This window comes from Equus przewalskii, chromosome 1 (genome assembly GCF_037783145.1).
Source record: "Equus przewalskii isolate Varuska chromosome 1, EquPr2, whole genome shotgun sequence".
NCBI classification, from domain to species: Eukaryota; Metazoa; Chordata; class Mammalia; order Perissodactyla; family Equidae; genus Equus; species Equus przewalskii.
In genome coordinates, this window is record NC_091831.1 from 65,133,248 (window position 1) to 65,421,605 (window position 288,358).

General features: G+C 47.1%; 3 protein-coding genes and 1 pseudogene across 12 annotated transcripts; 1 reads left to right on the plus strand and 3 right to left on the minus strand.

The window, feature by feature from the left end:
- Nucleotides 1–4,701: 4,701 nt before the first annotated feature.
- DLG5 (discs large MAGUK scaffold protein 5) lies at nt 4,702–133,487 on the minus strand. Of its 4 annotated transcripts, XR_011538253.1 has the most exons (33): nt 133,066–133,486; nt 85,310–85,378; nt 74,704–74,866; nt 72,537–72,680; nt 71,655–71,838; nt 59,533–59,792; nt 58,032–58,344; nt 53,798–53,982; nt 52,032–52,157; nt 42,021–42,153; nt 41,406–41,533; nt 40,559–40,734; nt 40,103–40,206; nt 37,105–37,197; nt 34,693–35,712; nt 33,788–33,911; nt 33,306–33,450; nt 31,339–31,451; nt 30,602–30,691; nt 30,145–30,295; nt 25,259–25,421; nt 24,983–25,116; nt 24,117–24,263; nt 22,449–22,632; nt 21,745–21,893; nt 20,676–20,846; nt 19,596–19,792; nt 10,342–10,485; nt 9,956–10,083; nt 8,695–8,804; nt 7,920–8,029; nt 5,160–6,450; nt 4,702–4,925 (listed from the first exon to the last, which is right to left on the minus strand). XR_011538253.1 is itself a non-coding variant. In XM_070613048.1 (32 exons), exons 1-32 carry the CDS (start codon nt 133,367–133,369, stop codon nt 6,347–6,349), a joined length of 5,847 nt encoding a protein of 1,948 aa, XP_070469149.1. In that variant the 5' UTR covers nt 133,370–133,487; the 3' UTR covers nt 4,702–6,346. The 4 variants fall into 4 exon arrangements, 3 of the variants coding, with proteins under 3 accessions (XP_070469149.1, XP_070469155.1, XP_070469165.1); XM_070613048.1 differs by having other exon boundaries at nt 4,702–6,450; nt 33,306–33,531; nt 133,066–133,487; XM_070613054.1 differs by having other exon boundaries at nt 4,702–6,450.
- Nucleotides 133,488–152,809: 19,322 nt separating this feature from the next.
- LOC103567474 (intraflagellar transport protein 74 homolog pseudogene) lies at nt 152,810–154,833 on the minus strand (annotated as a pseudogene).
- Nucleotides 154,834–169,948: 15,115 nt separating this feature from the next.
- Nucleotides 169,949–218,713, minus strand: POLR3A (RNA polymerase III subunit A). Of its 3 annotated transcripts, none has more exons than XR_011538264.1 (32): nt 218,479–218,713; nt 215,785–215,920; nt 215,375–215,512; nt 214,743–214,914; nt 214,332–214,486; nt 208,731–208,970; nt 208,443–208,605; nt 208,127–208,263; nt 206,926–207,029; nt 206,207–206,348; nt 203,690–203,830; nt 199,619–199,688; nt 199,056–199,183; nt 198,757–198,895; nt 197,304–197,468; nt 194,683–194,855; nt 193,133–193,244; nt 192,154–192,272; nt 189,942–190,079; nt 187,992–188,162; nt 186,754–186,867; nt 181,780–181,866; nt 181,616–181,698; nt 180,858–181,028; nt 179,708–179,801; nt 179,433–179,525; nt 177,879–178,043; nt 177,218–177,382; nt 176,837–176,968; nt 174,184–174,316; nt 173,516–173,635; nt 171,542–172,169 (listed from the first exon to the last, which is right to left on the minus strand). XR_011538264.1 is itself a non-coding variant. In XM_070613072.1 (31 exons), exons 1-31 carry the CDS (start codon nt 218,520–218,522, stop codon nt 172,021–172,023), a joined length of 4,173 nt encoding a protein of 1,390 aa, XP_070469173.1. In that variant the 5' UTR covers nt 218,523–218,713; the 3' UTR covers nt 169,949–172,020. The 3 variants fall into 3 exon arrangements, 1 of the variants encoding a protein (XP_070469173.1); XR_011538261.1 differs by having other exon boundaries at nt 173,516–173,638; XM_070613072.1 differs by lacking the exon at nt 173,516–173,635 and having other exon boundaries at nt 169,949–172,169.
- Nucleotides 218,714–220,642: 1,929 nt separating this feature from the next.
- Nucleotides 220,643–227,454, plus strand: RPS24 (ribosomal protein S24). 5 transcript variants are annotated; one of them, XM_008541719.2, is made up of 7 exons: nt 220,860–221,054; nt 222,551–222,616; nt 222,711–222,920; nt 224,057–224,167; nt 224,784–224,801; nt 226,963–226,984; nt 227,370–227,454. In XM_008541719.2, exons 1-5 carry the CDS (start codon nt 221,052–221,054, stop codon nt 224,787–224,789), a joined length of 396 nt encoding a protein of 131 aa, XP_008539941.1. In that variant the 5' UTR covers nt 220,860–221,051; the 3' UTR covers nt 224,790–224,801; nt 226,963–226,984; nt 227,370–227,454. The 5 variants fall into 5 exon arrangements, with proteins under 5 accessions (XP_008539942.1, XP_008539941.1, XP_070469221.1 ...); XM_008541720.2 differs by lacking the exon at nt 224,784–224,801 and having other exon boundaries at nt 220,643–221,054; XM_070613120.1 differs by lacking the exon at nt 226,963–226,984 and having other exon boundaries at nt 224,784–224,823.
- Nucleotides 227,455–288,358: the final 60,904 nt, after the last annotated feature.

The following is a 288,358-nucleotide window of genomic DNA, read 5'->3' on the forward strand; positions in this document are numbered from 1 at the left end:
GAAAAAGCGAAGAATCTTCAAACACAAAGAAGTGTGGCATAGTTGCTTCTAGAACTTGAGGTGGAGAGGATGGCTTAAATACGGAATCCGGGAAAGCCAGTAAGAAAGAGATTCCTGGATTTCAAGCTACAGGTACTGCGTTTCCCCCAACTCGGCAGAAGCAGGCAGGCTTCTTCCCTGGAGAGTGTAAGAGAGGGTCTGTGGACTAAGGGACACCAGGCGCAGATGGGAGAACTGGTGGCCTACACAAACAAAAGGAGCAAGCGACCGCGTGCAGCCACAGTGAGTGCTGAAGGCAGAGAGCCCAGCCTTCCCCCAGCAGGCTCACAGATGCTGCCAGGCTGACCCTTTCCATCAGGAGAAGGACACCTTTGGGGAATCTGATCAACTCTCACAGACAGACCTAAGGAGACCATCAGTGAGAGTCCCCAGTGAGCCGCCCAGCCAGGCCCCCTACAGAGAAACTCAAAGGCTACACTCCTACCCATTTGTTCTAGACTTCAAATCCCCATGATTAATCATTAGCAGACACGCAAGGATTACCAGACACCTGAGGTCAAAGTTTCTAATGTGCAAGATTGAGACCAGGACAAATAGGGAAAAAAATTCTCACATAATTAGAATTATATGAGAAGAAAAAAATCTATATTATCTTCAGATATGAGAAGATACCATATGCATGAAACAAGTACAGGATGATATAAAAAAGGACATTGAGGGGCCCGCCCCGTGGCTGAGTGGTTAAGTTTGTGTGCTCTGCTTCAGCGGCCCAGGGTTTCGCTGGTTCGGATCCTGGGCATGGCCACTGTACCGCTCATCAGGCCATGCTGATGCAGTATCCCACGTGCCACAACTAGAAGAAGGACCCACAACTAAAAATATACAACTATGTACCAGGGGGCTTATGGGGAGAAAAAGGAAAAACAAAAAATGGACATTGAGAAATTGAAAACATGATAGCAAAGCTGAAAAACTCAATAGAAAGGATTAAAAGACAAAAGTTGAGTGAATCTCTGTCAAACAATAGCAAAATGACACAGTGACACCGACAGGAGATTACAAATTGAGGGACCAAGGACAGTACGTCCAACACATGAGTAACTGGAGCCCCAGAAAGGAGGAGCAGGAAGCAGCCCGCAGCACTTGCCACCACAGCCACTGCTCTTGGGACTTACGTGTCCATGCCCAGGCCTCCCAACCCAGACGGACAATCAGAAGATGACGGTGAATACAGACTTGGCTACTTTTTTCTTAATCCAGAACTCTTCTAGAAAACAGTGCTCGAAGAGGGTAAATCCAGCCACCTTTCTCTGAAGAAAGAATTCGGGTCAGGGGTTAACCCTTTTTTCTTCACAAGTGGCAAAGGAAACAGGAGATCCATCAAAGGACAGAAGAAGAGGAGAGCCAAAGAAAGAAATCAAGAAAACCCCAGGAAATCCTCCGGGAAGTAGAGGACAGGTACCAGGATGAGAGCTGGATCTAGAGGACGAGTCTGGTTTGGAGCAGGGATCCAAGAGAGAAATGTTAAAGCTGTCAGCATGAAGATCACTGCTGACTTCATGAGGCTTAGCTAAAAACAGAACGTAAAGGTGATCCTGGACCAGATTCTTATTTCTACTAGGCTTGTCCTGATGTGAGCAGACGAACTTCCTGCTCTCTAGATCAGCCAGAGAAATCAGCATCTCACCCCACAGAAGCCTTCAGCTTTGCCTTACTGCTGAAATCCAGAGGACAGCTGTGTTGAGTGCGAAAACAGAAAACCACAGCCCAAACCACAGAGGATATTTCTGCCAGACAATGAGGACCTAGCCTGTGGATGGCACTGTCACATGCCCTGACTGCAGTGGCCCCGCCCCTCCCATTACTCACTGAAGTCCTTGCTCACTGACTTCCCCAGAAGGGGCCCTTGTAAATTCCCAGAGAAGCTGAGGTTCACTCTGGCCCAGAGATCACATTACTTTTTCAGGTGACTTCATCTAATAGTGGCAACATTGTTTTTTCCCCATACAGCTAAGTTTGTGCTTGATGCCCAGTGTTTCTAACACTGAACACTACCTTGTTTCACGGTATCTCCATCAGGGGTAAAAATATACAGAAAAGCAAGCAAATGATCAAACCACAAGTCAGTACAGTGCTTACTTTAGTGGAAAAGGTGGAGAATCCAACTGGGTTGGGTATCAGAGGGCTTCTAAGGTAGTGGTAGTGTTCTGTTCCTTAAAGACGAACACACTGTCTGCCTTATTATTCTTTAGACTGTATATTTACATTGTATATGTTCTTCTCTATGTATGACACATTTCACAGTTGAAAAAAAGATATAAACTCCTAAGGGCAAGGAGCGAAGGGGGAACCATCAAGAGGCCAGATCCTATAATCTGGAAGTTACAAGCAGATGAAAGAGCATGGACAGGTGAAATCAGGTCAAGGAAACCTGCAGGCTAGAACGCCAGTGGAAAGGAGCAGTGGAGAAGGCCTGGCTGACCAGGATGCGGCCTTGGATCTCCCTCCCGTGAGAGGATGATCATTCCAATGCCAGCCACGGGCCCCAATTGTGAGTTTATGCTTGCTCTGTGCCCCAGCCTGCACTTCAGTGTATTTCTCTCTGTCTTTGGCATCCGTGACCCAGGTTGCCCTCTGCCCTGTCAACCTCAATGGGGGCAGCAGCTCAGCTTGCCAAAGCCAAATGCCAGTTGGCCAGATGCTTTGGTCAGCCTCAGATCTCTGTCTCAGCTGAGAGGCCTGAGGCTTTGGGCCAGTGCTTGGCTCCTAGTCCAGGCTCCTTCAGTTTCTGCACCAAAGCATTAGATGTCAAGGGTCTCTTTCAGCCTCCGAAAAGTCATGTATGTCAAAGCTTCTGGGGACCGGCCCCGTGGCCGAGTGGTTAAGTTCGTGTGCTCTGCTTTGGCGGCCCAGGGTTTCGCCAGTTTGGATCCTGGGTGCGGCCATGGCACCGCTCGTCAGGCCACACTGGGGCGGCATCCCATATGCCACAACTAGAAGGACCCACAACTAAAATAGACAACTATGTACTGGGGGGATTTGGGGGGAAAAAAAAAGATTGACAACAGTTGTTAGCTCAGGTGCCAATCTTTAAAAAAAAAAAAAAAAAAAGTTTTTCCAAAAAAAAAAGAAAAAAGCTTCTGGCTCTGTGAGACCAGGAGTGAAGTCTCGTTCTCCACCCACATCACAGATGTCAGTGCAGGAAGGGGCCTTAGAGATGATCAGGTCTGCATAATCTTTGGAGGCTCAGATGCTGAGGCCACGAGAGCATGCTCTGTCCAAGTCCTCACGGCTGGAGTTGAAAGTCAACTCTGCCTTTCCAGAATGACCTGGGCCTGCATGAGATAGACAACAACTTGGGGCAGAGCCTCATTTGTCTGGGTCCCCCCCAGCCTTGGTCTCAGACTGGTTAGAGACAAGCACAAATCCTCTCTTGGAGCTGCCTGGAGGTGGACCCTGGGGGCTGCCCCACAAGGCCTCAGTGCATCCAGAAACTAACGGTTTGTGACCTCAGGGACTTAACCGGTCCTCCAATTTAAAAAGGCATAGTGGTTTTTTCCTTGTAATTATAAAAGAAAACTAAGTCCCCTATAGAAAATTTGGAAAATACAAAAAAGTCTAAAGAAATAAAATCACTCATAATGCCACAAGCGCAAACTGTGAAGGTTTTGGTATCATAATTGAGTTCTTTAAAAGAAACTATTCCTAAAACAAGCAGCCGCCGTACCATTTGCCGAGTGGGTAACAAAATCTATGCAGCAGCTGCCCCCGTCTGAGGACAGCACTGAGTCTGGGCTGTCAAGGAGGTGTGGGCAGCTCTGTGGACGGGTACACATGGCAGAGGGGTGTGCCCTGGGTCCCAGAGAGCTGCGCCGGTCCCAGCTCCTCTCAACTGCCACAGCCCCACACAGCTCTGTGACTCCTGTGGCCAAAGGTGAGGCCAAGACTGCAGGTCCATGGTGGAACTTTACCCAGCAGGAAAGAACCAGGGAGGCACCAATAACAAGTCTACCCTTGTTGGCCCAGCCAATGGCAGCATGAGGCTTTTCCAGAACATTCTGCTCTCAAGCTCCTCCAAGCAAAAAGAACAGAGTAGGTGGGCTCTGCTCTGACCCAGGCCTCAGGTTGTTTAATGAGGCCAGCCCTGGCTTCCTGGCCACTTTTCCCAGTTTCCCTGCCACTCTGGAACATGGACTTTAAGGCCCAAGCAGGCTGCTCTGGAGAGCCCTGCATGCTGGGTGGTAGCACAATGCAGCCCCATGCCAGGCTGGGCCCTCCTCACCTGGTCTGGCCCTTGACCCCTTGCAGACAGGGTCCTGACTGAGAATATTAGGGGATCCTGGTGTCCTTCAAATCTCCTTTGCTTTTCACAACCCATCCCAAACTTGCAGACCTGAATGTGAGCACCCAGGGGCAGGATCTGAGTCTTAAGCAAATCAGCCATCTGGCCGCAACCAGTACCTACGCTGTGCTGGACGGATGGACGAACACCTGGGAGAGGAGGACGGAGTCAGAGCAAAGCTGATGCAGCAGGTGAAAGGGGCTCCTGATTATCACGAGAGCTAGAAAGAACCTCACACATCAGCCAATCCTGGCCACATGCAGAGGGAGGAAAGGTGTGTCAAGTTAGGAATAAAGGAAAGCTGAGGGAGCAGGAAAAGACAGAAACAAGTGAAACACAGGTGTCTTCACCACAACCAGTTACAGAAACTGACCTTTATTATTATACTAAAGTCTGTGTAACTTTTGATACAAAGTAAGGTTTTAGTACAGAAAATCCCAGTCTGTCAGAACAGTACCTGCGCACACTGTACCATCACAGTCCCACTCTGTCTGCAACTCAGAGGAACAGCCCCAAGGGCATGCGAGTAAGACCTGGAGACAGCCTATGGTTGTCTTAGTTGTCTGAGCTAGAAAACTTGTACCTGTAAAACAAAGGGCAGCATTGAGGACTGAAACATGTCTCTTTTTGAACAATTGTGCAAGAAAATATATCCCTTTTTAAAAAATGTCAGTATGACTAAACTACAATCTAGTGTCTAGAATTACAAAGAATAAAATGAAATCAAAGATTTCTTGCTAGTAAAATGAAATGTTAGGAACAGTATTAAAATATAGATCATACCCCAGTGACACTTACATGGAGCCCAGTACAGTACCTATTATTAACAAGACGCACAGTTTAAGGAGGGACCACATCAAATCTTCAGCCAGAGACATCCAGCGTCAGAAGTGCAAAAAAAACCCCAAACGAAGAATGAAGACATCTTCATGGAGTACTGTTCATGCCGTGAGTGCTGTAGCCAAGACTAAAAAGATCCCAGTTTCTCTTTTTAGATTTTTGACAGTGATAACACTAATCATTACGCTTCCCCCAAGAGCTCTCAATGCAAAGTTTGAAACACGAATGTTTTCATATCAAAAAGAGCACTGTGCCTGCCCACTCGATAGAGTTTAAGAATTACCCTGCAAAAACTGCACTGATAAAGGCTGTCACTATTTACAGAACCTAAAAAGGACCCAGTGGCATGCATCAGCCCTAGCTTAACGCCCTGCCTGGAACGAGCTGTGTCATCATGAACCTATGACGCTCCAACGGACCAGACAGAATGCTGAAACAACAAATGCAGACGAAGGAGAAGACATGGAAGGCAGGAGAGAAGGTCTGAGAGATGAGTGTGTAAGACTGCCAAAAGTCACCTTCCCTGGTGCAGGTGGGGAGAACACTGCCCCTGGCGAGTGAGCCCCACAAAGGCACTGGTTCTGCCACCACAGATGTCTAAGCATCTGCAGTCGCGAGGTCCTTCCAGGAGAGGTGCCACCGAGGAGCAGGAAGTTTGTCAAAGCTCTGGTCCCACCGACAAGAACCTCCCAAAGCAAGCAGCCCCCGGTGAGGTTCCAGAGTTGTTTGGCTGAAAACAGGAACAAAATCAACACGAAAGCAACACGGGGGGTTGGGTTGATAGAGGGGCAGGGCTGGGCACCGACAACACGGAGCCATTCAAGTAAACATAAACAACCAAATACTTAGAAAAGGCTTGTAAACTGTGATCTGAAAGGTTCTCTTTGCAGCATCTCTGATCAGCTGGCTAAAGAAAGGCTGGTGTCAAACCCCTCTAATTGAAAGTCTTTTGTGGTTTTTGTTTTGTCTTAAAGCACAGGTGTAAGAGGAACAGTCCGCCAGCCCTCTGTATACAAAGGAGGTGCTTCTGGAGTCCTTGCTCATGGATCCTTCCCCTTCATGTTTATATACACATAGACTTCCATTTCTCATCACTAACGAAGAGCTGAGCCAGGTGTTCACAGTGGCAGACGAGCTGCAGTCACTCCCCAGCACAGTGATCTTCTACAGTGGGCAGGCTGGAATCCACAGGACCTTATCTTGCTCTTGATTGACCATTGCCAAGATCTGAGTGCAAATGCTCGACAGGGCTCCTCCCTGGACAATGCCTGCAAAAGAGCCCCAAACACACAGATCACTGAGCTCAGAGTAAGACCTCAGGTTTGAGGCAAATAAATACATCTTTTCCTCTTTCTCTTCTCCTGCCTATTCTGAGCTACTTGACCCTTCTGCCCTACTCCCACCTGACTCTCATCCATCAGCAAGGAATTAGGGAAGAAAAAGAAAATTGAGAGTTGAGTGCAAATCCCTTTGGCTTCCTATCTGTCCCTCTGGTCAACTGTTCAGTAGGATGCTGAAAATACAGGCCCCAAATGAAGGTGGGTGTCAAATTCTGCCAGGCTTTCCAGCGTCTGGAACATGAATGGCTAGGATTTGACCGCTCGCATAAACTGCTCACCCCCACTGCATGCCCTGGCTTGGGTCTGCCCAATCTTGCAGTGGGGACTCCAGTACATTGGAAGGCAGTTTGGGCGTGTGCTGTGATGGTCTGATAGGCAGTAGGATTCTATAGGAAGCAAGGACGGGTGTCAGGAGCCGGTACCCCATGGCCCAGAGAAGACGACACATCTCCAGCTGGGGCCCAGGCCTGTTCTGCAGGCTTTTAACACCAAACCTCAGAAGACACAAGACCATGGCTCTCGGTGTGCTCCACCAAACAGCGCCAGTAGACAACCCAGGCCCCAGCTGCTTGCCACGAGGTACGTACAGAAATTGACAGGGAGCATTTAGAAACTGCTATGGAAATGTGACAGAGTAATTTTATGTCTGCTGAATCTAATAAAAAGCCAAGGCTTGTGTTTTGTAAGTTTTGGAGTTTTAAATTTTCATGTCTCTAGTAATTGTTAATGTCTGCGATGGACTGCAAGTTAAAAAACACAAACATATATATAGACAGAAGGATGAAGATTGGTTTTTGAGACCAATTGTTGCATGAGAAGCACCAAATTAGATCATAGCACTCTCTACAAGTTAATTAAAATCACTGTCCCAGCCTCTCTGTGACTACAATGTCACTAACCCCCCTACAAACGACTGATTCTATGGAAGAGGTTGAAAGACACAAAGCAAAATGGCAGCTAAAATTGGAGCCATGCCTCTTTTGGTTTGTTTTGTCTCAAAGACCAGAGATGTAAGGACACTGCTTTTCTTGACCAAACCTCATGGCAAAACTGGACTGCCCTGGAAGGTGTGAAGGACAGATGGCTACAGCCACCACCAAGTGCTGCCTTGCCAGGGAACACTGGAGCTATGCTATGTAACACGTTTAAAAATCCCAGAGGAAAAGGCCAGACCAGGACCTGAGGCCAAAATTAGTGAACTTTATCTTTCAACGTGTAAAATTCCTGATGTTGCCCGGTGCCTGCAATCAGAACATTTGTAATAAAAGTGCTTACCGTGGCATTCACCAGGCACCCAGAAGTGTGGGCTATTACCGCTTTCCAGAACCATGTCTTTGGAAATCCTGTTTCCATCCCCACTCCCTGCTCTGCCTCTCCAGCTCAGATGCACCACCTACCTGTGAAGTACCTACTGTACTCCTGTTCAATCTTCTGAGCCGTCTCAAATTGCTCTTTGGAATGCCTCTGAGTCACCTTGTCCTTCAGGTAGATGGGGTCTCTCTGCTCCCTGTCAGGACATCCGGAGAACCAAGCTGAGCCTCTCGCCTCCCCAGGCCCTCCTCTTTCCATCACACAGGGGCCCCATGAGCTCCCCTCGTAAAGCACAGCAGTAGCCTGCAGCCCATGGGGAGCTCTGGGCAGAGGGGGGAAAGGTGGGTGCCCCAGTGCATGCGCACAGGGAGCAGGCCCTCGAGTGCAGGTACCAGAAGCTTCAAAGCACAGAAAGGCAAAGTGGAGGGGGACCTTGATGAGCTGTTAGCCCAACCAGTTTGGAAACTGAAGCTCAGTGAAAGTAAAGGTTCACGCAAGCCACAAGCCAGCTCCTTGCAAGCTGGACTTAGCCCAGGTCACCCAGTTCCTGCATCCCTGTGAGCACCAAGCTGAGAGACAGGAGAAGGGAAAGGGGGATGGGGCAGGAGGGGAGCTATGCAAAGCTGGACATACTCAAGGAACTGTGGCAGCACCCAGCAGGGCGAAGGGTGGTAGGCACGGAGGGCCGTGCTTGGTTAACACTGCGTGACTCTGAACATGAGGTGGGGGCTTTAGGGGGAAGGCTCATTCCTATACATGCCACCTACTTCAAAGCCAACAGCCCTGCTGCCTTGGCTGTTTAAGCCAGCAGCCCCATCCCGGCAAGGCCCCAGGCTCAGCTCCGAGGAGCTGGTCACCTACTTGATGTGTTTGGCGCTCTTGTAGTGGATGAAGATGACGATGGGGTAGATGTGCATGTGGTGCAGCCGCTCGATGGCGTGGGGAGCAATGTCCAGGAGACAGTGCCGGTTCTGAGAGGGACGTGGGGAGAGTGAACACATACAGTTCTACCCATGAACAAGGCAGCAAGACCAGTCTCTCAGGAAGACCACACATGATGAACCGTGGGGAAACCTTATCCTGGAAAATCTCTCCCCACAAGCTATCAGCTCTGATGGTGGTCGAGGCTGGGAGCCAGGGCCGAGTAGGGTCTGGACAGACCAACTCCAAACTTCCCTTCCTGCCTTTGCCCAGATATGGGGACCTTCTTAAAGCTCCACCCCTGCCCGGCTTAGAAACCTTCCTTCCGCCAGACGGAGCAAACGAAGACTCAAAGACTCTCAGCAGGGCCTGCGGCGGGGAAAGGTCACGCGTGTCTTTGCACGGCTGTGGCTGAAATGCGTCCTGGGGTCCCCTGAGCCTCCAGGTCAAGTGTGAGCCAAAGGAAGGCCATGGCACTCTGCCTATCACTCCCCCCAGCCCCTGGAAGCTCCAGTGAGGGGGCCCAACTGTTGGCAGGCTTTCTAACTTCCGGGACACCCCTGACTGGAGCTCGTCCACCTCAACTGGGCAACCGACACTCAGAGCTGTAAGAAGCCAACTCCTTCACGTAACAAGAAAACCAAAGCCCAACGAGGTGAGCTGACCTGCTGAGAAGGACCGAGCCCAAGGAGTGCCCACGCTCTCGGGGGCGGCCTTTCCAACACACTGCAGAGTTCCCTGTGCCTCCTCATGCTACCTGGGAAACGGGCCTGAAGACAGACAGCACCACCTGTAACCCTTTCAAGGACAGGGGCCCTGGTGGAAGCTGTGCATCGTCTCCAGGATAAGGCACACACAAAGTTCTGCACACAAGCCCAACAGAGGAATGCCAGGACCCTGTTGTAGAATTCCCTGTGAGAGGGCTTTCCTAGAATTCAAAGCTCTTGTGAGATCCCCTCAGAGGGGGAGAGTTGACACATACAGATGGAGACTCCTACATGCCTGCCCAAGGCTAGCTTCCTACTGATGAAAGCGGAAGCACTCGGAAGCAACAGGGGAGCCCTGAGTAGGTTAATCTGCCCTAACAGGACACAGGTGAGCTCAGTGGCCTGAGAGACACAGAAGGCCAAGGTCCAAAGGCACAGGGGGTCCACTCAATGCTTCAACAGTCACCTAAGCCTTGGTCTGAAGCAACAGGTACCTTTTCTGTGATCTCCTTTATGGAAGCCACTGTGGTCACGTCAAAATGGCCACTCCTCCGCTTGTAGTCGACAAACAGGCAGTCTTTGACGCCCCGCTCAATGGCCTGCTGGGAGGCCTTCATCACCTCTGCAAAGCACACACATGGGAATCAGGATGCCCCCCGGCACAGTGAGCTGTCACAGCACGTTCTGGGGAAGAACACTGTGCAGAAGAGCTGTTAGGAACCTGGTCCTGCTGTCCACTCTTCCAGAGAAAGAACCGGAAGCCAAGAATCTCACCCAAATCAGGAGGGCTGTGAAACACCAGAGGATCTGGCCCCAGGAGACAGGTGGACTGGACACAGGGACAGACACAGCCCAGAAGGCCCAGGGGGGAACCCCTTACCAAGGGGGCATCTGCAGAACTTGCCAGGCGCCTCGTTCACCAGCATCTCCTTCACCACGTCCAGCAAAGGCCCCAGAATCAGGACGGGCCTCAGGGAGCTGCAGTCTACTCTCTGGACTCGCTGATAGGCAAGGCTCACGGAATCTGAGGGGAGAGGGGCAGTGTCATGGGCACCAGCCTGGAGCAGACGGGGAGGGGCTGGGAGCCCACAGCTCACCTGACCTTGCTCACCCAGATAGGCCCACACCCTTCACTCCACAAATTCAGAGCCAGGTAGGGTGACCATCTCACCCCAGTTTGCTGGGACTTGCGCGGTTTCAGCACTGAGAGTCTCACGTGCCGGGCACACCAGGGCATGCTCACTCCTGGAGTCCAGCACAAGTGTCCCCTGCTCCATGAACACTTAAGGCAGTCAGTCTTTAACAGTCATTTCAGCACTTTCTTCTGCTCAAATTCTCCCGCATGTGCCTTAGGCCTGCTCCCCTCATCCCCAGTATCCATTCTCCGCTCTCTAGAGATACATCCTCTGAGGTTTAGCAGGTATAATCTCTCCTGCAGGAAGGCATGGTCAGGTGACCCAGACCTCCCCAGTGTGGTGAGCAGAGGCAAAGCCTGCACTTCCTCACCCCCTTCCTATGGGCTGAAACACAGGACCAGGTGCTGTGAGCCACCTCTGACTCCGCAGATGAGGACAACCCTTAGAAGATGGCATGCTACAAGATAGAAGGGACCTGGGTCCCTGGGTGATTCCCCAGAACAGAGCTGCCTCCCTGGGACCACCTGCCAGCTCAGACTTTTACATGGCGGAGAAATAAGCTTCCTATCATGCTTCGGCCACTGTCATTTGGTCTCAGTTACAACAGTCAACTAGTGTCCTAGTTGATATGTGTATCGTCTCCCACCAAATGAATAAAAAGTCCCTGTGGAAAGAGAGGTCTAAAAACCAGCACACAACTCTTTTCTTGGCATCTTCCTGGTATCACTGTGCTGGCATCTTGGAAACACTTTAAAAAGAATATAAAGCACAGCCCTTGCCATTAAAGTCAAGCTCACATTCTAATCAGCATCACATGTCTAGGACAGCAACACATGAAAAGCAAGATAACCATACAAGAGCTGCCCAAGAGCTCCAGGCAGCAGAACAGGAGAGCCCGGGGAGCGGCAGAAGCGAGAGGAACACTATGTGGATCAGAGGATGCAGAGACCAGAAGGCCAGGTGGGATGGGCGCTGCGCCCAGGCATGGCATGGCAGGACGGTGGGTGATGGCGACGGGGAGGGGCAGAGCTGAGGTGAGGGTAGGCTAAGGTGGATTTGTGAGGAAAGGTCAATGAGAGGGTCAGCCTGGAAGGCCTATGCACAACTATACAGCGAGGCTTAACTAGGAGATGAGGAAGGAGGGGCCAGAAAGCAGAGCTGTAAGTGAACACACAGCACAGTGCTGGGTACAGCCTCAGCTCCCTAAGAACCGAGCGCGTGAGCAGAATGAGGGGGAAGTGAACACTCCCCCCTTCCCTCATCCACACCTCCACATGTATTTTCTAGGACTGGTGATTATCCATGTACATATAGATGGCTTTCTGTACAGCATGTCTCAACCTGGTGTCTCATCTGCTAACAAGGCAGGGGGAGGTTTTGGTGACCACATTCGCTGTCCAAGAACCCCAAGCATTTTGGACCAAACACTCTGAAGAGCCTCAGGGCAAGAGATGAACACATCCTCTCTTTTAAAAATTAGAATACTACAGATAAAGCCAAACATCCTCTTCGATGTCTTTTCTCCAATCCTGGTCCCCACCAGCTTCCTCAGAAGTAACCACTATCATGAGCTGGACGTATACCCTTCCAGATGCTTCCCTATTCTTACATGTTGATTTTTATATGCTCAAAAAGACTAGAAAATATGTTGTGTATGTGTGTGTTCCAACAAAAATGGCACGATACTGTAAAATCTGCAACTCCTTCTTTCACTCAGTGTTATGTTTCTGGAAGGCATCCGTGTTGACTCATCTTGATCTCTTTTATTCCTCTTGAACATCCCACACATGGATACACTACATCTATTTTTCCATTTCCCTGTTTATGGTCATTAAGTCACTGTTCTTCTCAACTTACTTGAAAAAGAATCAGGTAATGACTGTTAACATTCCACACTGTGAGGTACCAATTAGAAGATTCTGTTCCTCCCTGAATAATCTGCTTCACTGAAGTCCTCCTAATTACAGAATCATAAGGCTAGACAGCATCTCAGCAGTCAATGAATCCAACCAGAGTAAGCAGCCCAGAGAAAATGCAAAACTCCCAGGTAAGGGTAAATATACAGACAGACAGAGAATCTGGAAGTAATGTGATATAGATGCATAAATCACTTTCAAATCTGGTATAGATATTAAAAACCAAAAGCTAAAACTAACTATGTCTATGCTAATAAATACACATTATAAAAAGAGGTAATTGGTACCATCAACAACATAAAGTGGGGGGACACAAAAATATAATTTTATATGAGATTGTAATTATCAGTTTAAAATGGACTGTTATAACTTTAAGATGTTTTACATAATTGCAATGGCAAGCACAAAGAAAATATCTATAAAATATACATGAAGTAAAATGAGAAGGGAATCAAAACGTTATTACAAAAAAATTAATGAAACACAAAGGAAGGCAGCAAGGGGGGAAAAGATGGACAAAAAAGCTAAAAGACATACAGAAAACAACAAAATGGCAATAATAAGTCCTTTCATATCAGTAATACGTTATATGTAAGTAGATTAAAAGCCCCAATCAAAAGACACAGATTGGCTGAATGGATAAAAAACAAGACCCCACCATACGCTGTCTACAAAAGACTCACTTTAGACCTAAGGACACACGTAGGGTAAAAGTCAAAGGATAAGAAAAAGATATTTCCTGAAAACTGGAACTTAAAAGGAACAGGGCTGGCCATAGCTATATCATGCAAAATAGATTTTAAGACAAAAATTATCACAAGAGACAGAAAAGGACACTATATAACAATCAAAAAGTCAGTTCTACAGAAAGATACAACAATTATAAATATATCTGCATCTAACATTAGAGCTTCCAAATATGCAAAGCTCAAGCTGACAGAAGTGGAGGGAGAAACAGATAGTAACATAATATTAGTAGGGAGTTCAATGCCCCACTTCAGTTACAAATAGAACCACCAGAAAGAAGATCAGTAAGGAAACAGAGCACTTGAATAACACCATAGACCTAATAGGTACACACAGAACACTCCACCCAACAACAGAACACACATTGTTCTCTAATGCACATGAACGTTCTCTAAGATAGATCACATTAGGCCACAAAACAAGTCTTAACAAATTTAAGACTGCAATTATACAAAGTATCTTCTCTGACCATAACGGAATGAAACAAGAAATCAACAGCAGCACGAAAGTCTACAAATGTGTAGAAATTAAAACAACTCACCCTTAAACAACCAATGGGTCAAAAAAATAATCACAAGGGAATTCAGAAAATGTCTGGAGACAAATGAAAATACACAACACACGAAAAAGTATGGGATGCAGCAAAAGCAGTTCTAAGAGGGAAGTTTACAGTGATAAATGCTGACACTGAAAAAGAAGGATCTCAAATCAACAACCTAAGTTTACACTTTACAGAACCAGAAAAAGAACACACTAAACCCAAAATCAGCAAAAGGAAGGACATAATAAAGATAAGAACAGAGATAAATGAAATAGAAAATAGAAAAAAAATCAATGAAACCAAAAGTTGGTTTTTTGAAAAGACTGAAAGACATTTTTAAGACAAACTTTAAGGTCTTTAAGACCTTTTAAGACAAACTCTTAGCCAGACTAATGAAGAAAAAAGCAGAGAAGACAAATAACTAAAATTAGAAATGAGACAGTACATTTCACAAATTTAAAAAATTATAAGAAATTACCAATTATATGTCAACAAATTGGATAAGTGATAAGAAATGATAAATGACTAGAAACACACAACCTAGCAAGACTAAATCATGAAGAAACAAAAAATCTAAACAAACCTTAACAAGTAAGGAGATTGGAACAGGAACCAAGAAACTTCTCAACAAAGAAAAGCCCAGGACTAGACGGCTTCACCAGAGAACTCAACAAACATTTAAAGAAGAATTAACACCAGACCTCTTCAAACTTTTCCAAAGAACTGAAGAGAGAAAACTTCCAAGCTCATGCTATGAGGTCAGCATTACTCTGACACCCAAACCAGCTAAAGACACAAGAAAAGAACACTACAGACCAATACCATTGATAAATACTGATGCAAAAATCCTTACCAAAATATTAGCAAACTGAATTCAACAGCATATTAAAGCGATTATAAACTATGACCAAGTGGGATTCATACATGGAAAGCAAAGATAGTTCGATAATCAAAAACCAATCAATGTGATACACCACATTAACAAAATGAAACACAAAAACCACATGATGATCTCAATTGATGCAGAAAAAGCATTTGACAAAACCAACACCCTTTCACGATTAAAAAAAGAAAACACTCAACAAACTAGGAATAGAAGGAAACTACCTCAACATAACAAAAGCCATATATAAAAAGCCCATGCTAACATCACACTCCACGGCAAAAGACTGAAAGCTCATGCTTTCGGTTTGAGATCAGGAACAAGGCCAGGAGGCTACTCTCGCCACTACTATCCAACATAGTACTGGAAATCCTAGCCAGAGAAATGAGACAAGATAAAGAAATTCACAATAGGCATCCAAATTGAAAAACAAGAAGTAAAATTATCTGTTTGCAGATGACATGATCTTTTATGTAGAAAACCCTAAAGAATCCATTAAAAAACTGGTACAACTAATAAGTGATTTCAGCAAAGTTTCAGGGCACAAAATCAAAACACAAAAATTAGTTGCATTTCTTAATACTAACAATGACCAATCTGAAAAAGAAATTAAGAAAACAATCCCATTTACTATAGCCTCAAAAAGGATAAAATATTTAGGAATAAACCAAACCAAGGAGGTAAAAGACTTGTATGCTGAAAACTACAAAAAACTACAAAACATGGCAAAAAGAAATCAAAGATATAATAAATGGAAAGATATTCTGTGCTCGCGAATTGGAAGACTCATTATCATTAAAATGTCCATACTACCCAAATCAATCTATACAGATTCAGTACAATCCGTATCAAAATCCCAATAGCATTTTTTTGTAGAAACAGAAAAAAAAAATGCGAAATTCATACAGAATCTCAGAGGACCTGGAATAGCCAAAACAATCTTAAAAAGAACAAAGTTGAAGGTCTCATACTTCCTGATTTTGAAAAATACTGCAAAGCAACAGTAATCAAGACAGTGTGGTAGTGGCATAAAGACATATATTTAGAGACCAATGGAACAGAATAGAGAGCCTAGAAATAAATGCTTGTATATAAGGCAAAATGATTTTTTTTCCTGCTTTTTTCTCCACAAATCCCCCCAGTACATAGTTGTATATTTTAGTTGTGGATCCTTCTAGTTGTGGCACGTGGGACGCCACCTCAACATGGCCTAATGAGTGGTGCCATGTCTGCACCCAGGATCCAAACCCTAGGCTGCTGAAGCAAATCACAGGAACTTAACCACTCGGCCATGGGGATCGGCCCCCATAAGGCAAGCTGATTTTTGATAAGGGTGCCAAGACTACACAATGGGGAAATGAAGTCTCTTCAACGAACAGTATTGTTAAAACTGATGTCCACATGAAAAAGAGTGAAGGTGGACCCTTATCTCACACCATATACCAAAATTAAACCCAAATAGATTAAAGACCTAAACATAAGGCCTGAAACTATAAAACTCCTAGAAGAAAACATAGAGGAAGAGTTTCATGACATTGGTGTGGGCAATGATTACTTGAATAGGGACAAGAAAAGCACAGGCAAGAAAATCAAAATAGACAAATAGGACCACATTGAATTTTAAAACTTCTGTGCATCACAGTAAACAAACAAACAGAATGAAAAGACAACCTACGGAAGAAGACAAAATATCTGCAAATGATGTACATGTGTGTGTGTGTGTGTGTGTGTATCTGAAAGGTTTATATCCAGAATTTATAAGAAAGTTCTAGAACTCAACAAAACAAATAATTTGATTAAAAATGGGTGAAGGATTTGAACAGACAATTCTCCAAAGAAGATATACAAATGGCCATCAATCATATGAAAAAGATGCTCAACATCACTAATTAAGAGAAATGCAAATCAAAACATTGAGATACCACCTCACACCCATTAGGATGGCCACTATCAAAAGAAACGAGCAAACGGAAGATAACGGGTGTTGGCAAGAATGTGGAGAAATTGGAACCCTTGTGCACTGCTGTTGGGAATATGAAATGATACAGCTACTATGGAAAAGAGTATGGTGGTTCCTCAAAAAATTTAAAAATAGAATTAACATATGATCCAGCAATCCCACTTCTGTGTATATAGCCAAAAGAATTCACAGCAGGATCTCCAAGAGACATCTGTACACCTGTGTTCATCCAGCATTATTCACAGTAGCCAAGAGGCAGAAGCAATCCAAATGTCCATTGACAAGTGAATGGATAAAGAAAATGTGGTAGATACATACAATGAAATACTATGCAGCCGTAAATAAAGAAGGAAACTTGTCACATGCTACGATATGGATGAACCTCAAGGATATTTTGCTAAGTGAAATAAGCTAATCACAAAAGGATAAATACTGTATTATTCCACTCATATGAAGTATCTAAAGTATTCAAAATCATAGAAATAGAAAAGGTGGTGTGGCTGTAAAGGGTTGGGGCAAGAGGGGAGGCGGAATTAGTGTTCAGTGGGTACAGAATTTCAATTTTGCTAGATAAAAAAGTTCTAGAGATCTGCTGCACAACAATGCAAATATACTTAACACCACTGAATTGTACACTTAAAAATGGTTAAGATAGTAGGTTTAAATGTGTTTTTTACCACAAAAATATCAAACAGAAACTAGAACTGAAAAATGCAATTTCTGAAATAAGAACATTGGACACAACAGAAGAGTGGAGTAATGAAGAGGGAAAGTTCAGTGGAAAATATCTGAGCTATCCAGGTTGAAACACGGAGACAAAAAAACCAAAAACACAGAAAATAGAGGGGGAAAAGAAGGTGTAAAACACATATGGACATGGTCAAAGAGCTAAGATGCAGGAGTGGAAAGACAAGCACAGAAGTAGTTTTAAAGAAACACTGGCCAGGCATTTTCCAAAAGTGACACTGTTCTGTACACACATTATACTTCAATAAAATGAAAAAAAGAGATTGTCACTGTGGGTTGAAAAAACCCACATGCTGCTTATAGGAAACATTTAAATATAAAGCTACAGAGGGGCCAGCCCGGTGGCCAAGTGGTTGGGTTCACGCACTCTGCTTCGGCAGCCCAGGGTTTCGCCAGTTCAAATCCTGGGTGCAGACATGGCAGTACTCATCAAGCCATGCTGGGGCGGTGTCCCACATGCCACAACTAGAAGGACCCACAACGAAGAATATACAACTATGTACCAGGGGGGCTTTGGGGAGAAAAAGGAAAAAATAAAATCTTTAAAAAAAAAAAAATACATATATATAAAGCTACAGAAAGTTTAAAATAAAAGGATGAAAAAAGATGAACTATGCAAATGCTAACCAAAGGAAAACTGGTACAACAATAACAATATCACACAAAACAGAGTTCAAGGCAAGAGACGTGACTAGAGATAAAGAAGGACATTTCATGATGACAAAAGGGTCAACTTACCAGGAAGATATAACAATTCAAAAGGTGCGTGCTCTTAAAGACAACTTCAAAAAATATAATGCAAAAAAACCCTGAAGAACTAAAAGAAGAGTAGACAAAAGGCTATTTTTCAAAGACAAACATATCTATCGGACATCCACTGACTACTCCAGAGACGGTGTCTATGGGAGAAAAGGGAGGGGGGATATGAAAGCGGAGGTCAAAGAAATGAAAGGAGAAAAAACAAAAGCAATCTAAGAGAGAAACCATGCCTTGAGTAAGGGGTCGGCAGACTTCTTCTGTAAAGGGCAAGAGAGTAAATATTTTAGGCTTTGAAGGCCAAAAGGCAAAATCAAGCAACTATTATTGCCCAGTGACTAATACAGTCTTCACACATTTTAAAGTCTAAGAACCCATTCTTAGCTTGCAGGCCATACAAAAACAGGCAGTGGGCTAGATTTGGCTCATGGGCTGTGGCGTCTCAAGCCCTGTCCTGACTGACATGACAGTGGGCCATGAACATAGGTAGGATTCACTCAACTTGCTGTGCCTAAGGCCTTAATTTAAAAAATTAAGAAAGAAGGAGGGGAAGAGGGGAGGGAGCAAGGAAAGGAGGGAAGAAGGAAACCTGCTATCCTACCTTCTGTTGCTCAAGGCCACCTCCCCACCCTGCCTGCCCAGGAGGGCACACATTCTAGAACAATGGACGTACATGCGGGGTCCCAGGAGCAGCATTCATGAGAGCCTCCTGCTTTACAGGACAAATACAGCCTTTCCACAAGGGTGACCTCACAGGGGATCTGATACTCCCTAATATGCAACTCTGGGCCTACATCAGCACCCGGGCCTGGGAGGATCTTGTAAGAATCATTAACAGACACAGGGAGTGAGGCCAGAAAAGGCCAAAGATCTGCAGAGACTGGTGGTCAGTGGTCACCACCGAGCAGCCTGTAATAACCCAAAACAAACTACAAGCAATACATTGAACAAAAACTGCTTTTTGCCCGCTTAATACTTCTCCTTCCTTTCTTCCTTACTAACAGAACCTGCATTACTGAGGCCAGCAATGCTCCAGCCAAAAACCTGCCTTTTCAGCCTCCCTTGCCCATGCAAGTGGCCAATGAGATGTAAGTAGAAATCAAAGGGTGGGGCTTCCAGGGAAGCTATTTAAAGAGGTACACTAAACTGAGGCACACTTTTGCCTTGCCCCTTCCTCCTTCCTGCTGCCTGAACATGGACGTGATGGATGGAGCTACAATGAAATGTGGTGACCACGGGGAAACGTTAAGGATGGAAGCCATGCCCTATGGATAGTAGACTCTGAAGACACCAGCACCACCATCCCAACCTAGATGCCTACCTCCAGACTACTTCTGTGTGAAAGTAGGCAAATCTCTATCTTGTTTAAGTCACTGTTGTGAGGCTTCTGTGGTTAACAGCAAATCTAATCCTGAGAGCCTGTTAAAAAAGCAAGCTCAGCCACTTGCCTTCAAAGAGTGGAATGGAATCATTGGAAAAGGTGTCCAAGGCAAGAAGGTCTTTCCCATCTTTGGACCCACTGCGTTTGTGCTTATGTTTTCTTCGAAAGAAGGATCTGCGTGCAGCCGCCGACAGCGTCTTTGCAGTGGCGTTGTCGTCTTTGACTTCAGACATGCTGAGCCTCCTGGAGAATTCTTGGTCCATCCTGCAGTCACAGGGAATGGCAGTGCTGGGTGGGACCACAGGGACCATCTCCTGCCCATCCTGCCCATGAGGAGAGCGAGAGCTGGGACTACAGGCTCCTCCAACACTCCTCTGCAGGTTTCACGGCAACTTCACCCACCCACGCCGAGGACCCCTGTACCACTGCTGTGGGGTTGACACAAGCACCAGAGCTGGGGGCAAGCTCTTAGAGAAGACCAATATCTATATTCAGATGAGTGTCAAAGGAATTGCTAGACAGCTTTCACTTGGTGACATTACAAGTTACATTTCCTGCCAGAAAAAAGAATGAGGCACTGAAACACACTGCAACATGGACAGACCTTGAAAATACAATGCTAAGTGAAAGAAGACAGTCACAAAAGACTACATACTATATGATTCCATCCACATGAAAGCCCAGAACAGGGAGATCTACAGACACAGAAAGTAGGTGAGTGGTTGCCCGGGGCTGGGGGGAGGGGGTGAGAGACAAATGATGAGGGGCAATGGCGAAAGGGGACAGGGCTTCTTTTGAAGTGAGGAAAATGTTCTGAAATGGACTGTGGTGATGGTTGTACCTATCTGTGAATAGAATAAAAGCCACTGACTTGTACACTTTCGGTAAATTGATTGGTACATGAATTATATCTCAATACATCTGTTAAAAAAATTATGTCTCCTAAGTTGCGACTGTGCTTCCGTATAGCACTGACTTACGTACAGCTTTCTGGACAAGCAATTTCAGCAAAAAGTATAGACCAGAAGCTGAGATGAGCAGCAGAATGAGTCTTCCAGCATCCCCGTCCCCGGCCCTCATCTTGTGGGAAAGCTCCATGGATGCTACCCCCACCCCACTCCCAAGGTCAGACATGGAGAACACTTACACATATTTGCTGGGGATCTGCCCACGCTGGATCTTCTGGGCGTTCTCGTCCAGCTGCCAGGCCATCCAGGACCCAAATGTGCCCTGGGGCAAGGTGTCATCAACGTAGAGGATGTCGTCTTTCTTAAAGCTGAGCTCATGCTCCACCTCTGCCAGCCGGTCGTACAGGGCCCTAGACGAAGTGACAAAGGGAAGAGGATCAGGAGACTTCTGGCTGCTGCAGGACAAGTCACACATCGTGGCAGCCAGACTCCTGGGGCCACTCTCCTCTGCTCTGAGCTTTCCCCAGACCATGATCAGGACCCACTTTTTCCCATCCTGGTGGCAGTTCCCAAAGGAGGGAACCCAGACTTTACATACAGGACAAAGAAGGTGCCTTTCCTCCTCTGAAGTCAGAGGCTCCCTGGTGATAAGAGCTGCCTCACGCCTATCAGATAAAGAACTTCTGGCCAAGGACCAAGGCCATACCTCCCCTTCCAAGTGGGCCTTTCCCAATTGCCTTTCTCCCCCGAGTCAAGGCTCATGGCTCCTACAGATTGGAAACCCCCCAGGATGCAAACATGTCATTTCCCACCCAGGAGGGGGTCCTAGAAACAGGGACCCGTACCTCATGGTATACAGTTGATCAGTGTTTTTATTCTTTTTGTGGCCTCAGATTTCAGGGAATGTGAAGCAAGCTCTGAGGCCCTCCTAGAAAATGCCTGATGCCTGCCACCTCACACATTTCATACAGCACTTCAGGGCACTGTGGCTACCTCAACATCTACAAACCTGCAGAGGGACCTGCAGACCCTGGTCAGGGGGAGACCAAGAGAGGAATGCAGCCCACATGAAAATGGGGCTCTGCAGCCTCAAAATTCCCCAGGCCCCAAACCCTAAAGAGGTTCTCAGCCTTCCATCTGGGTCTGTAAGCCCTTGAGGTTTTATCTAAGTCACAAGCAACTTGCCGTGAGCTTGCGGTTTGGGGCCCAAGTAATGATGATTACAGTGCCACCCTTTGGGGGCAAGAAACACAGAGATGCTCACCGGGAACAGTTTCCACTGAAAGGCCCTCCCCTGGCCACTGATACCTGATATAGAAGCTGTCGCCAGGCAGGCCCTTGACCTTGGCGAACTCCTCAGGGCGGAACTGCACCTTCAGGCGGACGCCATCCTTGGGCTTCAGCATCTCCACGTAGACCTCCTCCACCGTCTTGTTGCGCACGTCCAGACTGCCATACTGCCCAGGGATAGGGGACTGGGGTCAGAAGGCAGAGGGCAGAAGCCAGCGGTGTCTTGGGCACCCATGAGGGGCTGGTTGTGGGAGGCGATTCAACTTCCCCTTAACTGGGAATCTGCCTGCCTCCTCTGCCGAGTGTCTGCTCTGTCCCCCACAGCTTCTCCCAGGAGAAACCCTGTTCCAGCCCCGCAGCCAGTAAGGGCTATTCAGAACGCAGCACTTCATCTTGCTCACGCTACTGTATCTTTCAATATCTACGAACCACCTCTTTCATCAAACAGGAGACCCAGTGAGAAGGAGATGACACTCCCCATCAAATGAGAGTCCTGCTGCTGACAAGGGCAGAGCATCTTCCCTCTAGATGCCAGGGGCCAAGCTGGCATCTTGCTCACTTTCCGGTGATCTACCCACAGGGTCTTGGCAGCACTCAACACTGACAAGGGCTGCCAGGTGAGAGGCTCTGCTCCTCGGTCTCCTGTGTCACCTGAGACCATAGGAAGCCTGAAATGCAAACGGAGGGTGGCCTGGCCCGCTGCTCAGCAGCTCAGAACTCACCTCGAGGATGAGATCTCCCGGCACCAGGCCGTCGGGACCCTTGGCAGGACTGTCATCCTCCACCTCAGCCACAAACACCCCGTGCAGGTTCCCCCCACATAAATGCAGTCCAAGCTCCAGCTGGGACTTTTTGATGAAGACAACACGTGGCTCTGGGGTCTTCTTATTGGCGTCTCCCACCATCCTTTCAGGAAGGAAAATGCAGTTCCCCAATCATGCACAGGGAGGGAGTAGGACATGTAAATGACAAACAGTGGCTAATGCCCCACTTTCTGCTTGTTCCATGGGGTCTCAGAACCACAGGGAGTTGAAAGAGATCCCACCCCGGGCTCTAGTCCTAGTGACTTAGTTTTTAGGCAGGAGGCTGAGGCTTGGTAGAGGGGAAACCATGGCCCCAGCTCACAAAGCCAGTTGGGAAAGAGCGGAAATCAATGCTCCTGTCAATCACATGCTGCAGCCTGTGTCCCTCCCACATGGATTATACTTGTTTTCCTGAACTTGTTCAGTCTGAGAAAGGCAGAGCTGGTCTCACCATTCAGAGCACAAGAACTCATCCAGCTTTTCCCGAGCTCTGTGTTAAAGCACGGAAAGGTGTCCCTGCCATCAAAGACCTCACGACGGAGTGAGGGAGATAAACGCTAGCCAACTGAGTGAAAGGAACAGGGCAGCAAGGGAGATTGATGAGGGGGATCTCAGGGGAGAAGCCAGCAGGTGATCATAATTTTGCTGCACTCAGTTCCAATGTAACTGATCCTGAACGCAGAGCTGGCCACATTCTGGGTGAGGCCGGGGAAGCAGCTCCGTCCAGGACCGTTGAATGGCTACTGCATGCCCCGGCCCAGGTGGCCCTCTCCCCATCTCCCCTCCAGCTTCCCTGTGTGCCCTGCCTCCTCCTGATCTCTCCACACCCACCCCTGCCTGGCTAACCCCTGCTCATCCTGAACGTTTGACTTGGCTGTCACCACTCCCTGCCACACTCCTCCTAACTGCTCCATCGTGCCTGGACCCCTCCCAGCACGTCAGCTATGCCACACACACCTGGGCACTTGCCTCTCACCCTCTAAACCCAGTGCCCCTTGGAGGTGACACTGCTGTTGACACCAGAGCCCAGGGCCTAGCTGGGTGATGACTGTGTAATTCTGTCTACAGACAGACTCAGAAAATGAGTGAATGAGGAAAGGAGAGAAAGAAAAGAGGCAGAGCCAAGAACAAGTCAATGAGAAAACGAGAAAAAAAAAAACGGGGGCCGGCCCCATGGCCGAGTGGTTAAGTTCGTGGGCTCTGCTTTGACAGGCCAGGGTTTCGCCGGTTCGAATCCTGGGTGCGGACATGGAACCGCTCATCAAGCCATGCTGAGGCAGCATTCCACATGCCACAACTAGGAGGACCCACAACTAAAAACACACAACTATGTAGCGGGGGGCTTTGGGAGAAAAAAAAAGGGAAAATAAAATCTTTAAAAAAAAGAAAGAAAGAAAGGGCAGGAGGGAGGGAGACAAAAAGGAAGGGTGTGCTTCCCACCCGACATCCTGACAACCCAGTGTGCAGTCTAGCTGTCCAATACCCACGTCCTTTAGGAGACGTGCTCGGACCACAATAAAGACCCCCTGACCTGCCCCACTGGGCCAAGGTGTACAGATGGAAGGCTCACAGCATGTCTCTGCTGACCTGGAACTGGGAGTGCTCTGCTTGGCCAGGGGGGTGCCTGGGCCCTCATCCTGCTCCATCAGCGGGTCAATGACAGAGGGATGCTCCGGGGTGGTGGCACCGCTGCCCTGGAGAGTGGAGTGGATATTGGCAGGGTCCAGGTGGGAGCTAGGGATGGAGAACAGGAAGAATAAGGAGCAGCACAAAGCCCTCAGCCACCCAGAGTTACCCTCTCTCCGGCAGTGACCAGGGCTAGGCTGTGAACAGGGACCAGGTCACATGGCTCTACACCCTGAACCCTGAGAAGAGCAGATGCCTCAAGAGAATGGACTCAGGTGGTCCACCCTGCAGGATATGCCTGTCCTTTCCTCCCTACCCATCCTCAACTGAGGGATCTTCTCCGCAAGTGTTGACACGGGGACACATGAATTCAGTCCCTTTTCCTGTTTGTGCATCTCAGCCCCGCTCTTTCGCTGAGCTGAGCGAAGCTGCATGACAAGAGCGTGTCTTCCCCATCTCTCTTCTGCCCTGCAACCCACAGCACAGGGGCAGATACAAGCAGCATCTGCTTGTGGACAAGGGGCCGAACCACTTTGTGCAAGAATCCTAGCCCCCAGGCTTCAGCTCCTGGCTACCACACACCCATGCTGCACAGGGGACCCAGTCATCTGTTTCCGCATCCTACTTCACTACTCCAGGAAGAGACATCCTCCCTCCATATGTCCTTTTGCAAACTCCAGGGCTGGTCAACTCTCCTCTTATGGCAGCAGAATGCTCAGAATTTGCAGCTGGCACTCTGGGTCTCCCCACAGTGAGCTATGCACCTGCCACACCCATCTCTCCTCCCCCAGCCCAGACAGTCCCAGGCCCAGAGGCCCAGGTCCTACCTGGACCGGGAGTGGCTGCTGAGCTGGTGCATGTGTGGGTTGTACTGGGCCAGGATGGTGATGGTGTCACACTGCTGCCCGATGATGAGCCGGGCCTGCTGCTCCGTGGCACTCCGCAGGTTTATGCCATTGAACTAGGAAAGACCCAGAGCAGGCTCAGTGACTGGGGAGGGGGAATGATAACGAGACCTAGGATGACGACTTGGGGGCTACTGCTTTTCCAAGGAAGGGAGGAGGGAGAGAAGAATGCACTGCAGAAGGGCAGCTCCCGCTTACCTCAAGTAACTGGTCTCCATACTCCAGGCCAGCCTGGTATGCAATGCTCCCCCCAGTCACCTTGGAGACGTAGACACCGCCCTTCTCTCCACTCACGATAGAGATGCCCAGTGGCTCGGAGCCCTTCTGTAGCTTGACATGGCGCGGCTCCTCCACGTAGGGCCTTGGAAGAGAGCCAACAGTTTTGGGGACCAAGATGCAAAGGAAAGGTATGGAGATCTGAGGTCAAGCATGCAATCAGCTATGCAAATAGAGCCAGGGAACACTGGGGGCTCCTATTATGACACAGCTGGATGAGGACATGATGACCCCACCTTTGTATGACAGTGATACACATTCCCGCCAATTCATGCAATATAAACATCACACCCCCAAAAGGACATGGAAGTACCTGGTCCCAAAACCACAAAGAGTGGTCCATGTGAATTATAAACACTGATATACACCGGGGAAAAGCACAAAGATTTTCATAATGCTAGAGAGTTGCCTCACAATGTGCAATTTATAAACCCCAGTGGGGTCTCAAGATGCCCTGAGAGGAAAAGAAATGGCTTTTGGGATGACATTCACTCAAGAAGAAACGATAAAAAGGACCAGTTTTTATATTTACCAATACACAGGTGATGTACAATGATCATGGAAATTAAGCTGCTGCAAACCCAAGCCGTTAAAAAGGGAGCAAACGGGGAGGCTAGGAGCAAGGTGGCAACTATGCACTTGCTGGCCAGAGGGAGCCATCCATCACGCCAGAGCAAGAAGAGGCACAAGGGAGCCTCATGACAGGCCAACCTCAGATTCCTCAGGGAAGAGGCCCTGGGCCTGGTGGCCACAGGCAATCTCAAGAGGAATTGGTGGTGGAGACATCTGGAAGGTGCAAAAGGTTAGAAAGAAAAGACAGATGCTCGGAGAAGGAAGACAACCAGAGACACCTGGAATGTAACAGACAGAAAGACAGCCAAGTGAGGCTGAGCCAGCCATCAGGACTGCACTTCACACTGCCCTGGGCTTTCCTTTCAGGACAAAATCGCAGTCAAGGGCCACAGGAGGAGCCAGCGGGAACACCATCTCCTTGGGATCCCCTCCAGAGAACATGGTAAAGGACAGGCAGCTGGAGGGCAGGCGCCTGAATCACCCACCCCTGCCACCCAGAGGCACAGGAGTCTCTTGGGCTCAGCAGGCCTCAGGCTGGATCCCTACCACTCAGGGCCCAGTCCCCTGGCGATGCTGAGATTAAAATCCTTCTTGACTTGTGCCTTCTCCTCTCCCATCTTCCAAGGTGTTCTCCCCTTCCCAAACTCACCCGCTCTGCAACGCCTTCCTCGACCCTCCAGCTCAGATGGATCAGTCCTGGCCTGCACCCTCAGTCACTTGAAGACTCAACACACATTAGAGCACCAGGCAGTTTACAGTTGTAAGAACTCTTAGTGAGCAGCCACCCCAACACTATCCTCATGCCTCCAGCCCAGGAGGACAGCACAGAGGCCCAGAGACGGGAGGAAGCTGCCTCCCAGGGCAGCTACAGGTGTGGGCAGAGCTACTTTGCTGTCCAGGGCTCCTCATTCCTCACTGTATACTCTTCCCTTTGATCTAACTCCAAACAATACATCTATCTCAATACAGGAGCAGGCAACCAAATCATAATAATAGCCATACAACAGAAGCCATGAAGCCGTTAAAAATTATATAATCAGCATTTACTGACATGGAAAGACATGGAAAGGACACACTGTCATGAGAAGACAGGTCAGCATAATTCCATTTATATAAATCTGTACAGATCTTTATGTGTCCATTCATGCATAAGAGATTTCCATGGTGGACCTTACCAAAATGTTAACAATGGCATCTCTGGGGGATGGGAATCCTTCCTTTTTAATCTCGTGAATGATCTAAATTCCTTATAGTATGCACAAGACTTTTTCTCAGAACATTAAGGCTGCTTTGTAAAACAGGTTTGTAAAGTATATTTCATAGTATTACAAATAGCTTAAGACATAATGTGAAGGAAGAAGTGTTTATGTATATAAAATAATATAAACAATAAAACATGCATTTAAACTATATATATATATCTATATCTCAGAAGGTTAACAGCAATTGAATCCTGATGAGATTATTTGTGACTTTTCATCTTTCTACTTTTCTAATTTTCCCAATTTTCTATACATAGTCCCTCCCTTATCCAAGGTTTCACTTTCCATGGTTTCAGTTACCCACAGTCAACAGGGGTCCAAAAATATTAAATGGAAAATTCCAGAAATAAACAATTCACAAGTTTTAAATTGTGCGCTGTTCTGAGTAACATGATGAAACCTGATGCTGTCCCGTTATGCCCCACCCAGGCTATAAATTATCCCTTTGTCCAGCATATTCAAACTGTATACACTATCCATCCATTAGTCATTTACTAGCTGTCTCGGGCTATGACAGTGCTTATGTTCAAGTAACCCTTGTTTTACTTAACGATGGCACCAAAGTGCAAGAGCAGTGATGCTGGCAATTCGGATATGCCAAAGAGAAGCCATCAAATGCTTCCTTTAAATGAAAAGGTGAAAGTTCTCATCTTAATAAGGAAAGGAAAAAAATCGTAAGCTGAGGTTACTAAGATCTATGCTAAGAATGAATCTTGGGGCCAGCCTGATGGCACAGCGGTTAAGTGCCCACGTCCCACTTTGGCGGCCCGGGGTTCGCCAGTTTGGATCCCGGGTGCAGACATGGCAGTGCTTGGCAAGCCATGCTGTGGTAGGCGTCCCACATATAAAGTAGAGGAAGATGGGCACGGACGTTAGCTCAGGGCCAGTCTTCCTCAGCAAAAAGAGGAGGACTGGCAGTAGTTAGCTCAGGGCTAATCTTCCTCAAAAAAAAAATGAATGAATCTTCTATCTGTGAATATGTGAAGAAAGAAAAAGAAATTCATGCTGGTTTTGTTGTTGCACTTCAAATACGTACGTATAGGAAAAAACACAGCATATATAGGGTTTGGTGCTATCTGTGGTTCCATGCATCCACGGGGGCTCTTGGAACAAATGCCCCCAGGGGTAAGAGAGGACTACTGTACTGAGCAGTTGTATGAAAATGTACTTTAGAATGCGGGAAAAAGGGGCTACTTTTAGTAAGTAATCCGTTCTTTAGTCAGATCACACACGTTAAATGTTATGCCTCTAATCTGATCCTAAGCACTGTGAGGGCAGGAGTCATTGACACTGTTCTCTCCCCTGGCACGGTTCCTGGTTCTCTGTACACTGTAGGAAGCTAAGGGGATGCCTGACCACATGTGACAAGGCCTTTTCTGTTTCTTAGGAAGCCGCTTCATTTGGGGAAGATCTTGTTTCTCAATGACCTCTCCTGGGGGAGTAAAACCACCCCCCGATGCACTACTCACTGCAGGTCTGTGCTCCTGTCTGTACCACACAGGTGAGAATGTCACAAATGTTTCCACAGGAATCACACCTGATTCCCCCATGGGCCTGGCATGCTAACGTATACTTCAGTTCCCTCTCAGGTTCTCTCTAGCTAATACTTGTTAGGTTTGTTGTCTTACAAGTTCAGATTTCCAAGTCAAATGAGATTTTCTCAATGAAGGGCCTGCCGAGCAGAGTCCCTCCCATGGCTCACAGCTACAAGGACCCTCAGCTTTTTGGATTTGAGTCAATAAGAGTAACCCTGTTCCCCTTAAAGGATTAAATAAAGACAAGTTCAAGTTTAATCAGACCTCCTAAAGACCTACATTTAGATAGAACCTCTTAAACATAAATGCGATCTAGCAAATTCCACTTTGAAGGATAACAGGGGTGCATGAGGCGTGCACAGAGCTTGTGGGGGGAGTGATGGACATCTCAGAGGGGGCGTGTCTGGACTGACATCAGCCTAAGTTAACCTAAAACCTCAGCAGAGATCAGCCTGCATTTCAAAAGGAACCAACAAATGGCTGAGCTGTACGTTTGTGCCTCACATACTTCTTTTGTATGTGTATTTTATTTCACAATAAAAAGCTTGAGGGAGGTGGGGACAAACAACGTTGCTATGTTCTGGGGCCAAAAAGCAAAGGGTAAGAATGAGTCCTGACAGAGAAAGACAAACACCGTACGATTCCACTCCTACGTGAAAGAGAAATAAACACATGGGTAAGGAGGACAGGTTAGTGGTTACGGGGGCGGGGGGTGTTAAAGGGGCCAAGGGCACATCCGTACGGTGACAGATAAGATAGACTATTGGTGGTGAGCACAATCTGGTCTATATGGAAACTGATATATAATAATGTACACCTGAGATTTACACAGTTATAAGCCAATATGACTTCAATAAGATAATTTACAAAAAAATAAAAAGAATTAGTCCTGATTCTAATTAGGGTGGGCCAGTTACCAACCACGTGACCACAGACAGATCATTCCAACTCTCTGGCCTGTTTCCTCATCTATAAGACAGAGCCAATAATAACGATGATGATGATGATGCTCACGTTGTGCGGGTTTCATGACTTAATGCATGGAAAGTACTTAATCAAGGGCCTGGGAAGCAGTGAACAGTGCCACCACATCGTCATCACCGTCAGGCTGTCTCCAGCATCATTTGCTGTAGCCCACCCCCTCCTCTGGACACACAGTGGAAGAAGCCCACTCTGTTTCTGAGCTTGCCGTCTACTTAGGCCCCTCCTCCTGCATCACGTGCCCACAGAACTTACCAGTGACATGCTGGGGCAACACAGCAGTGAATGCTATGTGACCCAAACCAGAAGGCCTCACCCTGGGATCACCTCAGTCGGAACTCTCCAACTCCTGCTACTGCTTCTTCCAACAAGCCCCTTCCCTCGACCGAGCCTGGCCCACTGTGGGGACGCACTGTCCACCACCGTGCCCCCGCACAGATGACAACATTACACTCACCTGTCCTTTCTTCGCTCCCCGAGGGCCGCAGGGTTGATGGCAATTCTGGGCAATGTGGAGGCTGAGGCCTGGGACTGGCTGCATGAGGACAGGGTGTCAATGTTCAGGGGTGACTGTGGAGGCGTGCTGCATTCGGAATGCGACAAGGAACCTGCCAAGAGAGGTGGAGGGTAATGCGGGCCACAGTCCTGCATCTCAGTTCTCCAGCACCTAAGACGAAGAGGGAGCTGCGATCCAGACCCCTGGCTCCCTGCCGTGGCCACACCACACAGCCTTGACTTCACAAGCTGGGCTTTGTGGTCTTTCTATCCCCTCACATCACCAGGCCTGAGGCTGGGCTCAACCAGTGTTTCCTGACTGGCTGAGATGACGAGGAACTTATAAGCTGTGCCCAGATACCCCATCATGAGGACAGAGTGACACAGGAGGCAGGGAGGGGGTCCTGAGAAGGTCTCACCTCTGTCAGAGCCCACAACAGACCGGGGATATCTTGGCGTTGATGGGATTTTAATGCGTTCTGCCTTGAACTGCAAGTTGCTTGAAGATCCTATGGTTCCATAAGGGGACAGAACTTTAGGCCTGTGATTAAACACCACCCCTCACTCCCTCACCACCACTTGGGTAGTCAGGAAAGACACTTGGTCATGACAAAATGCAAGGCGAGGCCCTACCATTTATCCCAGATGGGGCCTAAATGTGGAACAGTCAAGAAAAGTAGATATTTAATGCCCAGTGTCGAATAAACCGTGTAGGCCTAGTCTGTTCCAGAACAGGATCACACAAATCTCACTCCTAGGCCTGGAACAGGGACAGTAACCCAAGTGACAGAGGTGACTGCTCGCCTTCCCTCCACAATGCTGCAAGCAGCGCCACCAGTCTGTTTATGAGGTAACTGCTAGAATCTACCCTGGGTTGCATTTCCCATAAGCGAACAGCAATACTAAATCCCCAGAAAGACAGACAAGCTCAGGGACAGGGAGCATCTGGAACAACCACATGACCACTAGGGAAAGCAGAAAGGACATAGAAGAAGCCAAAGGAAATGGCTCTGAGTGCAGCACGGAGCTGACCTTGGCCCCAACAGGGGAGAGAGGCCTGTGAGGGCAGGCCACCAAGAGGTCTGGGCGTGAGGACCCAGGCAAAGATGAAAAAAGGCCAGCTCCCACCACAGCAAGGTTCTAGTGGGGCAGTTACCAAGGCGGGCGCTGGAGGGCAGTGAGTTGGACCCATGAGAGGCTCTCATCTCAGAGTAGTCGCTGCAGGCCCTGTGGCTGAGGTCCAGGCTCAGGCGGCCCTGGTGCTGGACACTGTGAGAGAATCAGACAGATGAGGGGTTTGGGAAGAAGACCAGGACCAGACGAGGCCACTAGGAAAAAACACAAGTGATGGGCCTGGGCCAAGGCCTCCCTGAGCTGGGAGAAGGGAGATCCAGGAGCCACTTGCTGTCAGCCGAGGACAGCGACTGTCCACAGGATGCTTGGAGACGGTATCTAAAAAGAGCTCTGGGGACTGGCTCTGTGGCAAGTGGTTAAGTTTGCACGCTCCGCTGCGGCAGCCCAGGGTTTGGATCCTGGGTGCGGACATGGCACCGCTTGTCAGGCCACGTTGAGGCGGCATCCCACATGCCACAACTAGAAGGAACTGCAACTAAGATATACAACTGTGTACGGGGTGGGGTTGGGGAGATAAAACAGAAAAAGAACAACAACAACAAAAAAGCTTGGCAACAGTTGTTAGCCCAGGTGCCAATCCTTAAAAAAAAAAAAAAAGATTGGCAACAGTTGTTAGCCCAGGTGCCGATCCTTAAAAAAAAGAAGATTGGCAACAGTTGTTAGCCCAGGTGCCAATCTTAAAAAAATAAACAAAAAGAGCTCTGCATGCAGTAGAAAGGGCCACGCCAATGGAGAGATGGCACATCCACTTCAGCCCTGGGCTGGGATCAGGCTCTCTGTGAGGAAGGGCCTTCTGCAGGGAAAACAGAGGCTCTGAATCCTCGGTGGGTCCAGGGAAGTAGAGCCTCTCCTCAGGGGTGGGCAGAGAGAGGCTAGACAGGCACTGAGGCCCTTGGAGAAGGACCTGCGTGCCTCGCTCAGGTGAGCACGCCGAGGAAACCGGAGGGGAGAGAGCCCAGGCATCGCCATGCCAGGCTGGAGGCAGGCAGGCCCAGCGATGTCCTTCTCTAGCGCTGCAGGGAGACTACATCTCTGCCCTGGCTAACCCTACAGTGGTCTCCGCTGCACTCAGAACACAGTCCAACGTCTGCACACTGGCTGCAGTCCCACAGGATTCCTGCCCTATGCCCTGTGCTCTCCTCCTGACTCACCATACCTTTGCCAAACTCTCTCACTCTGTCCCAACAGCTCCCTGCACTGTTCCTAGGTGCCTGGGCCGCAGCACCCACAGCCCTTCTTCTTGGGGACTCCACCCCAGGTCTTGTACAGCTGGCCTCTTCACAGTCTTTTGGCCATGGCAGCATTCCCCCCACCATGGGGCCCTCCCCACCACCGAATCTCACTCTCCACCCTCTTCAAGTCACAGCCTAGCTTGTTGCCCTGTGTTACAATCTTCAGAGCTACCCAGTACCATCTGGTATCAATCACTATGTTCATTTTTTTCTGTCTGCCTCCCACACTTGAACACAAATGTCACATGAAGAAGCTTGGCTACTTAGTTCTCCACTGTATCCCTTTGGAACTAAAACAGTCCATGGCAGGTAGTAGATGCTCAATAAAAACCTGTCAAATAATTGAATGAATGAATGAATGAATGAGTGAGTGACCTTGAACCAGTCCATTCACTTTTTAAGGCTCAATTTCCTCATCTGTAAAACAGAGACAATAGCAGTCCTTGGCTCCCAACTTTGCTGTGGTGATTCAATGAGATGATGTTTATGAAAGTCTGAGCACAGGGCCTGGCATGTGAGCACTCAAGCCTCAGCTGCCTTCACTATTACCTTTCTTTCAATACCCTTTCAAGCTCCATGTTGGGGAATAAAGAGCATCCTTAAAGTTCCCTGGGGTCCCAGCACTGCTCTAACCAGCCCCTTTCCAGTGAGGCAAGGAAGCTTCTCTGTCCATGAGCCTCTTCATGCACCAGTGGCTCTATGTCCAGGTGGGCTTGGATGGCTGGGGTGCAGGGAGGTGTGGGGTGACTTCACATACCTGGCATGCAAACCCTGGGGGCCGACCTCTCTGGGGACAGGCGGAGAGCTGCAAGGGCCAACCCTGTGGCTACGCACAGTGTAGATGGGGTTCCTCAGGATGGAGCTCACAGTGGTGCTCGGGGTCATGCTCCGGGGAACGGTGCCTAGAAATGGGCTGGGTGAGAACAATCGCCCCAAAGCACCAGCCAGCCCCGGACCTGTGCGAGCTACTGGCCTTGCTCCATCTGTAAAATGGGAGAACTCTCTTTAATGCTTCCTATTTCCCAGGCTGCTATGGGAAGAAAATACTCTGAAAAGCTAAGAGATGTCAGCGATACAAGATTAAACATCCCAGATGGGGCAGCAATTGCTAGTTCTTTGAACCTCTGGGCTGAGGACACACAGCTGCTCCTTGAAATGTCTGCCTCTACTCTCCCCGGGACTGGGCAGCCCTGTGAGCCCACACTGAGCCTCCTCCCCAGCCCTGCCCAACTGACTCACCCACAGATGCTCTGCTGGGGTAGGGTGGGGGGTTGCTGTGCCGGCTAGAGTGCCCTGGCGAGTAAGGGGACCACTCCTGGAGCTCTGGGGAGAGTTCGCCACTGGCTGGCATGCTCTTCTGCTCCTGCAAAACCAAGACGCGGTGGCTGGAAACAGGGAAATGTGCAGGCTTTTGCAAGTGATTTCTTCTCCTGTGCACTAGCTCCTCCCACTCGGACACACGAAGTGACGGTCAGGAGAAGTCATTGTTCATTCATGTTGACTTACAACACCTGGAAGGGAAGCCCTTCCTTCAAAAATACTCTGGAAGAAAATCGCAGAGAAAGAATCCATTCTTTCAAATACACAGAGATTACGTGTGTAGAAGGTGGAATGCACATATGCATTAAGCACACATAAGTAACAATGCCACACAACTTGCACAGCTGTGTAGAGCCCTTTGTCTGCAGAGAGCATGGATTTGTTCTCCAGCTCACAGCCATCTCTTCCTTCTGGAAACGACTACAGTACCCACAAAAACAAGCCAGCCTTTCCTGCTGCCGGCTAGCAGACTCATGTGTGCTATCCTGTCTCCCTAAACCCTTCAAAGCAGGTCATGTCACCTGGTTTTGTCCAAAATCTTCTTGTTGTATAAGCAAATCAAACACTATGCCCAAGAAAGGGTTCCTCTCTTAGCATGACAGACCCACCAACTGCACACCCCACGTTACTTTCCAATCTCCTGAGGGGGCTACTTCCCACTGGCCTCCCCTGCCACCCCTTTCCCTTGGGTAGGTGCCAAGAGCAAGGGCAGAGGAGCCAAGGTTGATGGTGAGCCTGGGGACCGTTCAGGGCCACTCTGGGGCCTTCTCAGGTCAACCACTCCTCACCCTGCCTCCACCTCCTACCCGGGTGCCGGTCTCTACCTCCAGAAACTGAGTGGGAATCACGACTGGAGCAAGCTTGGGCCGAAAACTGGGAGCAGACTTTGGCCGGCGGCGCTTCTGCCCCAGCTCGTCCATCTTCTGGGAGGTGAGGTCCTCGTCACAGGACTTCTTGGCAGGCAGGTAGGAGGAATCCCCATCCCCTTCAGGGTAGTAGCTGGAAGCAATGCGGACCCTGGCCTTGCGAGGGGGCGAGGCGTGCATGGGTTCCCCAGGGTCCACATCAACGGGTAGGGCACTCGGGGGGCTGGTGGATGGGGAGCTGCCCACCAGAGTGGCCTCTGACTCAGAACTGGTTTCCAGCCTGTGCTGGAACTTAATAGAGTCGCTCCTCCTGGGAGGTTTTGGGGGTGTCAGAGGCCCCACCCTCTTGGAGGGTTGGGGGGAGTGAGCAGGCCCAGGGCCTGAGAGCAGGTAGTCTATTTTCGGGGGTGTCTGGGGGCGTTTGAAAGTGTTAGGGTCAAAGATAGACTTTCTTTGCTTTGGCTTCTTGTAAACAGAGAGCTTCTCGGGCCCTGCTGTGGAGCTGAGCATGGCCTTAGGCCAGGTCCCACCACTGTTGGCATTCTCAGACTCTGCCTTACCCAGAGGGGCCTCAGTCACCCCACAAGGGCCTGCCTCATTCTCAAAGGGCAGTAGTAGCCGCCGGCTGCGCACGTCCACCAGCCCATAGCCACGCTCCCCAGAGGTGTCTGAGCGGAAGGAGCTCAGGCTGCGCTCAGAGGTGCTGGGACAGGCCTGGGGGGAGACTGGGAAAGCTCCCCCAGGGAATGGCTTGTGCAGGAAGGAGCTGCTGCCTCCTGGGGGGCCCAACTCCTTCTTGTCCTCCAGCCTGTCTGCGTGGAAGATGTCCGTCTGCGTGGAGTTATTGTGTTGCATCAAGTTCCGTTTATTCTGAGCCTGGACCTCTGGGCCATGGGCTCGGAAACTCAACATCTTATCAGAGTCCTTGATGTTTTCAAAGATGTTCTGGCCACTCCACGAGGAGCTCTGAGGGAACACCTAAGTAGGGATCGCAGAGGAGTGAGAAAGAGATCAGGTGAGACCACAGGACCTGGAGCTGCCACTGAAAAATGTCCCTGGAGGTAGAGTGATGGTCAGGAATGCGCCACACCCCCTCCCCAAAAGACAGACAGACACGCACACACACATCCACGCATGTACACCTCTCCCTGACAGGTGAGGCTTTCTCATGAACGTGGCCACTGTGAATCCACAGAGAACCGTAAAGTTCTCTTGGCTCTAAGCCCTTTCTGAATCACCTGTACAGTGCCCTGCATATTTTTAAAAAGTTAAACGTAAAAGTAAAAAATTCATTATTACAAATACATGTCACATAGTACACTCACAGTGGATTATTATTCAGTGGTAAAAAGAAATAGCAATCAAGCCATGAAACGACATAGAGGAAACTTAAACACATTACTAAGTGGAAGAAGCCAATCTGAAAAGGATACAAACTGTATGATTCCAGCTATATGATGTTTTGGAAAAGGCAAAACTATGGAAACTGTAAAAAGATCAGTGGTTGCCAGGAGTTAGGAGAGGGAGGGATGAAAAGGTGAAGCCCAGAGGAATTTTAGGGTGGTGAAATTATTCTGTATGATAGTGTAATAATGGATATACGTCATCATACATGTGTTCAAACCCATAGAATGTACAACACCAAGAATGGATCCTCATGTAAACTATGGACTTCAGTTAACACTAATGTATTATTACTGGCTCATCAACTGCAGCGAACGTGCCCTGCTAATGAAGATATTAATGGAGGAAGCGGGGGACTACGAGAAGGCTCTGCTAGAGCCACCTTTCTATAAACCTAACACTGCTCCCAAAAAAGCATGTTAACCTTAAAGTGATTTTTAAAAACACCTCTTAGTGAATTTTTTCCAACATTCTATTATCTTCTCAACTATGTAGAAAAGTTGATAGAAAAGTACAATAAACCCATAAACCCACCATTTAGATTCTACAATATTTTGCCAAATTGTCTCTAACTATCTGCATTCCAGAACATCTGAAGGTTACAGATATTATGACAATTCACCCCTAACAACTTTAGCATATACTGCCCCCAAAATAAGGCCATTCTCCTATATAACCCCATACCATCATTATACTCAGGAAAATTAACAATTCCCTAAGGTCATCTAATTATCCACTCTAGATCCACATGCACCAACTGTGCCCAAAATATCCTTCCTAACTATTTTTCCTTTTTGTTTTAAACCAGGACCCTGTCAGGCCTCATGCATATCCTGCACTTTGTAAATAAGTACCCTTTTTCAAGGATCCCAGTGACGTGAAAAAGTAGCTCCAGTATATGGAGCTGAGGCTTCGCCAGCCCTAAGGACAGTGAGAGCAGAGCTAGGGTGGGGCGGGGGCCCTTACCTTCAGGAGGGACAGGGTCAGGGAGTCCTGGCAGCTACGCAGCAGAGATTCACACTCATTCAGAGATTTGTTGTCCAATGCAATGCCATTGATCTAGGGCCGAAGAGAGAGCCTATCAGGCCCACAGCCAGGATAGGAGCTTTGTCCACCTGCCAACCTGTGTTGGACAGTGGGCCTGGTTCTGTAAGGTACCCAAATCCGGAGTCGTCAAAGGAGAGAAAGCCTCTTCCCAGTAATGCCCATGGAGTCCAGTTAAGGGGCTTCTGGGGCAAATGAAACACACAGCCTCAAAATCACTCTAGAGGAAGATGTTTGTCTGTCTAGGACCAGAACACCAAGGGTCCCAGGGAACATCCCGGCCCTGCCACTTCCTGCTGTGTGATGCTGGACCACGGCTCAGAACTCCTTCATGCACTAAATGGAAGATAAACACCTACACCCCCAAAGGGCAGGAGGAGACTGAAACCAAGATCATGGTGTAAAAGGTCATGGATGTACCACGTGAGATGGAAGTATCATCAATGTTCACAGAGACTCTCCCTTATGCCTAAATCTCTGTCCACATCCCTCAGATGTGTTCCAATCTTTTTAAAAAGTGTATGTGCAATAGGTGAAAGGTTAGACTGGGATGAATCCACACCATGGAATACTACCCAGCAATGAGAAGGCACACACTATAGGTACACCTAACCATGTGACAGATCTCATGGCACGATGCTGAATGAGAAAAGCCATCTCAAAAGGTCACATACTTGGAATATAAACAAACACATGGACAAAGAAAACAGTTCAATGGTTACCAGGGGAAGGGGGGTCGGGGGTGGGCACAGGGGGTGAAGGGAAGCACTTATGTGGTGACAGACAAGAAATAATGTACAATGGAAATTTCACAATAAGGTAAATTATTACCGACTCAATAACAAAAAAAAGGTCACAGACTATTTGATTCTACTTAGATAATATTCTCCAAATGACAAAATGATAGAGCTGGAGAACAAATCAGTTGCCAGGGATTATGAGTAGGGGTACAGGGCTGTGGGCGTTAAAGGGGTACTACGAAGGAGATCTCTGTGGTGATGGCACAGTTCTGTATCTTGATTTTTTCTGGTTACCTAAAACGTGATAAAATGACACAGAACTATACACACACACACTATACCAATGTCTACTGCCGGTTTTGATGGTATAGTTATGTAAGATGTAAGCATTAGGGAAAACTGGGTGAAGGGTACATAGGACCTCCCTGTATTATCTTTGCAACTTTATTTATTATTATTTAACATTATAACTGAATTATAAGTATTTCTGTAATTATTTGAAAATCAAAGGGTAAAAAATATATATGCAGAGTGATTATCTTGGAGTGGTGGAATCATTTGGTTGTTTTTTTCTTTATAACTTTTCCACATCTTAAACTTTCTCATGATGGACACATATTGCTTTCAAACTCCAGCTCCCCTCAAAATCTGAAAAACATTGGCAAAGATGTGAAGCCAGGAGTGCCCCCACACACTGCAGGTGGGATTGAAGAGGCCACAATCTCTCTGGGGCACAATGGAAAGATCTTATCAAACGTTAAATGCTTATACCCACTGATCCAGCAATTTCCCCGTCCCAGGAATTCACCCACGGCACACTCCCGCGAGTCCCCATGGAAGGATGGAGCAGTGACTGTGCAGCACTACTGGTCAAGGCAAAGATACCCTGACTGTCCATCAGGGGGACTCACTCAACAGCTTGTATTGCTGCCACTAAGGAACATGGAGCTACCGAAATGACCTAGACAGATGCAAAGATGTGAATTGCAAGAACCTCAGGGTGCACTGTTAAAAACAAAAATTAGCAGCAGTGTATATTATGATCTCATCTAGGTATAAAAAAAGAATAGTGGGAGATATACATGTTTTGAACGTTTCTGGGAGAAAACACAATAAATCATTAAAAAGAGTAGCCGTCAGGGTGGGAACTGGTAGATGAGGAGTCTAGAATTGAAGGAAGAATTATTGTCACTGTGTGCCTTTTGCACAACTGGAATTCTGCATGTGTGCCGTGAACAAGTGTATGACATGTTCAATTTTAAAACAGTTAGAAGTATTAAACATGCATGCCTACAACTCAGCAATCTCACAGCATTTCAGGGGTTTGGTCCCCAAGGATGCCATCAGGTGTCCCCAGTGTGGCTATGCACACAGGTAAAGTTCATGGCAGGGCTGTTTGCAATTGCAGAAACTGAAAACAACTTATATGTCCATCAGTGGGGGCAGGATTCAAACTATAAATAATCAAACAACAGAACACCATGAGGTGGATAAAAACAATAAGGATCAACTTGGAAAGATATCCACAATGTAGGATGCAAATTGTAGAATATGATAGGATAATTCCATTATGGTATTTTACAAAGCAAACAAAACCCAGAAAACCTACATCTGTGTATACAGATTTGTATGAGCACTTATGGTCTGGCTGGGAGCACATGTTCCAAATGGGGGCAGTGATTATCTCTAGGAGCAGGATTAAAGGGAAAAGGGGGGCTACCACTTTCTATACATTTTTGTATTGCTTGAATATTTTACAGCAAGCAAGTCTTACTTTGGTAATAAAAAAGAAATTTAAAAATAAATGGATATAATTTTTAGTAAAAAAGATTTTTAAAAAGTCATATAAAAATACCTATTTTTTTTAAACTGACTTAAATATACATTGATGTGTGGAATAAAGGCTGTAGAAAAATACATGAAAAATGTTAATAAAGCTTATCTATAGGTGGTAGTAACATGAAGGATTCTTATTTCCTTCCCATACTTGTTCTGTATTTCCTAATTTTTAACAGTAAACAGAAACATACCATCAGAAGAAAAAAATCAGGTTTAAATATTCACATTTAAAGAACAAGGTGAATATAAAAACTCCACTCATTATTTCTTGTTCAAACCTCCCAAACGTAATCCAGCTGTCTGCGGTGGCAGAAGGCCCCGGCTCTGTCCCCGAGACTTACTGCCACAATCCTGTCTCCCACAGCAAGGGACCCCTCCTTGGCAGCTGGGCTTCCAGGCACCACGGCGGCAGCATACACTCCATTCTCCAGGCTGATGCCGCTGTCTGCGAACCACAGTGGCCCTGGTTAATCCCTGCCCGGGTCACATTGCCCTCTGGTTGTCTCATCTCGTCTTTGTGAGATAAACTTATAAAGGGGTTGGCAGACTACGACCTGTCCATCTCAGCATCCCAGCCAGGTCACACCACCTAGGGGCTCAGCCACATACGGTCTGGTGAATCAAACACTCAGAGACAAGCAAGACCCAGGACCCAGCTGGCCCCCTGCCAGGGAAGCACATGCACTGCATTTAAGCGGCAGCAACACCTCATCCCTGGTAATGAGGTGCTCCTGAAGACACATGCATCCTCTCTGCACAAGAAAGGGGTGCTCTGCCCACTCCCACGGGCCTGCTACCTTTCTGTCCACTCAGGTTGATGTGCAGCGGCGTGACCACCTTCCCTCCCAGGGACTTCCTCCGACGCACGACCATGTTGATGGCCCCCTCCCCATGGAGGAGAGCTTTGATGGCCTGCTTCTTGTCCTTGTTGATGAGGTCCACGTCGTTGATCCTCAGCAGCCAGTCATTGACCCTGGGGAGGGGCACAGCCAGCTCAGTGCTCATGCAGGCCTTAAGACCAGGGGGCAGACCCTGCCACTCCCATTTGGGGAGCTGAATGCCAGAAAGCAGGTGCCCCAGATACACAATCAGAAGGACTTCCTCTTCCAAGAGGGTCGAATGATTAAACTCTTGGATACTGAAGCCAGACTGCCTGGGTTCAAGTCCTGGCTCTATCACTTACTAGCTGTGTGACCTAGCCCCTCTGGGCCTCAGGGTCCTCATACGTAAAATGGGGGCAAAACAGCACCTACCTCACAGGACTGTAAAGATTAATGAACTAATTACATAAAGTGCTTAAACCAATGCTTAACAAATAGTAAGCACTATTTTATATCATTGCTATTTCAAGGAGCAAGCAAGCAATGCACATTCTACACTTTCATACACACCGCCTGAGCCCCTTCCTACCCAGAGAAGCAAAGGCAGCACCTGGCGACTGGAGAAAGACCAGACTCAGAGGCAACTGCGAGACAGAGAGTCCTTTAAGAACGACACTGGCAGTTGAGCCTGCGGGCCTCAGGCAGACTGGGAGTCCCTCGACCCTGGGCTACATTCGTTTAACTGCCATCGGCTCTCAGGTCCTTTGCATTGGGTTGGAGGGTCCCACCTTCCCTCTAGAACATGGGTCTCCTCAATTCTTACCGTAAGCGGCCGTCAGCAATGCTTCCTTTGTCTACTTTAGTGACAAATATGCCACAGTCCCCTGGCAAACAAGGCTCATTCACACCTTCTGCCATATCGAACCCCAGCGCCTTCAAGTCAATGTCCTCCTGTTAAGACAGCAGCAGCAGCACACTTTACAGAGCAGTGACGAGAAACATTTGGCCCTTAAACCCCAAGCCACTCACTCCAACATGGGGACTGCCCCTTCACAATGTCTGATGGGGCACTGGGTCCCCAGGATGAAGCCTATGAGTGATTGAAATCTGCCCCTTTCAGCGACGGCAGACACACGTCCCTGCCAGCATCACCCCTAGGAGCTCTGCTCTTCCCTCTGCCTTCCAGGCACTGGGCCAGTGTCCACTGCTGGAGAGGACAGAGGAGGCCAACCTGCTGCAACCCAGCAGGGACATGTGCAAGGAAAGGATGCATTCATGTCCTCCAAAAGTTGTACCTCCTGTATCTGGGAGGAAAAGTCGTACCTCCAAACTAGCAGCTGTGAAACTGGGGACACTGCAAGAGGGCCATCCTCCCCCTCCCCCACCCAAAGTCTTTGTGTCCAGAGAGCAGGGAAGAAAAGCCATGAGGGCAGCTCACCGTCTCTCTTTCAAACTCTACAACTTCCGTTTCCCACTCCATGGAGTCCGTGTCGATGGCCGAGTCATGGGAACTGTGGGCCATCAGCTGCCGGAACCGGGCCTCCTTTTCCAACTGCGACTCCATCTGCTCCCTGTGAAGAGAGAGCCATGGGGACAGCCCTCTGGGAGGCAAAACAGCCCACCCAAGACACAGCTCGGAAACAAGGCGGACCACTCATGGAAGCTGAGTGGGGCTCCTTTCCCCCTCATACTTCATGCCAGCTTCCCAATAAATCCAGAGGGGTCAGGTCAAGGCTTCTCGAACATCAATGGGTTTTCATAGTGGTTTTTAAACAAAGACTCAGAAATTCTTCCCAAATTTATCTAGAGGTTTAATGCAACGCCCATGGAAACACCAGCAAGACCTTGTAGATACAAACAAGACTAACCTAAAATTTCTAGAGAAAGGCAAAGGGATTAGAATGGTTAAAACAATTTTGAAAATGAATTAAGTAGGAGGAACCACTCAATTTTAAGACTTTTTTTTTTTGAGGAGGAGGATTAGCCCTGAGCTAACTACTGCCAATATTCCTCTTTTTGCTGAGGAAGACTGGCCCTGAGCTAATATCCATGCCCATCTTACTCCACCTTATATGTGGGACACCTACCACAGCATGGCTTTTGCCAAGCGGTGCCACATCCGCACCTGGGATCCGAACCGGCAAACCCTGGGCCGCCGAGAAGCAGAACGTGTGAACTTAACCACTGTGCCACCGGGCCGGTCGCATTAAGACTTTTTATATAGCTACAGTAATCAAGACTGTGGAATTGCCGGGAAGACAGACACAGAGATCAATGGAAGAGAAGAAAGGATCCAGAAATAGCTCCACAAAGTATAAAAGGTGTAAAAGCAACTCAACAGAGGAGGACAGTCTTCAACCAATGATGCTGGAGACACTGGACATCAGGGCAACGGATCTCAACCTAAACACCAAACCTTACATAAAAATTAACTCAAAATGTATCATCAATTTAAATGTAAAAATATAAAACTTTTAGAAAGAAAATACTGGAGAAGATCTCTGAGATCCAGGGCTAGGCTAGCGGTTCTTAGACACAACACAACACATTAAAAATTAAAAATAAAAATCAATAGAAAATTTGAGGCGGGACCAAGATGGCGGAGTGAGAGGTCTTCTTTGTCTCTCCCCCGTCAAATCTACAACTAATTGGACATTCACCGATTAACAAAGGATATCCAGATAGCATCTCAAGACGTCTAAAAGTCTCATGCTACTACACATCGGAACGCGGACAGACTTCCCCCCCGGGAGGAGGTGGAAATAGGTGAAAGCTCTCCCACCCCCGACCCCCGACCCCCGGACAGCCTAGTTCCTGCAGGAGGCTCTCTTCCAACGGACTCCACCATAGCATCGCCAGACACCAAGGACAGGAGTGTGCACTCACCAGCGGAGCGACGGTGGAAACAGGTGACAACACCACTACCCAAGCCCCCCCGCGATCGCACCTAGGCCCAGGGGGAATTCCCCAGGGTCCTGCACCCACCGGCAGGGAAGGCTTCTGCTCGCCATTAGCAGAGAGGCGCCGCCCAGAAGCCAGAACAAAGAGAAGCTCCTGGCAGGCCCGGCACGGCATCAAACTGCAAGCTGCCACTGAGCTCACGGTCTCCGGCGCACGGCTCGGTACAGGGGGCACCCTGACTTCCTCTAGATGTGCTTGGGGACATGTTTGGTGCTCCAGCACCTGGCTCTGTGGCGCGGGGGAAGGCTTCAGGGTCCCGCGCTTCCCTGGCAGGGAAAGCCTCTGCTCGCCATTAGCAGGGAGGCCACGCCCAGAATCCAGGAATACGGAAGGCTCCCAGTGAGCGGATCCCCTGGGGCGGCTCCAGACTGCAAGCTGCCGCTGGGCTCACAGTCCCCGGTGCAGGGCTCAGTGCAGGGGGTGCCCGGACTTCCCGTAGACGTGCTTGGGGACACGGTTGGAGCTCCAGTGCCTGGCTCTGTGGCGCGGGGGAAGGCTCCCGGGTCCCACATCTCCCCGGCAGGGAAAGCCTCTGCTCGCCATCAGCAGAGAGGCCATGCCCAGAATCCAGGAAAAAGGAAAGCTCCTGGTGGGCGGATCCCCCGGGGCGGCTCCAGGCTGCAAGCTGCTGCTGGGCTCATGGTCTCCTGCACATGGGTCAGTACAGGGGGTGCCTGGACTTCCCGTGGACGCGCCTGGGGACTGGGTGGAGCTCCAACACCCGGCTCTGTGGCCCGGGGGGTTGCTCCAGGATCCCACACCCCCCCAGCAGGGAGGGCCTCTGCTTGCCATTGGCAGGGAGGCCCCACACAGCATTTAGAACCCCAGGAAGCTCCCTAGAGCAGAATTCCCCAGAAGGCAGCAGCTTACAAGCCACTGCCAGGCCTAAGGACTCTGGCCGTGTCCCAGACTAGGCAAGGGGCTCCCAGAGATCCCATGAGAGTAAAGTGGGGCAGAGTAGAGCTCCAGTGAAACGATTACGTAGCCCACGGGGGAACTCCAGGTTCTTACAGCAGCCTCAGTGAAAGCCTCTGCACAGCACTAGTGGAGAGGTCCTGACTGGCAATCACAAGGCAGGAAGGCCCTGGGGCGAAAGCAGCACAGCTAAGAGAGCTAATGACAGACTGCAGAAGATACCCATAGCTCTGCTGGGACTTACAGTGGACAAGTGTGATCTGGTGGGCTCTGTTAGGGACAAATCAGAGATTATAGGTGATCCTGCTCCTGGTTGATGGGAAAGCCCACAACACTGCTGCAGACCACAAGGAGGGAGCACGTCTAGGTGGGCTGCAGCAGTAGGCACCAGCAGCCTGAGGCCCCCTTGCGATTGCCCCCACAATTGACAAGGGACCCCACAGGACCACTGTGACTACGAGGAGGGGTCCAGACCCAGTCAGTAACAGCTGACAGGGGTCCTGGTTGGGGCAGTCTAAACAGCTGCCCCCCCACACACACCAGTCGCAACAAGTGGAAGCAGCGACTAAACTCTATCTCTATGCGGAGGCACAAACCCACACCATCAAGCAGTATGAAAGAATATATTAAATCTCCAGAACAGAAGGAAAATGATAAGCATCCAGAAAACAATCCCAAAGACAATGAAATCTACAACCTAAATGACGATGATTTCAAAACTGCCATTATGAAAACACTCAACGACCTAAAAGAGAATTCAGATAGACAACTCAACGAGTTCAGGAGCTATGTCACAAAAGAGCTTGACACCATAAAGAAGAACCAATTACAAATACTGGAGATGAAGAACACAATGGAGGAGATTAAGAAAAATCTGGACTCTCTGAACAGTAGGGTCAATAATATGGAGGACAGAATTAGCAATTTGGAGGATAGGAATATAGAAATGCTGCAGGCAGAGGAGGAGAGAGAATTAAGACTAAAAAGAAATGAAGAAACTCTCCGAGAATTATCCGACTCAATTAGGAGATGCAACATAAGGATTATAGGTATACAAGAGGGAGAAGAGAAGGAGAAGGGGGCAGAAGGCCTGTTCAAAGAAATAATAGCTGGGAACTTTCCAAACTTGGGAAGAGAGATGGAACTTCATGTCACAGAAGCCAATAGATCTCCAAGCTTTATTAACGCAATAAGACCAACCCCAAGACATATAGTAGTGAAACTAGCAAAAGTCAATGACAAAGAGAAAATACTAAGGGCAGCCAGGCAGAAGAAAATAACTTACAAAGGAAACCCCATAAGGCTATCAGCAGATTTCTCAGGAGAGACCTTACAGTCTAGAAGAGATTGGAATGAAATATTCAAAACTCTGAAGGATAAAAACTTGCAGCCAAGAATACTCTACCCAGCAAAAATATCCTTCAAATACGATGGAGAAATAAAAACTTTCCCAGATAAACAAAAGTTAAGGGAGTTCATCACCACAAAACCTCCTCTTCAAGAATTGCTCAGGAAGAAACTCATTCCTGAAAAGTCAAAAAAAGGAAAGGGGTTACAAAATCCAGAACAAAGGAGATAAGCAGAAGGAATAATACAAAGTAACAGCTCTCCATCAGGACAAAATGCAAAAGAACCGGAAAGCAAGTGATAAAATTGCAACAGTAGGCCCCCACATTTCAATAATCACACTAAATGTGAATGGATTGAACTCTCCAATCAAAAGGCAGAGAGTGGCACAATGGATCAAACAACAAGATCCAACAATATGCTGCCTCCAGGAAACACACCTCAGCCCCAAAGACAAACACAGACTCAGAGTGAAGGGGTGGAAGACAATACTCCAAGCCAATAATGAACAAAAAGTAGACTTCAAAGCAAAACAGGTAACGAAAGACAAAGAGGGGCAGTACATAATGATAAAAGGGGTGCTCCACCAAGATGACATAACAGTCATAAATATATATGCACCTAACACAGGAGCACCAAAATTGGTGAAGAAACTCTTAACAAAACTAAAAGGAGACATCAACAGTAATAGAATAATAGTAGGGGACCTCAACACCCCATTAACACCAATGGACAGATCATCCAGACAGAAAATCAACAAGGAAATTATAGAATTAAATGAAAAATTAGACTAGATGGACCTAATAGATATATATAGGACACTTCATCCAAAAACAGCAGGTTACACATTCTTCTCAAGCACGCATGGAACATTCTCAAGGATAGACCATATCTTGGGAAACAAAGCAAGCATCAATAAGTTCAAGAGGGTTGAAATAATATCAAGCATCTTTTCTGATCACAATGCTATGAAACTAGAAATCAACTACAAGAATAAAGCTGGGAAAGGGGCAAAAATGTGGAGACTAAACAACATGCTACTGAACAAACAATGGATTATTGAAGAAATTAAAGAAGAAATCAAATATTACCAGGAGACAAAATAAAATGAAAACACACCGTACCAAATTATTTGAGACGCAGCAAAGGCAGTCCTAAGAGGAAAATTCATTGCAATACATGCTCACCTCAATAAGCAAGAAAAATCTTACATAAACAACCTCAAATGACACCTAACGGAATTAGAAAAAGAAGAACAAACAAAGCCCAAAGTCAGTAGAAGGAGGGAAATAAGAAGTAGAGCAGAAATAAATGATATTGAAACAAAAAAGACAGCAGAAAGGATCAATGAAACAAAGAGTTGGTTCTTCGAAAAAATTAACAAAATCGACAAACCCTTAGCCAGACTCACTAAGAAAAAAAGAGGGAAGACTCAAATAAATAAAATTAGAAACGAGAGAGGAGAAATCACAACAGATACTGAAGAAATACAAAGGATCATAAGAGAATACTATGAAAAACTATATGCCAACAAATTGAACAACCTAGAAGAAATGGATAAATTCCTAGACTCATACAATCTACCCAAACTGAATCAGGAAGAAATAGAGAATCTGAATAGACCAATCACAAGTAAAGAAATAGAAACAGTAATCAAAAACCTCCCCAAAAATAAGAGTCCAGGACCAGACGGCTTCTCTGGAGAATTCTACCAAACATTCAAAGAAGATTTAATACCTATCCTTCGCAAACTGTTCCAGAAAATAGAGGAAGCTGGAGCACTCCCTAATACATTCTATGAAGCCAACATCACCCTGATCCCCAAACCTGACAAGGACAACACAAAGAAGGAAAACTACAGGCCAATATCACTGATGAATATAGATGCAAAAATCCTCAACAAAATTTTGGCAAACTGAATACAGCAATATATCAAAAAGATTATACACCATGATCAAGTGGGATTTATACCAGGGACACAGGGATGGTTCAACATCCACAAGTCAATCAACATGATTCACTACATTAACAATATGAGAAACAAAAGCCACATGATCATCTCAATAGATGCAGAGAAAGCATTTGACAAGATCCAACATCCATTTATGATAAAAACCCTCAATAAAATAGGTATAGAAGGAAAGTACCTCAACATAATAAAGGCCATATATGACAAACCCACAGCCAACATCATACTCAATGGACAAAAACTGAAACACATCCCTCTCAGAACAGGAACAAGACAAGGGTGCCCACTTTCACCACTCCTATTCAACATAGTACTGGAGGTGTTGGCCAGAGCTATTAGGCAGGAAAACGAAATAAAAGGAATCCAAATAGGCAACGAAGAAGTAAAACTCTCGCTGTTTGCAGACGACATGATCTTATATATAGAAAACCCCAAAGAATCCATACAAAAACTATTAGAAACAATCAACAACTACAGCAAAGTTGCAGGGTATAAAATCAACATACATAAGTCAGTAGCATTTCTATATGCTAACAATGAACTAACAGAAAAAGATCTCAAGAACTCAATCCCATTCACGACTGCAACAAAAAGAATAAAATACCTTGGGATAAATTTAACCAAGGAAGTGAAAGATCTATACAACGAAAACTACAGACCTTCTTGAAAGAAATCGACGACGACATAAAGAGATGGAAAGACATTCCATGTACATGGATTGGAAGAATAAACATAGTTAAAATGTCCATACTACCTAAAGCAATCTACAGATTCAACGCTATCCCAATCAGAATTCCAATGTCATTCTCTACAGAAATCGAACAAAGAATCCAAAAATTCATATGGGGCAACAAAAGACCCCGAATTGCTAAAGCAATCCTGAGAAAGAAGAACAAAGCTGGAGGCATCACAACCCCTGACTTCAAAACATACTACAAAGCCACACTAATCAAAACAGCATGGTACTGGTACAAAAACAGATCCACAGATCAATGGAACAGAATTGAAAGCCCAGAAATAAAACCACACATCTATGGACAGCTAATCTTTAACAAAGGAGCTGAGGGCCTACAATGGAGGAAAGAAAGTCTCTTCAACAAATGGTGCTGGGAAAACTGGACAGCCACATGTAAAAGAATGAAAATCAACCATTCCTTTTCACCATTTACTAAAATAAACTCAAAATGGATCAAAGACCTAAAGATTAGGCCTGAAACAATAAGTCTTCTAGCAGAGAATATCGGCAGCACACTCTTTGACATCAGCTTCAAAAGAATTTTTTCGGACACCATAACCCCTCACATGAGGCAAACAATAGAAAGAATAAACAAATGGGACTTCATCAGGCTAAAGAGCTTCTTCAAGGCAAGGGAAAACAGGATTGAAACAAAAAAAACAGCCCACTAATTGGGAAAAAATATTCAAAAGTTATTTATCCGACAAAGGGTTAATCTCTATAATATGCAAAGAACTCACCCAACTCAACAATAAAACATCAAATAACCCAGTTACAAAATGGGCAGGGGACATGAACAGACATTTCTCCAAAGAAGATATACGGATGGCCAATAGACACATGAAAAGGTGCTCATCATCACTAATCATCAGGGAAATGCAAATCAAAACTACACTAAGATATCACCTTACACCTGTTAGAATAGCAAAAATATCCAAAACCAAGAGTGACAAATGTTGGAGAGGCTGTGGAGAAAAGGGAACCCTCATACACTGTTGGTTGGAATGCAAACTGGTGCAGCCACTATGGAAAACAGTATGGAGATTCCTCAAAAAGTTAAGAATAGAAACACTTTATGACCCAGCCATCCCACTACTCGGTATCTATCCTAAGAACCTGAAATCAGCAATTTCAGAAGCTCTATGCACCCCCATCTTCATTGCAGCACTACTCACAATAGCCAAGTCATGGAACCAACCTAAGTGCCCAGCAACTGATGATTGGATAAAGAAGTTGTGGTATATATATATATATATATATATATATATATATATATACACACAATGGAATACTACTCAGCCATAACAAAGGACAAAGTTGTCCCATTCGCAACAACATGGATAGACCTTGAGAGTATTATGTTGAGTGAAATAAGCCAGACAGAGAAAGACGAACTTGGTATGACTCCACTTATAGGTGGTAGTTAACGTAGGGACAAAGAGAACTGATCGGTGGTTGTCAGGGGAAAGGGGGGTGGGGGGAGGGCACTAGGGGTGAAGTGGTGTACCTACAACATGACTAATAATGACGTACAACTGTAATTTCACAAGGATGTTAACTTTTATAACCTTAATAAAAAAATAAATTAAAAAAATAAAAAAATAAAAAAATAAAAATCAATAAATTAGACAAACAAAATTAAAAACTTAAGCTCTCAGAAAGACCGAGTTAAGAGGGTGGAAAAAGACTCAGAAACCTTGTACTATCTGCAGTGACTTGCATATAAACCTTCTCCCTAAAACCTGGGCCCAGATGACCTTTCCAATTCATCAGTGCTGCCCTTGGGCTCCTGGCACACTCGTGACCTACTTTGCATCCTGCTCAAGTAGACACACTCCCAGGTCCGTGCCTGTGTCTGGGCTGTGCTCTCACTGGCCGGCTCTAGAATGCTACCCAGCCTCCGAGGCAGAGCTCCAAAGCCTCCTCCTGGGCCACAGCCCCCAGCCCCAGCCCACCCCTGTGCAGCCTGAAGCTCTGTGCCTAATGCTTGCTGTGCTCCTCTCCTCTCACCCACCAGGGCATGTGTGCTGCTTCTGCACACTGGGGGCTTCCTGGGCAGCAACACCGACTCCCTCATCAGCATCCAGCTGGTTGGAGAATTCAGCAGAGAGGAGGTGCAAATTCAAATATACTGAATGAACAAACAAATGGAACTCGACTTTCAAGTTCCAGGCAACTCCAGCTCAATTAAAATGCAAACCCTCCTCCCAAGCTCAAGACTCCAAGGGCCCGGGCTTTGCCTCAGTTTGATTCCATCACTTGCAAGACCCAAGGTGGGTCCCGGGAGAGAGTCCATCACTTTGCCTCTTAAACCCTGAGACCTTCCTTACAGCATTCAAGCCCCAGAGGTTCTGGGGTTCTATTTAATAAATGAAGCTATTTGTTTTATGTTAGGAGATGTTACTGAATGGGGAGGAAGGGGAAGCTATCATTCCCTTCTGAAAGGTGTTGCTCGAGTGTGCAAGGCTTGCAGACTCACGAGCCTCTCACTGACCCTTCACCACTCCAACAGCTTATGAAGTTTCAAGGATGGACAGGGAGCCACTATTTCTCAACTAGGGTCTGGTTCTGGACTGCAGAGATGGCTGTCTGGCTCTGCCAATTTCTCTTTTTAAACTTTGACCTTTGTATTTTCAATCCAATGCTTAGGATCACCAAATCTGAAATTACACCCCTGGGAGCAGGCCTGTAACCGACGGAGGTTGTCTGACACCCCAACCAGTCTCCTCCAAATGGACATCCAGATAACACAGGCCGAGAGGGCCGAGGGGTAGTCACAACTGCCTTCAAAACGCAGCATCAGTCTGCCATCACTTTGTTTACTGACACACTTGTCTCTCTGATGGACCTGCCTTTGGTCTGTCTCCTCCTGTGTGCTGTGAGCCCCACAGGGCAACTTGTTCAGCCGTTTCCCCGGTGCCTACCATGGGCCTGGCCCATACAGAGCAGACACTCAGTAAATCCTTGTTGAGTTGGTGAATGAATGAGGGAGGAGGGAAAGAATGGGCAACACCTGCTTGCCTGTGCCCAAAGGGACCGCCTGAGAGCAGAACCTTCCTTCCCATGTGCTTTCGCACACGGTGCCTATCCACCTTCATGTGCTCAGCAAAGGGCTGCTGCCCCTTCTGTGCTGGTCTAAGAATTTCTTTTCGTTTTTTTGGTGAGGAAGATTCACCATGAGCTAACATCTGTTACCAATCTTCCTCTATTTTCTATGTGGGTCACAACTACAGTGTGGCCGCCGCCGAGGTCCATGCCCAGCATCCAAACCGGCAAACCCAGGCCACTGAAGCTGAATGCATCGAACTCTACCACTAGGCCACAGGGCCAGACCCAAGAATTTCTAATTAACTCTCAGCATGGAGGCAGCATTTGGACCCATTCTACTGAATGAGAAAGTCAGGCAGAGTGAAGGGACCGACAGCCAGGCCTGGACGTGGTACTGCCTTGCCCTGGGGGCAGGGGGGACCACTCCCAGGGCTCACCACAGGCAGGGGCCACCCGCACCCCCACCAGCGTACTTCAGCTCCTTCAGCTCCCGGCTGACATCATTCTTCTGTTTCCGAGTGTCATCCAGGCTGCGCAGGGCCTCAGCCAGCTCACTCACTGCCCGGTCCCGCTCCCGCCTCAGGTTGTCACAGAGGGTCCTGGCAGAGGCGGCAGAAGACAAGGTCACTGAGAGGGACAGGTGACAGAGGACTTACAGCCTGCAGTGGACAGTCCTGCAGCCCCAATTCCCAAACACCCCAGGTGCCTGCCTCATCCCCACATGCACAGAAGGAGTGCTTTAGAGTCTAGAGATGAGACCACCCAGGCCAACCCCACTGAGGGTCAGAGGGGACACTGAGGACCTGGGAGAAGAGACACCCCCACAGTTACCAGGCAAGAAGCATCGGCTTCCAAATGTCCAATGCTTGTCCCACTGCTTCACCCTCAATATGCCTCGGGTTAATGACCACCCTCCCACTCCCAGCCCACCTGGCAGGCCCCTGCGCATCCACCACATGCCTTGTAACTACCCACACATGGACCTTTCGAGGGCTATCGCCTATCCCACAACTAGACTGAGCCCCCACTCCAACAAGCATCATGCCTCATGCATCTCTGCAGCCCTGAGCTCTGTGCAGGTGCAAAGTGCAGGCTTGACAACTCTCTACTAAAGGATATGTGGCTTCTGGGACCCCAGGACCACTGCAGCCATTCAGAGAGGAGGTGGGGATAGGTGACCTGGCAGCAGCGGAGTCTGTGCTCTGTGTCACCTCTAGAATTGCATCCTGTCACTCGCTGGTCCCCGAGAGCTGGTCCCTACCTCTCCATGATCCCAAATCCCCCACCACCCTGAACCCTCATCTCCTGACCAGCCCAAGAGGACATCAGTCTTTCCTTCCAAAGGCCACAAGGAATCTTTCAGAAACTCTCAACGACCAAGTCCTTACTCACCACCACCACCACAGCCTCTCCTGGCTCCAGCCCAGCCAAGGATCAAGTCTATGCTCCTGGGCTTCCCTTTCGAAGCCTTTACAACCTGCCCTCCAGAACCCTGTCAGCCGCCTCTCCCATGACTCCCTAAATGCACGACCTGCTCCGGCCACTCCATGTCTGCGCCCTTCCCTGAGCACACCACACACCTTTCCTCATGATGTTCCCTCAGGCTGCAACTCCTGCCCCCTTTCTCCACCTGGAAAAATCCCACTCATGCTTAAGTTCTACCCTGAATACTATGCCTTTAGGGGAGACCTCCCTACCCATCCTCCCTAGTGCCATGCATGTCCCCATCACAGCTCTGACCCTGGCCCTGGAATTCACCATCCACGCATCCCCCTTCCCCACTGCCCTGCCCAATGAAGCTGCCTGCGGCCCCCACAGCACCAGCTCCTCACACACATCAACCTGCCTGGCAGCCTGGGAGGCTGTTTCTCTCCCAGGGTCTCCTTGCTAAAGGGATCTAAGGTTCTGGTACATAGTAGGCACCCAATGAATATTGGCTGACAGTATGCACATCTGATGTGTTGGTTTCATCACAAGCCCCTCAAGAAAAAAGCCTGCCCTTGTTGCACCTCATGGGCTCTCACGTGGGCACAGAGCATGCTTGGATATCCAGGTGCAGTGAATTGGGAAGAGACACAATGGAAAATTCTAACGCTATGAGACAAGGCTGGGGCATCACCTAGGGTGAGTTGGGAGGCACCTAGGTCACTCCCACCTTACCTGGACATGTAGCAATGATTCTGACCCTCCCCACAGACTCAGCGCTTCATGGAAAGACCTGAGCCAGAGCACCCCGTACCGGATGCTGTCCCGCTCTGCCACGATCTTGTCCCGTTCCTGGAAGGCCCAGTCCCGCCGGCACTTGGCCACGTCCGCCTCCTGGAGGGCTTCCTTCAGCTCCTGGCACAGAGCCTTGCACTGCTTTCGAAGGATTTCAGCCTCCTTGTTGGCTCTCCCAGCGTCCATTGTCACCGTGTCTTTGATCTGGTGGGGGTGAGGGGCACGCAGAAGGGGAGGTTTCTGGGCCTCCTGGGCTGGAAGTGCCCTCCCACCAGTGCAAGGGCCGGGGCTGAGCCCTTGGGAGTTGGGTGGAGGGAAACACTGGGATCCCAGCCAGAGCCCATCCCAGCAGACCCCTGCACTCCCCACCCCTACGACTACACGCCTCACGGCTATGCTCAGACTCCTGGTAACACCAGGCTAGGGTCCAGTCCAAACTCTAATTGTCCCACGGAGCCTGGGCCAGAATCCCAGCCATGGTGTCAGTGGCCCCGGCAGAATGTCTGCGCTGGAGTGCTTGTTGCAGGATCTGCCCTGCCAGTGAAGTGGTTGATATCTTACAGAGAGCCCACCGTGTCTGTTGAAAGAGCTCTCGTGACAAAATGTAGTGAGGGGAGTCCAACTGCAGTGAAGGGTACAGACACTGCTCATGATAATTCCCAACCCTCTGTGTCGGCAATGCCGGTTTTTATAACCTGGCATACGGAGTATAAAAAAAAAAGTATTTTTTTTAAAGATTTTATTTTTTTCCTTTTGCTCCCCAAAGCATACATAGTTGTATATTTTTAGTTGTGGGTCCTTCTAGTTGTGGCCTGTGAAATGCTGCCTCAGCACAGCTTGATAAGCGGTGCCATGTCTGCGCCCAGGATCCAAACCGGTGAAACCCTGGGCCGCCGAAGTGGAACACACAAACTTAACCACTTGGCCGCGGGGCCAGCTCCAAGTTACTTTTAAATCTGAAAATACACCAGTATTTTTCTGGGGACATCCTGTGTATCTCAGTTCATCTAAAAAGCTGAAATCCGAAGCATTTGCACCTTGACAACTCCCCAAAGCACCACATGCTCCATTAAAATTTCAAGTCAAACTCTTAAAAGCACTCAGAAAGCTCCCTCTGTGCCTCTATACTCCTTAGAGAACACGGGGAAAACGACAAATGACATCGTGAGTGTCTACTGCAAGAGTCACTCCTACTCTAACTCAAAGGCTTTCTCAAGAAGCAAAATCCAAACAAGACATGAGAGGAACAGATACTGCTGTCTCTGGACCGGGTATCTCTCCCTCTGAGTGATTAAGAATAAGGAAGACAAACACACCAAGAATGCTTCCACGGACTCCACAGCTCACTCCACAGAGTCAGAGAAGCCACCCCTGCTAAACACACTCAAAAAGACCTTAGTGGATCAACCGAGAGACCAGAGACAAGGACGAGGGATGCAGAGGAAAATACGTGGAGTCAGCTTACAATTACCCTTCACCTCTCAAATATAGAGTCAGAAAGAGTTGAAAAAAAACCGGAACAAAAAATACACCTAACTCAAGAGTGACACAGTGGCACACTCTGCTCAGACCTCACATTTCCCAATCGATTCAAATTATTTGTTTTGATTTTTTTCCTGCTTTTATGCAGTCTTGAATGTTTGTTTAGTTTGCTATTTTTTAAAAATGATTTTTATTAATTCTGTCAATAATTTATTATAAGTAATAGGTTTAACAATAACTTTTTTACATTTTACTTGGTGTTGTACATTAATACAGTTTTATATTCAAAATGTGTTAACATACGGTTTCACTGAAAGGTTTTCCATCTTGCTCTGGATAATCATCTGAAGCTGAGGGCCACAGATGGAGACACCACGAGAGGCCAGCGCTGAGGAATCAGGCAGCTCTCCCCTCTCCCCCATCTCTCCTTCCTTCCCACTGGGCCCCCATCATTGCTGGTCTCCAAGATGAATCCACCCCCAAAACACTGTTTCTTTATGAGAAACACAAGAAGTACATACTTAGTTTTATTGGGAGAGAACAGTAGGAATGAGGTATCTTAAACGGGGTGGTAGAATTTGGGAGCTGGGGCCTCCCGATTTACTCTGAGGAATCGCAGAGTCTAGGAAGTGACTACCCCAGGTCCCACCCACTGGGGAGAGCTGAACCCAGATCCCAGGTCTTCAGACTCTCACTCCACTGCTCCTTACTCTATACTGTACCGTCCCCAAACATCAGCCCTTAGTCTGCAAAAGCACCAAGATCTGCCCACTCTGGGTGATCTTGGGGCCAGGCTCAGGAAGACATGGGCTGGTTTTCAAGAGACACTTGCCCAGCCCAGGCCTGAGGCCAACAAGAAAGGCCTATGGGCTGCAACTCAGCCCCCTGCAGGGGTAGAGCCCACGCCAGGGTCCCAGGGACACCTGTCTCTTCCATTCGGACAACATCTCCCAGCCTCTAAGTTCTTGAAATGCTACCCTGGTCCTCTGCCTTGTCTTCTGTCACACTGTTCCCTATAGCACTTCCTCCTCTCACACGTGTTGACTCTCTGTCCACCAGTGCCAAGCTCAGCTCCTCAAGCAGGACTGAAGTCGGAGATGCAAGTGCACTCAGGGGCAGCAGGAAGGTAGGGACACGGGAAGCCACGGCCAGCAGGAGTGACCGAGCTGCGCTTTCTATGGGACACGGACTCGAGTAGAGGGGCCTGTCCTGGGAAGCGACTTGTTATCTGGAAGCTGCTCTGTTACAGGCAGCAGGGCCCACAGCATCCCAGTGACAGAGATCAGCTGCCCCAGGCAGTTCCTCCACCCTCCTGAAGGCAGTGAGCCTTTACCAGACCCCGTCAGGCGATGCCAGAGGCTGGGACAGTGGCCCTTGGGAGGGAAGCTCCCGTGGACACGCCCACTCTGGGAGGTGGGAAGCAGGAGAGAGAGCTGAGCTGACCTGGTCTCCAGAGTAAGGCAAAGACCCTGATAGGTCCCCTGACCGCCCTCTCTTTGTTACAATCCACTCTGGAGAAGAGAGTAGAAAGAGAGGACGACAGTGAGAGAGAAGGGGCACCAAGAGGGAGGTACACAGAGAAGGGAAGAGAGCGTAGGGAAGGCACAGCTCGTGAGAAAGAAAAAGAACCCCTCCCTCAGCTGAGCAGAATGGAGACAGTTCTGAGACCAGGGGCCGTGTCCCTTGCACTGCCAGCACTTAGCACTGCCTGGGCATAAGGAGGCACCACAGTCTGCAGAAAGGCTCACAGGCCCTGCCTCCCCCTTGGGCATCAGCCCTGCCTCATGCTCAGTCCAGAGGGCTCTGGCTACAACAGTTCAACACTCACCATCCCTTGCCAATTTGCCCGACCTTTAATACCTTGCTTTTCGCTTCTCACAGACCAATGTTAATGCCTGCACTCTCACTGACCTGCACAGAAAAGCAGAATGGAGAGGCATGAACAGAGAACTAAGTCAATGGGAAAAAAAGTCTATTCTGATCAAGTTCATAGCCTAAAGAGAGCCACAACACCAACCAACAGGATGGAAGAGAATCCCAAATAGGGGGAGTCCACGGGCCCATCCAAGGCACACCTGGACTTGGGGTTGAGACGTGTCAGCCATGAGGCTGAGGTAGGACAGATGCAGAGAATCCAAGGAGCCAAGCCCATTTGCAGTGCCTCCTGACCTTGGAGACATGACCCCAGGGAACAAGGCTTTAGCATGGCCTCAGGCTCAGACTCGTTTACCATCTTCCCAGTAGGGGCCTGACTGCCCCTTTAAAAAGTAGACTCCTCAGATGTTGAGAGAAAAGAACCCCTGAGGGTGCTCCTCCAGACTAGAAGGCCAAAGGTGCCTATGGCTGTGGGAACTTGGTCTTGGGGTCTTGCTTCTTAATGAGCAAGTTCTTGAGACACCCACTGACCTTCAGCACAAGACTGACCTACAATTACTGAACTACAGGTGTGAGTGTGACATTGTCTGTGCATGGAGCACACACGTCTGTGCGTCTCATCTGACTTTCTTCCTACACTGTAAGCTCTGGATGCTCAGGGCCACAGCTGGACCTCCCCTTGCGTCCCCTGTAGCCCAGACTACAGCTGGGCACTGAGCGTGAGCTTAGCAGTTACCTGGGCAGTGGCTGATGACCCAGCCAGCAAGCAGGCATAAGATGAGAAGCTCTTCGCTCCGACTCAGAAGGACACTGCTGTTTTGGACACCAAGGGCTCTGCAGCCCTTCCCCCCTCGCGGCTTTCCCAGAGCTGGGAGGCCGGCTGCCCAGCCGCCTACCTGTCGCAACACCTCCATCTCCTCACTGGCCGCCGCCTTCTCAGACGTACTGCTCTTGAGCTTGGATTCGGCCAGCTCCACCTCGGTCTGCAGCTTGTCTAACTCAGAGATGACTTGGTCGCGCTCGCTCATGATGAGCTTGTACTCGCTGTACACCGCGTCCCGCTCCTCCTTGTACTTCTCTGACTCCTTTGCAGTCTTCACCTGTGTGGTCCTCAGCTCCGTCAGCTCTGACTGCAGCAGCTCCATCTCCCACTGCAGGTCTTTGTTCTGGGCCGTGGCCTTGTTCAGCTCATGGTGTATTGCCTCGAACCTGGGGGAGAAAGGCAGCCAGGACACAGGGAGGTGGGGACCTGCCCGGTCAGCTCCACTGTGCTGGACAGTCAAGCATGAAGTTTCAAGTGAGGTCATTCTCTGCACTCCCGAGAGAAAAGTCACGGAGTACCAGTTCCCCGGACCTGGAATTTTACTCAGCCTTTCCAGAGCTGAACTGAGGACTTCATGCCCTCTGCTCTACTAGAAATAACAGCGTATTTCTTCCACAGTCAAGCTACATAATTCAAAAAAATAAAAACAAAACGATGTTAGAATCACAGCATATGAGAGACAAAAGTAGCCTTAACGGTCATTTAGTCCAACCACCTCCTTTACAGATAGAGGTGACAAGGCTTTGAGACATAGGCGACTTGCCCAAAGCCACCAGGTTAGGGCGAGAGCACACAGCTCCCTCCAGGCCAGGAGGCACCTTCCACACAGGCAACCCTGCACACTAGAGCCTGCAGCTCTCGAGCAGCACCTCTGAGAGGGTGTTCCCGAGAACGTCTATCCTGCACAGAGCTCCCTTAAGATGGTGTTCTCAGATGACTGAGGTTCGGGACACACTGCATGCTGTGCCACCCTCTTGGAGAGTCTGGGGCACGGTGTCTGAGTGAAGGTTCTGAAAAGTCTCACAGGGCAGACACCTGTCTGTGTGCACCCTGGCAGTTCCCAAACCTTTCTATATCCAGAAAACACTTTTCATATGAAACCGATGAGTGCTCCAGAACTGGTGTTTTGCAGGAATGTACTTTATGAAACACTATTTGAGGGCAGGGGTCACACCCTACAAATTACATACCTTAATAAAAAATGAAACTTTAGAAGAAACAATGCCTAGGACAAGTGACTAACAAAGAGAGGAGAGGCTTGTGGGGAGACCTAAGAAACAGAGTATGTGAGAACACACCAGAGCTGTGCAGATGGAGAAAGCACAATTCCCAAGACACATTGAGTGTCAAGAAAACGTTTGCTGGAGATAAGTATTTTCTGACTGAAAAAGCAAAATTACTTGTGCTGTTTCTACCCACCCCACCCCCACCAAACGGCTGGGAGGCTTCTAGATACCCACAAGCCCACAATGGAGAGTGGCCCCAGGGCAGAGAAGACCCATTTGGCCCTCTGGTGATTATGGAGCCGGAGACAGGCTGGCTCTGCTCCCTCCCACTGCAGCCTCAGCTCCTACCTCCGCAAGGAGAGAGCACATTGGTGCTGCAGCTGGATGGCTGTGTCCCTCTGTTGGGTCAGCATTTCCGTCTGCTTCAGCAGGCGCTGGTTCTCTTCCTCCAACTGTTCCAGGCGGCTCAAGTCTGAGTTGTGGATGGCGACTTTCTCACTGTACCTCTTCCGAAGGGCATCATAGTCCTTCTTGACCACCTCCAGTTTGTCCATGGCGGTGTCGTACAGCTTGTTGAGAATTTCTGATGACCCATTGTGCTTCAACACCTGGGGACCAGACGGTCACACTTACCAAGGGAAGGACAGACTCATCACTCTCACCTCCATCTGTCTGGAGGTACTATTGTTGGTAAGGGAGGGGAGGCCACACCCTCTGGCCTTCGGGAGTCTCAGGCTGATTCCACAGGCCCTGCAGACACACTTGGTCCATTCATTCATTCACAGATATTTCTTAAGTAGTGTGCAGAAGAGTTGCCAAACAGACCTGAGACTTCTGTCCTTAGAAGGGCCTGTTTGCAAGCTGACCCTTGGCTGGCGTCTGGGAACCTGAATGACAAACAGTTGCACAAACTGATAGAAAACTTCCCCACAGGGATAAGAGGGCTTCCCAGGGCCTGACCTGGACAGTGTGGCTTAGGCTGAGTACCTGCTTTCTTCTGGGGGTCTGACATTTCAGTACACGCTAGGCAGAGGGAGCCTACGTGGCCAGCCCCCAGCAAAAACCCTGGGCAGGAAGTATCTCAAGGGTTTCCCTGGCAATGACACTTCATGCATGTTGTCATGATTCAGTGCTGGGGAACTAAGCGTCTTATGTGACTCCACAGGGGAGGACATCTGGAAACGTACACCTGGTCTCCTCTGGACTTCACCCCACACACCTCTTCCCTTTGCTGATTTCACTTTGTGTCCCTTCACTGAAACAAATTTTAGCCATGCTAAAAGTTCATCATATGCTGAACTTTGTGAGTCCTCCTAACAAATCCCCGATGGTGGTGTCGAGGACCTCCAACACAAGTCCCTACTATGTCCAGTACAGCTCTAGATGCTGGTGATGCTGGACAGGACACACAAAGACCTTTTATCCTGATGGAAGGATACAACTTACATAGACAGACAGAGATAGGTAGGGAGGGAGAGAGGTAGATAGATCAAATAAAATAACTTCAGAGCATAATAAGGGCTATCAAGAAATTAAAAAATAAAACAGGATAATGAGCAGCAGAGTAGAAGGCCATGAGAGAGGCTAACACCTAAGGAGGTTCTCTGAGAAGGTGACTTCTAAGCTTGGATGCAAATGAAGAGCAGCAGCCCAGAGCACACGCAGCAGAGGGGAGAACAAGTGCAAAGGTCCCAGGGTAGGAATCCCCAGCCATATTCCAGGCACAAAGAGAAGGGCAGGGCAGAGCCACCGGAGCCCAGTGAATATGGAGGAGGGGGGTCAAAAGGAGGCATAGCTTCAAGGCTCACGGTGAAGCACGCCTCCTGAAATGGGAGCCGTAGGAGGGTTCTAAGCAAGGAAGCGTTCAACTCTGAATTACAGGAACTAAGCGCTCTGGGGTGCTGCTCCAGAGAGTAAACAACAAGTTAAGAGGCTGTCAGGGGCCTGCTGACTTCTGCTGAGCACCTCAGGGGATCTGAGCCTTTGGGAGGGTCAGTCCACATCTCTGGGTTTCAGTTTCCTTATTCCTCAATAACAGGACTGAACCAGAAAAGCTTGCTTAGCCGTTCCAGCTCCCACAGTCCAGGAATCACCTGGCTTGTTCAGCAGAGACCTGAGTTATCAGATCTTTTCAGCCTAGAGAACCAGAACCCAGGGCTGCTGCATATTCCCTTCAGAGGGAGGGTTAGCCATCAATAAACACAATTAACAGGAAAAGCCAAAGAAGAGCTAATTAAAAAATCAGATTCACGGAAACAAGGAAAGTGAGTGGCTCATCTAAGAGCTAAGCACCAGCTCCTAGGGCTGCGGGCTGCAGGAGCGTCTCAGAAATCAGCTTCCTCAGGGCTTTCAGTCTTCCTCCTTTTTCTTTTTTTCTTTCTTTCTCTCTCTTTTTTTTAAAGCAAAACTCTTTCCTTCAAAGGAAATCTTAACAAGGACACCAAAATACAAAACATTTTAAGAAACAGTATAGGTTCCTCGGGCAATTAAAATCTTCACTGTTTTGTAAAAATGCCTCACTGCTGCAGATCATGACTGCACACTGAGAAACCGGAGAAAACCACCGACTGAGCCCTACTCTGTCATTTAAAGTCTTTGTTCTTTTAAAAGGAATATCTTCAAACATACAGAAAAGCATAGCAAATAATGTAACAAAATTTTAAGTACCCACCACTTAGCTCTAATCTTGGTATCTTGTCACATGTCTCAAATTGCTTTTCAAAGAAATAAAACATTACAGGTGTTTCTAAAGCCCCCCAAATACCCTTCTCTTATCCAATAGGCCTCTCCTCCCCCCCAGAATTAATCTCTTCCCTAAATTTGCTGCTGACCATCTGCGTGCATAACATTTTATTTACACTATCTATGTATTTAATGAAAGTCTCTAAAGGCCTCACACTACATGTACTTCTTTCTCTTCAAGGCTGCTTCTGAGGTTTGGTCAAGCGATGCAGGCAGTCTGTCACTGTGTGAACACGTCACACCACCTCCTTTTTCCAGCGGATGGACGTTTACACTGTCTCCATGTTTCTGCTGTACACCTGTCCTCTCCCACACCTGGGAGAGTCTTCTCTAGGGGGACACCAAGAAGCAGAGCAGCTAAGTGGCAGGATAAGGACTTTTTCACACGTACTGGACAATATCAAATTGCTCTCCAAAGTGGCCGTACTGATTCATATTCCACCAGCTGTGGGCAGGAGTTCTGAGAGTTACTGTCATCAACGATCCTCACCAAGATCTCACACAGTCCGATAATTCTTTTAATTTTGAATTGTGGTGAAATACACATAACATAAAACCGTCTTAACCATTTTTAAAATATCTAAACGTATGTTTCCGTAGTGTTACATATATTCACACTGTTGTGCAACCAATCTCCAGAACTTTTTCATCTTACAAAACTGAAACTCTATCCATTAACAACTCCCCATTCCTCCTCCCCCCAGCCCCTGGCACCACCCTTCTACTTTCTTTTCTTTTCTTAAAAATATTTTATTTTTCCTTTTTTTCCCCAAAGCCCCCTGGTACATAGTTGTGTATTTTTAGTTGTAGGTCCTTCTAGTTGTAGCATGTGGGATGCCGCCCCGGCATGGCCCGATGAGCAGTGCCATGTCGGCGCCCAGAACTCGAACCGGCGAAACCCTGGGCCGCCAAAGCGGAGCACACGAACTTAACCACTCGGCCACAGGGCTGGCCCTACCACCCTTCTACTTTCCGTTTCTATCAATCTGACTACTCTAAGCACCTCACATAAATGGAATCATATGGTATTTATCTTTTTGTGACTGACATTTCATTTAGTATAATGTCCTCAAGGTTCATCTACTTTGCAGTATGCGATAAGATTTCCTTCCTTTTGAAGGGTGAAAATATCCCACTGTATGTATGTTCCACAATTGTGTGTGTCCATTCATTCACTGAAGGACATTCCTGTTGTTTCTATTCTTGGTTACTGTGAAATGGTCAGATTGTTTTAAAGTATTACCAATCGCATGGACCAAAAATAAGGTCTTTTTAACTTGCATTCCCGATTACTAGAAAAATGGAGCAACTCTCCTTATGTTTACTGACTACAGACACTTTCTCTTCTATGAATCTCCTGTCCACAGCTTTCACTTCCCCACACCTCCCTGCCTCCTTCCCCTCCTGCTGTTCTCTCTCTCTTCCTTTCTTCCTGTAGGATTTATTTTTAAATTCCAGGTGCTAATCCTTTCCTAGTCATATTTATTACAAATATCTTCTCCCAATATATGGCTTTTAAATTTCCTTGCAGTGTCTTTTGTTAAACTGAAGTTTCACATTTTAATACAGTAAAATCTATCAATCATTTCTTTTATGGCTTGGGCTTTGGTTGTTTTATTTAAGAAGTTCTTTTCTTCCTACTCTGAGATCATGAAAATAGTCTCCTGTTATCTTTTCTAAAAAGTGTTCGTTTTACTTTTCACATTTAAATATTTAAATGACTTGGAATGTATTTCTGTGTATGGTGTGAGACAGAGATACAACACTGTTCTTTTCTGTAAGTCACCAGACAAAAGAGAGCTGGGTTCCTGAGTGCAGGACAGAGTGAGGACGTCTGAATTTGTCCAGATGCATTCAGTGGGGCTGAGGACACCAAGGACACCACTGATGCCGCGCCCAGCACTGAGAGCTGGGAAGGAACATGTGCCCGCACATACCCAGGACACAGAGCCAATGGAGAGCTCTCTGGACCTGGGTCAACCAGTGCCTTCCACTTACATCTGGAAAAATTCCAGCTTCTACACTGGATTGCCCTGATTTGTGGGCAGTACCTCAGACACTCCAACTACAAATCACCTTGAGGCCGGCCCAGTGGCGCAGTGGTTAAGTTTGCACGTTCCACTTCAGGAGCCCAGGGTTGGCCAATTCAGATCCCAGATGCGGACCTACACACTGCTTGTCAAGCCCTGCTGTGGCGGTATGCCATATATAAAGTAGAGGAAGATGGGCACGGATTCACCTCACCTCAAATGTTTTCCTCTCTAAACATCCCCTAAGCCAGGTGAGAACCACAGTGTCTCCAAATGACTCGAGCAGTTATTGCAGAACAAAAGCACTGCTGCCATTCCCTGAGTTTCCCACAAGGTGGCAACCCTGGGTAGACCAACCAAAAGTGCTCTACTATTGTCGTGCCTTCTAAGTTTCATTAAGAAACAAATTTTAAAGGCGGCCTTAAAATGATGCAAACAAAGACCTAGTTCTGGTCATCCTGGTCCCTTGCTGGCCCAGCAGAGCCCGTGTTCACCAGCCCACAACAGAATCTTGAGTTTACACCATGGCTTGGTCTTTCTTCATTGAGAATAGTCCCCAAAATGCCCTAACCGTGGGAGCTTGGGTTAGCACCTGCGTGACAACCCAGGGACAATTCAGGGCAGAGTGACCAGCTGCCAGGGTGGGTCACGAGTTCCCGGTGAGATGGGGCTGGTCAGGGAAAATCCCAGGGCAGACCCAAGGATCCCTTCTGATGTTCAATCCAGCTCTGATAGCATGACGGGATCCTGGTCAGAAGGGAGCTGGGGAGATCAGGCTGACACCCTCTGCTGTTTGGGCCATGACTCCGCCCATTCCACAGGTGAAACTCTGCACAAGAAGCTCTTGCTTATTATGAGCTCCTCAACTTCCAACCTCTCCTTTTCATTCGGCCCTAGAGTCACACAGAATAATCCTTTCCTACAGCACAGGGTCCAGATAGCCAAAGAGGCTCGGAGGCCCCCAACACTTCTCAGCTTTTCTCTACAAACAGGGCTGTGCTTGTAGAACAATCATGTTTGTGCTAATATAATCAAAAGCCTCTGAAGAAATGTGGGAAGTTTAACCCTCTAGAGATAAGTCCAGAGAATTTGAAAAACTATCCTATCTTTTAGTCTAGAATATTTTGTTTATATCATTAGAAGATTATGTGCTTAGCAGGTAGTTACACACAAACAGTCAAATGTTTAGCTTCCCAGTTAAGGCTAGTGGAAGTCCAAGTGAGAAAGAGAATATTTAAATTTGGCCCATAATTCTAAAACGAGAAAGGCAGTCAACTTCTCGGCTCAGGCAGGCTGCAGTCTTTAGAGACGACTCCCCTCCAGCCCATCAGGAGGGGGCGGAACTGGCCCAGAGGAGGCACAGAGCCAGGGTCTGGTCCCATCCCCAAAGGGCCTGAGCTGCGTCCCGCAGGGAGGCTGACAAGAAAGCTGCCCTCATCTCTAGTCCACACCAGCCAGAAACACTCCTCCTCTCTGGGCTCCTCCGGGGGCATGCCCTTCCACGACTGAGAAACCCCTTTCCTGAGACACCTGGAAAAAGAAGTCAACTTTCATGAATCACCAAAGAAAAAAGTATATTTAAAGACAGGGGACAGGGCCAGAAGGAGGAGAGAGAAGTCTCCTGGGGCCTTATAAGTTTCCCAAATAAATTGGCAGAACCTATAGAAAAAGAAGAGCATCGCTTTGAACCTGGCAAATGTACCTCTAAGAATCAAACTTTGAAAAACCTCCACAACGGAACATAAGGACATATGTAAGTATACCCACCAAAACCTATCTGTAATAGGAAAACGGGCAGACAACCAAGATTCCCAACACACACAGAATGGAGTGAATAAATTAACTGACAGCTAAACCAAGAAATATCTTGTTGGATGTTCCAAATGTACAGAAAATATAAGGAGACTCACGACATAGGGTAAAAAAAAGAAAGGCAGGTGGCAGAAAATAAAACACAACTGTGTGTGTTGTCTGACATTAAACACACGTCTACAAGGGTATATCCCAAGTGGGTCAGAGGGGTCAGTCATCTCCAGGGAGTGACACTGGGCTGAAGTGGGGGTGGGTACCTCCATGTTGTTTGAAAGTTTTTTCTTTTTTCACCAAAGAATATGCATTATTGTAGTAAAGAAAGAAGATGCAAAATTATCCTCTACGTGGCTCCCCCAACCAAGGCTTGACAATCTCTGCCCAGGATCTCCTGGGCATTTCTGATGCAACCCAGAAAAATCCAGATGGTGCCTTCCAACTGAGGTACCCTGGAGACGGAACCACCATGCTGCAACCCTCCCCACACACAGATGCACGCAAAGCACCTATGTGCTGCTCTCCAGGCGAGAGGGCCCAGGCCTGGGCCCCCCTCCCACCCAGGGCTGCCTCATTTCCTCAGAGATAAATCATGCAGAGGGCTGGGGAGCCCCACAAATCCCTCAAGCAAACACTCAAGTCAAACAGCACCATTTACCCTGTGAGGGCCTCTTCAGTTAACAAGGCGTGGGAGGAACCAGGCAACAAAACCGGCCTTGTCCAAGGAGGCCAACCTTTGCCCTCAGGCCCTGTGGGGAGGAAACCTGCGGCCACCCCCGGCTCCCCTGCTTCCTCTGCTGCTGGCCTACCCAAGACTGAGGCTGTCCACAGCCCAGGCACCTACCCTAGATCTGGGGAAGGGGAGAAGTCCCCAGCCCAGGAAAGCAGGTAGCCCTGGCAGCTCAGAGATGCACCCTTCACCCACCCACCCCCAACTCCGCAGCAGCCGGGCCTCCTCTCCTGGGGGAGTCCCAAGGTAATAACACTCGCTAAGGGGCATCAGTCCAGCTGCACAGAATTGGGGAAACTCACTGGCCACTGTAATAAACTACCCCCTCAAAGGGTCACAGCTGTAGGAAAAGAAAGGAGACAAGGAATGTGATGGTGGGGTGTGGGGGACAGCTTCCCATGTCATTTGTGGAGAGAACGAGAAAAGGGGGTGAGAGGGGATAACCTCAGTCTGGATGTTTGTACAAGCTGTGAAAGTTCTAAGGGAAGTCAGAGAATGGGAGGCAATGAACCTCATGCCTCAAGAGGGAAGAATTTTTTTTTATGACAAGGTGATAACCAGAGTCTTTTTTTTGAGATATAATTCACATACCATAAATTCAACCTTCACAGAGCAGAATTCAGTGTTTTTTGTCATATCTCAAGGCTGTGAATCCACAGACTGTGCAACAACTACGACTATTTAATTCCACAATATTTTCATCACCACAAAAAAACTAAGACCCATGAGCATCACTCTCCAACCTTCCATCCCCCTGCTCCAGGCAACCACTCATCTACTTTCTGCCTCTACAGATTTTCCTGTTCTGGACATTTCATATAAATGGAATTATATAATATGAGGTCTTTTGCCTCTGGCTTCTTTCATTTAGCATAATGTTTTCAAGTTTCATCCTCATTGTAGCAGGTAATAGTACTTCATTCCTTTTCACACTGAGTAATATTCCATTGTATAGAACATACCACATTTTATATATCCATTCATCAGTTGATGGACATTTAGGTTATTTCCACTTTTTGGCTGTTATGAATAATGCCGCTATGAACATTCATATGACAAGTTTTTGTGTGGATAAATCTTTTCAATTCTCTTGGGTATAAACCTAGGAGTTTTTGCTGGGTCATCTGGTCCAATGTTTAACAATTTGAGAAACTGCCAGACTGTTTTCCAAACTGACTGTACCATTTACACTCCCACCAGCAGAGTATGAGGGCTGTGACTACTCTAATTAAAGTCTAATCAGACTTTAATTCAGCCTTGATAGGACTAGAATAAAGACAATAATGACAACAATCAGGTACGGAGCACTTCACACATGCCGGCACACAGTGCCACTGCTTTATATACAGGACCCTTCAACCTCCAGGACAACCAGAGAGACCAGCTCTGCTCCACCTAGAAAACCCCATTCTGCCCCTTTCTAGCAAGGCTGTGGAACTTCCCTTACACTAAGATGGAACCACAAGCACATTTGAAATTATGAAATGCTCAAAGAAAAATAAAATCTAAACTAAACCCCGAGGTAAAAGGTTAACTACGCCAAGTTTAAACCAGGGTGAAAAAAGCGTCAGCAAACAAAAGAGCAAGGAAACAAAGTGGGGTGAAGGTAACAATGGGAAGGGGTACCTGCCCTCAGATGGGGGCAGCCACCACTCACAGCCCCATGCAGAGAAGTGGGGCAAACAGACAGCTGTGGCTGCCCCTGCCTCTTGGGCAGCCCCACGCGCCCCGCCTCACCACAGCTGCTCATACTTAGCTGCCTCACACTCTGGATTTTTCCAAGGGGTTTCTTTTGGGGTAAAAATGGTTTGCCTTTAAAAAAACTGAAAACCCTCAGTCCTAACTGTTTGCTCTAGGAAGCTCTGTGGACATGCAGGAGGAAGGATCTCTGCAGGGGGAATTCAATGCATTCAACATGGTACTAACCATACAACCATACAACACTTTCTCCTTGGTGTCTCATTTCGTCCCAAAGCAACACCCCCAGAGCACCACCCACCCCAGTCCTGAACAGAACTGTTAAAGAGATGCAGGACGCGGAGACTGCTGACGCGGCTTCTCTGAGATCATGCCACCGCAGGTCAGTGATGGAGTCCCCTCTCCCCTCTCCCTTCCCTCTCCTCCTGCTGTACTGCAAGGCTTTCTGCCCACAGGTGGACTCTTGCTGCCCTGGCCTGCACTTCCCTCCCCTTCCAAGAACCCTTCCCATTACCAAGATTCGGTCAAAGCCTATCACCTCTGCCTCCAGACCTGACCTCACACAACCACATCCCCTAATCAGAGGGCTCACAAAAGAGACATCAGATCTCTCCAGGTATATCCATCTTAAGGTCTCTCCCTGAGCCTGCAGTGGGTGTTCCACATAAGACCACAATAAATATCAGCGAAAGAAAATAAACATCAGAAGCCAATTTTTCAATAGAACATAGCTTATAACGGGAAAATGCTGAAAATAGCCCAAGGATCAGGAGACTGGTTGAATCAATTATGGTACTTCCATGTAACTCAATACTCTGCAGAAGTTAAAAACAAGGAAATGAATTTGTACTGAAACAGAAAGATGCACATGATGTATTCAGCAAAAAACAATGTTAGCAACAAAATGAGTGGTATGATTCCATTTTGTGAAATAAATTAATAGGATATAAAGGTTTCTATGTGCACAGATAAAAATCTCAAACTTTTCACTGGTAGTGCCCTCATGGTAGTTGTTTCTGAGGAATGAGACTATAAAAGAATTCTTTTTATTTTTAAAATGTCTCTATCGTTTGATTCTTTTATGTTACAAAAAGCATATTAATTTTACAATAAAAAATAATAATATAAAATAAAAAATAAACTTCTGCCTTCACCTTTCTGAACAAATTAAATTTAACCTCATGGCCATCAAGTGAGGCAGAGCAGGACAGAGGGCTGTAGTCCCCGAGTGGGCATCAGAGTCTGCAGGGCCGAGGAGGGGCAGTGCAGAGGTGGAGCCTGAGGGAGGGAAGGCATGGAGCAGGAGGGCCCACAGAGGACGGGAAGAGGATGGGGTGGGGAAGAGGGCTGCAGCAGGATGGGAGGCAGGTACACGGGGGCTGACCAAGGAAACAGAGTAAGAATAGTAGGGACCGGCTTCCTCTTTGCTGTGAAAGAGGGTTACAGAAACGGAAAGGGGAAAAGCTAGAACGAAGGCTGTGCTACAGCAGTGTTGGACTGGAACTGGAAGTGTTAGTGTGAACACATGGTTTTCAATATATATTACACTTTGAAGATTTAGATATAGATATAGAAGAGGGAGGGAAAGAGACGGACATGGAAATAGAGATGTGTGTATGTGAGTGGCATGTCCTCAGAATTCCCTACTCAGTCCACTGAGAGGGCTTAGGAACAGTAACACCCCAGTAGCTATGAGCACACTCAGCATTCAGATCTTGCTTCTAAGTATCATTCTCCACTAAAAGGAAGGAGAACTCCTTGGAGAAACGGCTGATTTCCAGGGCTAGGGCAGGGAAATTAAAAAATGAGCCTGGAACATCCTCTTGTGCCAAAGAGCAAGGAAGTGCTCAAAGAGTGAGGAGGACATGTCAAAAAGACAGAGAAGCTAGCTTGAAGGGGCTCCTACTGGCCATTATGGATTATAACTCACAGAATAGGACAGGAAACCATGAATCCATATAGAGACAGACAGATAAGCAAAGGGAAGACAGGTAACTTTACAGTGGAGAAGCTGGAGACCCCACCTTAGTCAAGTGACCAAAGTGAACAGCATCGTAACCAGTCGTATCAAATCAAGTCCCAATCAATAGGATGCAATGAGAAGAAGGCAGCACCACTCCTGTGATAGTCCTGCCTAAGACGCATAAACAGAATCAAACCATGAGGATCAGACAGATGCACGCTGAGGGACAGCCTACAACATAACAGGCCTATAACCTTCCAAAGCATCAGGTCACACCTGAGGAACTGTTCCAAAGACCAAAGAGACGTGACAACTAAATGCAATGCTTTATTCTGAATGAGATCCTTTTCCTATTAAAGACACTACTGAGACAACTGGAGAAACGTGAGCAGGGTCTGACGATGAGATGGTAGTATGTATCAATGTTATCTTCCTTATGTTGATGCTTATGCTACTGTTACAGAGGAGAACATCCCTGTTTCTAAGAAGTACACTTTAGAGTGTTCAGCCACTCAGGGTACCTGATGGAGCATCAGGTTGACAACCTACTCTTAAAATGATACCTAGGGAAAAAAATTCCGTGCCCTGTACTTGCAACTCTTCTGTAAGTTTGAAGCAGTTTCACAATTTTTAATTGTAAATGAAAATAAAGCAATGAAGATAATGTCATGCTAAATCATCAAATGAGTTCAGACTACTACATACCAGCTTTGTGTCAAGCAAACCCCAACAGTCCTGCTTTAACTCAGAGAACCATAAACGACTCTGATGGAGGGCTTCTCTGATTAATTAGATCTATGGTACAGGGCTCAGAGGACACTCTGCCTCTTCCTGGGGTTGCCTTCCAACCCCAAACATCTAACCGCCTGTAGACACAGAACATGTCTTGAGCCCCTTCCATATCCTTGGGCAGCTGAGATAGTTCCAGACTGTAAGCTACAAGAGGAGAAGTAGTGGCCAACACCACTCACAGCAAGCCAGTGTTCTGACTGCCCTGATCCGCATGCCTTTGTCAATGTGAAATAAGAGAGGAGCAAACCTAAGAAACTCACTTGGATGAACAGAGCAGTAAGAGCAAGAGGCTACACTCCGACCCAAATAATGATGATAATGCTCCATCTCATACTGGCCCAGCGCTTTAATATTTCCAAGCTTCTCTCCATCTGATTTCCCATGATCCATACAAAGAAGCTATAGACCCCCAAGCCCCCAGATTAAGTAGAATTCCTGTGACATACTGCACAGCGCCTCCTCCACGGTAGCCCTTGAAACATTCCTAATGACACAGAGATATGTGTGATTGTTTGATTAACGTCTGTCTCCCCAACTGGATGGCAGAGTACAGAAAAGCAAGGGCTGAGTGTCTGCTCACAGATATCCCAGTGCCTCACATGAGGCGGACACTCCAGAAACACCTAATCAGGTGGATGGTGAGTGGATGGTGGGTGGGTGGGTAGATGACCAACCTTGGTCTGCCCCCAGCTGCCCAGCCCGGCTCTACCTGCTGCTGCTGGGCTCGGAGGTCACCAATCTCCTTCTGGTCCTCCTCATGGAGCCGCTTCATGTCCTCCCACGACTGCTGTAGCAGATTACGTTCCCGCAGCAGCTGTCCGTTCTCCCGCCTTAGCATGTTGACATCATCCTTCAGCTGGGTCTGGTCGCTGAGGAGCCGGCTATGGAGTGTGCTGAAATCCCACACACACAGTGAGTCCCAGCTAGTCCCCAACCCCCACCCCAAATCATCACCAGCCCCTCCAGGTCCCAATACTCCCAATACACCAGACAGGAGCCAAGAGCAGCCAGGTCAGCAACACTCAGAGGCAGGCCAAAGCCTGCTATCAGATAAATGCCAGAAGGATGCAAACCATTTTTTAAAAACTTGACACCAAAAGAGGTATATATACCAAAAAAGGAAAAAAAGAGATATGCCCCTACCTGGTATAGACTTGGCACCTCCAAGTACTGAGGCCTGGGCAAACATCAGCGGCTGGGCAGGCATATACCCTCAGAGGGACACAAGGAGACCAAAAGGGAACAGGCCCCATCTGCCTCCCCCATGGCCAGAAGCTGCAGCAAAGCCCCCGGACAGTGACCGAGAAGCCCAGTGACCTGCCTGGCCTACCACCTCATGTTTTCAAACACTCTGTTACCTACCATGCTCCTAAAGCCTGCAGCCAATGGCGTGAAGGGTTAATAGCCTCACTGTGCACTTAGGAAAATGAGGCCCAAAAACATCCCACTTGCTGAAGCCCAGTACTTGTTGTGTGGCAGTGGCAGGACTAGAACCAGAACCCCTGGCTCCAAGTCCAGATATAAAGGAGGGAGGGCAAGAGGCAGCCATTCAGTGGATGCTGGGAGCCCGTGCCAGGCAGGCCCCACTCACTGGTAGAAGTCAGTCTCCTTGGCCACCTCCTCACACCTCTTCAAGGCGTTGGTGTGCTGGTTCTGCAGGCTCTGCAGGTCCGACATGGCCCGCACACACTGGATCTTCAGCCTCTCATAGTCGGGATTCAGCCTGTGGTAGGGCCTGGCCCAGACAGCAAACAGCCCCATAAACACAGGCCCCAGGATCACACTGACAAGGAACATCTCTCTCCTGAGAAGCCATATCCTGGGTCACTCCCGCCCAGTGGTCTCCAAATAGTGGTCTCCTATGCACCACAACCACCTGGGGGCTTGTTAAGTTCAGGTGTCCTAGCTGCACCCAGACCAACAGAGTCAGAATCCCCAGGACGGAAAGAGCCTTGGTTGCCCAAGCTCCCTGCATGGGCCTGGACAGCTGAGAAGGTGCCGTCTTGTTCTCTAGGAGCTTCTGGGAGATCATGTGACAGGCCTGCACACATATTACAGGCACCAAAAACCTGTGAGGATGCTTCTCCTCTCCTGAGAACAGTGATCTCAATCATGGGCACACATTAGAACACCGAGGCCCAGAGCAATTACATCAGCCATCCCTAAGGCGAGGACTCAGACATCAGGATTTTTCCTTTTAAACTCCCCACGGGATCCCAATGTGCAGCCAAGGTTGAGAACAGTGGCCAGCAGCAGTGGTTCTCAAAGTGGAGTTCCCAGACCTGCAGCATTAGTATCACCTGGGAACTTGTTAGGCCCCAGCCCTCTTGATTCAGGACTTGGGAAGGAGGTAGGGCTAACTAGCAATCTGTGCTTCAAAAACAAGCCCTCAGGGTGATTCCAGTATGTGCTTGAGTTTGAGAACCCCTGCTCCAAAGCAGGTATCAGCAACTTTTGTAAAGGGCCAGAGAGTAAACACCTTAAGCTCTGCCAGCCATGCAGTCTCTGTGCAACCACCCACTCTGCCTTGGCAGCATGAAAGCAGCCATGGACAATATGCACTCTAGTGCACCACATCTTCACTGGCCCTGCCTTCGTGCTGTCTGACTGAGGGGCATATCCTCAGAAAGGTAACCTCAAGAAACAGGCTTTGCAGCCCTGACATCACCCCCAGAGGAAACTTTCTTGGGAAAAGGTGCACACCCCTGATGCTTCTAAAGGAAAGAGGTTAAATCAATTTCCCTCCCCTCAGGAACCCTACTAGCATCTCCCAGAAGGATAAACTTCTCTGTGTCCCTCCTCCACCTCCTCCATGAAGCCCTCTTGGACTATGCAAGTGGGTAAAGGCTCTCCCTCTGCCCCACCCCATCGGCCACCCTTCCCTGGTATCTACCTCTAAATTCCAATAAAAGAAGAAATCAAAGATTTTCTCCAAAACAACAAAGAAGCCAGGTAGACTACACCCTTCCTAAAATGCATATATGGCAGGGTTCAATTAATGTGTTTACAAACTGCATAAAGATCCACCCAACGGGAGGCAGGCTGGGGTCTTCTGGGAGACAGTGGTGCACACATGCATACAGACAGATCCCCATGCAGACGCACACACAGAGACAGGCACACACACATGTGGACCCACCAAGGGCTCAGCAATGGGATGACTATGTCTATTAGGGCATGGCATGGGGTGCACACAGCAGCAGACAAGGGATTAAGAAGGAAGCATACTGTCTTGGCACCAGAAAGCAGAGGCGTAGAAGAGGATAGTGACAAGCTCAAGGCCATCCAACCAACCAGTGAGGAGGCGCCAAAGTGGGAGCAGGCCCCTCAGCTGCTGCCAACACCGCCCACCAAATGATCACCTGCAAGGCCAACAGAAAGGCTAGGAGGCTGGCCCCAGGCTCTTCTGCCACACACACACAGACACACACAGACACACATGAGCACACCACTGTCAGGTGCCAAATGTTTGATGAACACACACCCCAACTCCACTGAATCCCTGAGTTGTGAGATTCAGGTCATGGGCTCTGATTTTCATCTGGAGGAAGCAGAATAAGACTGTGACCTTCCCCCTAGGCCCACAGGGAGAGCGTTTCACTGTGACAACGTTGGGGCAAGGGGACACCCTGGCAGTGCAGCATTGACCCCGGGGAACTCAGGAGCCCCTGGGGGGCAGGCGATGGTGATGGCATCAGGATAACCCTGGCCGACTGGCAAGGTGGTGAGTGCTGGGCAGGGTGTGGGCTGACCACTACCTCTTGTCAAAGGTCGTCCCGTGAGTCGCAAAGGCCAGGCGTTTGCGCAGTTCATTCCTCTCTCGGGTCATGAGCCGCAGCTGGATGGAGAGGTTCTCCACCTTCTCGTTCACTTGCCGGTCAGTGAGGAGGGGTGGCGGAGACGGTGCCTTCCCTGTGGTACCTGGAAGGAAGAAGGTAATACAGTGAGCTTGTATGTACACAGCACTCACCAGGTGCAGGCACTGTTCTGAGCGCTTGGCTTGCATAAGCTACTCCCAACAATCCTAGCAGGAGGTCCTGTTAGCATCCCTCTTTCGCAGATGATAACACTGAGTCAGAGAGTAAGAGGTGGAAGTGAGACCTGAGCCCAAGCAGTCTGGCTTCAGCATCCAGGCAGTTACCCACCCACTCTCCTGGCCCTGGCTGAGCACCTCCACTCTCGTCGCAACCCGGCTTTGACACCTCCAGGATGAACTGTTGTGGTCCTAGTCTGGAAATACTGGCTATCACCCACCCCTGGGCATGGGGAGGCCAACCTGAGCCCCAAGCATACTGGAAGATACGGCCTGAGGAGAAAGGGACAATCGGAACCCAAAGAAGTTCCTGAGGATCGAGGCAGTTGGCTCCAAAGCAGCTCTGACAAGTAATCTGTTTCTAAGAAGAAAGTGCTTCATTAAATGCCCAGGAAAAAGAGACGACTCCATGGTGCTTTGATATTTGACTGTTCATATATTCACCTGAGATCTCTAACCCTCAGAGATCCTCAGTGGGGTCACAGGAACCCACAGAAGACATCCCATCTTACAGATGTGATCTGGAAGGCTGACTCACCCCAAGGACACAGTGTTGTCTCCTCAGTCGCCCTAGAATGTGCAAAGGGCAAGAGGCACGACTTCTGACTCTGTGCCACTCCAACTGCCACCCCCTAGCTGATCTCTAATGGCTGACTGCTCGTACAAACCAAGTGTCCTCGAAGACAGGCACTCAGGTGCGGCCTTGTGTCATCCAGAAGTGCTGGGAGAATGGGGAGTTTGACACTGTGGGTGAGAAGCTAGACTGTGGTCTGAGGCAGGTGCCTCAAGCCCTCAGCTCAGCATTTTTCCAGACTTGGTACCCCAACCATATGAACCAGCACCCCTGAAGTACATGGTATTGTAAAACCACCACCACCACCACCACCAGGGTTCCTGGGCTCCAGGCCAGACCTCTGGGGTCAGAACGTTCTCTAAGGTGGAAATGCCGGGACCAGCATTTCCATGAGCATCTCCCCTCCCCACGTGGTTCTACTACACAGCCTGAGAAGCCTTCCCCGAAAAGACCCCATATCCTCACCCCTGTCCCCTGGAGTTCTGAAAAACAGGCTGGTTACAGCTCTGTGTGGGCTGGGTCACTTCTTCCTCCTCTGGCAAATGAAGTCACTTCTATGAGCTTTAGCCCAGGGCCAGTTCCACACTGTCATCTGATTTGCAGTAACTGACCCAGCTCCGACAAGTAGGGTTTCCTCTGGACATGTGTCTGATGCCCGTTCTGGAGATGCTATGACTCACCTTCTAACCAACTCCAGGGGGGAAATTACCTGTAGAAGAGTGACAAATCCAAGACAGTGGGATGAAAAGACTCAAAGAGCACCCGTAAAAGGGGAATTTCAACGTTCATGTTCATGAGCAACCCACACAACAGCAGCCAACACAGATGTCTCAGGCATTAATTTAATCGTCCCAACAACTCCACAGGTGGGTACGAATGTTATCATCTCCTTCTCACAGGTGAGGAAACTGAGGCCCAGCAAGGTTAGGCAATGGCCTCAAATATGCACAAATGGCAAGCGGTGCCCTGGGAGGACAGCCCAGGTGCCTGGATCCAAAGCACAGGCTCTTGGCCACGGTGCCTTGCTGCCTCCCAAATGACAACACTGACTTCATGCCCAGCAGTTTCTGAAATGCTTTTCATATATTACCCCATTCAATCTCCTTAAGGAAGACACCGCTGTTATTCCCATGTTACGGATCAGGAAACAAAACCTTACCAAGGTCAAACAACGTGTCCAGGTCACAGAGCCAGAGAATGACAGCACTGAGATGTGACCCTCCCTTCACCTCCGCCTTCCACCTACCCGACCCCAGAGCCCAAGGTCTCAGGTTCACATTAACCTAAAAGCTCACAAACTTTTTCATCTTAGGACCTCTTCAGACTCTTAAAAATGACTGAGGACTCCAAAGAGCTTTTGTTTATTTGGGTATATCTATCTAACAATACCTACCAGATTAGAAAGTAAAACTAAAAAGAATTTTTAAATATCTACTAATTTTAAAACAACCAAAAACCCGTTGCATATTCACAGAAGATGTTTTTTATGAAAAATTAACTACCGTTTCCATTACAAAACAAAAAATGCAATGAGAAGAGTGGTATTGCTTTTCATCTTTATAATGCTGTCTGACGTCTGCCTTAATATAGAGAGCTAGAGTCTCCTGTCTGTGCAACATCACATACCATGGATGGAACTTCAGAAAACACCAGTCTACAGTGGAGTCTGCATGAGGACAACAGTGGAAAAGGCAAGTGACATCTTAGCATCATTCTGGAAACAGTCTGACCTCACCACCCTGAAAGGACCGCAGGGGCAGCAGACCAAGCTTTGAGAACGGCTGCTCTGCGCTATAATCAAGTCAAAGCAGTATCAGAAAAATAGCAAATCTCGAGTTTCAGAACTGAAAAGCACCACAAGGCCTAGCAACCTACCTCCAGGGAGATGAGGAATTTTCACCCAATTTTACAAATGAGGCAACAGAAAGATGCTTCCCTTGGCTTTCAAGGAAGCTGGAGAGAGGAGAAGAAGCAAGACAGAAGTACAGGTTATGAGACTTGTCAGCACCCCAGCCACGGCCTCCTGTCTCAGTCTCCAGTGGGATGAGGCCACAGGCTGTGCAGCCGTGACGATCTGGGGGCAACCAATGAGGTGAATGCCGACATTTGCCCAGCACAAGCCAGGAGCTGGGTTCTGTGCTAAATGCACTCCATCTTCACCTCATTAATCCCGCAGCACCCTTCCAGGTACCTGCTATGATCACCCCATGAAAAACTGATGTCCAGAAAACGGTGGACCCCCTTGCAAACTCAGCTCTAACTCCAGAGCTGGGGCCTCAACCACTTTGCTACATGGCCTCCCAACAGGAGTGGTCTCCAGTTGCCCTTCCCTAGCCCCAAAGGTTTGAGCACACGTGAAACATACAAGTGAGGCCACCCCAATCCATCACTGGCAGGCTCTCTGGCTTAAGGGAAAATGCTGCCTAGGTGCCTCTACTTTCACAAGGAGGAAGGCGGAGAGTGGAGGAGGGCTGCAGTGGACCTCAAGAAGAATCCCAAGATGTGCTAAGCCAGGAAGTTCCAAACTAACAGAAAATCCTCTCCATCCCCATTCAACTAAAAATACAGTTTTTCTCTTTTTACTTGCATCTCAGGTTGAAAGACGTTTTGAAGATGATGCAGTCCACTCATCCAAACAGTTGCCAGAATCCCTTAAATAGCCACCAAGACTGTTTGAACTCCTCTGCAGTGAAGGAGTTCACTATGCAGCAAAGCCTGTCTAATCTCTCCCCAGAAAATTATTCTGTGTACTGATTTAAAATCTGTCTCTTCAACTTCGCCACTGACCCTAGATGCACCTGCCTAATGGCCATAAGGTACAACTGTAATTCCTCTTCCACACAACAGACCTGCAAGTGTTTAAAGACAATTACCAAGTCCCATTATCACTACCAGAATAGCTAAAAAGTGACACCACCAAATGCTGGCATGGATGCAGAGAAATTAAAATTCTCAAACATTGCTGGTAGAAATACAAAATGATACACCACTTTAGAAAACACTTTGGCAGTCTTTTATAAAGTTAAACATGCATGTACCATACCACCCATTAATCCCACTCCTAGGTATTTACATAAGAGAAATAAAACTTTATGTTCACATAAAAACCAGGATACAACTGTTTCTAAGAGCTGGTGAATGGATAAACCACACTGTTACATTCATACAACAGAATACTACTCAACAATGAAAAGGAATGAACTACTAGTAACAACTTACCAACATACACAAGAGCACAGGGGACTCTTGAATGCCTTATGCTAACCGGAAGCCTGACTCAAAGGCTACATACTTACTGATTCTATTTATAAGACATTTGGGCAGAGACAAAACTACAGGGACAGAAAAGAGATCAATGGTTGCCAGGGACTGAGGGTGGAGGAAAGAAAGACTGCAAAGTTGCAGAAGGAAATTCTGGGGCGTGAAGGAACTGTTCTGTATCTTAATGGTGGCAGTGGCTAAATGACCATAAGTGTTTGTTAAAACTCACTGAACTATATACTAAAAAGGCTAAATTTTCTTGTATGCAATTTATACCTTAATGAATATGACTTTTAAATTTTTTTTTAAGTTAAAAAAACCTGTGGTGCGCTAAACTGAAGCCACCATCCCAGGAGCAGTGTGAGTGGTGAAGAGATATGGATTGCCAACCCCCTCAACAGTCACTGCAGTTACAGGAAACATTTTAAATGATAAGCAAAATAAAAACTAACATCAAGTGAATTGTCCACAAAAACGTCAGATGCCTTTCCCTCAGTTCTCCTACCCTCCGCAGCTATTCTTTTGGATTCAAATGCAAACCTGTCCACTCTCCCCAAGTTCACTCCTTCCTCTTTCTAAATCTGGAACCCACTTGAAAAGAGGGCAGATTTCCTCTTTCCTTTTGATGTCCAGGATGGGATCCAGAGAGTAAGGGATTTCGATTGGACTAAAATGACCCCAAAAGGGGTGCTAGAAGATGCCAGGAGAGCTGGCGCAAACCCTGGATTTTGGACAAAGAGCCATCTCTCATCTGGGCCTTGGTGTGAGAGGGAGAGTGGGAGCAGAACAGGTGCAGAGTCCCTCTCACCACCACAAGAGTCCTGGCTCCTCCTCCCAGTCACCCTGGGTGGGTGCAGCCACCTCCATAGACCACTGAGGCACAGCGAGCAGCCTGGCAGCTGGGTGGTCTTCTTGGCCATAAGCCCCTTTGTCCTTAGCTCCCTCTTAACCATGCTCCAGCTGGCCCTGAAGGCAAGCCTCTCGACTTTATTTACAGCTGGACAGGTTGCAACTCTGCTTCAGAGCCCTGTGGGCCCATCGTGCCAGAAGCCAAGGAGAAAATTGGCACTGGCCAAAAGTGATCAGGTGGTGTGGGGATGGCCGCCTAACGGCTGTGGCTGTCGGGGCAGAAGCAACGTAGCAGCAGAACACGGTCGTCACGGGCAGCGAGCAAACTAAGCCATGCCCACTCCAGCCCGGGAGAGGAGAGCCGTCAGGAGAGAGACGACCCACATCCTGAACCAGTGCTGCTGGAAGCGCCTCCGCTTCAGGAGAGAACTTGTGAGAAATGTAGCCATCAGGCCCCAGCCAGACCTACTGAATCAGAAACCCTGGGGGTGAAGCTGGCACTCTCCTCCAGGTGACTCTGATGTCTGATAAAGTCAGAGAACCTCTGGTCTAGACCAAAGTTGCATTTGCTGGTCAGAGTGACTTTTTTCCCCTTGTTTCATTAGCTGTCCAATAGCCATGTCATTGATGAAGTGCAGGAAGGGCTCTTTCTTCTAACTATGGAAACCAGGGGGACACCCTCCTTCGTCAGTATAGGCCTGCAGCTCAGCTCCTCCCAGGACTTAAAGTGAAAGGAGGTTAGATTCCAAGACAGCAGCTACGGCCTTGCCAGTTCCCAGATCTCCTCTCAGATACACTACTTGCTCTTGAATCCTTGACTAAGGGTCTGCTTTGCAAAAACCCAAACCAAGACATGCAGTGACAGCCTATTGCTTCTTGGCTCCTCCTGCATCTGGAGTACCATTCCTGGAAGGCCCAACTCAAGGGCCACATTCTCCCCAAAACTTACTCTGACCTCCCCCCTCAGAAATAACTGCTCCTTCCCCTGAGCTATTTGTTTCTTTCTGTTTTACACAAGGCAGAAGGGCCAGTCACTTTCCTCTCTGGTGCTATGGTCTGAATGTTTGTGTCCCCCAAAATTCCTATGTTGAAATCTTAACCCCCAGGGTGTGGTATTGGAAGGTGGCGCCTTTGGGGGGTGATGAGGTCATGAGGGTGGAGCCCTCATGAAAGGGACTAATGCCCTTCTAACAGGGACCCCAGAGAGCTCTCTCCCTTCTTCTGCCATGTGAGGTTATAGCAGGAAGATGCCATCTATGAATCAGGAACTGGGCCCTAGCAGACTCAGAATCTGCCTTGATCTTGGACATCCCAGCCTACAGAACTATGAGAAACACATTTTTGTTTCTAAGCTGCCCAGACTGTGTGGTAATGTAGCAGCCTGGACGGACTCTAAGATCAGGAGCCAGGCCTCTATGTGATCCCTTGAGCGCTGAGCATGTGCTCCAAGAGCAGAAGGTGCTCCCATTTGTCTGATGAACTGAGAGAAAACAGCCCCCTGACCCAAAAGGAGCAGAGAAGGAAGGATCTGAGGGTACAGGGAGCCAGGGCGCAGCATGCCTCCAGAAGACTCGCTCCACCTTCCCCTATCAACCAGAAGCTGCACTTTCAAGGAACCTTCACTGGAATACAAAGGAAGCCCTCCAACTCCTTCTCCTGCCAACAAGCCAAGAGACCTCTCTGCTTAATGAGAAATCTCTCCTGGTATTTCAATTTGCATCAAATTTAAGGCTTATTTTATAAAGGCCGCCAAAGAATATCTCTTCTTCTTAAAACTTCCCATTTATCCAAGATGAGAAATAAAAGGCACCTGAGAAATTAGGTCAGGATAAATGGGGATGAAAAACTTTCAATTGCCTGAAACGAGCATGCATTTCCTGGGCAGATCCATGGGGCCTCCCCATGGGGCAGGTTACTTAATAACAGGCCGCAGTGGGTGGGGGAAGGCCTCAAAGAAGCCACATGCACTTAGCTGATGAAAACTGTCTGGAAAGGCCTTGGCAGAAAGACTCTGAAACCTTTAAGACTGTTAGTTAGCAAAGGTGTGGTGAGTTGTTAGTAGAGTCAAGCTGGAGAGCTGAAAAGGGGCAGACTACCTGGAGATCTAATGCCAACCAAGGGAGCCGGCCAGGCACCACTGTTGCTGAAAAAATGCTACATACCCAAGGCTTCATCTACCAGTCTTCTCGTATGTTAAATATAACTTGATGTTGTTTTCCCTAATGTTCTCTGCTAGAGAGATATAAGTGAGAAAGCAGAGGTGATATTTTTATAATAAGACCTTGCTCTTACCTTTCCGTAAGTTCATGGAGAAAGACCATGAATAAACAAACACAGCTAGTCTCCATCTGACTTAGCAGCCTCCCTCTGCCAGGGCTATGAGGCACCAGTCAAGGCCAGGAAAGCAGAGCTGTGCCTGTCATTAGGTGAGGCTGAGCCAGGAGGAATTCTCCAGGAGGCGCTGCAGTGGTCCCATGGCTGACCCCACCATTCACCAACTCCAGGGCTGGTCCACGCCAGCCACACACCTTCCAGTTCTCTTGCCAGGGGTTAGGTTAGGTCAGCCCATCTCAAACCTGGAGGGTTGTTAACTGTGGATGCTGGGCTCCACACTCAGAGCTTCTGATGTAGCTTGGGAACCTGCATTTCTAACAAGTGCCTGAGTGCTCCCGGCCCAGGAACCACACTGCATGAGCCACAAGTAGCGAGCCAGTTGTGATCAGTGAGAGAAGACTATGGCAAGGGACTTCTGGGGACGGCTTCTTTGCTTCTAAGGACACTAGAGCAGACGACCGTCTTCATCCTCTGGACCACTTGTGATGATGGAGATGTTCTTTAATCTCCTCTGTCTAATATGGTACCCACTAGCCATAGGTGGCTATGGAGCACTTGAAATGTGGCTAGTGTGACTGCTGAAACCAGTGATTTAAATCTTATTTCATTTTAATTCGTTTGAATTTAGATAACCACCTGTGGCTGGTGGCTCCCATAATGGACACTGCAGCCCTGGACACTGTCAGCTCTAGATGTGGTGGCTGAACTGCTACTAGATCCCCTACCATCAGCCTGAGAGGAGGACACCACACAGAGGATCGCAGAGCCACATCCTGGGCTCTCGGCCTAGCCTCAGCGCTTCCTGCTGTGTGAGACCACACATGACTTTGCTGTTTAAGGCAGTGTGAGCAGGTATTCCCTACTGCTGCAGCCAAAAGCCTTCTGGCCAATACAGCCAGAGAACATTCAAGTAAGCCTGCAGAAAAATGGGGCTACTCACCCCAAGGGCAATGTCAACTGCAAGCAGAAGAGCAAGAGAAACAAAACGTGGCTCCCAATGACTTGAAGAGGGTTTGGCCTGAAGGGATGCACCCAGGTCTTTCAGCCTTTGAGATCTGGGCACAGATACTGAGGCTCGGCCTGCTACAGGAAGCACAGCAGAACTCGTCCTCTGCCTGCTGACAAGTATCTGGGGACACTGTTGGCCCTGCCGTCTCAGGGGCCCAACCAGCTTCAGAAGTGTAGAGAATCAAATGGTAGGTCACTGACAAGATGCTTCCTCCAGAGTAGGTAAAGGTACAGCTGCACAAAAAATATCTTCCTACTGGGGCTTGAAATTCCACATTAACAATCCTCACTGTGGTTTAAGCAACACCCCTCTGTGGAGTCACCTTTGAAAATGGAAATACTCCTAGGAAAGGTACCGCTGTAAGCCTTGAAGCGTCACTGTAAATGAATTTGTCAGGTATCAGTTAGATTAGTGTACCTTGTTTGCAAGAGGCACAGGGAGCCGGAAAGGGTGAGGCACGAGAGAGGCAAGAGGTGCACTCAGGGCTCAACCAGGTCACTGTTTTACAAAGTCCCACCTTGCTGCTCTCCTTATCCTGACTGCCCCACCCCTACGCTTCCTGAAAGCTAGTCCCAAGTTCAAAATTTGGACAATCCCACCATTGAACAAATGTGTCTCACCGACCCAAAACAGAAAAGACGAAGTAATAAAGACTGTCAGGCGCTCTGAATCGTGGTTCCCGAAGAGTCCTCCCTGAACCCTAGATAGGATGAGGACTTTGTCCCCCAAAAAGATGTTGAAGTCCTAATCCCCAGTAAATGTGAATGTGACCTTATTTGGAAATACGGTCTTTACAGATGATCAAGTTAAGATGGGGTCACACTGGAGTAGGGCGGGCCCCTAAATCAATATGACTGGTGGCCTTTGTAAAAGGGGAAATTTGGAAACAGACACACAGGAAGAACATTATGTGAACACGGAGGCAGAGATATGAGTGATGCATCTACAAGACTGCCAGCACACCACCAGAAGCCTTCAGAGGAGGTGTGGCCTTGCCAACACCTGGATCTCAGACTTCTGGCCTCCAGAACTGTGAGAAAATAAATTTCTGTGATGTAAGCCACTCAGTTTGTGGTAGTTTGTTATGGTAGCCCTAGCCAATGAATGTGGTAGCCCCTACTGGTACCCATCTTCCCTTCTCATCACTCTGACTTCATTTACTGTGCTTACTCATTTAACCGTCTCCCCCATAGGCCCTAAGATCCACAAGCCCAGGGACCGCATCTGCCTATTCACCACTAAGTCCCAAAACCACTTCTGGCACACCAGAGGTGTTCTGTAAGTGTTAGTCAAATTAACACAGGAAAGGTCTGCCTCTGGCTAGTTCTGGAATCTCTGGCATGAGACTCCCCTCTCTGGCTGTCAATTTCCCCATCTGTCTATATGGAGGAAAACAAAACAATTGGACCAGATGACCTCTGTGAGCGCTCCTGACTCACAAACTCCTGGACTCACACTGAAGGTGTATCCATCCAACAAGGTGAGGTCAGGACATCAGAAACTGCACTAGGGGTGTTAAATAGAGGGCACAGAACACAGCGGGTGGGCCACAGAGGTGGGGGAAGGCTGGAAGTCTCTGACAACCTTTCTGCTGGGACGTCTTTAGTGAATGAAAGAAGGACCAGCCTCACACTACAAACTTCTGGAAACATCCATTTCAGCATGAGCTGGCTACTCCTGTCCTCAGGGCAACACACTGCCCAGTGGGCTGTTCCTACTTACAAAGGACAGTCCCAAAAGGGGCCAGTCTCATGGACGAGTACTATAAGGCCTTGGGTTGGGGGCAATAGGCTCACTGAGAAGTCCTATGTCCTGAAAAGGTAAAGAAACAGCAAAACACGTGCCTCCCCAGCACCCACCTCCCTTCTAACCCAGAGCCAGATTTCTGCCTCCTCCGTTAAGAGGATCTATTGCCGATGAGAGAAAATGTGAATGGAATCAACAAAAGATGACCCCATGGGGCTGGCTAGCAACTGGAAGAGAGAACAAGGCAAACTTCTGTGTGCCAGCAATGCTCTCTTTCTTGACTTGGTTAGGATTTCATGAGTGTTTCCAGTTTATGAAAATTTATAAAGTGGCACACATGATAGGTGGCCTTTTGTGCATGTATGCTATACTTTAATAAAAAGTTAAAAAAATAAATAAATAAATAATAATAATTAAAAAAAAGATGACCCCATGAACGATCTGACAGGTGAGGCCAACTTCCCATCCCACAAACCCAGGGCTGCCCCAGCTCACACCCAGAGCCTGACCTGCCCAGTGTCCTCCAGTAAGGAGAGTGCCCGGGAAGGTGGTACTCACCCACACTGCTGAGGGAGCTGCTGCTTTCTGAGTCTGACGGCATGATGGACAAGACACTGTAGGTGGAGCCTGGGGACAGAAGGGGAGATCATTTATTACTAACCCCAAAGGGCACTCTTGTGTATACCCCAAACCACGGCAGACCAACTGATCTTCAGTCAACACCAGGCTGAGAGCCCATATCACACCAGGGCCTAGAAATCCAATCCCAGGGGCCAGGCTGGGGAGGGGCAGTCAGCAGGGTCTAGGCTGTGGTGTGTCTGCCTCCTGACCTTTCCGACCCCCTCTTGCTCTGGAGACTGATTGACCTAAAGGCAGAGGGGAACCTGGAGTGAGCCAGCTGGCTTCTGGCTGGGACACCTGGGGCAAGGCTCAGCAAAAGAGCAACAGGCCCAGGTTAAAACGAGGTCTGGGGATTTCCTACAGACATTTGTCAATATGATCCTGGCTTCCATGCAGAGATGGGTGTCAACAGGGGAGAGGGAGAGGAGGAGGGAAACTGATGGTGGGGGAGACCATCAGGGGGACAGTAGAGACCCTGAGGGGAAGGGGAAGACTTCGGGGGAGGAGATGGAGATCACACATGGAGGGAAGAGAGCCAGTGTGCAAGTAACCTAGCAGTGTGCCCACCAAAAAAGAGATGAAAGGAGAGAGAAAACAAGAAAAAAGGAACTTTGGTAATGGCAAGAACTAGGACAGCGGCCAGGAAGAACCGGTGGCCTCATTATGGAATTTTCTGAGGCTGTGAAGAGCCTGCGGGTGTTTAGTGTGGACTGAAGAGGGTGACCAGGGAAGCCGGCAGGGGTTTCGTCTTCAAATAGGACTGTCAGAAGGGATTCAATTTGTCTGACATGGCCTCCTCCAGCAGCAGAACTGGAAACAGCAGGTAGATGCTGAACATGCCGCAGCTCTAAACAGGTCAGGAGGGCCCAAGAGACCTGGGGGGAGTGGGGGGGCAACACACACATTCACCTCCATGCACACCTGGCAGGGACATCACAGGGGGGACAGGCACATCATTTGAAAGGACACAAAACCAGAAAACCCCATTCAGCCCCGAAATTCCTTGATCCTACTCAAAAATAAATAAGCAATGTTCAATGAAATACCTCCCGTATTTCAAGATCAACCCACATGATTCATTTTGCTGTCCAACATCTCTGCACTTTTGTCTCAACGAAAGAATGAGCATCACAAATTTCTCAAATCATCTCTCTTCCCATATCATAAATGTTAAGTGTTGGTTAAAGATCTGTGAAAAACTCAGATGCAATTCAGACAAATTCATTGATATCTTCAAAAGACACCAACACAACACAGTGCCTATCTTCTGAACTCAATCACCATTTTCTTAAGTTTTTTTTCCCTTTATAGGGGCAAGGAAGGCTAGCCGGCTGGTATGTGGATGGACTGTTTTCAAAAGACACCTACTCAGAAAAGCAGGCACAAATAAACTCTCCCACTCACATCTTCGAAATCTCTGAGCTCAACCCAAGCTTGCTTCCAACACCGCAGCCTGTGTCCGGGAGACGCTCCCTGCAGGACCGCCTTGCTTGTTTCTCATGGGCATCAGCAGCGCCCCATCTTCCAGTAAACCGTACCTCCCCTTCACATCATCTCTCCTCCCTCAGGGCGAGTTTCCACTGTTAATTACACTCGGCAGACAGCCCTCTCTCTCTCCACCACCTCCCTCCCCAGCTAGGGGAGTCAACTGGCCAACCAACATTCTGTTCCTCTTCCCTGTCCCAGAAGTCCTGCCAGGGCTCTGGGGCCTGACCCAGGGGCGGCATGACATCTTTATCTGCATCTCTGGGCATCATCACCCCCCAAGTCGGCTGGCAGAGCTCCTGGGACCTGGGGATGGGGGCTGGGAGGGAGCAATTAAAATTGGACAGGGCCCAGTTTTTACCATGTTCCCAGGGCCTTAGACGTCATTCAGGGGGAAAAAAGTCCTCAAGACGACATTGTCGTGGTCATGCTTTGTCTCTGCAGCTATTGTTGTCTTAAAAAGCCTGTGTGGTCAAGACTGTCAGGAAAAGGCAAAAGGAGTCGCTCTCCTCCAAGTCACGCGGCATCCTTTCAAAGCTGGTGTACGGCATCATCTACCTCTGGGGTTTCACAATCGAACCTGGAGGCCAACAGGAGTAGAGTCTCACCAGTGCACACTTCCCGGCCCCTCCCAGCCCCTCACTCTTGGTCACATTGGAGATGTTTCCCCAGGAGCTCCCCTGAAGGCACCTGTACCCACCTGCCCTGAAACCTAAGGCACACCCTCTACTTCAGAGAGGGCCCAGGACTAACAAAGGCTAACAGATCAGCCTGGCTCCCCCACCAGACGCACCCCCTGGGCACTGCCCCCATTCCCTCCCCGTCCACGCCCCCCACCACAGGGCAGCAGGGCACTGGAGGCTCAAGATGCTCCCCACAAACTCAGGAAAGCCTGTGCAGAGCTCCTGAGAGGACCTGGAGAAAGCTGGATGATCTGGAAACACTTCCAGAAAAGGAGTGCAAAGAATAAGACCAGGTTTTCGTGGACGTGTGGACTGGAGAGAGACACACAGCAATTATCCAGGGATCTGGTCAAAGTGCAGGCTCTGACTGGGAAGACTGGGGGGCCTGAGACTCTGCATTTCTACCAAGCACCCAGGGCATGTGGTCCACAGGGATGCAAACAGAAGCTATGGGAGAAGCCCTGGGAGAGAGCCAGCAGACTCTCCGGGCATAGTCTCTGGGACCAGCCTGGGCCACACATTGTCTTGCGTCCTTCCCGAGAGCCCGGCGGGCCCTGCTAATTGTGTTTACCCTGTGACTCAGCCCCACTGGGTCACAGAGACCACTTCAAAAGAACTTCCAGTAAAATCACCCAAGCAGTAACGGAATGCCCCAGCCCTCCCAAGGCCCCCTTCCACAGCCTGTGGGGACAAGAGAGATAGAAGCATGTCCCCTAACACATCCCTCCATTCACCTGGAGCTTGTAAAGGCCCGAGTGACTCACACTTCCTCCCCATGAAACCCACACGCTAGAGGGGCTTGCTCCAGCCTTGAGCCAGCATGCAGAGTCCTCCCTGTGCTCCAGGAGGGCTAGGAGGCCGGCTCTTGCACTGCCCTGAGACAGCTCTGGCGACCTGAGACAGCTTTGGCTGCAGGAGGTCATGCCCCCCCCCAGTACCTGGGAACGGGGAGGAAGGCGGCAAGCTGTATTCCCTGAGGGCTCTGGCAGGGAGGTGCTCCCTGGCCTAGCCAGAAGGCAGCACCAGGGCACCTGCCAGACCCTGGTCCCCTCTCCTAGCTCACAGCTGAGGAACACGGGGTTTGTACTTGTACTCACAGGTGGGCATCAGGTTCCCATGGCGCACCTGAGCCCCGCATAGCACTGAACCAGGTCTGGTAGAAAGCAGACAAGCCAAGGCTAAGGAGGGTGCTCACCTACTGTGAGACTCCTTGAGGTCCCTTCCCCTCCCTGAGCCTGAGGCCCTCATCTGTAAAACGAGGCAGTAGTGACTAGAATATCGACAGTGCATCCACCTGCCCAGGTTCAGCTCCCAACTCTGCCACTAAGCAGCTGTGTGCCCTCAGGTAAGTCACTCAGCTTCCCCCTGCCTCCCCTGCTTATCTGTAAAATGGGCTAAAGAGGAATACTTAGCTCCTAGAGGATCAACTCTGAGTTAATAGGAAAGGGGCCTGAAGCAGCACTTGGCCCGGCCAGCTCTAAGTGTTAGCTGCTGCTATTATGGTCACCAGACCTTCCAACCTGTCGCTCTCAATCTTCGATTACCTAAATTGAAGACTAGACTAGAGTGATGAAGTTGAACAGTCCACGATGACAAAGTGCTGGAGAGGATACTCAACAGGCAATGCGAGCTGAGCCAGGCATGGAGACTAAAGTTGGGAGGCAGAGACGGCTTCACATGAAGTCATGGCTTCACAGCCCTGACATGCGCTGCTGCTTCCCACCCACCCCAACACCCATGCCCGTGCTGGAGCACAGGCAGGTCCCTGAGCGTGGGCGCCCTCACTCAAGGGCCCTTGACTCCATGAGCTGCAGAGACGAAGAAGGAGGCAGGAGAGCGAAAAGTGCTGTGCCCTGGCCACCTCTTGCCAAGCCACCTCCCCTGCTTCTATGACCTCGGGAGATGCTGGGAGGGTGGGCTCCTTTGGCTGCTAAGAAGCCCTCTTGCAGAACCACGGTTCTGTGCAGCCATGCCCCTCCCTAGAGCCTCAGCCTCCTTCCCTTTAAAAGCATGGCCCAAGGCTGTGGACACTGAGACCCAAACTTGGAGGCTGACAAGCCCCACCATTTCAGGGAGTTATGGGGTGACCGTGGCCTGGGAATGGGACAGCCAAAGCTGGATGCATCAATCAAGGAAGTCTTGCTTTGTGCCCCCTACACACCCACCTCAGAGTGGGAAAATCACTTTCCCCCTAACATGCACAGGGAGGCTGGTGACACAGAGGAGGCCTGCTGCTCACTTAGGGGCAGGTGAAGATTCTCCTGAGTGTGCACAATCCACCTCCCCCTCACCCTGCGTACCAGGTTTGTAAGTTAAGACTTAAGATTAGTTTTCCCCAACTGAGATACAGCTGTAGTACTCTGCAAAGTTTTAGGACAAGAATAATGAACCTGCGAAAGCATCACAGTAATGATGCTCATTCCCCCTTTTTGGGGTCATGATAAGAACCAGTGGTCCATCTTTCAAAGGTGAGCAGGGTGTTCATTTCCCAGGTAGCTGGAGCATCAACCTGCAAGGAGGCACACGCGGAAGGCCAACCGGCGGAACCTCCTCGCGGGCTCTGGGGTTGACTGTAAAACCGAGTCCCTGAGCAAACCCTCAGCTGCCAGTGTTGTCATCTGCGATCCACCCCACCTCCAGCCAAAAATGCCCCAAGGCAAAATGTGGGAAGGGAGGGGAAATAAAACACACACACCCAGAATTAATCATTCAGCATCTTTAAAGTAAAGAGCCCTCTTTCACTAACTGTTGGACTGTTTTGGTTTTCCTCCCCCCTGCCACGTGAAGAAGGGAAGATGGAGGTTTGTTGAATTTCCAGAGATAAAAAGTGTCAGCAGTCAGAAAGCATGCTTTCCCCATCAGCTGAGAAAGGCTCCTGGACGCTCTTGGTAGGCACAAAGCTGCATCTGGTGAGAGCTGCCCTCTTTGTTCTGTCTCCCTGTCAGAGTGCTGGGCTCTAGGACGGGGAGAACAGCATGGGAACCACAGCCATCAGTCCCACAGGCCAGGTAGGAACACCCCTCAGCTCTGGCTGTCCATCACCAAAAACAGGCCCTGCTTTCCACTGTCAGCTCTGTCAGCTCCGGACAGGGCGGGGTGACAGTTTTGCACCTGGAAGGCACAGGAGGATGCCCAAAGCAGTGTCTGGTGGGCTCCCCAGAAGGGAGTCTCGACTACCATTTATGCCCTGGAGGGACTGGGGACAAGACTGGGACGCTACTAAAACGCAATGATATAGGGGGGCATGTTCACCATCAGTGAACACGGCCAAGCCTGAGGGCACTCCCAAGACAGGAACACAGATGAGGGAGTGCAGGCGGGGACAGCTGCAGTGTCACTGCCCTGCTGCCCTCACCAGAGCTCATGCCCCTGGCATAGCAGCAAAGAGGACACACCAAGACGGCACAGGAAACCAGGGCAGCACAGGGCAACCAGCCTCCACAAGGCTGCAGCCGGACTCTCACAGTGGGCTTGTCTGCTCTGGAATAAAGTGACCAGCACCAGCAGCCACGATGGGCAGGAAGCAGCTCTCTGCAGGGTACCTGGCGCCGCAGGCTCCCTCCTGCTCTCCACTGGGCTCCCTCTCCACTACTCAGCACACGGAGAAGAGGCCGCCGCCTCTACTGGACTGCGACCCGGAGGAGTGTGCTGCCCGCCCCAGTGGAGGGGGTTGGCACAAGTGCAGGCTCTGGGCAGACCACCTGGGCTCAGGTCTGCCACTGACCTGCTGTGTGACCTTGAGCAAGTTGTTTCTACTTTCTGTACCTCATTTCCTCATTTATAAAACAGGAAGAACGATGGGTTGTGAGGACTAAATGAGTAAGGACAGGTAAAGCCACGAGGACAGAGCCAGGCACATGGACACTAGCTCTCACTGTCACCTGACCGACCAATGTGAGTGTCCCCCCACCATCTGAGCATGGCCCTGTGTCTTTGTCTCCTTCACCTTGAGGGTAAGGAAGCCTCCTCTCCCCTTCCACCATTCTGCCCGGCCATGGCCCATTCAAGCCGTCCCCAAGCTTCCTCGCGGATCTCTTGTTCTCTGATTCAAACAGAACAAGCCAGAGTGCTCACTGTGTGCTCAGCATCACAAAGGCCCCGCTCTGACCTTCTCATAGTCTCACCACCACCTACACATGGGCACCGATCAGCCCACTGCAAGAGATGGAGTGACCGTGCTCCACACAAGACACCACCCCTTGGTGAGCATGTCTGCCCGAGGCAACACAGAGCCCATGCACACACCAAAGGCTTAGTGAGCACTGTGCCAGGAGGTCCTGGAGATGCAGCAGGGAGCAAGACAGAGTCCTTGCCCTCGTGGAGCTCACACGAGTGGAGGAGAGGAGTGGAGGGGGATAAACCAATAAAGAAATGCAAATTGCATCAGGTAATAAATGCCATGAAGAAAAATACATCAGAGTTCAATGGAGGGTGACTAGGGTGGGGTGGAGAGGTGGCTACTGTGGTACAATGGTCAGGGGAGGTCTCTTGGAGAAGGTCACATTTGAACAAAGACCTGAAGGAAGTACAGAGTGCTAGACAAAGATTGTTCCAGGTAGAGGAACAGCAAATGCAAAGGCCCTGGGGTCAGACTATGCAAGGAGGGCTGTGGCCCAGGTGGAGTGACCTGCAGGAAGATGCAGATGAGGTCAGAGGGGCAGCAGGGCTGACTCAGGCAGGACTTTGTGGGCCATACAGAGGATGCTGAGTTTACCGAGTGAGATGGAAACCTCTGGAACGTTTTGAGCAGAGGACAGACATGGTCTGACTAACATTTTAATAGGATCACTGGCTGCTACACTGAGTACCGTCCACAGGCAAAGAAGGACGCAAGCAGGAAAACCAGTCAGACAGCAAACGCAATAACCCAAGAGAGCTATGCTGGTAGCTTGGACTGGGGTGATAAGAATGGAGCTGGTGGGGCTGGCCCCATGACTGAGTGGTTGGGTTTGCAGGCTCCGCTGCAGGCGGCCCAGAGTTTCGTTGGTTCGGGTCCTGGGCACGCACATGGCACTGCTCATTGAGCCACGCTGAGGCAGCGTCCCGCATGCCACAACTGGAAGGACCCACAACGAAGAATGTGCAACTATGTACTGGGGGGCTTTGGGGAGAAAAAAGGAAAAAATAAAATCTTTAAAAAAAAAAAATGGAGCTAGTGATAAGGCTGGGTTTGGAGGATGTTCTGGAGGCAGAACTGAAAGATCTGCTGACAGACTAAAGGGGAAATGGGAAAGAAAGAGATGCAAAGGATGACTCCGGGGTTCTCTGCCTGGAAACCGGAAGGATGGAGTGGTCGCTACTGAGACGGGAAGGCTGCAGGAGGAGCAGCTGCAGGGGGGAAGGTGAGGGGTCGTGAGCTCACGTTTGGCCGACCTGTTTGAGGTCCCCACAGACACCCAAGCAGAGATGGCAGACAGGCAGCCGGACACGTGGTCTGAAGTTCAGCGGTAACATTGGGGCACACATATAATTTGGGAATTGTCAGCATACGCTTAGTATTTAAAGCAACGAGACTGGATGGGATAACCCAGGAGGGAGTGTGGACAAGGAAGGCAGCAGAGAGGCCCAAGAAACAAACCTTGGGCATTCAAGGCTAAGGGGTGTAAAGAGGAGTCAACAAAGAAGACAGAGGAGGAGCAAGCAGTGGGCTAGGAGGAGAGCCAACAGGTCAAGTAAAGGAACTGAAAACACAAAGGCACATGGTCAGGGGCTGAGAGATGGCCTGATTTGCCCAGGCTGCTTAATGGTGAAGCTAAGACGGACACACAACCCTCCTAATTCCGGATCAAACTGTACCTGCAATCCACCTACTCCCTGAACTTCTTGGGTATCAAAGAGACTGACAGAAATGAGTACACTTAGATATTTGGGCTCAAGTTTTTCTTGAATGTAGTATCACACTCTGACTACTCACAGAAGCTAATATTTATTGAGTACTTGTTGCAGGAAAGACACTATTTATTTACGTGGATTATTTCAGTTAATCCCCCTAACACCACTATGAGAAAACAACCCATTTTCTAGATGGCAAAATATAGGCTCAGAGAGGCCAAGTAACTTGCCCAAGGCCACAAAGCTAGAAAGTGTCCAGATTCAAATACAACTCTTTCCCACTAACCCTGTACTACTGCCTTTCCAATAAGATCAGAAAAACCGAAACTCACCAGTTCCTCGTCCCAGCAGACAGCAGAGGATGTGAGCAGCCATTCCCCTGCTCAGTGACAATGCTCAGGTGAGGAGAGACATCTAGGAGTCACAACGGTGGGTCAGTAACTCTGACAAGGAGCTGTGCAAGGAAGTGGCTTATGGGCCAGCATTCGGCACTGTGGCCAAGGTTATCTTTTCCACCAGTGGGAAGGAAGAAAGGGAAGCATGAGAAAGATGGCTGCCAGTCATTTCTGCTGTGCCTCAGCTTCCAGCCTTGTCCTCTGTCCTGGCTCTGACTCCTCCAACCTTGTCACTCCTCCAGCCATCAGCTAATCCTGGTCCACCCTGGGGAGACTAGTACAGTCTCTGGAATAAGCTTATCAATCCTGGCTAAGAAGGCAGCAGGAAAAAGAATGAACCAACGGGGTTTGGGGAACTTGTTCACGATTCAGATGCTCGGACTGAATGCAGAAGAAGTGCACCAGCCATTTCTCACCCACTGTCCACATCATCCCCCGAATGGCCGTTCTCCACTAATCTCAAGTCAGGGTAAGTGAGGGATCAGCCAGAGGAGATCATGGCTCTGGGAACCGCCCAACTCTCATGGCATGAGGTGGAGAGCAGGCAAGGTCATGACACTCCAGGCTGGACAGGTCAGGGACGTTCAGTCAACAAAGGCCATGGAGGGTAGCTGCAAAGGAAAGGTCTTGTCTTCATCAGCAGTGAGCTGCTGTTTCTGCCCCCCTTCCTTCAACGGCAGCAATACCACCCTCCTTATCTGCTTGATGTGCTGCCTTGAAAAATCACTGACCACCAAGGCAACTGAGCAAGGTCCCCAGGACTCCGAGATCATGGAGAACCGCTGACCTTCCCTGCACCACAATATTCCTGCTGAGTCTGAACCCACCAAGACCCCTGCCACAGGGGGAGGTACAAAGTGACTCTGCAGAGTGGAAAGGAAACAGGATCAGGAGCTGGATGGACCCAGGCTCCCCCAGGTTTGACCATCAACTCATGCCTGACCAGGGGCAAATAATGTTTCTGAGCCTAAGTTTCCTCATCTGTACAATGGGCTATAAAAAGTCTTCATCTGTATTTCAGAAACCGTTGTGCTGACCAAATAAAATAACAGATGTTGGAAGTGCTTTGTAACTATAAAGGAACTGCTCCCAAATGGAGACCCAGGTCTCTTGGTGCTCCCTGACTCCACTGTGAATCTTTCCCAATCTCCTTCATTCCTCTCCTCTGTGCTGCTAGCCTCTTTTCTTCCAGAAATGCCTCCTTCTTTTTTTCTACTCTTATTCAAAACACAAAACAGTGACAACAAACATAAAGAAATGAATAAAAAAGCAAGGGATTTGTTAAGATGCCAATATTACCCAAAGCGATCCAACACTCAGTGTGATCTCTGTCAAACCCCAAGGACATTTTTTGCAGAAATAGAGAAACTTATCCTAAAATTAATACGAAATCCCAAGGAACCCTAAAGAGCCAAAACAATCTTGGAAAAGAAGAAGAAAGCTGGAGGATTCACACTTCCTGATTTCAAAACTTACTACAAAGCTACAGTTATCAAAGCAGTGTTGGAACTGACCTAAAGACAGACACACAGACCAACGGAACAGAATAGAGAGCCCAGTTATAAGCCTTCACATAGACGGCCAATAATTTTTCACAGGTACCAGACCATTCAATGAGGAAAACATAGTTTTTTCAAGAAATTATGCTGGGAAAATTTGATATCCACAGGCAAAAGAATAAATTTAGACCCTTATCTAACATTACATAAAAACATCAACTCAAAATGAATCAAAATCCTAAAGGTAAGAGCAAAAACTACACAACTCTTAGAAGAAAATATAAGGCAAAAGCTTCATGACACTGGATTTGGCAATGATTTCTTGGATATGACACCAAAGGCACACGCAACCAAAGAAAAAACAGACATCCCGGGCTTCACGAAAATTTAAAAATTTTGTGCATCAAAAGACACTACCAACAGAGTAAAAAGGCCACCCACAGAATGGGAGAAAATATTTGCAAATCACATATGTGACAAGGAAGTAAGATCAGAATATATAGAGAACTCCTAAAACTCAACAACAAAAAAACAAACAGCCTGATTCAAAAATAGGGAAATGACTTGAATAGACATTTCTCCAAAGAAGATATACAAATAGCCAATAAGCACATGAAAAGATGTTCAACATGACTAGTCATTAGAGAAATGCAAATCAAAACCACGAGATACTACATCACACCCCTTAAGATGGCTACTATCAAAAAACCAGAAAATAACAAGTATTGGTAAGGATGTGGAGAAATTAGAACTCTTTTTGCTGGGAAAGTAAAATGGTATAGACAGTGTGGAAACTAGTACGGCAATTTCCCTAAAAATGGTGATCCAATAAATCCATTTCTGGGCATATATCCAAAAAAACTGAAATCAGGGTCTCAAAGAGTTATTCCTATACCTATGTTCATAGCATCATTATTCATAATACCTAAAATGTGTAAGCAACACAAGTGTTTACAGACAGAATGAATGGATAAGCAAAATGTGGCATATCCATACAACGGAATATTACTCAGCCTTAAAAAGGGAGGAAATTCAGACATATTCCACAACATGGATGATTTTTGAGGACATTATGCTAAGTGAAATAAGCCAGTCACAAAAAGACAAACAGCTTGATTCCATTTATATGAAGTGCTTAGAGTAGTCAAAATCATAGAGACAGAGAGTAGAAGGGTGACTGCCAGGGGCTGGGGTGGGGAGGGGGGAATGGGGAGTTAGTGTTTAATGGGTATAGTTTCAGGTTGCAAGATGAAAGAGTGTTGGAGATGGATGATGGTAAGAGCTTTATCTTTCTCCCTCTCCATTGCAGTTACCCAAAATCTTTGGGCCTTCAGGGTGGTCCAAACCCCACCAAGCTTCACACAATCCTACAATGACTTTGGTTCCTACAAGCCAAAGTCCCAGCTCCTCACTCGGGGCCCCAAGAAAGCACAAGGTTTCTAAGCACAGGAATAAGAGAGCAGGGGTGAGCTTCAGGAAACTGTGTCCAGCAACTGTGAACAGGAAACATGGAAAGACGGAAGGACTGGAAGCAAAGGGAACAGTTAGGATGCTCCTGCAAGAGCTGGTCATGGGTGTGTGGGCTGGGAGAGGACACAAGAGACTGTGCAGAGGTGGGAGCAGGGAATGAGGAAGACCACGGGTGGGGAGGAGTGGAGGATGACGCTGGGGGTTTGGGTTGGGGCGTCTGGGAAAGTACTGCAGTTGACAGAGGCAGAGAACTGAAGAAGGCTGGTCAAGGGGGATGATGAGATTATTGAGACCAAAGTTGAATGTGTTAAAGAAAATCCCTGTGCCGAGAGCCTACTGACAGGTGAAACCTGGAGTTTGGAGCTGGCGAGAGTTTCAGACTAATGCAATCCACTTGGGAGTCATCCCATAGAGCCTGGAGGATGTGAGGGACAAGCCCAGAGTCACTAACTGATAATGCGAAGCCCTTGGGTAAGAAAAAAGTGAGGGCAATGGGAAAGCCAGATCTAGGACTTCTTACACCACAACCAGGTGGTAAGCATTGTTCTAGGTGTACACAGCACAAAATCCTGGGACATACGAGACTTGAGGACAGGAGAAGGAATAAGAATTTCCGGAAGAGACACAGAAAGACCACTCAGGGGGACAGCAGGAGCACGAGAATCAAATCTTCCAGAAGGCAATGGGGCAAAGAGTGGTCGGAGGGGCTGGTCTGCCACACCAAATGCTGGGGTAGGACACAGAAGGCAAAGAAACATTTGATTTGGTCATCTGGTGGTCACTGACGCTCCGCCAGTTAAATAAGACAATTGATTGGTTTTAGTCTCTCCATGAGAATTGAAGGGCATGGATTAGAGCAGAAAAGGCAAGAGGTCCATCATGAAAGAACTACCATGTCATGTAACAAGTGCCTGTACCACTGTGCAGAGAGAGCGATGCCATACTTGGGCTCATCAGGAAAGGGGCCCACGATGGATCAGTGATGTTTGCCGAGGGCAGGACAGGAAGCATGAATCACTCCTGCTCTGCTGGATTCTAAGGGCCAGTCCACCAAGAGAAACACCATTTCATGGTGCTCAGTTCTTAGTAAGTTTACTGTAATTAATTACTGATTGGAATTAACTCTAAAATCCAATCTGTATCTCCAACATTCTTTAAAGGACCGGGACTGAAAGGGGACTCAGGAGAAAATAAAAGGACAATGATGTCTTCCCATCTATTGTTTTTTTGAGGCCCTGAGAAACAGAGAGTGTAAAGAAGAGTTTGGCCCTTCCGGGGGACTCTGGGAGGCCCAGCCCAAAGAAGATGGATTTCCCAGCGGAGTAGAGCTCTAGGACGCTTTACGCACCCTTCCTCCTGGAGACAGCGACACTGTCCAGGAGGGCTCACTTCTTATTTACAAAGCGATTGCGTGGATTTTGAAAAGGCAACCTTCAGAAGTGGGTGGAGGGCCGGCCCCGTGACCTAGCGGTTAGGTTTGCACGCTCCGCTTCGGTGGCCTGGGGTTTCACCGGTTCGGATCCTGGGCAAGGACATGGCGCTACTCAGCAGGCCATGTTGAGGCGGCGTCCCACATAGCACAACCAGAGGCACTTACAACTAGAATATACAACTATGTACTGGGGGGTTTGGGGAGAAGAAGAAAAAAGGACAAAAAAAAAAAAGATTGGCAACAGATGTTAGCTCAGGTGCCAATGTTTCACACACACAAAAAAAAAGTGGGTGGAAAGAGTCCATTCCCAGAACCACAGGATTTTTACAATGTTCTACAAAAAGGACAGCTGCACACACTCCCCTGCAGAAATCCACTCAGGTATTACACGGTCACCTTTGTGACGCCCAGAGCATGGGGGAGGAGCTTCCAGACAGACCTCGGGCTCCCCACAGCACCGACAGATTCAAGCAGTGAGGGTTACTTCTGCTGGCCACCCCCACCTCCTACCAAATGAAGATGAAATATCTTGAGCATCCTTCTCCTCCATAACAAAGCCTTCCGTCGTGTTCCAGTTTCACACCTATTATTTCAGTGAAGCCAGTGCTCACATTTATCTTCAACTTGAGGGCATAACGATCTTACACTGCCGCCCTCAAAAACAGGCCCATGGTCCTTTCCTCAAATGCAGAAAGCAAAGCTCCTTCCACCCCCAACCCAGGCAAAATCTGGTCACACAAGGTCTTTGAATTGCCCCAAGTCAACACCAGGAAATGGGGCAGGAAATCAGAGAAGTATTCCAAATGCACAAAGAGATCCACAAAGGGATGTGGGTTATCTTTCACACACCGGCAGACCTCAGGAGAGAAAGTTAATCTTGAGTAACAAGAGGAAATACTTCACTATTTTGTGCAAGGAGAAAAAACCCAAAATCCACATCCACAACCACAGAGTACAGCAAATGACACCAAAGCGCACCAGCCCCCAAAGACCCCTGTCTCCCCCAATTCCTGGTCCACTGGCCGTGTGCAAGTAGCCCTGACAGTAGCGTGCCCAGTCTCCTCCCAGCAGACGGAAACCCCCCAGGTCTATATCACTGCGCCTGCTACCCCGGCCCCAGTACAAGGCAAATGCTTAGTTAAAGCCTGAAGAGTTAAGCGTTAGATCCACATTTTCCAGTTACTTCTGCCTCCTCAGAACTTATAGAGGGGAGCCCTGTACGGCCCAGCCCTGATGTTCTACAGATGTCCAGAGGAGGCACCACTGAGCCAGGTCATACCACCAGCTGGAGATAGTGCCGAGGCCAGCTTCAGAGCCCCTCATCACTACAGAACCATGTATAATAGATGTCATTGCTGTGAAGGGCTGAACTGTGTCCCCTTCAAAATTCATATGCTGAAGTCCTAACCCCTAGTACCTCAGTGTGTACTCGGAGAGTATTTGGAGATAGGGTCTTCTAATTGGTGATTAAATTAATATGAGGTCAGTAGGGTGGGCCCTAATCCTTATAAGAGGAAATTTGGACAAAGACATGCAAGCACAGGGAGAGGAAAAACCATGTGAGGACACAGAGAGAAGGCAGCCATCTACAAGCCAACGAGAGAGGCCTCAAAACAAATCAACCCTGCCAACACCTCAGACTTCCAGCCTCCATGACTGAGACAATAAAGGGCTATTGCTGGAGCCCACAGTCTGCGCTACATTGTTGCAGCAGCCGGAGCACACTAATACAGTTGCTTCAGAGCCAGGCTCTGTGCAGACACCATCAACAGTGAAAGCCATGAAAAACCATCAAGTGAGTATGTTACCTTACTTAAAACTCACAGCAGCCAGGAAAGAGGTATTAGCCCCAATTTACAGACACAGACCCTGAAGCTCAGAGAGGTTAAGGAACCACCCCTAGATCACTCAGCTAGACTTGGACCCAGAGGTACACACCTCCAAGCCCTGCACCTTTAACTACCACTGAGACGCCTCTAAGTCAAACCCTGCTCCTGCTGCCTGTCCCTCACCCACTCAGCAGCCACAGTACATCCCCCCCAGAATGGCCTGCCCACCCCAAAGACTGCCATCTGAGACCACTGTGCCTTCTTCCCCAGCCTCAGGCCCCCAGGATAATAAGGGAATTCAGGCTTCCTACCATGTATAGTTCTGGAATCTTTTCCTTTCATTTCTTTCTTTTAATGAGCAGTGCTTTGATAATCAGAAAAAAAAAAAATTACTATTAAGAAAAAAAAGCCTAACATGGTTAAGGAATTCTATATAAACTTCAGCCTGTGTGCAAATAAATAAGTGATCGAAAGGAATATATTTGGAAAAACTATCAAGGAGAAAAAGGAAAAAAGATAGAAGCAGCCCTTGCCGGTGTCCCATCAGCCAAGATGAGATAAGGGACTCACGGGGCAGAAAGAGGACAGCCGCAGCCAATAATCCCAGCTAGGCCTTCTCCAGAAAATGTCTATTTTTAAAAGCACGTTCCATTTCACCACATTTCAGAAAAACAAAGAAGAGACCTTGAGGGGCAGATGAGCAGGCTCCCGAGCAGCACACAGCATGTGCAGTTGCGGCCGAGGCGACAGCCGCCCACGGCCAGCCAGTGATTTTCATCTGAAATATTTGGATCTCTATTGACAGACAGGGCTCAGACACGGAGCTACCATCAGCATGCAGCCCAACAAAGTGCCAATTTTCATATTTCCTAGAGCCTGCTGGGCCCCTGACTTCTCGGTTTAAATGGAAACTATCAGACAGGATTTTGTGCAAACATGCGCTTTCCTTGGGGGCAAACATTCTGAGTCTACAACTCGTTCTTTCATTTTCTGAGCTATTTGTCCACAGTGACTACATCAAAGATGAGAGGGGCAAGTGGGGAGGGCTGTCCGGAGCACCAGAGGACAGAGCAGAACAAAGTGCAGGACAAGCGGGCTGAATGCCTAGGAGCAGAATGCAGCAGGAGCCTATCTGCTCAGCCCCTCACAGTCGATCAGAGAAACGCCCTCAGCCAGGCCCACGGGGGAGTGGACAGCTCCCCTTCTCCTGCAGCTCCTGCCTGGATGTCCCAGTCTATGTTGGCACATCTTCCCTCCAGATGACCTGTGAGGTCCTAGAGAGGGAAATGCTACAAAAGAACATGCAAAAAAAATCGTTTCAAGGTGGAGGTAACAAAACCACGATGATAGAGAAAAGTAGAATTCCCATGTAAACAGGATTAGAAGAGGGGGTTAAAAGCATTACTAATATTTATCAGGCAAAGCTGTTGGACACAGTTTTAGTTAATGATACTAATTCTTCTAAACCATTTTAAAGGGCCAGCCACTTTTTCACTCTAAGATCACTCACTGGAGCCTCTTAAAATAGTCTCAAAAGACAGACAGGCATGTGCCCAAATGCATACCTTTACAGCACCAGCACACGTCGAGCAAACAGAGTTCTGAGGCCCTGTTACTAAATATCCTTCTCTCCAGTTTCATGTGTTAAGCCTAATTAAGCCAGGTCACCTAATATTCACCAAGTTCCTTTGAGGTGTGTGGTCTTTTGCAATGTGTGGTGCATTGGGGGTTTGTGTTTGGGGGGGACTGATGGAGAGATTCCCTCACGATAACTGAGGAAGAATTGCCAAAATCGAAACATTCAAATTTCCTAAAGTCTCATTGCCCCTCTGTGTCTGCAACTCAAGGAGACATGGTAAAAACCTAGCCATGAAGAAGGGTCACAGCCCACAGGCAAACTTGCAGGCCTAGGCCGGGCAGAAGAACCAATGAAGTCTCCTGATATCAACATTGCAAGAACACTAGAGACACTGTTTCCAGTAGCAACCAAGAGGGGAGAGGAGCAGTCCTTGCAACTCTACGCCCCCCATAATCAAGAAAAGTAGGGTCTGTTGTGGGCCTACCAAGCTCAGAGCTGGCTGCCCTGGGCCCCACCCAGCCTGGAAGGTCTACGTGTACAGCCATCTCGCCCATGCTGAGGGCCACTCTGTCCACCAGCTTACCACAAAGGCCACTTGTTTCCCATGAGTGCCCAGAACAGTGGCTCAACCAGTCGGCCCAGTTGGAGACTGTGGTCCTGGTGGATGGGTGGTGACAAGGGCTTGCTGTGACCTCAGCAGACAATTAGCAAGGCAGTGTCGAATTACCAAGCAAGTCGCCTGCCACGCTGGGAGACTGTGTAGGACGCAGGAAGGTGTCAGGTGGAGTCAGTCACAGGCTATTTCATCTCTGTCCCTGTCCCTCCACATAATATATTGTATCCTCTGAAACCGTGGGGAAGAAGAAAGGTGGTCACAAGGAGGAGTCTAGAACTTGTCACATGAGTCACCTGGGCAGGTCTGGGGCAAGGGGTATGGGAGTACAGCCCTCTGAGGGGGTGTTTGGAAATGTGTGGGGACATGGTTCAGTGGACACATGGTGGGGACGGGCACTCACGGCTCACAGTGGGTAGGGGTCAACAATAACAAACATCTTTTAAGTGCAGGATGATCCAAAACCCAATAGCATCTGCTGAGGCCTGCTGAGTCAGGTGCATCTATCCCAGCTGTTTCAACCAGCCTGTACCACCATATTCAGCAGAAGACCACAACAAATGTGGGAGGAAGGAAGGAATCAAGAGCTGCAAAAAGGACAAAACAAAAGGTCTGGAGGAACAGGCTACTGTCTTTACATAGCCAAAGGGTGATGAGAACGAAACAGGGAAACTTAGAGACAGATTCGGGCCAAAAACCCAGAGCAGGATTTACCGATGAGAAAGGCAAGCAGCTTCTCCAACTGGATGGCCCCACCACTGCTGACACTGAACTGCAGCAGGATGTCTTCAGCTGGTGGGAACTCAACTATGGAGACCCACTCAGTGCCCACGTCCACCGGACCTCCTTCCACATCCTATCAATACTTGTCACTTCTCTCTATTGTCACCATCCCAGTGATATCTCTTACAGCACAACGGTTCCATCCACCTCCCAATTTGCCTCAGTTCTCTAGGGTCCCAGCTCTGACACCTAGCACAGTGGGAAAGGTGCATAATACCTATCTGCACCTCTGCTTCCTCATCTACGATGGCTCGGGAGGATGAAGGGAGTAACAAGTGTAGAATGTCTCAACATCCGAGTCATCCCAAGCTACTGGGATATCAGTGAGCACCACCTCCCAAGAGCACTTCCAGGGCCAGCTCTGTGCCATCTCCAAGCTCGAGAGTCCCTGGCTGCAGAATAAAGCCTGCCTTGAGGCTAGCATTCAAGGGTCTTCCAGGGCTGGGTCTAGGCTGTCCACACTCTCCCAGTGCTCCCCTCAACCACCCAGGCCTCCGGCCAGGCCAAAGGACCACATGCTCATCCCTCCCTGCCCAGATGTTCCCACCTCCATCACCACCGCCTCTACCAAGGGCCCAGCCACCCTCCAGGCCCAGCTTTAAATGGGACCGCTCCAAGGAGCCTTCCAGATCCCTTTATCCAGAAATTCCCTGTTCTACTAGCACCCTGCTTATACCCAACTATGGCTCTACCTGATGTCTACCAGGCCTGGCTTCACCTATGAGACCACGGACCAGGGCCAGCACCACAGATGCACGGCCTGTGCATCTCACAAGGTGCCATACCGGGCTTCATACTCTGCTGTCTCCATCTTGGATTCTTAATTATTTACGAGCAAGGGGCCCTGCATTTTCACTTTGCACTGGGCCAAAAGTTAAGTATCCAGTCATGCTGAGGACTTCTCAAAGAAGGCTTTTGTTTATCTCTGCATTTCCCACGCAGTAGGTACCTGCCTACATAGTAGGGATTCAATGAAGGAGGAAAGGTGGTGAGAGTCCAGGTGTCTCTGCTCTGTGTGCGCAGTTATAAACATCCCTGCCACCTTGGGCAGCTCACTCATACATGGAGAGCTCACCTTTCTCCCTCCCTTCCTCCTCCCTGCCCCCCATTCACACACATACACTCACACACACACAGCAGAGAAGAAAGCAGCAATTCTCCTCAGACCATTCCCTACACCCACATTCCCCTCCAGTGCCCACTCCACAGGATACCATGGAAAGGCCCTCAGACTGTATTGAAAATGCAGCACCTTAGTACTTCACCTTAATGAAACACTGGTTTGCTGAAAAGCTGCTCTCTGCAGAGGTTCAGGATGCAGGAACACAGGCTCAGGAGTTGCCCCAGCTCTGTCACCTGCTGGATGTATAACCTTAACCAAGCCCCCTAGCATGGCCTGGAAAGGGGGAGCCCCCGGGGGACAGGGTGCTCACCAGCCTTCCTCACCCTCCAGCCCTCCTTCAGACCTGGTCACAGCCTGCCCCTTCCTGCAGCCTGGCTCAGAGACTCGGGCCCACAGTGACCACCTTGCCCTGCTCTCACAGTCCATGTGTGTGGTGCCCACAAGCCCCAGACTCAGAGGATAGACACACGCACAGGCAAGGCATGGCTTTAGGGTCCAGGGATGGTAGCTGCTTCACCGGGACACCCCTTAATGTAGTCACACCCAATCCTGGCTCAGGCCCGCAGTACACATCTGACACATGCCCTCAATCCCTTCCTACCCCATGACCCATAAGCAGCCTGCTGGCACCAGCACACAGCCATAAGCCAAGCCAACTTTTGAGAAAAACACTCCCTGGCCATACAAAACAAACGTATTTGGCCTATCAGAGAACGAGTAATTGTTTGGGAAAAGATAAACATATATAACACAATAGACTCCTCCCTCTCCATCTGATTTGGGAGCACTTTAAACATAAAATTTTGGTTGATGCCAGGTGTCTTTTAACCCCCAAGATAGCACTGATGTCATGAGGAGTCACAGAATGTAAAAGACAGAAGCAACCCCAAAGATCAAGTGGTCCAATGCCCCCATCTGACAGACAGGAAAACTGAGGCTCCAGCAGGGTCAGGACTGCCAAACTGTGCCCCTGAAGCCCCACCATGCTCTGCCTGGACACTGCACCTGTGTCCTGTATTAGCACTGACTGTTTACAAGCTCACATTGTGAGTGCCCTGAGACCAGGGTGGTCCCTCTTTCATCTCTGTAGCTCCAGTATCTCTCACAGGGCCAGGCAACCCCATGTGCTCAATAAACAACTGGTGAACAAACAAATGACCCACCAAAGGCATCCTGAAGCCACCATCAGGGGCAAAGGAAGCTCAATCTGGAGCCCTAGCTTCCTGTGCCACCAGCTTCTTCCTCCCTTCTCAGACTCAATATAGTGCGTGCTGGATAAGTAGGTGAAGGGACACGAAGCTCAGAATGGCAAGACCAGTACGCTGTGTGCTGCAGGATTAGGGCACTGGCCTTGGGGTCAGACCTGTTTCCAGCCCTGCCTCTGACATTGGCATGGGGGCCATCGGACCACACAAACTGCCCCCTCTGAACCTCAGTTTCTTCCATTCTCGACTGGCGGATAAATAAACCTCACCTAGCCTACCTGCCAGTATCAGAGCAAGGAGAGAGAGAAGGAATGTGCACACGCACTAAATGCAAGGCAGGAGCGGGACTGCGCTCCCCAGTAACTGTGCTCCACCAGCTCAGTTCCTCCCATAACGCTGGTAAGCAGCGAGAACAGACATCAGCAGCCCCACTGGACAGATGAGAAAACAAGGTTGCGAGAGGTCGTGCCAGGTTCTCAGTGCCCCTGGAAACCCGGGTGCTCACTCTTGCTCTAACAACTGTCCCGGGCCGGAAGGAGGGGGCAGGAAGGGATCTATGAGTGCCTGCCCCCTAGACAGCAACACCCACCAATCCCACATCTCATTGGGCAGCAACTCCTGTCTGTGACCTGCCAAGTCCACAGCCAGTTTCTGGACGCCATGGGGAAGTACCAGCTGTGGACCATTCCATGCCTTGGACAGAAGGACAGAAGTCCAAGGAAGCTCAAATGGTCAAGTAAAAAAGAACTATACCCTATGACCTAGAAGTCACTCCAGACACCATTACCTGGTTTTCCAGTTCTCCTTGGATGAAACATTATTAACAGGGGCTAGGGGGAGTAGGAGGGTAGTTTTAGACCCTACCTGCCCCCTGGACCTGAGCTGGAGACATCCCCTCCTCCACTCCCAGTTCTTCTCAGTGTGGCCATCTTGGGTCCTTCCCACAGATGGACTGACCTCTTTATCCCTCAGGCCACCAGAGCAAGTAGACAAAATCTCTCTTTCTAAACCCCAAGCCACTGACCAAAGGCTTTCACACAGGAGCCGTGGGGCAGAAGATGGTGTAGAACCACCATGGCTATCCGTATCCACTGCATGCCAGCCAGAAGCTCTATCACCCATCAGAATCTGAATCCCAGCCTGTGTGTCTGTAAGGATGTGTGTGCACATGCAAAAACCATCAGGTACCTGCAGGGGTGCTCAGTAGTGGGGGGAGGGGTTACCAGCGTGAGCTCTGGAACCTGCCTGGCTACTGGGAATACCAGCCCACGCACGTTGTGTGTGACTCAGGGCACCTTCCTTAACTTTCCCCACCTGTAAAACAGAGAAAATAGAAGTACCCACCTCCCAGGGTTTTTGTGAGGATGAAATAAGATAACACTTGGCACAATGCTTGGCATACAATTAAAGCTCCATTCCCACCCAGTACAATGTTAACATGGTTGCCTCTGGGATTGTGTGCACTTTGCTTTTTCCTTCTTCATTAATTGCATTTTCTACATGAACATGCATGCTCTATTGTCAGCAAAGAATAAAGCTTTTTTTTTGAGATGGGGTAGGAAGAACTACTCAGAATCCCAAGTAACCCTTTCCTCCAAACACACAGTGCCAAAGCAGCCCTCTCAGTGTGGGTTTGTTTTGGGGGATCCCCTTTACAGGGCAGGGAGTTCCACTGCCCAGGGCACTATTCTGCCGGGACTATTCTGCTCCCTGACCCCCACTATGTCCCTTCTCCATCCCTGCCCATCCACTAAGACTTGAGCCTGACCTCGTCGGAGAAGCCCTCCCTGTGGGCCCACACTGCAAGCTTCCTCCTCACGAAAACGAAAACGGCCTTTCCTTACCCCCGCTCCCCTCTCTGGTGCTTGTCCATTCCAGAGCAAGCCCATCTTGCACCAGTCTGTGACAGTTCCTGGGGTGATGAGCTTGCCAACGCCCCAGATGGACAGTCGTGAGGGCAGGGCCACATCCTCCCTCTGCATTTCAAGGCACTCGCCTGACTTCTCCTCCTAGATCCTCGCTGCAGCCCTGAGTGGATGAGGAGTTCAGGGACGGGAAGTGATGAGCCAGTCCCACAGCTGGATGTAAACCCAGTCTGAACAATTCCAATTAAGAGCTCATTCCCAATGCTGCTCCCTGAGGGAGGCAGACAGCAGGCCCTCAGCTAACAGACCTGCAGGTGAACTGAGCAGCCTGGCTCCAGCAGCGCAGAACTGCACTGGCCGCGGCCCCTCTCTCTCTCTCCCTTCCACCTCCTGCTCACTGCTCACACTCCCTCCTCCTTCCTCTCCAGGAGTTCCTTCCTCCCCTGGCTGGGCTTTGGTCCTCAATGGCCCACTGAAGCAATCAGCTCTTCTGAGGGTGTCCAGAGATGAGGAGGCCAGTGACCCTACACTAAAAGCAGGGAGGGGAAGAAGTTTTGAGCTTTGCAAAAGATGCTACTGGTTTTTCTCTGTTTTATGTCAAATGACCGAGAACACTCCAGGCAACGGTACATTGGAGCCCTGGGTACTTAAAATAATTTAGCAAGACAACTTAAAATGTCCAGACTTAGAGGTGTCAGATTTCATAAACTGAAGAAATTCGAAACACACATGGAGACCTCAACGCTGGGACCCTGGAAAGGTCTCTCAACTGTTCTGACCACAGATTCTGTAAAGAGAGGAGAACAGACCTCCCAGGCCCCTGCCAAGTTTCAAGAATTCTACGATTGCCTAGAAGATATCAGCAGTGTGTACACACGTCTATATTATAACACGTTCTAACAAAGATATGTCACTCACGAGTAATCAAGTTTATAATCCATGTTTTTAAAATAACATTAGCATAACAAACAAATATATATTTATTAGAGCCTAGATTTTTAAAACTCTATAAAAGCCATGTTTAGGATAATTAGGGAGACGTGAAACAGACAACACAGTAGATACTGTTTTTCTATCAGCACTGAAGTCCTCAGGTGTGACAATGGTGGTATGCTTTGTGGGAGGCAGTCCTGGTTCACAGGTGATGCACACTTAAGGGTTTAGAGGCGATGGGTCCTGAGATCCACCACATTTTTCCTAATGAATCAGGAAAAAAACTGCATGTGAATATATATGGAGAGAGTGACAGAATGAAAAAGCAAATTTGGTAAGCTGCTACCCACTGGTGAATCTGGGTGAAGATTATACAAATAATTATTTTACTATTCTTTCAACTTTTCTGTGGATCTGAAAATTTACAAAACAAATGTTGGGAAAAAAAATAGTACCATTAGAAAGTTGTTTAAACAGAAAAATTTGAAGAAAAATAAAATGGCTCATAATCCCAATGCCCTGACAATTCTTTAGAATTGTTGCTCTTTAACTGCTGATTGAAAAAAACAGGTGAGGGGCCGGTCCTGTGGCTAAGTGGTTAAGTTTGCGCGCTCTGCTTCAGCAGCCCAGGGTTTCACCAGTCTGAATCCTAGGCATGGACATGGCACCACTCGTCAAGCCACGCTGAGGCAGCGTCCCACATGCTACAACTAGAAGGACTCACAAGTAAAAGTATACAACTATGTACCAGGGGGCTTTGGGAGAAAAAGAAAAAATAAAAAAATTAAATAGATAAATAAATAAATAAATAACAAGGTAAGTAATGCTGTATGTGCGGACACGTTTTATCTACCCAAGAAGGAGAATTTTTTCTCTTAATAAACCATAAATAAAGAACAATACATAAAGAAAAAAGTCTACTGTACCATTTCTTAGTGGCAGATTTAAAAAAAAATCATGTGATTCCCAAAATGAGAGCCTGTCCAAAGATAGGAGACATGGGGAAGACATTTGAAAATATTCTACAAAATATTCTGGTCCCTTTGCCTCCGGGTCACCTGAAGGTGGTGGAATTTCCAGGCAGGGCTCTCCCCTCCAGCTCCACTGCCCACAGATAGTACAGCCCTCTGGGGCTCCCCAGAGACCCTCAAGATTCCTGTGACTGCCTGGTCAGGGTCCAGGACCGTGGCACCACCCAAGACTACTCATGACCACCCCAGCTCCGAAGCAGCACCTTCCTCCCAGGGTCCCCGAGGCTCCTGTGGCACCAGATCAGCCTCCTCCATCAGTGACTAAGTGACACGTGGCTCACAGCCAGCCCCTACACCTAGGCCAGGTGGCCATCCACTTCCCCTGTCAACCTGGTCACCTAAAGGCCTAGACTCAGCTTCCTTGTCTCCTCTTTGCTCCACGACACTTCGATCTGCAGTTCCCTGAGACTCTCTTTTTCTCGGAGAGGGAGTGAGAAAAACAAAAGCAAATCCTGCTGAATTGCTCATTAGGATTTTAAAACCTGTCCACAGAGGAGAGGCTGGTGACAAGGTGAGGGAGAGAGAGGTGGAGGCGCCACCTGAGGATAAACTGTCCTGTTCGGGTTCCAGGGTGTGGGGGCAGCGGGAAGGAGAGGACTGGAGAGGACTGCAAGAGGAGAGGCAGAGGCACCCAGGAGCAGAGGCCAGAAGAGCCGCGTGGAGATCGCCAGGGGCTGGGTTATGAAAGCCAGGAAAGCACTGCTCCTCCTGCCAACAGAGCTCTCTTAATCCAACCCCCAGATGGCACCATCTAGCACCAGCACAGGAGCAGCTCCTGAGGGCACACGAGTCACGAGGCTGGGCCCTGCGTCTGTCCCTTCAGGCCGCAGCTTGCCCCTTGCTCCCAAGGAAGTACGGGTCCCTGCCCCTCCAAGGCCTGGCTCCTGACAGGCCTGTGCACGCCGGGAAGGTGAGTCAGTAGCTGAGAAAGTAGAGGAAGCTGCCGTGCTGCACAGGGTCAGGAACTGCTAGATGCAAAGACCTGAGAAGAGAAGGCACTGGCCCAAGGTCACTGAGCAGGCCGGCATCATGCCAGAATGAGGCAGCAATCCTAGGATCTCCCTTTACCCAGATGCCGCAAAGAGGTTTGCAGCTCAAGAACAGCTGTTATCAACTGGCTGTGACGAGCTACCTGCAATTCTAGATGAGAGGAATTCTGTGGCCCTGGGAGGGCCGGGCAGGCCAGAGCATCCTGACTGGCAAGGAAAGAGAGTAGTACTGCCCCAGACCTGCCACGCCTCCATGTACTTGGACAACTTATGGACCAGCCTAGAGTGAGGTGCCCACCTGCAGCGCTGATGTCTGAGGTCCCTGCAGTCATTAAGGATATAGCAGCAACATTCTCTAAGATACGGTAGACTTATTCCCACCCCCACACAAAGGGCTGTGTCTTTGCCTGCCTCTGCAAACATCCACATCTCACCCACGCCTCTAGCCCCAGTTCAAAAATCCACCCTCAGAGGAAGCAGGGGAAGAATATGTGGATAAGGAAGGAGCATCAATTAGGAAGTCTCGATGGCAGGGAAGGGCAGCATGTAACCCGTCTGCTTAGCAGGAGGCACTGACTCCCCTTCCTCCCACTCCTGCAGCACCCCTGACAGGCAGCCATCTAGGCCCTCCCAGGGCACTCACCACCACCAAAGGCAGCCTTCCCATCACTAACCAGTTCTCCGTGCAAGGTGCTCTTCCTTAGGGCAACAGAAATTCGCCAATAGCAACTTGAAGCAAAACTCCAAATCTAGAGGCTCCAAAGGCTGCTCCGATGTCCCACCATGGCTCAGTGGGTGTGCCCTCTGGATTCCAACCATCAGGAGTGAAATCCTGACTCATTAGCTGGGACTCTAGGCAACTGACTTGCCCTCTCTGTGCCTCAGTTTCCTCATCTGTAAAGTGGGGACAATAACAGCCCCTGCTCTTTGGGTTGCTGGGACGACCCATGAGATGTCCATGTGAGCTCCCTGGCACACACTGTTAAGTGGTCAATAAACGGCTCCTATAGCTACCATCACACCACACCATGACTATCACGGCCTGTGCCCACATGCACTGGTCCAGCCTGCGGCTCCTCTCCTGACACTCATCCCTCTTTCTCATGACCAGACTTGCGCCGGGCAAGGGTCCAGTTCTGTAGCCCCCCTTGGGGGTAGCTGGCTTGCTGGGAACACATTTCAAAACCTAGCCATCTCCCTGCAAAACCTCTGCCCAGTGCTCAGGCATGCCATCCCAGCAGCTCAGCAGAGCTGGCACACAAGAAATGCAGCAGGAGACGATGACAGGGGAGGGTTCTTCTCACCCATCCTAGTGAAAAGGGACATCCTGGGCCATGTCTCTAGCCTCACCACCCTAGACCCCAAAAGCATCCTCCACCAGACCACCAATGTGGTCTTCAAAACATAGAAACACCCAAGCAAATAGATATAATCTTATTAACTCCATGCTCCACAACCTTCCATGGCTCTCTTTGGCCTATTAGGATAAAGTCAAAAAGTCTCATCCCAGCATTGAAAAGAAGGAAACAAACATTTATTGAGCATCTGATATGTATTACACCATTTAACAACTCCCTCTAAGGTTGGTCTTATGACCGCATCTCACAGGTGAGGAAGTCAAGGCTCTGAAGCATTAAGCACCCTGCCTAAGCTGCACAGCTCAGAAGCATCAGAAGCAGACTTGGAGGCCAGGTCCACGGCCCGGCCCCCACCTCCTTCTGCAGCTCATCTCTTCCACCCCCTCTCTGACCAGGCCACCAGCCAGTCACCTGGATGCCCAAGGTCACCCACTTCCTGCCTCACTGCTCTTCCTCAGGCTTCTCTCCCCGCACCTGGAACACACCTAACCATCACTCGAGGACTTTGACTCAGCCCTCAAAGCCCAGCTCTCAAATTACCTCCTCCATGAGACTGACTCTCAGCCTGGCTCTCCCTTCCGCAAGACAAAAGCAATCCCTTCCTTGGCCATGCTTCCCAGCAGCTCATCTCTAACCACGTTTGAGCACAACTTACAGTCGCCGAGCCAGCGGCACTGCCATCTGCTCCCTAATGCAGATCATTCATCTTGACAGCACCGCAGCTCAGCGTGTCTGCTTGAATAAGTGAATGAATGATCTCCCTTCTAGACTTACAGACCAGGAAGCAGAGCACTGTCAGAGGCAGACTTGACCTTTGCAGGGACAACTGGTAAATAGCCCGTCTAGAGTAGCCTCCTGGAGGTTACACCTAGCAAATAGTTCATCTTAGGCTGGGTAACCTGAGCAACCCCATCGGGACTACGAACTCCTGTTAGGAAGTAGTACATTCACATAGTGAAGAAGGGATGAAAAGCAGTAGCAGTGACTTTTTCTGGGAGCCACACTACTGGGGAGGGACCTCTGGGCCTTCTCTACCCCATCCTGGCACTGGCGGGGGGACCCACACAGGGCTCAGCCCCCAGTCCTCCTGGCACTCTCTCCCCTAGACATGGGAAGCAGCACTCCAGGGGCAGAAGCAGCTCCTCTCTGCTGACCTGGACAGAAAGACGCCAGGGCCTGGAGGGGCCTTAGCCAAGAGCACCTGTTCCAACAGTTTATCAGCCCCGGGTCCCCTTGGGGAAGAGAAGGAAAGATGAGCTCTCTGTCCTGACCCACTTTTCCCAGAGCTCCCTTCCCAGATCTGGCCCAGCCCAGTGAGATACTGCTCACCTTGTGACATCAGTAAGAGAAACACTCACACGTGTTCATATACGGAGCACTTCCAGCTCGTCAAAACCACTCTGAGACTCCCACTTTACAGATAAGGAAAATGGCGATCAGAGGTAGGTCCCTGAACTGTGTTCTTCTCACTCTGCTGCCTCCCTGACCCGCACAAACATCACAGCTCTTGCTCAGATGAGACAGAACAGATGTGGCTTCTCTGCTTCCCTTCCTTGGGCAGGCTCGGACACCAGGAAGCACCACACCCTGCGGAGAAGCATCACCTGGGTGCCGGTGAAAAACACAGACGCCAAGACCCATGCTCCCCAGGTTCTGCCTCAGGAGGCCTGGGGTGGGGCCCAGGAGCCTTCCTTTTTCAGAAGCTTCCCAGGTGGTTCTGAACAAGACGGTCCAATAACGGCACCTGGAGAAACGTACGAGTGACTAGAATCCACATCAGCCTGACAGTTTGTATCAACAGCCTTACAAATGTCCACACCCTTTGAGCCAACAGCACCACTTCCAGAAATTTATCCTGAGGAAATAAATAAGTGCACAAAGATGTCTGCATAAGGATCTTTACTGTGGCATTACTGACACTGGAAAATGGGAGATTTCTAAATGTCCAACCAAGGGAACTGGTCACATACATCTTGCTAGGGCAATACCATGCACATAAGAATGATGCCTTTGGGGCCAGTCCCATGGCCAAATGATTAAGTTCATGTGCTCTGCTTCGGCAGCCCAGGGTTTCGCTGGTTCGGATCCTGGACACAAACACGGCACCACTCATCAGGCCATGCTGAGGTGGCGTCCCACATAACACAACCAGAGGCACTCACAACCAGAATATACAACTACGTACTGCAGGGGAGGTGCTTTGGGGAGAAGAAAAAAACAGATGTTAGCTCAGGTGCCAATCTTAAAAAAAAAAATGATGCCTTTATTCACTCTTTAAAAAAAGAGCTTCACAGGGCCAGCTCTGTGGCCAATTGGTGGGGTTTGCGTGCTCCACTCCAGCAGCCTGGGGTTCACCAGTCCGGATCCTGGGCGCAGACCTGCACACTGCTCATCAAGCCATGCTGTGGCGGCATCCCACATGAAAGAACTAGAATGACTTACAACTAGGATATACAACTCTGTACTGGGGCTTTGGGGAGAAAAAAAGAGGAAGACTGGCAACAGATGTTGGTTAGGAGCCAATCTTCCTCAACCAAAAAGCATTAAAAAAAAAAAAAGAAAAGAAATGCCTATAGAATATCCAAGAGGAGATTAAAAGAAAAAAGCACAAAGCTTCATCGTGGTTATCTCCAGTTATTAAGGTTACCTGCAACTTATTTCCCTTTTGACTACCTGCATTTTCTAATTTCTCTGCCATAAACATGGCTAATTATACGGGGGGTTTTTTAAGATTTTTTTTAACTTTTATTTTGTCTCCCCAAAGCCTGCCAGTACATAGTTGTGTATTTTTAGTTGTGGGTCCTTCTAGTTGTGACATGTGGGACGCCACCTCAGCATTGCCTGATGAGCGGTGCCATGTCTGCACCCAGGATCCAAACCGGTGAAACCCTGAGCCACTGAAGCAGAGTGCACAAACTTAACCACTCGGCCATGGGGCCAGCCCCGGTATGTTTTTTTAAACCAAGCAACTTTTGGGGCAGGCCCCATGGCCCAGTGGTTAAGTTTGCGTGCTCTGCTTCAGTGGCCCAGGGTTTCATCGGTTCAGATCCTGGGCACGGCCACAGCACCGCTCATCAGGCCCATGTTGAGGCAGCATCCCACAAGCCATAACCAGAGGCACTCACAACTAGAATATACAACTATGTACCAGGGGCACTTTGGAGAGAGGAAGAAGAAAAAAAAAGATTGGCAACAGATGTTAGCGCAGGTGCCAATCTTTAAACCAAGCAACCTTCTTGTTTTAACTACCAGCATCAAACCCAAAACGTGAATCCCAGTTCAGTTAGAGCAGGAAGAACTGCAGATGGCATCTATTTCAATCATGGACATGACAGGACCTCCTTCCTGCCATGCCTGAGGTTCCACTTCAATACTTCCAGCTGTTGGGAGCTCATTCCCTTCTCTAAAGCAGTAGTTCCTGGTAAACAAAAAGTTGCTCCTTGGGGGCCAGTCCAGTGGCATAGTGGTTAAGTTCATGTGCTCCACTTCAGGGGCCAGGGTTCACAGGTTCAGATCCCAGGCACAGACCTATGCACCACTCCTCAAGCCATGCTGTGGTGGCATCCCACAAAAAATAGACAAAGATTGGCACAGATGTTAGCTCAGGGCCAATCGTCCTCACCAAAAAAAAAAAAAAAAAAAAAAAGTTCCTTATCCTGAGCAGAATTCTACCTCCCTGAAGCTAAAATCCCCATCTCCCTAATACAGTTTGCAGCACATGGCATCAAGAGCTTAATAAATACACAGAACAGAGCTGTTATTTTTAATTGACTTAAAGGATGATCACCCATGCTTTCCCACTATGGCCAAGATGAGAATGTGGGTCTTTACAAGCACTGCTGACACATATTCATAACGTCATGTTTAATCAGGTGTCCTTCACCTCTTCCTCCTCACAATCACCTAGATGATTATTGAAAACCACCTGTGTCCTCAGAAAAACAGATCCACAGATCAGTGGAACAGAAGTGAAAACCCAGAAATAAACACACATCTATGGACAGCTGATCTTCGACAAAGAGGCCAAGAAAATACAATGGAAAAAGCAAAGTCTCTTCAATAAATGGTGTTGGGAAAACTGGACAGCCACATGCAAAAGAACGAAAGCAGACCATTCTCTTACACCATGCACAAAAATAAACTCAAAATGGACCAAAGACTTGAAGCTAAGACTGAAACCATAAAACTCCTAGAAAAAATATAGGCGGTACACTCTTTGACGTCAGATTTACCAGCATCTTTTTGAATACCATGTCTACGCAGACAAGGGAAACAAAAGAAAAAATAAACAAATGGGACTACATCAGACTAAAGAGCTTCTGCAAAGCAAAGGAAACCAGGAACAAAACGAAAAGACAACCCACCAACTGGGAGAAAAGAATTGCAAATCATATATCCGACAAGGGGTTAATCTCCAAAACATATAAAGAACTCATACAACTCAACAATAAAAACCAAACAACCCAATCAAAAAATGGGCAGAGGATATGAACAGACATTTTTCCAAAGGAGATATACAGATAACCAACAGGGACATGAAAAGATGTTCAACATCACTAATTATTAGGGAAATGCAAATCAAAACTACAATGAGATATCACCTCATACCCATGAGAATGGCTATAGCTAACAAGACAAGAAATAAGTGTTGGAGAGGGCGTGGAGAAAAGGGAACTCTCATACATTGCTTGTGGGAATGCAAAACTGATGCAGCCACTATGGAAAACAGTTTGGAGATCTCTCAAAAAATTAAAAATAGAAATATCATATGATCCAGGTATTCCAGTACTGGGTATTTATCCAAAGAACGTGAAATCAACAATTCGAAGAGATTTATGCACCCCTATGTTCATCGCAGCATTATCCACCAAGAGCCAAGATGTGGAAGCAACCCAAGTGTCCAACAACTAATGAATGGATGAAGATGTGGTATATAGATACAATGGAATACTACTCAGCCATAAAAAAAAGACAAAACCATCCCATTTGTGACAACATGGAGGGACCTTGAGGGTATTATGTTAAGCGAAACAAGTGAGAGAGAGAAAGACAAACACTGATTTCACTCATATGCGGAAGATAAACACATGGACAAAGAACAGATCAGTGGTTACCAGAGGTGAAGGGGGTGTGGGGGAGTGTGAAAGGGGGAAAGGGACACATATGTATGGCGACAGATAAAAACTAGACTATTGGTTGTGAATACGATGCAGTCTATATAGAAACTGAAATAATGTACACGTGAAATTTACACAATGTTATAAGCCAATATGACCTCAAAAAAAATCCAAAGGAATCCCAAAAGACTCGTGTCCCTACTAAGACCATTGTTCCATGAACTACAGTTGCCCCTGCCCCACTAGGACTGCAACAGCCCTGTATGGACATGGGTAACTTTACTGAGGCCATTTTTGGGTGAACTATCTGCTTAAGGCTGCCAGTTCAGCCAAGACTCCCAGACGCCACACTACCAGAAGCTGAGCAATCAAGTGCAGCTGACACAGGACAGGCAAGGGGCCCCTCCCTCAAGGACAGCAACTAACAGAAAAGTGATGCTTCTTTCCTCCCTCTCTGGTTTTATTTATTTCCTTTTATTCCCATTTCTCTTACCACTCTCCTCCCCCATGGCCACAGGTGACCATTCTTGTGTGGTTATCTTTTTCTTTGTGTTCTTGCAAAATGGGTATTGTTTTGTATTATTAATTTACATAATGGCATTATATTATCCACCTTGCTCTACTTCTTAGTTTTTCATGGAACACAAGGCTTTAAGATCCATCCTGTTGCCGTGTGCATCTCATCAGTCTCCTGGAACTGCTGCAGAGGACTATGGGCATGCGTCCACCATTGCAGCCATCAGCTCTCTCAGGGATGACACCACCCCATACGGCACTGCAGTGAACCTCTGGGTCCTGTCCCCCCAGGGAGCTGTGTGAGAGCCTAGGGGGTGCACACCCAGGAAGGGGACAGAGTCAGGGCTTTGCAGGAGCCCTGCCAGAGGCTCCAGACAGCGGTACCAGCAGGGGTGAGTTCCTGCATCCCCACCCCCTGCTGTCCGTTGACATCATCAAGCTTTCTAGTTTCTGCCAGCCTAGGAGGTAGAAAGGGATAGAGTTCATTGTGGGTTCTTACCAAACCTGCCAGAACCACGCCTGGTAGAACAGCAAGAAAGGCATTTGCCCCAGTAAGCGTCAGTAGCACTGAATGGAAACAATTGCTCATTAATAAAAATCTCCGTCAAGAGACCTCACTGCCTTGAGTTGTCACAGACTGCTGGAGCAGAAACATCACGTACCAGCTTGCAAAATGCCACAGATCCCACCTGCTCCAGTCAGCAGGGGATCCTGCCAAGGAAACTGACTGTTCAGGGGTGGGCAGCAATAGAGTGAAGCTTTCACGCCACTCCACTTTTTCATTTGTAATCACATGGTCCTACTACCGATGACTGTTACGCACAGCTCATACCACACATGACTCCCCATGTGATCTGACAGCACCTGAAGCAGTCCATACCCACTTAATGAGTCTCAGCAAGGTCAAATTGCTCTAAAGGTTGTTAAATGCTTGCTTTCAATCTCCGTGCTAACTTCATCACAGACCAGGAACTAAGAGTTTGCAGATCAGCACTGGTCTATAGACCAACCCTGAGTGTGGGCTAGAGTCATGGAACAAACCAACCAACCTGCCCTGGAAGTCACAGTTTAAGGTGGCAGTTAACCAGCCACGAGACTGGAGCACTAATAACAATACCGGTAACAGCTGATGCTGACATCACGCTTACTGTGTGCCAGGCACTGCTCTAAACACTTTACTAACAGTAACTCCTTTGATCCTTACAATACAACTTCCTATTATTATCCGCATTTCACAGATGAGAAAACCAAAGCACAGAGAGGGAGAGTGACTTGCCCCCGGTCACAGTAAGTAGCAGACCCAGGATTTGAACCAATACTTGGCTTAGATACAGACTCTTAACCACCCCACTCAACTGACTCCCAAGTGACCTGGCCTCCCCCTGGTTCCTTCACTTGTAAGGCGGAGTAAGGATCTCCAAAGGGCTGCTGGTGAGTTCAAAGGAGAAAAATACAAAAATAACAGACACGGCACCATATAGCAACAAAGGCAATAAAAACCTACTATCTGCCCAGTACACAACCATCTACGTGCACATGACCATTTCTCTGCACCATTCACCTACTTTCACACCTGCATTGAGGAGGAGGTGGTATCAGGACCCCATCTGAGAGATAAGGATAAGACTTGGAGGGGCCAGCCAGGTGGCACAGTGGTTAAGTTCATGCACTTGGGCAGCCCAGAGTTCGTGGGTTCGGATCCCAGGCACAGAACTACACACTGCTCATCAAGCCATGCTGTGGTGGCATCCCACATACAAAATAAAGGAAGAATGGCAAAGCTGTTAGCTAAGGGACAATCTTCTTCAAGCCAAAAAAAAAAAAAAGAGGAAGATTGGCAACAGATGTTAGCTCAGGGCCAATAAAAAAAGGGACTTGGAGAGGCTATGTGAGGTGGCCATGGGGACACAGCTAGAAAGCAGTGGTCACTCATTCCCCCTCAGCCACTCCCTTCTCTTCCCTAAAGAGAAAGCGAGCAGATGGGAACTGGTCTCAAGTTCCCCAGAGGACTCAGACTATGATTTCTAAATAGCCCAGCTGTAACTCTCAGACCTGAAACTTAGGAAAAAGATTTCCAATCCACCTAACAACTCACAGAAAGCCAGTGAGACACCTCAGGAATTCTGCAAAGGCCGGTCGGCCTATACACCTCACCAGACCCTCCTCTGGACACAGTGCCCTCTGCCATATCCCACAGACCACCCTCCTACCCTGTGCCAAATCTTCCCACTCCTCTCTCCAGCCCTGGGCTCAAGGAGCCTCAGAGAGAACCAATCACAGGGAGAATGACTGGAAGCAGCAGCTCTGTGCCTTCCAGGGGATAGCTAGGAAGGACCGGCCTCACTTTCCCAGTGGCTACTGAGGGCATGCCCCAAGCAGAAGCCCAGGATTCCCATAAACACCCAGTATTCATGGAACAGATTCTCTCCCTGGTCTCTGGCCTTTGCTCTGCGCACTACCTTCACCAGGCCTGTCTCCCTCCGTGCCCCTCTCCAAGCGCCCACCTAGCCTCACAGCCAGCTTGCTGTGCACTCTCCTTGAGGCAGCTTCCTCTGCTCTTCAAGATCTGTACTGCTGGACACCTGCTCCTTCAGGTTTGGGCTTTCCAATGAGATGATAAACTCCTAAGGGGCAGGAACCATCTTCTTCATCGCCCTTCTGAGAATCTCATAAATTTTTGCAAAAATACTCACCATTTGCTAGAAACCGCCAAATGGGAGGTGAGAAGTAGGAAGTCAATCAACTAGGCTGACTACTTTCTGGCACTTTTTAAAGCTCCAAAATAGACAGAGTAACCAAAAACGAAAACCTTTGATGAACAATAGGATATATATTCCAGCTACAAGAACAAATCGAGGTCTGGGTGTTCAATATGGGTCTGTGGTATGGTTCATGCGTGATGCTAATGTCTTCCTCATCTCTGCATGCTCAGCACTTGGAGCCTGGTGCAGAGCACTGACCAGGTACATGCTGGATGGATGATGGATGGGTGGACAGATAGACAGATGGACAGATAAAACCTGGGTCCATATCTCTCTGGGCTCCAGGCTAAAGGCTGTGTGATCTCATACAAGAAGACAGCATGACTGGCTCTACTGAATTTTCATGAGAAACCTTAATACAAGGGAGGTTGAGGGCAGAAGAATGAGTTTATATGAAACTTCACAACTTCCCACAGAAAGCAAGGACAGCTGGTCACTGTTTTGTTCCCTCTCCCTGGGCTCATTAATAGGGAGGAAATATGACATGATTTACAAAGGTAGTCTACCATTTTCTATCAGAAATGAGTCAGGAGAATACATAGGCATATACATGTATATACTCACACACACAGTCCCTAAATTCTAAGTTGCCTCAAGTTCAGCTATATTTTTTTCAGGGGACCAGACCAGCACATTTTGGTTTTGCTTACTTTTCTGCTTTTTCCTAGATCCAGGTCCCACTGAGACCGGCCCCAACTCGGTGTCCATGGGGCATTTACCCTCTTATCTTTATTAAAGGCTTTTTCCTCTGAGCCAAGAGGCTTGGTGGCGTCATTTTCCTGCCTGAACTCTGTCCTGTGACTAAGCAATAAGCAGCCACGGCAGTCAGCCCTGGAAGTTTTTGCTGTATCACAAAACGAATGAGACAACGAGGTGCCTCCTGCCAACATCAGACCCACTCTCTGACTCAGCACTAAATTTAGATGTCATGTCCTACGTCTGCATCCAAACAGTCCTCCTGTGTGACAGGTGCTCAGAACATATCTGCTGAATGAATGAATACTGTGACAAGCGGAGGGGTGTCCAAGGTGCAGAACACAGACATCTCAATGGAAACCTTCAGAGGATGGCTGAGAATACAGAACAAATGCAGTCTTTATAAAGAAACTGAGAGGGACTGCGAAGCCTGCCCAGACTCCCAGCAGCTGCTGGCCCTGAGCAAGCAGAGGAACCTCTCTTGGCCCAGTTTGTCCATCTGCAGAACATAAATACCAACTGCGTGGGCTAATAAAAGATTTTATTCAAGGGTCAGGAATGAGAAGCTGTAGCACAACTCCATTAACTTCGACGTCACTTACTCACCCTCACTGGAAAGGCTGGTGCCTGCAAAGCGAGGCCTGGATCAGGAAAAACCAGCCAAGGTGGCCCAGACTGCCCGCCCAGCCTGAGGCAGGCAGAAAGGCCTTGGACAGAGTCCGGTCTGGGAAGCAACCTGGATCCTGTGTCCAGCTCTGCCAGTGGCATGCTCTGAGATCCCAGTGCAGTCCCCTTGTGTCTCCAGACTGTTGTTTCTCAGGTGTAAAATAAGCAGTTTGGGCAAAGGGGTCTCTTAGATCCCTTCCAGCCCTGATATGCAACAATCTTAAGCTGCTTAAGAAACAAAGAGAAAACGAAAATTCTGGCCAGATAAGAAGAAAAAGAGGTTACCCGGAGTAAGAAGAGAGGCCATCATGAGTCTTGAAAAGGTCATTAAACTTTCGTGAAGTATGACTTCTTACATCAAAATATAAAAATAAGTTTCTTCCCATTTGTTTTGTTATCACATCCCTCACTATTGGCTAGACAGATTTTTACCACATGTGGACAGCAGGTTCACAATGGCCAAAAATGATGTAGAACAAGATTCATTTGAGGGTTCCAGGCCATCTTATGGAGTCAGAGAGGTACCATTCAGACAAGCAACCTGAAGTTGACTCAGAAAGAGGCCTGAGAGCTGCCTGAGAGAGACACACCACACCTAGAAAAACACTGTGGGCAGAGAAAACACACTCTGGCTTGAGACGGCCACAAAGGCAGCAACTCAGAGTCCCAGGTGAGCAGCCTGGAGTCCCAGGGGGTTGCCTCTGAGGACAATGCCTCCTACACAGGCAGCTCCACGGCCCCCACCTGCAGGCTGCATACCAGCAGGGACTTATTTATACATCAAGGGCAAACAGTTCTCTTATGCAGTATAAGGGTAGGACGAGCTGGTGACAATACCTTTTTTTAAAAGAATAATTTTTCAAAAAAAGCAACCACTTTCCACAGCAAGGGACCCCATCTGATGGAGTTTCACTCTGTTCCTTCCCACATCACTGTCTTGGGTAGTAGAGAGTGGTTTTTCTATTAGCCGCATTGTGGTCATTTGTCATTTTTGAGAACATGATTCATCCCAAAAAGAACCCTACAAAGGTGAACAGAGGAGCAGGTGAAGACAAGACTATCTCACTGAAGCACAGCTGCCACAGTCACAGCTTCTGGGTCCAGCTGTGACTCACCAATCCCACTCGGCTCAGGCACAGGAAGCTGAGGCTTTTGGGTGGTTCTTCTCTCGCTCAGCATGGGGAGCATCTTAAAACAAAAGCATCCAAGCCAGTGGTTTTTCAAACTGTGTTCCCTGGAACCCTGGAGAACTCTGGGGAACCCCGTGGAGGTACCTCAGGGAGTGCCACAAGGAAAAGGTGCAAGCTCCAGGCCTCCACACCCAATCATCACAGCACCTCTTTGTCTGTTTTACACGTCTTTCATGTAAAAGTCCAGCTAATGAAAAGGGTCCCACAGCTTAAAAAAAAAAAAATTTAAATCATAAAGGACATTTACACTTCACACGTTATTTCCTTTAATTATCTGCAACAGCCCTGTGAGGAAACCGAGGCTGAAGAGCTTTACGATCCGACTGCACAGCCCATTCTCTGAGAAACCACCCTGTGATCACCCACTGTCTATGTGGACACCCAGGGAAGGGACGTCACCACCTAGAATGGTCCACTCCATAGCTGGATGGCACCAACCATTAAAACAAGCTCTTCCTGGGGCCGGCCGGGTGGCTCAGCAGTTAAGTGCCCACGTTCGGCTTCAGTGGCCCGGGGTTCACTGGTTCGGATCCTGGGTGCAGACATGGCACCGCTGGGCAAGCCATGCTGTGGTAGGCGTCCCACATATAAAGTAGAGCAGATGGGCACAGATGTTAGTTCAGGGCCAGTCTCTTCCTCAGCAACAAGAGGAGGATTGACAGCAGATGTTAGCTTAGGGCTAATATTCCACCCCGTCCCCCAAAAAGAGAAGCTCTTCCTTAAACAAAAGGGCCCATAAGGTAGCTGCTAGGGATTACAAAAGAGATACAGAAGGCGACATCAACTAAGCACAATGTATGAGTCTATTAAAATCCTAATTTGAAAAAATCATCTATAAAAAGGCATTTCTAAGACAAGGAAAACTGAACATCGACTGGGAATAAGATGACGTTAAGAAATTATTGTAAATATTGTTGGTTGTGAAAATGGTCTTCTGGCTAGGTTTTTTTAAAAGCCCTTATCTCTTAGAGACAATTTCTTAAGTGCATATGGGGGAAGCTATATGCTGTCTGGGATTTGTTTTAAAATACTACAGAAAACAAAAGTTGTTGGGCGAGCTGGGTGTTTGTCATATTATGCTGTCCATCTCTGCATATGTTTGAAAATTTTATAATACGAAGTTTCAAAGCAAAGGAGGGAGAGAGGTCTTTTCTCAAGTTGAGCTCAATTCCACTGATCTTCTACCACTCAGCCCACGTTCAGCTCTCTGGGGTCAAAGAGAACAGGGTCTCATCACTGCCCTATGTCGAGCTGAACACAGGCATCCAAGCCCCTCGAAGGCTCCTTTCCTCCAACACAAACTCTTCCCAAGGTCCTTTGGAGCCGAACTTTTCACAGCTCATAGCGATGCCCTCCTTAAAATGTGGGCTCCAGGGCCACAGCACTTGAAAGTGTGTCTTGAGCAGCCCCAGGAGTGTGGGACTCCTGGTCCACGCACACACTAGACTCTCTCCAACTCCAGGTATGGCCTGTGCCCTGTGATACCTCCTGATCCCAAGCACAGGCAGGACATCGGCTCTCTACTCAAGGGCAGGCCACCCCAGCGGCAGGGCCAACAGCTTGCCCTCTCCTCTCATCATCACCTCAGTCCCCACCAAAGCCCTGGGAGGAGAATACTAATAGCACTTTTACAGATTAAAAAAGAAGCCCAGACGGGTTAAGCAACTTGCTGAAGTCACACCACTGAAGAAGGAAGAGCCAAGATCTAAACCCCAGTCTGTGGAAGTCCCCAAGACAGGGTTCATGACACTCAGCTGTCTCTACTCTTGTGGACTCCCTCCCTGGCTCGAAACCCCCCAACAATGCTCAGGCCACCTGGCTCATTCATCTGTATCACCCGTCTTCCCAGAAGTAACTTAACACTCTCAGGGCAGAGACTATCTTCCTGCTCCCCAGCCCAGCACCTCCCTGGGCTCAGGAAAGACTTGCCCAACAGTTAGCCAGTCCCCAGACCTGCAGTCACCAAACCACCAAGACAGATCTGTACACATCCTTCCAAGGCGCTTCTGGAAGCCCCAACTGTGGACCAAAGCCTGGTCCTGCCCGCTAACACCTAGAGAAGACTGCAAGAAGTTGAACCATCTCAAAGACAGCCATCACGAAACCAGACTTCATTCTTGTCACGCCACACTGGGGAAACTGAGGCCCAGAGAAGTCACACACCCTACCCAACGTCATACAACTGAAACATCTACTGCTCCTGGAATCTACTACACATCTAAGTCATTGACACATCTAAAAAATCTACTCGCCCAGGATCACATGTGCCTAGTTCAGCTGGTATTAGAATTTAAAACAACAGGAAAGTTTAAGGTTTTGGTGCCCCAAGTGAGAGAGCTGGGAGAAAATATGAAAAATAATGGTGTACACAGATGTTCCAGTTCCGTGCACTAGTGCTGAAGTTTCCCAAAAGTGCACTTCTCAGAGCACCGATGTCGCAAGATGCTCCATGGAAAAGGATTTTGTGGTCAAGTCGGTTTGGGAAACACTGCATAGTGAACCCACTGCAGTGAAGTCCCAAAGCACACTGGCTCCTAAGCCCTCTCAAGAGGCCCCAATAAAGGAGCCTGTGTGACCTGCTCAAACCAGCACTGCTCAAATGCTTTGACCACAGAACGCTTTCATCCAGTAATACCATGCACATCCCATGGAACTAGTGTTTAGAAGACGTTTCCTTGGGAAATACTGATCTAGGCCTTTTGAAAGAAAATCTTGATGGCCATTACCCTGAATTCAAGACTGAAAAACCAAACCAACCCTGAATGGTAGTAGCGTCTACAAAGCAGAAATAACTAACATACTTCAAGGCCTTTGCGGATAGAGATGTTAGTACTGCAAACAAGAAGAAAATGTGTGAACATCCTTTGGCTGCCAGATATGAATCCTGCTGGGATGATACAGTTAACAACTTCTGACCTCAAAAGAGTCACAGATGACTACTGAAACTCAAATCTTTCTTTAAAGTCCAAAGGAACTGTCCTGAGACTTTCCAAAATAGGTTGGGGGGGAAAATACAGAATTTTTAGAAGAAAAAAGGAAAGAAAACGTTGGAACCAGGACTCCAGCCAGGCCACCTACCCATAAGTCAAGTTACTGTGGCCAGAACGAATTACCTTAATTAAAACTTGAAGCAAACAATATGAGGTTCCTCAATAAATTAAACTTAGAATTACCAGTGATTCCACTCCTGGATATACAGCCAAAAGAACTGAAAGCAGGACTCACAGAAATATTTGTACACCAATGTTCACAGCAGCTTCAGGCCCAATAGCCAAGAGGGGGAAGCAACCCAAGTGTCCACTGACGGATGAATGGATAACAAAATGTGGTAAACACATGCAATGGAACATTAGGCAGCCTTATAAAAGACAAATTCTGAAACATGCTACAACACGAACTTTGAGGACATTATGCTAAGTGAAATAAGCCAATTACAAAAGGATAAATACTGTATGATTCCACTTATATGAGGTACCTAGAGTAGTCAAAGTCATAGAAATAGAAAGTAGAATAGTGGTTACCAGAGGTGGAGGGGAAGGGGAAAAAGGGAGGGAGCTATTTTAGTTTTGCAAGATGAAAAGATTCTGGAGATCTCTTAGACAACTATGTGACTGTACTTAACACTTCTGAACTAGACAGTTAAAAATGGTTAAGATGGTAAATTTCATGTTATGTGTTCTTTACCATAATTAAAAATTTTTAAACTCAAATAAAATTTTAAAAAAAGGAAATTCTGACATGCTACAACGTGGATGAACCTTAAAGATGTTATGCTAAGTAAAATAAGCCAGTCACAAAAATGACAAATACTGTATGATTCCACTTACATGAGGTACCTAGAGCAGTCAAGTTCACAGAGACAGAAAGCAGAACGTTGACTGGCAGGAGCTGGTGGGAGCGGGAGAAGGAAGAGCTACTGCTGAGTGGGGACAGAGTTTCAGTTTTTCAAGATGAAACAGTTCGGGAGATGGATGGTGGTGACGGCTGCACAACAATGTGAATGGACTTAATGCTACTGAACTGGACACTTAAAAACGGTTAAAATGCTCAATTTCATATTATGTATATTTTGCCACTAAAAAAATAGGAAAAAATGGTTTAAATGGCAAGTTTTATGTTACATATATTTTACCACAATTAAAAAAAAAAAACCTCAAAGCAAATGGGTTACGACCCTTAGTGTGCAATGAATATCAAGGTAAACAGTCACCTCACAATTATTCACCAAAGGGTTTCGTGTTGGATGGCCCATACGGGTCACTCCAAACATGTGTTTAGTTTAAAATGTTTCTGTAGCACTGTCATGGAACTCTGTCTCAAAAAGATCAATAGAGACACAATTCAGAGATAATGCAATCTGCCCCATGTACAAGGCGAAAAAAGATGCAGTAGCCCCAGCTCAATCCCATTCAAAATCCCTCTCTGCTGAACATACTTGGCATGCCTACTGCACAGACTGAGCAGCAGCTCAGTCCTCTTGCTCTGTGCCCAATATTTCTCTGGCTCATGTCTTCCCAAGGTCACAGGAAATTACTGAAGAGCCTCCTTGCACTGGCCTGCAAGATGTACAGGTGGTCGGAATGAAGTGGAACAAAAAACTAAGACAAAATATTTCTCCTATGCTGCTTACTTTTTCAAAAAATAGAAAGTCTGAGTATCAAAAATCACTCAGTGCCAACACTAAATCAGAAAACAGAAGTCATGGTACAGAGACGGAAGGAGACTCAGAAATCTAGTCCAACCCCAACACCAAGCTTCCCTGGACCTAATGCTACCTTGGAAGAGCTGAGAACCCCACAGGACTGAGCAAGTCCTCAGTCAGTGCTAAACTTCTAGTTTCACTGTTATACTGAAAAAAATCCAAGCCTCGGGTAGTTAAACAGCTTATCCAAGGTCAAGATGTTGCACAGTTAGGAGCAGATCACCATCCAGGACTCTTTCAAGGACACCAAGCTGACATTCAAATTCTGAGTGCAACAAGGGAAGGGCTCTCCACGCCTAAAACAGGTAATGTGGGCACTCCACATGGCTCCTGGCAGCCAGCCTCACAGTGCTGATACCTGATGGGTGACCTTGGGGACTTCAGACACCACCTGCTTCCATCACAGACATACTGTGGGTGGTGACATCCTTGTGTGCACCCGGGACTCACTCTAGCCTTCCTGCACTCCCACAGCCTTCTGTCACTGCAAAGTCACCACTTAGGAATCTGCACATATTTCGGAGGAGGACCTAGACTTACACAGGGACACACCATTCACTCTACACACAGCTGACTAGTCATCCATTCAACAGAAATTTACTGAACACCTACCTTGGGCCAGGATCTCTTCTAGATTAAGGCTACAACAGCAAATTCAGCTCTTGGTGACCCACAGCCACAGCAAAAGCAACCTGACATCTCCTCAGCATAATTACAAGGAGCTCTCACATAACCCTCAGCAATATCAGGAGAATCCCAGGTTTCTGGTTCTAAGACTGCTTCCAGGCTGCACTGCTTACCAAAGTAACAAGATGCTCTTTTTTCTTATCACAGATTGTCAAACAGCAAAGTGAAGTAGTTCTTGTTTTAATTATTTTGTAGAGTAGGAGATAAGCTCAGAAAGGTCAACTGCCTTGCTCAAGGTCTAGAATCTAGTGAAGTCTGACCCCTTCTCCCCACCACCCTACTCCAGCAGTGACTTCCTCTGCTAATTGTATAATCGCACAAAGATGAGACCACATGTAGTGGACATTCACCTGCAGTCTTATGTGATCCTTCCTGATCTTCTTCCTTTGGAGAACTGCTTCTCCTCACTCTAAAGAACCAAATGGTACTGGTATGGGCTGCCAATCACTGTACCCCATCACCCTATCCTATTGGTTGGGTCCACCGCTGGGCTAACCTTAGTCCTCCAACCCCAGCTACAGTGATTGGGCTTCATGCAGACATATGTCAGGCCAATCAGGATCTTTCCAAAAGATTTTTCAGCCTGGGCTGATTGGCTAGAGCTCCCTTTATCCTCTGGTCAGGGGCTGTGAAGATGAAGCCCAGAAGAGTCTGAGGCCATGTTCTAAGCCCACGGGAAAAGCCCGCAACATTCACGATCAATCATCCAAAGGCCAGTTTCCGAATCCACCCCAAAGTTTTAGAATATTATACAGTAGATTTCTTTCCTGCCTAATACAGTTTGAGCTACGTTTCTGTCACTTTCAATAAAGATGCCCTGACTTAATACACAGAGGGATAAATAAAATCAGCCTCTCTCTTAGAAACCTCTTGTTGACCATTACTATCAAGCTCCTCCATCGCTTCCTCTCAATAATACACTTAAAAGAACCAAAAGAAAAACTACAGTGGTTGGAGCCTTTACTTACATCTATGTCCCTGTTGACCCTCTAGGGCAGAGTGGACAAAGAAAAGGTGGCTGGTATCCAAAAGAGTAGGGAGAGAACAAAAGGCCCAGATAACCTCTAATGAATAATAAATAATCCACATCTGAGAGTCAGCAGCAAACCGCACTCGTCCTGCTGGAAAAGCCTGGCAGAGTTATTCCTTAAAAAAAATAAAATTCGTCCAGCTTTAACTTCTAACAAGTGCACAATGCCTAAATTCCAAGTGACATGCAAACTCCTGGCTCAGCCTAGCCATCATGGTCCTCCAGATCACCTCTGCATCCCATCCACCCAGAGCCAATGCCAATGTCCAGCTCTACTCAGGCTGGTCTAATTTCTACAACCTGAAAACATACCGCTCCTCTCATGGCGAGGCCCCTGCTCTCGTCGTATCTACTCTTATTGTGCCCAGAACGTCCTCCTCCTTTCCCTCTGCGCACTTGCAGCACCTCTTCAACACCTAGCTCAAGCCCCAGTTCCTCCATGAAGCTTTCCTCGGCTTCTCCAGCAGACGATACTGTCTCCAATCTCTTAACTCTGGTAAAGCCAAGTCAGCCAGCTCACTAGGAAACTAAAGAGAGGCATGGAGGGGACAAGAAAGACACATTCAGCTCTGACCACACAGTGGACAGGGGCCAGAGGGCAATCATCAACTTCTGCCACTTCTGCCCCATAATAGAGGTCCAGCGTGGATTGGTTTGGGGAGCCCTCCACATTTAGATGGTAATTAGAGCCAGGAGGCAGGGATGCGAGTGTCTGGGGAAAGCGTATAGCATGCAGAGTTTTAAAAGGAGGAAAAGCCTGCTTGCAGGTCTATCACTCAACTGATCTATCTCACAATGTCACTCTCCTGAGTGTCCCATTCCTCCAAAGAGGCAGTGAGCTGCAGGCTGGAATTACATCCTACACATCCCTGTCTCTGTCCCCCCCCGCTGGACCAAGCAGAGGACCAGGCACTTGAGTCCTCCCGAGTCACATTCTGCCCTCCCAGTGGCTGAGGCGGGCAGCCTAGCATCCCCAGCCCCATCTCACAGATGAAGAAGCTGAGGCTCCCAGCCAGGAAGGGGCTCTCACTCCAGAGGCAGGTAGTCAAGGACCCTCAAGTGAGAAAACTCAGATGTTAGTAACTAAATCAAAGAGGAAAAACAAAGGATCCTGGTACAACTGTGGCCCTGAGTCATCCAGGGAAGAACAAGAGTTCCATCCTCTCACCACCACCAGCCAGGGCAAAGGTGACCACTTCTTCCTTACAGATCCAGGATTGGGACAAGGAAAGGCTACATAAGTCCACAGAGTTCCCCAATGCAGGAAATGGCCTGCAATTGTAAGGGGAAGGCCTAATCAGGCCACAGGAAAAAATGCCAAGACAGAATCAGGAGCGTGGGGCTTAGCCTCGACTCCCGGCTGCTTTCTACCCTATCCTCACACCTCACAGACAGGGGAACGGAACCCAGCATAAGGCAGAGATGACACCACTCATCTCCTGGGGTTGCCACACAATTAAGCGAGATATTAAGTATAAGATACAAAATGCCCAACAGCAATGTTATCATCAATCCTAGTACAGAAGTCCCTCTACCCCCTAAAACAAAACGGCACTGTACTTTCTTGTTCCCTTCATACTCCAGGCCTGAGAACGGTGGGTTATAAACATCTGGTTATAAACAACACGAGCAGAAGAGACTGCTCTGGTTTGGTTTGCTCACTTGCCCAGTACTACCTAGGACAGCTTCCTCCCCGTTCCAGACCCCAGGGAAGGGGCTGCTGGACATCATGTGCCTGCAGTACAGCAAACTCCCACAGCAGAGAGTGCCAGCCAGGGGATGGGCCTTCTGGAGCAGGGCCCCACACGGGGTGTGGAATCCACCAAGGTGATGGTGGCACCTCCTATGCAGAGTTGGTGACAAAGGGGCCTCCCCTTGATGCTATGCATCCTCAGGAAGCCAACTGGTTCCTCTCTCAGGTTCCCACAAGGGCCTTGCACTAAAGCCCACTTACAGACAGAGCTGTGGACCTGCCTGCAGAGTGGAAACCGCTGGAGAGAGCAAGGAGGCAGGACACAGTGCTGGGTTTCCCTGACTTTGGCTTCTTGGAGATGAGACAGGTGTTTCCACCCCTTCAACCACAGCAGCTCTATCATGCACTGCTTCCTGGCTAAGAGAAAAAATAAGTTGGCAAACCCCTGCACAGTAGTTCTTACTTTACAAAGGCCCCAACACTCTATCGCTTACTTACACATCACATCACCCTCTCCCCCAGAAGCTCTAGATGGCATCTTGCCGTATCAAACGCTGTCCTAATTTTTTTCTAAAGTATTAGCTAAAACAAACTTAAATTCCCCTTTGAAAATTATTTTCCTGAGGAGTTCATGATCCTCTGGCAAAGTTACAGAACTCTGCATTGTGATAAACCTAGAGTCTGAAACCACTGCCCTGAGGGATAAAATCCAAACCCTATTCCATCCCTTCCTTGAAGGTCAGGACCAGCTCCTGGAACTTTGACCCTGTGAGGCCCCACCTTGTCCACCAGGAATGAAAAGGGGAGGGACCTAATTAATGGCAATTTGTCCATCTATTCCAGAGATTAAAGCTAGCACTGATTCAAACACATCCCAATGAGGACTTGAGTCTGCACTCCAACTTCTGCGCTTCCTTGATAAACTTTCTCCTTCCAAGACAGACAGATGGATAGACAGACAGATAAAAGCAATTAAAAGAAAAAAAATTACCCCAGTGAGATTTCCCTCTGTCCTTATCCTCATGGCCACATCTGACAGCCCTTCTTAGCATCTTCCAAAGCACCATCCCAGGAGAGAATTGAGTTTGCCCAGAAACTCATATATAATCACAACTAGGGGACAGAAGGCAGGTGTGAGGGGCATAAATGCTAGAGTTGGAAACCCAAAGTGGAGACAGACGGGCCACCAAAGAAATGATGGGCTGCAGGCCAGAAGTTTAGGCTCTGTATGTCAGTTTCCTTCCCTATAAAAAGTGAGGTTGAGATGGCCAATATACACTGGAGCTGTTACCCGGAACAGCTTATAAAATCATCCCCTTAACAAGTGAGGCTTTTAACAGCCAAATAAACAGGTCTCATAGCCTTTGGCCTACAAGTTGCTAAGCACAGTCTGTCAGCCCTCTCGGATGGCTCTTAAAACAAGGAGAAGACGTTAAAAAGGTGGCAGTTGCTGCGTCCTGCCTCAAAATGTGTTCAATAAAACAATAAGTCATAATTGAAAACTCCTGGTTTTCAGTACTTTGAGCATTTTAACCACTCCAAGCCGGAGTTTTCTCTCTGGCGAAGTACGAATAATAGACAGCTCAGAGCGGTAACAAGTAAATGTGATAAAATGCAGGCGTGCCACAACAGTAGGTGCCTAATAAATGCTGGCTCTCTTCCTTCCTCAGTGGTAAGCCTTCTCCCTCAAGCTTCCTTCTCTAAAAGGCTGGCTTTCCACACTCCCCAACCATGCCAGGCCAAGACTACCACCTGTCACAAACTCCCAGCAGTACCCCCCCCCCCCACACACACACACACTCACAAACCCATCACCCACCACCCAAGGGAACCAGCCACCACTTTCCCCCCTCAGGCAGCTCAGTACCTTCAGGGAGGGATCTGAGCCCCAGCAGCCACTACTAGGATTTTCCCATGGTGCAATGCAACTTCCCCAACTTTTCCGGGTCCATAGTTTCCAAAGAAACCTACCAGGCACTGTGCATAATCAACCACAAGTCTGAGTGAGCACACAGATTTGAGCTCTGGGCAGAGGGAGATGTGAGAGCCACAAAGTGAAAAGACACCAGTGGTCCTGCAAGGAGAAGACAGGGCCCAAAACTCAGGAATACCAGTCCTGGCGTTGGTTCCATTCTTCTAGACTGGGTCATTGATTAAAGGCTAGCAGAGGCTCCCAAAGGCCTGGCGGATGGTAAAGAGCCTTAAAAAAGGGACTGACGGACATCCCTCCGAGGTCGCCGCGCGGCTGGACCTAGTGGTCTCGGGAGGACCCTGCTGCCGTGGCACCTGGGAGGGTCAAGGCCTGCAGTGCCGGGCATTGTTCACAGCAACGGCCGGACTGCGGGAGGGAGGAGGTGTGAAGCAGGGGTCCACGCATCACCCTCTCGCCCCGAGACGGGCTAAAGGAGGGAAGGTTCCACGCGTGGCCAGCGCCAGGTAGACTGATGGCCCTCGTGCGTTCCCCCTCGGAGAGCTGGAGAGAGAAGTCGTGGACGGCAGGTCCGAGAGGCCGGGGCAGGGTGGCACTCACCGGCGCCCTCGGCGGGCTGCGGCGGTCCGGCGACGCCGTTCAGGTAGAGAATGGGCAGCAGGTGAGGCTGCGTCTTCTCCAGCGCCGCCCGCAGGTCCTGGAAGTGGTCCCGCTCCTTGGCCAGGAGTAGCTTGAGCAGCAGCTCCGCCTTGGCGCCTCCCGCCTCCTCGTCCAGCTGCCGCCGCTCGCCGGGGCTCAGCGCTCCGGCGGCCTCGAGCAGCCCGAGCACCGCCTCCACCTCCGTCATGGCCTGGGCCAGGCTCTGCTGGCACTGGGCGAGCAGCTCCCGGCGCTGGGGCTCCATGGTGGCGGGCCGCCCCGCCCCGCCCCGCCGGACGGCTCCGGGGCTCGAGGCCGGCGGGCGCGCGGGCGGGCTGCGGCGGCGAGAGGCCCCGCGGCGCCTCGGGGCGGCGAGCGCCCGGCTGCGGCCCTAGCGCACTGGGGGCCGCGCAGCGCCGGGGGCCATGGGCCGCGGCCTGGGCGGGCTGGGGGCCCGGGCGGCGAGCGGCGCTCAGCAGCGGCCGCCTCCCGGGCTCAGGAGCGCAGCCATGTTGGCTGCAGCGGCGGCGGGACTGAAGAGGAGGAGGAGGAGACGGAGGAGGAGAAGGAGGAGGCGGAGGTGGGGACGGCGGCCGGGGCGCGCCCCAAGGCCCGGCTCCAGCCGGGCATGCTCCCCCGCCCCCTCCGCGCCGCCGCCGCTCCCTCCCCGGCCCCGCGAGACAACTCGCCCCGAAACCCCGGCCCCGGCGCCGCCCCCAGCCAAGATCCCAGCGCCGCGGGGAAAGCGGCCAGGCCGGGTGCGCCAGGCCCCCGACGGCTCCGACCCGGCTCGGCGGCCGCCTCGGCTCGGCCCGGCCCGTGCGCCCCGGTCCGGTTCACCGGGGCCCCGCGGCGCCGCCCGCTCCGCCGTGGCCCGAGCCCCGCCCCGCCGCCCTCTCCCCTCCGCCCGGCCCTCCCTCAAGCGCCAGGGCGGCCGGCCCTCAGGGGATGGGCGAAGGGGAGGGGTCCCCGCCCCCGGCCCGCCTGGAGGCGGGGACGGCGCGCTCGCCTGCTCTGCGGGTCCCCGAGGCCCAAGCGCCGCCGGGCATGGGGCACACGGAGCTGGGGGCCCCGCGGGAAGCTCCCAAGCTATTGGAGACCCCCTCAAGCAAAGCCCTGCCCCCAATCCAGGAACTCTTTTATAAAGAATTTCCCAGTATAATCTCCTGAGACTCAGTTAATCAGGATCTTTCCCCTCACCCCCATTTTAGGTGAGTTGGTCCTGAGTCTAAAGAGCATTGGATGTTGAGGGGAGGAGGGGATGTGTTGCTGGATGAGGAGGAGAGGTGGGGGTCTGCAGTGGAGCCGTCGATGTTTTTGGCAGGAGAGGTGCCCTCCTCCCTATATGGCACTCTCAGATTCTAGCTAGTCTCGAGAAGGTAAATCAATGGGCTATGGAAACCTTGCCTCCCTGATGCGCTCAATGAGGATCTTCAGTTCGGATCCAAGTCCAAGAACGTCTGCCTTCCATCACAGCCCTTTGTGGACACTTACCTCCCGACTGCAGGAGGAGGTCCTTCGAAGCTAGAATCAACGGGTCGCTCTCAGTAACCCCACCGCGCTAGTGTCGAGAGGGATCCCAGCGCCATTGCAGACGTCTGTGCTGGAATGAGTGAAGCTTGTTTACAAGCACTGGGGCCACAGGTGCTTTTTCTACTGACGCTGTCACTCCCCCCCCCCCCACACCCTCCCCCCCCCCCCCCCCCCCCCCGACAACTCCTCTCCTCCAGCCAAAAGCAAAGCTTACTACAAGATTCTGCTTCTTTAAGGAGAGGAGTCGCTTTTATTTAATGGAAACAAACTCGATATAGTGGTTAAAACAAGAGTACCAGAATTTGCACTTCAGTTTTGAATTTCCCTGTAAATAGCTGCACAAGCTGGGAGCAAATCAATTACCCCGACTGATCTCAGTTTTCTCAGGAAAACCGGGTGGAGAGAGTATATTCTTTCAGGCGTTGTTGTCCTTGAGTTCGTGAATAAGCTCCAGGGTATCAGTGAAGCTTTTGAAATTATCTGAACTTTTTTGTGGATGTGTATTATTTTTCTGGGATGGAGGTCCATAGCTTTCATCAAACTCTTAAGGCCTCCATGACCCAAATGGCGGAACTAAACTCTTTTAAGAACTAAACCCTGCTCAGATAGTCCGGGCTTCTGTGGCTGGGCAAGGTTCTAAGGGAGGGTAAGGCTGGCTATTGGACAGTGCCAGGGATCTAGACAGGCTCTCTAGCTGTCCCGCCCCCTCCTCCCTCTGAGAGATGGTTCCCCCTTCTGGCCACCATTTCCTCTACAGCAAGTGCAGAGCCTAAATCACCCACAGAGGCATCCACCCTTAACGTGGACCTCTGTTCTTAGCTGGATTAACCAGAAATCTAGGGTGTGGAAGAACAGGAGAGGAGAAGTTGTAGGTTAATTTGGTTTATGGTTGGAATCAACTGTGGGTAAATCCCGGATCCAAAGGCTGCCTGAGACAGGAAGGGGCAGGAGGGAGCCATGGTCTCCCAGTAACTTCTTTTTTTTTTTTTTTTGAGGAAGATTAGCCCTGAGCTAACATCTGCTGCCAATCCTCCTCTTTTTGCTGACGAAGACTGGCCCTGAGCTAACATCCATGCCTGTCTTCCTCCACTTTATATGTGGAACACCTACCACAGCATAGCTTGCCAAGTGGTGCCATGTCCACACCCGGGATCCGAAGCAGCGAACCCTGGGCCACCAAAGCAGAACGTGCACACTTAACTGCTGCGCTACCGGGCCGGCCCCTCCCAGTAACTTCTAAAAGGATGGTGGGGGACATGTGTGTTTCACCCCTGGAAGCCTTCTCCGGAACCAGTGAGGAAGCCCATTTGCTAAGAGTGCTTTCTCCCAGGGGCTGTACAGTGACAGACATTACTTTCAGCAAACCCATTATTGGAAACTCTGGGGTTTTATCAAAACATAAATTCTAAAGGAAATCATTTACTTTATAAACACATTCAACTTTAGGATTCCTTTAACCTGTCACCTTGGTGTGACCTTGTATTTCTGTAGCATTTTATACCTGTTAGGGCACATTCCCACACACTATCTCCTTTGTGCCCTGTTCTGGGTTGAATTGTATCCCCCCAAAAGATACCTTCAAGCCCTGACTCCCAACACCTGTGAACGTGACCTTATTTGGAAATAAGGTCTTTGCAGATACAATCAAGTTAAAGTGAGGTCATGCTGGATTAGGATGGGCCCCAATTCAGTGACTGGTGTTCTTATAAGAAGAGGGAAATTTGGACACAGTCACACACACAGTGTGTGTCTTCACAGGACAATACATGTGAAGATGGAGGCAGAGGTTGGAGTGATGTGTCTACAAGCCAAGGAGTGCTAAGGAGTGCCAGCAGCCACCAGGAGCTAGGAGAGGGGCCTGGAACGGACTCTCCCTCAGAGCCTCCAGAAGAAACCAACCCTGCCGACACCCTGACTTTGGACTTCTGGCTTCCAGAACCGTGAGCTAGTAAATTTCTGGGTTTTTTTGCTTGAGGAAGATTAGCCCTGAGCTAACATCCGTGCCAGTCTTCTTCCACTTTGTATGTGGGTCGCCACCATGGCATGGCTAACGAGTGGTGTAGGTCCACACCCAGGATCCAAACCCACGAATCTGGGCTGCCAAACCAGAGTGCACTGAACTTAACCACTACATCATGGGACTGGCCACAAATTTCTGTTGTTTTAAGCTCCCCAGTTTGTGGTAATTTGTTACGGCAGCCCAGGGAAACTAATGCAATCTCACCATAATGCGGGACAGATGAAAGACAAAGATGGGTGTCCCCATTTTACAAATCACCCTCTCACCTCACTCTTCTACTGGGTAAGAATTTCGCTATAGATTTACCTACCTTTCCTCTTTTCTTCTAATCATAGAAAAAGAGGGCCCCTTCTCCTTGAGAACAGCACTCTCATGCTCTGGATACAATCCTTACACACCCCTCACACACACACTCACATACACACATACTCACATGCACATAGTCTTACCAGTCTCCCTCTGGTATGACTCAGACCTTCCTCCCCTTTGTCAGCAAAGAGGCCCGGGTCTCCCCATTCTCAAAGGCCCGGCTGCCCTCTCTCGTGTCCTCAGGAAAGAACCACTGCCTGACACTGGGACCTCCACATGCTCATAGACAGCTTACTTCTTGATTAGTGCTTTGCAGTCCAGCTTCTGAGTACAACTTCCCACAGAAAACTGCTCTCCGCCCATTAACCTCCTGGTGCCAGCTGGGGCCTCCCCTTTACACCTCCTCTAACTCTGCCCTACTGCACCCCACCTTGTTCTCCCTCTAACCCTTGCTTCTCCCACAGCTCCTTTCTCTCCACCTTGACTCTTCATCCCTCTTGTCTCCCCACACTCCCTCCCTCCTAAACGGTAATCACTTTGGAGCTAGACAGATCTGAGCTCAGATCCCAGTGCTGACACTCACTGGCTGTGTATCCCTGGGCTAGTTACTGTTCTGAGCCTCAATTTCTGCACCTCGAAATTGGCAATAAACCTCACCCTTTGGTAGGGTAATTAGGAGAATTCGATGGCAGGCCTTATATGCAGCCTGAGCACAATGCCTGGGATCTGGCAGGCATATAACCCCCTAATGTAGTGCTTGAGCTGGCAACTTCTGCAGTCAGAAGGCCTGATTTAAATAGTGGCTTTGCATCTTATTAACTGGGTAACGTTGGGTAAACCTCTCTGTGCCTCAGTTTCCTCATCTGTAAAATAGGGGTATTCATAACAGGATGAAAGTAGTTAGTGCTCAGTCAATGGTGGGTGTCACTGTTCTTTTGGCTTCTGCTCTCTCATCCATCTAAGAGGAAGGCCTCTCTGCAGCATGTAGCAACAGTTTTTGAGCAGATGATTCCAGGTCCCTGAATGAATGGTTGTGGACTCCAGCTGAAAGACTTCCATTTCACTTGTATTTACATGGCAGGTGAGGGCAGGGGCCCCTTCTACTTGGTTCTCTGCTGTATACCCCTAGCACAGCGCCTGGCATGTGGTAGGTGCTCATAGATATTTTTTAATTAATAAGTGAATATGTAAATGAATGAACAAACTAAAGAGGTTTGCATTGAGGCCTCATTTCAAAAGTAATATCTGCTAGAAATGGAAAGATGGGGAATGAGAGCACCTGAGAAAGGAGCAGCATGAGAAGCAAAGTGAGAGAGGTTCACACAGTCTCTCAGATGCCCCAGGACGTGGGCGGCAGGTTGGGAGCTCAACAGAGGTAGCTGAACTCCACCCACTGTGGAGCAGCCACCCTTGGAGGGCTAAGTACCAGGCCCCCCACCCTCTCTTGCCTCGCCCTGTGTACAAGCTTGGCCCACCAGAGCCTGTTGAAGATGCCCCTGCTCAGAAATCCATCCCCTAGTTAATGTAGTCCTGAGGGCCGGGCCTCCTCCAGGTTTCTGCAAGCACAGTACTGCCAGAGAGCATTAACCCTTTGATTCAGAGCGTATTCCAACTTAGATGTTACCTGCTTTAGGAAGCCAGACTGACCTCCTCTTGAAAGGGCTGTCTGCTCCTTGCTCTCATTGCAACTTTTTACCTCCTCTTTATTAATATTTAAAAACGTGTATTGTTGGTGCAGCCCACCCAGGGCATAGCACTCTCGCTTCCACAGCCCAGGTTCGAGAGTTTGGAACCCCAGGCACAGACCTACCCCACTCACCAGCCATGATGTGGTGGTGAACCACATACAAAATAGAGGAAGATTGGCACAGAGCTCTATTAATAACTCTCATCACCACATCATGTTAGCTCAGGGCCAAATCTTCCTCAAGTAAGAAAAGAGGAAGATTGACAACAGATCTTAGCTCAGGGTGAATCTTCCTCAGCAAAAAAAAAAAAAAAAAAAAAGTCTATTGTTAAAATTGTCAACTTACTTTCCTATATCCCTGTGGTAGGCAGAGTGCACTCTCCTAAAGATGTCCATGCCCTAGTCCCCAGAACCTGTGAATATGAAATACGTTATATTACATGGCTAAAGGGACTGTGCAGATGTGATTAAAATTACAGACTTTGAAATAGGGAGAGCAGCCTGGATTATCCAGGTGGGTCCAATCTAATCGCATGAACCCTTAAAAGCAAAGAATTTCTCCAGCTGCAGGCAGCAGATGGGGAGGTCAGAGAGATTCCAAGCAGGGGAAGGACTTGACTTGCCGTTGCTGGCTCTTACTGTATAAGCCCACATGCAGGGCCAAGAGAGAGGCTTTAGGAGTGAAGGGCAATCCCCAGCTAACAGCCAGCAAGGAAATAAGGACCTCAGTCCTGCAATAGCGAGGAACTAGATTCTGCCAATGGCCTGAATGAGCCTAGAAGCAGATTCTTCCCACAGCCTCCCGATCAGAGCCCAGCTGGCTGACACCTTGAGTTGAGCCTTGTGAGACCCAGTTAAGCCAACATGGACCCACAGCGCTGTGAGATGCTACATGTAGGTGGTTTTAAAGATTTTTTGTTTTCCCTTTTTCTCCCCAAAGTCCCCCGGTACATAGTTGTATATTTTTAGTTGTGGGTCCTTCCAGTGGTGGCATGTGGGACGCCGCCTCAGCGTGGCCTGGTGAGCAGTGCCATGTCCAAGCCTAGGATCCGAACCGGTGAAACCCTGGGCTGCTGAAGCAGAGAGGGCAAACCCAACCACTCAGCCACGGGGCCACCCCTGTAGGTTGTTTTAAAGCTCTAAGTTTGTGGAAATTTTGTTATGGCTACAATAGAAGGTCCCCAAAGACGATGAGCTCTGCTTGAACGGGAGCAATATTAATTTGTCCACTGTCAAGCTCTGAGCACCTACCATAGTGCCTGCCACTGGTAGGACTCAAAAACCCCTGTTGTGTGAGTGAATGGAAACCTAGTCTTCCACCAGGACTTGCTTTTGGGGTAACTATTTATGGCATCTTTGAAAAACAGAATCCAGTTCTCCACCACTGATTGGAGGGGGAGTTTTCAAATGAAGATACCTAGAAACTGGGCCTTCTCTGCAGAGTGAGTGAGCCGGGGCCCAAGGGGCTCTGACCCTGGACTTTATGTCCTGATGGATAAGCAACAGCTGTTCCCTGGAGAAACAGATCCTGGTGTGTGGCGCCTTTGGGAGTAAACAAGGCTGCCTTCGAGAATGTGTGTACGTGCACAGCGTGTGTGCATGTGTGAGCATGTATGTGCACACATGCACAGTAAGAGTGTGAGGGCGTTGTGAGCAGGAGCGGGTCTATTTCAGTGTGAGCGTCGGTGTCTGTGAGTACAGACTGCACTAGTATGAACACTTGGATGTGTGTGACTGGAGAAGCAATCCTTTCCAGGATCATTTCTCCCTCCTACTCTGGAAATTGCAGGTGGCCCAACATAGAAGATGTGACACTTAAAAGGATTTCCTTGAAGAGTTCCTTAAAAGAATGAACTCCCCCAGGATGCTGAAAATGGAATTCTATTTATGAAAACGCCATGTTTCCCACAATTTTTAGGAATTTTATGACATTGAAATGAACTATACCTGTTAGAAAAAAATTAGTTTAAGCTTGGCTCTTGGTAGCTTCGGAAATCATGAAGTCATTTTTCTTCAGACTGCTCGTGTTCTTGGTACAGGAATAGCCCAGAAGCAAATGCCGTCAGATTTTAAAACAGGAAATCTGAGAGAGGCCTGTATCTAGTAATGAATCTTGCCCAGAGTGCCAGGACAGGGCAAAATTCTGAGATCAGAGATTCATATTCTAGGAAGGGATTAATTTATGATTAACAAATAATTAACAACTGTTTATTGAGTGTCTACTGTGTGCCAGGCATTAGGCTAGGGCCTGAGGCATCCCACCTTGTTTTGCAAATGAAGAGCAGGAAAGTTGCTTGCCCAAAACTATACAGCCAATTACTGTCAGAACTGGGCCAAGAACTTAAGTTCATCACCTCAGTTCACTGCTCCCTCTACTCCAGCCCATGCCCTCCTTTGGAGTCCTCGAGTTCAGCTTTTAGTTCCCCCAGTACCCACCCAAACTGCAGCAATCCTGCAAGGCTTATGCCCCAGCTCCTCCCCTTTATCCCTTCTTCCTGTTAGAATGCTCTTAAGGTGTGACTCTTCTCCAGAAGTTAGTCTAAAGTCACATTTGGAAGGGATCTGATACTATATGATAATATCTTCCTGGTTACTTCTCCCAAAGGACCCATAGTTTGACAACAACGATGCTGAACCTCAGGTCTGAGCAGCTTTCCCGTGAATCCTAGTGGGTCAGGACTGGCCAGCATAGTCTTCCATCCATTGTTCAGAACACTATACTACTCCCTCACTTCCTCAAGAGTCCCAGCTAGCTCCCCATTACCTACAGGACAAAGTGCAGCTCTTTAGCTAGACCCCCAAGGCTTGCTGTCTTCTAACTTTATCTCCTATTAACCCCCACCGCCCCCACCCCCACCCCCCAGTGCTCCAGTGACCAACCCTCTCCATCTCCCCTTGGAGACCATTCCTCCTGGCTCCTCTTTACCTGCCCAAACCCCTCTCATCATTTAGGGCCAGGAAACCCTCCTGCTGACCTCACCTTCCCCTGCCCTGAACTGCAGAGTGCTGATACTTTGAATCACTTTTCCCCCTGTTGCCATTATCTGTTGCCTCACATCATTCATGAGTGTCCCTGGGAAACAGGGAAACACACTGGAGACAGCGACCTTGCACTGTTATTTTTCTCATATCCCTCACAGTGCCTGGGATAGTGGAGGCCTGGAGCAGACACTTCAGAAGTACTTGAGGACTGCAAGAACCAAGGCAAGGGAAAGTGGGACAAAGGGGAGCTAGCGCCTTTTCATCCTTTAGGTCTCAATTTAAAGGTCACTTCTTCAGAAGCCCACCTAGTCCTAGCATCTCCCCAAATTATCAGAATTGGCTTCTATTCCCTTTGAGCAGTAATTTTCTTTTCTGGCACTCATCACATTTTGCATTACTTTTTATGTGACTGTGGTTAGTGATGGCCTCCCACTGGACATAAGCTCCACTGCACCCCTGGCCGGTTCACCTCTGTATCCCCAGCATCTAGCCTGATGAATGATAAAGGCTCAAAACTATTGGTTGGAAGACTGAATTAGAGAAGGAGAGGAGATGACCTGCTTCTGGTGCCCAAAATTGAGCTCAGGAACTCCCTAACGGAGTACTTCCGTCTCTCTAGTCTAGACCAGAGAATAGTCTGAGAGGATCAGTGTCTCTGGGGTTCCTACAACCCCAGCCACAGAGCAAACTGTGACCGTTCCTCTTCCTGAGTGCTAAGTACGTGCCAGGCACTTTACTGAATGCTTCTCCTGCAGCCCTCAGTCACTCTCCAATACACCGATTGGCGGTAGGTACTGTGAGCAGCTCCATTTTACAGGTGAGGGACCTGAGGCTCAGCATTCCTGCCCTCCCAGCGCTAATGTGTCTCCCATCTCACAGGGGAGAGAATCTCTAGTGCCAGGGAGTGGCTGAGAAGCCTCAGGTGAGCTTTTGAAGATGCATCAAATCTACCCCTGTCTTGAAAGGAGTGAAATCCAGCTGCTGGAGAACAAGCTAGAAATTAACAGTTGTCTTATCTGTGCAGACACATGTAAATCAGATGTAAATAGACCCACAGCCCAGTTAGACTCTTGGAGGTGGAAAGAATGAACCCAAGCCAGAAACAGCATGTTAGAAGGGGCAGTGCAGCTTGAGAACTCTGGTTTGGGTACATCAGAAATTCACCTGGGCTCCACCCCTTCCAGGGCATTCAAAGTCATTTTTCACAGACATTCACTCAATCGTCTCTCCCATCCCCCACATAGTGGTAACAAAGCCTCTAGTCAACGCAGAGGCTCAGAGAAGCAAGTCAACCTGCTCAGGATCACAAAGATGGAAAAGTGATGGAATTGTGGTTAGCATCAATGGCCTTAGGAACAACTCCCTACATTTGTCGGCAAGGCTGCTGTCTCTAAGCAAACCTCCTTTGTGTGGAAGCAGCAGCTAAAAAAAACAGCTGCTGGATGGAACACTGGCCTGCAGCTTTCTGCCAGGAAGCATCAGCTCTGTGCAGTTCTGGGGGAGCTGTTCCTTGGTGGGAAAGCCCCTCCCTGGAGGCCTCATTTAGGCAAGCATAGTCACACAGGGTGTTCATGCATCAGCAGCAGTAGGCCCCGCAGAGGTGACTGCTGGAGTGCAAGGCCGTGAAGACCTCTGAGAGACTGAATATACAAATGGACAATGGCCAGGCTGTATATAAAAATAGAACTCTGACCCACAATCTGAAGCAACCAGTTCAGAGAGCCAACCAGTCTGTCTGTAGCAACCAGGCCAGGAAGCCAAAGAACCACCTCTGGAACAATCGCCCTAAATGGCCAGAACTTCACATGGACAGCTTCCCTAATTCCCGCATCCACTTGCAATTTAGGACCAACTGGAGAAAGCCAAGTATGCTCCCCTAACTGATCAAACAGGATGCCCCACTGCTAGTTAACCTGCCTCCAACTTCCCCATGCCTCCAGCCTCCAGTGAGAGAGTACCTGAAGTCTGCCCTTTTTTCCACTATAAAACTTTACCACTTCTCTATACACATCAAAAGCACATGGTGGTGGCTGATGCCCTTGCTACAGCAAACTCAGAGTAGATATCCTCTGTTTATTTTCATTTGGGTGGTTTTCATTGATTTCCGCACCTCCTAATTGTCTAATAGCTTTGTGACTCAATTTTCTTACATGTAAAATAGGATAATCACTCTGGGCATAAACCTTTTGGGAGGAAACTGCCTTGGGTTGCAGGGAGCCTCCTGATATTCCTCCCCTCCCCGGGTCACCTCTGATCTCAATTCAGCAGCCACATCCACCACGCCCCTCTTGTTCTGAGCACACCTGGGTGTGCTCATCACACGTCCAGTTCCTGCATTGTTCTCAAGGGGGAACCTGAAGCCCAGGCAGGAAAAGTGCCTACTTACCCAAGCTCCTCTCCTCCGGAGGCCCCTGAGAAACCAGTCTTGGTCTCCAGTTGCTCCCCTGTACTCCCACCCTCCGAAGGCAAGCACATGAGCCTTCTCAGGAACTCCACAGATGTTGGCTGATACGTATGGGGAAACCGAAGCAGGCTAAAGACAGTGAAGGTGCGCCCAGGAGTGAGCTGCCAGGAGCCATAGAAGCCTCCCAACCGGGGCAGGCCAGTTGTTGGTCCGCGGAGCTCTGCCCTCTGCGGGGGGTTTTCCTCTTTGGTTGCGGAGTGCCCCACCCAGCCTCTCTGAGCCTCTTTTATTTGGGGAGGCTGGCTGGCTCCAGAGGAGTCCCTTCTTTCCTGAGGTCGGCTCCACCCAGGGCTGGTCCCACCTTCTCATCACAAGACAAAGGCAATGGGGAACACAATTGCAATAGTTACCATTCTTTTTAGCTCTTGGCCATGCAGTATTCTAACAGCTTCACATGTATCAACTCTCTTAGTCCTCAGAACAACCCTCTAAAGTGTGTACCATTATCCTGTCAACTTCACCAGTGGGGAAACTGAGTCACAGAGAAGTCAAATGACATGCCCAAGGTCACACAACTAGCAAGTGGAACAGCGATGATAACCCAGATCCAGAGATGAGGTCTTCACAGCCTCACTGTACTACCTCTGAACATTTGCAAATGAATACCCATCACTAATAGAAGAATCTTTGGGGGTTTCAAAGTTGGGAGCAAGATTCATTTACGTTCCAGAGAAATTCTGGGTTCTCTCTCATGTATTCTTAGTTCATTTTGTTTCCACAAACATTCATTAACCCCAAGAGAGGGACTGAGGGGCAGAAGCGAATGTAGCTCCTCCACCTCAGGCCTAGAACTTTTCTAGGAATGAGGTGGCCACCCTGCTAATCCCCCAGCAGCCGCGTCAGGGCCTCCTAAATGGTGACATGTCTCTTCCATTCAGAAGAGAGCAGATGGGGCCGGCGCGGTAGCGCAACGGTTAAGTGCCCACGTTCCGCTTCGGTGGCCCAGGGTTCACTGGTTCGGATCCTGGGTGTGGACATGGTACCGCTTGGCAAGCCATGCTGTGGCAGGCGTCCCACGTATAAAGTAGAGGAAGATGGGCTGTTGTTAGCTCAGGGCCAGTCTTCCTCAGCAAAAAGAGGAGGATTGATGGCAGATGTTAGTTCAGGGCTAATCTTCCTCAAAAAAAAAAAAGAAAACCAATAAATATTTTAAAAATATTTTTAAAAAAAGAAGAGAGCACATGTACGATCACTAGACAATTACTGTGACACCCGAAGGGTGAGTCTGACATCCAGATTCCTGGGCCACAGACCTGCCAGGCCAGGCCCTCCAGGGCAGAGGCCTGAGAACCTGAATCTGTAACCAGCACCCAAGTGAGTCTTAGTCATCTGGGAAACAGTGAACCTAGAACCAGGAGTCTCTGAAGCCCCTTTCCAGCGATGGTCAATGCGGCCTGCATTCAAAGCGTGGAGAGCTTTACACTGACTTGCTTAGTGGCCCTAACCAGCACTCCCCAGAGCCTCTGCTAATGGGATAGGCAGTGGGGGATACAGAGCTGCAGGAATCGCCGCAGGTAGATCCCTCCCCAGCTCCGGAGCTCCTACCTCTATTAGAACCCAGGGCCTAAAGGTGCAGGGCCAGTGAGGCCACGCTGCTGGGGACTTGTCTGTCTCCCCCAGACTCCGAGTGCAGGAGGAAAGAAGCCAGGTTTGTTGACTCTTATAGGCTAACCCCCTCCTGTCGCCCCCTCCCTCCTGCTGACACTTTGGAGACTTTCAGTAATTGTCAGCTGAATGAATAATGACAGAGGGAGACAGACATGTTAATAGCTCACAGTAATTCAGGCAGAATGGAGTAAGGGCTAAATGGTGGAGTGACTCATTATTGCTGACGGGGAAGGAAGAGGGGCAAAGGCATCCATCCTCTCTCCCCTGCTCTGTCAAAGCAGAGACCAAGCTCTTCCCCGCTCCCGTCTCTCTAACATTTGGAAGAGAGCAGAATAGAATATGTATAGTTTAAAGAAAAGAATAATTCCAAAGCAAATGCCCCCTCTCCTGCCCCCACCCCCAGGGTTAGAAAGAGAACCTTTCAGAACCCCAGAAGCCTCCTGTGCTCCCCTCTGTGACAGCCCGTCACCCCATCTCTTCCCCTCTTCCAACCTCTGTCCTGAATCTGGTGGGAACCATTTTCTTGCTTTTCTTTGTAGTTTGGCCATGAATGTGTATGTCACTAGGCACCACATGATCTAGAGTTGCCTGGTTTTGAATTTTCTGTGACTGCGTGTTTTCTTCTGTGGCTTGCTTCTTTTGTGCAACATGACTTTTTGGAGTTTGGCTCATGTCGGTACTCATGGTGGTAGTTCACTTTTTCTCACTGCTACATGGTGATCCTATTGTGTAAACAGCCCCAATTTACTTAGCCATTCTCCTATCCATGGTTATTAGGACTGTGTCCAATCTTTGGTGATTACCAATAATGCTGCTGCACGTGACTCCTAACACATGTAAATGAATCTCTAATATATTAAGGGGAGTTGCTGGGTCATGGGGTATGCCATTTTAACTTTACCAGGTAATGCCTAACTGTTTTCTGAAGTGTTTGCACCTGCTTCCAGGCATTCTCACCTGGAGCTCATCTCACTCAATGGACCAGGGTGGTCTCTCTAAAACAGGCCTGTAAGACCAACTGAACTTCCTTGGTTTCATCAGGCTGAGAGTTTGGGGGAAGCTGAAGGCAAAATGGTTCAGAGAGGCCACCAAAGGAAATAAGCCCAAGGTTTATTGGCCACTTTGACAGTTTAGATTATGTTTTGCTGTGAGTGACAGAAACCTCACAATAACAGCAGATTAGACGTAATAAAAGTATACTGCTCTCCCACGTAAATGGAGACCACAGTTAGCCACCCAGGCTGCTACAGTGCTCCATGGTATAGATGCCTTCCATCTTGTTCCACTCTCCTCTGCACATGGCTTGAGCTGCTTCAACTCCCAAAAGGCTGCTTGAGCTCCAGCCATCACATCTATATTTTAGCCAACAAGAAGAAGAAAATAAAAAGAAAGTTTCACACTTTCTTTGAATACACTTTCAGAAAGTCACATAAGGCACTTGATTTTACATCCCAGTGGCCGGACTTAATCTCATGGATGTAACTAACTGCAAGTGATACTAGGAAATATAGTCTTTGTTCTTATTGCCCCTATGCCCAGCTAAAAGCTGGGAGTTCTATCATTGCCAAAGAAGAGAGCATGGATTTGTAGGACAATGAATAATCTCTGCCATAGATACTGTTGCTTAGAAGTGAATTTCTAAGCAGGTCTGCCTAATATCCTTGCTACACAAATAAACACACACATATGTATCCCACAACACAAAATGTTGGCAAGCAAAATACATATTTAACAGGGTCACATCCTTAAACATTGCAAGTTATACTGTCTGTTCACCTAGGAAACTGTGGTGCCCACATGGCCAGTTTTAGCATAAGTTTTTTTTCCCCCAGTTATAGTCTTCTTTTTTTTTTCTGCTTTTTCTCCCCAAATCCCCCCAACTATGTAAAATATACATAGTTGTATATTTTAGTTGTGGGTCCTTCCAGTTGTGGCATGAGGGACACCACCTCAGCCTGGCCTGATCAGTGGTGCCATGTCTGTGCCCAGGATCTGAACCGGCGAAACCCTGGGCCACCGAAGCAGAGTGCGAGAACTTAACCACTCAGCCACGGGGCTGGCCCCATATGCTCATTCTTGATTGCAGCACTTTCCAACAAGTATTCAGCACTTGTCACTGGCACCTATCATGTGCTGGGCATTATGTGGCATGGCTGTGTCCCTGTCCCACTGCCCAGCTAGATCTGGATATGTTGGTGGAAGGAATTGTGTCTCTCTTTTTAAAAAAATTTAAAAATTATTATTATTTTAATTGTACTAAAATATTCATTACATAAAATTTACCATCTTAATCACTTTTAAGTATATAGTTCAATAGTGTTAAGTATTTTCACATTGTTGTGCAACCAATTGCCAGAATTCTTTTCATCTTGCAAAACTGAAACTCTGTACCCATTAAAGAACATCTCCCCAGGCCCCACCCCTTGGCCACTGCCCTTCTGCTTTCCATCTGTATGAATCTGACTGCTCTACATACATCTTATCAGTGGAATCATACAGTGTTTGTCTTTTTTGTGACTGAGTTACTTCACTTAGTATAATGTCCTCAAGGTTCATCCATGTTGTAGTGTATGTCAGAATTTCTTTCCACAGGGCTGGCCTAGTGGTGTAGTGGTTAAGGTCGCATGCTGCACTTCTGCGGGCTGGGGTTTGTGGGTTTGTATCCCGGGCACAGACCTGCACATCGCTCATCAAGCCAAGCTGCAGCAGCATCTCATATACAAAATAGAGGAAGACTGGCAGAGATGTTAGCTCAGCGACAATCTTCCTCACCAATAATAATAATAATAATAATAATAATAATAATAATAATAATTTCCTGCCTTTTTAAGACTGAATAATAGTCCATTGTATGTAAATACCACATTTTGTTTATTCATTCAATCCGTCCATGGGCACATAGGTGGCTTCCACCTTTGGCTATTGTGAATAATGTTGCTATAAACATGAGTGTCCAAATATCTCTTTGAGACCCTGCTTTCAATTCTTTGGGGTATATGCCCAGAAGTAGAATTGCTGGATCATATGGTAATACTATGTGTAATATTTTGAGGACCCTTCACACTGTTTTGCACAGTGGCAGCACCATTTTACATTCCTACCAACTGTGCACAATGGTTCCCATGTCTCCAGATCCTTGCCAACACGTCATTTTCTGGGGGTTTTTTTTGCTTTTTGTGTTTTTTAAATAGTAGTCATCCTATTGGATGGGAGGTAGGTAACTTTTTTTTTAAAGAAAAGTTTTATTTATTTTATTATATTTTTTTCAGGAAGATTAGCCCTGAGCTAACATCTGCTGTCAATCCTCTCTTTTTGCTGAGGAAGACTGGCCCTGAGCTCACATCCATGCCCATCTTCCTCTATTTTATATGTGGGATGCCTGTCACAGCATGGTGTGCCAAGCAGTGCCACGTCCGCACCCAGGATTCAAACCGGTGAACCCTGGGCTGTGGAAGCAGAACGTGCGAACTTAACCGCTACGCCACCAGGCCAGCCCCTGAGGTAGGTAACTTTTAAAAAATTCCTACTAAATGAGCCCAGACCCTGGCATATCAGAGTGTTTATGGAGTGAATGAATGAATGAATGAATTCGACCACAAGTGAATGAATTATTTTTTCTCCAGGATTTCTTCCATGAATAGTCTCCAATAGGCTGATGTCTTGTCCAAGGTCAAGAGCCTGAATTTGAATAGTTTGACTGCAAGACCGCAAACTCTCTACAAAACGGTAGCTTTCCTCTGACCCCCAAGGGGTTTGTTCCTGCTTGCCAGGCCCCAAAGACCCATCCTCAGTCTTGGTGAGCAGCTTCTGGGGGTGGGAGGGAGGCAGCCCCTTCCTAGAATCACTTCTCCAACCTGGCTCCACCCTGGGCAAGGCAAACAAGTCTAGGAGAAAGAAACCCATTGCATGCAAAATCCAAGGATACTCAAGCCCCTCCAGCCTACCAGGGGTGCTCTGGGGGCCGAGGAAGGACAGGAGACCAGCCAGCTCGCCCTTCCTACCCACAGTGCTCAGTGGGGCAGAGTGGGTCATATTTTGGCAAGATTCCCAGGCCAACTTGAAAGCTGAAACAAGTGGCTGCTACTGCTACGTGAGAACTCCTCCGGAAGCCTGCAGTCTTATACCCGGCTGACTCACTTCCTCACCTTAATTCTCCTCTAATGCCTTTCCTTTCTCTGCAGCCTTAGTCCTCGCACTGCTGTCTGCGTGTGGAATGTTTGGTGAAGCTGCACAGGTGGGTCGGTTGAGCTGTCTACCTAGATACTATAAACATGACCATGACTGAGGATAGAGGATGTCGGGGGAGGGAGTTGGGCACAAAAATAAAGCCAGGTTTGTCTGCTGGCTCTGAAGTGCATCCTAATTCCCTCAGCCAGTTTGATCTCTGCAAGCCTGAGCACAAGTCATCACCTCCAGGCAGGAGTCCCAAGGGGTGGAGCAAGGGCTGGTGGAGGATGGAGCAGAGGATGGAGAGGAGCAGAGGAAAGGGTGGGGAGCCATGGCTGCTTTGAGTTCTAGGGACTTCCAGCCCATGCCACCTTCCCTGGGGAACAGGGCTGCATCCTGGAAGGTCAAGTTTAAAGGTCGTGTTATGTGTGCTGGTTTCCTGGATGAGTCTAAGGAGGTTTCACTATTAGTCTGTGTAGGGGAGGAAGACATTTCCTCTACCTGCTCTGGGTCCTTCTGGCGGGAGAACGAATTAAATTCACCTGAGACAGAATAACAGGAGAAAATTAAACAAAGCTTTATAATATGTATACATGGGAGAGGCTCAGGCAAACTGAGCAACTCGCCAAAATGGCTGAAGCCACCACCTTAAATATCATCTTCAGCCAAAAACAAAGGAGGATGTTGGGGGAGGAGGGGGAGTCAGTTATGGGAGGTTACCAGAAAAGTACACTAAACAGGGGTAAGATTATTATGCAGATTTAAGTCCTTGCCTTCCACATTGATAAGAGTTTCTAGAGATAAGGTTATCCCCCCTTCTTCCTGGTACAGAGAGGGAGACACCTTTATAGATGGAGGTTTCCTTTACAATGTAAATGTCTCTTATCAAAGGGTAAGTAAATTACACTTCTCAGTTTCTTTCCTGTCTGCAGTTTCTAAAAGTAATCAGCCCAAAATAATCCTCATGCCAAAGAGACATATCTTGGGGTGGCCAGTTCCAGGCCCCCACACCTGCCTATTTCTGGAAGTTGTGCAGTTCTTCAACTCTTTCTTTCCCTGTCTGCAACTAAACTTTTCTTTTAGGATTCAGATTTTTGGTCCATATCTCCTTAGCATTGCTTCCTGTGTCTGCCTGCCTCAGCTTGTACATTCTAAGATAGAAATCAGGGCAAAGTTTTAATTTTTATAAAAGTTATTCATTAATAAATCTCCAAGAGTCAAATAATGGTGCAAGACTTATGAAAAAGAGCTGTTTTCTTCTCCCTAATCAGAGGTATCCTCCTTCAATATTTTTTTCTTTTATTTTTTTTATGGTTAGGAAGATTGGCCCTGAGCTAACAGCTGTTGCCAATCTTCCTCTTTTTGCCTGAGGAAGACTGTTACCAAGCTAACATCTGTGGCAATACTCCTCCACCTTGCATGTGGAACGCTGCCACAGCATGGCTTGATGAGTGTTGTGTGGGTCCAAGCCAGGGATCTAAACCTGTGAACACCAGGCTGCAAAAGCAGAGAGTGCAAACTCAACCATTACGCCACCAGGCCAGCACCCCCCACATCAATTTTTATGGCTTATTCTTTTTGCATTTACCACAATACTCTAAGTTATATTGTTTTTACTATTTCATGATTTTTCGGTTTTAGGTACTATATATTGTCTTCCCCATTCCAACAGCTCATTCACTCTTCCTGGCTCCCATCCTCCTGATATAGCCATATAATGGTTCAGTTAGAGCAACATGGATGTTTACATCATTGCACTAGGTAAACACCATTCTCATGTGTTTACACCGTAAGCACACTACTTCTCTTTTCATGCACAAGTTTTTATTTTCCCTGGAGTTAATAATTATCCCCTCCTCCCCATTCACTTAGTTTTCTTTGTACTCAGTGCCAAACTCTTCCAGCTGTTGAAATCTCCCCTCAGAACATTCAGATGATGTTCTACCAATTTAGTTTTCTTGAAGATCTCTCTCCTAGAGCTTTCTGACCTCATCCATTTAGGCCGGTTGCCAGCCAGGCCTGTTGCGTTGCTTTCATCCTTCAGTCTCCCCTCCCCTCTTTCCTGTGTCATCTTCCTGTTTCCTGTTGTCTGTCCTTTTCTTCGTTTACTACCTTATTTAATTTTTTGATCCTAAATGACTCAAGATGTCTTTTTCTTTTTTTTTTCCTTTTTCTCCCACAGCCCCCCGGTACATAATTGTGTATTTTTAGTTGTGGGTCCTTCTAGTTGTGGCACGTGGGATGCCCCCTCAGCATGGCTTGATGAGCACTGCCATGTTGGCACCCAGGATCCAAACTGGCAAAACCCCGGCTGCTGAAGCAGAGCATGCGAACTTAACCACTAGGCCACAGGGCTGACCCTAAGGTGTCTTTTTCTACTTTCAAACTTGATGGATAATTTGGTTGGGTGTGAAATTTAAGTTGGGGATAATTTTCCTCCAGAATTTTGAAAGCACTGCTTTAGCATGGTCTGCCTTTCGGTGCTTCTGTGGGGCGCACAGGCTGCCCTGGTTCCTGGCCAGCCTCTTCCCTTTGGGAGACAGAGCACCTTCCTTTGGTCAGCGTGTCTGCATCACAGCAATTTGTCTCTGTGTGGGTTCTTCTCACCCACTGCGTGCAGCCCTCCGTGCGCTTTTAATCTGGATGTGCACGGCCTTCAGTTTTGGAAAATTTCTTCAAAAATTTCTTTGATCATTTCCTCCACTCCATTTTCTCTGTGTGTGTGTGTTTTTTTCCTGGTATTTAGAAGGTGGGCCTTCTGGATTAGTCCTCTAATTTTCTCATCTATTCTCTCTAGTTTTTCATGTCTGTGTTTTTGTACAACTTTCTGGGAGATTTCCTCAACTTTGTCTTCCATTACTTCTACTGAGTGTTTTATTTCTGATATTTTTAATTTTTAAGAGCTCCTCTTTGCTTTTTGAATGTTGTCTTTTTTTTTTTTTTGCTTTTTAAAAGGCAAGCTATTTATTGAACTATTATATTATTTAAAACATCGCTCATCAGAGGCCACAAAAATTATAGCATTCAAAAACTGTAAGTAAACTCTTCAAGCGTAAGCCATTTTTTTGCAGTCTGTACAAAGTTTAGCAGCAAGAGGATACTGCTACAGCAACTTGCAGTTGGTTCAGACTCAGGTTCTGCTCATGCTACGCAGAGCTTCCACAATGGTTTTATTGTACTCTGCAATCTGCTTGGTCACATTCTTCATAATTGGCCGGTAATCACTCTCTTGACTCTTGGTTGCTATGAATTCTTTCATCACAAAATTATTTTGCTCATGGTGTTGCCACTTCCTCTCCAAATTTGTAAGCTGAGACTGCGTCTCATTTTCTTGCAATTGTGTTTTTAGTGCCTCATATTCTATGTTTAGCTTCTCCATTAATTTCTTAAAGGCATTTCTGCGGGTCAATAATACTGTTCTCTCCTGATGTAATTTCTTTTTCTTTTCTTCACCTGATGATTTTAAAGCTGGCAAATCATTATACGTCTCCAGATCAGTTGTCATTTGCTTAATTTTGCTTTTCAGAGACTGTTGTTCCTCAGTCATCTTACTTTCCAGAAGTTCCATTTTCTGTAGATCCAACTGTAGACGCTGACTATCTGAAGTCAAATTCCTAGCTGTACTTTGTGATTTCTGCATCTCAGTAGATTTAAAATTGAGATCATCCTGCATCATCTTCAGCTCTTGATTGGTGATAGAGGATATCTGTTTCATACGATTTATATTTCGACTACAGTGCTCCAGAAGGGCGATGATGTGGGCTTCTACTGTGCCTTCCGTGCCAGCTCCTGATTCTTAGTTTCCTCAAAAGTCTCAATAAAAGTGTCCATACTTTCCTTCCTTTCTTTGAGCTCTTTGTACTTCTGATTCATTTCACCTTGGTGTTCTTCTAAATCCATGTCAAGCTGTCTAATTTCTTCATTAAATTGATTTATTTTTTCTCTTATATCTGTTAACTGTCGCTCCACGCTGGCTATTTCCTGATTATCTTCTTTAACCTGCTTAAGTAATCTCTCTCTCTCTTCCATCGGAGATCCCATGCTTTTGTCTTCCGCAATCATTTGATCTCGATGGGACTCCAACTCATAAAGCTTTTCATGCAGCAATACAGCCTCCTGTTTTACCTGGGAGTGTGCTATTTCAGCTTCCAGACTCTCTTTTTTCATGTTCAGTGAATCTAGTTGTTGCTGAAGTGTATCTAGTTCCTGCAACAATTTTTCATTTGTTGTTTTCATCTCCATGTATTTGACTTGCTTTTCAGGAGACATATTTTTGATAATGCCATCTGCTGCTTGTTTTTCCTGTTCAATTTCTTCTTCTACACTTCTAATATGTTTTTCCTTCGCTTGTCTTTCAGTAAATATGATATCCATACTTTGTGTTTCTTGATCATTTTGAGCTTTAAGCATGTTGTAATCATTCATTACTTCTTCCATTTCAGTATTGGTATTAAGTTTATCTACCAACATGTTGTAGTCTGCTATTTGTCCTTGGAACTCTTTGATTTCAACAGCTAAAGTCTCAGCTCTCTTTTCATATGACAAATATACTGAATTCTCTTGATTGTACATTTCTATTTCTTTCTGAAGTTTATTAATTTCTGTTGTAAGTTCACTTATTTTACTTCGAAGAAGCCCAAGATAGTAAGATTTGTCTAATATTTGCCTCTGGGGACCTTTCATCCCAGTTTTCATTCCACTCAAACCTTGCTGTGTTACAGGACGATCAGCAACTTTGATTTGAGAAGACAGAACTCCTCCTGTTCCTATGGGACCACTACGAGAGCCTGGTCTTGCTGTTCCAGGGGGCATTCCAGTTGCCACTCGAATATTTCCTGATGGAGGTCGTACTCCAGAAGGAGGCCTTCCTGTCAACCCAATTCCACCTCGTGACACAGGGCGAGCTGCTGAAGGTTTGTGATTACTGGCCATTGTTTACTTTACCCACTCTTCTTTGGCCGGTGGTGTAGGTTGCAGGAGGGAAGCGAGCCAGAGCTTGGTGTCGGGCCTCGGCAGTTGGGACGCACACGGTCTGCCTGAATGTTGTCTTTTTAAAAAACAATAATATGGTGTCCTTGTTTCAGGTTTGTATGTACATGTATATAATATCTATATAAAATATGTCTATATATGTATTACATATACATTTAATAGTGTTGTGTTCCTGTTTTAGCAATGCATTATATTTTTTAAATCTCTTTAAGGGTATTAATGATAAACTTTTTGCTTTGTTTTTACATTTTTCTTCTCCCTGCATGAGCCATCTCCTCCAGGTTTCTCTTCTCAGCCTGTGCCTTCCATGTTCGAGGCTTCTGTCAGATGGCTCACGATGTTGGTTTACTGAATGGGGGCACTAAAAAGCTGATGGGAAACTGAGCACACGGCAGAGCTTTCTGACTATGAGCTTCACTGCAGGATGGTCTGGCTGAGCCATTTCCTTGCTGAACCCCTGTTATCAGCATCCTTAGATCTTTTTCCTTGGACTAGTCAGACCCCCCAAAATAGGCTCTTCCGTGGATCACCTGGAGTGACAGTGTCCTGGCCACTGAGTGAATGAAGTAGACTGGGGCTCCAAGCTGTCTGGAACATTTGCGTCACCCCATGCTTTAAGTACACAGCCCCATTACTAGCCTCATCACTACCTCCTAATCTAGATAGCCTCTGGTTTACTTTCTCCTGAGAATAAACTTTTAGTCTTCCACTAATTGTCTAGATAGTAGAATATGAGAGGGCATTTGGGGTATCTAATTTCTTCTTAAATTTTTAATAAATTCTCTTGTTCTTAGCCCCACCTTCAGCCCTAACTTTGGTGACACTGATTCCTAAGCATTCTGGAAATGACATGAAGTAAATCTACTTGCTTTTAGCTTCTTCCCCTGCCAATTTAGGATTCAGCTGTCTGGATCTGCTAAATTAGTTACCACTTGTTCCGTTGTTTTCCAGCTTCCAAAATTGTGTAGTTATTGTTGTATTGTCATCTCCATTCCCATTCCTAAGGCATGGCCATTTCTGCATGTGTATGGCCTTCTGGGCCTCGTCTGAGAGCCTCAGGTCTTCACCACGGTCTCTGCACTCCGGCTGGAGCCAAACTCCCCCTGTCCCAGCAGTGACACCCCAACTCAGCTGTCTAACTGCAGAGGCTGCTCTCTGCTCTGCTTCCAGAGTCCTGCCCTGTGCGGCAGGTGGTTTAGGAGTCAGCCAAGCCTCAAGGGGAGTTCTGAAATAATCAACTTTATTGATTTAAAATACAACATATTGATTTACTTACAATGAAATTCACTCATTTTAAGAGTTCAGTTCAATGACTTTTGATAAATGTAAACAGGTGTGTAATCATCACCACAAACAAAATATAGAATATTTGCATCACCTCAAAAAGCTTCCTTGTGCCCTCACAGGGAGTTTTAGTGTAGATTTTTTGGGCTCTTTCTCTGCATCTCCTGCCCCTGCCCCCAAATCCCAGTGGCGTTGGCAGCCGTGCACTCCAGGCTGTTTTTCCACACCTGACGAGACTGCCATCCTCTCCTCGGACACTAATTTCCATAGTTTAGAAAACATCCTCATGGGGAATGCTGAAGTAAACTTTCTCTTGGTGATCATAGACCTGCACTAGTTGGTGTCGCATATAAGGCAAAGAGTTATTTAATATATTTAGTCCAGCCTCTATCCTCGCTCACACAGGGGGCAGGGATGGATAAATGTGATACCAGCTGCTCCATCACACCTGTAATGAGAAGATTTTGTTTTTTCTATTTATTTTTTTAAAGAATTAAGTCACAATGATAGAGTAATTATCATACTTTTTTTTTTTTTTTTGCTGAGGAAGATTTACCCTGAGCTAACATCTGTTGCCAAGCTTCCTCTTTTTATATGTGAGCCACCACCACAGCATGGCCACTGATGTGTGGTGTAGGTCTGTGCCCGGGAACTGAACCCAGGCTGCCAAAGCAGAGTGTGCCAAACTTAACCACTAGGCCACTGGGGCTGGCCCTGGAATGAGAAGTTTTAACTTACACGTTATACATCTTTTTAATATGCTAGCTAAAACAGAGAACATGCAGGAAACAGCTAGCCGAAGTCTTTTTCCTTATGACCATCCAGTGGGGAGCCCTGGTGTTTGGAGCATCCTGGGATCTTGAAGAGCAGCCAAAGGTCCTGATAGAATGCATCTAGAGTCAGAAGATTGGGGTTGTATGCTCTGGCTGCTCCTGGGGAGGGAGGTGCTGTGATTGTCAAATCAACCACTTGGGAAGCCTGGTGGCTTTAGAGTCACAAGGAGCTGCATTTGCTTTTTGGTTCCAACATTTATCGTGTGCCCCAGGAAAGTGATGGAACCACTCTCATTTACAAAACAGGGAGAGGATTACCAGCCTCAGAGGGTCATTGTAAGAGTTGACGATGTACCACTTAATGCCCTCAGCAGGGTGCTTGCTACATAGCAAAACCTCACAAACGGTGGCCATTGATCATTACTTTTATGGACATGAAAATGCTTTGTAACTTGTTCAGTACTTCAGTAACTTGGTGAGCATCCTACTTTGGACGGCCTGGCATCTCGATCCCCGTTCCCTCCAGTGAGTGAAGGCCTTCCCTTGCCTCCCATTCTCCAGGACAGGAAGGACAGAACTTCACTACCCCGTCCCTGCTCCCTGGTGGCCAGCATGGCAAACTGGATGCTTCTGAAAAGGGGGAAGAGAGAATCTTATGTTGGCAGTGGGGCTAAGGCAGCACCCGGCCCACTGGCTTGGTGCCCCAGGTCTGGACCAGACCACACCTGGGGTATGACCCAACTGGTTCTCTGCTGCCATTGGCCCCGGGTTTTGCCAATTTTCTCATCGTCGGTTTCCAGCCTTTGTGATGATTCTGTGAGCTGTCTGTTTCCAAAGACAAAACAAGACAAAACTTTTCTGCGTCATTGGCCAGATTTGGTTCTTGTTACTAGGAACTCTGATGAATACACCTGATGCCAAAGATGAAGCAAGTTATCAAAAACAGGACAGTGATTTTTTTTTTTTGAGGAAAACTGGCCCTGAGCTAACATCCATGCCCATCGCCCTCCACTTTATACATGGGACGCCTACCATAGCATGGCTTTTGCCAAGTGGTGCCATGTCCTCACCCGGGATCCAAACCGGTGAACCCTGGGCTGCCGAGAAGCGGAACATGCGAACTTAACCACTGCGCCACCAGGCCGGCCCCAACAGTGATGTTTGGAAGCCAGTGGGACTAGAAACAAAGGAGCACACTTTCTCTCCTGGTTGCTCTCGTAGCGGTAATAACAGGCCACTAACAAACATGAAAACAAATAGTCAAGGAAACGTTGAACCTCAGGGGAAAACAAAGAAGCAGGAATTGAAATAAAGAGAGAGCTCTTCTCCTGTCATTTCAGCCAATGTCCGTACCTATGTGTGTGTGTGTATAATTAGATTATAATAACTGAGGTGGGCAGGGGACCAGTGTCCCACCCACATCACACAGTGCTCAGTCTGGCCCGTCCCAAGGGAGTCCAAACAAGTGTCACGACCGCACCAGTAGAGAAACACTTTAAAGCTTACTTCCCATTGCCTTGAGCAGTTTTTCTATAGGACAAGAAGGGGAACAGTAATGTGCATGGGTTTGTTGGAAAGTATGACTTGGCTGTGCCTTTTTAAAAAAAAAAACTGTGGTAAAATACAAATAAAATTTACCATTTTAACAATTTTTAAGTGTACAGTTCAGTGGCATTCAGTACATTCACATTTCTGTGCAATCTCTAGCGCTCTTTTCATCTTGTGAAACTGAGACTCTGTACCCAGTGAACACTAACTCCGCACTTTTCCTCCCCTCAGCCCCGGACAAACACCCTTCTGCTTCTGTCTCTAAGAAGTTGACGACTCTGGGCGCCTCTTATAAGCGGAACCCTACAGTATTTGTCCTACTGTGACTGGCTTATTCACTTAGCACAATGTCCTCAATGTTCGTCCCTGTTGTAGTGTGTGTCAGAATTTCCTTCCTTTTTCAGGCTGAATAATATTCCATTGCATGTATATACCACATTTTGTTTATCCATTCCTCCACCAGTGGTCACTTGGGTTGCTTCTGCTTTTTGGCCATTGTGAATGAAGCTGCTGTGGCCATGGGTGTGGGTTATCTGTTCATTTGCAGCCTGGCGTCAGCTCAGCTCATCTTCCACTGAGATTTCAATAAAGTTGACTTGAGTACACGGACAGCCTCCCACTCGCCCAAAACAAAAAAGAATGGAAGCCTTCTTTGATGTTGTCACAGTATCTAGGAGCCCCCTCCTGCCTTCTGGAGACCACAATGGCACTATTTCTGGAGTGGTAGGTGCTGTACTAGGTACTCCGCAACTCTTATCTCTTTTAGTCCTGACAGCAGCCCCATGAGGTGGCTGAGGGCTGCTGCTGGCCCAGTGGCCTTTTTGTAAATTAGGAAGAGATACTCATTCTTCCTGGCAGATCCACAGTTTGGAAAGCAGAGTAGGCGCTGGATTGGAGACCCCACTGGGGCCCTTGGCAGGGCCCCCTTGTTTAAGCCACAATCAATTATATATACAACACAGCTGTGTGTGAGGGCCCTGGGGTAGGCACAGCTGGTAACCAGGCTGACGGATGAGGAAAGTGAGCATGTTAGTGAAGGAGTTTGCCTGAGGTCATAGGTGCCAAGGCAAGCTTAGAGCAGAATGAGGCCTGCCTTAAAATATAGCCCTTCTTGGGGCCGGCCCGGTGGTGCAGTGGTTAAGTGTGCACATTCCGCTTCTGCAGCCTGGGGTTTGCCGGTTCGGATCCTGGGTGTGGACGTGGGACCGCTTGGCTAAGCCATGCTGTGGTAGGCATCCCACATATAAAGTAGAGGAAGATGGGCAGGGATGTTAGGTCAGGGCCAGTCCTCCTCAGCAAAAAGAGGAGGACTGGTGGCAGATGTTAGCTCAGGGCTAATCTTCCTTACAAAAAAATGCAGACCTTTTTATTTAGGTATGGTGAGGCCACAGATTGGGGACAATTGTCATTGAAAAGAGTATGTGTACAGCATGGTGACAATAGTTAATAATACTGTATCACATATTTGAAAGTTGCTAAGAGAGTAGATTTAAAAAGTCCTCATCAGCAGCCGGCCCTGCGGCTGAGTGGTTGAGTTCACACGCTTGGCTTTGGCAACCCAGGGTTTCGCCCGGTTGGATCCTGGGCACGGACATGGCACTGCTCATCAGGCCATGCTGAGGCAGCGTCCCACATGCCACAACTAGAAGGACTCACAACTAAAAAAAATATATACAGGGGCTGGCCCCGTGGCCGAGTGGTTAAGTTCACATGCTCTGCTGCAGGCGGCCCAGTGTTTCGTTCGTTCGAATCCTGGGCGCGGACATGGCACTGCTCATCAAACCACGCTGAGGCAGCATCCCACATGCCACCACTAGAAGGACCCACATTAAGAATATACAACTATGTGCTGGGGGGCTTTGGGGAGAAAAAGGAAAAATAAAATCTTAAAAGAAAAAAAGAAAAACAATTTTTTTGTAATGATATATGGTGACGGATGTTAACTAGACTTATTGTGGTGATCATTTTGCATATATACAAATATCAAATCATTACATCGTACACCTGAAACAAATATAATGTTATATGTCAATTATACTTCAACTGAAAAAAGAAAAGAAAGAAAAGATAGTATGTTACAGTTTCCAAGAGGAGGGGGCCTGCCAGGCAGGGCCACAGTGGGAAGCACCAGGGTCAATTAGGAGGCAGCGTGGGAGCGACACATGGGCAAAAGCCTTTGCTGTGGCTTCTGCAGGAAGGACTGGTGAGGCAGGGTGAGCAGGTATAGGATTGGCTACTCTGAGTAATCTCTGTGAGCTTGGGGGTGCAGGGGCTGTCCCTAGTTGTCTGCTACGTGGCCCTGGGGTGATCAGGGCAGCGGAAGAGTGGCCCAGAGTGTGAGGGCCCTGTGAGGACCTGATAAAGAAGGTGGCTGGGGTATGGTCTCCTAGTTGCTTGGTTAGCATGTGAAAGGTGCATTCATAGGAGAGTCTTACTATCTCTATGAATTGGCTAATCCTAGGATGGGCAGTCTCTCTAGGGTCAGCAAGGCCCCAAGATGTCAAAGTATCAGAATAAAAAGACAGGCTTCATGACCGCCTGGTGGTGCAGCAGTTAAGTGCACACATTCCACTTTGGCAGCCTGGGGTTCTCCAGTTCAGATCCCGGGTGCGGACGTGGTACTGCTTGGCAAGCCATGCTGTGGTAGGCGTCCCACATATAAAGTAGAGGAAGATGGGCATGATGTTAGCTCAGGGTCAGTCTTCCTCAGCAAAAAGAGGAGGATTGGCAGCAGATGTTAGCTCAGGGCTAATCTTCCTCAAGAAAAGAAAAAGACAGGCTTCCTACAAAGCCAACACCCAGGTTCCTAATCACTTTGCCACCCCTCCATAATACTTTCTTTGGTCAGTGGCTTTCAGCCTTTTGCTTTTTTTGATAGTGTACCTCTTTCTTCAAATGAAATCTTGAGGCAGCCCAGTTTGTTAAAGAATGCTGCTCTGGCTGAGCGGTGTTGGGAGGAGTGCAGGAAATGAAACCCCCAGCCCTTGGCACCCACTCATTTCATAAGCAGCCTTAGAGGCCCTGCTGGCCCCCTTGAAATGGGGCAGAAGGTGGGGGAGGAGGCTGGCCAGGAGGCAGGACTGGCCCTGACCACTGGCCTCAGTGGTCGTGTGACCTTGGGTTTGTACTTTCCCACTGACTGTTTTTCAGACGGCTTTATTCACATACCATACAATTTGTCCATTTAAAGTATACAATTCAGTGGCTTTTAGAATATTCAGAGTCATGCATCTATGACCATAATCAATTTAGAACATTTTGATCACCCCCAAAAAAGAAACCTCATACCCATTAGCAGTCACTACCCAATCTTCCCATCACCCCAGCCCTAGGCAACCACTAATCGACTTTCTGTCTTTATATATTTCCCTATTCTGGACATTTCATATAAATGGAATAATTTTTTCTTTTGAGGAAGATTAGCCCTGAGCTAACATCTGCTGCCAATCCTCCTCTTTTTGCTGAGGAAGAGTGGCTAACATCTGTGCCCATCTTCCTCTACTTTATATGTGGGACGCCTGCCACAGCATGGCTTGCCAAGTGGTGCCATGTCGCACCTGGGACCTGAACCAATGAACCCTAGGCTGCTGGAGCAGAATGTGCGAACCTAACCGCTATGCCACAGGGCTGGCCCAAAAAATGGAATAATTTAATATGTGGTCCTGTGTGGTCCTGTGTGAGTGGCTTCTTCCACTTAGCATAATGTTTTCAAGGATCATCCACATTGTGGCATGTGTCAGTTCTTCATTCCTTTTTATGGCTGAATAATATTCCTTTGTATGGGTGTACCACATTTTGTTTGTCCATTCCTCCCTTAATGGACATTGGGGTTGTTTCCATTTTTTGGCTATTCTAGGTAATGCTGCTATGAACATTCATGTATGAGTTTTTGTGTTGACAGCTATTTTAAATTCTCTTGGGGATACACCTAGGAGTGGACTTGCTGGGTCTTGTGGTAAATCCTGCTTAACCTTTTGAGCAACTGCCAGATTGTTTTCCAAAGCAGCTTGTCATGGACTGAATGCTTGTGTCCCTCCCCTAAACTGCTGTTGAGGCCCTAATTCCCAATGGGATGGCATTAGGAGGTGGGGCATTTAGGAGGTAATTAGGTTGTGATGAGGTCATGAGGGTGGTGCTCCCATGATGAGATTAGTGCCTTTGTGAGAGGGAGAGACACCAGAGCTTCCTCTCTTCTCCGTGTGAGGACACAGCAAGAAGACGGCTGTCTGCAAATCAGAGAGAGGGCCGTCGACAAGAACTCGACGTGCTGGCACCTTGATCTTAGACTTCCCAGTGTCCAGAACTGTGAGAAATAAGTGTCGTTGTTTAAGCCATACAGAATATGGTATTTTGTTGTAGTAGCCCAAGCTAAAACAGCCTTTTAAGGCTGTATATGAAGGTTCCAATTTCCCACCAGCAGAATATGAAGGTTTCGATTTCTCAGCATCTCTGCAAACAATTGTGATTGTTTGTTCTTTTGATTACAGGCATACCAATGGGTGTGCGGAGGCATCTCGAGATTTGGTTTTGCATTTCCCTGGTGGCTCGCCTTCCCTCCCTTGGCCACACCCTCCTCCCCTGCTAAGATGGAATCCAGAGGTTCTTCAAGGGTCCCTCTAGCTTGACATTCTGAGTTCTTTAAATGTTTCCTTTACAATCCTGCAGATCCACGTTGTGGAGGGGGATTAGGGAGTGGGGTGAGGGCGAGGAAAAAGAAGAGAAGTGTGATAACCGCCCTCAGAAATCCTTCTAAAGAGCCATAGTCACAGGACGTCAGGGCTAGCGGGACTTCTGCCTTCATCTGGTCCAAATTGCCAAACTATTTTACAGATGAGGAAACTGAGGCCCAGCGGGGTGACGGTTACCTCAAGGCTCTCAGTATGTTGGGGGCAGATCAGACAACCCAGACTTGCTTAGGATGCTGCAGAGCCCTGGGTCTGATTCCCACTGATTTGTTTGACTGTGGGCCACTTTCTTTTTTTTTTTTTTTAAGGAAGATTAGCCCTGAGCTGACATTCCTCTTTTTGCTGAGGAAGACTGGCCCTGAGCTAACATCCATGCCCATCTTCCTCTACTTTATATGTGGGACGCCTACCACAGCATGGCTTGCCAAGCGGTGCCATGTCCGCACCCAGGATCTGAACCAGAGAACCCCGGGCCGCCAAACGGAATGGGTACACTCAACTGCTGTGCCACCAGGCCAGCCCCATGTGGGCCACTTTCTGAGCCGCAGTTTCCCCATCTGTGTAATGGGGATCATCCCTACCTACAGGGTTGTTTTGTGGATATAAAATATTTAACATAGTAAATGCTCTGTAAATAACTTGTTTAATTTTAATTTTGGAATATTTAATATTTACATACCTACAATAAAAGAAATTTGAACAGAATACAAAGGAGAGCATAGAGTGAAAAATATGTCTCTCTCCTCCACCCTCTTCTGGGGGCCCCCCACGATTACCTGCTTCCTGCCCTTCCCTGCAGATATATTCTGTGGATACAATAGGAGTTATCACACAGGACCCTAGAGTTGGTGATCATTAACTTGCCTGCCTTTCTAAACTACTCTTTCCCACTCTGCCCCTCACCCCCTTCTCCTGCGAGCGCACACCACCATGGGCTCCCTTATTTGTCTAGCTCCCCCTTCCCAAACCCCATCCACCTGGTAATGATTTCCTAGAGAGTCTCCCAGGGGTCTCCATGGGGACATTTCCCGCTCCAATCTCCATGGCAACTCTTCAGGTTGCCATGGCAACACTTAAGCGATTATTTGGAGACCCTTAAATAAATCACCCATGGTGGTATATGCTAGAAGGGTTTGGCTCTGGCTCTTATGTTCCGGGCCAGGGTTGGGGCCTAGGCCTGCAGGCAGAAGTGGGGGGAGGTGGTGGTCAGGCCTGCCACCCCTGGTTCTAGCACTGCGAGGGGCCCTCTCTGGGCAAGGGTGGAATGGAGCCTTTTGGGAAGTGGTGCGAGGACAAGCAGGAGCAGGCTTGTGCAGTCTTTGAATAGAGAGATCCTGCAGCAAGGAGGACATTCTTAATAGGACTATGGGCTCAAGATGAGGGGCAGCTGAGAGGAAGCTGGAACGTGACTGAGCAAGGATTCAAATCCAGGCCTGCTTGGCTCCAAGGCTGTCACTCACTCCTTGAGGCTAAAGGCTGAGAGAGAATTTAAGATTGAATCCACTCCTTCATTTACTGGACCAATATATATATATATATACATTTTTTTTTTTGAGGAAGATTAGCCCTGAGCTAACATCTGCCTCCAATCTTCCTCTTTTTATTTTGCTGAGGAAGATTGGCCCTGAGCTAACATCTGTGCCTATCTTCCTCTACTTTGTATACAGACACTTGCCACAGCATGGCTTGATAAGCGGCGCTAGGTTTGCGCCTGGGATCTGAACCTGCGAACCCCGGGCTGCTGAAGCAGAGCAGGTGAACTTAACTGCTATGCCACCAGGCTGGCCCCTAGAGCAATATATATATATCTTTCTTTCTGCTTTTTCTCCACAAATCCCCCCAGTATATAGCTGTATATTTTAGTTGTGGGTCCTTCTAGTTGTAGTTAGACCAATATTTTTAGAGCACCTACCTCATGCCAGGCACTGTGCTAAGCATAGAGGATGCAGCAGTGACTAGAACAAAGAAAAACACCTGTCCTCATGGGGCTTACCTTCTACTGAGGGATACAATTAGCACAGTAATGGAAACAGGCTAGCTGGTGGTTTAAGTATTGGGGAAGGGGGCCAGGGAATGTGGGAGAAGCTGTGGTATGCGCTGGCAAAAGGGCTCGGGTCCCTGGGCACAGTCATGGAGCTCAGCTCTGGGGACAATTCCCAAAAGGGAGGAGGGCAAGGGGTGAGAGGAACTGGTGAAGTTTGGAGACTCTCTCAGCAGTGGCTCCTTCCACGTGTTCCGGCAGCACAGCTCACAAGACAAACTGCAGCAGGCAGACCTGGTGAGTGTTCACCGCCATTCTAGACTGGGAAACTGAGACCAAAAGTGGGGAGGCAGCATGCCTAAGACAAGGCTGCCAATGGTGGGCAGAGTGGTGACTAGAACATGAGTTTTGGATATCTTAGTCCAGGACCATTTCTGCTGGACCAGTGGTCATATTGGGAACTCTGGGTATTCATACTGACCTTCAGCACTGTCTTGCAGCAGGCTGAATAAATTGCTTGTCTTTTTTTTTTTTCTGAGGAAGATTAGCCCTGAGCTAACATCTGCTGCCAATCCTCCTCTTTTTGCTGAGGAAGACTGGCCCTGAGCTAACATCCGTGCCCATCTTCCTCTACTTTATATGTGGGACGCCTACTACAGCATGGCTTGCCAAGCAGTGCCATGTGTGCACCCTGGATCCGAACCGGCGAACTCCGGGCTGCTGAAGGGGAACATGCGCACTTAACCGGTGTGCCACTGGGCCGGCCCCTAAATTGCTTGTCTTGAGTACCGGGGAGACTGTGTAGCCTATCTGGGGACTCCGGTTTATTTTATTTCTAATGTTAACCTCAGGTGGCTATGTGCTCCGCGACTTGTATGTGATAAACGGATTGGTCAGGGCTGTCCTTTGGTGGTGGAGCAGACTGAAGGGTACAGGGGCATGATTCTTCTAACCCTTGGCTTCCCCTGGAGGCAATACTTCCCAGGAATGGAGAGGTTTGGGAGCATAGGCCTAAGGCACACAGTCTACACAGAGTGTGTACTCTGTGCCAAAAATCTTCCTAAGGAGATCGTGAGACTTGTGTCTTTTTACACTAGGCTCTCTCTGCCTTGGCTGAGTGTGGATTATCCACTTTCGAATAGGCCCTGGGTTTTGGGCCAGGTTGGTAGACAACAGCAAGTGATTTCTGGCCACTTTAGCTCCCAAGAGGTGTTCACTGGAAGTTCCTCGGACAGTGAGTGGAGGAGTTGAGTGGCCAGCTCCATGAGGTGCAGGAGGCCATGGACATCTCTGTGGCCGTCTCCTCCTTGGCTCTTAGCAGTTTGTAATTCTATTTGCTTACTCTCTTCCACCAACCTGTGCTGTCCAATCAGAATACAACAGTCACTAGCCACAAATGGCTATTGAGTGCTTGAAACTTGAGATGTGCTGTTACGTGTAAAATGTACATTGGATTTTGAAAACTTAGTATGAAAGGAAGTGTAAAATATCTCATCTGTATTTTTTATGTTGATTGCATGTTGAAATCATATTTTGGATATGTTGAGCTAAATAAAACATATTGTTAAAATTAAGTTCACCATTTTTTTTTTAATGTGGATACTTTCAGTGTCAGAAAAGAAAATCTTAGGTATTTAAGACTGTGTTAACTTACATTTTTTTGTCACCTTATCCTAATAACGTATCCTTCTCCCTGAATACCTGCTGCCAACTTGCCTTATGTTTATGTAACTGGAGGGACCACTCAACTACTTTCAGAACAGAACACTCACGTACTTTCCAAAACAAAGTCTGCTCCAAGATGACTTGATTTCTTTACTATCAGATATTAATTTTAAAAAATTGGCAATACCTTCAGAAAGTACAAAATTAGAGACGTAAGGTACACCAGAGCACAGAGCAAAGAGCTAGTGCCTCCTACCTCTGTCTTTGAGTCCCCTCGTTTCTATCCCCAGAGACAACCAGTATTACCAGTTTCTTAACATATTGTTTGCTGATGACTTTTAACTGGCAACCTCTCTTTTAAAGAGAAAAAAAGTTAAGTTCCACCTCATGGGACACCCTGTTATATAACAAACCTATATAACAATATCCATACCTCTCTATAAAAAATCTTATTTTGGTCTAACTACCCACAACTCTTAAAATGAGATCACATTTACTTTATGGCCCAAATTAAATGTTCAAGCCCTCAGCCACACGACTGCCAAATGTCAGCCCCCTTCCCTGGCCTTCTTCCTCCCTGGGGTGAAGTACTTCCCGGGATCTACTGATTGTGCAGGCAGTGGGGCAGGAGTTATGTCTAGAGGCCCAATCGCCAAGGCTGCAAAGGACACCTCCATCTGAGTGAATTAAAAAGGGTCAGAGGATTGGTTTTTAGTTGGGAATTCACAGCCCATGTATTTTAGTAAAAATAGTAATAGTCGCTATAATTGCAAACATCCTTAATGCATGTGTACTCTGTGCTGAGACCTTTATGTGCACAATCAGCTTGAAGCCTCACAATGACCACGAGTTAGGTACCACTCAATAGCATTTCTATCTTCTCAGTGAGTGAGGCAGAGGGTTGAGTCATTAGTCCAAGGTGACCAGATAGAAAGGGGAAATTGAGATTTGAATTCCGACAGTCTGATCACAGAACCCAGGCTTTTTTTTTTTTTAAATGTTCTCAGTTCTGTTTTTTGTTTTTTTTAAAGATTTTTTCCCTTTTTTCTCCCCAAAGCCACCCTGGTACATAGTTGTGCATTTTTTGTTTTGGGTCCTTCTAGTTGTGGCATGTGGGACGCCGCCTAAGCATGGCTTGATGAGTGGTGCCATGTCCACGCCCAGGATCTGAACCTGCGAAACCCTGGGCTGCTGAAGCGGAGTGTGTGAACTTAACCACTCGGCCATGGGGCCGGCCCCAGAACCCAGGCTCTTAACCACAAGGTGACCCTGACCAGATAAGCCCCATGCAGGCAAGCACTTTCTCTGGGGGCCCCCCGCATACCACTTGGCACGGAGCAGAAGTTTAACAAATATTTATGGGCTGAAAGGTCCACTTATTAACACCAAGTATGTTGAGGGTAGGAGAGGAAGGTAGAAGCCTTTTCCAGTGACTCCAGGCTTGTGTCCTCCACTGACGGAACACCCTCTAACATCTAAGCCCAAGGGAAGGAGGCCAAATCAGGGGTGTGATGGGCCCTGTAGGGAAGGATTAGAACCAGGGGGCTGCGCTGGCTCAGAGGGACCATTCTCCTTGCCCTGGTGACGCCTGACGTGCCAAGTCTGCCCATAGGAGCCAGGCCCTTGATTCTGCAACTTTGACCTCAGACTGTGCGGGGCACCCTTTTTTTGCCAAGTTTGATCCACAACCTCTTTGCTCCACCCCCTTCTGCTGAAGAATTCTTTTCAGATGCATTAACATCTAATTTACCTGTTTTGTTTACTGCTGTACTTCTAGGACCTAGAACAGCGCCTCAGACACAGTCAGCCCTTATCAGTCGAAGGAGCGAAAGAACAGTTAAACTAGACAGCGGATCCTGGACGGGTGGCAATTCCAGTGCCCGGGCTCAGGAGACAACGTGCTGCCTCCGCTGGGTGTGAGTCAGCTCACCACAGGGGGGCTGGACGTGCGCTGCTGACCCCTAGCACCTGAGAGGTGGGCTTGAGGCAGGGGACAGGAGGCACTTTAGGAGTGAGAGCCCACTGCACCCACTCACGCTGTCTCACAGCCACAGGGAGGAACTGCCGCACTTTTACGTAGAGCAAATTTCCCTCTTTTGAGTTTTGGTAGAAAAATAGACTTTTGCCAAGAGACACTAAAAATTCAAGAAAAATAATCATTATACAGTGCCAGGTCAATCAGACGTGAATTAAAGTGACATGGACTAACCCTGAAATAGAAACAGAGCACCATACTTTAACTCTGACAGACACTGAAAGGCTCCAGAATCTCTCCCGCTCCCGAAGCGCTGAGCAAAGCAGGGGGCTGGACTGACCCAGGAGCTATTTTAATCCCCTTGAGAAAAGATGTGGAAAGGGCAAAGGACTGGGCAGATCACTCGGCAGAAATATAGTTAATGGATGAGACAGAAATTAAATGAGTTTTTCTTATTTCTTTCAAGCAGGCCCAGAGTAAAATCCTAACCTTCTACCCAGCTCACTCTTGAGAGTATGTTGCTGTCTGGTCTCCAAGCTCTGTGCTTGCATAAAGCTCAGTGCCAGGGTGGGGAAGATGACCACCCCGGGGAGAATTTTAACACCTGCTCATGGAACACACAGTGGGGAGCAGAGTAGGGCTTACTAGCTGACACTGCCCATGCCAGCGGTCCCAGCAGCACCTGCAGGACACACGGCTTCTCACTGGGTGGTGCGCTCCTTCACATAATCCTTCTGTTCCCAGACTGCCACATGCTGATCTAAACCAGACCCTGTGTCTGCACTCACTGTGATCAATACTGGAGGCTCCTGGCAGTGCCATCTTTATTACTCACAGCAGCACACTGCTGCCATGATCTCTCCTCCCCCATTTCAAGTGTGGATCATACACAGAAGAAAGTGGGCCCTGGCATTCCCTCCCGCTCTCCAAGTCCACACTCCCCTGGTGCTTGCGTGTATTCCAGTAGTTCTGGATCAGATCCGGCCTGAGGCTTACTTCCCAGGCAAGTTTTTGGGAAGGCAACTGTCGCTCTGTGGTTCTTTGCAGGTTGTATGAGAGAAACAGTGCCTGCAGTGAGGTCTCAAGTGGCAATCTTGAAAAAGTGTGCTAACAGACTTAATCCTTTGGCTTGAATCAGGCTAGCTCAGTTTAAAGATTCAGGGGGGCTTAATACAAAGAAAAATGGCATTTATTCACATCACTGATACCCTAGGAGAAGTCTGTAGGTCAACCTCATGGGTGAAGGGAGACTACAGGGCCAAAACACAAATTTTAACAGCATTTTAAACCTGAGCCTCAGCTAAAAATAACTCAGGTCAAGAATTCCTACATCAGAATCGCATCAGTCTGGGAGAGAAAGCACTCACTCTAACACACCCAAGAACCAATGGTTCTGCTCAGGACCTTAGAGTACAGTACTGAGTAGAACCACAGCATTAACTTAGAACTTGGGAAGTCAACTAGGGAATGTCCACAGAACATAAGCATAATAGAAAACGCTATTTGAATTCTTTGAGCCTCCTCTACTTTTTCTTTTACCACATCCATCTCCTTACTCATCCAAACAGTCTTCTTGCTCAACAGTAAACTCACATCTCTTCGGTCTGCGCTGTTTCTTCCAGGGGTTTGACACCATGAGAAAAATCGTCTGTCATTTTAGAAGTAGACCATGTGAAGGGCATGGAGCCAGAAAGTAGGGCCAAAGCCCCACTTTTCACTATCATCTCACTCCCAACTTAAGCAGCTTGGTCTTCCGAGGCCCCCTGAGGGGGAAGGAAGAGCCAGAACAAGGGGACTTGGCTCTGGGAGGGAGGGGAAGGACAGACTCCAGAGAAAATGCTCGAGAGGGAGGGGAGCTGCAGGAATTGCCATTTCTTCTCCGTGGCCCTGGGCCACTCCTAAGAAGCAAATTTAGTACAAAGAACAGTGTCTCCAGGAGCAAACCCCTTCTGCCCTCTAGAAGACAAGCTATGTACATTTCTTTCCTATGTTGCACAGAAGCCCCTCATAAACCTTGAAAACCCAGCAGTGATGGTGCAGTCACCGGCAGAAGCCCAAGCAGGCAATGAAATGCGGGTCTTCCTGGATACCTTGCTGGTTCTTTCCTCACAGCCTGACGTGTGCTTTCTATTGTCATAGAAGAGAGACTCTGAAGAGCATCTGTTGCCAACTGGGGCACACCCCCAGCTCCACCTGACATCCATCCCACTGTGGGCCTCCTCCCTTTCTGTCTGGGTGGCCCTTCCACCTTGTAAAGCTGGTGCCTGCCTGAAGCCAGCAGGGCTTTCTCCCACCACGTTTCAGGCCACCAGTTCTGTACCTGCCCTGTGTGTGCTCTTCGGCTGTAGGAGGCAGGGCACATATACAGATACTTCAGGAGGGGTATGGACGCTGCCCAGGCAGCACAGGGGCCTTGGACTAGCCTTACTCATGGCCTCCATGTACACCAACAGTCCTCACCTCAGCAGGCCCCAAACTCTGGCAAGGCTTCTGCAGGCCATGAAGAACAGGGTTGACTCTTGTCAAAAGACAGAGTCTCCACATGGGGATTGGAAGTAGAAAAAAACAATGGGGTTGCCAGGGGTGTCTGTCAAAGATGTTTCAGAGCAGCTTGGGCCTCATGACAGTTTCAGCTCAGTTACAAATCCTAGATGCTCCCATTTGCTTAACCAGTTTTTTCAGTGATGCTTCAATGCTGGCTTTCTTGGTTTCTACAGCTTTTCGTTTTCAAAAGTAAAACCAAAATAACATCAAAAAGACCAAATTCTTCAAACTGAACAAATAAATAATATTTACATGAGTATGTCATAGAGAGATTCCAGCATGACTGAGGAACAGAAAAACGGGAACACGCCCTAGGGCTAAGACATGGCTCCTGGTCATGGTGAGAGATACCCCTGGGAGCCAATGGATGGACGAGCGAGGTGAGAATGAGCAGAGGCCTGGCTCGTCCTCCATCATAAGTCCAGGGAGGTGGAGTGGGCAGGAGGTGCTGAGCTGTCCATAGATTAATTAGTTTTCAAACAAACAAACCTCAGTTCTCCCAACTCAGCAGTGTGGTGTGGTCAGGGTCACCAGGTGAGCTGCTCCAGGGGAGTCTGGGGCCTTCTTTGACTGCTGGCATCGTGGGGACATCAGAGTCCATCTTAGGGAGCACAAAGCTCCAAAGTCAGCTGCTGGTCTCGAGTCCCCTTCCAGACAGGACAAGGAGCTGAGGTTAGGAATGGTCCCCTCTTCGCTGGGCTATGTGACAAGGGGGATGTGGAATTCATTTGTGTCGAAGATCAGGGGCCTCCTGGGAGGGCTTGGGTCCCTGTTGGCCTTGTGGAGCAGCTTGAAAAGCCCAGTTCCAATGTTCATGGGGATCCCCATGATGATGCATTCAGACACCCCTGAAACCAACCAGAAAGGAGATTAGAGAGCTTCTCAACACACAGGTGGGATTTCAGGATGGAAGGACCACTGACTTAGGATCACGAACTCAGATTTGAGTCCCAGCTCCACTACACATCAACTGGTTGAACCTGGGCTAGTTACTTTACTCCTCATTCATGAGATACAGATGGCTGTGAGGCACAGGTACGGCACGGGACTCCCGGACAGTGGAGGGAACTCCCGCACCGTGGGGCAGGGCAGTGCCTGAACATAGACCAGCTGCTGGCTGGAGAACGAGAGCTCAGCAGTTTTCCTCTTTGTCTGAACCACAGGTACTCTGTAGGCCTGGCCTTCAAGACCACTAAACTTAGACACAAGGATCCTGAACGATGCTCAGGAAAGCCTGAGTTTGCCACCCAGCATCCTTAACTTAGGGCCTAGAAGAAAAGCAAACAACACAATGATAGTCAGCAGAGGCCAATCTCCCTGGAAACAGCAGCAGAAGCTTGTTCACTGTGCTCAGGGGTTGAGGCTGGGCCAAGTTTAAGAGCACCCCCAAGCCTTGGAGATCCACAGCCCCAACAGGAAACACCAGAAGGCAGGGCTCCCTATAGAGTGACAGGAGTAAGGCGATGGTGCAGATTCTTCCTCCAAGCTCCATTTCGGCTTATAAAGATCCAAATGTCGGGCTCTGCATGAGGCTTCTGGTTCTACAAGTGCATGTGTGTCTACTATGCTCTGGGCTCTGCGCCATCAGAGGACCAGAGGGGCAAACCAGCAAACTCAAATCCAACACGCAGTGAGGGCTGACTGAGTTCCAGCGTGTAGAGGACCAGGAGGAGAGATTTCAGAGTGGGGCGGGGTGAGCCTGCCAGGCCCCAAAGGGTCGGTGGTGGAGAGAGGTGGTGGTGGGCAGGGCTGCAGAGCCCAGAAAGGCCCAGCGTCCTGGTGGCAGGATGGGGTGCTCGGGCTTAGTCCCACTGTCAAGCAGACTTCCTCTGACTTTGCCGTGGCCTTCTCCTGTGCTCCTGCCCCAATCTCTGCTCCCTTTTCTTTCCTTTCACCCTCCATTACCTTAAAGAATTATGCAATTTTTCTTTTCCTCCGTCTGCAACCTGTGTCCCTTTTGAAGAAAGAGTTAATCTTAGGAGCAAAAAACAGGCATAGACTCTGACTGGGGCCCCACCTGACCATCACCTGTTTGGCAAATCCACACAAGAGTAGGAGGTGAGATGGGAAATGGCAAGCAGGAAGTAGAGCTCTGGCGGCGGGGACAGCTGCCAGGCTTGGAATCCCTGCTTGGGCCTTACAAGCGTGCGACCTTGGGCAGGCTCCAGTGCCCCAGCCCCTCACAGACTCCCACCTCGGCTTGCAGGGTCTTGTCATGGCACTCCGCACAGGATTGAGAAGGGCCGGGTGGGCAGCAGGCACTCTTGTGACAACTCCCGTTATGCTCCCTCTCTCCCAGGCACCCGTCAGAGCTCTGCTGTGTGGTGGGGGGTGAGACTCTGCAGTCAGACTTGACAGCATGCATGTTAGTTCCCTCAATCTTCTCCCTTGTGAAAGGGTTTGATGCCTACACCTCATAACTGTGTGGAGATACCAGCATATAAGGTGCCTGGCACAGGGGCTCAACAAATGTTAAAGGCACGCCGGCTGCCGTTCCCAGGGACTCAGGACAGCAGGAGCACTGTCAGCCCTGGCACCACACGGAGGGTGCAGGACCAGAGGGGCCAAGTGTGACTCCAAGGGCTGGAAAAACGCCTACATGACCAGTCTCAACCTCTCCTTCCTGGACCAAGAGCTATCTGTACTGACAGAAAAGCCTTCTAACAGATGTAGGGGGATGCAGGATGCCACAAGCAGCCTTTGGAAATAAAAGATGGATCAGTTCCAATTCCGTGATCTGTGACTTTATTCTTAAAAAATAAAAGCTCTGTGTACTCAGTTTCTTCACCTCACAAGAGCCCTAACCACAGTCAAAGCTATAAACAGTGCCTTTGGAGATGCTCCCAGAAACACCAAACCTACCACACACGGAGTCCTTCTGCCCGAAGTAGGCAGCATCAAAGAGATGGTCAGCCGTCTTCTCAAAGGAGGCCAGCATCAGCACACTCTCCTTCATCTTGGCCAGGCCAAACCTAGTAATGCCCAGGACTTCACCCTGCATCAAGGGAGAAAGAGTCAGAGTGGTACTCATGCCACTTGCAAAAGCTTAAAACCAAATCACGCCCACTGCATTCCCTCAACAGAATAAGCAAAAGTCAGTCAAGCAGCTGTTCAAGTCACAATCTCAGGTTTGAACAGGATTCTAACAGCTATCTGTCCCACCAGTGTCCACGAGGCCATTAGTCACTGACAACACGGATCCTTATACTCACAAGCAGGAACAAAGAATTAAGAACTGAGAACTAGAATTAAGAAATTTTTTTTTGCTGAGGAAGATTAGCTGAGATAATCTGTGCCAATTTTCCTCCACTTTATATGTGGGTTGCTGCCACAGTGTTGCTAATGAGTGGTAGAGGTCTGTGCCCAGGATCTGAACCTGCAAACCCAGGCCGCTGAAGTGGAGTGCACCGAATTTAACCACTATGCCACAGGGCTGGCCCCAACAATCTAACTTTTAAAAAAAAGAGTACTTCTGGGGCTGGCCCCGTGGCCAAGTGGTTAAGTTCGCGCACTCTGCTGCAGGCGGCCCAGTGTTTCATTGGTTCGAATCCTGGGCGCGGACATGGCACTGCTCATCAAAACCACGCTGAGGCAGCGTCCCACATAGCACAACGAGAAGGACCCACAACGAAGAATATACAACTATGTACCGGGGAGCTTTGGGAAGAAAAAGGAAAAGATAAAATCTTAAAAAAAAAATGAACAAATAAAAAAAGAGTACTTCTGGGCTGGCCCGGTGGCCAAGTAAAAGTTTGTGTGCTCTGCTTCAGCAGCCCAGGGTTTTGCTGGTTTGGTTCCTGGGCGCGGACATGGCACTACTCATCAAGCCACACTGAGGCGGCATCTCACATGCCACAACTAGAAGGACCCACAACTAAAAATATACAACTATGTACCAGGGGACTTTGGGGAGAAAAAGGAAAAAATAAAATCTTAAAAAAAAAAAAGAAAAGAGTACTTCTGAAGATGTTTATTATAGCTCAAAGAACTCAAAACTTGGGGCCTGCCTTGGTGGCGTAGTGGTTAAGGTTACTTGCTCTACTTCAGAAGCCCAGGGTTTGGGCCAGTCTGGTGGTGCAGTGATTAAGTGCACTTATTCTGCTTCGGCGGCCTGGGGTTCACTGGTTTGGATCCCAGGTGCAGGCACAGCACACCTTGGCAAGCCATGCTGTGGCAGGCATCCCATGTATAAAGTAGAGGAAGATGGGCACGGATGTTAGCTTAGGGCTGGTCTTCCTCAGCAAAAAGAGGAGGATTGGCAGCAGACGTTAGCTCAGGGCTAATCTTCCTAAAAAAAAAAAAGAAAAGCAGCAGCCCGGGGTTTGTTGGTTCAGATCCTGAGCGTGGCCCTACACGCTGCTCATCAAGCCATGCTGTGGTGGCATTCCACGTAGAAGAGCTAGAAGCACTCACAACTAGGATGTACAACTATGTACTGGGGCTTTGGGGAGAAAAAAAGAACTCAAAACTTGAATAATTTAAAAGCCTCAAAGTAGGGAAAGAGTTAAGTAAATTTAGGTGTTTTCATTCAAAGGAACATTGTGCCATCATTAAAAAAGCATATTTATAAAAACTACGTAACAACACGAAAAACATTTACAATGTTAAATAAAGAGTCAAGATAAAAACAGCATACTTGCTATTTACTGCAACTACAGTACCATTCGACATGGATACAGAAGAATGGAGGGAGATTGAAAGACCACAGCCTTTACCACAAGGTGGTAGGAAACGGATCACTTCTTCCACCTTGTTTCTCAACACTCTGTAATACAGTACAGGCTTGCTGGGGAGGCATTATGAAAACCTGCTGCCTATGGCACTGCTGGAGGGAATACATTTTGTAGGAAAAAGAGGGAAAAAAAATAACCAACCAACAGACCTCAATACTCCCCAGTCTCCCACTTTAGATCACGTTAACTTACCCTTTACCTGGAAATGCCTACAGAAAAAGTATGATAAATGGGTTTAACAGGAAGTAAATACCTTGGTTTGCCAAGGAAATCTCTGGACTTTAGACAATAGACAGGATAAAATTTTTTTTTTTTAAAGATTTTTTTTTTTCCTTTTTCTCCCCAAAGCCCCCCAGTACATAGTTGTATATTCTTTGTTATGGGTCCTTCTAGTTGTGGCATGTGGGACGCTGCCTCAGCGTGGTTTGACAAGCAGTGCCATGTCCGCGCCCAGGATTCGAACCAACGAAACACTGGGCCGCCTGGAGCGGAGCGCGCGAACTTAACCACTTGGCTACGGGGCCAGGCCCTAGGATAAAATTTCTAAAAAGGACAAAAACAACACTCCACCTTATGCCATGAGCTTGTGATTTTCATACTGGAATTTTACCAGAACACCCAGCCCCTACCACCAGGCTTTGGGTTTTGAGTGATGGTGACACCTTATTTTCTTTCAATGGTGGTAATCAGCCATGTATTCTACATGTCTTAGAAGCCTGGCAGCTTCATTCTCCTGAGACTGGGTTTGAGACACCCTGGGAGACCAGGTCCCTCCCACGAACCTTGTAGGTCATCAAGTCAGACAGCAGCATCACGTGCCTCCTGTCGATGCTCATGCCATGGTTAACCATCGTGTACTGGATTTCATTGATGATAGTTGTCCGGGCAGCTTCGATGCCCAGAGTCTTCTCCACCTATGGAGAGCCAGGATGAGTCGAAGCAGCCACTTCTGGGATGCTACTATTTCTCTCCACGTCCTCCTCTGCCCTGCAGGTTCACTGCAAACCCCTGCACCCTTTTCCAGGAAAGAGTGCCTGGCAATCTCTAGTGGTGGACCCAGAGCAAACAGCAGGGTCAGAGAAGTGTGCCAGGAACCAGCTAGGCCTGCAGGCAGTTCTGAGGGAGATAGGACGACTGTAAGGTGACCCTGGGCTAAGCGGTACCTCATACGTGTTATTGGAGGTAGTGCGGGTGCCCTTCACACCGTGGGTGGCCATGACTGCCCGCAGGTTATCACCCTCCACCAGGAGCTTGTACTTCTCCTTCCCGCTCTGCTCGTCGATGTGGATGACAGCTCTGGACACTTCCGGGATGCCCTGTACCACCACCTGCACTCAGACACACAGAAGGCTCGAGACCCTGCAGTGCCCATAGCCCCCACCAACCTGGGAGCCTCAGAAACCCCAGTGGCTGTGAGAACTAGGAATGTCACGCCCTGGGTTTGTTACAATGATCACCCTTTTTTCTCAGTGGTGATTATCAGTAACACACCAAACTTCAAAATGCCAGTGTGCTGTTCCAGGGATTAGGGTAAAAAGCAGTTCAGGGGACTGCACCCCATTCTACCATCAGTTTTATGAGAGAACAGAAAGGACTCTAACATGAAGAACTGGTGTGGCAGTGCTCAGAAGGAAAAAAATTGACCGATTCCTTGGGGATGTGGCAAAGAAGAAATGAAGAAGTGGGGTGCCACCCTCAGTCTCAGCAGTGACAAAGTCATCAGGGCTCCCCGGCAACTGCGTGTTCACATTAGAGGTAAACGCGTCTCTCCCTTCCCCCTCCCCAGGCCTTAGGCTGGGCAGGGCCGCGGCTGCTGTGCCTCACCTTGGGGAGGTCCTCCTTCAGGAACTGCAGCACGTAGTACATGGAGCTCTTGCTGTTCTCTCGGGGGGTGACACACACCACAGCCTCCCCGTGAACAGCCACGTCGCCAGGCTTCACGCGGAGCTTGGACGTGCAGATGGAGTACCGCACTGTCTCAGCGTTTACCTGCAAGGTGGCCCGGTGTGGGCCACACGCCCAGGACACTAGTGACAGGCTCTGGAGCCTTTGATTCCAGTGCTCCTCAGCCTTTTTTTTTTTATCATTGCCCCTCTAAGAAGCCTTTTCAGTCATTTTTTTCCTAACCTCTCTCCCCATTGTGAAATTTTAATACCAGAAATATACTGTGTATTTGTTATGTATATATATCTGTGCTTTATTCATAAAGAGATTTTTTTCACGCCCCCCGCCTGCCCCACAAACCTATTTTTGCCCTCACTGAAAATGCGCGCTCAATTCATGGCAACATGCACAGGCTCCAGGGAGCTTCCGGGGAGGTGGGAGGTTGGAGATCAAAACAACTTATTTATTTTTTATTTTTTGAGGAAGATTAGCCCTGAGCTAACATCTGCTGCCAATCCTCCTCTTTTTGCTGAGGAAGACTGGTCCTGAGCTAACATCCGTGCCCATCTTCCTCTACTTTATATGTGGGATGCCTGCTGCAGCATGGCCTGACAAGCAGTGCCATGTCTGCACCTGGGATCTGAACCAGCAAACCCCAGGCCGCTGAAGTAGAATGTGCAAACTTAACTGCTGCGCCACCGGGCCCGCCCCACATCAAGACAATTTAAAAGATTCAGTGAAGCCTCCCCTTTACCTGATATTACAACTGCTCATGTGCTATATTCCTCCGTACGATCTAGCTTTTCTGCCAACAGAGCCACAAGGCAGGCAGCCAGAGCCCAGCTGGAGAAATCCCCAACTTGGAGAACTGGCCACTCAATTTGAGTCAAGTGTCATACGGACAACACATGAATGTGGTGCTCGAGAGAATGGGCTGGGAGAATGTGTTAAGACTAGTATAGACTCTACTACCTGAGATAAAGAGGAAGGTGCCAGGAAGTTACCCAGTTTGCACCACTGCCTCAGTCTGTCCCAGACTGATAATCTTTCAACTATTACCTATACGTAAACACCAATATATAAGGCAGGTTAAACCACCCATCCAAAAACATTAACCGAGCTAGCCAGGAGCTAGCTAGCTGGGCGCTGGGGCCACACATATGTAAGACACAGCTGGTGCTCTGGTCCTTCCAGACACTGGGAAGATGGACACAAGGAGACCCATTATTGTAATACTGTATCACAGTAAGCAGGTATTGTGGCCTGCACAAAATTCCAAATAATTTCCTGCGTGTCTTTAGATGGCAATGTCTGCATCAGGGTCAGGTTTAGAAAGAGAATGTGAAGGCAGAACAGACCCATACAGAACAGAAATCGAACACAAGCCTCTGCAGCGCTTCTGGTGCCTGGTCTAGCTCCTGCCCTAGTTCATCAGTGCCTTCCTCGGGACTAACAGGGGATGACTTCCTCTACACACTTAGTTACGTGACTCACTTCCAATCTCAGAAGTCTAATCCGTTCCAGGGAGAGCTTGACGAGGATAAAGCAATCATCAGGAAGAAACACTTCTTCAATATACTCTGAAATCTGTGGTGTCAAAAGATGAGGCTGTTAATCAGTCACTTTCCCCTTTCCTAAAAGCATACATTGTTCACTTTTTTTTAAGGACAGAGTACTAGGGACACACTGGTAAATCCACTGCGACTGGTCTTACTCTGCCTTGCAACACTGCTGATCTTTTCTTGTTATCATGAGGGATTTCTCCTTACCTCTCCCAAGAGGGTTTTCTCAATCCTCCCTTTCACGAGGCGAGCATAATCTGCATCGTCATCCCTGTCCAGCTGCGCTGTGATGATTGGAGTGCTAGGAGACAGAAAGAAAGACAGTTGCAGCCCAAGGATTGCGTCTGTTTGAAGACCGCTGCTTTTTAAAATCTGAGTGCTATTTAGAATTGTGATGTGAAAAGCAACTGCAATTTACTGAGCATTCACTGTGTCAAGCATGCTACTTCACACACGCTCTCACTTAGATTTACGAGTTTTGGAGCTCATGGGGCAACCCACTGTATCGGTGAACGAACAACTTTCAGAAAATTCTCCCTCACCAAGTGAACCTACCTCTTCCTCTTTGGACCTAACAAGCAGGTAGTTTCCTTACTTTCCCTGAGTAAACCGACCCTTGGTGTCTTACAGCTTCCTCCATCCCTCTCCCCTCGTCCCCATTCTCTCCTCTCCAGGACACTCTCAGCTCCTCCAACCACTAAGTGTCAGCTTCTATTCTCACTGTCTGGATGGCATCCCTTAAACACACACCCCTGGTGGAGACCTGAGCAGCCCAGATGAGGCAGGCACATCTCCTGCCACCCTGGACATCTGCAGTGGCTGTTCTAGAACCAAGTGCAGCTTTCTTCCATTTACTGCTATTTGTCGTCATTTTCTTAAGATTCAGATCACAGGTGAATTATGATTTTGTCATTGAATACACTGTAATATATTTCTATCTTTTCTAGTCTTAGATCACCTACAAATCCTATCATGGAATCACCTGGGGGTCAAGGACTATGGCCACAGCCCAAGTGAGAGACACATCAGTCAGGCCTAGTTAGGTTGGGACTAATGCCATTAAAAGGATGAAATCTATACTGACACATTGCCCCAATTTTTCCATTCATTTTTCGCATTTCTCTCTTTCGTGTGACTTGTGGCCATAAAGAACCACTGCTTCAATTCTGACGGTATCCAGTTTGAACTTATTTTTTCCAGTTTGGGTTTTTCTAAACCAAAATATGGTTCACACAAGCATGCTGCTCAGAGACAGATACCCATGAGAGTATCAGACGTATGCATATGACAAGGGAATTCACTGGGTCTCAAGGAATGTGACAGGTGAGTGTGAGAAGAGGGAAACAGAGGTGGGCACCTGATGGCCTTGGAAGCGTTGATGATCTCTTTGATCCGGGGCACACCCAGGGTGATGTTCATGGAGGCCACGCCCGCAAAGTGGAAAGTCTTTAGGGTCATCTGCGTACCTGGCTCGCCAATGCTCTGGGCACAGAGCGCACCCACCGCGGAACCTGGCTCCATCTGTGCCCTAGAAGAAAAAGATATGGATTTTCCCTATCAAAACTGCTATTGGCAAAACTGTCCCTATCAGCAAAACTGCTGGGGAAAGCTTCTGATCATCTCCTTTCAACAGAAAAAATACAGAAGCCATTAGGGTCAGGAAGGAACTGGCGACAAGCCAGGCTGTGGTTGTGACAGAGGAAGAAGGTGGCACAGATCAATGATAGGTGCAGACAGGGGGATGAGAGCTCAAAGGGTCTGAGAATGAAAGCGAATACTGTGTGACTACTGTGGTCAGCGTGCAATGACCGGACCCCAATGTCTAGTGCCTGCAGACGATCTAAGAGCTCTGTTAACAAATGGTACTGAATGCGGACAGAGCAGCAGGCACCTGCCAAATGGAGCAGCAGTTTCTCTGTGGGGAGAGGACACCTGGAAGTTTCTGTGCAATTATTTCCACATCTTAGAAGTCCCTACACAAGAGGTGAGAGAACCTGCTCAAATACTGATAGCAATATTCGGTGCTGGCCCAGGACTTTTGTTTCCCTGAGGAAACGGGAGGGATATGAGAGACCACATGACTGCCTGGCAGTCTGAGACAACCAGCATCCTTACCTCATGTACTTGTCCCTACATGTCTCCAGAAACTTTTCTATTTGGGTGGGGGTGATCCGGTCCAACTGGTACAGCACACGGGGCTGGAAGAACAAAAGCCAGCAGAGTTAGAGCTGGCAGCCTTGGAATGTCTGGCCATCTGAACATGCCCGGGAAGGTCGTACCTCTGTTGTGCCATTATCGTTGATGCCATATTTATCTCTGGTTTTTTTAATCTTCTCAGAAACTCCCTTGATGAATTTTTTTATTTCCTGAAAGATTACACAGCAAACATCAGTTGTGTATTTTTCAGTAATTTGAATGACATGATTCATTTTATAAACTTCAGTAATATGACAAGTCCATCATATTTTAGCGATAGCTAAATATATACTACAAAGGATACAACATGGATACAGGTTCAATGTACAAAATGCTTTTCCCAGGAATACACCATACCATTCACACCCTGGACACATCATTCATTGGTTTAGGTGTCTCTAAGGCCTTTTTACTCCAATGATGCTTCAGCACCAGTATGCACCAGTCACTCTCCCGGCCCTGCTATGCTGTCCGTCTAGAGCACATGGGGGTGACACCAGGATAACCCCTTCCACCTGCCGCTTTCTCTTCTGCTCTCCTGGCATACCACGTTGCCTTCATTCACACAGCTCAGAACAAGTATAACTATACTATTGGTACTTTCAGTCTGCAGAATGATTAATTTTTGAGGGTTTCTTCTGGAGTTTTGATCAAATTAAATATTACAAGCTAAAGCATAGCTTAGTAGACACCATATACATTTCAAACACATGCTCTGAGATTGCCTTCATTTCAAAGGAAACACTGCCCAAACCCAGCTTCTCCTTATCTCTGACTCTCCCCACTGCATCACTCCGCCAGGCTCACGCTCCCTTCCCATACACAATTAGAATTTGTAAGGACTCCTGGAAACACTCTCATAGCTAGAAATGAAACATCAGCATATCTGCTATTCCTGCTGATTTAAGAAGAGCACTCTAAGCCCCAGGATGATGACAGAATGGAGCAAGGAAGGCGGCGAAAAGTACATCATGTGGGGGATCCACAGAGCAGGGCCAGAGACTATGGACCTAAGATTTCTGGCAACCACTCAAAGGGGAAAACCCATCTGTTTCACAATTTATAGTGTGTCTGTGCAGTAAACCCAGCCTCGCGGTCACTCCGAGAGCCAGGCTCAGCCAGCACCCCCTGTCAGGGAGTACTTACAGAGAGGGTGGGATGTGCTTTAACGAGCTACGCCCAGCCAAGTCCTGCTCTCAGGGGCTCACAGATCAAGCACTATGGGACTGACTCTTAGAGCACTTCTCAGGCGAGCCGATGGCACACACCACGCAGTAGCAGCAATCCCGCAGAGGCTGCTGTAGTGCAGTCCTGGGAGCTGGCAATCAGCTGCTCTGGTTTGATCCAGGTGCATTCTTGAGAATTTGGGACAGAGTGGAGAGCGTCCACTTCCTTCTCCTCAGCAGCCCTCTGGGAAGCACAATTTCCTTCAATGATTTTGGACAAATTGTGTTGGCAGGGAGCTTGAACAGCACTCTGGCCAACTGCAGGCATCCAGCTGCTCTGTGTGGCTGGCTGAGGACAGACTCACACACATGGATGGACCAGTGGGCTGGCCCAAGGGAGGACTGCATATTGTATTGGCTGCAAAGCTTCACGAGGTGTTGTTTCTTGATGTGGAGGTTGCCTGAGGGGTCCTAAGGAGAAGACCAGCAAGCCATGCCCAAAGTCTACTCAGTCTGTATCACAGAGCTGACAACGTCTAATGTTTTGTCAAAACAAATGTTTTAAAAAGTAGACTGAACCAGAAGCCCACTTTAGCAAAAATAAAATCCTATAAGGCACCTATAGAGAGCTTAACACTTACTAGGCCAGTTTTATCCTAACCTTACAAAAATAAACCTCTTTAGCCTCCCATAGACTACCTAGCAATTTCTAGTTGCTACTTTTCTGAAAGTCAAACACTAACACTTTATGTTCTCAAGTTTAAACAGCTTTAGCATCTTGTGTCCACATGGTCCATGGCTCGCAGGCTCTTCTCAGTCAGCTGCTGCCCAGCTTGGTGAGACCTCTGTGAGGTAGCATGGCATGAGCTCCAGCATTCTAGAGTGGAGGGCATTCAGGGACTGAATAAGGCCCAGGGCTTGGCCAAGGCGACACGCCACTCCAGAAAGTCAGATACTTTCTCCAAAGTTTGCTCTTGGGGCAGGGGTTTTCTGCAAGGTCCTTGCCCCAGTGGGAATTTCGGTCTGTCTCCTAGTAGCCTGGGCGATCAAGGGGTACCTGGAGTTGGGGGCCATCACATCTTGGCTGTCCCCTGTTCATGAACACAAGTTTCTCATGACCGCTCTTGTTGGCCAACTCTTCTCATTGAGAAAGTGTGGAAATACATGGAGGGTTACTGTGCCACTCAGCTATCATTCTACACAGAAAGGACTTTTATTAATTTATAAGAACTTGAAAATTCTCAAGAGATTCTTTTAAAGAGAAACTCTTTCTCCAGCTTTACTAATTAATTAGGAGTTGAGGCCACATTTTCAGATACAGTCAGTTATTACAAACCAGATGGAAATTCGAGCTGGAGAGGGCCGTGGAACAACCTTTCCCGGCCTGGCTCTGCCTAACAGTGGGGGCTGCCATGTAACTGTTCCTCTCTGTCCTCAGTGTGAAGAGCCTCTTCCACATGGGTTATTTTCTCCCTGAGCCTACTGTCTAGCTGTAGTTGTAACCTTTAGAGCAAGCTTCTGAAAGCCTTCTTGGCCCAGATGTTGCCATTCGATTGCCAGGTGTTAAAGGCGGCCCCACCTGTTGGCACAGAGAAACTGGAGCAAGAACCTAAGGCCAAGCAGACCCGGGGATTTTCCTCTGTGGGGAACTTTGCACAACAGGCAGTGAAAGAGCACACACCTATAACCATTCAGCTTAGGCACTGGAAACGACATCTTTCAGCTGCCACCCACATGGGGACACGTCCAGTGGCTTTGCTGAAAAAAATGAGTTTCCTTACACAAAAGTCAGGACAGATATTCTGGAAGTTAGGTAACAAAAAACAGGCTCACTTTGCAGAAATGAAAGCTGAAACAAGCTACTAAGAATTCAGCTAAACCAACCCATGCATACTAGAGGGAACTCACAACATGGCAATTGGCAGGCAATTAACCACACGATTAACCCACAGTTAAATTCTCACACTCACTCTACAGCACAGCTCTGAGCATTGGGCCAGGGCTCGAGGCCACCTATGAGCTGCCTCCGTCGCCTCAGCTCTGGCACGGGGGAGGGCTGGAGAACATTTCAGGGGCTCAGACAAACCTGCTGCGGCCAGTGGACCCTCTCAGCAAACCTGAGCTCATCAGACTGTGAGCCACTGGAGGGCAAGGACACATTTAGTTTGTGTCCCCGGGAGCTGCAGGGCATGTGACGTATAGTGAGGGCTGGAAAGGGGTTCACCGAATAAACAAATACTGCTGGTCAAGGGTCACCCGTTAAACCTTGTGAAAGGCAAGAAAGGCACCAGCCCAAAGTGATGACCAGGGAAGCCATGTCTGCCAGAACCAGGACAGAAATCTGCTGTCTCCGGTGCTCCAAACAGCTGGAGAGCTGTAAAGTTAAGTCCCTTATGCTCAGCATTCACAGCATGCCAAGTACGTTACCTTGTTATATTTCTCATAACCTGTCTCAGTTAAGGTCTTTGAGGATAAACAGAAAGATAAATATGTACATACAATCAGGAGAAAAACCAAATCACAATCAAATTTGTTACTTAAAAAGAAAAAAAAAGAGAAAATCTGTGGAAAAGAAATAAAAAGGCACTCAGTCTAGACATATTCTATTTTTTTTTTTTAGGAATCTACTATCTCCCATCAATCCTCCTCTTTTTGCTGAGGAAGACTGGCCCTGAGCTAACATCCGTGCCCATCTTCCTCTACTTTATATGTGGGATGCCTGCCACAGCATGGTGTGCCAAGCGCTGCCATCATGTCCATACCCGGGATCCAAACTGGCGAACCCTGGGCCGCTGAAGTGGAATGGGTACACTTAACTGCTGTGCCACTAGGCTGGCCCTAGACATATTCTTAATTTTAATTACATTAAAATTTGGAAGAGTCTCTTTTTCACCTTTCACACCTTAACATGTGAAAGAAGGGAGTGAAAACTTCCCTTAACTAAAACATTCTTATTTAAGGTTTTATTTTTTTTTTTGAGGAAGATTGGCCCTGAGCTAACATCTGTGGCCAATCTTCTTTTTTTCCCTCCCCAAAGCCCCAGTCCATAGTTGTATATCCTAGTTGTAAGTCCTTCTAGTTCTTCTATGTGAGATGCCACCTCAGCATGGCTTGATGAGCGGTGTGTAGGTCTGCATCCAGGATCCAAACTGGTGAATCCCGGGCTGCCAAAGTGGAGTGTGCAAACTTAACCAGTATGCCACCAGGCTGGCCCCTATTTAAGTTTTTTATTATTTTTATTTTCGATTTACTTAAAGGGACACATTCTTGATGTTCTGTGCTACACTTGAATCACCAATCAGTACACCAAGGAAACCATGTACTGATTCCTGTATCCCTTTGCTTTTGATCAGAAGCAAGACTATCAACAGGAAGGAGCTGCTTGAGTAGGACAGTGAAGTTAAAAAAAACAAAAAACTCCCCTAAAAAACCTGCTATCAAGGTAAGAGCTCCCTGGAAGAAGAAGGCAGGTGGACTCTATGGATTTCTGATCTATACTATGGTAAGACAAAAAGCAATTTAAACTAAATGATATTAAAACAATGCTACTAATAAAAATTATTGGGATCCAGAACGACTGAGGGAAGAGTTGGCCCACAGGATAAGAAAGCAGGTTGTAGGGGGTCGACAAGGATAGGGTTAAAAAAAGCAGTTCTCTCACTAAAGCCTTTTTCTTCTATCAGGGAAACACTTGTGTAAAAGACATAAACTAAGAGAGACATCAGATAAATTCTTCGTGATGGTTGGTGAGGTTTTGCCTAGGCCATTCTTGAAATTTTTAACACAGAAATACTCTTAAACACTCCCCAGCTTATACAATTCACTGTCAGCACTTGGCAAGCCATTTCTTCACGTCAGCTAAGCCGGGTGCCACCACCCCCGCGGGCTCACCTGCAGGAAGCTGTCCTGGCAGCAGAGGAACTCGTTCTTCTTCATGATCGATTCCGTGGTCAGGATGAGTTCGTTTTTACTGAGTGCAGGCTCGCTCCGACACGGAAAGACTGCCTCAAGTGTTCAAAGGAAAGCGTGATGTGTAGGAGCAACGGAGAAGGGGTCAGTGCGCAACGAAAGAATTTACAAGAGACAAAATGACCTTGCTCAGAGTCAGCTTTTAGCAACCCGAAATTTTTTTTTCCAAGACAAATTTTAGACTCTACCTTTAACATGAAGGTGAAACAGGATAAACTGATACTCCATCTTACACAAAGACTCCTGGGCTATTCAGTGGGTATTGTCCCATTACTCCCCAACCCTTAACCCACCTCAGATTTGCTTTAAAAATACAAATTATTGTTTTTAAAAACCCCAAACATTTCACATGTGAAAATACCCTCCACCCCCAAGCTATTAGGATTTCCCCAAAGTTTTATTTTTTAATTTATTTTTATTTTGTTGAGGAAGATTAGCCTTAAACTAATATCTGTGCCAGTCTTCCTCTATTTTGTACATGGGTTGCAGCCACAGCATGAGCTGACGAGTGGTGTAGGTCTGCACCTGGGATCTGAACCCGCAAACCGCAGCTGCTGAAGCGGAGTGTGCTGAACTTAAGCACCACGCCACACAGCCGGCCTCTCCCCAAAGTTTCAAAGGCTGCATATTATCCTAACGTATGGGCAGACCATATGGATTAGACCTGTCCTCCATTGATGGTTTGCCTCTACTATAAACAACGTTGGAAAACATTCTTGACACATTTAGATCATTTCTGTAGGGCAAATTCCTATAAGTGGAACTGTTGGGTGAAAAGGTACCCACATTTAAATTCAGGTGAGTATTGTCAAATTATCTCCTAAAAAGGTTGTTTTAAATTATACTTCCAGTTAAAGTGAAATCTTCCTGCTTCTCTACACCCATGACGTTTAACTGGGCTCTGTCACACACAGACACAGAAGCCAAAGCCCTCTTCTATTGACATTTGATTACTAGCAACGCTAGACTCTGAACGTGGGAAAATATTTTTCCCTTAGTATTTGGGAAAATTGTGCAGAGTAACACACACACAAATGCTAAGCCAGTAGCCGGGTACATTAGACTGAGCATTAACTGTGTGTGACAGCCCAAAGGGTACCTCCATTCTAAAGAAATGTCCTTGAAAACACTCTAACCCCAGACATAATGCTAAGTCTTACTTTGATGTTGTCCAGAACTCTTTTAAACTCCAAGGGTTCATCTTTTCCCTCCATAGCTGCAGGATCTAAGCCATCTCCCCCATAAATGAACTGGATAATATCGCCCGTAGAGCTTCGCACTGTCAAATCGTACTGTGAGCAAAGATCTTCCAGGGACTTCACAAGCCTTCTCTAAAGGAAAAGGAGGAGACGAAACAAAAGCTCGGCTGCTTTAAGACGACTAGTTACATGTGCAGAGGATGAGATTTGCAACTCTTAAGTTTCAAGATTACTAGCACTTTGATCACATAAAAACCTTTTATTAGGAATCCCTTAAAATAGCCCCCTGACCTCAAGAGCACCTCATGAGCCTGCGCAGTGGGATTGAGAATATGCTCCAACCTCCAGCACTTTAGTGTGGTTTAGAATACATGCAATTTCAACCCCATCACCCTCAAAGGACTCTGCAAACTGTTCCCCTAGGCTGCTTGCCCTTCCCTTTTTCTCCCTAAGGTATAAATTAATGCAACAGCTTTGCATTTCTAAACACAACTTAATCCAGGACCCCTGTGGACTTCAATATGAACTACAAAGGATCAGGTGCAGGCCCTCTTATGGGACAGTGAGGAAAGGAGAGAGAACAGGGACAGCATTGTGTCTGAACCAGCAGGCAGCAGTCATTTCTCAAATCTGCTTAGGGAGAACTTTCTACTAACAGAACACTCTAGCCAGCAATGTGATGGTGGCTCAGTGAATTAAAGAGAAAGAAATCTTCCTTCAGGCAACTCAAATAAAAATCCCTCATGCCAGAACTAATTTGTTCTAGGTTAACACACTGTTCTGGGAAAGGTATACTCTCTACTTCAAAAAGAGAAAAACGAAAAAAAAAAAGTCAAAAGACATTCTGGCAAGAATGGTAAAAGCATTTTACAGTCTGTTGGGTTTCTGACAAAAGCAGCACACTCCAAAACTGGAGGGCAATTTCCAATCAAAAGATGATTACAAAGGAAGTATCAGTAATGACACCCAGGCCCAGAAAAGGTTACGGAAATAAGCGTCTACTGATTCGAGTCCATTTTCATCCTCATCAACCTTGTTTATTCTGGCCCACTCATTCACACTTCTGGTTTATCAATCTTGGTTTCCTGGCTTGCAAAGGGCCATGGTTCTCAAACTGGGATCCACAGTGGGGAGAATGGGGACACAACATCACAGCAAGTTCACGGCCCAGGAACTTGCAGTGGTGACTTTATCTGGTGTTGTAAGTAGATAAAAACATTGAAAAACAAACAAACAAACAAAGATTATGATGCAGAGTAGAGACTGAAAAGAAATCCTTTGCTTGTGGTCTTATGCAAGAACAAAGCAGGGATGTGCTTCCACTCCTCTGCCATTCGGGTTACTTCTGTGGCCGTCTGAAAAGCACAGGTACAGGAAACGCTCCAGTGCAGCCCTGTCCCCCAAGCCTGTTATCCTAGAACCACATGCACAATGGAGAAAGAGCCATCCCTCCAAGTGCCCAAGCCCTCCCTCGGGTGCTGGAATAGGTTGTTGGAGTCAACTAGAATGACATGAGTTTCATAAACAATTGCAATGCAAGAAGCAGAGTTCTCCCAATAATTAGGAAGTATGTAATGTCATCTCCATCTTTAAGCATTAGGAAACAGAGGCTCAGGGCGGTCCAATGTCATGACCCAGGATGCACTTCCAGTCCCTGTTCTCCTCTAGCAGAGCCCTGGTATGTGTGGGTCTGGCCTGGTCTTGATCACTTGAGGTACATAGGATGATATGGAACATGTTACCTTTTTACGTTGTTTATTTCTAGGGCACTCACATTTCTTAATATTTCCTGTTAAATACCAGGCCTGGATAAATGATAGCTCAGGTACAAAATGTGTAAATACTCAGCAGTCAAAATCCGCAGAGTCTTGTCGTGCTCCATTGCTAGTGGCCTATATTTCTTCAAGTTACCTGCATGTATCCTGTTTCAGCTGTCTTTACCGCCGTGTCAACGAGACCTTCCCGGCCAGCCATTGTGTGGAAGAAAAACTCAGTTGGCGTCAAACCGGAATAAAAGCTATTAGCCACAAAGCCTTTGGCAGCTGGGAGCTAAAGAGAGGTAGGAAAGAAAGAAAAATCAAACAAAAAGGTTGAAGGTCTGCAATTCCAAAACCCACTCAAATCAGAAAATGCCTCACACCCTTCTACTACAAATACCTGGCCAAGGCACCTTCACGAAGTGGCAGACTTTATATGCCGTCTCCTAAAGGAGAAATAATTTGGCACAAACCATCCTTACCAGAGACAAGGAGGGCGAGGTACCAGCTAGGGCTGGCACTGGTGCCAGTGGCAGGCAAATGGCTGAGGAGGGGGAAACTGAAGCTCGGGCTGCTATCCCCAGAGCAGGCGAGCAGTCAAGGACCTCAGAGGGCACCCTGCTGACTGCAGCTGCTTGCCCATTCCCTTGAAGGACTCCCTGCAAGACGTCCTTCCAGTCACTGGACTTGCCTACCTCCAAAACATAAGCATGTGTTGCTAATGTTTAAGGGGTTTCATTTTGGGGTGCTGAAAATGTTCTAAAATTAGATCGTGGTGATGATCACACAACTCTGTGAATATACTAAGTCACTCAACTGTACACTTTAAATGGGTGAATATTATGATATTTGTACATATAATTCAAACACAATGTATCTGAAAAAAAATTGTAAAAAACACATCCATATATAAAACACCATGTGAAGTAGCCAAATGGCCTTTGATCTGGATTGGTTAGTGTTCCTCAGAGGACAATCCAGATGAACAGGCCAAACTCTCGCGTTCCGATTCTGTTTAAGGAGCAGCTGGTGTACACACAGGTACTGCTAAGCAAGCACCTCTATCGTGAAGTCTAGCACTGGTTTAGGGACTGAGAAGTCTGGCTGCCCCCGCCCTCTCCTCTAAAATGGTCCAGGTGCCTTAGAACTCTGAGCCTAGCCAGCACAGGCAGGCACCATTCCAGGACCACCTGGCTGCCAGACAGCTAGTGGATTCTGATCTTGGGCTGAGAATCTGAACTGTTCCTGAGGCCACCTGATAGCATATCTAATGTTCTCAGCACAGTAGCCACATCTCCCCAGGAGGGGCTGGACAGAAATCCTGCTGTTCCGGGCGCAAGAACAGCTGGGGCAGCTGTGCCTTAAATCTGACTCCAAATTCCGAATTTACTATGTGACCAAACCTGGTCTAAGTTCCCCAACTATAGATTTAATAGTTGTCCGTCCCTAAATCCCAGAAAACCCCAGCACAGGTGTGTCTCTCTCTCTCACCCTGCTGACACTAGTGCCCAAACCACGACGGCCAATGGAACCCAGAAGTCATGTAACAAGTTGAGTTTAGGGGCTGGCCTGGTGGTGCAGTGGTTAAGTGCGCACATTCCACTTCGGTGGCTCAGGTTCACTGGTTCAGATCCTGGGTGCGGACATGGCACCACCTGGCAAGCCATGCCGTAACAGGCGCCCCACATAGAAAGTAGAGGAAGATGGGTACGGATGTTAGCTCAGGGCCAGTCCTCCTCAGCAAAAAGAGGAGAATTGGCAGCAGTTAGCTCAGGGCTAATCTTCTTCTTCTTCAAAAAAAGGTCAAATTTAGAGGCCAGCCCCGTGGCTGAGTGGTTGAGTTTGTGTGCTCCTCTTTGGCAGCCCAGGGTGAAAAAAAAGAGTGGGAACAGTTCTCAGCTCAGGTGCCAATCTTTAATAATAATAATAATAAAAAAAAAGTCAACTTCAAGAATTCCAGAGGGGAGAACCTGGAATGTCCTAGTCATTTTGCTGTGGTTCATTCTATCATTATTTTGAAATCCTTATACTTTTATTAAGTGCTCTCAAAACAAGCATATAGATTGAAAGCACATATAAAGTAACTATACATTCTGATTACTTAAGGTAAGTTGGATGGGAACCTGAAACCTTCCTCCTTGGAGAGAAAATACACAAGAGGGCAGTGGTCCAAGTTTACAGCGCAGAGTTTACCAAGGCTCCTTCTGTACAGCTCAGTTTGGGCTGGAGAGGGAACAACCCTGAGCAGCCCCTGCTCCCACTCACCACCTCCAGGAGTCTCACGGTTGTCAGCCAGAGCCTCAGTTACTCTCCTCTGCACTGCTGACGGTCGCCCTTCAAAGTTCTGCCTGATCCACTGTGCTTACCTTTGAATGCTTTTCAAAGTGAGGCAAGGACCTGTTTTCAAAGCCATCTGGCACACGAGAGCCACTGATGGCTTGCTGTCCCACACAGGCAATCATCTGTGATATGTTAATGAAGGAACCTGGGGAAACAGGTCAGGAATGTAACATTCATTTACCAAAATAACATTAATTGAAGTGCAAGCATATCTGTGGGATAACACAGGAATACAATGTAGTACAGCCCCTTCCCTTCAAGTGCACAGTCTAGGGACAGTGAGAGGCAGAACTTGAGTAACACAGGGTAGAGCTGTCAGTAACACAAGAAGGGCAGTGAGGGCTCGAGCTGCTCCGAAGCCAACGAGCACTCTGGGGCCGGGGGACAGACATGCAGTGAGTCTCCAGGAAGGAGCAGGAGCCAGGCTGGATTTCTGGAGGACGTTATGATTCAGGCATAAAAAGGGTGGGAGAAAGAATTCCAAAGTCGGTGGAAAAGTGGGAAGTAAAGACACAGGAATAAGAAAGTGTGGGGTATGTACCAGGGGCAGGAAGTAGAATATTGGGGTGAAAGGCAGCAAAGTTAAAAAGATTGGATTTTATTCTATACAAAAATAGGAGAAGCACAGAGGTTTTGAATCTGAGTGCAGTTTTATGAAACCTAATGCTTTAAGGTCCTAGGTAACTATGAAATTAAAGTGCTTTGCCACATCACTAAATACGTTGTTTTAAAAATCCCTAACTTTTCATTTTTTAAAAAATAAGATAAAGTTTCCTCAAAGCACACTCAAACCCAGAAATTCACACACACTACCAACAAGGTTCTCCAAAGGAGTTAAGCTTCCTATACTGCCAATAACTAACTCTCTTTCTATATGTACGATTAAAAAGATAAGCCCTTATAAATAAAAGGTCTAAAGTCACGACTCTTACATTCTCTGGAACAGAACGAGCCAGCCACATGGAAAACACAGTGACAGCAGCAGCCAGAGAGGTGCGCACTCACCTTTAGAGCCACACAGAGCCATGGTGAGGGGGCTATTGCTCTTATCCAGCTCCCGGAGGCAGGCACTGCCAGCGTGATCACGGATCACAGACAGCTCCTTCAGGATCAAGGCCTGGGGGGAGAAAGGGGGAAGCGTGGTGGAGTCGGCCTCACTGGCTCTGCTGATCACAAATGTTCAAGCTGACATTTAGGGAAATTTGAAAAAATTTAAGCAAGATGTTAGATTTCCAACAGATAAAGATGTCAGCGCTTTAGAAGACCAAGATACCCCAACTAAATAGACCGCGACCTTTCACGAGGTTCTAAAATCAGTGTGTGAGGTAAAAATGATTAGGAACGAAACCTTGAAAAATCCTTTAAATGGCCAATAAAATAGAATGCACATGGCTTTGTGTATAGTACCCTATACAACAATATATCTGCATATAAATTACTGTGTTACAAACACATGCCTAAATAAATGTATAAAGTATAATATGTAGTATGTAGTAAAACAGAATTGCTTGTATTATTTACAAAATTTGTTGCCAAGCACACATTTGAATTTCCACAAGGTAAATGTATGATGAAGTGACTCTATAGGAATATAGAATATTATTAGAAGTCTACGAGCTCTATAATATTACAATATAATATATATTCTATAATATGGAATATTATCGAAGTCCATGAGCTCAATCACAGATTATAGTTCCTCAACTCACAATGTAGGATGCTGAATCAGTTAGGAATCATGGTTCCACTAACAACTGGTGCTGTCGAAGTCTTAAGTAATTTTCTAGATGAGAAACATCATTTCTTTCTTTCTCTTTAATACTCAGCGAGATTAAGAATGAGCTAATGGTGAATACCTCACCCCACTCTGTTTTCTCTCTGCTTTAAAAATTTCATTTCATCAGCTTTCTTACTGCTTAAAAGCCTTTCTCCCATACTTAGGTGAGTTAAAGCTCTGAGCCGCAGGATACTGGGGAGGCAGAAGAGAGCCAGGCAAGACTCTGGTGCAGTGAGACTGGGGACCTGGGCTGCTTCAGGCTCTCAGATGCTGGTCGTGATGCTGGTTCTGACGTGCTGGTTCAGTTCTCAGCTAACCTAGTCTCAAATGTGAGGGGGGTAGCAGATTGCTATGTGACTCTGAGACATGAATTTTCCCTCCTCTGTATCCAAGTCTCTTTCAAAGACCGTCCATTCCAAGAGCAGGGGGCCAGTCTCTATCAAAGGATGAGGGAAATAGAAAGCGCAGAAGCACTTAAGTACCAGTTACAGAAGGGGCCCAAGTGTGACATAGGAACAAGAGCAGCCCCATGTGGCCAAATAAACACAGGGCTGTGTTGTCCCCATGTAGAATGTGAAGGCTGGAAGGGGTGCAGAGGATCTGCTCAGCGGCCCCCCCCTCATCAAACAAACGAGAACACACACAAGCAGCACAGGGCTGACATGGGGCTAAAGGCGCTGCCTTTACTTCTCACTCCCCTCAGCTGCCTTCTCTTCAGGGCTTACAGCACAACCCAAGAGCATGAAGTGGCTAAACTGATGCACAGAGCAGGACTCACCTCCAGGGTCTCTTCAGCAGTGCAGCCAGGCTGCTGCTGCAGCTTGCCTGTGTTTAGGGCTTCGATGTACTCATCACATTTTTTGTAGCCAGCATTCAGCAACTCATACTTGGCCTTTAGCAGTCCTTGACCAGGTGTGACATCACCAATCCCGATTGAGAATCCACGGTTGGCTGCAGAATAGATGGTAGGTAGAGCAGGAAGAGAGAGGTGTGGGTGTCAGGCAACCTACTACATGGAAACAAGTTTATACCTTGAGAGAATCTGTTGTAATTCAGTTGAATAAAAACTTACTCTATCAGTCCCTAGGGAGTTAATACAAAAACGACTAAGATTCTCTAACCATGAAAGCTAGTGGGGAGCACAGTGATGTCCCAACTAACTAGAACGTGAAGCAGATTGACACTAAATAACAAAGAGCAGCCTGAGGAAACCAGCTATGGAAAGTGAGCCATCTGACTTCTGACTCTCAGACAGCATTGCAGAGACCTTTCTGCACCCCACCACCCACTCCTGCTTCTCTTTTCAAAAATTGTTCCAAGACACAGAGAATAAGACACACCCGTAAATGCCACTTTTGATGGAACTACGCACTATCAATAATCCTACCCTAACATACGTAGAAAGTGGGCAGATGAGAGGCGACTGGCTTAGGAAGGTAGGTAGGGGGATGCCTAGAAGTGCCTCAGAAAACAGGACTGATAGCCCGGAAAGGCTCAGAAAGTAGATCACCAGGCTCTGCAGAAGCCGGAGATGACGTATGTGTTGGAAACAGGGAAACCGGTGGAAAGTCTGTGTAAGAAGTAGACCCCAGGCCCCTCCCCCTGTGGGAGATGGGAGTTTACTCCCCAGGAAGAGGAAGTAGGAACTCTGGATGGGGGGATACTGGGTGCAGACAGGTGGGGATAACCGAAAATCAGGGCACTGAGGGCAAGCCTGCACGTTCCACGGCTGATCCCGTAGCCCCTTTCCCTGTCCAGCTCCCAGAACCCTGACAGCCAGGTCTCTGCGCTTGGAAAGGAGTCTGGGATTGAAAGACAAGTCTCTGGAGAAACCCAGCCTCCCAGGACAAAAGCATTATTGATATGGTGACTTCCTCAATAATAAAGCTGGATTCCAGTTCCGTCAAGGAACCGAGAGGTCCATCAACCAATGAGGTCCATTTCCAGTCAGTGTTTCAGTGACTCCCTTGTAAAATATGAATGATAGCCAAGGACCACCAAACATGTGAGGAAAGTCTTTACCATGAGAGACAGAAGACAACAAATGCACAGAAAAAAGAAACTAAAAGGAAGGAGAAAATTCAGGGAACAAATAAAATAAAACTAAGTAATAGTCTTTCAGAGTGATAGAGAAGATGTTCCTGGGGGTCAAGAACAGGAAGTCTTAAGAAAAAAAGGAAAAGAAAAGAGGAGCCAGCCTGCTGGTGCAGTGGTTAAGTTTGTACGTTCTGCTTTGGTAGCCTAGGGTTCGCCGGTTGGGATCCCGGGTGTAGACCTACGCACTGCTCATCAAGGCAGGCATCCCACATATAAAGTAGAGGAAGATGGGCATGGTTGTTAGCTCAGGGCCAATCTTCCTCAGCAAAAAAAAAGAAAAAAAGGAAAAAGAAAAAAGAAAAGAACTATTGCAAATAAGAACAATGGTTGGAAATCAAATAGGTGATAGTGAAAAAATTTTAAAAACTTATTAGAAGTATTAAAAGATACAGTGAATCCAAAAACAAAAGAAATGGACAACAAGGAAAAGAGAAGAAAATCAGAGAATCAATCCAGGAGCTCTATTAGGCAATTAACAGAAATTCCAAAAAGAAAGAAGAGAGATTGTAAAGTAGAGAAAATTCTCAGAAAAATAATACAAGGAAATTTCCAGAACTGAAGGCCACATAGCTGCAGGTTAAGAAGGCTTATGGGGTACTCAGCACAATGAAAGACAGAAGACCTATACCAAGGGTGTACCACTGTGAACTTTCAGAACACCAAACACAAAGAGAGGATTCTCAGCATAAAAAGGCAATTCAAACACCAAAACTTGGGAGCAAGAATGGAAATATACTTTAACAGCAACCCTGAAAGCAAAGGTATTGAGTAGAGCAATACCCGCAAAATTCCAAGGGAAAACAATTTTCAATCTAGAATTCTATTCCCAGTCAAGAATCAGTCAATTATAAGAGTAGACTAAAGACGTTTTTGGGCATGCAAATCTCCTGACCCATGGCATGCTCAAAGCATGAGCAAACAAAGGGACCAGAACTCTGCCAGGCCGGCTGGGAACACTGAGTGACCAGTAGGGCAGAATCACAGATGGCCCAGAGGGCTACAGTGAGCACACAGGGACCCTGGAAGTAGCCCATGAAGGGCCCTTTATGTAACCCTATCCGGTAGGCAATAGGGAGCTATTGCAGATTTTGAAAAGAGGACCGAAAAGCAAATTCAAATCTGCTGCCAAACTTGTCAGTATGGAGTTAATTTCATTAAGAAAAGCATAATTGACTAAGCCTGGAGTAAGTATTCTCTTCCTTGTGTGTGTATGTGTGTAGGGTAGGGAGATGAAATAACAGTAAAAGAAACCCTTAAAACCCGACAGCCATGGCAATAAAACGAGGCTGCTGAGATACTCACAGAGGTAAACAGGAGCCAGCCTGGCAAGCCGTGACATTGCATCGGCAGCTTCATTCTGCCCCCAGTCTCGCAGCAAAATGTAAAAAATATTGTTCTTGGATCCTGATCCCAGTGTTCCCTTGTCCATGCTGCCACTCATCAACTCGCTGTTCTGGATGGTAACATCTGGAGCATAACAACGATCATGCATTTAAACAATTACTGATTACTTTGCCTCTTTCCAAAATGAATTTGAGGCAGTTGAGAAAATTTGTTCCCATACTGAAAGTTAAAGCAAATAGAAATTCTCTTTAAATATTTTTTTGAGGGGGAAAAAAAAAGAAATCTAGGAACTTTTGAAAAGCATGAAAGGCCCAGTTAGATACCCTATAGTCCTAACTCTGAAATGTGTTAGTTGACCCTCATTCTACTCATCTGTGAACTGGTGATGACAATATCCAGCACTTGTCATCTTCACGTCATGGGGATACTCTGAGCATCCATGAAATCATGCACAGCAAAGTGCGCAGTAAACTGTAAAACACTCTGTTATTCACCTAAGATATTAAAAACTAACCGTGACACCATGATGAATAGCCTACACAACAACAAAACAAAATTCACATCCAGAGTGAAACAAACACAATCTAAAACAAGAAGCCAAAGTATCTAAAAACCAGAGAGTATATGTTCAAAGGCATGGTTACACACCTGAGGAAAATCAGCGCTCTTCAAACTCTTACTCTTCACTACGAGACAGGAGAAATTCTGAAGTCCAGAGACTGCGGTGCAGTTCTCCAGCACAGAGCCCTGCAGATCCATTCTCGTCACAGGCCTTGCTAACAAAGCCCATTCTAAACCAGTGCTACTCAGGGCGGCCTGTCAGGGAAGTGCTCGTCAGGAGCCTGGGATGAGCTAAGGAGCTCACTCCACAAAGTCAGTGCTGGCTGCCTGGCACTGGTCTGTGGCTCATCCTTTGGGTTGAATTAGTCTAGATGACTCAGATGGCCTGCCTTTAAATCCTCTCACTGTTACACCTGGTCTTCATGTTATCAAAAAGTCCACTGACCAGGTAAGGCTGGTAAAAAAACTAGTCTTTTTAGTCATACTTTTTAGACAATGAACACAGTTTTGGACACAGAAAACAAAAACACCCAACCAAACAAAACAACAAACCCAAAAAACCAAAAATGGCAGAATAAAAGAAACTGCATTAACTGACAGAAACTAGTCACTTAAAGCAAAACACATTTGGAGAACATTCTTCATGTGTCTGGATCATGTGTCTACATCTTGACCTTCTAGAGAAACGGAGAATCACATCTGAGAGGAGAAACACCAGCTATGTTTCTCTGAAGAACAAACTTCCTGCCTAAGGCCTTAGAGACACGTTGGCTTTGCTCACTAGGTGAAGGAAGTTACTGGCCACTTGCTTTTGCGCCTCCCCAGCGCCCAGCCCCTTGCTGTAACTCACAGGAGTCATTGGCACACAGGTCTTCTCCTCTGCCACAGTACTGCTTGCCCTTGGTTCGCAGGTTGGCCCTCACTGGACTGTCGTCACTAGGCCTGAGGACGACGCTGAAGATCTGCTTTCCCGTCCACAGCGTGACCGGCTGGAGGAGGAGAGGAGGCCAGGGCCTGGGCTCAACCGCCCTTTATGCACAGAAGGCCAGACTGGCCGGCGATCACATGCCAACCCAGCACCAACACAGGGACATCCACCCAGACACACGCATACACCTAGGTACACACACACACGGCTCCTGCACAAACCTTTAGTATTGTAGGGGGTGGGAGGCGAACTTTAATTTTCTCATCCTTGCCGACCAATATTGAAGCAATGATTTGGCAAGCCTTGGCTCGGTCAAAGAAAGTGTCCTTAAGAGTGAGGAGATAGGCACCTAAGAATGTTAAGAAACAACACAAAAGGAATTAAATTGTGAGAAAATCACAAGGTTTCAGTTGTAAAATAAATTTGGACTATTACTTAAAGAGTGAGCGAAAACATATAGCTGCTTATTAGCTTCCCTCCTCCAATTAGATCTAAGCCCCACAACCGGACGGACTTTGTCTTAGCTACTGCCGTCTCCCCAGCCCTCAGAAAAACGTCTAGTATGTAAAAATGTATGGTAGGAGCTCAATAAATGCATGTTGATTCAAGGAATAGGAAGAACCAACAAACACAAAATATCTCAAGTAGGTTCAGGTCAAACTTAGTAAACAAACAACAGAATTAAACGCGGGGAATTAAATAGCTTTTCAAGTCCTCATATGAATCACTGTGAATGAGAATCATTGTGCTCCAGTCTCCTTTCAAGTGAATTTCACAAACCTACCTGTTAGAAAATCCTGAATAGCAGCAATTAGTGGTTCTCCATTCCTTGGTGTTACAAGGTTTGCCTTAGTCTAAAGGGAAAATAAACAGAGTAAGTTAGCCATTCTTGAAGGCAGGATGCAGTCCAAAGATTTGTACCATAAACACTTTGAATTTTTATAATAAACAGAGTAGCAAAAAGATGAGGCTGAGAAATGGAAACCAAGAGGTCTTAATCCCAGCTTTTGTCACTAACTTCCATTTCCTTCATCTGTCAAGGGGAGAGAAAAAACACCAGCAAGACTGATCTCAGAGGTTCCCACCAACACTAAAACAAAGTGCCGAGTGAAGTGTTTCGGATTCCTGTAAAGAACTCTACTTATGTAAAACTTCATTGTCATCAACAAATGCACTTCTCCAAAGAAAATTCACTTCTATGAATGAGTAGCACTGTGTTATCTTTGAAGTCAATCAATTCCACACTTCTCCAGAACGATGGCAGAATCGTGAAATTTCTCATTTAAGACATTAAGTTCTAACAACAAACAATTCAACAACAGGATTTAACTAAACTTAATGAGTGCCTATATTGGGCAAAAAAGGATGCTAGTTGTTCAACGCACAGTTGAACTGAAGGAAGGTTCTGTGCATCAGAGGGCATCAGCTCAAATCTCGACGTGGAGGTGCTCACACACATTTGTGGGTTTTCCGGACCTCTCCACCCAGAGACCTGTTCCTGCCTTCTGAACAGAGAGTGACCCTCCGACTGGGCGGGGAAAGCAGTGACCCTCTGACTGGGCGGGGAAACAGTTGGTCACTTCTGTTTACAGAAGCTCTTTGTGGTCAGAGCTAGGGGTCTGTGGGTGGGAGCAGAGGGCGTGAGGCTGAGACGTGCGTATTCTGTAAAAGCCTCTCGGGTAATGTGGGCCCACAGTCAAGGCAGCACCCAACCTGCTCTACTGAGACGGGACTACTGAGTCAGTACAGCAGACAGCAACTTCTCACGTGAACGGAGGGCATCTGTCCAGATGGCACCTATGGATTTTTCTATCCTTGGAGCCTGTGTTTTATTGCTGTCATTTTTAACCAGTGAAGTATGTTGTGATAACAAAATGGATGCTCAATAGCAAAGTCTAACTGGCTGGTTGCAGGCTGATGGCTATTAGCACTAGTAACATTTTTTTTTTTTTTTTGGGGAAGATTAGCCCTGAGCTAACATCTGCTACCAATCCTCCTCTTTTTGCTGAGGAAGACTGGCCCTGAGCTAACATCTGTGCCCATCCTCCTCTACTTTATACGTGGGACGCCTACCACAGCATGGCTTGACAGCAGTGCCATGTCCGCACCCGGGATCTGAACCAGGGAACCCCGGGCCGCTGAAGCGGAACGTGCAAACTTAACCACTGCCACCACCGGGCTGGCCCCTACTAGTAACATTCTAAACATTACTTTTTATTACAAAAATTATACATGTTAATTATAGAAAAAAATCTATAAATATAGACAAGTCAAAAAAAAACCAACCCCAAAAGCCACAAAACCCTCTATGCATGAACTGCTAAACAAAAAGAACTACTGTTCAAAGCTTTGGTATATAACCCTTTCATCTTTTTGCTATAAACACTTTTACAAACATATAAGCATCTATTACCAAACAAAATATGATGATGTCGTACACACAACCTTCTTTTAGTCAAAAGTAAGTCATAAATAGCTTCATGCCAATAAGTATACAACTATGTCACCATGTTTAAGGGCCACACGGGATTCATTGTACGGATGTGACATAATTTAATTTAACCAATCTCTTATTGGTAGACATTGCCTGTTTCCAGTGTCTTATTACAAGTAATTTTGCAACTTTGATTATTTCCTCTGAAGATATTACTGGAAACGAGAGTGCAAAATCAGACAGAATGACTGTACTGATCTAGTTACCCTGTGACTGCGGGAGTGCAGAAGAACTCATTCATGGCTGCCCGCCCTTCAACCTGCTTCTCTCACCATCCACCAATACCCAACACAGCACTTACCACAATAGCTGCAAATACGAGAACTTAGGAGAAGACAGGCTAGGCTCTTGTTACTCCCCCCGGATGATCATACCATTGGGCCTTTGCACCCAATGTTCTCTGCTTAAACTGTTCTTTTCCTGACAGTCAATACTGCTCATTCTCTCACTTCTTTCAGAACTCAACTCGAATGTGACCTTCCTAGGGCCCTCTCAGACAATTCTATACAAAACAGGACCCCTCTTATTCTTTCTTCCTTGCCCTGCTTAATTCTTTTCTTCATAGCACTTATCACCACTTGAAGTATTTCATATTTGTTTAGTCTCTGTCTCTCCCCACTATGAATAGGGACGAAAGCAAGAGTTTTGACTTTCTTATTCACTGCTGTGTTCCAGAAGTGTGCTTGGCACACAGTAGGTGCTCAGTAAGCATCAACTCAATCATTTTAAAAGGCCAAGGAGTCTTAAGAAATAATTCAAAAGAAAGACTCTAAATGTATACAAAGACATCCCTTGAGGGATTCATTCTCAAAGGAAAACACTCAATTTTCAACAACAGAGGGTAGATGAATCATGGTGTGCTAACTTGGTGAATACTGTAAAGCCACTACAATCAATAATTATGCAGACTCTCTAACAAATAGGGTATTTATATTAAGCAAAAAAAGGGAAAACAAAGGCTATTCTAAACTATGACCACAACCATCTAAATTCATGGATAAGGAACAAACAGATAAAAGACGTAAAGAAAAAAGAAAAGTTGTGATGTGTAGAAACCTTACTGTTATTTAACTAAATCCCATTACACTAGAATGTTTGATTAAATAAGAATCAATATTTAAAAAAGCTGATGGGGCCGGCCCCATGGCCGAGTGGTAAAGTTCGTGTGCTCCGCTTTAGTGGCCCAGGGTTTCGCTGGTTCGGATCCTGGGTGTGGACATGGCACCGCTCAAGCCATGCTGAGGCAGCGTCCCACATGCCACAACTAGAAGGACCCACAACTAAAAATACACAACTATGTACCGGGGGGCTTTGGAGAGAAAAAGGAAAAATAAAAAAAATCTAAAAAAAAAAAGTTGAAAACCTGTCTATTTTAGCCACATGAATTTCTTAGAATTAATAAATTCTCCAAACGGTAATTTAAACACGTATACAAAATACATGACACATTAAATACTTCATCCTCAGAAAAGATATGCCAACTTCTGCCGTGAAGAAGCCAGGCGAGGGCATGAAGGCAGCCACCACTCCACCAAATCCTCCTTTTAACAGACCTGCCTGCAGAACCTCGTGCCTTTACTTTAGAATCGATACTAAAACCTGAAACAAAAGTGGATTAGAAGCATTCTATCACGAATGGTCGTGTTTCTGGAGGTAGGTACACTTATAACCACAAGACATATCGGTTCATAAAACCAAAAACTAGAATACTGGAAAAAAGAAAGACTTAAGCTCTAAAAACTCAACGGTTTGAGGCCATTAAGCTTAGGAGGCAAGAGTCCCACACAGCAGGGACCACACAGCACTGCGCCACGGCTCGGTCCAGAGTGAACAGTACATAACCCACAACTGGAGCCCAATTCTAAGCTCCTCAAGAATAGGCATCTACCTCCCCCATCACTGAACTCCCTCAGCATCGACCAGGCACTCCTTACCTATGGTAAAATAAAATGGTGGTAAGAGTCATTACAGAATGACTACGTTTAGTGCCTCAGAAGACAAAGAAGCATGTAATACACTTTGAGGTTCCATTCAAAATGTTCAATAAAATGTACTGCTGCTTACAGAATCTGTAGCTACTGGAAAATCTACGTATGCAAAACATCTTCTTTTTCCCATGACACCCAACAGTCAAGGTATTGCCACTCTCTCGTCTTATCTTTTTATAACTGGTGCTCATGTAAATATTTTCTCTCAGGAACTCATCTTAGAGGTTAGAAAATACCCACTCCTCCTAATCAGTGCCTTTTACAGACACTAACTCCCTTATATACTATAGGGTGTTTTCAAACAGGGCACGTTCCCTTTCCCTTGCTTTCAAGGAGCTGTTACACAGAAGCTGTGCCACACCACCCTACATACCCCCATCAGAACAAGGGCCTCTGCTTTAGCTTCTTCTGTTTGAGGAAGATGAAGGTTCATTTCATCACCATCAAAATCTGCATTGTAAGGTGTACACACACACTCGTTAAATCTGAAGGTCCGGTGCGGCTTGACCCTGGCCTGTGGAACAGAAAACAAAACAGGAGAACTCAGTCTTTATCCAAAAGCTTTCTCAGTTTCAAAATATTAAAAAATGGGTTCCAGAAAACTGGAAACTTCACATCAAGGAAATAAACTTCTAGTACATTCTGTCAAATGATATATATACTTGTAGACTCATTCAGTAGCTTTATTAGATCAAACCAATGCAGTGAACTTGCTTTAAACTACGAGGCAAACACCAACACTGGAGCCACATGAAGGGGCTCCCACTGGCCAACGATATCTAGTTTGATACCAAAAAGATTAATGGCAGAAGCTGATTAAATAAAAACCCATGAGTTTATAATGACACTGAAAAAAGGGAAAGCCAAAACAAACAAAGAAGTTAAAAAACCCAAACCAACCTAGCTGGAAGTAACTGAGCACCAACTTTTACTCTGCAAACTGACAATAAAGGGAAAAGAATCAGGCATTTATGCTGCCTTTCCTTTACGAACTGTATTTCTAGGTAAACCAACAGCCCTAGTCAACAAGCGAAATTCTTCAGTGTAAGAACGCTATGTATTATACGTGAAAGGAATGATAAATTAGAGAATCCCCATTCTGCAGCCCCAATGAAATAATGTAGGCAACAATCATAAATGGATGAAACCATTAGAAAAGAGGTGGATGAGGAACATTTCAAGGAAGACATCAGTTGAATCCCTCAACTTTTTAGTATAAATAAAAGTCCCGCGGCCAGACAGCATGCGGCTCATGAAATTCAGCAAGAGGAAGTAGCCAGCACCACTCATGAGTTACTTTTGCCAGAAAGTTGAACCTGAATCTGATCATGCCTTGTGAGTTAACTTCTAGTTTACAGGAATAAAAGGAAGAATGAAGAAATCCCTAATGCCATGCTGATACAGACAAATTGAGAACATGGGACATCCTTCAGGACAAATGACCCAGTTTTTTCAACAATCACATTGACATTAAAAAAAGGAGTACTGCTCCTGATCAACAGACACCTAAGACATGTATCAACCAAATGTAATGTGTAGACTCTGTTTGATTTGAACAAACTAGCCACAAAAAGATATTTGAGACACTTGGGGAAATCTGGCTATGGACTGGGTACTAGAGAACACCAAGGCATGGCCCTCCCTCCTGTGAGGCGGGAATGGCAGGTGCTCAGGTGTTTCTCACAGAAGTAAACTGAACACAGACGGAAAAAAGACATGCCATCTGGGGGCTGGCCCCGTGGCCGAGTGGTTAAGTTCACGCACTCCGCTGCAGGCGGCCCAGTGTTTTGTTGGTTCGAATCCTGGGCGCGGACATGGCACTGCTCATCAAACCACGCTGAGACAGTGTCCCACATACCACAACTAGAAGAACCCACAATGAAGAACATACAACTATGTACCGGGGGCTTTGGGGAGAAAAAGGAAAAAAATAAAAAAATCTAAAAAAAATAGAGGAAAACATCTAGCAATGTTAAAAAAAAAAAAGACATGCCATCTGGGTCCATCAAAGAAAAAAGGGAGAAATAAAACAGGTGAGGCGAGAACTATTGAACAAAAAGGATGGGGATACATGAGTTCATCCTAGTCTTCTTGGTACTTTTGTGTCTTTTTGAAAAATTTCAAACCAAAAAATTTTCTATTTTAAAAATGCTCCAAAGCCAAGCAAAACTTTCCAGAAAGGGAAGGCTTTTGTTCACTAAATCCCATGATCATAACCCCACAATCATAAACTGCTTCTGACTGATGTCATGTGTTCAGAAACTATTGAAAAGCTAAATCTAAAAAAACCACCTGAAGAGCCTATTTAAACACTGTTTGCAAATGTTCATGGATTTAATGGCTTTGCAGACAGAATTCATGACTATTTAACACATTAGAGTTCCACCTCATTTCCATTTTAAATCTCCAGAAGAAGGAACTGCTGCTGTTGCAAAACTGAATCACAAAAAAAATATGGCTTAAGGTCTTAGTCGGAGCACTACTGCAAAGAAAAATCTTTTAAGCATTTTAGTTCCTTAGTTAATACACTAAGTTAAATCCAGAGTCAATTTTCTGCCATATCTACTTTACCTAAGTTTGCACACATATATCTATGTATGTGTTTTTGTTTGCAAGTGAAATCATGCCCGTTACTTCGACACTAATTTTCATTTAGTTCCTCTCTGCTTACTGTTGTATATGATTATTACATTATAAGTATTAAAAACATTGAAGGAAAGCTTGAAATTTAAAAGTTTTATTCAAACTCAAAAGTGACAGAAGAGGAAAATCAAAAGTTATGAAAATTTGAGATTATTGTCAATTTTAATTTTGGAGGTCCAGAATCCAGCATTGCATTCACAACAAACTTCAACCTGACAGAAAGTAAACATAGAAATCTCCTACTCACCAGATGTGCCATGATGCTCAGTTTGTGCAGCGAGGGCTGTCGATTGAACAGCACCACATCTCCATCTATGAGGTGTCTCTCTACGATGTCCCCAAACTTGAGCTCCTGAGCCATCTTTTCCCTATTTCCGTATTTCAAAAACCTGAACGTACAATAACAAACATGATCTGGAGAACAAAATTCCTTCACCAAGTTTCTCCTTCTTCATATCAGGATTCAATCACTAAAATGATATTTCATTGAATCTAAGGTGTATAAGCTGCCAATTAAACTATAACAAATTGATTCTAAGATAGTTCCTAATCTTAGAATGTTAAAATATGAAGAGTGTGTCCCAGAATCACAGAACTACAGTAGTGACCCAGCTTCTCCCACAGAGCCCTGTTGATAAAATCCTTTCATGAGATAAAAGGCACTGGTGCTCAGTCATCTTGCTGTGAAAGCTGGAGTTGGAGAAATACATGCCTCCTGGGTTATGATTACACTGAAGGAATGCTGGAGAGCCCAGGTGACACAGATAATGATCCGCTTTTGTACCCCAATGTGTTCTGTCCAGCTAGATCCAGTAACGCTAAATGCCGGGGAACACTTCGTGTATACTCCACGGTCAAAGAGAACGAATGATGTACCTAGGCTCAGTGCAATTTAAACAGGTATTTTCCTCATACCAAAACGACATGAGACAGTGGTTACGTTCAACTAGACTGGGAAACCATCACCTTTTCATCTGTGTATGTCTCTGCTGAATGAAATTGGCTCCAGGGTGAACTTCAGGGCCATTTTGAACCAGTTTCCTCAAAAAATTGATGTTTGCTTTGTTCACCTGCAGGACCACAATAAAAAACACACTGAGATGCTATTGGGTTTCTGTAAGTTAGCACACTGTACTGAACTGTGTCTCCACCTTGACTTTCCTTGTGTAGATTCTAGGAGAAGGAGAGGGACCCCTGGGAATCCTGCTGCCCAGGGTCTTGAGAGTAACAAGAAAAATGGATTGCACACAGGAGCCCAGGTTCCAGTCTCAACTCACTCACTCACTTGCTGGCTGACATTGCCAAGTGTTTTACTGGCCTTTGGTTTTCCCATCAGTAAAATGAGTGGGCTGGACTTGATCTGGAGGGAACTTGCAGCACATTCTGCAATCTTAGAAACAGATGGCAGCTTCCTCTGTAAGCTTTACCATGGGCTTCTAATGTTTAAAAGCCGTGACAGCAGCACTAAAGGCCCTGTAACCTTGTGGACAAGTCTGGTGGAACACCATGTCAGAGAAGGAAACTCTGGATCATTGTAACTCAACTGAGGACATTTTACACAAGCTTTACCAGGAGCATCTATGACCTGGGCTAATTATGAATCTCAAGGGCAAAGCCAAAGGCAATCAATAGCCTTCTGTTATCAGGCCCTGCTGTCATCTACACATCAGTTACACAAAAAAATACTGTAAATACCATTTTACATTCAGGATGAGGGTGAACTGAGTGTAAAGTGGTGCACCCTTTCTGGTTAGGCATCAAGAACCTTAAAGTATTCAAAGTCTTTGACTCAGTGATTCTAAGGTTTTAAAAATAATACTCTATCCTAAGACAATTAACTAGGGGTGGCATTTATCCCTTAGTTACATGTAAAACATGAAGTATGAACTAACATAGAAAGATGTCCAAGACGATATTACTTGGGGAAAAAAGTTGCAGTACAGCATGTTTATATACACACATAAAGCCAAATACGACTGTGGTTGTGTATGTTGTAGAAATTATACATGGTGATATATGAATGAAACAAACTGGAAAGACACACACACTCACACACAGCAAACTGTGGGTTACTGGGGATTTTCCACTGTCCGTTGTTTGTAATCTCAAAATATAATGTAAAAGACTGGACTCAAAATAAAAAAGCGAGCAGCTGAATGGTACTTACTTTCTCAGGAAAAGTTAGAATTTTGGCCACATGAACTGGCACAGCTACCTCATCAATCCGGAGGTTGGGGTCGGGTGAGATGACAGTTCTGCCAGAAAAATCCACTCTCTTTCCTGAGAGATTGCCTCTAAATCGACCTTATAAAAAAAAAAAAAGAGTGATAGGTCTCCAGCACAATGTGTGCTGTTTGGGGGTGACATGGCCAGACAGACTGAGGAAGGCCTGTGATGTCCAACTTGCTGTACTGGACATACACTCCACAAAGAGGGTAACAAAGGCAGGACACTGTCTGCTGCACATTCTGTTGGAAATATACCCTGTTTTCCCTTCAGGCGCTGGACGAAACCTCTGGTCCATTTCTTGGGTGCCATGTTGAGGGGAATGCCTGAGAGCTCACTGTTAATATAGAGGGCACACTGCAGCTGCAGAAAATCCCAGTCCTCCATGATCATCTGGGTCTTAGCTCCTGATATCCGATGCTGAAAACGAGCAGAGAATGAACAGAAACAAGCCTGGTCAATTTGACTTTTTTGATCAGAAGTGTTTGCACAGATATACTCCAAAACTTAGGGCTTGGAAATGCTAACGGGAAGGAAGCACTGACCTTTTTAATGACATCATTTAGGAAAATTATTTCTGTTAATTTCATCGTCAAATCATCTTCATTGGTGCCAGACTTCAAATCGCTCACAACAGAGGGTCTGATACACAAAGGAGGCACTAAAAGTCGTGTGAGAATCAAATCAGAGGGCTTTCCAGCTTCTGGGTTCATCAGAAGGAGAGGTACATCTTCAGCTGGGATTCGTTTAAACAAATTAAGAACTACTAAGGGATTCAAGTTTTCCTATGGAATGAGAGAAAGCAATGGAGATATATGTTAATTTTCCATAGCCTGGGCAACAGGCTAGTTGTCCACGTTCTCTAACCTACCCACCACTTAACTTAAGCATAAGTGACGGCAAAGACTTCTGTTGATCACATGCTACGTTTTGAGAGCCTTAAAAAATGTGCATACTTTTACTCAAATTATTTAAGCCAATAATTCCACTTCTTATAATTATCTCAAAGGGTATACATACTCTTAGAAATGAACACAAAGATTCAGTTACAAGGACGTTCACTAAACCTGTTCTTAACAGTGGAAAGTTGGAAACAGCCTGATAGGTTACTGGCCAGACAAAAGCATGGTATGGAAAACTATGGAAGCCATTTTAAAAAACGACACCAAAGAAATGTAGCTATTACCATGAAAGGTGTTCACAAAATATTGGAAAATGAAATAAGCATGTGTATGACAGGATCTCATTTTGGGGGGAAAATGGACATCTGTACAGAAAACAGGAAATGGAAGAGTCTAACCAATGTGTTAACAGGGCTGTCTTTAGGTGAGTGGAATTATAATCTTTTTGCTTCTTTTTTACATTCAAATTTTCCGTAAACTTTTATTGCTTTTGTATTAACTTCATTTAACAGAAGTGCTAGGCTGTAACAAGTTACTCATAAGAACTATGTGAATTATCAGAGATGTTCAAAGATCAAAGGTAAGAAGGGTCAGCTTGTGTCTTGTCGCTGCTTATTAACTCTTCTTAGGATCTAAGCTTGTTTGACTGCGATGATAAGTTACAAGCAGAATCTGCTGTGCATAACTTAATGAGAAGGGGAACACAGTGAAGAAAGGGATGTTTGAGCAGCTACTGGCCTTAGAAACACTCCCGCACAAAGAAGTTACTGTGGCCCCCCTGGAGGAGAGGGCAGTGGAGCTGGGGAGAAGGAAGGTTTTCTAGTCTGGGTCCCTGCCCAGAGAAGGATTCCCTGGGTCAGCTTCCCCATCTCCCAGCAATGGGCACCTCACTACCACCTGAAGCAGTAAGGCAGCAAACTGAAAACTCACAGACTCCTAGGAACGGGATGAAGGCTGGCCCTCTTCTGCAATACCAGTCATACTAGACAAGAACATCATGGAGCTGAGGGATGTCCAGGAGGGTAGGAAGACTGGCAAGAGTCTGGAAGGCATTTCTTAGCAAGAGCAGTGACTCAAGAGTGACAGAACAACTGCCTCTCCAGAGGCACACAGAAGCAGCTGTTGCCTTATTCTGTCATGCAGCAGGAAAGAGAAATCAGGGACTGATGGAGAGAGCACAAGCAGGGCTCTTATACAAGGCAAAGCATCCTAACAGCTGGAGCTCTCCAGCGATGGAGGGCAGGCTGCCTCGGGCGATGGTGAGATAACATGGCTGGAAGGATGTCAGCTAGGGCAGCCTGTCACCCACTTGTCCAGGGACTTCATGGAAGGCATTTCTACCTGCTGAAGAGACAGGACTGATGCCATCTATGGAGGGACACTTGTCTGCAGGTCCACCAATGCCTGGACTTGTATTCAAATTGGAAGTAGATATATATTAGTCTTCTGGGAATAGAGTCCAGAGGTTTGGTCCAATTCCCAAAGGGATCTGTGACCCCGAAAAGCTCAAGAACCACTGCTCTAGGGTCTGTTCCAACTCAATCATGCTGTGCTGCCCATAAAAGCATAAGGTTTCATATTCCTAAAAATTAAGCGGGCAGGTAAACATGTGAGGACACGGACCATCCTGAGATTAATGAGCTGTGGGGGAACAAGCCCACTTGCTTACACACTGCCCCTCTCCATAAAAAGTAAATGTAACTCAATAATGCTTCATTCACTCAGCTGAGTAAGGAGCCCTCTCTGAGAAAGGGCCACCTAGCATTAGGCAAATGGTGGATTCATGCCTTGCTTCTCCCTCCTTTCCCAGGTGATCTACGAAGAGCCAGGCTGAGCTGCCACAAGGGCCTCAAACAGGACCTCAGTAAAATGGGTTGTGAGACAGACCAAGCCTAAGCAAAGAAACCAGCGAAAATACAAGATGGAGCACAAATATTATACAAGGCACAACGCACATGTGGGTGAGGGAAGGGTGGGATCAAAGGAAGGTCCAGATAGCTGAGGAGGCTGCATGGAAGAAGCTAAGAGATGGGGGATCCTGGTGCAGAGGGGGCGGGGGGCGGGGGGGGGGGCTTCATTAAGCTGAAGGGACACCGTGAGTCCAAGCACAGAGCAGAGGTGGAGGAAACCTCAGCTGTCTTTATCATGACTCATTATTCCAGGCATGTCAGTAGCAGCGACAATTATCACTGCAACTGGGTAACGGGCTCTAGGCACTCGCTCTGCACAGGCACTGTGCTAAGCACCTGATCTGGAATTCGTCTCTCATCCTCACAAAAGCTCTAAAGCAGATACGCGAGCTCCAGGTTGGGTCATGTGTCTGAAGACACAAGCGGCAGAGCTGGGCCCTAATCTCAGGTCTGTCTGACCCCAAAGCCAAAGCTCTTAACCACTAAACCACTACCCTAAACAACCCCTGGGTCACCCTGGGTGAAGTGAGATGGGGCGGACTGGGAGGTGGTGGCAGTGAGGAATGCCCAAGAACCCAGCTTGACATGATAGACAAGTGAGTCTTAAATGGGACAGGGTTAACTCCTGGGTCGAGTCATTGAGGAGACTTTTCCAAACAAGATGCTCCCAGGCCCTAGAGAGAATTGTTGCTACTGCGGAGAGTGTGTGGAGCAGAGAAGAGGATCAGTCCTCAGCGAGGAATGACAGTGGCCGCAGGTTCCCAGGCAGAGAGCTGCCTGGGGAAAATGGTGGTGGAATGTGGGGGAGGCTGATCTGGGAGCAGCAGGGGGAGTGTAAGGGAGACTACAAGTAAGGCTGCACCCACGAAAGCCCTCATGCTCGCTGACCAAGGCTGCTTGCCAGGCTTCTGACCTCCTCTACACAGCCACCAGCCTGGAGAGCACCTCACTTTCACAGCTGTAGAAGGACAAGATCGACTTTCTCAGCCTGCTCCTTAACTTTCTCTGCAGTAGCTTCATTCTAACGCCTTGAAGACATCTCCACTTAAACGAATCGCTGCTGCCCTCCATCCTCATTTCTAGGAGAACGACCATTTTTCCTGATGCCAACGCATGGGCACTTGTTCACCTCCGATCACTCCGTCTCACATGCATCTCCACAGTGGCTGGTCACCAATTCCTGCCCATTCTCATTGCATACAATGACTCTGGCCTCTGGCTCTACTATCACTACCCAGATTCAAGGTCTGTTTTCCTTTTACCTTCTGTTTTTTCAAATCAAAGCATAATTTACATATAGTACACTTCACAAATCTTAAAGAGACTGATACATTTTCACATGTATACACCTGTACATACATACCACCATTCAGATCAAGATATGGAATATTTCTACCTCTCCAAAAAGTACCCTGCCACTCTTCTTCAGTCACTACCAAGCCCTCTCCCCAGGGGTAACAGCTCTCCTGAAGTCTATTACCACAGATCAGTCTGGCCTGTTCCTGGACTTGATCTAAATGGAATCACACACTACATACTCTTCTGTATAAAGCTTCTTTCTCTCAGCAGGATTCTGAGACTCAGCCAGGTTGTGTGTGTTAGGAGTTCATTTCTTTTATTGCAGGAGAGTATTCTATTGTGTGGGTCTATGACAATTTATTCTCCTGTTGACAGGCATCTGGGCTATTTCCAATTTTGCTTTTTATTAATAAAGCTGTAATGAACATTCTTACAAATATTTTTGTGGACATATGCACTCATTTCTCTTGGGTATATACCTAAGAGTAAACTGCTAGATCATATGTTAAGTGTAGGTTTAACTTTATAAGAAATTGCCAACTGTTGTTCAGAGTGGTGGTAGCATTTTATATTGCACTCAATGTATGAGTGCCAGCTGCTTCAGATCCTTGCAAGCACTTGGTTTTTAGTTTTTTTACATTTTAATTTTTCTAGGTGGGGAAGTTTAGTTAGCATTTCCCTGATGACTAATAACATTAAGCAACTTTTCATTTATTTATTGGCCATTTGAATATATCCTTTTGGAGACTGCCAATTCAAGACCTGCCCCTACTTTTTAAAATTGAGTTGCTCTTTTCTTACTGATTTCTAAGAACTGTTTCCTATATTCTGGATATAAGAGCCCTTGTCAGATATATGAACTATGATTATTTTCCCCCAGCCCACGGCCTACCTTTTCACTCGGTGTCTTTTGGTGAGCAGTCAGGCTCTTCTAAAATTTCATTGTTTATTCATTACATCCCTTTCCTGCTCAAAACCTTCCATGGCTCCACACCTGCAGAGCAGGATGCTCTCTACAAAGTAGCCTCAGTAGTTTGTCTTTTCTATGCATAGTCGTGTACTCTAGTTGTGTTGGCTAGAATTCCTGCTACATCACTCACTGTCATCTTGGGCAGTGCTGTCTCATAGGGTTGCTGTGGGGATTAAACATGAGGCAATCCATGCAAAGAACACGGAACAGTGCCTTTACGTAACAGCAGTTACTAAATGCAAGGAGCTTCTATTAGCACTCTCTCTGGTCTTTCAAACAGAGCCTCAGCTTCAGAATGAGCCTAGACACTGCTACCTGGACATGCCAAGCTCACTGCTCTTGACTCTTTAAACCGTACACAGGTTTAAGGACCAGATCCAGATCAAGCTACACCTCTCTTCCTGTCTCCCATAACCAAATCCAAGTGACACCTTCCTCCTGATTTCCCACTGAACTTGCTGTCTTTGTCATTCGCATGACAGTCAGCACTCCGCCCCATGATATTAGTTATCTTTTCACCGATTAATGGCTACTCACACATCAAAACTGCGGGATCCTTGAGAGCAGAGTGTTTTGCAGCCTGAGGCTCCCCCAGGGATCTGACAGAGTTTGGTATTCAGTAGCCACTCAACTAATTTGCTAGTTTTCTATACTAGCAATTCTAGACAGTACTATATGAGTTAGTACTAATCAAAATCAGAGTAAGACAAAACAAGACACTTCATAAAATTCTAGCAGTTAAGTTTGTGCCAATTCAAGTAACGGGAGCTACCTGCCATTTCTTGTATCCCATCATCCATGTGAGAACAGGATCTCTCAGTTAATGCTCTACATAGCTATAATTTTATAATCTTTTACAACAAAAATATAACATGTAACCTATACAATTAAAAATTTGTTACTTCCAAGGCCAGTCCACATTAAACTTAGTGCTAGATGAACATCTGTCACATGAAGCATACCTGGAATCTAACTTAACTGGACACTCATTTTGGAAGAAGGTTTGTATATCAGAGGGGGGAGCAAGGACAAGGTGGAAGGGGCGGCAGGAAGGGGCAGGCTCACCTGTGCCCTTCCCAGCAGGGGCTCCACTTCTTTGTTATGCTCAATGGCAGTTTCAAAAGACTGAAGGAAATTTGATACAATAGGATCCACCACTTTTTTGTTGGTCTTGTATTTCTCATGAATTATCTTCAGCAATCCACATTTCTTTACAGTACCTATAACAGTTATTTTATTTATCAAGGTTTGAAAAACTAGGTTCTTGGTTAGGCTGGCCTGAGGTTACAGTTTGGTTAGTGAAATTACTGAAACTGCTCCAGCAATGAAAGACAAGAGGCACACATCAGGTACTGGGCTCTAAAGCCTAATTTGCAAGAAAAAAGCTAACTTGGAAACACTGAATAAAACAAATAAACTAAACAGGAGAGAGTAAATGAAAAGGGTTATCATTAAGCTTCTATGCATTCCTCTCACCATTAAAAGCACCACAGTGTTGGCAGATGTTTTTCTTTCGGCACTTATCAGAGATTTTCTTTTTCAGTCCTCGCTTCTGAAGGTAGGTTAGGCCGGGCCTCTTTAGATAATCCAGAAACTGCTTCTTCTCCTCCTGGGACAGCATGATGTGGCAGCAGGTTTTACAGATCATCTTTTAAAAATTAAACAAAATAGACAAAAGGATCAGAGAGGACAAAAAAGTCTTTTCTTTTTAAAATGCCACCCCTACCTCCTGCCCAGGACACTTAACAGATGGATCACACGCACAGATCTACACGAAGATACAGAAAGGCAGCTCGTGTTCATCAAATGCTAGCTGTAGCCACAGCCAGGTGACTATGGATTTTTGTTAACTTTTATTTACTTATTTTTGTGCTGTTCTGAACTTGAATTATTATTTTTTACAATGCATATCTACCACCTACTCAAGAAAAACAGGGAATAAAGAATTTAAAGCAACTTAATTTATTCCAAGATGAAATGTTATGTGTCTAGTATAAAAATTTTCCCTCGATGGATCCCCCACCATTCACAATTCCTAAGCTCACTCCAATGCCTCAGATCAATAACTCCCAAGTTTATGCCTTGAGATTCAACACATACATGCTTACCTGTAAGATGCCTATAACTGCTCTGAAGTACCCAACATGAAAACAAGGCAATTCCAAGTCAATGTATCCATAGTGGCCCAGACAGTCAGCCAAGTTTTTCCCACAGGTTTCACAAGGACGGTCCTTCTCACTCGTACCCTTTGGATAAAAGCACACTCAATAGTCAATGGAGACCACTGGACGCGAAAGTGGGACTGGTCCTCCTAGGTGTCCAGGAGACTAAGTCAGAATCATCTGGGAAGCTGCAGTGTACTGCTATCTAGCTGACTGACGGCTAGAGTCCCTGACTGGGTCTGAGATGTACGGGGGGAATAGAGGAGATGGAGAGATGCCCTCGCTTCTTCCAATCTGGTAAGGCACCAGTTTCATCAAATCAAAATACAGGACCGAGGAAGGGGAAGGGAGCTTACCATCCTATGGTCAAGCACCCCATACAGCAAGGGAGCATGGTTGTTGTCCTGGCTGTACAGGTTCTTACTCACAACCTGGATGTGCGCCTGCTGGCGCATCTCCTCGGGGGACTTCATTCCAAAACAGATGTGGCTTCTGGAATGGAAAAGGGAGCAATTACATCAAAACAAGCTACCAAAAACAGTGATTACACAAGTGACCACCATAACCAACCTTATCCTTCCAACTCTCTACAGGCTTTGCTCTACCAGTATTAAATATATTCAAACCTCTCCCATTTTTCTTTGATAAACATCCCTCCAATTTGCTGCAATCCAGGTTCCACTCTCACTATCAAACGAACGGTGCCCACCAAGGCCACCAAGTCCACCTGATTGCTGCTAAATGAGTAAGAACTTTCTCATGTTACCTCTCTGCAGCATGGGCAGTTACTCATCCCCTTATCTTGAAATACTTTCTTCTCTTGGCTTTGGTAACCCCATATACCCTGAGTTTTCTTCCTCTCTCTGGCTGCTCCTTAAGTCTCTTTTATGGTCTCTTCTTCTACCGCCATCCCTTAAATACTGATGTCTCTCCCCACCTAGGGTTACAACTCCCAACCTCTTTTCTTTTCATTCTACACATTCCTCCTGAGCGACTATGTCACTCGGGTACATGCTGATGTCTGTCTAATCTCTCTCTGTAAGCCAGCTACTTCTACCTAGCTGAAGACTGTATAGACACCTCCTTCTGGACAGCTACACTTGGATATCACACAAGCACTTCAAACTTGACATATCTAAAACAGAAACCAATACTTCCTCTCCCAAATCTGTCCCTTTGTTCATTCTTCCAACAAATTGGGGGTTTACTATTGCTATCACCATTCTGAGGGGCTGACGATACAGATTAGATAAGACAGACAAGGTCCAGCCTATGTGTAGTTCAGTGTGGGGAAGACAGACAATAGACAAAGAGACACGTAAAAATGAGTAGACGCAGAGAATGAAAATGATGTGAAGTGGTAGAGAGAGTCTGAAGAGACAACCATATGTTGTGTGGTCAGAAAATCCCTCTGTAGAACTGGCCTTTAAGTTGAATTCTGAATAAGAGGGAGCCAGCCATAGGATGATCAGGAGGTCAAGCATTTGAAGTAGACACAGTAACTAGGGAAAGGGTCCTAGGAGCAGCACAAGCTTGGTGTTTTTAAAGAACCAAATAAAACCAGTATACTAGAGCACAGAAAGCTAAGAGTACCAGATGAAGTCAGCGAGATGTACAGGGGCCAGGTCATGTAGGGCTTGGGAACTTTCATGGGGAATTTAAATGTTAGTGCAATGGAAAGCTCCTAGAGGATTTTAAGCTGAAGTGACAAGGATTTAATGTGCACCTTAACAGAATCACTTGGGCACTCTGTGAGAACAGACTACATCCGAATATGGGCAGCATGGGTGTGAGGGACCAGGGTGGATATAGAGAAACCACTTGGAGGATTCATCCAGGTAAGATACATATTCCCCATTCCAGTGAGTGGCAAGCATCCACACAGCTGCCCAAGCAAGACATTGCACATCAATCTCATTTCTCCCTTACTGCATTCCTACCAATCCTGTCAATTTTTCACCCTAAACTCTTCTGAAATCCACTTCTCTCCAAAGACTCTACCATTCTAGTGCAGGCCATCACCACCCCTGCCTGGATGCCTGCAGTGGACTCCAAGGTCTCTCTCTTATTCTGTCCCCCGAAAATCAAAAGCGATCTTCCACAAGAAGAGCTTTTATCAAGACACTCCCCTGCTTAAAACCCTTCAAAGGTTCCTCACTGACTGCAAGATGACTCTGGAACACAAATTTCCTGCTTTGTTCCCATTGTCCACCCTTTCCCCCTCCAGTATGCTCCCTGAAGAAGGCTGTTTGGTCTGCTTTGTTCTGCTTGAACCCCTTTCCCATTCGGTGCTCTTAGAACTCCCCATGCCTACCCTTGTCCTTGCACGTGTCATACCCTGTGCTGATTTGTCTACCTTCTCCAACTGGACAAGGCAGTAAAGGTCTTATTATGTTGTCTCTCTAATGCCTATCATTGGGCCTAGCACACACTACCTTCCTCAGCAAGCGTCTACTGCAAGAATGACTGATTCTTTTTTCTCCTGGAAGCTCTAAGGAGAGGCCATGGCTTTATAAACAAGCTCTGAAGGAGAAGGCCCAGAAAAGCAGCCTCCTCTCTGGGAGTGCCATCCACCTGCCCGTGGTACAACTTTCTAGCTGGCAACCCCATCCTTTTGGTCAGCAAATATCGCCTCGGTGTCACGTGCTCTGCGGCAAAATCAGAATTAGATAGAGTCCCCGCCCCAAATTGCTCCCTAAGCTGCACTGCCGAAAGATTTGCTGAAAGAAGGGGCGATCTTTTGACCTCGGGAGAACTCGAACTTCAGCCCATGGTGCCTACATCGCCAAGACACTGCATTTCTCTTTCTGCGCCCAAGCGTACGGAGCACGCCCGGTCTGCAGGCCCCCAGATTATGAAATGCCCTCTGCTTGGTCAATATTCTTTGGTCTACCTTGATACTTTGGAGCTTTGACCACCCCTTTCGCTGATTTGCGGCCCTCCCCTTCCAAATGACCCTCACCTCTGACCCTTTCAGACCCGAGACCCCTGACCTAGGACCGATCTCCCCCTCATTTCTTCGCCCTTTGGTCATTCTTGCTCCATCTTACATTTTCTTGGCAACATCCGTCTCCCGGAACTGCTCCTTCACCATGGTGATAGCTGCCGGGGAGCTCCCCCGCCTCGAGATTTGGGGAGCTGGATTAGAGAGACGACGCTCTTTGCACCTCTCGGGGTTGCTTCTTGACTCGTTGCTAACACATCAGCGGCGTCCTCTCGGCCACCGTAGAGAGCGCCCCACGTGGCCCCTTCCTCTTCCGCTACTCGCCGGCGCGTCTGTCTGTCAAGAGAGGCTTCCGGCCCGCCGCTTTTTGCCTTCTCCTTACACCGCCATCTGGCGGCGCCTCCTTGAAACTGCACCGAGGTCTGCACTGTTATTTTCAAAATTCCCATTTCCGGTCTATTTCCCCAGGTCATCTGACACCGAGAAATTACAACCTCTTACCTTAGGACTTTTAGACAAACAGAAAGCCAAAAATTGCATAAAATGGAAAATGGTTATTATAAACATCAATACCATCTTTTTTTTTATTTTTTCCTTTTTCTCCCCAAAGCCCCCTGGTACATAGTTGTGTATTCTTCGTTGTGGGTTCCTCTAGTTGTGGCATGTGGGACGCTGCCTCAGCGTGGTCCGACGAGCAGTGCCATGTCCGCGCCCAGGATTCGAACCGACGAAATACTGGGCCGCCTGCAGCGGAGCGCGCGAACTTAACCACTCGGCCACGGGGCCAGCCCCCATCAATACCATCTTAATTAAAGGCCTCTAATTATTCTAGGAAAGGTAGAGGCTAAAGCGAACCTGCCCCAAGGACAGAGGGCACCATGTGGACCAACAAAAAAGGAAACTGGGGCAGAAAACACAGCCGTGTATGCACCGCTAGTTCATAAAGCTATTTTGGAAAAAAAGAAGAATTAAACTTATATATATATTTTTTCTTCTTCCCCCCAAAGCCCCCCAGTAGATAGTTATATGTTCTAGTTGCAGGTCTTTCTGCTTTCGCTATGCGGGATGCTGCCTTCTACTTCCGCTATGCGGGAAGCATGGCTTGATGATCGGTGCCAGGTCTGTGCCAAGGTTCCTGGTGAAACCCCGGGCCACTGAACTGGAGCTTGCGAACTTAACCACTAGGCCACGGGGTCGGCCCCTTAAACTTATATTTTTATTACAAAAACAGAAGCTGAAAATCTGTCCGTTTAGGGTAAAAAGTGAGCCATGGTGAGATAGGGAAACAAGATAAAGGGCAAATAGGAAGTGAAGATCAGATCATTCATGTACGGAGGAAATAAACAGCTTGCCTACAGTCTGTAACAACTTACGGGAGGTGATCCTAATGTGGCATCTTGTGCATGAGACTAACAAGGAAACCACACCACCGTAGGACTCAGTGCTACAGAACCTGAAACTTATTGTTTGTGAGAAACTCTAAACAGAACCTCGTAAAGTGATTCAACACCTTTGAATTTTAAGAAGGGACGCTGTTTCATTTTCAGACCCTATGGAACCCCACTAGCAAGACACAAATGTCACAGACCAAAAGCAAAGTAAATCAGAGTTTACTAACCTATGCCAGCAGTTAACCACTTAATATATTTTTGGAGTAATGTTGACCATACTATACCAATAAGATTTGATGAGTGGCTTTTATCATCCACAGGTCAAGAGCAAAGGTTCTGGAACCACGGTGCCTCCACGGGAGTCTAGACACCACGTAAAAGTTGTGTGACCTTGGGAAAGTTACTTAACCTCACTGTGTTTTAGCTTTCCCGTCTTTAAAAGGTGTAAGTTTCTTAGAGTTGGTGGGAAGTTAAACGGCAAAATGAAGGTAAAAGTAGTAAGAATTTAACAGGCACATAGCAATCACTCAATGAATATTAACTATTATTATTCTGAAGAACATAGGGAGGCAGCCTTTAAAGCCTGCATCCTGGTCTCCTGGTCCACCTAACTTTTGGGAATGTCTTTCCTAAAGTCTTTGAACATGCACACTTTTATGTTCTTTGTTTCATTTTCAACAATTAACAAATTTCTGGATCAAGCAAATATTAAAAGCTCATTTTTTGGAAGGATTAAGATTTTCAAAAAAAGACAGTTAAAGAGTTTTTAATCTTCAATCAGAAAATCACCAAAGAATTTCATAAAAATGATACTCAGCAATACATTTAAACGGTCAGTGTTGTGTACTTGAAACGACAAAGGGTTTCTGCAGTTTGCCCAGTTGCAAAGTGAGGAGCTGGTGGAGGGGATCTCCTAAGACGCCTTCCAGCTTTACCAATCTCTAACTCGGATAGAGGTAATTTAAACTATAATTCGGCTTACCAGAATTTTAAGTACGGACAATTCAGTATAATGAATTGAACTGAAACTAAAGTCGTGCTTCCATAAACCTAGCTGTCCCAGCTGTGCGCCTCCCATTGGCCAGTCTAGAACCGCGGGGTACGTGGCCCAGGATCAACGAGTCGGGCCATGGGGACTTTCAATCCGGCATTGGCGCGGTCGACCTCGCGATTCGAACCACGCCCCCACGCCGGGGCCGCCCGGGGTCCTTCCGTGCGCGTTGATATGATTGGCCGGCGAATAGCAGTCCTCTTTTCCTTCCCGGCTGCTTGAGCATCCACGGCCATCATGGTGAGTCTCCCTTTTCTGCTGTGGTCATCGGCTGCGTATCGGAGCCATCCTTCGTGTCCCGATCCCGCCATCTGCGCTACGGCCGCCTGAAACTCAGTAGCTTATCCTTGGCTGTGTCTGCCGGCGGCCGGTTGCCGAGCGCCCTAGAGCCGCCTGCGGGGAGACCGGGCTGCGCTGGCTATCCGGACCTGCCGTGCTTCCGAGTCCAGGGCCTGGGGAGTGCGGGAGTGGCTGCTACGTTGGTCGGCCTCCTGGAGCACAGTGGATTGGGCGGGGTGGGGTGAGACGCGTCCTTCCTGCATCCCAGTGTGGGATAGGGGGTCGGCAGGTGATGGCCGCCTAAGAGGTGAAGAGGGTGCGGGCGGCGCCCGGGCGAGTTGCGGCGAGTGAACCCGTTCCCGCGTGTAAGCTCGGATGTTTTCGGCCGGGTGGGTCCTCCTGTTTTTCCTTGCGGAAATACACCCTGGGAAGAGAAGCCACCAAAAGGCTTGCACTCAGTCACTACCAGTTAGCTGCGTCTCTCGAAAGGTTCACCTGTTTTAACTCCACGTGCAAGTCATTTTTCCCCGACCGTTCACTCTCAAGAATTGAGTACTGTTGAAGTGAACTTATTTTGTGGTTTTTCAAACTGAAGCTGAAATCTAGTAATCATTTGCTGCCGTGAAAACCTGTCCTTTCTTCTTTTTTTGGGTAAAACCTTTCGTTTTAGTCGTTCTAAGTATGCTGAATGCCCCCATTCCTTAGTAGTTACTTGTGTAAAGGGAGTTTTTGGGTCACTAAGAAGGGAGTACGGTTTTCTTTGGGCTGTAGAGTTTGGTGGTGAAGGATGTGCAGGCAGTGCAGGGCTTGTGTCATATTTGTGCAGGATGCTGTGAACACGGTGCTGTGACTGTAGCGTTAGTATGAGCCTCCGTTTTACTCCAGAGAAGTGGTTCTTAACTGGTGGGGTGGATTTTTGCTCCTAAGGGAACAGTCGATAAAGTCTGCAGACCTCCTTGGTCACAATAGAGAAGTGGGGACCTGCATCTAATACTGGAGGACAAGGTTGCTACTAAATATCTTAAAATGCGCAGGTCAGACCCCACAACAAAGAACCAGCCAGACCAAAATATTGTGCTGAGGTTGAGAAACCCTGCTCTGGAGTGATTCCCACAACAAAGTGAAGTAAAACTTAAGAGATTCACACCGAGCTGTTGAGTGCATTTTCTTGGTACTGAGTTTGTGTGTTGGTGCTCTGCTAATAAGTAGGTTGGGAGGACATGGGAAATTGTCGCTTTCTTGCTTCTTTGAAGTTTTCCTGCCACTACTCCATGTGGCTTTTGAACATTTGAAATGTTGTTCCTGCTGCCGAGACATTGCGTTTTTAATGTTATTTAATTTTAATTATCTGTGTGTGGCTGTGGGTTACCGATTTGCACAGTGCAGTTCTAGATCTTGGAAAATCACAGCAAGGTCAAGAAAAGTTTAAGTATTAACCTAGTGTGCGATGTTTTCAGAATGACACAGTAACTATCCGGACCCGGAAGTTCATGACCAACCGACTACTTCAGCGGAAACAAATGGTAAGGAGGGGCCCATCAAAGTTGGGTTAATTGTTCTTCGCTTTTAAAGATGTATTTCATTATAATAAATACTAAACTTGATATCTCCTTTTAGGTCATAGATGTCCTTCACCCTGGGAAGGCAACGGTACCCAAGACAGAAATTCGGGAAAAACTAGCCAAGATGTACAAGACCACACCAGATGTCATCTTTGTATTTGGATTCAGAACCCATTTTGGTGGTGGGAAGACAACTGGCTTTGGCATGATTTATGATTCCTTGGATTATGCAAAGAAAAATGAACCAAAACATAGACTTGCACGAGTAGGTCTCCTCCTTTATTCTACAGCTGCTGAAGACGTTTTTTCAATAATGTTATGTTGTGGCTTCAGTGGAATGAGCAAGAGCAAGCAGTCTGGCGAGGGGCAACATAAGCACCTAAAGAACTCTGAAGGGGTTAAGAGAAAGGAAGGGGATGAGAGAGGTTCTTTGATAAAGTACAGGGGTTCAGAAGTGGGGTCTGCAGCGTTCGAGGAGGTGGCATTTGAGCTGGGTCTAGAAGGCAGGAGAAGTGGTGCTTGTGGAGATGGGGGCTGGAAGCAGGGGGTGAGTTTGGAAAGCTAGGTTGGTACCAAATTGAGATCCTTATTACCAAATGTGAGTGGACTAAACTCCCCTAGGTAGCTAGGAACTGAAAGGTTTTTGATAATTTCTTGAGTGCCAAGCACTACAGAGTGAACTACAGTGGACTGGGGATGCTCCCTATCTTACTTTTTAGCTCGAGAACTAGCAAATGGATTGGTAGTTTGAAATATTTCTTGTATCTCATGTTGTAACTGTTTTTCCTCCCTGCTGTTAGATAACTCTTCCCATAGAATAGCTGTGAGGGAAATCATGGTGATGTGGTGGGATGCTGCATTCTTTTTAACTGGTGGTCTGGGAGGCCTTGCTGAGGAGGTGACACTGAAGCTGAGATCATTGTAAAGATTTGGAAGGAGTCTTCTAGGTGCAGGAACAGCAAGTGCAAAAGTGAGCAATGCAAGATGAGTAAATCCGCGCACTCTTCATTGGCGGTGGGTAGAGTGCTTAGTAAAGATTCCTCTCTCAGCCTGGAATAATACATGGAGTTGCAAAGGGAAGAGACCCTGAAGGGAAGCCAAAATGTGGGTATCTAGTGAGCTGTAGACTCAAGGCTGGACGGTAACAGCTGGTCCCTTGAACTTAGCATGCTGGGAGCATCGAGTAGACATTTGCTTCCTGTGCCATTCTGTACATACTGTCTCATAATTTGATGGCCCTTCCTCTTCTGGCACAGACAAGTATTGTTAAATGTTCTTGAGAAGTTTTGATTTGGAAGCTGCATTTCTCGGGCTCTGACCTGGTCAATTTCCCTACCAGATTAGTGGGTAATGATGAGTTGATGTTTGCAAATCATGTATGTATACTCCTTTCGCCTTCAGCATGGCCTGTATGAGAAGAAAAAGACCTCAAGAAAACAACGAAAGGAACGCAAGAACAGAATGAAGAAAGTCAGGGGGACTGCGAAGGCCAATGTCGGTGCTGGCAAAAAGGTATAGTTCAAGGGAAATACAGAAATGTCATTTGCAGGTCTTAAGTGTGTAGAAAGGATCTAATAACCTTTTTTAATGTTTCTTCTTTTTCCACTTCTTCTGGATTACAGAAGGTAATGTGTTTTGAGACGCTCCGTAATGTAGTGTCTTAACACCTCAGTAGAGTAGCTTCGCCCACCCCTTAGCTCACAGATTAGCCCAACATGGTGCCACATCGGTTCAGTGATCCTGGTGGGCACCTTGCAAGCCCTATCAGGAAAAGTTTTCATTTTACTGCTAATTGGCATAGACTTTTCAAGGGGGAGCAGGTCTAGTTCCCTGAGATTTACCTTATTTCCTGAAAATGAACAGCTGGTTTAAGAAGCCGTTGAATCAGTGTGGCCCGTGTTTTCCTGGCATGCTGGAGAGGCAGCTCAGATCTCAGTTGCTTTCCTCTCCAGTTAGCCAAGGCTTAAGTGATTTTAATGATAAGCAGCTTTTTACCAGCTTTGCTAGCTAATTGTAAATAGTTGAATGGAATTAAGGTGTTGGGTTGTTAAATAAACAAATAATCAAGTGTTCTGTGAAATTTTTTTTTGCCTTTTCCCTCTACTTTCTTGGATTTCTTGTTCATCAGAAATGAAGTGTCTAGCAGGTACTGAGATCGTGAGCACGGTGTGGGGATGCATCACCTTCACTGAGTTTGCTTTAATGCTTTGCATGTTGGCTTTTGGATGACAGGGTTATGTAGTATGGTCTACTATAGTACCACTGCTGTATTTTAAAATAGTATTTTAAAATAGCAAGGGACAAAAACTTTTAATCGTGTTTATTTTGGAAACTCAAAAGTGCATGTTATGTTGTAAAGTGACCCACTGGAGGAAAGTGAATACCCTACTAAGTAGGTACCTTTTAACTTGCACTTGGGAAATGCTGTGTCCCAGACAGTTACATACCCAGGAAATGGCTTTAGTTAACACAGGGCTTGGGAAGGGGCCCCCCTTCCAGTCATGAGCAGTCTTTCCCTTGGGGACCCTGGAGACTGGTCACTTCTCTAGCAGTTCTGGTAATAAATTGGTCCAGGAAGTCTGGTAAATCTCTGTCCTGGGAGCATCCACTCAAAGCCGCCTTTTACCATCTCCTTTACCCTTCCTTTGCTTTTATTACTTGATCTCCAGTTTTCGATGTGATGTCCCTTTTTTTTTTCTTTTTTCTTTTTCTTTTTCTTTTTGAGGAAGATTAGCCCTGAGCTAACATCCACTGCCAATCCTCCTCTTTTTGCTGAGGAAGGACTGGCCCTAAGCTAACATCCGTGCTCTTCTTCCTCTCTTGATGTGTGGACGCCTACCACAGCATGGCTTGATAAGCAGTGCATACATAGGTCGCACCCCAGGATCTGAACCAGCGAACCCTGGGCTGCCTAAGCAGAGCATGTGAACTTAACCACTGTGCCACTGGGCTGGTCCCCCGTATTTTTTTATTTGAAAAATTTTCGAGATGTTTGTGTATTCACGTTTTGATAAACAGGCTTTCCCCGTTAGTATTTGGCCAGAATGGTCTACTACCCCACTTAAAAAACATTTTTGCACATTTAAGCAGCCTAAACCAGTAACGTGGAAAGTGGGGTGAGAGTAGGTCTGAGGTAGTAGGGTTTTGAAACAGTGGTGATCACTGTCCCTGTGTGCTCCCTTTAACCATGACTCCCTGCCAGGCCGGGCGGTAAGCTTGGTGTGCCTGCCCAGGACTGGCCACGCTGACTGCCCAGTGTCGTGGAGCTGCAGTAATGGACGAACTGCCGGAACAACTGCTCGCTGCTTAGAGCCGCTCCCTGTTTCTGAGGCTTACACTTGTTGACAGACGCTCAGAGACTGCAAAAAGAGTCAGTCAACATCTGTCTTCTGATATAGATCTGAAGGTCATGTAACACTCCTCATTCAGCCTTTGAGTCCCGTGTGCTAGTGCTGAGTGGTGACGTGTCGAGGACTTAGCTGTGGGGAACTGAGCCGTCACTATTCCTGCTTCAGGTTGCACTCATGCATGTCACTAGCACTACTTAGAAAGCCAGCTGGAAAATTAATGCATAAATGAACACATGTATTCCTTGGCTGAAAAAAAAACAGTAATGTTCCTTTTAATTCAGTTTTTGTTCGGATGTTGGAATTGGTGTTTGCTCTTAGCTTTTGGGTACAATAGGGTTAAGTTAAGGAATAAATAGTCTCATTTTGAAGAGTAATTGAAGCATTTTTATTTCAGCTAGATTCTGCCTTTTTTTAAATACTAAGTTGCACTAAGTGCTTTTGTTCATTGTGATGGTGGTTTTTAAAGTGTTGAGCTGAGACAGGTTTTAAAAGACTTGCTTGATTATTTAGGGCTCTCCCATTGTGGTAAAATTAGACTTCAGTCTGGGATAATTCCCAGGTCTGTTGATTGTGCTAGCATGCCCAGCACGATGTTGCTGGGCGGAGCAGAGGGGCCCAGGCTCAGAGACCTACTTCTTCTGTAGTAGGCAGTGGCAATTTGCATTGGCACTGTGGTTGGCATAATGATCTCTTCATTGTGGAGTCATCATGCCACTTTGTTTTTACAGGAACCGTAGTAAACAACCAAGGTGGTCTCAAGGTTGGGAGAAATAAAATCAATGTGAATGTCTAGAGAGTGCTTTATATACAATTGCAAAGGACAAACTGGTCATCTTTAAGGTTTATGATTGCATGCCCTGAAATGCAGGTTATTTTGGAGTTTCAAAAGGAACTATTAATGAGACATTTCTTTTCCCTTTTCCCTCCTCCTTTCTCCCTTCCCTGCCACTGATTCAGTGAGCTGGAGATTGGACAACAGGTATAATTCAAGCTTTTCATTTAGATCACTAGACTTCTTGGTTAACCGATGCGGTAATTTAAAAGTAGAGCATGTGAAATAGATTTAGACGTAGATTTACAAGTGCTCTTAAGAGTTGTAGCCTCTTAAACTAATAATGACATGGTTTTGTTTTTAAAATTTATTAATTTTAACTCGTCTTTTGTTCCTAACTTGAATGCTTGTAAGTTTTATTTATTGATGCTTACATTGTGTTATGATCACACAAACTTAACATGATTCTAAGTTACTAATATTTTTTCTACATAAGTGTCATTAATTTTGGAGTTTGTTGAAGAATTTGAACTTTTAATTTTTAAATTAAAGGCAGTTGCTAATTAAATTTTTCTTTTTCTTTCATTCACAGAAGGAGTAAAGATTCTGCAGTGACTTTATCTGTGGTGATTGTGCAGATTTTTCATGAGACGATTAATAAACTGAACTTTTATGTGTCTGGTTGTTTGAAATATATTTGAATTTTACTGGGAATGTTATACAACTAGTCTGCTGTTGAGCAGCTTTCGGTTGCTGCCGAAGTTCACATGTTCCATCAAACATTCAGTGAAAACTTGGTGTGATGGGGTGATGTTCGTCCTTCCCTGTAATCTCACAGAGATGTCAGGTGGAGAGTATCAGCAACATGAGAGCATATGGGGTCAGTCTGGCCTGCTCCTGTTAATATCTGCCATCCCTGAAAGAGACCCTTGAAATCTGTATTCCTTTTTGGTCTTCCTAGAACCTCACTTAGTCCTTGTTACTGAAAAAATTATTTGCTGGCCTTAATAGAAATTAAAATTACTAGATAACATTTTCGTTTATCCTGAAGTAAATAGGATCTGTCATAATTGTTATTTGTGCATTGCAGGTTTGTGCTTATGGAATAATTGAGTGGTTTATTATGAGTGGGGAATTTGAAAGAGGCTCTAGTTCATGACTCTTTGGGTATAGTTTATAACTGCTTGGTAAATCTGATTGTACGTGGTTTTTATGAAACATTGAGGGTTATCTAGTGTTATCTTTGCTGGGTGCTGATTCTTGGCTTGGCTTTTTCTGACATCAGGATTGAGGCCTGGATTGTGGGTTATTGGTGAGTTGTGTGGGGTTGGGGGATTTGAGGAAGAGTTGTTTAAGGGTCACTTTGTGGATTGAGGTGCCTCTTGGGAGGGTAGGAAATCTGAGTTGAGAGCTTGGGTGTTGTGTTTGGGATGGGAAAGAAGAGGCATTGATGGCTTAACAGGTTTTAGATGCCATTTTCTCCTGAAGTTGGTATATGATTTGCACCTTACATGGGTCCATCTGGGAGTCAAGGTTATAAATGCTATTAAGAACCATGTCAGTGGATGAAAAGCTCCAGAGAAACCTCAGGAAGCAGTAGAGAACTGAAAGACCTGGGTAGTTGGGTAGAAAGGGGATCCAGGAAAAAGCAAGAATCATTACAGCAGGTGGTATGAGAGGGTTGCAGGAAGGAATGGTTGGTCTAATATTTTGGAGACAGCATGGTGAGAAGCCTTTGACTGAGGGAGCTACAAACTGGAGGGCAGGTTTGTGTATAGATAGGTGGCTGAACCTGCTGGCTGAGGGCAGGATGGGTGTAGTTAGTCCATTTGTGCCTATGTTGAGGCTGTATGTACTTGGGTTTGTAGACCCCATGGCTCTGTGTGTTCTCTTGCTAGGGTATCTGCTTTGTACTCCCTTGCTAGGACCAGGCAATAAAACCAGTGGTCTACTTGTAGAGAAAGTGTGAAGGAGTCGGGGAGTTTAGGCCCGCAAGCTTCATTTTTCACCCCAATGGCTAATGGGTGGTGTGGAGTAGGAGATTTGAAGTGAGTGGCTTTTTTAAGTGAGCAGTGCATGGAGGCCAGAGGTCATCCTTGCCTCGTGGCGAATTGTTCCAGTTTGAGATGCACTTTCCTGTGACTGAGCTTGGGAGCAGAGGACTGGTGAGCAGCATGCAGGGCCAAGGTGGTGAGGATCCTGGGAGAAATGCTGGAAAAGGCTCCTGTTTGGTTGGGCTGTTCCCGGACAGGGCAGGAGGTGAATTTGGGAGCAGGGGTTGGTGGTCATGAAGTTCAGGGGCAGAGCTAGTGGAAGCAGTGGAGCAAGAACTGAAGGGTGGGAGTTGGTTTTCAGAGGGACTAGGGACTGATGTGAAGATAGAGGACACAGCTGCAGGAAGCCTGGATGGAGGTGAACGTTGGCGTCCAGGTCACAAGATGCAGAGGTTTTTCTTTTGGGATGTGGTCAGGGAGGGCAGAGTTTGCAGTCATTCAGCCAGTACCCTCTTTGGAGAAGGGAATTGTGATTAACTCTAGCTGGGCCTGTTTTTTCAGGGGAACTGCCTGGGACGGGATATTGGCGGAAGTCACAAACTGGCCGTCTTGTCTGTAAGCTTTATTGGACAGGCAAGGCATTTTTAAACTGGACAGATTTTACATAAAGATGCAGATTTCCAGCCTCTTGAAATACCAAAAGCAACAGCTGGCCCACCTTCCAGGGTGATAGGGAGTTGTCCAAGTGCTTTGGTATAGGCCGGTCCACCATAGCCAGCACCACAGCCTCTGCTCCTATGATTAGCCTGCGCCCTCTGTCTTCTTGCCCTTTGTTCTTGTGTCTGCATGCTGCTTTCCTTCAGTCTAGTCCAGATGGGTGTGTGGGCAAGTCATTTGGTCCCCGATTGGGTTGACCTTAAGTGGGGGCTTCCAAGGGTATCTTCTCTGCTGACCTGACTCATTGCTACTTTGAGGCTCAAAATGAGGTAGCACCTCTGAGAACAGTTTGGAAACTGAAGTGCTAAGCAACTGCCAGGAAGCAAGGACTTGGAGGACCTCGTTTTAAATTTTGGACAGCTGTGCTATTGAACTTAAGGATTCTTGGAGATCCAGCACTTTGTTGGCCCTGACAGTAGTCAGACCACACACTGCTGTCAACAGGCTTTGAAAGAACCTCCAAGAAAATGCAAAGTTGATTTTACTAATCGGAGTCAACAGGGAGAGTGTGTCCCTTCCCTCCACTTGACAGTGGTCACTGGGAGGCTGTGGCTTTGTGAGAGGTAGCAAGGATCTTTGAAGATCCTTGTCTGGTGAGAAGCTAGAGGTGTTCTGAAAAGGGGACATAGAGTCTCTAGTGACTCCTGGGGTGCTTTACAGCTGGCCTTAGAACAGTATTCCTGAGTCCTATTAGTTGCTGCATGTGCCCAAGTGATCAGATCAGATCAGGCAGCTTTTAACAGTGCTCTGCTCGCTTACTTCTGTGGCAAGTTGATTATTTTGGGCTCCCTTTAGAGACCGCATCTTAAGACATTATACCTTTGAAGCCAGGGCAGGTGCTGTTACAAACTATATGAGCAATGATCTTGTTTAATCTGCAGATAACCGCAAGAGGCAGGTCTCACTGGACCCATGTTGGAGAGGTTGAGAGCAGTTAATTTACCCAACTAAGGGATAGGGCTGGTATTGGAATGCAATTGTCTTGTCTCTAGAGTCTATATTGTGGGTTTATTTAGTCACTCAAATATTGAGTAGCTGTTTTCTGCAGGGTGTATAATGGTGTATGAGACTCATGATTTTTGTATACCTAACTGTGTACTCAGCAAGGTGCCTGTTACCATGGGGTTATTGAACAAGTATTAGATGGCCAAGTGAATTCCCTGCTTACTGAGCTGCTGTGTGCACTGGTCCCTGTTCTGGGTGGGAGCTGGGGAGATGGATAGAGAAGCTGTCCCTGCCCTTAAATCTCAGGGGGTTAAGGAACTTATCCACAGTCTCATGGCCTGGCTTCTCCTTATCATGAAGAAGCAGCGTCTATAATGGTGTTAAGTCACATAATAGGAATCCAGAGGTGAGGATTGGTGCAGGGTGGCTGGGTCTTGGAAGGCTTCCAAGAGAATAACACCAACAGGAGCAGGGGTCTCATTTGGAGCCACGAAAGAGAAAACAGGTGAAACAAGCAGGCACTTGTAGGACGAAGTGAGTGGGAAGAGTGGGTATGAGTTGTAGGACGAAGTGTGCTTGGGAAGAGTGGGTATGAGTGGGGAGGGTGGGAGCAGAACATGCAGATTGGCTTTCTCTTCCTTAATCAGTGAGATGGAAGGCCCTGTGGTGAGTTGGGTGGCTTCCAGCAGTTTTCACAATGCATTTCTGGTAGGAGAAATTCTATTTCAAAAATAGACTTTAGGTTGGCTGCAAGTGCACAGAGGTATGAAACTTGATTCATTTCTGCCAGCAAAGCAGGGGCTTTCCTAAGTTCTGGAGCTCTGTAGTGTGGGTCTAGGGAGTGAACACACCTCTACACTTCATCTGCTCTTCCCCCAACTCACCTTTGAACTTGTTGTACGCCAGACATTGCAGAAGTGAGACCCCCAGAACAACAAGCTGTCCCTAGTCTGGGAATTAGGAATTTGGGTACAAATGAGGTTCTTGTGGGAAATGGGACTGGAGAGGTCAGCAGGGAACAGATTGAGGGGGACCTTGTATGCCAGCCAAGGATTTGCCTTGTTCAATATTTTGGTTGAATGAAAACATGCTGGAGAACAGCATTGGATTGAACATCCTTTCACATGCTGAATTTCTCTGCATGGGAGATAATTTAGTTGTTGGCTTGTTCATCAGGTATGTTGGAGGGTATTTGTGCGGGAGGTTAGGAGTTGATGAGATGGCATCCAAGCAGTCTAGGTTGGTGGGAAAAGGACTAGACGGGGGGGGGGGGGGGGGGGGGGCGGGGCTGGCCCTGTGGCTGAGTGGTTAGTTCACGTGCTCCATTTCAGCGGCCCAAGGTTTCGCCAGTTTGGATTTTGGGCAGGGACAGGGCACTGCTCATCAGGTCATGTTGAGGTGGCGTCCCATATGGCACAACCAGAGGCACTCACAGCTAGAATAGACAGCTATGTATTGGCGGCCTTTGGGGAGGAGAAGGAAAAAAAAGACTGGACTGGGAATCAGGAGACTTCCTTTCTGATCCCCATTCAGTCTCCGTCCAGCTGGGGCCGTGGATGGGCAAGGGACTTCCCTTTTCTGGGCCTCTATTTCCCTGTGTCCAGATAAGGTACAAGGGCTAGGTAAGTGGTTGGCACCTGCGGGCTTGTTAAAAATACAAATGCTCAGGCATCTTGCCCCAGTTTCCAGAGTTACTAGTTCTGGGTGGCCCCCAAGCATTTGAAGTTTTAACAACTTACAAGTGGTGCTACTGATCAGCTAGGTTAGGGAAACTGGACTAAAGAGTCTCTAAGGTCCTTTCTGCCTCTGAGAATTTTGTGTCTCTAAGTAGGAGACATGGTCTCCTTCTTCAAGAAGCTGGCAAATGAACAGCAATACTACTGTTACTACTTCTAATAGAAACGATAATGACAGCAGAATAGCTAATGTTTACCGAGTGCTTTGTAAGTGCCAGGTACTGAACATGAATGATCTCAGTTGCCTTTTGAAACCAGTCTGTGAGGGAGGTATGATTATCCCCATTTTGCAGATGAAGAGACTGAGGCTCAAAGAGGTTAAAGAACTTGGTCGAAGTTACACAGCTTTGACATTCTGTGAGACTCTTGAAGGCATTTGTGGATTCTCACTAAGGAGTAGAATTTGCACTGAGTCTTGATGGGTGCAGAGAGATTAACTAAGGCAGTGGTTCTCCAAATGTGGTCCTGAACAGACAGCATCAGCATCACCGGGGAACTTGCTGGAAATGCACATTCTCAGGCCCCCACCACAAAACTACTGAATCAGAAACAGGGTTGAGCCCAGCAACGTATGTTTTACCAAGTCCTGGAGGTGATTCTGATGCAGGCTGAAGTTCGAGAACCAGTGAGCTAGAAGGGAAGGACGTTTTAGAGGGGACAGCTGTGGAGACTACGAAGGGCAGCATTATGACCGCCCCATCACCGGCCTTCCCTTTGGTGGAATAAAGAGGTCTGATGAGCCCTGCAGACTCCCACGAGGGGGCACTGTGGGCGCAGGCTTGGATGCTGCCTGCTTTGTTGTCGTGACTTGTGGAGGCGTGAAAAAAGCCTGCTGTCACATCAACTGGAGAGGTCACTCTTTCTTCTCAGAGAAGGTCTAATGGGGGTGGTAAGCTTGTTTATAGGATTTGGCCCTCGTAGAGAAGCTGAACCTGCAGGGCTTTCTGCTGTTCACATGTGTATTTTGATGTCTACCTATCCGTGCTGCAATGTCTTGGCAGATCCTGTGCAAACAGCATTCCTCATTTGTAGCTGCCGAGCCAGGGGGCTTACAGTTTCTTTGGGGGGAACACACGAACCCCAGTGGCCCGATTCTAGTTCAGTGTTCTCCCTAGTGGGATGCCTCTGACCAGGTCTTTGACATTTTTGGTTGGGGAGCCTGTCTTTAAGCCCGCGCTCTGCCCCAGTCATACTTCGTGATCTCAGGCAAGTCCTCTTTCTTCTCTAGGCCTCAGTATCCTACTCTGTAAGACAAGGGAGTGGTGCTGAGAAGTTGACTTTCAGTGTCTTTCTCTCCGTGGATAAAATCCTGCCCTGGGGAGTTGAGGAGGAGACAGACTTGTCTTACTCAAGGAACTCTGATTGTACGACATCCATCTCCTGTATCCATTTAAGTAAGCCTTGCCAGGGACTTGGTGGGACCTATCAAATTGGATTTTTTAAAAAGTCTAGATCTTTACACATCGAGGATTTGCCTCTCTCTATAGATTTCTATGCTACATTGATTCGAAGTAGGAAAGATTTACACCCTGTTCTTCTCTCAGCTGCAGTGTGTATTTCTTCTGAAAATACATTGCCTCAGAGGGAGGGCCTGTGACAGTGTGGGGGGCTTCAGCATTCCCCTCATTAATCCAGGTATTGGCGTCCTATGCCTCACGGTGACCGCTCACCCAACTGAGCCGCTCTGTCTGGGTGCTTAGTCTCTGGAATAGTGTTTTCAGAGAGCTGTACACGTGTGTATTGTAGAGCCAGAGGGGATTCAAGAGAGGGGCTGGTCCAGCCCTCTGCTGGCTCCCACTGTCTGCCATGATACTCAGAGAGTTTGCTTAGAAATTTCCCGACCCATAGGAAAAACATCATCGAGCTGCAGCTCTCCTTGGTGAGGAAACATGTTAAACAAGATGCCTCTTTCCATCAGGACTCCTTAGAGAAGGAAAGAAAGTTCTTCAGTTGATCTGGCACCTCCATTGGGCAAGCAGGTAGCACTACGTTTTCTTCTGTTTGTGAATGAGGCCACTGAGGCACAGGGAGGTTGGGTGACTTTCCCCAAGTCCCTCAGCTCATCAGTGGTGGCGAGAGGACTGAACTTCAAGCCTCTTCACCTTGAACTGGCTCCCCTCCTGACAACAGGTGAGCCATTTGCTACTCAGATGCCATTTCCTCCTTTTTTTTTTTTTTTCAATCCACCCTGAGGTGTTTTTCTTTTTCCTATTTTATGGAGATATAATTGACATATAAAATAATAGTAGTTTAAGGTGTATAGCATAATGATTTGATACATGTATATATTATGAAATGATCACCACATTAAGTCTGGTTAACATCTATCACCTCACATAGTTATAAATTTTGTTTTTTCTTGTAATGAGGACTCTTTTTTTTTTTTAAGGAAAATTAGCCCTGAGCTAACATGTGCTGCCAATCCTCCTCTTTTTGCTGAGGAAGACTGGCCCTGAACTAACATCCATGCCCATCTTCCTCGACTTTATATGTGCGACACCTGCCACAGCATGGCTTGACAAGCAGTGCCATGTCCGCACCTGGGGTCTGAACCTGCAAATCCCAGGCCGCTGAAGCAGAACTTGTGAACTTAACCACTGTGCCACCAGGCCGGCCCCTGGTGAGGACTTTTGAGATCTACTCTCTTAGCAACTTTGGAATATACAGTACAGTGTTGTTAACTGTAGCCACCATGCTGTACTTTACATCCCCACAACTTAGAACAAAGTTTGTACCTTTTGACCCTCTTTACCCATTTCACCCACCTGCCCCCCATCCCCACCACCTACCCCTGGCAACCACCAATCTCTTCTCTGTTTCCTTCTTTTTTTTTTTTTTAAAGATTGGCGCCTGAGCTAACATCTGTTGCCAATCTTCTTTTTTTTCTTTTTCTCCCCAAAGCCCCCCTGTACATAGTTGTATGTTCTAGTTGTAGATCCTTCTGGTTGTGCTATGTGGGATGCCGCCTGAGCATGGCTTGATGAGCGGTGCTAGGTCTGTGCCCAGGATCTGAACTGGCGAAACTTTGGGCTGCTGCAGTGGCCTTAACCATGTGCGACCTTAACCACTCGGCCATGGGGCTGGCCCCGCAGGTGCCAATCTTAAAAACAAAAAAAAACAAAAAAAAACTTTCCTCTGCATGTGGTGATTCGGGAACCCAGGTTTCTTCTGTCCTGTGACTTTGCCATTTTTAGGGCCTCATGGTCACCTGGATGTGCCAGACAGAATGGGAAAGACAGCTGAAGGAAAGGCACCCATTCTGCACCAAGGCCTGACCAGGAGTCGCCCATGTCGTTTTCTGCCCCTATTCCATTGGGTGTGACTTAGTCTTTTGGCACACCTAACTGCAAAGGGCTGGGAAATGTAGGCTAGGCCCCGCCCCGGCAAGGGGAGCAGTATGGTTTTGGGGGACAGCTACCAGTCTTTGCTATGGCAGGAGGAAGAAAGCAGAAGCTGGGAGGTGTCTAACAACCAAAATGTAGACCATGCTGGTGGCCTCCCTGGGATTGGGACTGGAAAGTACTTCAGTGCAATCAGCTCTCCCCTCCTTCCTCCTTCCCGCTCTTAGAGTCTACTCCATTCTCTCTCTGCAGGCCAGCTTTTTTTGCTCTCCTTTCTTTGCCACAGCTGCTACACCAGGCTTCCTATCCCAAGCATCCACCAATGTTAATTATATCCTGCATCCTACTTGTCACTTGCCAGGAGTGAGATGCTGACTGGCCTGGCCCAGGAGAGGGGTCCCTTCTCGGTCCTGCCGGCTCACAGAGCCCCCTTTCCATGTAATGGGCTGAGGGAGTGCTTGCTGAAAAGGGGCCTGCTAACTTGTCCACGGTGGCCACCCCTCGTGTTGCTAAGACTTCTGCCTTCTCTCCTGCTTGTCACTCCCAGACCACCCTATGTTGCCACTTAAAAAAAAAAAAAAGTCTTTTTAAAAACTTAAAAAATAGATTTATTGAAATATAATTCACATACCACAATATTTATCCTTTTAAAGTGTACAATTTAGTGGGCTTCAGTATATTCGCAGATTTGGCAGCCATCACCACTACCTAATTTTTGAACATTTTCATCACACCAAAAAGAAACCGTGTCCCTGTTAGCAGTCACTTTCTGTTTCCTCTAACCTCTACCCCTGACCCCCACCACTAATCTGCTTTCTATCTCTGTGGATTTGCCTATGCTGGACATATTCATTTCATAGAAATGAGATTAAACAATATGCGGTCTTTTGTGCCTGGATCCTTTCACTTAACATAATGTTTTCAAGCTTCATTCATGTTGTAGCAGGTATTAGTACTTCATTCCTTTTAAAAAATACAGCTTTATTGAGATATAATTCACATACCATAAAATTCACCCTGTAAAGTATGCAACTCAGTCATCTTTAGTGTATTCACAGAGTTGTCAACGGTCACCACTGTCTAATTCTAGAACGTTTTCATCAGTCCAAAAACAAACCTCTTACCCATTAGCAGTCTCTCCCTGTTATTCCTCCCACCAGGCCCTGACAACCACTGATTTGCTTTAAAGTCTCTATGGCTTAGCCTATTCTGGACATTTTGTATAAATGGAATCATGCCCTGTGTATGATTTTGTGACTGGCTTCTTTCCCTGAGCATCATAATGTTGTCAGGGTACATCCACGTTGTGGCACACAGCAGTACTTCGTTCCTTAGAACTGTCAAGTAATATTCCTCGTATGGATATACCATATTGTGTTTATCCATTCGTCAGTTGATGGACATTTGAATTGCTTCTACTTTTGGCTATTATGAGTAATTCTGCTGTGAACATGCATGTGCAAGTTTTTGTGTGGACGTATGTTTTTATTTCTCTTGGATATATACCTAGGAGTGAAATTGCTGGGTTGTATGGTAACTCTATGTTCAACATCTTGGGGTACTGCCAAACTGTTTTCCACAGAGGCAATACTATTTTATATTCCCACCAGCAATGTATGAGGGTTCTAATCTCTCCACATTCTCATCAACACTTATTATTATCTGTATTTTTGATTTTAGCCATCTAAGTGGGTGTGCAGTGATATCTCATTGTGGTTTTGATTTGCACTTCATAATAACTAATGGTGTTAAGCATCTTTTCATGAGCTTATTGGCTACTTATGTGTCTTTAGAAAAATGTCTAAGTCTTGCTCATTTTAAAATTGAGTTGTCTTTTTATTGTTGAGTTGTGTTCTTCATATAGTCTAGATATAAGTCTTTTATCAGATAAATGGTTTGCAAATGTTTTCTCCCATTCTGCGGGTTGTGTTTTCATTTTCTCAATGGTGTTCTTTAAAAAGCAAACATTTTAAATTTTGATATCAGTTCCAAATTATTTTTTCTTTTGTCACGTGTGTTTTTGATATTATATGTAAGAAACCATTGCCTAACCCAAACTCACAAACATGCCTATGTTTTCTTTTATGAGTTTTATAGTTTTAGCTCTTACATTTAGGTCTGTAGTCTATTTTGAGTTAATTTTTGTAGATGGTGTGAGGAAGGGGTCTGGCTTCATTCTTTTGCATGTGGCTACTCAGTTGTCCTAGCACCACTTGTTGAAAAGACTCTTCTTTCCCCATTGAATTGTATTGGCGTCCTTGTGGAAAATTAATGGACTGTGTTGCCACTTCTGGGTTTTCTGCTCTTGGAAACTGCTGTCAGGGCTCCCATGAGACTTTGAATGTAGCAAAAATGTCCTCCTTTTGTCGAGCACCTGTTATTCACTGTGCTGGGCACATTGTGTGTATTTATTCTCTTCTGTCCTCACAACAGTTCTGCAAAGGGAGCATTGTAGTCCTCATCTCAGAGACAAGCAAATTGGAACTCAGGATTTTAGCCGTTTGCTGAGGGTGGTTCAGTAAGTGACAGAGCTGAGCCTTGAGCTCAGGTCAGTGTGGCTCCAAGGGCTGGGCTTATCTCTGTGCTCTGTGTGTTTCTCTGCTCCCAGGAGGTCCCATCCAGCTTGGGTGTCTTTTCTAGGGTTCATTGAGGTCTTGACTAGCCAGATACATGTGTAGCAGGGATTATGGCCTGAGACCTAAATATAGATTTCATGATTTTGCAGTGTGATTTGGATGTTTTGAAAAAGCAAATGGTTGCTTCCAGCTGCCTCCAAAGAAGTGGGCACCTAGGGTGAGGAATGATGGGTCCTGTTCTGCCCTGTCCTATTGGACCGCTCCTGGGGGTTATGTTATTTTTGGAAACCACGAAGTGGAGCCCATTCAGAAAAGAGTATCAGGATGGTGGCCTGCCTTCAGGTGATGGTTTGTGAGGCCTTTGACAGGTCTAGAGGTATTTAGCTGGAAATGAGCAGAGAGAGGTGCTGTTGGTCAAGGGCTATCATGTGGGAAAAGGGTGAGATTTGTCCCAGAGCATGGAAAATATGGCGAAATGGTTTAGCTGGACAGGAGGAAGTTTTTAAAACTCAGAGCTAATGAAAGAAGGTAGGGGCTGCCTTGGGGAGTAGTGAGCTTCCTGTCACTGGTGGCGTACAAGCAGAGTCTAGCTGCGTACTTTGTGGGATTGCTGAGAGGATCTTTGGGTCTTCCGTGAGGTGTACGCCTGGGGGATTTTTTTAGGGTTTCGTTTGACCCCCAGAGCCCTGTATCTCCTGGCTTCTGATTTTATGGGGACTTGCTGTGCCTGCAGCTGGGATTGCTCCCAGCTCAGATCCGGCATGCCTCGCTGATCCCGGGGGCTAAATTTGGAAGTTAATAACAACAGTTTGGATTTATGTAGCCTGTTTCCTTGGAGGCACTTCATCTGTTATCCCATTAATTCTCATAACATCCCTGGGTGGAAGGTGAGGGAGGGCGAGAGAGGAGGAAGAATCTCTCTCTGGCTTCTTCACATCCTGAAGGTGAGAAGAGATAGCTGGAGTAAGAGCAAGCCAAGGGCTGGGGAGATCACAGCCCCTCTGGCTTGCCCTGCTCCTCCGCCTGCCCCGCACAATGAACAGGTTGTCCACTGGATAAAGGTCATGTCTCCCCAGCAGGAAGCTCACGTCTTGGGCATAGTACATTGATGATCTGATTCCATAAAAAGTTTAAGACACTCCCATTGTGTGTAAAGCTCTGGGTTGACTCTGCCTGGAGTGGGTGGCCATGGAGGTGAGCAAATGAAACCTGAGCCCAGACGTGAGGGGGGAGACCAACATGTCCACCACTAACCAGCTTGCAGAGAGAGGATCTGGAGGCAGCAGGAGGGCTTCCTCGGGAAGAGGGGATTGAGCGGAGTGTGGGAAGAGTCCTGGGGAGAACCTGGACTTGCAGTCTGGAACTCAGAGTTTGAGTTTGTGTAATGGGGCTAAAGTCCTTGCCCCCCGGCTCACTTTTCCCAGGGGAAGGCTCACATAGATCTCTTTGAGATTCTAAGCCTGTGAGCTGAGTGCTGTTGCACGGATGGCTAGAGAGCCTGGGCGTGCCGAGGAGAGACTGTGGACTAGCTTTGGGAAGAGGCTGCTGGAACCGGCTGGAAGGATGAGCAGGGATGGAAGGGATGGGCACCCTAGCAGGACAAAGGTAGATTGGCTTTGGGGTTCTTGTGTGCTCCAGACCATCCTGTTTGTCACTCCTAACTCTACTCAGACTTTCATGGGCACTTGGCTTCTACGTCCCTCCCAAGTTCTTTCCCTTCAAACCTTGGCATGTGTATTTCAGGCTGGCCCTTGGCAAATGCCCTGGCCTGTGTTGGGGACACTCTTGGCTGGACTCTGACTGCTGCTAATCTTCCCTGGCACCAGGCAAGGGAGGGCATAGAAACCCAGGGTCACAGACTGCAGACTTGCAGCTGGAAGGTCCCTTGAAAATCATCTTACATTACTACACTCTCCTTCCCCCCTTTGCAGATGAGGGAATTGGGGCTTGGAATTGCAAGCACAGGGAGGAATTTTCCAGGAAGAGAGAAGAGCAGTTCCCAAGACCTGGAGGCAACAGAAAGAGGGTGGATTTGTGAAAAGTAGAAGAGCCAGGACTGTGCAGTGTATGGAAATGTGGCTGGAGGGGGAGGCGGGCCGGGTCTTGCAGGGACTGTAGTATGTGTTACAGGTTGAACTTTACTTGGAAGGCCACGGAAGCCACTGAAAGATTTAGAGCAGAGGATTGGTGCCGTCAGGTTTACCTTTTATAAAGGGCACTGGCCAGAAACCAAGCGCTTGATATTTCCTGCTTCCCCTGCTCCCCGCTGGTCTTCCCTGCCCGTGGATGGCAGCTTCATCCTCTGCTTGCTTGGACTGAAAACCCAGTAAACAGCTTCCACTCTTTCTCTCACCCCCGTGTCCAGTGCATCCACAGATCTTTTGGGTCTTCCTTCAAAATACATCCAGATTCTGACCGCTTCTCACCACCTTCGTGACTCCTGTGGTCCAAGCCCCCACATCTCTCCCCTAGTTACTGCCATGGCCCCCTCACTGCACTCCCGATACACTTTTGCCCCTTCAATTTGTTTTCCCTGCCGCGGCTGTTGTGCACTGTGAAAATCAGTCAGATGAGCTAGCTCCTCTGTTCAGTAGCCTCGAGGGGCTGCACATCTCACTCAATGAGGCACCAAAAGGCTCCCTGTGATCCGCACGGCCCGAGACCTGGTCTCCTGTCACTCTCTGAGCTTCTGGCTCTGCTCCTCCAGCTTAACACCCTGCTTCTGCCCCAGAGCCTTCACAATTGTTGTTCCCCCTGCCTGGCTCACTCTTCCTTCAGCTGACCTTGTGGGCCATGCTCCCTGCCTTCTGGTCTTTGCTCAAGTGTTACCTTTTCAGGGATGACTTCTCTGACCACTTCACCAAAGATTTCAACCTTCCTCAAATTCTCTTCCCAGCTTTAATTTTTTTCTCCTCAGCATTTACTTCTAATATTTTCTTGTTTATTGATTGTCTCCCCACTAGAAGGGAATCTTCATGAAGGCAGAGGTCTTTTTGTATGTGTGTTGTTGAATTTGTTCATTGCTGTATCCCCAGCATCTAGGACAGTACCTGGTACCCAGCAGGGTAAATAAATACTTGCTCAGTGACTGACCAAATGGGGGCTGTGTGCGAAGTACATTCGGCTGGGGAGCAGGACCAGAGTGAAGTGGGGACACCAGCTGGGGGGTTGTGGCAGGATCTCAGAGGGGAGTTGATGGGGATGCTTGACTATACACAATGCCAGGGTTTAGAAGCTCTCCCTTTGCTGCGTTGAATGAACTGTCAGTGAGAAGAGCTTTTAGGTTCAGTTTGTCCAATTCCGTCTTTGACTGTATGGGGAGACTGAGGCCCACAAAAGGAATTCCCCGCTAAGTTAGGGACAGAACCCAGCCCTCCTGTGTCTCAGACATATCTTAAGTCAAAGAACGCTGGCTCTGTGGGGGAGGGGAGATGCCTCAGGGTTGTGTCGTAGTAACTGAGAGTGGCTGCTAGTGTACTCAGTGGCAGGTGGAGGGCCTGTCATGGTGACTGAGGACACGTACAAAGTGCTTTTCTCAGTGGTCACTTTGGGTTTGGTGAATAGGTAGGCGTAAGGTGCCCCCTGCCCCAGGCACGGCCGGTTAGGTTGGAAGCTGAGTTGCCTGCTTAGCAGTTCATGGAAAGACGGATCTTGGAGGATCTTCTAGTTGACTTTCCAGGCATCCATTCTGTCCCCTACTACTCTTCCCACTGTTTTTTTGTTGGGGGTGAGTCTCGACTGGCCTAAGCCAATAAAAGTAGCATGTCCACTCCTGCCATGGGGATAGTTTGGTGATGGGCAGTGACCTAGACTGAAGCCAATCAGTGCATGGCATTGCCCCTGGCCAAAGGGACTGATTGAGGTCGGGCCAGTCAAAGTTGGTGGGAAGGCTTCTGTTTGATGGCCGGGAAGAGATCGCTGCTGCTCCAGGTGGTGTGATGTGCGGACATGAGGCTTGGAACCACTGCAGCAACTACCATTTTGCTACCATGTGGGAAGCCAGCTGAGGACAAAGTTGAGATTTGGAGCAGGGCAGAGTCGAGAGGATAGCAGGGGAACAGCCAGAGCCCTGCTCACACCTACCGGAAGCACTCATCATCCTGGACTCCAGCTATGGAGGCTAGTAAATGTCTCTTGTTTAAGATAGTGTGAGTTGGCTTCTCTGTCTTGGTCACTGACTAAAGCCTAACTGATGTTTAGGTGGATAGGCAGTGATGTGGAGGCATGGTGGTGACAGGAGAACCAGGTGTGGCTTTTGCTGGAAGTATGCTCCATAGTCCTGCCCGAGTCCTGCTCCTCTGGAAGCCTTCTGACCCACCAGGCCTAGATAGTAAGTGCCAAGGAGACACTCTAAGCTGTTTCTTCCTGACAGTGGGTCATCTTGGGCTGTCTGCATTGTTTCTAGCACTATTGGGACCGTGGAGAGAGATCTCTTTTTTTATACAGTCACTGGATTTTGAAGCCCTCCCTGCTGTGGCTGTGCACTCTCTTGGGAGGGTGTTGCTCAGAAGTGAAGGCACTGGCTCCGTCTCTGCTGGTGGTCCATGCACATAACCGCGTGGGCTCCTGTGAGCACTTGTTGGACCACAGGTGGCTCCATGTCCTCCCCACATGTGGGGCCTTTATCTTTGCTTTGTCTCTGGGCGGGCTGCTGACCCACTGGCTCCTTCCTGGAATATTTATAAAAGCACAAAAAACATGAACTTACAAAGAAAACCAATTATTTTCAAGTGCATTTAGTAAAATATTAAAAAATTTGTGATGGAGGCCGGCCATGTGGCCAAGTGGTTAAGTTTGCGTGCTCTGCTTTGGTGGCCCAGGGTTTCGCCAGTTTGGATCCTGGGTGTGGACATGGCACCACTCATTAGGCCACGCTGAGGCCCTGTCCCACATGCCACAACTAGGAGGACCACAACTAAAGTATACAACTATGTACTGTGGGGATTTGGGGAGAAAAAGCAGGAAAAAAAAAAAGATTGGCAACAGTTGTTAGCTCAAGTGCCAATCTTAAAAAAAAAAAAATTTGTGATGAATTACCATATACACTTCTTTATTAGTGTGATAACAACAGTATCTTGTGGCAGGTCTAATAACTACTATAATTCAAAGTAGTGAGGGAGAGCTTAAAGAACATTTCAAGATATCTGTAACAGCTGGAATGTCATATGAAAATATCTGTGATTCTGTTGGTGACAAAGTCACTGGAACTGATCAAACTACTGGAATTTTTGTCTACATTCAAAATTGAAAACAGTTAGAGGCTAGTGAAATAAAGATGCAATTTTTTCCCATCCAAGTTCATGGTCCCTCTGCATTCTATCCAAGGACCCCATGGGGTATGTCTGTGGGTCCCAAGTTAGGAACCCCTGAGTGACAGTAGTTGTAAAAAAAAAAAAAAAAAAAGCAATACCTCATACACTCTCACACACACACATTTATGTGAATGTATGTACCTGCACACCTTCTGGGATCCTTATGCCTGCACACAGGGCTACAGAGGACACCTCTTACCTCTCCAGGTGAAACTGTTGTGCACGCACCCGCATACACAACTACAGGCACACCCAGAGAGACACTGCATGTATATGCACATGCACACATGCACGTCCAGCACATGAAGCCATGTGTACACATCCCCTCACAGAAGTGCACACACATACTCACACTTACACATGCTCACACACATCAGTGTGTGGACACACACATTTTTCTCTGTACCCAAAGCCTTCTGTATACACAATCATAAGTCCCAGGCTAGGTGAGCAGAGCCCCAGGGCCTGGCATGGCTGCTGCATGGCAGTTGTTCAGGGGCAGAGGAGGTCAGGCTCATGCCATCTGGACATTGCCACCCAGCCCCCCAGGCACCAAGGAGGCCCAGTGCAGGAGGAGGAGAATTCTGTCCAATCCACTTTCCCAAGATGCAAACTAAGGGGCCAGGAGGCTTCCAGAGTCTTCCCTCTTTCCTTCAGGAAGTCCTGATCTGTCCCTTGGTGGGTGATGGGGATTTGGTTGACATCTCTGTGCTACCACAAGTGGGCCTCCAGGGAGCCCTCAGCTTGGGTTCTCTGAGCCCATGGGAGCAGCGGGGCAGGGGGCCCCAGTACAGTGTAGGGGAGTCCTCAAAGGAAAGCATTCTTCATTGGTAATGAACATTATGTCTGCACAAACTAATGGCCCAACCTCCTATTCAGTTTATGTAAAATAAAACAGGCCATATGCTGCTGCTTTCAGAGTTTGGGTGTTTAAATTAAATGTTGTTTAATGAATATTCAAGCCCATTTGCTCCAAAGTTGTGCTCAATGTGGCAGCAGCTTTCATGCCCCTCCTTCCTTGCAGCCCCCTCCCTGCTCCAGTACCCAGGGTATTAAGCCATTAGAACGGGGTGTGAACATCCAGGCATCTGTCTCCCAAGGAAAAGTTGGATATTAAAATGCCGGAGCAGATGACAGCATAAATAAAGACATACAGAGAGAGGCTCGTCTGGTTATTTTTTGTTTGGTAATTAAGACTGAGGAGGTTTTGGCTTAAGTTCTGTCTTACTGAGAAACAAAGGTGGGGGCCAAGAGGTCTCCACTTCTTCCCTCTTTCTTTTGCCCATCAGCCAGAGAGGGACTTCCACATTAGCCTCTGTGTAACTGGTTTATTGACAAGTGTCAACTTGGTGGCATAGAGATGTGAAATAGTTTTATTTTCTTCCAGTCACTGCTTTCTGCTGAACTCTGTCAAATTACCCTTAATATCAGCTTGAGTGGAGTCCATAGCTTTATGGTCATTTAACCTCCAGGCTGGTTCAAAACTGCCAGCTCGTCTCTAAATTGAAACTCTCCCCTTGGCCCATTGTAGGCCAGACGTGTCAGATGATGGAAGTGGTGGTGGGCGGGGGGGTGGTGTTTGCTTTCTCACTCCTCCTCCCACTCCAGAGCGTTGGGTCTCACTCCTTCGGCTTCAGAGGCATGGACGATGGGCTTCAGAGGCAGGGCTTCCTAAAGGAGTGGCCTCTGGTGGTGGTGGGAGACATCTCTTCTTTGACTTGCTGCCATGGCTGACCTGGTGGTCTCTGTCTAGATGGTGGCGCTGGTGTCCTTGGGGCAGATCCAGTTCATACCAGCACCTTCCACTCACTGAGGATGCCTTCAGAGAGAGGCAGCAGGTCTCACTTCAGCCCCATGGATGATGCATGTCTCCTTTTTGGGTAGGGCACCGCTTCTTGGACTGTTCTGGGGCTCCAGCCCATCTTCTCCCCTCTGCACCTTCATGTGGCTGCACAGAAGCAGCTGAGGGCATTCTGGGGGCCATGGGATCATGGGTGTCCATACTCCATCTTTCCTCCTAGGTACTCTAGCATCCTGGCCCTCCTTATGCTGCTGGTGGTGTGGGCTCCTCCAACAAGCCTTCCGCCTTCAGAAATCTCCAGGAGAAAGTGGGCACATGTTCTATGCTCACGTATACCCCCAAGCTCCAGGTGCCAGGCACTCCCTCCTTAGGTTTTGTTCCTCTCTCATGGCAGTTTCGGGGGGCAGGGGCTGCAGATTCTGCAGATCAGCAAGCACCCAGCCAGGGAGGGAAATGCCAGCCTCTCCATCTTGCAAGCACCCCGTATTTCTATGAGTGATTCTCTTGAGCACCTCTCATCAAAACAACATGCTGTCTACAAGGCCAATTCCCCCAGTGGCCCTCTTCTTTCTCTCCCCTCCCCAGTCTTTGATTTTTTTATATAGACTCTGTGTGTGTGTGTGTGTGTGTGTGTGGTTGGCCTGGGGCCTGGTACTAGAGGGGCTGGTTCAGTTTCTTCTTGATGAACATCTGGGGAGGTGTCTGCTGCTGATGGCTGTCTTTAGATGTGCAATAGTGAGCACCTCTTTGCTCCTAGCTTTGTGCTCCAGGCTGCAGTCTGGGGCTACCATAAAAATCCCAACTGATATCCTGTTGCACACATTTAGAGTGAAGCATTGTGTATGACTGGAACAATTTTAGCAGCATCATGAGAGTTCCCATCCTCCTCTCCCATCCCTCAAGCCACCTCCCAACCCAGAGAGCTCAAATTGCTCCTGTGCATCTAATTATCACCTCCACATGGGAGATACCCAAGCCTTTGTCACCAGCCCCGAGCTCTCTCCCTGGCTCTGTCTCTACTTGGACATTCCACCAAATTTCACAATGCTCATATCCAATCTCCTTATCTCCTCTTCCCTTCTCTCCTCCACAATCCAAACCAGTGTTTTCTCTGTGATGAGTACTTGTTTAACAAGCACTTAATTGAGCAGCTACTATATACCAAGCCCTGTGATAGGTACTGGGGTTCCAAGGATGACCAATATGATGCCTGGCCTCAAGGAACTATTGCCCCAGAGGGGGCTCTAGACCTATGGAGAGGCTCTCAGTATGAAATGGTAAGAGCTAAGAAAAGCATGGGGTGGAGAGCTCTTAGAGGTATTTCACTAACTCCTAAGCACTTGGGCACTCAGGAAAGGCTTTCTCGAGGAGATGACCTTTGAGCTCAGTCTTGAATTATAATAACTAGCACAGTAAGAAATGTAGGAAAGACATCCTAGGGAAAGGGAATAGCAAGAACAAAGACATGGAGGCATGGAATAGTGTGGGGTGTGCTGAGAACTTGGAAGAGTTCCTTGGGGTCTGATGTACAGGGTGGGGAGTGGTAAGAGATGGGCTGGTTTCCTGTCTCTGTTCCTGGCATCGCCATCCTCCATGTGCAAAGAGTTGTGGCTGACTCCTCGTCAGTACGCCTTCATACCTGCCAGCCATCCCTCCATAGAATGAATGATGGAGTGGGGTGGTTGGTCACATGGCTCTTTCTCCTTTGACATCATGTCACCAGTAGGTGACTACAGTGATGTCTCTTCTAGAGGCGGTGGCCTGGAGGAACCATTTGAGGATGGGAGGCGATTTGGGGTAAGACAGCTATCCCAAGGCCAGATACTGGGCCCTGACCCTGACTTTCCTCTGGGCTCAGCTCTTGGTCTGAATTCCGAATCTCCTTGTTCTGTGACTTCCGTTCTCTTTCTTGGTCCCTGAGTTTGTTCCAGAATCTGACTCCCAGATTCCATCCAGTCCCTTGAATAGGCAGCCTAGTTGGATCTGTCTTTGTTGGCATTTGGCATTTTGCATACAGCAGGACACACCCTCAGGGAAAAGGACCCACCCATAGGCCCCAAGGTATCCATGTAGGTCACTGCCTGGCCCAGCTCCCACAGCTCCTGACCTCCACCCAATTGTCCAGGAGAATTGGGACCTTATAGGTAAGGCCAACTTGGAGACTTTCTTCCCTGGCCTGGTTGTATATGTATGTGAGTGTGTGTGTGTGTGTGTGTGTGTGTGTGTGTGTGTGTGTGTGTGAGAGAGATTGCCAGGGAGCCAGTGTCCCAGCTGAGAATCTCTTTTCAGGGCTCAAAGGGAGCTGAACATCCCTGCCCACAGGCCCTGGCTCCCAGTCATCTGCACATTCATCATCCACAGTGGGAGTGTTCCACCCTGGTTAGATAGAAGTCATAGTCCTAAGCCCATGCCTAGGCCCCTGACTATCCCAGGAAACAGGTGTGGACTCACAGAATGCATTTTCCTGATAACCAGAACCAAAAAATTCTGCAGCTGAATGTGCTATAAGGAAACCATTCATTTATTTCTTCATTCTTCCAATCTGTTCCTGAGCTTATACTGGAAATTGGGGCGTAGCAGGATGAATAAGATACAGCTCCTGTTTTCAAGGGGTTCACAGTCTAGTGCAGGCTGGGAGGAGGTTCTGTGATGTATGTTTAGTGGCACTGGACATCACAGCCAGCCACCTCCATGGGATGAGGAGGGTTAACGTTGTCACGCCCTTGCCACGTACCAGCCTCAGGTCTGAGCTCTTCTGAATTATTTCACTTCATCCTCACAACTGCCTGATGAGATCAGTACTATTCCAGTGGAAGAAACATAATCAGAGAGGGTAAGCAAAGTTTCCAAGGTCCCACAACCTGTAGTGACAGGGACAGGCTTTGAACGTGGACAGCCAAACTCTAGAGCTCCCACTCTTAATACCCGGCAGCTTCCAGTCTACTTGTAGGGGAAGGCCAGCCTACAGAAACAATTAGAGTGCACCAGACTGTGGTTGTGTTCTGGGCCTGATTGTATGACACAGGGTTGGGGGAGCCCCTAGGAGGGGAAGGACCTGAACTTCATCCACTCGAGAGTGGTTCTGGAATTGGCAGAAGCGATCTGTTGTTCCCTTCGGCAGAGGCTCCTGGCCTGGTTTCTGAAATCCGCAGAGCCAGGTCCCCTTGACCCTGGACCTGTTCCAGGGGTCCCTCTCAACATCCAGGGGCAAAAGGAGGCATCTTCAAGTCTTGAGACCTCCCTGTAGTCTTGAAGCTGGAAAAGAGACAGTGCTCAGGACAGGGGCAGCTGGCCTACTTGAGTCCACACAGGGTTTCCTCCTGGTACCTCCTGCAAAGCAGAGTTGGATCGTCCTGGTGAGGGATGGAAAGGGCAATGGGGAGGCAATGCTATCTGTAAGTTGGGGATAGTAGTTCTGAGCCCCTTGCATCCCAGAGTGGTTGTGATGAGTGTGTGCGACAATATTTGTGAAAGTGTTGAGGAAAGATCAATTCCTACAAAGGTGTAAAACATTATGCTTTTACCTGAATTTCTCCCATTTCAGTGGGGTTTTCCCTATCCTTAATGGATTTCTTAAAACCAAGCAAGCAAGCAGCTGCCCCCAACCCATCACAATACATTTATTTAGTACCTACTTGTTGCCAGTCACTTATTATGAAAGAAAGCCAAGGAAGATGGACAGAAAACTACTTACAATATTTTAAATTAGGTGCTTTATTTTACTGAATACTTTCCAAACCGTATCAGTCAGATACTACCTCCACAGGAGATGAGAAATTTGAGCAACAGAGAAGTTATTTGCCCCAGATCGCAGAGCTAGTAAGTAGTAGAGCCAGAATTTGAACCCAAGTCTTTTGACTCCAAACCAAACAGCTTGCTTGATGAATGATGCAGTGGCCTTGAAGGGTTATATTTTTGTTTAGTGGAGGGGACTGCCGCAGTTCCAGGAGACTAAAACAAACAATCCGTCACGTCATGGCTGCACTGAAGCTTCCTAAGTGAAGGGCAGTAACTCCAGGCATATTTTACAGATTTCTCCTCTTACCTCTAAAGAAAGCTGACACATGATGAGTTCTCTGGCAGCCTAGTCTGCATACTGCCCAGGAGCTTGGGGAAGTCTTTGCAGGCATGTGGGGCTTGGGCCTTTGGGAAGGATAGAGAGCAGGACATTCAGACAGGCATGGAGTCAGATCCCTCACACCAGGGCCAAGAGGCCCCTGAAACATGTTACCCCTCCTCCTTGGTGGATGCCCCTTGGCATCACTATTGTAAGCAGGGATCCTTGGGTTGCATAATCCAATCCATGTGAGCAAGCACATGTGCTGGGGGTTGGGCAGGGACTGGTTCTTGGAGCAGTACAGGGTTCTTTAGATGGAAAGTAAGGCCAGCCAGCTCTCAGGAACTGGATCTGGGAGGCCACCAGAGTGAGGCAACTTCTCTCTGTCTTCAGTCTCCCATCTCTCTTGGGCTGTGTGGCCTTTGCTCTTTGCCTCTCTCTGAGCCTCTGTTCTTTTTTCCTCTCTGCAGACAAGATTCTTCTCTTACTCATGGCTTCTCTGCTCTGCACACTCCCCTCCTCCAGCTTGTTTGCAAGTGGCTTGGTTTGCTATACGGCCAACTGTGGCCATGACTCTACATAACCCCAAATGCTCATCAGGATTTAACTTGATCCAAATTCTTGAGAGGAAAAAATCTGATTGGTCACTGGTTAGCCAATGAACTTGATGTCCTTAGGTCAGGTCCAGTCAGAGGAGAACATGTGGTACAAACATGGTCACTTAGGGCTGTGCCTTCAGCTGGGGCTGTGGGCAGGGCAAGTACACCTAAACACATCTACCCTAGACCAAGGGCAAGCTGAAGCCATTTGTCTCACTCCAGACCACGGGCAGGAGGGCAGAACCAGGCTCAGTTCCTTGTGGTGGTTTTTTCTCCATGTGGGCAGCTGCTTTCTGAAGGCTGTGTGCAGGGAGATTGTGCCCTTGGGGAGGTCCCCCAGACTGTAGCCCAATGGTGGGTTTCTATGAGAATTGAAGTAATCTCGAGCCCATGTGGGAGGGAGGGCACCGTGGGAGACATGTGTTCATGTAGTCTAGAATCTGGTAATGCTATTTCCAGAGCATCTCCATGTGCCAAGCACTGCACTCAACATTTTACCCCCGAACCTCCTTTAATTCTCATAATCCTGCCAGGAAAATGGGCCTGATTACCACCATCACACAGAGGAAGAAGCAGTCATTTGTTCAACAAATGTTTACTGAGTGCTTCCTGGGTGCCAAGGCGGTACTGGGATATAATGGAGTACAATGGTTACCATTACTGCACCTGGCTGTAGGTCAGGGACCATGTGAAAGGGTTGATCCTTTCAATCCGCAGAACAACTCTGAGAGAATTTCTGTTTTTAACCCATTTTACAGAAAAGGAAATTGAAGTCCAGAGAGGTTAAGTTCCTTGTACAAGGTCATACAGCCATAAGTGGCACAATCTGAATTTGAACCTGGCTTAATGGACTCATATGTGATTCAGGAATTCTGGGCAAAGACAGATTTTGGTGGCCAAGGGGCACCTGGGAAATAATGTTCTCATGGCTTTTGCCTCAGCTGGTTACTTCGATTCTTGAAGGAGTGGTGGGGAGTGGGTTCCTGGGTGTGCCCCTTCCACCTTCCTCCTTCATTTCCAGGGCTTCATTTCTGCTTCCTGGCCCCACTCCTGCTCCTCCCTGTGTGCTGTTCCCCATTCCAGGGTCACAAAGATTCCTGGCCTTTTGTAGGCCACATTGTCATACCATGTGCTATGGTCTGAATGTTTGTGTCTCCCCAAAATTCATACGTTGAAATTGTAACCCCAAGGTGATGGTATGAAGAGGCAGGGCTTTTGAGAGGTGTTTACGTCATGAATGGGATTAATACCCTTAGAGGCCCTAGAGCTCTCTCACTCCTTCCACCATGTGAGGACACACTGAAAAGTCTGTAACCAGGAAGAGGGTCTTCACCTGACCATGCCGGTGCTGTGACCTTAGACTTCCAGCCTTCAGAAGTGTGAGAAATAAATTTCTGTTGTTCATAAGCCACCCAATCTTTGGTATTTTGTTATAGTGGATTGAAGGGACTAGGACGCCATGGATGTGTCTGGGAGCTCTGCAGCCCAGCTGGCTGAGCAGAGCCATGTTTGTCTGTGGCTGCCACCACCAACCATTTCCCCCTTGTTCCAGCAGACCTCCCCTATGTCAGGGTCCTGTCTTCACTGAAAAAACAGGCTGTGTGTGTGTGAGAGAGAGGGTTAGACGTCAAAGGAGGCCTCATCATCAGGGCTTTTAATGGGCAAAGTGACATGGGTGACCATCCTTAATTGGCTATCACAACAGCCAACTAGGTCTTGTTACATTCACACAGACCTCCTGCTTCCTTGAAGGGCAGCTTTTTTGGGGGCCATGTGGCGGCCAACTGTCAGAGCTCAGCCAGAATCAGGCAAGCTGGAGAGCAAGGGACAGCCTTCCCTCTGCTCTGGGAATCCAGGAGACTTAAACTCAGTGGGGACCAACTGGCTTGGCCAACTTTCTGGAACAGGGGTGAGGGCCTTCTCCCTCTGCCTCATTGTCTTCATCACTGCATAGAGAAGGAGCTTCAAGCTGGGAGTTATTAACTCCTAGGCTGTTATAACTAACTCCTTATGTTGTGATGAACCCAGAATCCACCAGTGAGAGCACTAACAAAGGAACAGTCCCTTTTGGGTAGGTGGGAGAAAAAAAGAAAATCTTAAGGTCCCTGTTGGCCCATTGTAGCTGAGGAGAGAAGACATGGCAGTGTCAGAGCACTGATCTGGCAGAAAGCCATGTTTTGATGTCATGGAAAGAGCATGAAATTTGAAGGCAAGGGGCTTGGAGCCAAGTTCTAAGAAGATAGTAGCTAATAATAACATAGTACTTATTATGGGCTGGGTACTCTTCTAAGCACCTGACACATTTTAATTCATTTAATGTTCACAACAATAGTTACATCATTCCCTCTATGTTATAGTTGATGCATTTTGAGGCCTAGTGAGGGTAAGTGACTTGCCCAAGGGCACATAGCCTGTTAGTGGCTGAACAGACAGTCCTGTGTTGTGCTAGCCTGTTGTGTGACCTGGGGCAGGTCTCTTGGCTTCTTTCCATGGAGGAGCAGGTCTTGTAGCACCCTGCCTTTTGTTGTCTGCTGCAGACACTGCAGTCTGGCTGTGGGACTCTCCTGAGGGTGTGAGATGGCCAGGGGTGGAGCTTCTCTTCCCAGGGACAAAGGAGCTGCCCAGAAGATGTCATCTCCAAGGTCCCTGAGCCAGCCTTTCCTGGGTGATCACACTGGTTGTTAATCCCCATGTAAAACAGTTTGGGACCAGGCTCCAAACCCCGTAGTCGCTGCCATGTTTTCATGCGCCTGATAAATGATCCTGCTGGAAGAGGTTTGAAGGGTATCTGTAGAAAGCTGTTCTAAGCAGGATTCTTTAAGGCCTTTTTACACATTGCCATCCATTCCAAGGCTGCCCTGGGACCAAGAAACGAGAATCTTTGGTCTGAAGTCAGAGGAAGCCTGTATGGTCATTTCCCAGGAAACTAGAGAGGGAAGGCCTTGGAGAGTGTCTTAGTCCATCTTTTTCACTGTACTTGGTGGAGGCTTGGGTCCAGACAGGAGAAGGGAGTGGCTCAAGGTCGATCAGCGTTAGTCCCAGAGCTGGCCTTCCTCCCTGCCCAGCTAACATATGTGGAACACTGTTATAGTGCTTTGCATGATTATCTCCATTTAATCTCAACATTAACAAGGAGATGGGTGCTATTAAGCCCACTTTACAGATGAGGAATGAAATTGAGGCCAAAGTGGCAGAACCAGGATTTGGCCTCACATGCTTCCTTTTATTCCTTATGCTTCCTTTTAATATTAAGATCTCTTTATTTTCTCCACAGCACTTTCTCTTCCATGCACAGGCTGTTTGGTGGTCATAATTCCTGAACCAATAATCGGGATGGCCAGTACAGCTTCAGACAGCCCAGGTTCAAATGCCAGCTCTACCATTTACTAACTGTGGCCTTGAGCAAGTCATGCAATTGTTGAAGCCTCAGTTTCTGTTTTGTAAATTGGGGATAATAATGTCTAAATCACAGGACATTTTTTAGAATGAAATGAGACAATTCTTGCAGGCATTATGATACCAAGTATGTAAGTGGTAGCCACTAAATTATTATTGTTGATAAAGAGTGCCAATGTTTGATATTGAGTCTTGTCCTGAAAATCTGGAATTAAGTTTGTTGTAACCATATGCTAAAACTTTTGGTAATTTCTAAAGAAGGAATGGCTATTATGATTAAGGTCTGTCATAGGCTGAATAATGGGCCCCCCAAAATGTCCGCATCCTAATTCTGGACTCTGTGAATATGTTAACTTAATGGCAAAAGAGACTTTGCAGAAGTGGTTAAATTAAGGATATTGAGATGGAGAGATTGTCCTAGATTGTCTGGGTGAGCCCGATGTTGTCAGAAGGGGTCTCGTAAGAAGGAAGCAGGAAAGATGGAGTTAGAGATGCAGGTACGATGAAGGAAGCAAAGTTCAGAGACAAAGAGATTTGAAGAGGGCTTGCTGCTGGCTCTGAGGATGGAGAAAGGGCCCCTGAGTCAAGGAACGTGGGCAGCCTCTAGAAGCTGGAGAAGGCCAGGAAACAGACTCTCCCTACAGCCACCACAAGGCATGCAGCCCTGCCAACTCATTTGGGACTTCTGACCTGTAGAACTGTAAGGTAATAAATTTGTATTGTTTTAAGCCACTAAGTTTATGGTCATTGTTACAGCAGCTGGAGGAAATCAATACAAGACCCTTATTGAATATTTTCTGTTGAAATTCCACAGGCGCTTATGAGCACCTCATCCAGGCCTAGCACTGTGCTAGGTACTTCCACCTAAATGCGTTTCTACAAACAGCGTGATGAGTGGGTGCAGAGTGTGGGTTTTGATGTAGAAGATGTAAGCAGGAATCCCAGTTATACTGCTCATTAGCGGTATGATCTTGGGCCAGTCACCTGAGCTTTCTGAGCCTTAGTTTCCATATCTGTAAAGTAGAGAGTTTAGCACATGAAAAATACTTGACATAGGCTGGCGCTCAGTAGATTCTGACCCAATTAATGTTGCTGCCTACTTCTCCCGACTAGAATGCACCACATCTCTCTTCCCCAGGATAGCCCTCTTGTGAATGCAGACTCCAGGGGTTGTGTTCAGGGCCTCCTGTCTCTGGGGCTCTCCTGGGGAAGGGGCAGCCTGTCCAGCAGTCCCAAGGCAGAGGTAAGGTCAGGCAGTGGGGAAGAACTCGCTTTCAGCCAGGGCTTTCCAGAGATGGAACCCGCTGCTTGCTACCTTCCTCGTTTGTGGGGGACCCAGGTGTTATGACTGTCCTCCCCCAGGGCCTGTCCCACAGAGACCTGGGAGGGACATTTGGCTCAGGCCTCACATTATGAAGGGCTTCAGATGTGCACTTTTGATGTTGTCACCCCCTGAGGTCACACGTACAGTCACAGAGTCCACTGGTGGGACTGACAGAAAAAGATGTGCAACTTGCAGTCTTGAACTTGTGTCTCAGACCTGGCCCTCACTGCCTGTAGTGCTCCATACTTTTCAGGCATAAAGGGCTCTATTTTACAGCTAGCAAAATCACATTGCACTGTGCTTTGTTTTGGGTTGTGGGGGTTACAACAATATTTTGGTAAATGTGCACATTGAAAATTCCCCACCATTTTTTTTTTGTTTGTTTGTTTGCATTCTGGCTTTGGCAATTCTTCATTCTCCTCAGAGCTTCAAGAAATGGAAGTGGCCTGAGTTGATCTTAACTTCACGAAGGCTTTGCCTCCGGCCGTTATCTGAAAAAGAAGGAAAAAGTAGAAAAATATCCCAATCTCCCACATTTGATTAGAGGCTTCCCCATTTGAAGCTCTGTCTCACTCATTATCTCCTGCAATGCTCTCCAAAAAACTCGCCGAGGGAGGTGTTCTTATTCTGTGTCTCCCATCTTCAACTAGGAGGAACAGGTGAGGGTATGGGGTGTGCAGCCCATACCACGTGCCCACAGATCTGGTTGGTTACCGCCAGCGTCCGTTCTGATTGGTCAGGGCTTGTGCTGCACTCATGGTTACTTGTTTGAATAGTACCCCTGGTTATCCCCATTTTGCAGACAGGAAAACTCAGATAGGTGAAGGATGTGTCCCAGGCCATGCAGCTGAACCCAGAGCCCCTGACTCAGAGAACCTGAGCTTTTCCTGCTGCCCAAACTGCCCCTTTTTATGGCAGGTTAAATCACACTGGCTTTAAAGATCCCATTACAATGCCTTAGTTTCTTTCCTTTTTAACACCTTGGAAGTGGCTGTAAAAATATTAAAAGCAATTGCTGTCATCTTTCAGACTGCTGCGTTTATGAGATGTGGCTTTCAAATGGTGGAAATAATCGGAAACTCCCTCGCTGTTACATTCTATGAGGGCATTTCAGATTTATACAATATTTCTGAAAGCTCTTATAATACGGCATATGCACTTAGTGCATTAATGAAGTCGGCTCAGTGCTGGCTGGTCTCATTTCATGGAACTAATTGTTAAGTGTTTTGCATACTTACAATTGAACTAAATTATTCCAAGCTAGCTGGTTTCAGGAAGTGTTAATTATATTTCAGTAAAGGAAAATCAAGCTAAAAAATCATCCACTTAGAGCGTATCTATTTATGAACATCTCATTCTGGAGATCTCAAACATATATTTTAACGTGATGTGAATATTGAGATTAATATTTCTTCACCAAAGAAACCTTTATTTTTTTCCTTGAATAGGCCCCCCATCTCATCCTTCCAGCTTTATTCAGCAGCATAGTCTGGAAGTTGAAAGACGCCTTCCTTTGTATTTCTGGCGCCTTGGATCTTTAAGTTGGATGCCAAGAACAGCATTAGCTCCATTCATCTTGAGACCAACTGGCCTTCTGTAAATGATATTAAGCAATTAATTTATGGGTCCTGCACAGGCCATTTAGGACCGAGTGCTTCCTTGCTTCTCGGGTTCTTTTTTGAGGAAGTTGTTTGGACAGAAGTTCTCACCTAGGACATGGGTTGGAGAGGCTGAGTGGCCAAGCATTGTCACTCAGGTCCCAGTACAAGGGTGGGAATGCCAGGGTGGCAGAGGAGGTCTGCAGGAGGGATCCATAAAGCCTGCTTTGTCCATTCACACTTCTCCTACTCATTGGATCGAAAGGTCTGAATGGATGCCTAACAAGAAGTCTCCTAGTTTCTCTTGTATCTGTTGCTCAATTTATTTTTGATTTGTTTTTAACTTTCTGTTCATTCGCTAATGCATGTATTCATTCGCTCATTCAGTACACACATATTGAGCTATGGAAGGCCCATCACACGAGAGCACTGGACCAGGGGCTGGGCATGGAGGGCCCCCGCTGCCTGCCTCTGCCCCCTCTGCCCCTCCCTAGCCCCCCAGCCCCGCTTCAGGAGCTCTCATCATGCATAAATAGACAGGGCATCAGAAGCACCTGAAGGGCTTGTTAAAACACAAGGTATTGGGCCCCACCCCAGAGTTTCTGAGTCAGTGTGACTAGGGAGGGCTGATAATTTGCATATCTAACACTTTCCCAGGTGATGCTGATGCTCTGGTCCAGGGGTCTCCCTCTGGGAACCACTGCAGGAGACTCATGGGATTTAGGAGGTTACATCCTGAGACCATCTTGATTTGTATCTAAATTTATATACACCACTATCACAGAGCTTTTTTTGGCTGACAGATGACAGAGGCTTTTCTTTTCTTCACAAATAAAGTTTCTTCCATTAAAAAATCACTTTATTGTAAATAATGAATTAGAGAATAACCAATATATGCTGAGAAATGGAAGTCGAGTGGCTAGTTGGGCTCATGAAACAGCTGCACAGTTTCCCCTGCACGTTAGCCTTCCAGAATGAGATTCAAACCCACACGTCTGCAAAATGACAAATTACTTCTTTGAAGAGGCCTCAGCGAATGCTCACATGTACGGTATATGATGGGATCTTGGGTAGAAGTAATACTTAAATAGCAGTGATATGAATGTCATCTCAATGTTAAATCTATACATGTAGGTATAGACCTGGGTCTACCCAAGGCTTATGTAGGCCTGGGCTTGGCGTCTAGGCACTGAAGAAGGCATGGTTAACTTGGAGAGAGGAGAAGAGGTGCAGGGAGGGTCACGGGGGAGGTGGTGAGGTGACAATTCACCTGGGGCTTGAAGGATGAATAGGAGTTTGCTAGCACTGGAGTAAGGGTGGGGTGGAGAACATTTTGGGCAGAGGGAACGGTCCTTGCAAGGCACAGAGGTAAGAAAAGGCAAGGCTTGTTCAAAGAGCACAGAGAAGGGGTGCAGACATTGCTGTATGACTGTGTGCAGGGGAGAGGATGGAGGAAGGGTGGGAGATGAAGCAAGATTACAAAAACCTTGACTATGAGGCTGAAAAGCTAGACTTTATTCTGAAATATAGGTGACAGAGGATGACTTGATATTTGATAGTCAGAGAGAGTGACTCGAGACTGCTGTTGGGTGCGAGTGGGATTAGAAAAGAAGTCTGGCAGGGCTGGGAGACCAGCTGCGAGATAAAAATTATAATAAAACAAAACAAAAGCTTCAGTTCCTCAGCAGTAGTAGCTATATTTTCAGGGCTCCTTTGCCACACCTGGCTAGTGGCTACCATGGGACAGTGCATATAGAACTTCATCGTTGCAGAACGTTCCATTGGACAGTGCTAGTCTAGAAGGGAACTGTGGTGTCTGGGAGGGCATGTGGCCTTGTGTCCGTGGACTCCTCGCTGCAGGGACAGAGAAGGCCCAGAGCAGAGCTCTCTAAAAGTGCAGGGGGCGCTATTTCTAAGTTCAAGGACAGTATGTGGGTGGAACTGAAGTAGTGCTCAGAGGCCAGTAACAGAGTGTCAAAACTATGGGAGTGGCTGGAGAAGGCAGAGTCAGAGGTCAGAGGAGAAATGACTCCAGTTGAATCCTAGAAGCCAAGGACAGTTTCAAGAAGTGGAAGTCATTAGTGAGTCTTGAAAAAGCAGGGGTGGTCAGGAGACTCACGCTGGAATGGTGGTTCCTTTCTGCTGGAAATTGAATGGAGACACAGTGACTGAGTCCACTAACTGCAGGAGCTTAGGTGGCAGGTCTTTAGCTCAGGGGACAGAGTCTGAAGATGCCGTCTTTGGGAGACTACGTAGGAAGGCTGCCTGTGGGTGGATGAGAAGCCTGTCTATGGAGAGAGAGGAACACAACTGCTATGTAGAGAGGAGGAGGCCCATAAACCCCTGAAAGTGACAGACAGAGGGAGTATGGCTCTGATCTCCTTCCAGTCCCCACGAGGCCCTCTCTTCTCCTTGGGACACCTGGGCGTCTTCACGACAGTGCTGCCTCACTTCTAAACAAGGAGTTTCAGTGAGTCTCCCTTTCTTACAACTCAGGATCTCCAAACACATCGACTCCCCACCGCCAGCCCAGGACATGGCACACACCAGGTGCTCAATCAAGGCTTGTTGACTTGTTAAGTTAGTGTGAGGTTTGGAGGATGGACAGGATTGAGACAAGCAGAGGGAAGGAGGAGGCTGAGGGTTGCCTCTTCATCTTTTCTCCCATCCCCTTGAATGCAGATGGAAACACTGCGGACAGGCAACTGAAAGACGCAACCCCTCCTTCCCACACCCCTTTGGCACCTGGAATCTGTTTCCCCCCGCCTTCCAGAAGCTACACATGTGGCTGGCACTGCTTCTGATGTCTTTCTTTGCATCACCACACACTCACATCAATTCAGGTGGCGGTTTAGAGCCAATTAAAATTTATAAGCCACAGGTAGTGAGTGAAATCCCGAGGATTAATTTGCTCAGTGCAGTATTGGTCTGTGTAATCTCATAGGTGCGCCTTCAACAAACGCGCTGCAGCAAGATGGAGACGGGGAGGTACATCCCTGCCCATGTTTTACCGTGAATGCTCTAATTGGTCCTACTGGGCTGGGACGGGTGTGTGGCTCAGCCTCCTCTGAGCACTGTGAAAGGGCAGAGCCAGCTGTTTGGGCCCCCAACTGAGCTGCCCAGCACCCAGTCCTCTCAGCTACCAAGCAGGGCCTGCCACGCCTTTCCTTAACTGGCAGAGACATGCACTCTCGCCCAGCGCTCCCTGTGCTCTGTGCTCCCTTTCTTCACCACTCCTGGGGCAAGACAAGGGAAGGAGCAGTAATTGGCTGATCCCACCAGTCCCCAGGACTTGCAACTTCCCAGGGCTTTGTAATTAGAATCCTTTTCAATTAGGAGACAGAGTGAATCAGCATCCCAGTTAAAGATATGGCAGTGCCCATTTGTCCAGCTAGCCACTTTGCCTCCAAGACAGCTCAAAGAGCAGGAGAGAGGATTTACTAATGCTGGGGCTGTAAAATCAGGGCTCCGTGGTTGAGTGGCTTTAGCGCTAAAGTTTGGGAAACCTGGTTTCTAATTACATTCCTTCCCCAGAAGCTTGGCTCAAGAGAAACTTTTCTCAAGGGCACTCGGTTTCCTCCAGGAGAGTCTAAACTTCAGCATTGCAAATCAGAGCAGTTACTGCTGCTGCTGACCCTGGAGTCCAGAGGGGCTTAAGTGGCTTGTCCAGAGAGCTAGGCAGTGGTAGAACATGGGAAGTCATTTAATATAATGGCTAAGAACCAAGATGGATCTGGATTCAAGTCCAAGTTCTGTACTTAGCAGCTGGATGCCCTTAGGTAAATTACCTAACCTCTCTGAGCTTGTTTCCTTCTTACTAGAATAGATATCACAATATCTACATTGCCAGGTTGCATGAAGTATATGAAGTGTTTAGCACAGCGCTTGCAAATAGCCAACTCTTTTTTTTTTAGAGTTATTGATAGGTTACAATCTTGTGAAATTTCAGTTGTACATTAATGTTTGTCAGTCATGTTGTAGGTGCACCACTTCACCCTTTGTGCCCACCCCCCACCCCACCTTTCCCCTCGTATCCACTAAACTGTTCTTAGTCCATAATTTTAAATTCCTCATATGAGTGGAGTCATACACAGATTGTCCTTCTCTCGCTGGCTTATTTCACTTAACATAATTCTCTCAAGGTCCATCCATGTTATTACAAATGGAATGATTTTGTTCTGTTTTGCAGCTGAGTAGTATTCCATTGTATATATGTACCACTTCTTCTTTATCCATTCGTCTGTTGCTGAACACTTAGGTTGCTTCCATGTCTTGGCTATTGTAAACAGTGCTGCAATAAACATTGGGGTGCACAGGACTTTTGGGATTGCTGACTTCAAGCTCTTTGGATAAATACCCAGTAGTGGGATGACTGGATCATATGGTAGTTCTATTTTTATTTTTTTGAGGAATCTCCATACTGTTTTCCATAGTGGCTGCACCAGTTTGCATTCCCACCAGCAGTGTATGAGGGTTCCTTTTTCTCTGCAACCTCTCCAACATTTGTTGCTATTAGTTTTAGATATTTTTGTCATTCTAACGGGTGTAAGGTGATATCTTAGTGTAGTTTTGATTTGCATTTCCCTGATGATCAGCGATGATGAGCATCTTTTCATGTGCCTATTGGACATCTGTATATCTTCTTTGGAGAAATGTCTGTTCATGTCTCCAGCCCATTTTTTGATTGGGTTGTTTGATGTTTTGTTGTTGAGTTGTGAGAATTCTTTATATATTATGGATATTAAGCCTTTGTCAGATATATGACTTGCAAATATTTTTTCCCAGTTAGTGGGTTGTTTTTTTGTTTCAATCCTGTTTTCGTTTGCCTTGAAGAAGCTCTTTAATCTGATGAAGTCCCATTTGTTTATTCTTTCTATTGTTTCCCTTCTCTGAGAAGGCATGGTGTCCGAAAAGATCCTTTTAATACTGATGTCAAAGAGTGTACTGCCTACGTTTTCTTCCAGAAGCCTTATGGTTTCAGGTCTCACCTTTAGGTCTTTGATCCATTTTGAGTTTATTTTGGTGAATGGTGAAAAAGAATGGTCAATTTTCATTCTTTTACATGTGGCTTTCCAGTTTTCCCAGCACCATTTGTTGAAAAGACTTTCTTTTCTCCATTGTATGCCCTCAGCTCCTTTGTCAAAGATAAGCTGTCCATAGATGCGTGGTTTTATTTCTGGGCTTTCAATTCTGTTCCATTGATCTGTGCACCTGTTTTTGTACCAGTACCATGCTGTTTTGATTACTGTAGCTTTGTAGTATGTTTTGAAGTCAGGGATTGTGATGCCTCCCGTTTTGTTCTTTTTTCTCAGGATTGCTTTAGAAGCAAATAGCCAACTCTTAATAAATGGTAGCTTTTATTATTATTAATAGTGATAATAGTAAAAAAAAGTACTCAGGTGTCCTGAATCCCAGTCTCTATGCTTTCCTCTCCCTTGGCCTCTCTCAACCTCACCTGCCAATAACAAAGACCTGCCCTGTCTCCTTCACCTGTGCATTGTGATAGTGAGGCAGGATAGTGGATGGCACAGTTTTGAAAAGGACATAATTGGTGCTTAAGTGTAAGGGATTATTATTACTGACAAGCTAAGTTGAAGGCCCCAGAGTCCTCCAAGGATGGCTGGCTTGCTCTGATGATATGGAGGAGGAAGTTTAGTACCAAGTTCCTCTCAGCTTCAGAGGATTCCAATGTTGGAGTGAGCGCTAGTCTAAGTTCACTGTTGCGAGCAACAGAAATGGACTCTGGGTGGTTTAAGTAGGAAAGGGACTTGTTGAAAGAGAATATGACATATCAGAGCATCGGTGGGAAAGCCGGGGAGCCAGGATAAGCGTGGCTGGGCAGCAGGACCACAATCTGAACCATGATGCAGAGAAGGCTTGGCATGAAGCTGGTGCTCTCTCTGTCCTCACTGTGACACCTGGGGTCAAGGAGCTGCCTCTAGCTCTGGGACTCATTCCTTCCTGACCCTGCTACTTACAAGTCCTAAGTGTCTGATCTGCTCTTCCTTGATGACATTCTGGACTTCAGCTGCAAAGAGGAGTAGGGAAATATGAAACAGCTGTCAGGCCTGCATTGTTTTCTGAATTAGGAGGAAGGCTTTGCAGTGGGATATTACTTAGTAGGAAGACTCAGTTGTGGGGCAGCCATGAAGTGATGTATGTCAATGACAAATCCTAGAGGTCTTCAAAATCCCCATCCAATGGACCAGGATGATGTTGAAACCTTGCCTGGTATATTTCTGCATTGACTGGTACTTCTGTGCCTCCTGTTGTGTTGAGAAAGGGACTTGGGCTCCTGGGAATTGAGGCCAAGATAGGCAATGACAGGCTGCTTGGGAACTCTGGGGTGTGGGGAAAAGAGTGAGGGAATCAGTGATGACTGGACCTATCCCTGCCTTTGAAGGCAGCTAGTCAACAAGTTCAGGCCAAGGGCAGAGTCCAGCTGTCTAGGGAGCCTGTGAGTCAGAGGCATGGTTCCAGGGCAGAGGGAGAGCTGGCAGTGCTGCCAGGCTGGGGAGCCCCCATGCTGCCTTTCTGGGGACACAGTGGGTTGTGATGCCCCTCCTTACCGAGCTCACTCTGTAGGATGGAGTGTGTAAAGTGGGGACAATACCTTTTCTTGCTCTGATAGCACAGCATGTTTCCCAGGGGCTTCACCCACACCCTCACCCCTATCCTCAACCCCCCACAGTGGGTGAGCACCATGCTCCAGAGAAATGAAAGGTAGCTTCTCATCACCCACTGGTGAGGCCTCTCCATGATATATTCTGCTTTCCCAAAGACAGTTTTAAGCAGACAAACACCAATAAAAAACAAAAGCTAATCTTATCCACACAACAGAAAAAAGTAGCACTGCTCTGTTCAAATCATGGGAGGGTGGATAGCTCGGTGGGGGGCCAGAACCCACATAGCCTCCCCTGCATCACATGAAACAATACCATGAACCCGCAGGCAGTCATCCTCAAAGTGTGGTCTCCGTATCAACAGCTTCAGTATTGCCTGGAACATCTGAAAATGCAGATTCTCAGACCCCATGCCAGACTCACTGAATCAGAAACTTGGGGCACTCTGTTTCTCTAGGGGTGCTGATGCTCAAGTTTGAGAACCACTACTGTAGGATTTTGAGGAGATGCTCTCCTTTTAAAAAGCCCTCAGTTTCCCCATCTGTAAACTGGACAGTTTGAATGATTTCTTAACTACAAATTCAAGTAATTCCATGGAATGGAAAAACCTGAGTTGCCACTCTACTCTGTTATCAATTAGCTGAGCATCATTGGGTAAGTCACAAAAGAGTTTCCTTATCCATCAAAGGAAAGGTGTTCAGATGGCTTCACGGAGGAGGTGGTACTTGGGGCATAGACTGGATTAGATAACTTCTGTGGGGCCACCTGTGGACCCTCGCATGTGCCATGATGTGTTTGCAAGGTGGCTTGCTGCAGCACTGATTTTCAAAGCACCAGACTGGAAATAGCTATATATCACAAATAGGACACTGGTTAAATAAATTATAGTGCATCCATGCAATAAAATATTCTGCACTGTCAAAAAGAATGAGGAAGGGCTCCCCCGAGGTCCAGTAGTTGAGTTTGCATGCTCCACTTCGGTGGCCTGAGATCGACAGTTCAGATCCTGGGCGTAGACATGGCACTGCTCATCAGGCCATGCTGAGGCAGCGTCCCACATAGCACATCCAGAAGGACCTACAACTAGAATATACAAATAGGTACTGGGCGGCTTTGAGGAGAAGAAGAAGAGGAAAAAGAGATTGGTAACACGTTAGCTCCGGTGCCAATCTTTTAAAAAAAACAAACCAAAGGAAAAAAAAAAATAGAATGAGGAGAATGTGTATGTACTGATTTGGGCCAATCTCTCAGATACATTAAGTGAAAAAACCCAGGTAGAGAAAAATATGTATAATATGCTAAAATTTGTGTGACAAAGATATAAATATGTTTGGACATATGTAAGATATCTCTGGCTATAGTAGATGCCTCTTGGAAAGGGGACCTTAGGGATTGGGATTGGAGGTAGATGGGAGCAAGACTTTGTCACGGTTTGAGTTTTTAAAGCATATACGTGTACTACTCGAAAAATGAAAATGTGACAAAAAGCAACAACAAAAAGAACCACCGTCCTGTCTGGCCCTCTGATGTTTTGATCTTTGGAGTACTGGCAGCCAAGGCTGCAAGTCCACAATGAATAAGGCTCGTGTGAGAGAGGAGGAGAGGGAGCATGGCAGTAGGTGTTGGCAGAGTTCACTGTTACACACTCACAAATAGCCCAGCTCTCCAGGCCTCTGTCTGCACCTTGCAAAGGAAATGGGGGCATAGAGGTGCAGAGGGCCCCTGCTCGTAGGCTGTGGATTGAGCTGAGCTGAGAGGCTCTGGAGGGCAGAGCTGTGCTTTCCAGGTGATCAGGGCACTGGCCTCACTGTGGATTCCAGCCGGGCACTCCCATGATGGAGTCCAGGACCCAGAGGTGTCTGGGGGAGGGGGAACAAGGCTATGCTGGAGTACAGTGGCCCAACAACAGGGCTTCCCATTTACAGCCCCCTTTCCTCTATGGGATCTCCTGCATGCCTTTGAGGGGGGATTATTGTTAACTCCTTTCTACACATGAAGAAATGGAGGCTCGTTTCTTCCAAGTGATGAGGATTTTTAGGCTGCTTAATTTTAAAATGGTTTATGATGAGGATTTTTAGGCTGGTTACTTTTAAAACTGCAGATGAGAAGCAGGCTCCGAGGACTGGAATTTTGCTTGCCCTTTTGAGAGACATTTGCGTTTGTGAAGGAAGGGGGGATGACCTTGTAGGGACCTGAAATTGGCCACCCCAGGATATGTCTCTTTGGCATCAGGATTGTTTTGGGCTGATTGCTTTCGATAAACTGGGACAGGGAAGGAGGCTCTGGGGAATGGAACTTGCCCTGCTTGGGACACATTTACATTTGTAAGGTAAATCTCTATCTGTAAAAGGTGCCTCCCTCTCTGTACCAGGAAGAAGAGGAGAGATGACCTTGTCCCTAGAAGCTCTTAATGGGGAAGGCAAGAACTTAAGTTGGTTGCTGTCTGGCAGTCTCATGTAACTGGTTTAGGGTGGTGGCGTCTAACCTTTCTAACCTTTACTTAATCCGATTTGATTCTTGTCTAAAAGTCATGGGATCACCCAATGACCAGACCCCACCTGCACTGATACCATTTTAACTTTTTTTTTCATGTTCTTTCTTTTGTCTTGTAAAGAGATGAATCACATACCTATGCCTTAAATTTAGCCCTAACCCTCAACTCAGGGCAGCAGCAGGAGCTCTGACTGCCCGTGGGTCCTGTCCCCACGCACCAGCTCTGCCTGCCCATGGGTCCTGTCCCCATGCCAGCGGGGGCAGCAGCAGCGGCTCTGCCTGCCCATGGGCTCTGTCCCCATGCCAGCGGGGGCAGCAGAAGCGGCGGCAGCAGAAGCTCTGACTGCCCATGCGTCCTGTCCCCATGCTATTCTATACTATTCTCTAAATAAAAGAGCACTACTGCCAGATCTTGAGAGTCTAAGAAATCTTTCTTTTGACTCCTCGGCTCACCGACCCCGCATCACAAGGACCTGCCCAAGATCACATTGCCGGTAAATGGCTGAGCCCAAGCTGAAACTCAGTTTACTGGCTCCAAATCCTGTGCATTGAAAGGTGGAAAGAGGTTGTTGGTTGCTAATCACCTGGGCAGGGAATGGGTGTCACCCTCTTATGGCCCAGGCTGAAAGAGCTCAGAGTCCCAGATTTGAGAACTGGATTTGGTGGAGCTGGCAAATTCACAGGCAGTTGCTGACCTTGAAGAACTTCCTCAGGCTGGGGTCTCTGATGCTTCCTTGTAGGGAGGAGCAAGATGCCTGGTCCTGTTTCCCTCTTCTCATTGCCAAGTGCCAATCAGGCCAGATAACTGAATAAAAGGAACACTCCCTGCCTATTGAAATCCTGTTCTTCCTTCAGGGCCAGCCTCAAATGCCTCTCCTCCATGAAGATTCTCTGATCAGCCCCAGTGGGCTAGATCTCTTTATGCTTGCATAGCCAGAAGCCCAGGCAGAGTGAGATAGTCAATTCCCTCCTCAGAGTGGGGAACCAGGGTTTGATTTTTTGAGATTGCTCATCCTACAGCAAATTATACGTGCACGGTAATGTTTTGTGAAGGCTGAAAGGTCTCCTGCCTTCCTTCTCTCCAGACAGAAATCATTTATGATGATGAACCCTGTATGACTAGAACAAGGGTGTATGGCAGGGAGCGGCCAGAGACTAGACCGTACTCAGAGTTGGGGCTGGTTGTGAAGGCCCTTCATCGTGCAGGCTGCAGGGGCACTTTATCCTGGAGGCCTCGGGAGCCATCGGAGGTCCTGAATTCTCCTGTGTGGTCTCTCTGGCAGTGATAAAGGAGGTAAGCCTATGGCTACAGGGAGATCCTGGATGTAGACAGTTGGGGACTCAGCAGGCCTAAGGATGCTTGATGGGTCTGAATTAGGCTGTGGGGGAGGCATCGTGGCGGGGCAGCCAGAGCTGGAATCAGCAGTCAGAGAGAGGAGGAGAAAGGAAGACAGGGTAGGAGAGGACTTACGTTGCCTCATGGTCTCTGATGGGCTGGGCAGTGGGTAAACAGAACTTCAAGTGAAAATAGGGTTAGAGGAAGTCTCAAAAACCGAGGGGCATATCCTTTTTAAAAGGAAGAGTGATGATCAACTTCACAGGCTTCAGGGAGGTTGGGCCAGGGAGAGGTGGGGAGAGACAGCTGGCAGTTAGGAGGCCGCTGGTAGCCTGGTATGACTGTTTTCTGGGGCGTGATGGTGGTGTAGCCTGACTTCAGCAGGAGGCAGGCAGCCGAGGCAGTGGTCGTGGGCCTGGAGAGGATACCCCACACAGGTTCACTGCCTGGTTGATTCTGCTGCTTGAGCAACACAAATAGCGGGCAATCTAAACAGCGTGGGATCTGGCACAGCGCCTCTTGGCCTTGCTAATTAGCCTTGGGATTATTCCTTGCAAGGGAGCAGCTGCACTACACCTCAGTTATGGCTGAACTGCCTGAGCAGGGAGGCAGGTCTGGTCCGCGGCTGCCCATGGACTCCTTCCCTCTGGTTCTCCTTAAGAAATGCCAAAAACAATCACCCAGCCCCTTCCTCCTGGTCCTGCCTTTCCCAGGGGCCATTGCTCAGGTATTATTAGTTGAGAGGGACTAATTTGTATAATGGAAAAGTCACGGAGAGAGAATGTGGTGTAAATGTTAATCGGTTTTTTAACTTCGCGTTATGTGATCCGTTAACATTAATATTTAATTTAATGCAGTCAAAAGATTAATGCTTGTGTTTATTTCTAAAAAAGGCAAGGATGCTTCAGGCTGCTTTTCAGCTTGGTCGAGCTTTGGGGAAAAAAAAAAAAACACCCACCCAGAACAGAAGAAATGTATTCATGCTGTAATAATACAAATACCCTCTCCTCCACCCACTCTCCCTCCTCAGTTCCTAAAAATAAGCCACGGGCTTCTAATGGGGACACTGATTAAATATTCGGTTCTGTAATTTATGCCCAAGTGAATCCCAACAGGAACCAGGGGCTCTGGAAATCTGTTGTGAAATAATTATCCTGAATGACATTGTCGAGATGGTCTGCAAGGGTGCTGTCAATAATGCATTAGTCCAAATCTATTTGAAATACAGCAAGGAAATTATATGATATTCATGGGAACCTGAAAGAATTATCAGTAAACAAATTTAATCAACTTGATGTTATGCATACCACTCAACCTCTTATTATCTGATCATCTAGGTTTAGAACGCACAGGGAAATTGAACGACACGGGATGCGAGGCCCAGGCTGAACGCGTGTGCACGCGTGTGTTTGTGTGCGGGTGCGCCTGTGCGTGCGCACGTGCGCATGCACTTTGTGGAATCAGCCTCAGGTCTTCACGTTTCTCCTCTTTGGCTGCATTTCATTTGCATTTTTCTCTAGGCCTGATTGCTGGTTGCCAGCTCACACCTCAGCCTGGTCCTTGAACTCTCGTTTTCTCCCTTAGTGTGAGAGGCCTGCTTAGGGACGTCAGCTGACTGCCCAGTGGTCCTCTGGATGCCTTTTTCTCCCCTTCTGCCTTCCAAAGAAATAGTGGTTGCCCCTGCTATTGAGCTCAGAAGTAAACAGGCAGGATGGAGAGGAGGTGAGTACTGTTATTCAGGGAGATGCTTCCTGGCATAGAAGAAAGAGCCCCGAGTGAGGGAGGATCTGCCACTAATTGGCTGGGTCATCGTACATAAGTCCCTTCCCATCTCTGGGCCTTTGTTTTCCCATCTGAAAAATGGGTCTTGGGTTGGATGGTCTGTGTGATTTTATGAAATCTTGGTAGAAGCTTAGCACATCTCCTTTGCTTGGATTCTTCTCCTTGTCCTCTAGAGCCTGTTGGGGACTCCAGAGGGAAGGGGCTTTCTCAAGACCACATGGGAAGATGGAGGCAGAGTCAAGATGAGAACTTTCAGACCCACTTCTCATGAGCCCTTCACCCCTCCCAATTCAGAACATTGCCTTTTGTCTGCACTAAAAGCCATGGGGAATATTTCTGAGTCTTTATTTCAGAACTGAGCCTCAGGTTCCATGTCAGGGGACTTGGGTTGCCCTTCCTGGGTCTTCCAGTCCCTTTCCATTTCCAGGCCTCGGCTTCCCTATCTGGACAACAAAGAGATTGAATGAGGTGACCTTTCAGATGTCTCTTGTTTTAGCTTTGACATTCCACATTGTCCTCTGTTTCCAAGTTCCTCAATTGACTATGGCTGTGTACTTTGAGGAAGGGGGTCTAGCTTTCATTTTCAGCCTGTAACCCTCCCTTCCACTTTGTGGCGTGAAAGTACATTCCTGTTGAGCTCCTGCTGGGGTCAGGCCTCAGGACCAGGCCCTGTAATGGGGGCTGGAGGTGAGGGGACGTGTACTCATTGAGACCTACTTGTGGCTGGCCCTGGGCCTGTGGTTGGCATAACTTGATGGAAATTCTACCTGGAGACTAAGTAAAAGCCAATTCATTAAACAAGTTCTTTTGGGGCACCTACTGTGTGTCCGTCCCTATATTTGGCATTATGTAAGATAATAGTAATATATATGAATGTGGACTATGTACTAAGCACTGAAATAAGCACTTCACACGTTTAAGAGCTTCATGAATGAGACTTCCCCTTGCTTGGGGAATGGGCCATTTTGAAGTGAAGGTTGGGATAAGAGGTGGAAAACACCTGTATTGTAAAGAACACCAAAAACAAAGAGGTATAGACACTCTTCCAGAAGCTACTGAATGGGCTCTTCTACTTCCACCATCACTGCAGCCTAGACCTTGTCCCCACACTGTCCCAGCCTATACACACGAAATTCTAGATCTGGTACTGTTCAACATGGCAGCCACTATCTCCAGATGGCTGCTGAGCATTTGAAATGTCGCTGGTCCAGAGTGAGATGTGCTGTAAGTGTAAAATACACACTGGATTACAAAGATTAAGTACAATAAAAGTATGTAAAGTATTTCATCAATAATAATTTTTTATATTGACTACATGTTGAAATAATATTTTGGATATATTGAGTTAAATAAAATATAATATTAAAATTTCACCTGTTTCTTTTTACTTGTTTTCATGTGACTACTAGGAAATTTAAAATTACATATGTGTCTTAAATATGTTTCTTTTGTAAATATTTAAATATTGCAAGGAATATACAAATATTCAAAGAAGTTATCTCACGGGAGTAGGGAGTCCTAGGAGGGTGATGTTGTGGCTTTCCCCTCTCTTTTCTCAAGGGGAAAGCTAGAGGGGAGTTTGTCCCCATCCCAGGTAAGAGGTTCTAGGAGAATCACTCATAGGGATGGAGGGGCACTGGATGAAGGAAGGTTGGCATCTTATTTCTTGGCTTAACTTCTCCTTAGCAGGGGAGTTGCTGATCTGCTCCCTGTGCTTATTTGAACAGGGGGAAAAGCTAATTGGAGAGTGTGATAGGCAGAAAAATGCCCCCCTCTCACCCTAAGATTTCTATGTCCTAATGCCAGCAACCTGTGAATAGCTACCTCACATGGCAAAGGGACTTTGCAGATTTGATTAAAGTTAAGAACCTTGAGATGGAGAGATTGTCTCGGATCATCCAGTTGAGCCTAGTAAAATCACACAAGTCCTTGAAAGTGGAGGACCTTTCCTGGGTGCTGTCAGGGGGAGATGGGATGGCTGAGATGATGGAAGATAAGGCAGGAAAAATTAGGGGTGTGAAAGGGACTTGACTTGTCACCGCTAGCTTTGAAGATGGAGGAAGGGCGCCATGATCCAAACAATGTGGGCAGCCCCTAGAAGCTGGGAACGGCAAGGAAACGGATTATTCCCTAGAGGCTCCAGAAAGGGACACAGTCCTGGTGACACCTTGATTTTAGCCTATTGAGACCTGTGCTAGACTTCTTACCTATAGAACTATAAGATAATACAGTTGTGTTGTTTTAAGTCACTGCTCGTGGTAATTTGTTATGGCAGCAATAAGAAATTAATACAGAGAGAGACACTGGGTTGGAGGGAGGGTGTAGTAGTTTGGCACAATAAAATTGCATGAGTTCCCCATGAGTTGGGTGGACATTTTGGAATACAGCTGGACTTGAGCTGTTCTGCCAATCCCCATCCAAGAGGCTGGATGCAGGGGAAAAGAGCTTAGCAGCAAGAAACTTTGGGATGGATCACAGGGTAGTAGTTAAAGGGGATCAGAGGAGGTCAGGTTGGAGCAGCTCTTGGGATATGTAGTGGACAGCCTTCCTTCCAGTAGGGTCTCCTGAAGAGCTCATGCATGCATTCTAAGATCAGTTTGGGACCTATCACATAGAGATTATTACCTGAGACAATGAAGAGTGGGCCATGGAAAAGCCATTAGCCACCTGTATCAGTTAGATAGGTTAGGTTATAGTAAGTAATAAATAGCCCCCAAATCTTAGAGCTTAATGACAATGGAGATATAGTCCTTGTTCGTTTTCCATCTCTATTCATCTTAGTGGAATCCATGCTCACATGTCATTTTCTAAAGTAAGTCACGTGGTTTTATCTAACTTTGGGGAGACAGGAAAGTATAATCCTACCATGGACTTGGAGTTAGAACTGGGGATATTTATTGACCAACACTAATGCGTACCAATCCCCTTTTCCTTTCTGTCCTTCTTTCCAGGCCCAAAAGGTCTTGAGGAGACGGGGCCCCAGGAGAGGCAGGGGACGAGAGTGAAAGAGCAGAGCATGTGCCCTCCCTCATGGCAAGTCTCTCAGGTTGATGCCTGGGTAGTATGAGAAGAAGGGGAGGATGTGAGTACTAAATTGGGTATGCAATTGAGATTTTAAGCCAGAGTGGACTTTCCATTTAGATGTTGAAAGTGAAAGGAGACTGAGGGCTCTTCCTGTGATGTCATTACAAAATAGGAAATTGAGATTCATCAGGGCATGGATGAAAGCAGTGCTTAGAAAGAAAGCTGTTTTTTATGTGCGACCACTAATTTCAGTCTCTACTAAACCAACTACCCACGCATTTAATCCTTAAAAGGATCCTTTGAAGTAGTCACCATTATTGCCTTCATTTTACATATTGCAAAACTGAGGCTGAGAGGTTAAGTAATGTGTCTAGTGGCACAAAGCTCAAGCAGCTACTCAAAACTCAATCTCAGATTTGTCTGACTCCAAGTGTACTTTTAACAACCATCCTTGCTCTGCTATGCCATGCTACTCTGGTGGAAGTGATTCTTCTGGAGTAGACAAAGAGAGACACACCTACACTGTGAGTTATCTCTTTGTGGATAAGAGGGTAAAACTAGAAAGATCCTCAGGGTGTAGCAAAAGGGAACCAACGTTTCTGGGACACCCTCTATGTGTCAGGCCCTGCTATGTGCTTGGAATGCATTATCTCATTCAACTCCCAGTGCAACTTTCTAAGGTAGACAATCCCATTCCAATTTTGCAGATTAGCCAAAGTGAGGCATCAAGAGATAATGTGACTTGCCCAATGTCAAGCAACTAATAGGCAAGATTTGAATCCAGCTTTGTTTTTTAAAACTCTTTCCCTCTGGTGACAATTTCCCAATGAATGAGTCTTGGAGGAATTAGAGGAGGGGGAGGCCATTGTTGGATGGAACAGTCTTAGGAGGGCCTCCAGGATGAGAGGATGTGACGGAAGCAAGAGAAGTGCAGAGAAGAGAGTTTGGGGATCAACAGTGGGCAAGTCTGATTGGCACCGAGAGCATGTAAGAACAGAGGGGGTGCAAGAGGAAAGGCAGGCTGGAGCCCGTGGGGGAGTTGTCTGTAAAGTCAGGCTGAGGAGTTTGGCTTTGCTCCCTCAGGCTATGGGACTCCATTTGGATTGAGGTCTGTTGTGCTGCAGAGGAGGAATAGGAAGCCTAGAGCCTGGGGTTTCTGAGCCTCAGTGCTGGGGCTTTCTGCCCATAGAGTCATTATCCCCTGAGCAGGTGGAAAACAGGAAGGGGCAGAAATGTCCCTCAAGACAAAGGCATAGTCAGGGTTGGAGGAGACAATGAGATAAGAGTCTGGATACAATAGGACAGACAATGGAAGGCACCAAGGCAGGGAGGGTGCATAAGGAAGCCGAAAGAATGTGTCTTTGGCGCATGACAGACCTCTTTCAGGACTCAGTCTTGTCTTTTACTGTCTGTGTGATCCTGGGCACATAATTTTGCTTTTCTGACGTGGAAATTAAATGAGATCTGTGTGGTAGAACCTGCAAATGTCGTCGCTTTACTTTAACGTGCTCCAAAAATGTGGCCCCTTTAGTTTATCTGACCTTCCTGATCAGCCCGTTTCCTGTAGGGGAATAGGGACACCTAACATGCTAATTGATAGTCTCTACCAGTCTATTTAGTCTCCTTTCCGTGAAATGTTCCTATTCTTCATTTTTATCTTTCTATCAGAGCTGGTTTAAATAGTCCCTTTAGGATTACTCAATAACTCTTTAAGTAAATAATCAGTCTTTCAGAGTTTCACTCCTTCCCCTTCTCCAAGATGGCGCCTGCGTAGTTGGGGGATTTACTGCATTCTCAAGGCAGCGGGGAGAGGGACCTTAGATCTGCATGGTGTCCTCCATATCCAGGAGCTAGTCTGGTTGGCTCCCTGGAATGGTGGCCACTAAGCTATGACTGGTCTCTTCCAGCCGTCTGGGTGATGTGCTGGTGAAATCTGTGGTTTTGGCCATTTGTCCTCAGGTCACAAGGTTCCTGTTCATGATGGCCTCTTTCTCTTGGTCCCAGGCCTCTGCCCTCTCAGTACCTTTATGTGCCCTCTCTGGGTCCCCTCCATGATGGAGAATTAGAAGCGCTGCCTCCGGCTCATTCCTCTTGCCATTTCCTGCAGTCCTTGCTGTGCTGTCATCCTCTGCCATGTTGGAAAGCTTTTATGAGTGGCTTTCCCTAGAGGCTTACGGACTCCTGCTGGTAGACATGCGAAGTGGGCCATTAGTTCTTTGGACAGCCTTGGCTTTCCCCTCTACCTCTTTAAAGTAGCTCTTCAAGGTGAGACTGCAGCTTAGAGGGGAAAGATAGAACACATTGGTCTTCCCTCCACCTTCCCTTCCCTCTCTCCCTACTTCCCTCCATCATTTCTTTCCCACAACCTCTTGAATATGAAGGGATGAACACCTTGAGTTTTACTTTGGGGAAATATCCAACTCCAGGCCATGTGGTTCAGAGTTGCTGACTCCATGCCTAAACTCCAGGGACAGACAGATAACTCAGGCCAGGACAACCAGATTATTCCCTTCCCCTGGCCAGTGATTGGTTCAGGGATGGACATGCGACTACATCTGTGCAATGAGAGACAGCTCTGGGCACTTGTTAGACCTTATAACAGAGAAGCATTCTTCTTAATTTTTTAAAATTGAGATATAATTTATATAGAGTGAAACACATAGAACTTTAGTGTTCAGTTTGAAGAGTTTTGACAAATGTATGCATATTTGTGTAACCAACACATAAATAAAGATGTAGATCATTTCCATCACCCTAAGAAATTCTTTCAAGCTCTTTTCCAGTCAATCCTGGAAGTTCCCTGTTGTCCTTTTCCAGTCAATACCACTCTCTCCACAACATACACACCAGAAACAATTGCTATTCTGACTTTTATCACTACAGATGACTTTTCCTGTCCTAGCACTTTTCATTTTGGATTTTTCAGTCTATTCTTAATCCAGTATCACACTGCCTTGATATACTGCCTTGAAGGCAGGCAGTGTACATTTTCTAATTTTGTTCTTTTTCAAGATTGTTTTTGCTATTTAGGTCCTTTGAATTTGCATATAGATTTTAGAATTGCCTTTTCAATTATTCAGTAAAACATGCTGGAATTTTGATTGGGACTTCATTTAATCTGTAGATAAATTCGGAGAAAGTTTATTTCTCATACATATTGAAATGTCTAATCCATGAATATGGTATATCTCTCTCCATTTATTTAGTTCTTTTTTCATCCCTTTCAGTAATGTTTTGTTGTTCTCAGTGTAGGGGTCTTTCATTATGTTCATTTCAAGTTATTGTATATTTTTTGAGGCTATTGTAAAAAGTATGTTAAAGAATTTCACTTTCTAAGTTTAGTGCCCATATAGAAGTTCTCTTTTTGTGTTTGCTAAGCTGGTGGGAGGTAAGCCATGCAAGGGCCACTATGGTGAGATAGTCTCCTTGAGAGTGAATTTAGAACAGAGGGGAACAGAGCTGAAAGATGGATAGAGAGAGAGAGAGAGAGCACAAGAGTGAGAGAGAGAGAGTGAGTGAGAGTGAGTGAGCCAGCAAGCACTCTTGAAGAAAGGTTTTCAGGTCCTATATTCAATTTAACCTGAAGCCAGGTCTACCCTGTACTTTTCTGGAGATAATATATTTATTTATTTTTTGATGAATCCATTTTGAGCTGGATTCCCATCACTTGCAGGTAAAAGAATCCTGACTAATCCGATTTCTGACTTTGCTCAGCCTTGCAATATATCGTGTGTATATGGGGTATGAGTTCCACGCAGTGGGGAAAAGAAAAAACTTGCGTCACCAATTCTTAGTCCATCTTCTCATGAGTGAGAGCTGTGGGCCTGCTGCTTTCCCCAATAGGTGACCTATTAAGTGAGCCCATTGCTTAATTCTTTTTTTCTTTTCTTTTCTTTCCCCTCCATCTCTTTCTTCCTTCCTCCATCTCTCCCTCTTTTCTTTTATTCTTTCTCTTCCCCTTTCTCTCTTCCTCCCTCCTCTCCTGCTCGTCCCTTTTGCATAGTTTAACCCTATACTGAAGAAGAAAAAGCCCCAACATTGTCTCTGTTAGCTGTGCTGTGGTTCTGCAGCAGATCTCAGTTTTGCTGGGAAACAATGGGATTTGTTTTTGTATCTCTTGGTGCCTGTGGCATCATGAAAAGCACACTAGCTTTTGATGTCTGCTTTCTCTGCAACTCAGGAATGTCATTGCCTCTCATTAAATTCTTTTAGTTTAAACTCTCTCTCTGATAGAGGGGAAAGAATTTGGAAGTAGGAGTGGGGAATGTGTGTATGGGAAGCACCTTCTCCAGCACAGGTTAGCCATCCATCTATTCAACCATCTTTCCTATTATCAGTGAATTTTTATTGGAAAGAAAGAAAAAACATGTATTGGGTGTGTTTCATATACATTATCTCACTTGATTCCCATTGCAGCCCTTTGAAATGGACATTATTGTTAGCACCATTTTCAGATGTGGAAGTTGAAGCTTAGACAGTTTAAACCACGTATAAGTTCAGACAATGAGAAAGTGACACAGTTGACATTGAAACCCCCAATGCCCATGCTCTTTCTAATTTGAGAAGCTGTCTTGGTTTTCTGTGGGTGAGGTCCATGCTAAGCAGTGCAGGGGGGTGGTAGGAGAATTAGCACTGACCGAATGTGAATCTTGTCATCAAACCCAACAGTCTATTGGAGGAGCTGAGACAAAGAGTGAATAACTGTAATACAAAGTAGAAAGCAGGAGTATCTTAATGTAATGATACTAATCTTCAATATACAGGAGCAAAAAATGAGATATCCAGGGAATTCTAAAAATCAGAAGTTATTCTTAAGACTTCTAATATTCTTTATTCTGTTCATTATTATGTATAGCTAAAATTTTAAGAAATAAGAAATATTAAGTTAGTAGAACAGAACCATACCCTATAGTGAATATTAAAACATAGGAAAATGCCACCAAACATTACAGGATAGTGTTTGAATAATGTAACATTGAGATCTCCCAGCAAGGTTAACAGCACTAAGGAATTCCTTACGTTCCAAAACTTGTTATTTCTTGGAACACCAGTCATTGGGTTTATGTAAAGTACACTATGCATGTAAACTTGTTAATATTTATTTTATTTGCAAGAATGACTCACTGTTAGCAGCAAAAAGGGCATCAAACACAGAGTGCTGGCACAACGGCTGTGAGTAAGACTGACTCATGTCAACCCTACCCTTCAGCTCTGTATGTCAGCATTTCCTGCTCTTGGTTTTGACTTGACATCAGTGGATTCCTTTGAACCAGTAATGTCTGTCTGTTGGTAAGCTTTAATTCTCACAGGAGAATTATGATACTTTTTCTTGCTTTCTCTATTGATTTTTCTCCAGAGTTGAGATTCAGAAAAACATTTAAATTCCCTGAGAAACAACAGGAAGGAATTTCTGAATAGATACACTGATTTTGAGGTAGATACAGAAATAAGTTGGAGGATTTGGGGAGGGTAACTATAAGGGGCAGCTGTGGGACTCATGGTAGACTTCCCATAGGAGCTGGTGTTTGAGGTGGGCTGGGAAGGGTGGGTGGGATTTAGAGGTTGGAGACAGAGGTAAGAGTAGGGAGGAAGGCATTCCAGGTGGAAGGCACAGCTGCAGCAAAGACTGAGAAGCTGAAATGTGGGGATATACCAGAAAGTTAGGCTCACCTTGAGTGGAGAGTTTGTGAAGGGGCGGTTGACAAGAAGATCGGAAGGGTAGAGTGGGACTAAACCCTTGGGGAGTTTGGGGAGCTCAGATATCCTTTGCATTTCCCCTCTGTAAAGTGGCTACTCCAGGCTTATTTGTTTCCATGTTATGTTGTGGAAACTGAGGCTCATGAATTAAGAGACTTACTTAAGGTCACATAGATAATAAATGGTAGAAGTTGGGGAACATGGACCCCACAGAGCATATAGTCCAATGTCTTGCCTGTCATAGGAAGTCATTGGAAGTCTTTGGTATGAAGCAGTCATGGGCCTTTCTTTTTTTTTTAAAGATTGGCACCTGAGCTTACAACTGTTGCCAATCTTCTTCTTCTTCTTTTTTTTTTTTTCTGCTTTTTCTCCCCAAATCCCCCCAGCATATAGTTGTATATTTTAGTTGTGGGACCTTGTAGGTGTGGTAGTCATGGGGCTTTCTTAAATGTCTCAAGTTGAATTGATTATAGACATTACAGGGAAATTAGATTTTGGTTCAATATGAGCAAACACTTTTAGGAAAAACAAGTTGCTTTAACATCCCCCCCAAAAGGGGGGATGTCTGTCTATCTATCTCTCTATCTCTCTACCTACCTATCTACCTACCTACGTACCTACCTACATATCTATCTATCTGTCTATCTCTTACTGATGTCAATTTGTAACTGATTGTGGTTCCCTCTTCCTTTTGGCCACAAGGAAGCTTAATGCCAACTTTGTGGCTCTATAGAATGGGATTATTTGCCTTTCTGCATGCTAATCTTACCCCTTGCTTTTTTCCCCCTTGTCCTTTTGTCTCTTTGCTGTTCATTTTATCCCTTTGCATTGGACATATTCATTCAAGCTGCCTCAAATATGGGTACAATTAACTAATTAATTGGGCACAGACTGAGAAATTCTAACAGTCAGATGTGCAAAACAGTGTAATGTGCTGCCTTGTGAGATCATGAGCTCACTGCCATCAGAGGTGTGTAAGAAGAGATTAGAGGACTCTGTGGCTCAAAGATCCTTTCAGTTCCAAAATTTTCTGATTATAAGAGTTGAAATAGGTCATTATTTCACTGTGCCCACAGCCATCCTGCCAACAAGCTGCACCTTGGTGCCCATAGTGAAACCCTCATCCTCTCGCAGGCCTGAGCTCCTCTGGCTGCACAGACTAATGAGGCAACAGGGGGTAGGGATACAGGCTCAGGCTGCCTGGCACTGGGGCAACAGTGCAGATGACATTAATAGCATGTGACTAGCAGTGGATTGATTGAGACCTGTCCAAATTACAGATTTTTTGAGCAAAAATAAGACTGTTGTTGTTTTGAGCCACTAAGTTTGGGGTGATTTGTTACACAATGGTTGATAACTGGAACAGTTCATCTCCCATCTTTTGGACTCTGGTCTAAGCTTTCCTTATTGCAAACCTGATCATCTTACTCCTCTGCTTAAAAAATCCTCAAAAGCCTGCAGTTTAAGACCAAACACTGTTTTGTGGTATTAAAGACCTTTTTGGTTCTATCTCTGAGATCTCGTCTCCCCGCCCTTCCTCTCAGGAATCCTCTCTTGCTATCACACAGAGCTGCTTGAAGTTCCCTAAACAGCTCATTCTCTCTCAGGCCTCTGTGTCTGTACGTGGTGTTCCCTCTGCCTGGAATGCCTGGTCTGGTCCCATCACATGACATCTCTGTGGAGCCATCCCTCTCCTCTTTTCTCTTTCTTGACCTCCTATTAGTGAAATGTTGGACCTCTTAGATTAATCACTGTATTCTCTCCAACTATTTTTGTGCATATTCTTTGTTTGGATGTATGGAGAATTTCCTTGACTTTATCTTCTAACCTTTCTTGTGGAAAACTTTATTTTTATAATCTCATTTTAAATTTCTAACAACTCTTGTTCTGTTTTTACTCTATCTTGTACTTGTTTCATGTTTTATGTTTCTTCTTCATGAGTGAAATAGCTTCTTCAATCTCGCTGCTTTTGTGTGTGCTGAATTATCATAGCTTCCCCGTGGGTCTGTTTTTCTGCATTTTTTGGTCCCTCACTGTCTTGTTGGCAGCTTGCCTCAAATGTCTAGTGATTCTGAATTGTCCATTCATATTTAAGAAAGAACATCTTGGGAGCTCTGAGGACATGGGGCTTGCCTGGTTTCCATTATGGTGGATGAACAGGAGCTGCTGTTACTCTGGGAAAGCCTGAATGCCATAAGTTGTAGGCTGCAATGCCTCCATGAGGTATCTTTGCTCTTCCCAGACAGTTCATTCCAATTCTTGAGAGTGTACCCTTCCTTTGAGGTAGGGTCTGCTCTCATGGGTGGGCTATGAGGGATGATATTCCTTATAAAGACTTCAGATTAACTCCCTCTTTTCATCCTGTTCTGCCATCCTTCCCTCCTTCTTACTTGGCAAGTTTGAATCTCGAAACTCTTGTGGTTGGACATGGCAGGATAGTTTCTAGCATTGTCTGTAACCCCATTCTTATGTATTCTAGGTTACCACTTCTTCCATCCTACTTCATCAATTTCCAGTTTCTATATTCTAGAAATACATGAAATCATTTTTATGTTGATGTCCCACCCCTGTTCCCTTTTTGAATTTGACTCATGCCTTTTAAATTCCCTCACTGTCATTTTACAGAGATCTCATCAGGCAGGGGAGAGAGATGCCTGGTATACTATCAAGTACTGCAAATTCAGACTATGCTCTTCTGCCTCCCTGTCCGGGAAAGGACTTTAGAGACCACTGAGTCCATTTGAAATGGGGAAACCAAAGGTAGGTGGATATAGTGCCTGGTCAAGGATGAATGGCCCAGCAGGGAAGCGGTAGAGTATATTAGTTTAGACCCTAGACTCTGAGACCAGACAGCCGGGGTTTGAACCCTGGCTCCATCACTGACTAGCCACGGGACTTTGAGAAGACATTTAACAGTTAATTCTCACAGCCCTATAAAGTCAGTATTTTTATCTTCATTTTATAGATGAGAAAACAGAGTATGTAATATATCAAATCAAGAGAATGAAAGACAAAACCACATCATCATTTCAACAAACACAGAGAAAGCACTTGACAAAATCCAGCACCCTTTGGTATTAAAATCACACAACAAACTAGCAATAGAAGATGTAGTGGGTTGGATGGTGCCTGCCCGCCACCCTGCTCCCTCCGATATGTCCGTATAGTGGAACTTGTGAATGTGACCTTATATGGAAAAGGTATCTTTGCAAAAGTAATTAAGGATCTAAACCTGAGATTATCTTGGATTACCCAAGTGGGGCCTAAATCCAATGATGAGTGTCCTTCTAAAAGACAGAGAGACACAGGGAAGAAGGCCATGTGAAGATGGAGGCAGAAATTGGAGTGATGCAGCCACAAGCCAAGGAGTGCCTGGAGTCATCAAAAGCTGAGCAAGGCAAGAAAGGATTCTCCTCCAGAGCCTTTTGAGGGAGCATGGTCCTGTAACACCTTCGTTTCAGACTTCTGGCCTACAGAATTGTGAGAGAATAGACTTCTGTTGTTTTAAACTATCAAGTTTTTGGCATTTTGTTATGGCAGCAGCAAACAGAGGGGGACTCTCTCAACCTAATAAAGGGCAATCATGAAAAACTCACAGCTAACATTATACCTAATGGTGAAAGACTGAATGCTTTCCCTCTAAGATCAGGAACAAGTCAAGGATGTCTGCGCTCATCACTTGTACAGTCATGCATGGCATAATGACATTTCGGTCAATGACGGACCACATATACAATGGTGGTCCCATAAGATCAGTACCATATAGCCTAGGTGTGTAATAGGCTGTACCACCTAGGTTTGTGTAAGTGTGCTCTGTGATGTTTGCACAACAACGAAATCACCTAACAATGCATTTCTCAGAATGTATCCCTGTCCTTAAGTAATACATGACTATATTCTAGCTGGGACAGTTAGGTAAGGAAAAGAAACAAAAAGAAATGCAGTTTGTAAAGGAGTAAGTAAAACTATCTCTGTTTTCAGATTGCATGATTTTATATAGAAAATTTTAAAGAATTAAAAAAACTATTAGTACTAATAAACCAGTTTAGCAAGATTACAGGATACAAGATCAAAATACAAAGATGAATTGAATTTCTATACACTATCAGTGAACGATCTGAAAATGAAATTAAGAAAACAACTCCATTTACCATAACATCAAAATGTACAAGATATTTAGGAACAAATTTAACCAAACAAGTGCCAGACTTATACACTAAAACTATAAAACATTGTTGGAAGAAATTAAAGAAGAGCCAAATAAATTGACAGATATCCCATGTTCATTGAATAGCATACTTAAAATTGTTAAGATGGCAATATTTTGTAAATAGACCTAAAAATTCAACACAATTCCTGTCAAAATTCCAGCTGGCTTTTTTTTTTTTTTTTGCAGAAATTGACAAACTCATCTTAAAATTCATGTAGAACTACAAGGGACCTAGAATAACAAAAAAAACCTTGAAAAAGAAGAACAAAATTGGAGGACTCACATTTCCTGATTTTAAAAAGTACTGCAAACTAACAGTAATCAAGACCACGTGGTGCTAGCATAAGAATAGACATATAGATCAATGGAATAGAATTGGGAGTCCGTAAATAAACCTCACATTTACAGTCAATTGAATTTTGACAAAGGTGCCCAAACAATTCAGTGGAGGAAAGAATAGTCTTTTCAACAAATGGTTCTGGGACAACTGGATATCCACATGCAAGAGAATGGAGCTGGACCCTGCCTGATACCATTTACAAAAATTAAGAGCTAAAACCATAAAACTCTTAAAATATAGAATTAAATATTCATGACCTTAGGTTAGGCAATAGTTAGATATGACACTAAAAGTACAAACAACAAAAGCACAGGTCATTGCAGAAAGTTCTATTGGACAGTACTGCCACTGTGCAACGGCGGCTGTAGAGAGCCTGGACAGGCGTTACAAACATGCCTTGCTGGCCATCTACTTGCGAGGACTATAACCAATATATCAGTGCAGTGGTTACTTCTTGTGATGAAGCTGATGTAAATGTACCCGTGCCTTTATTGCACCTTAGAGGATGCAACACTTAGCTTCGTTTAAAATTTGCATGTGAGCAGGATAAAATATGCATGGAAAAGGGATGAAGCAAATATAACAAAACATAAAGGCTGATTATTTTGAGTAATGGGAATATAGGCCGTCATTTCTTTTGGTTAATTATAGTGGACTATGCAGCCAGAGTTGTTGTCTGTACCCGCCCCCCCCCCCCCCACCCCAGGTGATTCAGGTGATATTTGAATTCCTGGAAACAGCCATGCCTGGTTCTAAGCCATTGCACTGTGTTTGGAGTTCCTCATTCCATGAACCAGTTAAGCTGATTTGAGCTGGGTTTTTGGCACTTACAACCAAAAGAATACTAACTGTGCTATGTTTCTGAATTTCTATGTCTTCTACAATGTGCATCTATCTCTCCTCAAATTGAGAAAAAAATAAACTTTTAGAAAATGTAATGTACATAATATAACATGTTGGGAAAAAAACCAGGTTGGGAGAAGTGGATGGGATATAGATGAAACAAGATTGGCCATGAGTTGATAATCCTGGGGGATAGGTTCACAGGGAAACATTATAATGTTGCCAGTTAAGAAGAAAATCTGTTGAAACAGTGAATCGTGATCAGCAGTATTATCTGATGCGGAGGGTCAGTAATTTGCCAGTTGACTTGGCAATGTTCCCAAGGGGGTTTTTAGGAGAATATTGTGGAGAAAAGCCAGAACTCGAAGAAGGAAGAGTGAAGAGTGATGGGGTTATGAGTGAGGAAAGTGAAGGCAGTAAGTATAGAGGTCTTTTTTTTCAAGAATTTTGGAGGTTAGAAAACAGAAAAAATGGTAACTGAAAGTAGTTTTAATTAATTTTTTATGGTCTCGTGATTTTCAATATTTTTTGAAAATTTTTTCACTTAAAAGTAATACTTTTATAAGTTGAAAATTGGAAAAATAAGAGTAGAAAGACAAAAACAAACAACCACCCATTGTCAAACTGGGAAAGGACACCCATTACGAGTGTTTTTGCGGATTTTCTGCCAGTCTTTACTACCCACCTATTGACTTATCTGTGTTAACATATCAGATTCCACTTCACACACAACTTTATATTCTGCTTTCTACACTGAATCCTGTTTCCTAGTGTTGCTATAACACCTTGATAGCATCACATAAATTGGTTACAGAATATCTCATCGTATTCTGGTACTCTGAGATAGTAAGCAATTTTTCCATTTTGGGACAATTAAATTGAAGGAGTGAGATCCCAGAGAAGCGGACAGTTGAGGGACAAGACACCTGTTCCCAGTGAGCCCTGGAAGGGAGGCATGCCCATCCTTACTTGAGGAGTGTATTGGAAGAGTAAAGGACTGACAACAAATTTTGTGTTCGAGAAGGATGCAGTTGAAGAAAATTGTGTCAGAGGGCCTGTGTGATGTAAGAGCGAATTTAGAACACTTGGGCTGGGAAATTTGGTTGGGAGTTGAAAGGATTTTCTGAGCCTGGGATTCTTATCCTGAATTAATCAGCCACTGAAATCCCTTCTGATTAAGATAGGATCGGGCACAGTGTTTGGGCTAAGAGCCTGCTACATTGGTTAGAAGCCTTGATTATACTTACAGAAGTGGATAGCTTTGTGGTTAACAAAGTGGGCTCAGGGGTGACTGCCTGGATCTGAATTTGGACCTGCCATTTATTGGTTGTGTGAACTTTGGCAAATTAAATTCTCTGTGCCTTGATTTCTTCACCGTAAACAATGATATTAATGTGTTTCTTAATGTTTGTTAAGATTAAATGAGAAAATGTTAGGCATTTGCAACATGTACGGAGCTTAATAAACATTAAATAAATATTAGCAATTATTATGGTTGATTTGGTTGCAGGTAACAGACACTCAACACAACTAGATTAAGGAAAAAGGAGGGATTTACTGACTCATAACTGAAAAGTATAAGAAACCAGGCATTACTGGATCCATTTTATTATCAGGAATATCTTGAATCTTTGCTTTCTTCTGTGTTGGTTTACTTCTCACTCAAGCTCTTTGAAAGATGGCTGCCAGCCACTCTGTGCTTACGTTCTGCTAGCTGAGCAACGCCAGCAGGGGACAGAGCACTTTTTTCCTGAAAGCTGCAACAAAGGCTTTGGAGTCGGTTCTTACTGACCTGGTTTGTGTCCCAGCCCATCAGTGATCTGATTACGGTGGCCAGAGGAAATCAGCACTATCATTAGCCAGACCTGAGTCGCACTTAACCTTTGGAGCTGAATCACATGGTCTGAAGGTGGGGGTGGGGGAATTGTCCCAAAAGAAAACAAGGTACTTGGGAAAATGAGGAGGAGACAGGATGCTGGGCAAGCAGAAAGAGCCATTTCCACTACACCTGTAGAAAGGGCAAAGTGGAGAAGGGCTGTGGAGGAAGTCGGGGGGGGGGGGGGGCAAGCAGAAAGAAAACCTGTGCCAGGTGGTCAGGTTACTAGGAGAGTGAGTGTCATGGAGGGCGGTCGAACAGTTTCTAAGGTGTGCTCCACTGAGCGCCAATTCAACTGAATGTTAATAGGCATTCTTGTGACAGGGTTTTGTGAAAGATGTTTTTGTTGGATATCTTTTTATTTTTACATTTCTTTTTCCTTTTTCTCCCCCAAGTCCCCCAGTACATAGTTGTATATTTTAGTTGTGGGTCCTTCTAGTTGTGGCATGTGGGACTCTGCCTCAGCGTGGCTCAATGAGCAGTACCATGTCTGCGCCCAGGATTCGAACCGACGAAATACTGGGCCGCCTGCAGCAAAGTACGCAAACTTAACCACTCAGCCACGGGGCCAGCCCCATGGATATCTTTACTATGGGATTCTTTTAGCCTTTAATACACCTCTGTACCTGGTGAATCTGCAGGATGGACATATAGGCTCTATGATTCCCAAACATATGGGACCACGGAACCCTTATTTACTAGGGTATTTTGTAGGATTAGTATCTGTGGAACGCATTTTGGGAAACATGGTAGAAGAGGATGATGAAGGAGTTGGGGAATGGCAGGAGCAAGAGACTTTCCTGAATGTGTGGAGGGGGACAATGCCTGTGAGTGGCTGTGAACAGTGAGGAGTGGACCCCTTCTCCTCAAGTGTGGAGTCAGAGGTACGGGAGAAAAAGCGGACTGCAATGGGGAGTGTGGGGATGTCGAGGAGTGCAGGGACTGGCAGAGGGATACAGTGAGTAGAGTGGGGGACTGGCATGGAGGGGACCTTAGATTTGTGGGGAGGACATCTCAGGTGGGAGATTGGAGCTGGGGGGAGATTCCCATCTCTGAGGAAGCTTGGAGCTGTGTTTTAATCAGCTGTGTTAACTCCAGGGTTTTAATCAGACTATTGTCACAGAGCTGGATTTGGGAATATTAGCTTCCCAAGGAAAGTGTGGGTAAGTTATTTATTCCACTGAGCCTGAATAGTGATGGCACAATGCTTTGGAAGTTAAAAAAAAGAGTTCAACTTGAGATAATGTGTACTCCCCACACGGAAGCATCAGGGACTTTGGGCGCACAGACTTCCTCCACCTTCTCCTCCCCTCCCTGTCCCTTCTGACTTTTATTAGTTATGCAAGGATTGATGCTGCCTCCAGCCCCCTTAGATGCAGCTGAGGAGGAAGCGGAGGAGCCCCATCCCTGGAAGAGCAAAAGTTACAAGGCCGACTCCTCCAGGCAGTGTGGTGTACAGATGGAGGAGACCTGGGGCCTGTCATCTGGGATGTGGAAGGGTCTCTGTGGAGAGAGTTCTGTGTCCACCACGTGTGCTCAGGGGCAGGAGGGAAGTTCCATCAATGGATGGAACAGCAGCACCTCACACAGGACTGTGTGTCCTGGTACATCAGGCTGCCCTAGAGAGGGTACTCTCTTTTATGGGGCTACCTGGGAGTAGCCATGCTCTTATGAAGATAGCCAGCTCTTCACCAGCTAGAGCATCTAAGAGCCAAACCCCTACAATTCTTTCGAATTATGTTGCTGCAGTCCTAACGTGCTCTGATAACCCCATGTAGCTTTTGCGTGTGAATTAAACCCACTGCACTATAACAAACTTGTGTGCTCTTCCTTATGACTTGAGACTAGAGCCTTTAACCTGTGCAGGGGACAGGCTGGTGACAAAAAGGGAAACATCTCAATTAAGGTGGCATTTGTCTGGAGGGCCCACTCCCATAGGAAGGGACCCTACCATCATACTACCTCACAGTGCTGTTGCGAAAGTCAATAGCTACTGTTAGTCAATACAATTTTGGGGGCATCTGTGTGTTGGCACCAATTTTTCTAACAGTGTGCATTTGCTGTCTCTGTTGATCGTCATGGCAATTTATTTACAACTGAGGAAATGGAAGGTCAGAGGTTAGAAAACTTTCCCAAGGTCATACAGATGGTGAGTAGCACAACTAGGTTCAAAAACAGATCTGTCTGACCCCAGAGACTATGCACTTCCCTTAGGCCAGATAACAGAAATGCTCAGAAAACGTGAAATGGTGATGCTCTTATGATTTATACAAAAAGCTAGTTTAGGTTTGATACTCATCCTGGGGAGGAGCCATCTCTGCTGTTGTTCTTGAAGAGGTGGTATGTTCTGGGACTTGGTTCCTGGGAGTCTCATCATATCCTTTCTGTAGATTTCCTCTGGGAATCAGGTGCCGTAGGCTTGAAGCTGCTCCTGCCATGCTGGCTCTTACTTGCCATGGGGGTCAGTTTAAAATGGCGGAGTGTTCTGTGCCTTGATACATTGGCTCTGAGTAGCCAATGAGACAATTGTTGCACAGTGTCTTGCCAGGCTGGCTACCCTGTCATCTCATTTCCATGTTTGGTGGGGTTCCTAATAACTGGTGCCATTTGTTGAATATTCCCATGTGCTCCTCTTTCAAGGAGTTTTGCTCTAAAGGAAAGGAGAGAAGTGAGGTGGTAACAAGAGGGAAAGTGGAGTTAGGAGAGGCTGGGTTTTTTTAAATGAACGAATGAATAAGTAAATAAATAATAAGAGCGTGTTTGTATGCTGAAAGGAATGATCCAGTAGAGAAGAGGAATGAGATGATGTGGGAGAGAGAGGAAAGATTGCTGGAGTCATGTCCTTAAGTAGGCAGAATGGGATGGCTCTAAAGCACAAGTTGAAAGATTGGCTGTGATTAGCTGTTTTGCTGAAATCCAGATATCCCATACTTACAGGACCCTCCAGGCCCCGCCCCGTATAGTCTTGGGGAAGAGCCTTGGGCTTAGCCAGCAGGAGACTGGATTTCCAGGGGCCCTGTGACTCCCATGAGGGGCCTGGGACAGGCTGGGTAACTTCTCTGAACCTCAGTTTTGGTCCCTTTCGTAAACTGTGGATGACCCTGCCTACTCCATAGAGTCTAAGCAAATATTAATCAAGATATTGTAAGCAGAAAACAGTCAGCATGGAAAACCAAAGTGATTTCAATCCCGTCATTGAGGGGTGGCCATGTTTCCCATTTTGATGAATGTTTGCACTGGTCTTTTTTCCTTGTATATAAATACATACTTAAAAATAGTATTGTTCTTAACATACTGTTCTGTAATATGATTTTAACACTTAAATATATTAAGGACAATTTTCCATGTCATTAAATATTTTCCTATAACATAATTTAAAAGAAATGTATGCAGATCATTCCAGCAGGTGGACTTATACTCTATTTTAACCAATTCCTGATCGTAGACACCATGTAAGTTGTTCCTTACTATTTTCTATTATAAACAGCACTGTTATTATGAATTTCCTTGTGGCTGTATGTTTTCATACATTCCCTGCCCCTGGGGGAATGGTTATTTCCCCAGGGCAGTTTTCTGGCAATGGAATTAAAGCCAAACTGTGGACAAACTCTTTTACCTTCCTGCAGACAGAGGAAGTAGTGGATTTGGGGGGATAGCACATTCAGGCAGAGTGAACAATGGCACCCAAAGGGGCTGATAAATGGGCTCCTGTCATCCCGGAAGCAGGGCTCTGGAGGCCAGAGATAAGTCTCTGGATGTGGCCTGTCCCCTTCAACCACTTAATTGCTGCCCTGGTTGAAGACATGAAGGCAATCTTATCAAATATGATGAAACTGTGAAGTTGAGAGGGATCTGTAGAATAATGGAACCAAGATGCTGGGGAGACCCTGACTGGCAGGAAGAATGGGCTGAAACAAACAGAAGAAACTGAATAGGGAAAACTACTGTCTTAAAAATGGTA

Coding starts and splice junctions, on each gene's coding strand:
- DLG5 (XM_070613048.1), bottom strand. CDS start 133,369: ATGGAGCCCCAGCGCCGGGAGCTGCTCGCCCAGTGCCAGCAGAGCCTG. Junction 72,681..74,703: donor GGGACGACCTTTGACAAGAG/GTAGTGGTCAGC, acceptor TGTCTGGGCCAG/GCCCTACCACAGGCTGAATC. Junction 58,345..59,532: donor TGTGCTCTCTCCTTGCGGAG/GTAGGAGCTGAG, acceptor TTTCTCCCCCAG/GTTCGAGGCAATACACCATG.
- POLR3A (XM_070613072.1), bottom strand. CDS start 218,522: ATGGTGAAGGAGCAGTTCCGGGAGACGGATGTTGCCAAGAAAAT. Junction 215,513..215,784: donor GGGTGCTTGACCATAGGATG/GTAAGCTCCCTT, acceptor TTTTATCCAAAG/GGTACGAGTGAGAAGGACCG. Junction 190,080..192,153: donor ACTTTGAAAAGCATTCAAAG/GTAAGCACAGTG, acceptor ACCTCTCTTTAG/CTCCCAGCTGCCAAAGGCTT.
- RPS24 (XM_070613098.1), top strand. Junction 222,921..224,056: donor CAAAACATAGACTTGCACGA/GTAGGTCTCCTC, acceptor TTTCGCCTTCAG/CATGGCCTGTATGAGAAGAA. Junction 224,168..224,277: donor ATGTCGGTGCTGGCAAAAAG/GTATAGTTCAAG, acceptor TCTGGATTACAG/AAGGTAATGTGTTTTGAGAC.